Consider the following 287,500-nt stretch of genomic DNA (forward strand, 5'->3'; position numbering starts at 1 on the left):
CTATTATGTTGCTTCTAGTATTCACCCTGAGAAAGTCTCTTATATACGTGTCTAATGTATAAGAAGTCAGAGATATTAGCAGATGAGAAATTTCAAGCACTGGTGGGCAGAATTGTTCTATCATGTGATTTCAGTATGTATTACACTTCATCAGCAACAGGTATCTACTGAAATCACATGATATAACTGTTCTGCCCACCAATGCTTGACATTTTTAATCTACAACCAACATCTCTGTGTTTTTATACACCAGACACCTATATGAGAGATTTCCTCAGAGTGAATACTACAGTATTACAGCACTCCTATAATATAAACACATTAAATAGGATATAAAAGTGGTAATTTTTTTTAAGTGTTTAGCTCTGTGTCAGCTCTGGCACAACATAACTATGATAAAAATATTCCTGCTATGACCATCATCATCTTCACTCTCCTCATTATTTAACGTCCGTGTTTCATCCCTTCTGTTATTCAGAAATAACACACCCAATACTACATTATCTCCTCCTCCTCCTTTTTCGCCTCCACAAGCATTAAACATCTCTCATAGTCAGTAATGTAAGGTGCTCTAGTGTAAATTGCTCTGCATTCAATGAGAGCAGGGTATCAGAGAATGTTTCTTTACAAGGTTAGTGAGGATTATGCTTTTGAAAAGGGATATTTTATCTGAAATATCAAGACTAAATATTTCTAAGGTTGTAAAGCAGTCAGCTGCAAGAATTATTAACAGACCAGGCAGAATGCTTGACAGACCAGGTAGAAAGTATTTCGTTCATCTTTATTGTTCTGAGTTCATATTCAGCTGAGGTCAACTTTGCCTTTCATCCTTTTGGGGGTCAATTAAATAAGTATCAGTTGAACATTGGGATCAATGCAAATGACTTACACCCTCCTCCGAAATTGTTGACCTTGTGCCAAAATTTGAAACCTGTATTTCTAAGATTGCATTTCAATATTTTTGTTATTGTTATTTTTTATATTCATTGTTCTTTCTGAATTGCTTCTGTAACACTAGTTTTCTTCCTCAATGTTTCAAGCAAGATACAGCACACACACACACACACACACACACACACAAACACACGTGCACACACACACACGCACGCACTCGCACATACACGCACACACACACACACACACACATACGCACATGTATATGTGTGTACATGTGTGTGTGTCTGCATGCACGTGTGTGATTGCATTTGTCCTCCACTACCACTTGCCAACTTTTGTTAGTTTGTTTACAGCCCGTAACCTTGGCCAAAGAAACTGATAAAAGTACCAGACTTAGGTAAAAAAAACATAAGGACTGGGGCCATATTATTTGACTAAATCCTTCAAGGCAATGCCCCAACATGGGCACAGCCCAATGAGGGGAAACAAATAAAAGAAGATACAAAAGGAGTGAAGGTGACTTTGAGAGAAATTTGGTTGTCATTTCTAATGGTATCAACCTCGCTGGTGTCATGAGGGGAAGTGAGGTTGGAATAGGTTACAGGGATCATGAGCACTGTCAAAAGAAACATTTCCTTTACTTCATCAGTCACAGTTTCACAGTTTCAGTGACTGGCAGCATTAACTAATCTCTTTCCTTGTCAAGGAGGAAACAGACTAAATAGAATGAAATGTTATTATGGAGGGGGAAGAGAAGCATATTTGAACTGGTAATAACATTGCATGAAATGTTATTGTCCTATCTATGACTGTTGGTGGGTCAATAGGTTATCACAAAATGTTTTGTGTCACATGCAGTGCATTGAGGATAATCAGCCTATCAGCCTGATAGTCACTATCTCCCTTTCTCTCCTGCCATCTCTTTCTCTATCTCTCTCTTTTGCTCTCTCTCTCTCTCTCTCTCTCTCTCTCTCTCTCTCTCACACACACACACACACACACACACACACACACACACTATTTCTCTCTCACACTCTCACTGCTTCTCTTTCTCTCTTTTTCTCTCCCCTCTCGCCCTCTCTCACTATTTCTCTTTCTTTCGCCATCTCTGTTGGCCAGGATTTTACAGAAGAGAGGATCCAGTGACATGAAATGTCTCAGCTAGGAATGGAACCCCGTTTTATAGACTTTATTTCATCAGATGCTGACCTCTACACTACAGATTGACATGTAGAGGATTCCTCATGTCAATGAAGGAGACTGGCCTGCCAGAAATACTAGCCAAATTTCCCTAAAGACTTAGATACATATACATATATAAATAAATACATATACATAAATACACATATACATATACATAAATACACACATGCATTCATACATATATACATACATAAAATAGAGGGCAACAACAGCATGGACAAGAAGAGTAGTCTCTCCTGAACCTGTGATAGATACATTACATCCTACCTAGAAGGGTATGCTTTTGTTATCCAGGAACAGGAGATACTTACTAAATACTTAATAAACAAGAGGGACAAAGATAACACCAAATCTCCACATTGTCATAAAAATGCCAGCTCTGCTATACCAGTGTGGAAGATATCATCCACATGATCAGCAGCTGCCCCACAATATCTATGAGGTACTACCTGCCCCTGAGGTATGATATAGTTGCAAAGGCTATTTACAATGCTATCTTTGCAAGAAGGACTGTCCTGATATATACATCAAAGACATGTCAGAACCAGTAGGTATACACACCTTTAAAACAAGGAATATTGGTGGAACATCCTAATAAAAACATTAATTCAGTGCAAACATAACAGACCTGATATTATTCTCCAGGACAGAGAACAAAAGTCATGCACTATTGTAGGGTTCAGCTGCCCAACAGATGTGAATGTAGAATCAGAAGTCCAGGAGAAAGAGAACATTTACAGCTCTTGCATACTGACTATGAATTTTCATTGTACCTATCATCATAGGTACATTAGGTTACATACCAACAAATTTTCACAAAAACCAAGAAATGCTCAACTTTACAGAGCTTCACAAAGTTTCACAAAAAATAGAAAAAGCAAAAGAAACTGATGCAGATTCTCCAAATCCATTCTATTAGTGGCACAGTAAAGATTTGTGAGAAATTTCAAAGATTCTCCATCTGAGATTCTTTAAATAAATAGATGCACGCACTTGGGTGTGTGCATCAACAGTTCAACCAACACACCAACTCAACTACATATTTACAAATATTGGAAACTCTTTTAACTCAAAAAGTTTTGTTGATTTGTTAGTGACTAGCTTGAATTCTCATAAGAACTTACATGAAGCAAAGACAGAAGGCGGTGAGCTGGCAGAAACGTTAGCACGCCAGGCGAAATACTTAGCAGTATTTGTCTGCCGCTACGTTCTGAGTTCAAATTCCGCCAAGGTCAACTTTGCTTTTCATCCTTTCAGGGTCGATAAATTAAGTACCAGTTATGCACTGGCGTCAATATCATCGGCTTAATCCATTTGTCTGTCTTTGTTTGTCCCCTCTGTGTGTAGCCCCTTATGGGCAATAAAGAAATAAGAACTTACATAAAACTCCAAGAAATACATACATGCATGCATGCATATACATATGCATACATACATACAGATATGTGTGTGTGTATATACACACATATATGCATACATATATGTTGATTGTCCCTTCTTGTCAGAAGAGTGCCATCTTTTTATTGAACCCTGTATAACCAAGTACCTGAAAGTATATCCACAGATTTAACATTTGAACTGTTTGTCTTCTGGCATCACCAGCTGATTGTGATCTCATGTATCTTACCATGCCTGGTCAAGGCCACTAGCTGACTTGCAATATCAAGCCACACTCATTACAAGTGTGTTGCAGAGGACATGACAATAGAACCATCTTGCAAGCTGCTTGATTTTTCCTTGGTTCATGTGAGTTTAGGTGGTTGAGTAATCCAGCTCTTGAGAGAAGAAATTATCCACTCACTCATTACACTTCAATTTCAGTTGGATTTTTGTAAGCACTCCACTTGAGTCATGCTTACAGAGTGAATACTTCAGAATTGATGTTCCACTTGCTTTTGCTCACGGACATCGCATTTATTCTTAACAATCTTTATTCATGATGCATGGTTTTTCAGCCAATGCCTCCCAATTAACCACATCTGTCATCAAAGCTTTAAGATTGCCTTTTATCACATCCTTATGTCACTTTCCTTGGTTTATGCTGTAGCCTTTTGCCTTTGGTCAACTCTTCATGGAAAAAAAACTTGTTTAGGTATCCTTCCATCATCCATTCTGACATGGCCAACCCAATACAAGGGGAATATCCAAAAGTAACTGGAAACATTCCCTATAGGACAAGTCCATTGTAGTTCAGGCTTCTGCCACTAGAAGCCACTTCATGTGACCTTCAGGCATCAGTCTACTGACTGGCGGCAGGTGATGTCATACTGTGACATGGTGCATCTTTGTTTTGCAGTACTTCTCCCCTGTTCATCAATTTTTGTGATGGCTAAAATGAAGGGACAGTGTGCTTTCATGAAATTCTGTTTTCTGCTAGGGAAAAGAATGGCCGAAATAGTTCTCATGCTTCAAACAGCTTGCAAGGCACTGCCATGAGCAAAACACAAGTTTACAAGTGGTTTCACACTTTAGGAATGGTCACTTGTCACTTGAAGTCCAGCCTCATTCAGGGCAACTGTCAACCTCCTAGACGAATGAAAACATCATGGAAATTCATGAACTGATCTTAGAAAACTGTCACCAAACAGTTGACGAACTTGTTTATTTGAGTAGTGTGTCCTGGAACTCCTCCCAACCAATTTTGATCGAGGAATTGGGAATGAAAAGAGTTGCAGCAAAATTTGTGCCTCACTTGCTCATGGAAAATCAAAAGCAGTCATGATTGAATGTGTGTCATGAACTGAAAGAACAGTTGGAAGTTAATCCGGACCATTTTTTGAAGGTCATCACTGGTGACAAAAGCTGGTTCTATGGCTACAACCCAGAAATGAAGCAGCAGTCAAGTCAATGGACGCATTCAATGTCACCATGCCCCCAAAAAGTGGGTCGAGTGAAGTCCAATGTCAAGATGATGTTGACTTGTTTCATTGATGTGAAAGGACTTTTCCACACAATATTTGTTCCACCTGGTCAAACTGTTAATCAGACATTTTACTTGGCAAAGCGGAGAGTGATGGTTTCCTCATGACAATACACCATTGCACACCACCTTGAGTGTGAAACAGTTTTTGACCGAAAATGGCATGACCCCATTTATCCACCTTCCCTATTCACCTGATCTTGCTCCCTGCAACTATTTTTGTTCCATCAAATGTAAAAGATCCTTAAAGGAAAACGTTTTGCAGATGTGGAAGAAGTGAAGGAAAAAATGACAGTTAAAAAGCATTACTTAGCAAGAGTTCCGGCACTGCTTTCAATAGTGGTAAATGTGTCTGGACCCATGCATTGCTTCAAATGAAGAATGCTTTGAAGGCGATAAGAGTGTAAACATGTAAAACTAAGTGAATGAAATAATATTGCAAAATTGTGGTTTCTTTTGTACATCTAATTCAAAATTATTCTTTTCTCAATACTGGTACTACCTGCTTTCTCAAGTATAACATCATCATATGTGTAAGAGAATATAGAGGGTGAAGTACTGATGAAACCTGTCCGACAGCTTTGATATAACACCTGGTAAGGTGTTCACATTTCCCACTCATATAGCAAGGCTGTAAGAACACAGGCCTCATTCACAGAAAGTTTTGTGTTTCTTGTGATATCCTGATCTGAGCAAACTTGCCTCTTGAGTTTTCGAAAAGCAGCACAAGCTTTTGCAATCCTATGATTTATTTTGCCATCAAGAGTACTATCTCAATTGTGTTTACTTCCATGATACACAAAGCTGTTCACCACTTCAAGTCTTTTCCCTCTCACAAAGGTATCAAGCTCCACACATGCTTCCCCAACTGATGGAGTGTAAATGATCTTTGCCTTCTTCACACTAATGTGTGAAGTCCAAATGCAGTACACACATCACAGAAGACGTCCAATATCATCTACACATCTACTGAGTGAACTACAAAATCATCAACATAAAAAAGTTCTCTGATAAGAATGTCAAAAATTTTTTGACTTGATGTTGAGACATCTTAGATTGAAGACTTTGCCAGAGGCTTTAAATTGCAAGTAAACACCAATTTCAGTCATGGAAAGTATGTGATAGTATCACAGCAAAGTATATAGAGAACAGAATAGGTGCCAATATGTCACCCTGTTTGATACAATTTTCCACTGAAATTGGAAATTCATGTTGTGATGAAGCTCGTTAAATATCCCAACAAATTCAGGAGGGTATCCAAGCTTCGCTAATATGACTCACAATGCCCTATGATTAACAGTTTCAAAGGCCTTGGTAAGAGCCACAGAAACCTGATCAGCTGCATTTCTCCTTAAGCTGGTGAGCTGAGAAAATTATGTCCGTAGTTACCCACTCAACCTTCAATCCACATTGAATACACACCAGGGCAGATCTATCTTATCAATCAATTCAACAAAACCTTAGACAGAACTTTATCTGCTGATTTGAGCAGGCTTATACCATGACAGTCACCATTTTCAGACTTGGATCCCTTGCCTTTGTAAATAGAAAGCATAACTGAATCCACCCAGTTTTATCGGACAGACTTGCCATGCTATACAGATAAAACTAGCCTATGAATTGCCATAACAATTATTGTCTCCTCCAAAGCAAATCAACTCAACAGATATGTGGTCCAGACCATAAACTTACCCTAACCCTATCTCATCAACAGTTGGATCCTTCATTATCTCTATCATAACCTCCTTTTGTAACAGTCCATTAATAATTTTATGATCAACTATAGATGGGTTATCAACATATCTTTAAAGTGTCCAGCCCACCATTTTATGGTATGTGCTGGATCTCTAATGAGGATGCACCCATCTTTTGACTTCAATTGTACCACTTTTCAGGACTATGGACCAAACAATTCCCTTGTTATGCTGTATAATGCTTTCAAGTTTATGCCATTATAAGCTCACTGCTTTACTGCTAAATTTTTTCATCCTAAAAGTTTCACATTGCACAAGGACAACACACAAATTTGTGAAGCATTCCATATTTTTTAGGTGCAGGCATGGTTGTGTAGTGAGAAGCTTGCAACCACATGGTTCAGGTTCAGTCCCATTATGTGGTACCTTGAGCAAGTGTCTTCTACTATAGCCTCAGGCCAACCAAAGCTTTGTGAATGGATTTGGTGGATGGAAACTGAAAGAGGCTTGTGGCATATATATATATATATATATATATATATATATATATATATATATATATATATATATATATATATATATATATATATATATATATATATATACATATATATACATATAAATAGATAGATAGATATTTATGTGCATGTGTCTCTATGTCTGTGTCTGCCCCCCCCCCCCTCTGCCCCACAACCATCACTTGACAACTGATGTTGATGTGTTTACATCCCTGTAATTTAGCAGCTCTGCAAAAGAGACCAATAGAATAAGTACTAGGCTTACAAAGAATAAACCCTGAGGTCAATTTCTTTGACTGAAAAAAACCTTTTAAGGTGCTGCTCCAGCATGACTGCAGTCATGACTGCGGTCAAATAACTGAAACAAGTAAAAGAATAAAAGAATTGGAATTTAGATTTTGCATCTTTGAGGCCTTTCACAAAAGTGGCCCACATCATGTCCTCCTCTAAAAAGGAGCTGCTCATACAACTTACTCCTTTCTTCAATAAGTCTGGTGACAATAGCATCATCAAACCAATCTTGATATTCTGTCTTCTAAGACTGAGTACATTGACTCAGCTTTGTAAACTTGTTTTGAACCTATATCAAGTCCATTAAAGACAATGTTGTCAAGTGCATTATGAAGAGTATCACATGTTTCCGAACTTTGCAATGGCACTTTTACCTTCACTACCCATGCTTTCCTATTGATCCACCTTTTCATCTTATCACAGTTTGTACTCTGTAGCATATTCTGCACCATATAGAACAAATATCCCAGAAAACTCCCTTGCTGATAACATACATGCATGCATGCATACATACATACATACATACATACATACACACACACATAAGAGAGTGAACTTTTGTTCATTCCCTTCAAAATAAAGGAAACTAAAGTGCTACTCGTTATATGAGGGGCCTTCTTATCTTGTCATATTATGGCATTCACCCGGGAGTATTTAAGCCAGCTCCCATTGAGTTTACTGCATTACAAGTCAAAGTAGCCTATTCACGTCTGTTAGTGGCTGATTCTGTAGCATGCTGAAGCCATTCCCAGTTCCAATGACAAATGCCAAAGACTCAAGGACCAGAAACAAGCTCCATATCTTCTTTGACTGTCATGAGCCACATCTTCAGCTGGCTACCTCTCCACTTACACCAACTTGGAGGAGGATCTGATGCTATCACATTCCAGACATATTCATCATGGGGGCACCGAAACATGTGACCAAACCACTGTAGTCTCTTCATCAGAAGAGTTCCTTCAAGGGGTGAGAGACCGCAGTGAGCATAAAGAAGTCGGGTAACTTCGAAACTTTTGCAGCCACGAGTAATATCAGGGAATATGACATACAATAATAATAATTTAACTTTTATCAAATTCTTGGTGTTTATACAAACATAATGGAATGAATATTAATTTTCAAAAGAAAAATACTCATTACCTTATAATAAAACCAAATAAAACAAATTTCTCTTCTCTATAACTCCTCTCTGTCTACTACTCTGTTATTTACTACCTCTCCTCCTTCTCCTACTCGTCTATGATCATTCTCTCCACTCATCCTACACCTCTTATGATAACTCGCTCTCTCTCTCTCTCTCTCTCTCTCTCTCTCTCTCTCTCTCTCTCTCCCTCTATCTCACTCTCTCTCCCCTCTATCTCTCACTCTCTCTCTCTTTCTGTATCAATCTTTTACCCTCTCTCCCCTTTCTCCATATGATATAAAGCATAACTGGAGAAATCAACTAACCAACCAACATCTACATCAACTGCTGTTATGTAGATGTATGTATATTTCATCATATTAAACTGTTAATCCTTACATATTTTTTCTCTCTCTATTTGTTTGCATTCTCTTTCCATTTTTTTCTTCTCATTCCTATCTGTTCAAGAGCAGAGGCTCAAAAAATCAAAGACATTTCCATTCTTCCCAAGTGTCAAACTGATACACCTGCTTGTTGTTCCCTCACCTGTCTGTCTTTGTTTTCTATAAATTTGAACTATATATATATATATATATATATATATATATATATATATATATATATATATATTTCTTTATTGCCCACAGGGGGCTAAACACAGAGGGGACAAACAAAGACAGACAAAGGAATTAAGTCGATTACATTGACCCCAGTGTGTAACTGGTACTTATTTAATTGAGCCCAAAAGGATGAAAAGCAAAGTCAGCCTCAGCGGAATTTGAACTCAGAACGTAATGGCAGACAAAATACCACTAAGCTTTTCGTCCAGCATGCTAACGATTCTGCCAGCTCACTGCCATGTAATTCTCTTAAATCCATTTTTCTCTGAAAAAGAAATCCTGTACTAATTAAAACACATTTTACCAATATTTCTTATGAATTGCTAGTTTATAATCATTATCCAGCAAAGAAGCTATGTTATAAATTAACCTTCTTAATATAGCAGTGAAATATTCTTCAACAAAACTTTACTTTCTTACAAACAAGAAAGACTTAAATTCATTGTCATTAACATAATTTATAGCAATGTTACTCTACTGTTGATCATTTCTCCTCTTTTGCAGTCTTTCTCAACAAACACATTTTCCAACTTCATAAACTCCAAGGTAGGCAAAACATATTTCAAGTCTTATAAACCTGATGAAAATGAGTCCCACATGACAATAAGAAGACGACCATGTATTGATCCGGCTAGTTGTGATTGTGGCAACTACAGAAGCCCGGTGAGATCATTTTCTCCATTTCATTCTCTTATGTATGTAGACTGGCACTCCGTTAGTTATGAAAATGAGTGTTCCAGCTGATCCAATCAATGGAGCAGCCTGTTCGTGAAATTAATGTGCAAGTGGCTGAGCATTCCACAGACACATGTACCTTTAATGTAGTTCTCAGGGAGATTCAGCATGATACAGAGTGTGACAAGGCTGGCCCTTTGAATTAAAGGTACAACTCATTTTTACCAGCTGAGTGGACTGGAACAATGTGAAAAAGAATGTCTTGCTGAAGGACACAACATGACACCAGGCATTTAACTAGTGACTTATGATCTTAAGCCACATACCCTAACCACTAAACCATGTGTCTTCACCTTACATATGTATGACAAAATTATTTACGAAAAAATTCAAATAAAATTCTATCTTGTTTCGCAAGATTCTTGATATGAAATCATGTACTGAAACAGATATTGCTATATTTGAGGATGGTCATTTTGCCAATAAACAATTGTACTATTTGGCCTTCACTTCAGATTTATTATTATTATTAGAGACAGAAATATGTATCACAGAAAGATAAGATGGAGTAAATAGAATAAGGCCAGAAACAACTTGTTCTTCTTTTCTAAGAAGAACAAGTTGTCATTGAAGAGGTCACAAAATGTGTGATGAAAGAACTTTGACAAAATAAACTAATAATAAAGCTGAAGTGAAGGCCAAATAATACATGTGTTTATAGTAAAAATGACCATCCTCAAATAAAATTGCTTTGAGAGAACAGAGAACAGCAAGCCTAATGCTCTAATTGCCTTTAATTATCTACAATCATTAACAATAATAGACAGCACTATATGAAACTGAGATAAGGTTGTTATGGAGATTTTGCATTATATGGATGTCATGATGTTCACAGTGTACACAAGACTGGACAAGCAATATACCTGATTCCAGACTGATTGAAGAGTAAAAAGAATTAAGTATCTCACAACCGGATGCAATCTCACAAGCCATTAACAAAAATTGTATGAACTAAGTTAAAGTAACAATTTCATCAATACAAAGTTACATAGAACAGTGTCATATGCTTAATGTTTTATATTCATGTATGTACATAAACATTTATACATGTGTGTGTGTGTGTGTGTGTGTGTGTGTGTGCGTGTGTATACAGGTGTGGATGTGAGGTAAGAAGTTTGCTTCCCAACAACACTGTTCTGGGTTCAGTCCCATTGTATGACATCTTGGCCAAGTGTCTTCTATTATAGCCTTAGACTGACCAAAGCCTTGTGAGTGGATTTGGTGGACGGAAACTGAAAGAAGCCCATCCTATATATATATATATATATATATATATATATATATATATATATTGGGTCATCCCATAAATAATGCAGTTTATCAAATGCATGAACTAAAAGTCGGAGGGGGACAGATAAACTACCTGCATCAACTTGTTTATAAAAACAGGTAGTAATTTTACCTTGTACTTATTCTTAGTACAAGTCTTGAAGAGTGCAGTTTGATTTTAACAGTTATAATGGAAGTGACAAAGGAACATATTCCGCATGTTTCACTTTATGAGTTTAATATAGGCAACAATGCAACGGAAAGTGTGAGGAATATTAATGCAGTATATGGGGATTGGGCAATAAGTGCAAGCCAGTGTCAATGGTGGTTCCAAACATTCTGTGCTGGAAACAACAGCTTAGAAGACAAGCCTTATCCTGGAAGATCTGCAGAGCTTGATGAGAACACCCTGCAAACCCTGGTGGAACAAAATCCTATCATAACTGTTGAGGAACTGGCAGAGAAGCTTGGATTTGGTCATTTAACCATTCATCAATACCTGCATGCCATCGCAAAAGTCAGCAAATTGGGTCAATGGGTTCCTCACAAACTTTCCAAGTCTAATTCCAACATAGTTTTAATGTGAACGATTTTTAAAGTTGGTGCATTTACAACATAGCAATGATGATAAAAACAAACTGTTGACTTCTTGATTGCTATACCAAACCCTGTTGATCAATCATATATTTTTATTTTCCCCAAGACCTTTATTAAAGCAGCATTTTTTCTTCTTTGCAAAATAAAAATAAGATTATCTTTTTTGAAAATATGAATATTTAATTTCAGATCTTTGACAATATATGTAAAATGCATTCACCATTCTGCAAGAAACCACAGTGCCAGTCCCCAGTAAGACCAACAGGACATTGCTGCAACATTTGTGGTAAAGTATATTTCTTGTATATTATTTTCAGTTTCTGATCCAACATGTTCCCTCACTTCTCTCTATCTTTCTCTCTCTTTTTCTATCTATCTATCTATCTATCTATCTATCTATCTATCTATCTATCTATCTATCTACATATATACATACATATATATATATATATATATATATATATATATATATATATATATATATATATATATATATATATATATATATATATATATCTTCTTTACTCTTTTACTTGTTTCAGTCATTTGACTGTGGCCATGCTGGAGCACTGCCTTTAAAAATAAAATACTTAAATACCTAATTGTCACCAATCGGATTCAAACCTACGCAGAGAGCCCCCAATGGATTTCTAGTCCATCGCCTCAACCACTCAGTCTCTGTATTCATATATAAACATATGCGCTTTTGTGTGTGTGTGTGTGTGTTTTGTATGTATGCATGGTTGTGTATGTGTGTTTTATTTTCCAACTCATTGAAAGCAAGGGAAAAAATGGAAATTTCCTCATGGTCGCTTGATCTGCTAAAAATCAACAAAATTCCACCCTACAATATTTTAATTTTTAAAAAAACGCAAACCTAAGTGCATTCAGTTCAAATTAAACTCAGAGTAGCAAATGAGTGAAATCTCAACATCATCCATTTGCTACTCTGAGGTTCTTACTGCAATCACATTCCTCAGTGAATGTAATGATATAATTTAGAGTAAAATTCTGCTACATATTCTAAGTGCTACTTTTTATTCTATTCATCATCATTATCACCATTGTCATCATTTAACATCCATCTTCCATGCCAGTGAGGGTTGGATGATTTGACAGGTGCTGGAAGGCCAGAGAACTATTCCAAGTTCTAGTGTCATCTTTGGCATGGTTTCCACGTCTGGATGCCCTTCCCAATACCAACCATTTTACAATGTAATAGGTGCTTCTTACATGACACTAGCACCAGTGAGGATGCCAAGTAACTTGCAAGAGAAAAACATCTCAACTGAGGTGGGGAGAAGTGTTGAGGGAGGTGGCTTTGTGCCAAGTGACGAGAAGTTAAACTATGATAGAAGGGCAGAAACAGGTGTCTATGGCTATACAAGTTGGAGAGATAGAGAGAGATAGCAGCTGAAGGTGAAGATACGTCAGAGCATACCATTAAGATAAAAGGTGAATGTAAGTGGAGTAGCACAGAGGATTGGACAATATGAGTGAGTAGGGAGATCATGAGTGTGCAAAAAGAGAAAGGCAAGAGGAGAGGAGAGAGGTAATGAAGTGAGTGGTGAACATTGGCATATGGGGGAGCAACAGGATAGCGATGGTACAATTGGCAGGGGGAGGAGAGAGAGATGAAAAAATGGTGTTATACTGCAAGAACAGGGGGTGGAGAGAGAGACAAGCATCGTGATAAATACCTAACACTTCGAGAGAGTATTCACATCAAATCACAGCCCACTGGCAAATACACACAGCATGTACCTTAAATATGTGAAGTTGATAATATTTATTACACTAGCACTACTTCTATTTCATATTTGAACTTATACTTATGTATGCATTCTCAGGGCATACCCACACATAATCACCGTGTCTAGAATCAAAGGGCCTTAGAGTCAATTTAGCAAAAGTAAAAGTCTTGATAAGCAGGAAGGTAGACAGATCACAAATCCCTTCAGGTAGATGTCCCTGCTCAATCTGTAGAAAAGGTGTAGGTAGAAACTCTGTAAGATGTACCTGGCATAAGCTATGGACACATAAGAGGTGCAGCAATATCAAACGAAGACTAACTAGGAAGTTTTTGTGTGTGGCAAATGCTCAGGGGCAATAAACACTGAAAATGTGCAAAAAACAACTTCTGTCACATTCCAGGGGGAAAAACTACAAGTAGTTGATAGTTTTTGTTACCTAAGTGACCAAGTCAGTAGTGGGTGTGGTTGCTCTGAGAGCTTAGCTGCTAGAATAAGAATAGCCTGGTCAAAGTTCAGAAAGCTCCTACCTCTGCTGGTAACAAACGACCTCTAGCTCAGAGTAAAAGGTAGGCTGTATAAAGCATATGTGCAAACAGCCATGCTAGATGGCAGTGACACATGGGCTGTGACTGCTGAGGACATGTGTAAGCTTGCAAGGAATGAAGCTAGTATGTACTGCTGGATGTGTAATGTCAGTGTGTATACACAACAGAGTGTAAGTGTTCTGGAGAAAAGTTGGAGATAAGAAGCATCAGATGTGGTGTGCAAAAGAGACGACTGCACTGGTATGGTCATATGTAGTGTATGGATGACGACAGCTGTGTGAAAAAGTGTCACACCCTAGCAGTAGAGGGAACCTGTGAAAGAGGTAGACCCAGGAAGACCTAGGATGAGGTGGTGAAGCACGACCTTCGAATGTTGGGCTTCACAGAGGTGATGACCGAGACCTTTGGAGATATGCTGTGCTTGAGAAGACCCAGCAAGCCAAGTGAGACTGTAATTGTGCCCTATGCTAGTGCAGCATAACCAACCCATCTAAGTGTACCCTTCAATCATTGGCAATAAACTGCGCTTGTGAAGACCTGTTTAGTCAAGTGAAGTCATTGTCGTAGCCGATGATAGTACCACCTGATTGGCACCTGTGCCGGTAGCAATTAAAAAGAACCGTTTGAGTGTGGTTGATGCCAATACCGCCTGACTGGCCTTTGTGCCGGTGGCACGTAAAAAGTACCTACTACATTCTCAGAGTGGTTGGCATTAGGAAGGGCTGTAGAAATTCTGCCCAATCAGATCAGAGCCTTGTGCAGCCTTCTGGCTTGCCAGAAGAGACAAGAAAGAGACGACTGCACTGGTATGGTCATGTGTAGCGTATGGATAATGACAGCTGTGTGAAAAAGTGTAACACCCTAGCAGTAGAGGGAACCTGTGAAAGAGATAGACCCAAGAAGACCTAGAATGAGGTGGTGAAGCATGACCTTCGAATGTTGGGCTTTACAGAGGTGATGACCAAGACCTTTGGAGATATGCTGTGCTTGAGAAGACCCAGCAAGCCAAATGAGATTCTTTCTTGTCTGGGGATTCACAGTCAAACGGCTGTGTAGTATTGCGCAAAAAATTACACAGATGTGTAGAATGATCTGGTGTGATGCTGGGCTTTGTGTTTTTTCATAGCTCCCATGGTTACCGAGATAATCTACTATAATAATACTCTTGTGGTTTATGAATGAGAAAGGAAGGGGTGATAGATGAATAAGGAAGGAAGGGGTGAGTGTTTCAACTCTGTGTGTGAATATATGTGTGTCTATATAAAGCGGGGAGTATGTGAATGTGTGTGTGTGTGTGTGTGCACGCGCAATGGAAGTGGGATGGTTCATCTTTGTTCGCTTAGTATTTGGGTTTATTTTTTGATTTGGTTGAATCTTGATTGGGTTTTTTTTCTTTTTGTTGATCAGTTATTTTTAGCGTTTTGTCAGAAAAAAGTAATTCTAAAATTGTTTTTTAGCGTAAGCGTGCTCAAACAAGTCGAATGCTTACACAGAACAGGTTTTACAGCCACATCATCCAAACCAACAGGGTGAAATCGGGCTTAGCTGCTAGTATATATATATATATATATATATATATATATATATATATATATATATATATACATACACACACACATATATCTTTTATTTTTTATTTGTTCCAGTCATTAGACTGTGGTTGTGCTGGAGTGTCACCTTGAAGAATTTTTAGTTGAATGAATCAACCCCCAGTACTTTTTGTTAAGCCTGGTACTTATTCTATTGGTCTGTTTTGCCAAACTGCTAAGTTACAGGGATGTAAACACATCAACATCAGTTATCAAGTGGTGTTGGGGGACAAACGCAGACACACGCACACATGCACACACACACACAATTGGCTTCTTTCAGTTTCCGTCTACCAAATCCAATCACAAGGCTTTGGTTGGCCCAACGCTATACTAGAAGACACTTCCACAAGGTGCCACTCAGTGGGACTGAACCCTGAACTATGTAGTTGAGCAAGGCTGTCTCAGGACTGAGGTTCATAAAATCATCAACTTGATTGATGGGGTCTCTGCTGATATCCTTGTTGGTTGTAGGCAATGGACTTGGTTTTACTAGGATTAACATGTGGTCCAGCATCACATGCAGCTAATTCTACGCTCTTAAGTAATTGGGTGGAATTTGTCATTGTATCAGAGAGCAAAGCTAAATTATCAACATAGTCTGCTTCAGTTATTTTTTTAGCTGGATGTCCAATCACTTATCTTGACTGGAAATCAAAAAAGAAAAATTTTCTGTACAATTGTAGAATTAGTCCTGTTATACGAAGCAAAGGCCTGGATGCTTACCAAAACAACTGGAACACAAGTTAGATGGAACTTACACCTGAATGTTAAGAGCAGTCTTACATGTATCTTGAAGAGCTCATCCCACCAAGAAACAGCTGTATAGAGATCTCTTGACTATTTCCACTATTATAAAAGAAAGGTGCTTGTGCTTTGCAGGACATTGCTGGTGAGTTAAACAAGAGCTGACAAGTGACCTACTGCTATGGATGCCAGGGCATGGTCTTACTAGAGCAGGTCAAACAAACACAACATGTAGATCAACACACCAGAGAAACTGGATGTCTCCCTGTAGACCTCCCTTAACTAATGCAGGACCAAGATGGATAGCATGTGTGGGTTAAAAATGTCCAAGCAAGTTCAACTAGATGATGTTGTTCATGATTATCTATATATATATGTGTGTGTGTGTGTGTGTGTGTGTGTATACACTCACACACGCACACATATATATATATATATATATATATATATATATATATATATATATATATATATATATATACTGTTTGTTTTTAATGCTTGATCTTGAGCTGCTATAATAAGGCTCTCTGTTACTTTTATTCAATTGCCTTTTTTTTTTCAACCAAAACCTGTTTTTTGTTCTACATATATCCCCAGTGGCTTTCCAAAATTGCCCATGCAAAGGTTTCTCTTCAATCTGTTTAACGTGCTCTCTTTGAATTTCATTCTTATCCTTTTCTCCTCTTCCACACTTGATCACCTGTTCTTTATTCACTGATTTTAGTAATTTCTCTGTGTTGTTCTGTAAATATTCTAATAGGCTTTTTCTTTCCATCTGTACAACACAGTCCTCCACAGCAATTCAGCCTCTTCCATCCTGGTCTCTCTTCTAGTACTACCAGTTAATATCAGCTTTCATATGATGGACTCCATACATTGTCAACAGCTTTCTACTTTCTCTGTCAAATTTCTGTATATTGCTTTTTGTCCAATCAACAATTCCTACTCCATATCTGATTACTGATACTGTCCATCACATTTATTGCTTCGATAGTATTTTTTGAATTCAACTTTGGCTGTAATATCTTTCCCACTCTCCTTGTATACTCTCTACTTGTAATTTGCTTCATTTCTTCATGTTTTATTTCATCAGCCTCCAGTATTCCTCAATACTCATACTACCATCCTTTCTCAACTGTTTTCATTGTCTGTCCATTTGTCATTTCAATTTTCTGGCTTCAAAGCTTTCTCATTTCATTAGATATATAGCATACTTTTCAATCCCAAATATCATACCTACATCATTTGAGAAAATTATTATTACTATTATTATTATTATTATTATTAAAGAACACCTTTTGAACATTGGTCCTCACAGAGGCAAAGTGGCTGGGTTCCTTTCAGGCATTGGGCCTCACAGAGGCAAAGTGGCTGAGTTCCTATTGAGCGTTGGACCTTACAGAGGCAATGACCAAGACTTTTGGCATTATGTTGTACTTGAGAAGACCCATCAAGCTGAGTAAAATCATAGTTGTGGCAGATACCAGTGTCATGCAAATTGGCACCAATGCTGGTGGCACATAAACACAGCCCGGTGTCATGCAAACAGTACCCATGCCAGTAACACATAAAAGCACCCATTACACTCTTGGAGTGGTCAATGTTAGGAAGGATATCCAGCTGTAGAAAACCATGCCAAATCAGACTGGAGTTTGGTGCAGCCTTCCAGCTTACCAGCCCAGTCAAACCGTCTAACCCATGCCAGTATAGACAACAGACATTAAATGATTATTATTATTATTATTATTACACCATTTCGAGTGTGGCCGTTGCCAGTACCGCCTGACTGGCCCTCGTGCTGGTGGCACATAAAAGCACCCACTACACTCTCTGAGTGGTTGGCATTAGGAAGGGCCTCCAGCTGTAGAAACTCTGCCAAATCAGATTGGAGCCTGGTGTAGCCATCTGGTTTCACCAGTCCTCAATCGAATTGTCCAACCCATGCTAGCATGGAAAGCGGACGTTAAATGATGACGATGACGATTAGTATTATTATTATTATTTCCAGTAAGTTTTGAAATTGAGACTAACTCATTTGCATAGCAACGGTGTAGAAGCTTCTTTGTTGAATCGGTGAGCTGGGAGTTTGGTAAATGTATCTTTGCCAATTAGCTGAATTGTATATTTCTTTTATTTGTGTCTATTTATGTAGTTAGTTTAGCAGCTAAAGCTTATCTAAAGATATTATCTTTGAAGGACATAAAACTTCAGTTATACAGCTGTGAAATTTTAAACCTTAATTTATTAATTAATGTGTGTGTGTGTGTGTGTGTGTGTGTGTGTGTGTGTGTGTGTGTGTGTGTGTGTGTACACACTTTGTCAGTGTTGATTACATTCATCTGTGTTTAACATCTACAAAACATACGTAATGTAATGTATGTATGTATGTATGTATGTAAGTATGTATGCATGCATGTATGTATGTATGTATGTATGCATTCATGCATGTATGTGTGTGTGCATCTGTGTATGTATGTATGTATGTATGTATATATGTATTTATGTATGTGTATATGCATGTATGTATGTATGTATGTATGTAGCTATGTATGCATGTATGAGTGTATGTATGTATGGGTGTGTGTATGGGTATGTGTATGTATGTATATATATACATAAACACACATACACACACATATCATGATTATCATACACATTTATATACACATGTGCATAGATATACATACATGCATATGAACACATACATATATACACCATTGCAAGTATGTATATAATCATGCTTAACACATGGACAGATATATATAGGCATAAATATATACATGCTTGTATGCATACAAATATACATACATAACTTCTTGGAACCCCAAGATGAATCTGAAATGTTGATTATGCCATACTTCTGTGGAAGACATCACACATTTAATTAGCAGACGCCCCAAAATGTTGTCAAGGTACTACCTCTCTATGTGACACAATGTAGCTAACAAGCACATTACAAATACAATCTGTAAGTGGAACACTAAAAATTTGCATTACTTTTCTCAAGTTTAAAAGGTGAATTTGGTTTTTTATCTACATTTCAATGGTGGAGTTTTGCAACTTTGTTAAAAACCATTTCCTTCTTATAGGAAGACTTCAAATAATTGAAACGTTATTGAATAAAACTGTAAGTGCATCCAACCGTAGAAACAAGTCAGGTAATAAGCTGGGTTTTGACTTATACAATAGCAACTATACAATTGCCATATCCAATATCATCATGTATAACAAATTTGGTAGCTTTGATCCATCAGAATTCAGCAGTTCCACGAATCAATTTACTCCTATATTATCTGGTTCTAGTTGCATGAATATTGTCAACAAGGTTATTTATCATTTTATACACTTCAGTCCATCTGACTCTCAATTTAATGAATTTAACACAGCCCGATTTACCTTTTACTCAAACCTCTTCCACAGAATTTCAAATGATGGAGACAGAAAATAATACAAATTTCAAGAGGAGTGGTAACCCTGGTTACATAAGGGGTGAAACCATTATTAGCTGGAACAAGAACTAATTTGCCAACAGGACATTCGATAATTAATTTAAGCTCTGATTGAACCAACTGACTTACAATTAATTCTACAACCTTCACCTGATGGCTTGTGTTCTGGCAAAATCGAGTGCCTGTTATTTTTGGAGTTGATATGCAGACTGGTTGCTTCTTAAAATTAAAACTCTCCGACCTCAGTATTCAGTGCAAAAACCTTGAAGGAATGAGCAATATTCTGCAGCAACAAAATGCCACCCATGTAGCAATATTTGGTACCTCTCCAGTAGAGTTTGTTGCTGACTGGTTGACAATATATAAACAGAATAAACCTCCACAGTCTCAGTTTGAAGCACCAGATCAGTGCACCCAAGTTGTTACAGGAATGCAAATACAAGTATCATATTCTAAAGCTGTATCCATAAGTAGTAATCCTCAGCCAAAGATTATTGAGATTTTTTTAGTCTATGGAAAACTAAAGATAATATTATTACAGTGTGATCCAACAAACTATGAAAAAGATACAGTATTGAACTGGTAATGTCTGTAGCATTTCAAGATGTTTCTGAACCAGCTTTGGAGTATTTTACAGGAGCTCCCTTACAAAATAGCAGATTACCATTTGATTTCTTCTATCCTTTTTATTTAATTGGTTCTGTAAAGAACTATGAATAAGTCTCAACAATATATCTTACAATATTTGCCATATTTCAGATGTTTCTTTTGCTATAAAAATTGTCTGTTTCTCAAAAATAATCTCACAAATCTAGGTTAATCTTCAAGAAAACATTCTTGGACATCTCTCTTGTCTTTTTAGACATTCCCTCCATAATTCAGCACAATATTCAGTCAGATTTCTATAAATTTCATTCTACTTCATGAGGTGCTGGACCCAAACATCCTGTTGTATATAGTGAATTGCTTAAGAGCAGAAAGTCCAAGTGAGAGCTGACTTGCTCCATGTTGACCTGTCCACCTCATGCCAGCATGGAAAGTAGATATAGAACAACAACAATATATATCAATAAATATACTACAGAACCTCCCAAAACTAGATACCAATATCTAAACACTATCTGAGCCTAATTAGATTACCTATGATGGAAAGTCAAACGATACCAAAGTGATGCCCACAGAGTATGAATCCACAAACACTTTCCACTTTACAAGAATGAAGGACAACCTCAGAATAACTGGACTAAGATATAAGAAATTAATTATCGAGCAAAGCAAATGTGTGTTCCCATCATCAGCTGCCACACATTATATCTTGTGTGTACAGATTCCTATGGTCTGTTGTGGTCCAGCATCCAGTGGCACTTGGAACGTCCACTGCAGAGGATGCTAATAGTTTCAATGGTGAAATATACACAAGGAATAAATCACATAAAACTTGTATTTATTGTAATTTCTCACACGCACACACACACACACACACACATATATATATATATATATCCTGTCTGCTGCAGCAGAATTGATACTGGCACTGGAGCCATATAAAAAGCACCCAGTACACTCTGTGGAGTGGTTGGCATTAGGAAGGGCATCCAGCTGTAGAAACCAGAACAGACAATGGAACCTGGTGTGGCCCCTGGCTTTACCAGCTCCAGTCAAACTGTCCAACCCATGCAGCATGGAAAACAGACCTTAAATGATGATGATGATGATGATGATGATGATGATGATGATGATGATGATGATGATGATGATGATGATGATGATGATGATGATGATGATGATGATGATGATGATGATGATGATGATGATGATGATGATGATGATGATGATGATGATGATGATGATGATGATGATGATGATGATGATGATGATGATGATGATGATGATGATGATGATGATGATGATGATGATGATGATGGTGGTGAGGAGGAGGAGGACGAGGACGAGGAGGACGAGGACGAGGACAAGGAGGAGGAGGAGGACGAGGACGAGGACAAGGAGGAGGAGGAGGACGAGGACGAGGAGGGCGAGGACGAGGACGAGGACGAGGAGGACGACGACGACGACGACGACGACGACGACGACGACATGCATGCGTGCACACAGACACACGCACATTCACATATACATACATACATAAAAGAAAAAGACACAAGAACGACAAACACCACTCAATATGTATGTTTAAATACAATTGTAGAATTAAAAACAACCTGAAAGGAAAGATTACCCATGCTGTGAACAACTTTAAATTTAATTCTGACAAAACTTTGTCAAAGTTTTAAAAAATAATCATTGTTTATTTTGAGAAACAAATACAAATATCAGTGAACAGACAAAATCATCATGGCTAAATGTATAAGTCTTCTTTACCAAATTGTGACTACAATCACTGTATGCAATGGACCTAGAATCTTAACAAACATTTATATGAAGTATATATACAACCTGACCCCCAAAAGTTTGGTTTATGCAAATGCTAAAAAATTTGTGGAACTCCAAACACCCAAATTAGATTTTTCACCAAAACATTTAAATGAACAAGCAAAACATATCATTAGATGTAATTTGATACGTCTAATAGAAATCTCTGATGCAAGGCAGGCTGGCTGCACTATAAAGCCAGTCATTTAAGATAATCATCCCACTTCCACTGATGGACAGACAGAATGGTCAGCTAAGTCTAGCAGTAAACAACACACCAACAATTTAGTTGAAATTCATACCTATACTGTATAAACAGAGCACCAAAAACTTGTTGATGCCTCCTTACAAGTGATCTGGAAAAATGTTTCAATAGGCCCTCAACCTTAATTTGAATGACAGGCCATACAACAGCAGCAAAAGTAAAGAACCCAGTAAATTAAAATTAATGGCAGTAAACGAAATAGCAAACAATTATCTGAAGACTGCACAGTCTAGAAGTATGAAAACCTATGAAATTGTAAAAGTTTTGATAGTTGTCATAGAGACTTTAGTCTCTCTCTATCACCTTTCAACAGCATTATATATGAAGAGACATTAGAACAATTAACAATATAATAAAAAGGTTTTATTTATGATGATGCTTGGTTTCACAATTCCTGTCATTCAGCTTAGCAGCCGCTGATTAAGTTGTAGTTTGGTAATGGAAGGTTAAGGGCTTCCTTGATGCCTGCCAGAAAAACAAGTAGCTATCACCATCGAAGGCATCGTGGTGAAGAGTGCTTCGTGGAGGAGCGAGGTATTGTCACGTCGAAGGTCTCTCGCTCAACTGACTTACAAAGTGAAACCAACTCTTTAACTACTAGTTTTACTATGCATGCTCACTCAAGTGGCTTCCGGAAAGGCAAGTCCCTTGCACATGTGCAGATAGTACTTCCTCAATGGCGGCTATAATTTCGCGCCACTACAAAATTATTAATTTTTAGTTATATGTCTCAGCTATTACATTACTCGTGTATCACAAAGAGCTGAAACCATGCAATCAAGATTCAAGTTGAAAGCTTGAACCAGCATCAGTACATTACTTAAAAAATAAAACTTTATTCCTGTGAAAAAATATCTCACAGATAGTTATAGGTATGAAATGAACACAGAGAACAGGAAGACCTAGAGAGATAACTTGGTGATACAGGATTCAAAAACCTAACCTCTAAACTGCACGTGCTGAAACAACTCACAGCTACACATGAAAAACTAAAATTACAAATATACAATATATAAGTGGCAAATGCTCAATAAATTATGTGTCAGAGATCTGGTACATAATTTACTGCAGTTTCAATGCAAAAGGGTCAATCTATGTAAAAGACACCCCCACAAAAGATCAAGTTGAGGTGCTACTGGAGATCTGTATGGGAAACAAATAATGAGTTCAAAAAACAAGCTGTATGGCTAAAAGAATTGGAACAGGACTACTGCCAGTATGTCCAACAAAAGCAATATGAAATAGATGCTGAAGTACTCAAAATAGTTCTACAGAAAATGTCAAACAGGAAATCCCCAGGCCCAGACCTCATAAAGGCTGAAGAATTTCAACTTTTATTGGCAAGATCTTATACAGTTGTATAGAGAAAGTACCAAAGGCACACAAGAACTACCTCATTGGTTATCAACTGCAACTACTCTCCTCCTCCCCAAGAAGAGCCAGACAACCCTTGCTAAAAATTATAGCCCAATAGCCTACCAGAATATCATTGAACAAATTTTACACAGGGTGCCACAATCTATTCTTACAAGATCAGTGTGCCATCAACAACACCTGAGCAAGCTTGAGAAAAGAAAGTGTAGGACCATATATAGCAGCTACTAATTAACAAAAAGAAAAGAAAACACAGAAAAAAATCACAGGAACTTAATTGTAGAGTAGCTGGATTACCAGAAGGCTTTTGAGAGTATATCACATGAGTGGATTCTTAAGGTCTTACAGTTAGCCAAAGTCCCACAACCACTAGTGAGTGCTATTAAATACCTGACCAAATCTTAGTACATCACTTTACTCCTTAGGAATGATAAGGATAAAACTGAATTGAATAGCATTCACTACCAAAAAGGCATCTTTCAGAGTGATAGCCTGTCAGTGTTGCCCTCTGTCCTCTCATTAAATTCACTATCATACCTGTCCACAAAGCATTGTGGCCATAGCAATGGATCCAGAAGTATCTCCCATCTTTTCTTTATTGATGACCTGAAACTACATGAGCCAAGTATCAACCATAATAAAATGCAATTAGAGCTCATTATCCAATTTTCTACTAACAATAGAATGCGGAAAAGTTGTGCCCTCTTCTGAAAACCTAGAACTGAATGGCCTGGCAATACAACCTCTACAGTCAGATAACAATTATAATCTTGGACAAGATAAGAATGTCAGATATGATGGAGCCATAAATAAGGAAGGGATCAGAAATGAACACCTCAGGAGAGTAAAGAGAATATGGTCATCAGAAGTCTCAACTTACAACAAGCATATTGCCCATAACACTTTTGCAGTGCCTGTCCTCACACCAACATCTGTTCTTCTGAATTGGGTCACTAAAAGAACTCAATGAGATAATTGTTTGAACTTGCTAGCAGTTCAGTGTTACAGGAAACTTCAACATCAATGGAGATGTAGACAGGTTATACTTCCCACACAAGGATGGTGGCTGTGGTCTCAAAATTGTATTGACATGATATGAAGCATGTATTGTGAAACTGAAACATCTGCAGCAGAGGAAAGAGACTAGTGACTATCTTGCCCAGTTTGTGACCACGAAACCAATAATATAATTAGGCTAGCTAATGAACTTGAGGAGAGGTGTGAAATAAGAGCTGATACAGATTTCTCTCCAAGAAGTATTGGTAAATTCTACTTATAACAACAAAATAAAAAGATGGACCAACTCATTGAGAAGATAGTACATGGGTATTTCACATGAAAAACGCAAACCATAGATGGGATTGATCATGTCAAAAGCTTGGCACGGAGTAGTAACAAGTTTATGACATCCCTCTTTGAAGGCTACCAAGAGATTTCCACTAAGTGCCTACAACATAAAAGGCAGAAAACATTGATAGGCAACAAATGTAGGCTGTGTAAGACCAAGATGTCAACCATATTATTGCCAACTGTGAGGGAATGTCTTCCAGATATAATCTTCCCATGCATGAGGCATGATGCAGTGGTCACAACAGTCTGGATCAGAACAACAAAAAAGAATACACCTACAAATAATGTTGACTATATTGAGACCAATGGATTAAAAGAATGTTGGTGGAACTTAGAAATGAAAATAGCCACCAAGTTAAAACCCAACCAGCCAGATATTGTGTGGGACCACAACGAAAAGATATGTTCTGTTGTGGAAATCAGCTGCCCTCTGGACACCAATGTGGTTAGAAAAATACAGAAGAAAGTGTACATCTGTAGTGACGTCACATTGGCGCCAAAAGGCCGACGCCATTGCTGAATCCTTAACCACGCATGATTGGGTTTCAACATCGAAGCATTCCCGCTATTTATTCGGTCTCTTACAAAGGCAGACAACGACCAAGCAAGACGTCTAAGCAAGCTCTCCCATTTGAGTGTGGTTGAACCAAGTTGTCTTTATAACGACACCAACACGAAGAACCGTACATCTACATTTCAGGCTACTTTAAAACCGGACAATTAGAAGCTGTTTTCCTTTTCCACCGAACAATAAATATTTGTTGTTGTTGATCAGTTTGGAGTTTCTGCGTTCAGTTCTCTTCCAATTTAATGTAGGAGAGTTAGGTGTATATCTAAAGATATATAACCCACTCTCCTAAACATCTATTGATCATTGATAGGGAGTTTGCAAACCTAGTACTTTCAACTTCATGCCTGGAGGAACAAGATACATACCAACCCATCTGGAACAAAGTAATGGCGGAACATAGGATCTTGGAAAGAGAATACAAATCTTTAATTCATACACTGCAAAAGATCACAATATCTAGGACAATAAAAATCTGCAAGACCTTCTTAAGATATAAAGGATGATTAACGAAACAAGAGGTTTTCTTTCATAAGATTGCTAGCAAGTAGGTAGCTGGTCAAAATTTACTTTAAATTAAAATAAGTGAACACGTGCACACACACACACATTTTTAAAAAGAATGATGGCGATATGTAAATCTTTATAAATCAGGATATTTTCTAGTCTACTGTTCGTGTCCCAACTTGCAGTAGTCTTCTTTCGGAACTGCAAGAATACTCTTCTGAGTTACCTCCCCCTTAAAAAGACGAGCGCTATTTAAATTTATTGATAAAACAAGGGAGCCTAATACGTGGACACTCGATCTGCTAGAAATATCAACCAAATTCCATCCTTTTATCCTTAAAAACAAATGTGAGCCAGTAAGCTTTGGATTAGTTTTAGATATATTCAAACGGAATAAAAGATAGGATACACAACCTTAACGTCTTTAGAATGGATAAGATACACTGGGAAATGTACTGCTGGAAAAAATTATTGGTTGATGATGGCTAGAATACTTTTGATTTGTTCTATTAGAGTTGATTTGTGGATAAAGAACGATAACAAGAACAACGCAACAGAACATTTTTGAATAAGATGCCTGCTGGACCAGCGGCTGACCTGAGACGAAACAAAATATTTGCGTCTCGATGGTGGAAGTAGGAGTACCTGTTTGCAGTAGCAACCAAATTCTCACCGTCAAACTAATTCTCCATTCATCTGAAATAGGTTTTCCCGAGCAGAGCTGACCAGAGTTTCTTAATTAAACGTTTTATATTTAAACGTAACGTTTGGTTTGAACGACTAACGCTTAAGTCAAGTGAGAATCAACCGGCAATAAACACAACAGTTTGGGCGTATTCGACTGACGCCTAATGGTAGCTGATAAGAATAAAAGTGAAACAAGATCAAGTGTGGGCGCCTTCATCTCCCTTTCACTTACACATACAAACATGTGCACACACATACAGAATGTGTGTGTGTATATATAAAACATACACGCGCGCTAATATTCCTCCTCCAATTGTATCGTTATCTTCTCATCCTTTTCCTTCCCAGTCGCCGTTACTATCCAACAGCGCTACTTTCCACGTAAATTTTCTTTTCCGTTTCTTTTTTTCTTTATCTTGACGAAAGAACCCCCCCCCCTTGCTCCGCTATACACGCACTCACCGAAACGCTGGATTCTCCAAACTTTCTCCCTCACACCGTAATTATAGTCCGTACTCAATGTTTTGTTTTCTCTCAAGATTCATCAAGTATTTCCTCACCATAACTACACTAATACAGGCCACCTCCCCCACATAGATTTGCTAATAGAGTTATATTAGTATACAAGTGGTTGTTCATTCCTTCGACCTCCCACACGTGAAAAAATTGGGGAGAGGACGAGAGGGCGGTTTACCTCCAGGTGACGCTTTTATGGGGACGACACTTCTGGGTATGCTGTATTGGCTTATATAGACTTGGAAGTCCAGGACAACACACTCTAGCTGATTCAAACGACCCCCAAATCACATTGGATAAAATAGTTCTGTAGGCGCAGTTGTAGCTGTGTGGTAAGAAGTTTGCTTCCTAACTATATGGTTCCCAGTTCAGTTCCACTGTGTATGCACTTAGGACAAGAATGTTCTACTATAAACTTGGGCCAGCCAAAGTCTTGTTTGTGGATTTGATAGACGGCAACTGAAAGAAATCTGTTGCGCGCACGTGTATCTGTGTTTGTCCCCAACCACTACTTGACAACCGGTGTTGGTACATTTATGTCCCCATATCTTAACAGTCCAGCAAAAGAAACCTATAGAATAAGCACCAGGCTTCGAAAAAGATAAATACTGGGATCAATTCATTTGACTGAAATTCTTCAAGGTGGTGCCTCAGTCTAATGATGGAAACAAGTTAAAGATAAAAGATTACTATAAAAACTTACAATAATAAAAGCTATGTTCAGTCACAGCTGGTCTATTTGATTATATTTGATCTAAGAAAACAACAACTTGGATATATCTGAGATGTATTTAGGACAGGTTAAGTAAAACAAGAGAAAGAAAAATAGACTACAAGGAAACCAGCAATGGTCTACACTTTCAATAAATAAATGAATAAAAAGTTTTGAAAGTTAAAACAAAACTTAGGTGCAGGCATGGTCGTGTGATCACACCACAAACACAGAGTTCTGGGTTCAATCCCTGAGTGTGGCACCTTGGGTACTGTAATCTCAGATTGACCGATGATAGACCAGGAGTGGAATTTAGTGAACGGAAACTGTGCAGAAATCTATCGTGTTGGGGTAGGGGTGGAGGTATGTATGTGTATTTATGTATCTTTATGTTTACGCCAGTTTCTCCCACCAACACAACACCAAAAAATAGTGTTGTTGTTTATGTTGTATCTCTAACTTATGCCTTGACCGTAGGAACACTTTCTGCTATTTGATCCATGAGTGAGGCCTTTGATAGATACTACCACTCTGGCCCAGTAACAGTGACAAGAGAGTAACTCCATACTCCTCAAAACTGTTGAACTCCTAATCTGAAACCTCACTATCAGATGCTGCTTACTCACTCAAACTTAAACAAATTTCCAATCAAAGATGTTCTGACCACGACTATCTCATTTTTTTTCCTTGAGTCAATGAACTCCGAATTACATCACCTAATATACCCTTCTTTTCTAAAGACAAAAAAATGGCAGGGTGTGATTTTGTGGGAGATAAAAATGCACATCATGACTTCATACAATATACAGTCTCTCCTGTGGAGTGATACATTTGTAACAAGGAAAGCTTCTTTATGTATTAGAAAATAATTTATTTGTTACATTAATAGAAAGGATGTTCGTGTAATACAATTAATGGAAACATTTGGATGAAACAGCATAATATGACACATACAGAAAGTCTTTGTTAGAAACTCGACATTTGGGCTAATCTTTACATAGCAAATACATATTCAGTTGCCATAGTGTGTCTTCTTTTTCAGTCTTTCCAGGTTGAATATGCAACTGTGAAAATAGCTATAAATCCACAGACAGCTGAATTTTTGGCACCCAATTTGCTGTATTTGTAGGCCTCACTCATAGAAAGTTCTAGCCATGCCACCAAACTATCACATAAACAATGGCTGTACATTGGATAAAATCTCAGTTGTGCACATGATTGTATTGTGATTTCTATGTGACATAATATGGGATTGGATCCAATGTTATACATTAATATAAACCTAAACAACATATTTCAGACAATAATGCTTATTGAAATGATGCTTAAAGGCCTGCCTTAATCATTATATCTTTCCTCTTCCTTACAGCAGAGAAATATCTAAAAAGGATTGTCAGTCCATCTCATGGTCCAAGTAGACTAAATGGGAAAAACATTGCCCTAGAGGATAGCAAGGTAGATGCACTGGAACAGCCACTCTAATTCAAATTACATTTGCGGGCAGCCATCTCTTCTGTTGTTTGGGGAGTTATTGGTATTCATTCTGATTTATTAAAATAGTTATTAGAGTTAGTATTGAGAGTGAGTGTTGTTATGGCTATTGCTGTTGCTGTTGTTGTAGTTGTTGTCATAGCCTGTTGTTGTTGTTGTTGGTGGTGGTGGTGGTGGTGGCATTTTGTGTTTGTTGTTGTTGTTATTGTTGTTGCTATTGCAGTTGTTGTTTTGCCCCTGGCTTAATCCTGACTGAGCTAACCTATGACCAAAGACATTCCAGCCTTGACAATACTGTCCCATCCATCTCTCCAGGCCTTGTTTATCTAGGTGTGCATTATCCACTTAATTCATATTTTACTATCATACAAAAAAAAAACAAATAAACAAAGTGAAAGCTAATGTTTATGTAAGTGTGGTGGTGGTGGTGGTGGTGGTGGTGACTGCGGCAGGTGGTGAAGGTGGTGGTGACTATGTTTCACTGTTGTTAATGGCAGTGGTCATATTAACATCATGTTACCACAATCAACACTTATCGCTTATAATGATTCAGATTCATACACATGCACACACTCAAGCATGCATAGTCAGTTTCAACATTTAGTAACATACAAATTTGATATGTGATGTTTAATAAAAAAAAAGATCTTGTTTAGACAAACCCAACAATTCTCAAACTGACAACTACCACCACCTGTCACTACACGCAAAAAAAAAAACCTTAGTGAAAATATTTTGTCCCTGTCACCTCTTTTTATTAATGAGAACACAAAACAGTTTCATCATCCATGTCGTTCTTGTCTTTACTATGATGTTTGGGCAAGTTTAAAATTTTTTAAACCATGCTAATTTTATTAATCATGACAATTTATCTGCGCCACTGTACAATACCCACATTGTAATTGTATTGTAATGTCTTCAAGAGGTAATATTTAACCCCACTTATAAGTGAATGTTCTGTTAGAACATATATGTATGTTCTATCAGAATCTATATATCACTGGCAGGGAGGTGAATCATTGTTATCTCTAGTGATCAAGAGTTCATCAATGACAAGACCAAGGGAGGTCAAAATCAAGTGATCTAGTGGTCTCAGGCCTGGAGATAGCAAGATTTATCTCCCTGTTAGTGATATAAACAAGACATTTTGTACCAAAAATCTAGTATGAGAGTTTTCTTCATGGTAACTACCACAGTAAAGTCTGTTCTAACAGAACATCCACATTTAAGTGGGAATAAATATTACCTTTTAGTATTAATACTGGCTTTGTTACTAATAAATATTTTTTAAGAAGCTCACTGACTAATCGTGATACCAGCAGCTGTTCTGGCACTGGTTTTCTATAAATCACTAGCAGGGAGATGCTATCTGTAGTGTTCATCATTAATATAACCAAGGGAGGTGAAAATCACACGATCTGGTGCTCACGGTGCTGGAGGTGGCAGGGATTTATTTCGCTACTAGCAATATAAACAAGGCTGCATTTTGCACCAAAACCTATATGAAAGTTTCTCTTGTGGTATCTACCACAGTATAGTTTGTTCTAACAGAACATTCATGTTTAAGTGGGAATAAATATTATATCTCAGTAATAATATTGCCTCTGTCGCTAATAATTATTTTTTAATGTCTCCCTCCCCCTTTCCCTCTCTCACACTCTTTCTATCTGTATGTGTATATTTTTGCACACACATGTATGTGCATTTTCCTCCAGCACCAAAAAGTTTTGTTACCAAAATGAGCTAAATGTTTAATCTGCAATGCCAAACCATTAGCATCCAAACAACTTCAGTCAATCATCTCATTCTAGCAAGTGCAGGCTCTCCCAATGAGAAATACTGGATTAACTCATTTATAGTGTGGAATGTTGCATACAAGTTTGATCAGCTTTGTACTTAACACATGCCATGTTACAAACTGCACTATATTAATAACGATTTTCTTCTTTATTTTTTATATTTAACCAACCTAAACAGATCAAATGGTAGTGTCTCACTTACATAATATAGTGGATCATAATATTTCATTCAACTGAGGTTAAACAAGCAATTAGTAGACAAAACCTCCCCCTGGGAGGTGTTTAATATCTGATATAACAGCAAGGGAGATAACTCCCATATATGATGGAAAATATGGACAGTGAATGCTTAACACTATAGCATTCACATTAGTCTGTCAAATGTAATGCTTATTTATCCATACTGTTTTGAATTAATCATGCATTATCACATAGCTTCAAGATTTCAATGACGTAATTGTATATTTTTAGAATGACATAGTAGGGTAGGTATAAGAGGCTGGATCTAGCCAGTTTAAACATAAAACAAGTAGAAAATTTGGGCCGGATATGGTTGGTTTAAATGCTAAAGGGTTAAGGTAGAACTGGTCTATAAAGTGATAATAATTTATTAGAGTACCAATACAAAGTTGGGTAATAAATAAATGAATAAATATGCAGTTGTATTTTTATCCTATTTTTTTATACCATTTTATTCAGAGAAGGTTAGAATAGTGTCTATGATCCTCTACCTTCTGCAGGGCCACCAAAGCTGGTGGGATGAAAAGAGGAAGTTATCCCTAGACCAAAGACATGGTCTAAATGCTTACAACAGAGTGAACTCCACAAATGGCACCTAAGGGCCAGACAGTGGTGTTAACCCTTTCATTACCAACCCGGCTGAAACCGGCTCTGGCTCTGAGTACAAATGTCTTGTTTTCAAAAGTTTTGAATTAAAATCTTCCACCAAACCTTAGTCACAATTTATGTTCCTAACACTAGCTTAATGATAACTAAGTTATTTTACTAAATTCTTTGTTATATTTAAAGTAATTGAAAGAAACGCAGAACATCTCAAAATAAATACAATAATGAAAAGGTTAAACTAAGTGATAGATTGTGTTTACCTTCCAAAGAACCAGAATAAATGCCATAAGATATCTTCTCTAATACACTAATGACAAATCTACCAAAACCATCACCATTACTATGAACTAGTACTTTATTTCATTGACCCCCAAATAGAAGAAAAGCAAAGTTGACTTTGATGGGATTTGAACTCCGAGTACATAGCATCAGAACAAATAGCACAAGGCCTCTTATCCGACACTAATAATTCCACCAATCCATTGTCAAGGACTGGTACCTAAGTTTTATCAACCCTAAAATTGATGAAAGGTAAAGTTGACCTTGGCTGGATTTGAACTCAGAGGATAGACAGCTGAAATGAATAATGAAAGTCTTACTATGCTGTAACAAATCAGTACCAATCCACCAATTTGTGGAAATTAGGCCCCTCAACAGTCTTTTCTGCAGATTGAGATGAAGATTGAACTAATTCCATTATCAGTTAATACATCTTAATCTGTTTCCATCTCTTTCCGAAGATACTAAATGATAGTGGTGGAAGGCCAGTGGCCTACCAAAGCCAGATCTAATGTCGATCTCCCTCTCTCTCTCTCTCTCTCTCTCTCTCTCTCTCTCTCTCTCTCTCTCTCTCTCTCTTAGTCAGGAATTCTCAATTTGGGGAAAGTATATGCTTTATTAAAATTAATTTCCAGAATAAAATTATTAACTTGCTCTTAAAAATAACTATTCACACAAAGAACTTTAAACGTAATTTTAATTGTTAAAAGACTATGACCAATGACTGTATCTTCATTGTATTTAGAATGACATACTTGTGTGAATATGGATTCAATTGTCTTTTATTCATCAAGATAAAATCTAAAAATCTCCTGAATCAACAATCAGACTTGCAAATCAAAATCAGCAAATAAAATCCATGTTTTCATAAAGTCAGGAACAAGAAGCAAGAATAAAGAGTCGCTGAATTTTGTATGTGAGTGTGGAGTAGTAGTAGTAGTAGTAGTAGTAGTAGTAGTAGTAGTAGTAGTAGTAGTAGTAGTAGTAGTAGTAGTAGTAGTAGTAGTAGTAGTAGTAGTAGTAGTAGTAGTAGCAGCAGCAGCAGCAGCAGCAGCAACAGATCCGGTGATGCATAGAACAAAATTATTTGCAATCTTTAGTTATATCCTTCAAACCAGTTCAGATCAATACACGCATACCAGTAATATGCCTGGGTAGATTTACTCCTCTATGTTAATCGCTATCTCCCAACCCTTACCTGTAATATGTTACTTTATGGTCTGAAACACTTATTATTGAATGAATGAGATTTAGCCAAATGAGATAGGAAATCCTGCTACAAAATGCTGCCTCATAAGACAATGTCTGTGGCACTGTTGCTGCTGATGCTGTTTCTATTGCTATTGCTACTATACTAATACTACTGCTACTACCACTACACCAGCTGCTGCTGTTATCACTGTTGTTGTTGTTGTTGGTGGTGGTGGTGGTGGCGGTGGTTTTGGTGGCGGTAATGACGTATTTGGCAGGTATTCACTGCATCAGTAAACTATTAATGATGTCACTGACAACTGCAGCAGCAGCAAAGGTAAGACAACAGGTGACAGATTAGGAATTAGGAATCTCTGCCAAGGACAACCTATTGATCTTGAACCAAAAGCAGCTGTGAGGAATGAGGAAGCTTTGTAGACTCACAAATGGGACAAGATGACTGGTTGACAACTGTATTAGGAAGTTTTATATATATATATATATATATATATATATATATATATATATATATATATATATATAAAATTTAATAAATGGAGTAATACGCATATGTTAAATGAATTCTTTTATTTCCGACATATATATATATCATGTGTATATAAGTGTATTGCGTGCACATGTGTATATAGATACATACATACACAAAACATACACAGGGTAGGTAGGTACTTGAGCATATATACATATATATATATATATATATATATATATATATATATATGCATACATAAATAAAATAGAGAGAGAGAGAGAGAAATAGATATAAGATGGTTTCCTCCACATAGTCTGCTAGTTCCAGTCTTCACATACATAGGCAGACAATCCCTAGCTCACCTGGGGTTTCAGAGCTGTTGGCTACCCTCACCATGGTTTAGCCAGCCAGTGGAAGCGGAAGCCCAGGGTATCACTGCTGTTGTATGCAGACAGGTTTGAGGAGCCATGGGTGAATGCTGACTGTTGGGTGAGGACCAAAGTCGACGAACTACTTTGAAAAGCACCACATGTTATCCCATCAGAGCTACTACCCCAGCCAGTCACTACATGCATCCCAATCAGTACTCAAAAGACAGGGGTCATGTACTAACCTGTCCTGACAAAGCCGTATGGGGAACCAGCTATCACTTTGAGAGGATGAGAGGAGAAACCCTGAAGGTTGTTGATAAGTTCATGTACTTCAACAGCACACTCTCCAGACCTATGAACATTGACAAAGACATTAACATATGCATCACCAAGGGAAGCTCAGTATTTGGGCAGCTACATGAATCAGTGTGAAAAAGGAGAGCTGTTGTACTGCCTACGCAACTGTATGTCTCTGAGACTTGGACAGTTTACAAATGCCATGCCAAAAAACTAAACATGAACTGCCTGAGAAAGCTGCTGAACATTACCAAGCAAGACAAGTTCCCAGGCACAGAGGTGCTCTCTTGAGAGCACACATACATGCATACATCCAGACAGACAAACAGATAGATCGAGGGATAGATAGATAGATAGGCATATACATAAAACATACAGAGGGTAGGTAGGTAGATAAGCATATTATATATATATATATATATATATATATATATATATATATATATATATATATATATATATATATATATATATATATATATATATATATATATACATACATAACATACATATTTATATATATGTACCTCTCTTTGACCATTAATTAAATTTTTTTTTTTTTATAATATAATAAGATTATTTTCTTTCTTCGTTTTATTTACTTTCAAAAGTCCAACAGTTTTTATTGAAATTACAGCGTCGATTGCTTGTCACTACTTAACATCCTAGGTTAATATCCTAACTTAACAACACTACTTACTTACTTACTTTACTATATAACGGTTTTCTTAACCAATATTGTATGCAGTGTCAATATGCTTCGTGTCATTACAACCTGTTTATACACATGTAATTTAAGGACAACTATTAACGTTGTCTGTTGTTTGCTGTCTGCTATGAATTAATCAAACTTGATCCTGAAGAGATGCAAGATCCCATTTTTTTCACAGACAAGAGTGAGTCGGGATATTGCATTGAAATGTACATAGGTCATTAAACAAGTTTTTACGATGGATCGCGTTATAGCTCTTATTTAAATTGATATATATATATATATATATATATATTGCGTGTGCCACACCCTAACAGTTGAGGGAACCCGTGGAAGAGGTAGGCCCAGGAAGACCTGGGCTGAGGTGGTGAGGCAAGACCTTCGTACATTGGGCCTCACCGAGGCGATGACTACGGACCGAGACCTTTGGAAATGTGCTGTGCGTGAGAAGACCCGGCAAGCCAAGTAAGATCGTTGCCAGTGCCCCTGGACTGGTTCTTGTGCGGGTGGCACATGAGATGCACCATTTTGAGCGTGGCCGTTGCCAGTACCGCCTGACTGGCTTCTGTAGGATTTTCGAGCGAGATCGTTGCCAGTGCCCCTGGACTGGCTTGTGCGGGTGGCACATAAAAGACACCATTTCGAGCGTGGCCGTTTTCGTGCGGGTGACACGTAAAAGCACCCACTACACTCTCTGAGTGGTTGGCGTTAGGAAGGGCATCCAGCTGTAGAAACTCTGCCAAATCAGACTGGAGCCTGGTGTTGCCATCCGGTTTCACCAGTCCTCAGTCAAATCGTCCAACCCATGCTAGCATGGAAAGCGGACGTTAAACGATGATGATGATGATGATGATGATGATGATATATATATATATATATATATATATATATATATATGTATATGTATATATATAGGCTAGGCGCAGGAGTGGCTGTGTAGTAAGTAGCTTGCTTACCAACCACATGGTTCCAGGTTCAGTCCCACTGCATGGCACCTTGGGCAAGTGTCTTCTACTATAGCCTCGGGCCGACCAAAGCCTTGTGAGTGGATTTGATAGATGGAAACTGAAAGAAGCCCGTCATATATATGTATATATATATATATATATATATATATATATATATATATGTATGTATGTGTGTGTATATGTTTGTGTGTCTGTGTTTGTCCCCCCAACATCGCTTGACAACCGATGCTGGTGTGTTTACGTCCCTGTAACTTAGCGGTTCGGCAAAAGAGAACGATAGAATAAGTACTAGGCTTACAAAGAATAAGTTCTGGGGTCGATTTGCTCAACTAAAGGTGATGCTCCAGCATGGCCACAGTCAAATGACTGAAACGGGCACAAAAAAAGCGACACGTTTGCATTATGTTATATATATACAATAATAATAAAGGATGTTACTGTATATACGTTTACAAACCAAGGACGTTATATAGACCTCCTTGACTCAAGTTAGAGAAGGGGTGCGTATTATACACAAGGTTTAGGTTTTTCAGAGGTACAGCCCCCTAAAAATCCCCTGCATTCGAGGATTTATGGTATGTATGTATATATATATTGAGAGAAAGGGGGAATTTGGGATAATTCTTTATTAGTGCTTTCGTTTGTTTAACTGAACTCTTCAAGACAAAAATCAAAACCAAGATAATAAAAATGTTTCCTCATTTTTTATGGGAATTGGATTTTTTTTTGTTTTTTTGAAGAAAGGGAGAAAGAGAGAAAGGTAGGGAGCAGGACAATCAAGAAAAAAAAACAAACAGGAGAGGGGGGAAAAATAGACAGAGAGAGAGAGAGGTTTCCTTGTTTGTTTAGAAGGGGAAAAAATTTTGTTTTTTGGAGAAAAGGAGAAAAAGAAGGAGATAGAGAGCAGGACAATTGAGAAAGTAGAAGAAAAGCAAAGTCGGGGAAAGATAGACAGAGAGGTTTCTTTTCTAGTTGATATGGTCAACCCATTAAAATTTAATTATAAAAGAGAAAAAATGATTTGTAATGAAATCTCAATGGCAGATGCGCAGGTACATGAAACACCAGGAATATACAAGAAATAGACTCCCTCATATTCCAGGGGTGATCCCTAAAAGTAGTAGACAGTTTCTGTTACTTAGGTGACCAAGTTAGTAGTGAGGGTGGTTGTTCCAAAAGCATAGTTACTAGAATAGGAATAGGCTGGGTGAAGTTCAGAGAGCTTCTACCTCTGTTAGTAATGAAGAGCCACTCACTCAGAGTGAAAAGTAGATTGCATGATGCCTGTGTACAAACAGCTGTGCTGCATGACAGTGAGATATGGGGTGTGACTACTGAGATTTGAAAGAAATGAAACCAGTATAGATGGGTAACGTCAGTGTGCATATACAACAGAGTGTAAGTGATTTGAGAGAAAAACTGGGTATACGTAGCATGAGATGTAGTGTGCAAGAGAGAAGACTGTGTTGGTATGGCCACGTAATGGGTATGAATGAAGACAGTTGCATCAAGAGGTGCTGATCTCTAATTGTAGAAGGAACATTCAGAAGGAGTAGACCCAGAAAGACATGGGACGAAGTGGTGAGAAAGGATCTACAGATGTTGGGACTCACGGAGGGGATGAGAGCGGTTTACTGTGCTTGAAAAGACACGTCAAGCCAAGTAAAACCATGGCTGCTCTTGCATACAGGCTTGTCCCCTGCAACCCTCTCCAGCTGAGCATCACTAAGCTTGCAGGCTTGTAGGTGCTTGGGCTATGTAAAAAATACCCTTGCCAGTGCTGCATAAAAGCACCCAGTACATTCTGTAAAGTGGTTGGCATTAGGAAAAGCATCCAGCCATAAAAACCATGCCAAAACAGGCATGGAGCTTGTACAGCCCTTCAGCTGGTCAGCTCCTGTCAAACCCATGCCAGCATGGAAAACAGATGTTAAATGATGATGATGATGATGATGATGATGATGATGATGATGATGATGATGATGATGATGTATGAGAACTAGATCATCAACTTCTAAATCATCCAGTCTTAAATCCATTGATGAAAAATGGGAGAGAATTGAAGAGAAGACTGAAAATTGATGGACTTCTTACCTCACACTAAATCCATCACTGAATGCATTGTCTCACTTTACACCTCGATGCAATACATGGCTGGTACAACCCTCACTGTTCACCAACAGTGAGTTTCCTTAGTAACCACTTGATTACTGTATGTGGTACCCTACCAAAAGCCCTCTCTGAGTCAACAAATTTTAGTAGTAGTTTATTCTTAGCCAAATATTTTCCCTGCAGTTGTCTCACTCAGAAGATTACATCTATGGTACCTTTTCCAGGGATAAAACCAGATTGCACCTCATTTAGATCTACTCTGTTTCAGATCAATTTGTGGTATGACTTTCTCCTTGACCTTCATAACCTGATCCTGTACTTTGATTTCTTTTATAAATTTCATCTCTCTTAAGCATCTCCTTTGCTTTTGTGGTAGTTTATTATAATACTGCTACACTAATCATTAGTTATGATGCATTCTTGCATAACTAGATTTACTTCCCTGGTAGTAACCATGTATTTTAACTCGCTTAGATATTTTGAGTCTCTACAACTATCCATGACGAACTAGCAGCTAGCAGCTTTCCCTCTCTTCATATGTTTGACTACTTTATCTACCATGCTGTTGACAACTTGAATTTGTGGCCCTTCTCTAGGGTCAGTATGAGGTAGCCTCTCTTTTCTCCTATGCATTCTTTATATTTAGAAACATTGCATAAAAGCACCTTCTCGCCATTTTCCTGTTTTCCAAACCAATGGGGAATATGTTTTCATCTGATTCCTCTTATGTCTAGTTGATATATATATAAAGGAAAAAGAAGAAAATGGATATTTTGAAGTTAATAATAGTTTATTATCAGCAACAAATCGATCATTATCCCTTACAGCTGTTTCAATTATACACAGTGGAATTAATTAAATATTTAAATTCATATTTCTGAGCATAATCTCTTCAGAGGGAAAAAAATACACCCTTAGATGTTCTGTATGTTTGTTTGTAGATTCACACACACACATTGAAACATGCTAGTCACATTTCTTACTAGTTTTTGCATGTCTTCGCATTCACAGCTCAAATTTCAAAACTATATGGCATTGTTGTTTTCTGCTCAGGCATCTGTGAGAGAGAGAATGTTTTGTTACCAATAGAGATAAAAGTTCTCTAAACTTTCTCCAGCCAGTTCTTATTCTAGCAACAATACTTTCAGTGTATCCTCTTCCACTTCTAATCAGGCCACTCAGTGAAATAGTTAACATTCAGGAGGGCATTCAGCTGTAGAAACCATATCAAAGCAGACATTAGAACTTGGTGCAGCTTTCTGGCTCATTCATTCATGGCGAATCATCCAGCCCATGCCCGCATGAAAAAAAGATGTTAATGATGATGATAATATTGATGCGTGTGTGTTCATTTGTGTGCGCACATGCACATGTATGTTGAGATGTAGCTGTTGCTTATATGAGCAAAGCAGTGATTGCCTGTTAATATCATGACCAGTCATTCTAAGGTGGTGAGCTGGAAGAAGTATTAGCGCATTCTGAACTCGAAGTCCACCAAGGTTAACTTTGCCTATCATCTTTTTTGAGGGTTGATAAAATAAAGTGCCAGTCAAGTACTGGACTTGATGTAGAGTTCTGCTTCAAATAACTCCTCCTCTAACTCATGTTAGCATGAAAAACTGGCTGTTAAACAAATGAGTAAAAGATTTATACACACATACACAAACATATATAGATGTAAACACACACACACACACACATGTATATAAACACACACACTATATATACGTGGAAGAGGTGGGCCCAGGAGGACCTGGGCTAAGGTGGTGAGGCAGGACCTTCGAACATTGGGCCTCACCGAAGCGATGACTACTGACCAAGACCTTTGGAGATGTGCTGTGCGTGGGAGGACCCGGCAAGCCAAGTGAGATCGTTGCCAGGGCCCCTGGACTGGCTCTTGTGCGGGTGGCACATAAGATGTACAATCTCGAGCGTGGCCGTTTTCGTGCGGGTGACACGTAAAAGCACCCACTACACTCTCTGAGTGGTTGGCGTTAGGAAGGGCATCCAGCTGTAGAAACTCTGCCAAATTAGATTGGAGCCTGGTGTTGCCATCCGGTTTCAGCAGTCCTCAGTCAAATCGTCCAACCCATGCTAGCATGGAAAGCGGACGTTAAACGATGATGATGATGATGATGATGATACAAGTGACTTTGAAATTTCGGCCAGCTAAGTCATCATCAGACTGCAAAGCATTAGAGTTAGAGACTATATAAAAGCATGATTAATTCTAATGCATTATAGTCCTATGATGGCCTAGCTGGCCGAAACTTCAAAGTCACTGTCAACAACATTCTTGTATGAGAATAGTATAGAGTAACACATGATTAATGTAAAATTGCTTTCATTATAACTGAACATAAAAACAAACATAAAGGTGTGTGTGTGTGTGTGTGTGTGTATGGTAGGGTGGTTGTCTACTCTTTATGCAGAGTTTGACCGCCTCCTGTACCTACACCTTAGAAACATCGTGGCATCTGATGTGGCTTTTTAAACCAGATAATGTTTTGAAAAGACTCTCAAATTGCATATCTGCTTTGGACCACCAGGAGCTGTAGTTAAGTTCTGATATACACACACATTCAATCACCTCATCATGGCAAACACCAGGGTCAGATAGATTTTAGTCTCACCAGGTAACAGGATAGATGTGCAAACCTTTATAAATACCAAAACCTTTCCTAGTGAAGAATGCACAACTCAGCATAGATTTGTGGTTAGTGACTTCAAAGTCAGAAGTAGGCAAACACAGAGAAAGAAGACAATAGAGGGAAGGAAAACATGGAAGCTGAAAAAACCTGCAATGGGGCCTAGTGTGACTATGCTTATAATCAAGTTTGTGATGTGCAAGACCTGTTAACATCCAAAGTTAGTATGTTTTTCTAATGCAAAAGGGCCTGATTCCATGACCATCAATGAAGATGAAAGCCACCTGCTCACTTGTTTCAACATTAACATACAACATAAGGATGTCAATAACTTCAAGAAATTTGAGTCCTACATTGCTGGTAGTAAGAAAGCTTTCCTTATATGGAGGGAACTAACCTAGAGTACATTTAATAATCTTCACAACATTTGACAAAATCAACAAGGTTTGCTTTCTTTAGGGCATCTGAAGAGAATATTATATTCCATGGATCTGGATTATGAAAGAGGAGCTTCAAGATCATTTTGGTGATACATACACCAAGCATCTCATGAAGGTTCAAAATATCTCATGGTGTGGTCACATGACCAAACAGAAACTTTATGGACACATTCCACCAAACTACCATTGTTGCTCAATGCAAGAAGAGCTTTGCTGGCTACTGCTATTGTGCTGAACAACAGGTCATATCAGATGTTAAGTTTGAAAGGATAAAGACCACACAACTATATTAACATCACTACTTGAGCCAGAGAGCATGAAATTGGGGAGCTTGCAAAAATAATGGAGAAACACAGAGAAATTCAGGAAAAGAGATCTCTGGTGTAGCACAGTGAAATACATCTCAATTGATAGTCCTATACTTAAGACATCTCACTTGAGTCTATTTTTTTTAACATACATACCTACATATATATATATGTGCATATATAAGAAGACAAAAGATGGATAAACACTGTGCAGTGGATTGACACTAAAACCTCATAGCTATAAAACAAATTTCTAAGTTCTTAACCACACAGTTATACTTGTTCATACATACGAAGGGGTACCCAAAAGAAACAGGAATTTTGCAATGTTATTTTATTCACCTAAGATTTACATGTTTATACTTTTATCGCCTCAAAGTATTCTCCATTTAAACAATGCATCAGTCCAGACACGTTTTCCACTGTTCGAAGCAATGCCGGATCTCTTGCAAAGTGATGCCTTGTAACGCCTCCATCGTTGCTGCAACTCTTTTCATTTGCAATTCCTCGCTCAAAATTCGTTGGCAGGAGCGCGAGAACACACTCGTCATATCAACAAGTTCATCAATTATACAGTGACGCTCCTTTAAGATCAGTTCATGAATTTTCATGTTTTCATTCGTTCTGGAGGTCGACGGTCGTCCTGAACAAGGTTGGTCTTCAAGCAACAAGTGACCATTCCTAAAATGTGAAAACCACTTGTAAACTTGTTTTGCTCATGGCAGCGTCCTTGTAAGCTGTTTGAAGCATGACAACTGTTTCGGCCGCCGTTTTCCCCAGAAGAAAACAGAATTTCGCGGAAGCACATTATTCCTTCGTTTCAGCCTTCGCGTAAAAATCAACAAATAGAGGGAGAAGCACTGCAAAACAAAGACGCACCACAAGGAATTACGTCATCAGCCGACGACGCCGGTCGACAGACTAATGTCCTAGGATTGCATCAAGTGACTTCTAGCGGCGGAAGCCTGAACTACAACTGGTTTGTCCCACAGAGAACGTTTCTGGTTACTTTTGGGTACCTCTCGAATACACATAAACGTAGATAGGTGTGTGTGTGTGTGTGTATTTATATACGCATACATAGATCTGTGTGTTTGAATGTATTATTTACACGTGTGTGCATGCACATTTAGATATTCATGGACAGCAATGAGTTAACTTGAATCACCGAAAGCTGGTTTATCCTGTCACCAAACATTTGGCATACATTAATTCGGTTAGTTGAGCTGTAAATAGGTACCAAGGAATAGGCTTCTGTTGTAAACAGTGGTAGCATTGAGTAATTTGACTCGTGTCTTTGGTAGTTTTCCATCGATTATTAGTTCCTGTCATTACAGGCGAACCAGAAATTTATAACGGATAACTAATTCAGAGTATTCTCCCTTAGAAGGTGTTTTTTTTTTTTCTGAAACTACAATAGCAATTAATATTACACCTTTAGTTAAGGCGACAATCTGGCAATATTATTAAGTACACCGGGCAAAATACTTAGTGTCATCTTCACGTTTTAAGCTGAAAATCCGCCGAGGTTGTCTTTACCTTTCATCGTTTCGGGGTTGATAAAATAAATACCCTCCTCTGAAATTACTGCCCTTGTGCCAAAAATTTGACACCAATATTAAAGTTTGAGCATTTCGTGGTATTTCTACCGGCTGTGTACGTTCTGAGTTCAAATCCCGTCGAGGGCAGTTCTGCCTTTCATTTTTTGGGTCCTGACGGTTGAGTTGTGATGGTGGTGGGGTAACTGTCCCTCTTGGGTAACATGACATTCATCAATTTGAATTCTACTACCAGCCCACACTGCTGTGTCAAGGATTCAGTTTACCTATCTGTTAGTAGTAACAGCTTGCAGAGCAAATTTTATTGCCTCCTGTTCTACATGAAGATGATTCTAGGACAACTAGCCCCAGATAATTTGTCCCCTGGGCAATTTTCCCGACCAAGAGGCACATTAGAAAAAATACAAGTATGGGGATGCAAATAAATACTAATACAGCTGATAAAGGCTTTACATTTTCGTGTTTCATCTGTTATCTAATAATAAGATTTATATTCTGACACCAGTATTATTACTCCACTTAAATTGTAAATTGTGGATTGTACATCAGTATAATAATAACTAATGATTACAACAGTTAATAATTACATAAATAACAAGAGCACTCAGAGAGTGCAAACCTCTGCCAAGGCAACACCAACATCCTCTCAATGATTAACCAGAGATGATTTTTAAAATGAGAATATCTGAAATAAATTCAACTGCTCTCACAAACGAGAATACTAAAAATGAACCCGATTGCTCTCAAAAATAAAGTAAAAAAAAAATAACAGAAAAATAATCCAGAATCTTTATCCAGTACCTGATCAGTTCCAGTGATAGTCACGGAATGTGAAAGTGGCTGTAGAAAATTTAGTAACAGTAATAAATAGTTTATCTTTATCTAATACAAGCCATAGTTAACAAATTCACCATTCAAAATAGTTTCAAAGGTAGAGGTAATAGTAATAAGTTCTACTCAGGAATTTTTAAATGAATAACATGAGACATTTTGGTTTTCTCTTCTCTTAAATTGTGGCCTTCCTTTAGTATTCCTGTTGTTTTAAATCAATGTATAGATGTATGTATAATATATATCTCTCTTTTACTCTTTTACTTGTTTCAGTCATTTGACTGTGGCCATGCTGGAGCACTGCCTTTAGTCGAGCAAATTGACCCCAAGACTTATTCTTTGTAAGCCTAGTACTTATTCTATCGGTCTCTTTTGCTGAACCGCTAAGTTACAGGGACGTAAACACACCAGCATCGGTTGTCAAGCAATGTTGGGGGGGGGGGACAAACACACACACACACATATATATATATATATATACATATATACGACAGGCTTCTTTCAGTTTCCATCTACCAAATCCACTCACAAGGCTTTGGTCAGCCCGAGGCTATAGCAGAAGACACTTGCCAAAGGTGCCACGCTGTGGGACTAAACCCGGAACCATGTGGTTGGTAAGCAGCCACTCCTGCGCATATATATATATATATATATATATTGTAAAATATATTATATATATTATAAAATATGTTAGTGTTATTTAATTTCTGAACGGATTTGCTGATGTTTGTTTATGTAGTTTGATTTCTTTATCCATCAGTTTCTACTACTAAGATAGAGATGCGAGTAAAATTAATAATAGAGAAATGAAAGTAAAACTTTGAAAACAGCCTATAGAGAGATAATTGAGAAAGACTTGAAAGTCAACGTAAGATCGTAATCATTTAAAGTAAAGTAAATATAACAAATAATTCAGAATCCTTGTCTGGAACCAGATTGATCCCAAAATTTAATCAGTTTGTGCCAGTCATGAGGCCAAACATCTCTGAAAGTTTCATCCAAATCCATCCAGCAGTTCTTGAGATATCTTGTCCATGGACAAACAAACAAACACAACTGAAAATAATACCTCCACCTTCATTAAGGCAGAGGTAATAAGTACTCCATTTCTTGATTCATAGTTGATTAAATTGATCCTAGTACTAGATTGATCCCAATGTCTTATATCTGTTGACTTCTCCAGTATAACTCTATGAAATTCAGTTGCATTTAATCCAACCTAAAATTACCTTTTTATCCATAATTTTGAGGGTGGAATCCAATAACATCAAGAAAGACTACCTTGAAGTTGCACAAATTTTATTTTTAGTATGGGACAAGTGTCTGTCTGGCAGAAGTTTATAAGCTCATGAGTCTGAAGCTTATCTGTATTTCCAAAACATTTTGGCCCTAGAATACAAAACTCCCCATGGTTTGAGATGCCAGTCCATCATAGGGTTTAACCCTCAGATATAGCTGGTATGAATTTTCAGCTGAGTGTACTCCAGCAACACAAAATGAAGACCCTTGCTCAAAGAAACAGTGCACCATGTCATCTGATAATTGAACCCAAGACTTAATTGTAAGTCTAACTCCTTAACCACTGAGCTATATGTCTTCACTATGAGACAGGTAAAGGTATTAAATGATTCACTGCCATATTAAAGACACATCATAAACAATGTGAGATCACATAATCTCAGGAACATGTCAGTGATTTACAAGTAAGACCTACTATGGTGCTGCAGCAAAACACACAAACAAGTATCATAGACCACATCCCAAGACACCATACTACAACAGCTGTCTAGCCAATGATTTCTTATTTCTGTTTTCTTCTATCATTACTAAAATGAGCTCTGAACTAGCTTAATTTCAGACCCTGACCACCCACATCCATTCATCTGACCCGTTTCTTCTTCTCCCAGGTTCTATACTAAATACTTTTCTTTATTTTTTTCCAATCTTGTTTTTTTTTCCCATGGACTGCATCTCTGACCCTCTCGAATTCAACCACCTCCCATAGATTTCCTGCAAGCATTGATCTACAAATAATCAACCTGAAAACCAATGGCATCAATCTCATCTGCTAGGGAGCAGTCAGGTCTACAAAATTCATGGACACTGTTCCTGCTCCTCTATGACAGCGTCAGATGTTCCTCTGCAGTTGCTTGACCTGCTAGAAAAAGCAGTTTACATCATATGATACCTTATTTTTTATCTTTTTTTTTTCCCAAAAGGAAGTATACACTGGAATAATGTAGTTCAAGATTCACAATATATATCTAGGAAAAAAAGTTATGTTTGGAATGTTTTTGATTTTTAGGTATTTTGTAGAAACTTGGGTCAAGACAATAACAATCTTTTAAAAATGTCTTTTCCTGTTGGTCATATTTCGCAAATTACTTTTGACAAACTACTGGAGCCTTTGTAGTGGAGTGGGCATATTGAATTCTCTGCATGCTCCTAACCTCTCAGCGATATTGAAGTACAATAATGTTTGTGAGCTTCACTAGTAGAAGCAAGGCCTTCGTGGTTGAAGGGGGCATTATATACGAGGTTGCAGAGTTTTGGCAGTCAAATAAAATTCAAGTAAAAAATAATGAATGGCAATCCTTCGATATAACTCTACAAAACCCAAAACAAACACTCGGCTGTTTCCGTGACAACTCGACAATTCACTTTGGATATCTTCGTGACCTCCGTGACAGCTGCTGTGACCTGACACACACGAAGCAGGTAAGAACAAATATGCAAGGCTTTTTGCTGGCATAATTTCGTTATATCTGTACTCCACAACACATAAATACATAAAAACAGAACAGGCACACACAGAGACAAGAACAAGCACACACACACACAGAGGTTGCAACAGCTGTCACGGAGGTCACGAAGATATCCCAAGTGAATTATCGAGTTGTCACGGGAACAGCCGAGTGTTTGTTTTGGTTTTGTAGAGTTATATCGAAGGATTGCCAGTGTGTGTGAGAGAGTCTCTCACCACCGCTTGAAAACCGGTGTTGTTGTGTTTACGACCCCGTAAATAGCGGTTCGGCAACTGTAACCGATAGAATAAGTACCAGGCTTTAAAAAAAATAAAGTACTGGTGTCAATTCATTCAACTGAAAATTCTTCAAATGACTGAAACAAATTAAAGATTAGATATGCAAAACCTTTCATTGTTCAGAAATAGCCTTTACTTTCAAGAGAATCACACCTAAGCAAAAGACATTTAAAAAAGTAGTGAAGTATTAACAAAAGAGTAAATGTACATACACATGTAAAGTAACATGTGTGTAACATTCACATATTGACACTGCCTGATGATACATTGACCCCAGAACTTCTCTCCTCCTTCTCCTCCGCTTCCTGTCATTTTCATGACGTCACCAACTCCTCCTATCACATATTTCCAGTATTTTGGAGGAAGACGATTTTAAATATGGCTGCTTGATTTACCCAACGTCTGGAGCGCTTAAAAATTTTTTCTCTTATCACAATGCTGCTCCTCGCTCATTTTTTCTTCAACGTGTACACTACCTGTTCCAATTCCAATAGTTGTTGTAATTTGCCGGACTCTACCATTACCTGATATTTATAAATATTGGATCTAAATCAGGATTCACATTTTAATGGATTTACTGTGCAACTATCATTTTTGTCAGGTAATTTATATATCGGTTATGGCAGGTTTATATTTTCTTTTTTAATTGGTACCACACAATTAATTTTATATATATATATATATATATATATATATATATAGTATCGAAAGATCGGCATATATATATAGTAAGTTTGAATTTTTTGTGTGAGCAGATACAGCCGCAGCCGTAGGTAATGTCTCACTCTGTCTGACAGTTTCAGCAATTACTATAGATCGGGTTCGATTTACACTTTTAAAACAGTTTTCGAAATAACTGTTATTATATCGTTCATATATATATATATATATATATATATATATATATATATATATATATATAATATAATTTAGCCTGTGTGAGCAGATACAACCACAATCGTAGATGTCTCACTCTGAATCTATTTCAACAATTACTATAATTATAGATCACTTTCAAAACTTTTGGGAAAATTATTATATTGTTCATATATATGTGTGTGTGTGTAGGAGGAGGTAAAGTGTAAGTGCCCCACCTCTACATTTTCTAAAAAGAAAAAAATTATTCAGGCAAAACACGCATGTGTATGTGTGTGCGTCCCCAATTTAACCCTGGTGGACGACTGGATGGTGTACTGAGTCTGAAACGTTTTGAGGGTTTCTTTGTCCTTTTTATTGTGCACTTCATTAGTCAAAATGTCCTTTTTCAAAAAAAGAAAAAAAAAGACGATAATTAGAGATTTAGCTAGTACTTCTAAAAGGTCGAGCGATCACTTAGTTACCCAAAGGACTAATTGATGTAAAATATGAAAATAAAATTGTATTCCATTTTTTTGTGTGTGTATGTATGAAAGATTGCCTATATATATATATTAGTATCGAAAGATCGCCTATATATAAATAAACAGATGTGTGTTAATTGCATGAGTATATGCAGATTCAGCCACAGCCGTATGTATATAGTTCGCCATCTTTAATTATTAGTCTTAACGGAGAATAAGAATACTTCTCTTTACATATTTTCTATTACAATTTCATTCGCAAATTCGCATATTGGATGCTTTGTAAGAATACTAAATCGATCCCGTTCATTTTCACATCTAAGTTGCGAGAAGGCTATTCGTACGACCTTGACATGTAGAACACAATGTCAAAAATGAAAATCGTGTGGGGGGGGGGGGGGTCGCATGACCGTGACATATAGAACACATCGAAAACGAAAATCGCCAAAATTAAAAAATAAAAAAGTTACAGCCATTTTCCCTCAGTGTCTAATTCCAATGTCCACCGATCTCTGTTCTTATCTGATATTTTACTCTATCGATCGAACAATGGGAATTGAACTCAAAGCGTTAATGGGTCATTACTAACCAACGCCCTGACCTCTAGATATTCTACCAACCATCGTCGTTTGACCAATTAGAGTTAGCAATTAAATCTCTTAAATCTTTTTAAAGCTACTGGGGAGGGTATGAAAAAATATTGAAATTTTGGTGGGGAAAATTATCTCAGAATCATAATTGTTGTATTAAGAATATTACACAATAAAGGAAGAGGGTGAGGCAAGACTTCCTTTTGTTCCAACCCCCAACCCCCCTTTAAAAAAAATTTTTTTGTATACAAACCCCCGTTTTCGGCTACGGAGAATAAGAATCTGCAAAAAAATTCGCAAAAATCGGCAGTTTGAACATCCACCCACCCTCACACACACACCTAAATTCTTCATTTTAGGGTTACGGTTTTTGTCAAAATATGCGGAAAAATACGTAGATTATGATTCTGAAAAAAATTTCCAAAAATTCTTCTACTTAGTTAGGGTTAGGGTTACGGAAAAAAGTGAAAAATGAAGAATTTGTGGGGGAGTGGGAAATTACAAAATTCTGATTTTTGGCAATTTTCCGGAATCTCCGTATCCGAAAATGTGGGTTTTGGGAGGAAAAAAAAAATTTTTAATAATAATTTGCGAGAAAATGGGTAGGGACGGGAGGAAATCTTTCCAACTGCATTAGCCCCGTTTTTTTTCTTGAAATAAATTTTGTCTTTCTCCCACACACACACTCTCTCTAAATTTCTCTCACAGCAGACTGTCATAGTGAAATTTTTTTAAAGGTATGTGTTGCGTTGTCCATGTAGAAAAACCAAACTATACTGTTATATAGTGAAAGCTTTTTTTTTTCTTTTTAAAGCTGCGTTGTGTTGACAGACTTGCACTTGAAATTCCTGCGTTTTTATGAAAACTTGTTAGTGACTATGGTGACAATATTACATATTCATCTATCTATCTATCACACACACACACACTCTCTCTCTCTCTCTCTCTCCTTCTCACTGTATTTCTCTCAGCAACTTTTTCTCCTCCTCTTCTAAATATAAGTTGTGACTTATATTTTGATTCCTCACCTTCTTTCCCTCTTAATAGATGTGATGAACAGAGGTACGGAGATCTGCTTCTCTTTTATAATGTAAGATGGTAACAATCACATTTACAGGAAAACATGACAGTCATTGATGCACACAATGATACATAAGCTCTAAATTTGTTTTGTTATTCAAGCTCATGAAGATATGAATGGAAATAAATCATCATTAGTCCAACATTGTTGCCTAAGTTTATTCTATTGTTACTTCCAGTTTCTACTGCAATTTTCCATTTTCCTTCATTGTTTTAGATCACTTATACTCTTTTACAACAGTAAACTACATGTTAACCATTTTACTACATTCAGGTGCCTTTCTATCACCAAGCTTCATTTGTTTCTATGCAAGATTAGGAATGAATGACACTGCTTGTATGATGGTGATGCTCTTTTACAATTATGTATATCATGACACAAAGCTACAAACACATATATGTATACAGCTGGCTTCTTTCACTTTCCGTCTACCAAATTCACTAACAAGGGTTTGGTTGATCCAGGTCTGTAATTGAAGACGCTTGCCCAAGGTGCTATACAATGAGATTGCACTTGGGACTACATGGTTGGGAAACAAACTCCTTTACTAGATAGGCATGACTACACCTATAATATCTAAGTGCTGAGATCAGTTTGTTTGACTAAGCCCTTCAAGGTAGTATCCCAGCATGGCCACAGTCCAATGGCTGAAATAAGTAAGAGTAAATTGTCATTTTTACATTCACTTTCCATAGTGGCATAGGTTGAACAGGTCACCACAGTCTGGTTCAGTTCTTATTTAGAGTTACTGCTCCTTTAAATGAAACAAAGAGTTTTTGCCTAACATATTTGACTTCATTTCTAATTTTGAATGTACTAGATAGGCTAAAAGATCTTCTTGGTTTTGTTATCTACTGGTTCCGCAACCACTTTACACAGCATTTTATCTTGGCAGTGGTGCTAATGAGGTTATACCCCTCACACAAAAAAAAAAAATAGGATGCTCACTATTTAATGTTGTCACCAGTTGGTCCATGCAGTGAGATGGTTCAAGTATGAGTATGTATATATATTGATATACATTAACTGATGATTTTACATAAGAGATGAAAGTCCATTGTCTTTTGCACAATTACTCTTTTACTTGTTTCAATCATTTGACTGTGGCCATGCTGAAGCAAATCGACCCCAGGACTTATTCTTTGTAAGTCTAGTACTTATTCTATCGGTCCTTTTTGCCGAACCGCTAAACACACCAGCATCGGTTGTCAAGCGATGTGGGGTGGGGACAAACGCACACACACACACGGGCTTCTTTCAGTTTCCGTATACCAAATCCATTCACAAGGCTTTGTAAAAAACAAGGTGCCACGCAGTGGGACTGAACCCGATACTATGTGGCTCGTAAGCAAGCTACTTACTACACTGCCACTTCTGCGCCTATAAAAATTATCTGAAATATATGTATTAAGTGCATTCAAAATATCGTTACTTGGTTTGACTTCGTTATATATATTTATATAGACAGACAGACATGCACATACACACATTATGAATTTAGTTTCATAACAGCCAATTTGTGTTAGTGAAAAGTTTCATATTGAAGAACCTTCCAAGTGTAGAAAGATAAATTAACAATCATCTGAATGGAATAGTATAGCTTGAACTCCTTCCAGCTTTGTTATTTCATTCAGCCTTTGAAGTCTGATTTCTAAAATTTGTTTATTTTTATTTTGTAGGGGCTATTCTAAAATGCAAATACGAAAATGGTTTCAGTTATGATCGATTAGTTGATGATATTAAAAAGAAATTCCTCCAGAATGCGGTAAGTTAGTTTCGGGATTTTTCTTACTTCCTTTATACTTTTTGTCGTTGTTTGATGTTGAAAAAATCCTCGAAACCACCAACGACTCCAGGAACATTACTGATGATGCTTCCAAAAGAACCTTTGAGATGCATCTGTTTTGAAACCTATGCCTTCGAGTGGCTTTTTTGTTTATCGGTGAAGTAATAGTTAAGATACAAGGGAAGTAATCCTTCCATTTATGTAACCAAATTATTTCCCCCTTTGCGAGTATTTTTTTTCCATTAGAGTTAAATATTCCTATTATCAATACTTATTTTCGCAAATTGTTCCTTTTTTTTATATATATATATCACCATTTTATATAATTAAACTAATATATGGTAAATAAATTCAGTGCAAATGCTTCAGGAAACATAAAAAATAAAAGATTTTTCTCTTGAAGGTAACAAATGCTTGGTATTTAGAATATTATATATTAGTCCATAGATAAAAGGAAGCTGATTTTATGTAAGTATCAAACTATCACCAGCTGTACAAGTTAATGACCGTTAATTATAATATAATACTGGCCTTAAGTTAATTCCCCACAGTTAAAAGTTATTAAGTCTGAAATATTTGATCTGTTGAATGCAGGTCTTTCTTGATAGTACAAATATTGTACACTTCTATCTAATATCATAAGCTTTGATGAATCTAAATAAATTTCAATATATTTTTAACTACATAGAGAGAAAAAATCTGGTATTTGCATTCATTAATCTTAGAATTTAGGTAGGTTGCAGATCATGTTTGACTTGGCAGATACTGAGAAATCTTGCAATTTATTTGACGTCAGCTGTTTAAAAAAAGCATACTTGATTGGTTAAATATATAAAAATATTTATTATTGACTATGAAAATAAATAAACTTTAATAATGCTAAAAGAAGTTAATCTCAAAAGTAGAGAATTGGCAGTCTGGAACATCACATTACCTTGTTATTTGATCCTTTCAGTCCTGAGTTCAAATCAGAAATTCATCTTTGCTTTTCATCCTCTCAGGATCAGTAAAAATATCTGTCCAGAATGGTGGTTTAGCAGAACTCTGTAAGAATTGCAATGCATTAGCAGTATTCGTGCTGGTTTCAAATTCTGCTTTGGCCAACTTGGGTGGTAGACTTAATCCATCCACGGGTGCTTTTATCAGTGTCTACACTGTGGAAACCATTTGGGCCAGGTGTCATATTACTGGCTACTGCTAAGTCTTGCAAGCACTGTAGTGGGTTATGCTAAGCTTTCCTGCTAAATTTTTTTTTTTTTAACTTACCTAACATGTAGAAAATAGAGTGTTCTGATCTTTTTCAACTTGAAATACAAAATGATATTTGTTTTCTGTTTTTATATTTAATTTCTTTCTATCTCAATTCTAGACTAATGTAGAATTCATAGTGTCAAGAATCGATAATGACATACAGCTAACGCTTATGGATATTACTGGAGAACATAGTGTGATTATTGGTCAGAAAATATATGAGGACATCATTGATGGTAAGTTTATTGTTTATACTTACACTATTATAAATACAGAGAGGAAAAAAACTTATACAATACAGACTGGTGTGAAATAGTTCAGTACAGCGTGTTCAGATCAGTTTATTTCATCAATGAATATTTTCATATTTACATTTTAAACAATTTCGTTTGCAATATTTTCTTATTTTCATTAACTTTTAATCTAAAAAATTGTGAGAAGATTGAACTTATGCATTTCAGTTTAGTCTTTTTTTTTTTTTTTTTCGTGTATATATTGGGTGTGCAGTTACTACTTAACTCTTCTCTCAGTTTACAGTATAAAAGTATGTATTGGATAGATTGATTTGGAGTGATCACTTTTAAATATGCTTCTTGTGTATATAAAGCAGCTGATGGTGGTGGTGATTGTAGCAGTAGTAGTTGTAACTGCTTAATTGGTATACTTTCCTTCATGAGACCAACTGTCTTTAGCATTAGTTGTGTCAAAAGTAGATGTTAAGTATAGTGAAACTAGAAATCGATGAACAAATGTATGTGAAGGGGGAAGAAAGTATAGCCTATTTGTCCGGGTGCTAAAGCTGAAGTACAATTCACTTGTAAACTTGGTGGTTTTACAGTATTCAGTAGAAATTATTTTTATTAAAAACTGTGTGCATGAGATGGAACACTTCCACAAGTTTCTAATTATTTAGAATAATAAACTTCAGATCGATAATGTGAAAGATATTTCTGAAACTAGCATGTTACAGTGCTAAAACAATCTTTACATAACTGTCAGTAGTATGTATCATCTTGGTGCCATTAAGATGCATTATAGTGCCAGATTCAAGTTCTCACTTATGAAATTTTACATAATTATCATTAGCATTTTGTATGTATGTATATATATATATATATATATATATATATGTAAACATACATACATATATGTATGTATATACATACATATATATATATATATATATATATATGTAAACATACATACATATATGTATGTATATACATACATATATATATATATATAGAGAGAGAGAGAGAGAGAGACGAGTCAGGTCACTTGTGAGGTCTCATATACGCTACTGCTAACATAGAGTCCAATACCTCTTGTCCTCAGGTTGTCAGCAACTAAACTGACACCCCAACTAAGCTTGCCTGGTGAGGTTCAACAACAATCTAGCTATAGTACAGGCCCTCAGAAGTTGGAAGATCACTGGGAGTGAGACACTTAGCTTGTTAAAGCATGCTTCTAGGAGAAAGTCACTCCAATGTGGAGAGGGTCTATGAGGTGCTGTACAAGCCTTATTGGACCTAAAATTTTGACTTATGCAATCGCTGAGGAAGCAACTTTACGATGACCAGTCAAATAAGAGGGCACTGCAGCATGTAGGCATGGAATCTGTGGATGCAAACCCACTGATAGCAGGTGCAGTAACTTCATGCAGAAGCATTGCTGGTCTTCCTCAGTCAGGAATGGACAGCTGTCATATGATAATATATCAACAACAATAAGGATTATTACAAAGTTGCATAGCATTACCTTTAATTCTTTTAAAATATATATATATATATATATATATATAACTTTACGAAGACCTACGTTTCAGCTGCAACCCAACTATAACACTGGTGCAGTTTCTTCAGGGTCTTTACTTAATATTCTTCAATTTAACTAAAGTTTTCATTTATCTACTCTTGTATGATATGTATGTGTGTATATATATATATATCACAATTGGGTAAATTATATTTAGATTTGACCAACCCATGTCAGTATGGAACCTGACCTGACATTGATGGTGATGATGATTTCATACATTTTTAGTTCTGATTTGTAATACAAAAAGAAAAGAAAAAGAAACTTTATTCAGTTTATCACACTTTATTCAATTTGATATACAATGATTCATATTTAAAAACCTTTGATAATTACATAATACACAATAATTTACAATAGTTAATATTTTTAAATACCAAGTCACTTACAGTGGCAGCAGTGATAGAAAATATTTTAAAACTTATAGTTGCTTTATGATTTCAAATGTATGTGAAAAGTTTTTTTTATTGGAGAAAAGTACTCTTCAGAGTTGGACAATGACAAAAATAATGATCACTTTAAATATTAATCTTCCCCATAATTTTAAACATAAACAAAACATAAAAGCATTAAAAAAAAATTATGATTTCATATGCTTGAGACCAATGATATACATTATGATTGTATATGAGAAAGATAGCATCACAGTCAAGTATTCTAAAATATCTTTTTAATCAACAGAATTATGAAGGGTAGACTAATGTCAGTAGAGAGAACTGAAGTTAACAGGGAGTTGACTTGAAACAGTCACTTCAGATTTTATCCGAGAAAGGGAAGAAAACGATGAGACTGTAATAATGAAGCAAATATTGAAAGTTGGCTGCAGTGATGAATTAAAATCACAAGAGGTGCTAAAATCAATTGAACAGATTGAGGTTTGGTTAGTATAATGAAAATAACAAATACAAAAAGGATTGACTGCAAAAGTTGTGAGTGATTTTAAATGGTAACTTTAAGCAGATAACAACAAAATTAGGTTTCAGGAAAAAGCAGGACAAGGAATGGCAGAGGAAAACAACCGAGATGGATAACACCTTAGGATAAATGGTTGGGTTTGGATTCTTTGTTATAGTAGTAGGTGATAGAAGGCAGGGTTGTAGCAGTTGAGTTACTCCACTGATGGAGCTATTGAGGGATAGAACATAAAGAATATGCCTGAATCACAAAAAACACTGCTCTTTATTTGAGCAAATATTAAGAAAATACAGTTGGTACTCTTTTTTAAAATGCCAGAAAAGCTGGTATTTTCAAAATAAGAGCAAAAAGTTTTGAGAGAGAAAAGTTGAGGATCCATGGAATCTTGAAATAGAAGTGGAATGGGGGCTTTTGAGGAAAAAATAGAGTTTAGGGTTTTATGCTTTTTCAAAGATAAGTGGGGATTTTAAAAAAGGTGAACACAGAAAGACAGTATTCTCAGGGGGTAATAACAATTGAAATGAAAATATGGGTTGGTGTTTCTAATAAAAACAAGCCAGTAGGGGTACTTGAGAAAAGAAATAGACAATACACAACACATAGATAGAGATCAAGAGTAGTAGTGTTTCATAAAGGCAACATGCCTGAGAAAACTACATTGCACTTAGTTTGAGAGAGGGGAAAAAGAACAAGTATACTTAGGAGCAGAGAGGTGGCATTGCTCATGAGAGATGGAGAGAGGAGGTAACAGGACCAGTATTAATCATAAGTGAGTTAAGAGGAAGATGATACCAGAATACTTTGTGTGGGTTGGGAGAGAGAATAAGGCCAGAACTTTTCATATAAGTATGTGCTATGAGAGGGAAAATTAAGTCTCTACACCAAAATGTGTAACACAGAAAGAGAGAGAGAATAGGACATGTACACTTTACAAGGGTCTAAACTTACAAGAAGAGAGGAGTATAGTGCCAGTACACTTCATAAGAATTTGTGTGTGTCTACTAGGATTAAAGAGGATAGGGCATGTACACTTTAAAAGTGTCTGCTAGGAGAAAGAGTAGGGTTAACACTTAAACCTAAACTAGAGAGAGAATACACTTGATAAAAGTGTAAAGCTGGAAAAAGAGTGGATAGGATCAGGATACTGTGAGAAAGAATAGGTCTAATGTACATCATGTGTATGTATGCTGAAAAAGAAAGAATAGCATTTGTATAGTTCTGAAGGAATGGACTGGGAGAAAGAGAATAGAGCCAGGGTACTTCATAAAAGTGAACTAGGAGTAAGAGAGAATAGAGCTGTGTACTTCTTAAGGGAATGAACAAAGAGTATGGGGATGGGGCACCTCATGAGAGAGGGAACTGAGAGGAGGAGGATAGGGTCTGTACAAAGGTCAGGACACTTCTTAAAAGAGTGAACTAACAGACAGAATACGGCCAGGATACCTCATAAGAGAGGGAAGAGAGAGAGAATAGGGCCAGAACACCTCATAATAGAGGAAACAGAGAGAACAGGGCCAGGACTCCTCATAAGAGAGATAATAGAGCCAGAACACCTTGTAAGTGAGGAAACTGAGAAAGAGAGAGAGAATAGGGTTAAGAGGAAACAGAGAGAGAGAGAGAGAGAGAGCAGGGCCAGGACACCTCATAAAAGAGAGTGAAAAGGGCCAGAACACCTCATAAGAGAGGGAACTGAGAAGAGATAGCAGGACCAGGACACCTTGTAAGAGAGGGAGAGAGAGCAAGTGAACAGGGCCAGAACACTCTTGTAAGAGAGGGGATAGAGAAAGAGAACAAGGCCAGGATGCCTCGTAGGAGAGGAAACAGAGAGAGAGAGAAAAGATGCCAGGATACTTTGTAAGAGTGGGAAATAAGAGAAAGAGAGAACAGGGTCAGACACTTCATAAGAGAGGGAACTGAGAGAGAGAATAGGGCCAAAACATCTCACAGAGAGAACAGGGGCCCTGAGAGAGAGAGATAGAGAGAGAATAGGGCCAGAGAATGGCCAGTACACCTTGTAAGAGAGGGGCCTGAGAGAGAGAGAATAGGGCCAGGATACCTCATGAGAGGAGCCTGAGAGAGAGAATAGGGCCAGGATACCTCATAAGAGAGAATGGCCAGTAAACCTCATAAGAGAGGAGCTTGAGAGAGAGAGAGAGAATAGGGCCAGGACACCTCATAAGAGAGGGAACAGAGAGAGATAGAGAGAACGGCCAGTACACCTCATAAGAGAGGGGCATGAGAGAGAGAAAGAATAGGGCCAGGAAGCCTCATAAGAGAGGGAACAGAATGAGAGATTAGGCCCAAGACACCTCATAAGAGAGGATAGATGGCAGGACACCTCGTAAGAGAGGGACCTGTGTGAGAGAGATTAGGTCCAGGACACCTAAGAGAGGGGCCTGTGAAAGAGAATAGGGACAGGACATCTCATAAGAGGGACCTGTAGAGAGAATAGGGGCAGGACATCTCATAAGAGAGGGAACTGAAAGAGGGAAGATGGGATCCAAACAAGGCCCAGGACACCTTTTGAGAGTGAACTTAAGAGAGAGAATTAGGACAGTACACCTCATAAGAAAGGGAACTGAGAGAGAGAGAGAGAATACGGCCAAGACCCCCCTCATGAGAGAGGAAACGGGGTTTTATATAATGGCCAAAGCATCTCATAAAAGAGAGGGAGTGTAGGGTTTGTACAAGAACCAGTACACTTCATAAGAGAGTGAACTGAGAGAGAATAGGCCCAGGGCATAATAGAGAACTGAAAGAGGAAGGATGGGGTCCAAACAAGGCCCAGGACACCTCCTGAGAGAGAGGATAGAGACAGGATTTGGTTTGTACACTTCATAAGAGAGTGATCTGAAAGAATAGGGCCAGGACACAAGAGAGAGAACTGAGAGGAGGATAGTGTCCAAACAAGGCCCCGGGCACCTCATAAAAGAGAGAACTGGAAAAGTGAGAATAAGGTTTGTACACTTCATAAAAAAGGTGAACTGAGGGCTAGTAGACTTTAAAAAGAGTGAGATGGGAGGGGGGGACGTACACACTTCATAAGAAATTGAACTGTGAGAAAGAATAGAACCAAACACTTCATAAGAGTGGGCTGTGAGAGAGAGAGAAAGGGGTTAAAACACATCATTGTGTGTATACTAAGATAGAGAGATGGGCCTGTTCACATAAGATTGTCATTATCAACTGAGTGAGAGAGAAAGGGAGTTTGGGTACATCATAAGATAGTGTGCTAAGAAAAAGAATAGGGCCTTAACTGAGATAAAGAATAAAGGACCAGTACACTTCATAAGAGTGAGCTGGGCAAGAGAAAGAAAAGGTTTTAGGACACATTATAAAGGGTGTGTGCTAAGACAAAGAATAGGATCTGTATACATAAGGGCGTTAACTGAAAGGGTAGCTGGCCAGTACAATTGGAAGAGATAAAATAGTATGCACACTTTAGGAGAAAGAATAAGGTCATTACACTTTATAAAAAAGGTCCAGGGAAGAGAAGTTGGTCTGTGGGCTGGAATACAGAGAACTGGAGCTGTACACTTCATAAGAAACCTCAGTGAAAGAATAAGGTCAATGTACTAGGAGAGAGGGTCAGTACACATCATAAGAGAGTGAACTGGAAGAGAATGGGGTGTATATACTCTATGAGTGTGAACTGAGAGGAAGAATAGGGCCATGTCACTTCATAAAAATTAGCTCAGATAGAATATGGGGTTAATGCTCATACAGGTGGGAATGTAAGGACCATTATCTTCATTAGAGAAAATGAGGAAACAGTATTCTCATGATAGAGCAAATAGATAGAAAACAAAATTTGTGCTCTTCCTGAAATAAATTTATGAATGAGAACTCTCATAAAAGAGCGATTAAAGGAAGAAATAGATATTGTATCTTAGGACAGCAAATTTGTGAGGGGAAAAAAATTTTGTACACTTCAGATAAGGGAAGGTTGGTGCTCTTCATAAGAGAGATTAGTAAACAATATAGTTTAAGCTTGTACAAAATGTGAAATAGTTGGAGAGGGAATGGAGTTGGGACACATCATAAGAGAGTGTGTACTAAGACAGAGACAAGTGATGTGAATACTCAGAGAAGATAATAAATTGAAGCCAGTAGTCTTCAAACAAAAAGAAGAGTCAACCTGGCCAAATTAACCAATTCTGAAAGGTGAAAGACTTTACCTAATTTGAGGCAATGTTCTCAGAACTTTGGGTAATTCATAGTAGTGAGCTAAACATAAACTGAAGAATATAAGAGGCTGAAATAGAAAAAGGTGTGTGAATTGGACAATAAAAAGCACTTGAAACATGAAACAGTGGGTGAAGAGGAATGAGGGAAGCAGCATAGTGAGATTGACACTCACAAAATAATGACTGCAATTAAAGATCAGTGCTCAGATCTACAAAGAGAGAAAAAGGATAGAGAGAACAAGTTGTTCATTATTGGGGATTTGTGGTAGCAAAGAAAGAAAGGGCAAAAATAAAAGATATTGAATACACAAAAGGACTGTAATACTAGCAATCTCAACATAGGTCAGTCATGCATATTAAAGAGGAAAAAAAAGAAAAGAAAAACTATATTGCAATAATATTGGCAGGAATAAACCGTAAAAATGTCACATGTAAATTAATGTAGTCATCGTATAGAAGGAGTAAAGTCAGAAAGGCAAACTCTTTTATTAGCATATTTCTGATGAAGAATTAGGTAAAATAACTGTTGTTAGTTATTAAACTAATGTTTGGAACATAAATTAACATCAAGTCTTGATGGAAGGTTTTAATTTGAATCACTTTAAAACAGGAAGTGTGATTTATAGAACCAGGAGCAGTTACAGCATGGTTAGTATGAAAACAGTAAAAAAAAAAACTGATTTGTTACATTTCAGTTCTAACATAATTGAAGTCATTTAGTCAATACAGTGTGAAACAGAGTTTATGCTCTGCAACTGATAAAATATTAGATATGCCAACCTATTGTACAGTAAATTATATCAAGAAACTACTGATATTTAGTGAATTCTCTTAAAAATGCAAGAGAATAACATAATTATTAAAAAATTTAGGAAAAAGTATTATACGCAATTTAGTCATAACATTAGATGAAGTTTGGTTGGGATTTCAATGGTTGTAATAAACTCCCGCAGATAAACAGTACTTCAAGTGTTACATTTCAAAATTAAAGTGATTTTTCAAATTTAGTTTAGTAGACTAAGGAAATTAAATGCAATTGAGATATTTTATAAATCTTGACTTTCAAGATTGGTAGTAGTTCTATTAAACCTTGTAACTTTTCTTCGGTTTATGGCATTTGTGAACATGGGACATTTTACAATACTGCTTGGTCTGCTAGAAATAGCAGACCAGATTTCCTTCAAATCATACCCCTAAATTATGGTGGCTAAACAATCGTTTGTGGTTATTTGAGACGTTTTTTTCATTCACTTAAGCAATGTTAATGTGAAAGTTTTTAATTTCCCCATTCCCAAATGGAACAGAATGTTGCTAGAAAACCAATATGAGAAAGATTTAGCATTTAATGTTAATTGAACCAAATCCAGTGAATTAACTTTTAAGGAAACTTAATGTTAGATAAGACAAAACAAATGAGATAAATGTTTATGAAATATCTTATTTAATTTAAAATAAATTACTACCTCAATTATAACTGCTTCAAAGTTGAAAAACCAAGCAAATATTTAAAAAAACAATTTATTTAGTTAATCTAAGTCTTAAGAAGCAAAGAGCTAAACTGGTTTTAATAAAATTTCGAAGAACTGTATCTAACATTTTAAGTATATATCAAAAAATAAACTTTGCTCATGAGAAAAATACTCCAAAACTATTGATGGTGATATAGGGAGAGGAGTATTTCTCTTTTTTCCTTCTAAGTATAAAGTCCATTTAGTCACTTTCAGAATGAAACAATAACCTATTAGGAAATGTGCAGGTAACTATATGCAAATAAGATAAGAAAATAACATTAAAAACATATTAAGATAAAATTTATAGTTGAGTCAGCTATATCTTTGTTTCTTTTTCAAGCTTAAAATTAGTAATTGCCATGAAAAATGTTTAACAGAATTCTTACATTATTTGATTTTCTATAGGTATTTCCCAAACTAATTTGCTAAGTGGCCAATTAAAAGAAACACTACTACTACTATTTTTTACTTCTGATATAAATTCTGGTTATAAGTGTATTGCTCTCTCTCTCTCTCTTTTCCCACTTTCCCAAGAATCAGTACAAAGTCTATACATATGATCTACCAAGGGTGTACGTATTGATCTCATGGAAGGTATTAACAATCAAGAAGGCACAGTTAACAATAATATATGTAAATTTAATTACAGCTGTTAGAAATTTAGTCCTTCAACTAATTTGTTAAATGTTTCTCTAAAGTATTAGAATATCAAAACAAGTTTTTCATTTGTCTACAAACATACATATTCCACATTGCTCTACAACATGCGTATATTCACATGATTTTACACAAACTGAAACATATAATTTTAAAATGCTGTAAATCAGCCAGTTTTGTCCATGTTTATAAATAAAGAATAATACAAAGAAGCATAATTTTATTTTCTCTTCAATTTTCACAATCAAAACTTTTTTAAAATATTGATACAATGCCTTGATACAGTAAATTCTAAATGTAATCATTTTCTCTCAAAACAGACATAACGCATGGAGGTTACAAATACATATTTTCAGCAGTTGAGATAAAAGTTTCTGGAACGCCAAGAAACAAGAGACCTTCGGAAACAACAAAGACATCGACAACATTGACAACAACAACAACAAAAACACCAGCAACAGTGTCATCAACTACAAAAAAGACAAAACAAACATGGACAACAGCAACAAAAACAACCAGTACTACTACAACAACAACAACAACACAAAGAACAAGTCAAAAGACAACTGCACAGGACTATGGTAAACCTGAGAGTGGTCGTAACATAAAAGTTGAACCTACAGGTAATGTTACAAAAATAACAAGAAGGAAGTTTTTGTTAGCTGAAAGTAAAAAAAAAAATATACGTTAAAATATTTACAATTTGGGGATTGAGTACATTATCATTATTATTAATTGGATACATTATTTGGGGGTTGGGTACATTATCATTATTATTAACAGTATATCAGTGATAATAACATAGTAATTATATTAAAAGGAAATGTATAAACACTTTATGCTGTCAGAACATAGTTTGGAAAATTATGTTAAAGACTTCGCTCATATCAAAACAAAGGCTATAGCAATACAATCTATACCATTTTTTGTTTATATTTAACCCTTTTGTTACCAATTTCTGTTGCTTATATATATAACTTTGTTTTTCAATTAATTTTGAATGAAAATAAGGAAGAATTTATCAAATTGGTTTTACGAACATAAATTATCATAAAATTTTAATGAAAGGTTTTGTTTTGTTTTTTATATCATCAAGAGCTGTCTCTGACAGGCATAAAAAATATAAACTGAGCTACCCAAATAATCATAATAGCTGAGAAACAGTTTTTAACCTTTTTGTTACTATATTTTTGTGAAAAATACACTGCTTTTGTTGTTTATGTATTTTGAGAATAACGAAAAATTTAGTAAGATAACTTTATCATTATTAAACTGGTATTTGGAACAGAAATTGACATGAAATTTCAATAGAAAGTTTTAACTTAGATTAAAATGTTAAAACAGGAATTTTGTATCCTAGGACCAACAGCATGTCTCAGGTGGGTTGATATCAAAAGGGTTAAAAGCCATTTGAAACAAGATAGTGTTTAAAATTGTATTGTTGGCTTACTTTATTTCACAATTTCTGCATTCAACCTAGTTCTATTTCTGAACAGAACCAGTATTTATACAATACCTGCAATAAAACAGAAAGAGAATTAGAAAAACAGGAAAAGGTCATTTTAAGATCGGTATGATAAGATTATCAAGTAACTCAACTCACCTAATTTTCTTGTTTCCTTTCTTCATCTTTTTCGCAATTTATACTTACACATAGAAAAATAATCTTTCTTACCATCAAAAATACTTTTTTTTTTTTAATCTACTTCTTTAAAAAACATTTTATAATACAACATATAAACACATTAATGATTTTACATCAACTCATATTTTCTAATATACAGTCCTTTTATTCTTCTTCTTCCCAGGTGGATTTTCAACTGCTGCAGTCCTTGGATTCACTTTGGGCAGTTTGATATTGCTTCTATTGATTGTTATATTACTTCTCCTCTACAGAAGAGGTAACATGTAAGTCCAGTCAGCCACTTATAACAATACTATTTCCTATTGTTATTACCCAATGATCTTACAACCTGTAGAGAAGGAAAGAAAAGAAATTAGTTTTTATTTTTCATGAACAATTTAAATTATGATAATTTCAAAATCTGTATTAAAATTATTTGCACTTACCTTAATTTTATATTTCATTGTTTCACTTCCATATTCAATGAATAACCAAATACTAACCCTATTGCTATTAATTCATAAGTTTCGATATTAAATAAAACAAAAGTGCTTTGCTATTTGTGGACACAGCACGCTTGGGTGTGTGGTTAGGCAGTTTTGTCTCGCAAATATCTTTATTTCGGGTTCAATCTAAGAATACAACACCTTGGGCAAGTGTCTTCAACATTATCCTCAAGAGAATTAGTGTCTTATGAGTGTAATTTGATAAAAAGAAATTGTATGGATGTAAAACACTACCAACTTGGATGCTATTAGAGGATCCATTCTGTGTTGAGCCATTTAGTCCAAGTATAGTTCATTTCTCTGACAAAAGCATATGTGAATAATTTTTACCTACATATAGACTGAAAATCAAATTGTAATGGATAAATACTTCAGATTTTTGCATCATACAAAAATAGTTTACAACAGCTTAAAAATGCTTCTATATTCCAATAAAACAACTTGAAATCATCTTAAAATCTTTCTTAATTGCTCTTATAATATTAAGCTCGTAATGCATTGCATTTGTAGCCTGGTTCTCACTCTGGATAAATATGTAATAAATACATGTTTGTATATTTTTCAGGCGTAATTTTGCCAATCCGTTTACATCAGGACAATTCTTCCCTAACATTCACAGCAGATTTATTAATCAAGACACTGTCCCATTAGATGATCTACCAAGTCCAACATATCATAATGAAGGAGGATTCCAAAATCCAGTTTATGGTGCTGAAGTAGGTTCAATAAATATTCTTTCAATGAATGTATTTCAGAAATGAATTTTCTTGGTCAAATGCACCATATTTTTAATGTAATTTTTATACACTTTCATGATTATTTCTATCAGTGTGTTTCAATTTTCAGTATAATCAGCATTTTGAAATGATATAGTAGGATATCTGTAACTATTTGTTTATATATATATATATTGGTCATTATTTTGGTGTTGACTAACTGATGAGATTTTGATCAAGAATTTAATTTGAATATGAATACTTAATACATGTGGTCTGAGGCTGAATTGTAATTAAGAGTTAAATGATTTCCTTTATAAATGTAAGACTTCTGAAGACTTTTATCCCTATGCTTAATATTTACTCAAAGCTAAATTCCTATATATTATTTTATCTAAACTACTATTTAGAAGTCTCAAATGTGGTCTTAGGACTGAACTGTTTTATACCTGAAAAATATAAACATATATACAAGAAATGTAGTAGAACAAAATGTAATGTCTGCATTATACATCATATTACAAACACAATTGTACTATTTTAAACCTTTCTCTAATAATTAGATTACTGAAGGAGAAATTTAACAAAAATTTTACCTCAAAACCACAACAGTTGTTAAATAAAATAGTCTAGCAGCTCTTAGTATTTTAATCACACGAAAATAAATCAGTTTACAATAACTGTTCAATTAGCTAAATTAAATAGTCTGGTTAGAAAATTAACTTACATGTGGCTTTTCGGTTTTGTCTTTGTTACCAAACCTGTAAATGAAAATTTTAGCATTAACCAAAAATAGTTGAAAATATTTACATTTTATTGAAATTTCAAGAATTTCAAAGAAAGGGGCATTAGTTTTAAGTTAAAGAATGATTTGAAATATAAATTATTTTTAATGTCCAAAACTTATTTTATTATACAATATTACATGAAAATTATGAAATGTTTTCTGCTTAATAATATCAGGCTAATTTTCAAATGATTTCTAATTTTTTTTTTTTTACTTTATTCAAACCATTCTGGTAAACTTTAAAACTGTGCCACTTTACTAAGAAATATATTTTTTTTTAAAAATAGAAATATAGTACTTACCAATTGTTTTTCCATTATCTTTGATTAGTCAACTAACCGCTCAGCCAGTGGAGGAAATACAAATAATGCGTACAACAACCAAGAATTCAATAACCCACTTTATAGTTCAGATTTGAACCAAGTAAGTTATTTGTTAAAAATAAACAATGGAATCACTTACCATACATTTTTCTTTTTTATTAACACAAACAAACATATAGAACAAAGACAGATAATACATTCATCTAACACAAATGCAGCACATACATACATGCATTTATACACACACATATATATACATATATACACATAAATATACACATATTGTAGAGCAACATCTGGTATAATAATGTATGTTAACAACTGCTTTGTAACAGTTTTGTGTGAATATATATTATTTATAAACTGTATTCCAACCCATGCTAGCATGGAAAGCGGACGTTAAACGATGATGATGATACATTATTAGGTAATAATTATTATGTACAACTGTGATTATTTCGTATATTCCCCAAATTTTGTATGTGTGTCTGGGCCTTAACTACAAATAAAATTATTTATAGCAGTTTGGATAATAATGATGCTGATAGTTAAGTAAGATTAGAAAACATCCCTATAAAGTCCTGCAAACCCTTTTTATGCAAAAGAGTTGAGGTCCCTACTAGCAACTGAATCGTTATTTATAATGAAGAAATAATGATAATTAAAATTTTACAAAAAATATTTAAAAATTGGCACTAAACTTCACTTACATTACACTAAAAGTTCATATTTCACTAAATTAATAAATAACTCTATTGTTGCATCCTGTAGCTTTGCCAAATCTTACTTACATATTGGTTTATTGCTTCTAACAAAATTCTCTCCCAAAATATAAATTGTAAATTATTTTTGTTTTCCTCTTTAGGAAACTTTGTTTGATGATCCCAGCAGAATTTCCCCATCGCTCTCTTTGGAACCTACTAACGACCCTGCTGAATTGGAGGACAGCACAATCTAAGGAAGAAGTCGAGGAAGAAAAGATTTTTAAAGTTACTTTAGATTATCATCATCAGCATCTGTTGAACATACTGTCAACTTTGTCTATCGGTTATTATTGTTTCTTTATAGATTAACCAAAACATTTGAAAGTCTAAAATGTGACTTGTGTAACAATATACATGGAATAAATATTCTATAATTATCTTGCATATATCAAATTATCTTCCAACGTATTTTATGAAAGCGCGTTGTCGTGGTGTTTGACATGTTCTGAAAAAGAAAGAATTTAGATTAGACTTGGTTATTCTCAACTGAATAAACAGCATAACAATAATTTTTAACATTGGTTTGTGTATGTGTGTGTGTATATATATAATCTATGACATTGAATAGATGGAAGTTACAGTAAAAAATTATTGGAGGGAAAATGGTTGCAAAATATGTTGGTTGGGTCACGAGTTAGCCTGTCAATGCTTTTCAAGAAAAGGAGTATTATCTCTCTTTGAGTTCAAATTAATGTAATTATATAATTCCATGGGGAGAAAATTCTAATTAGAATTAGCAATAAGTTTTTAGTCTGACTAAACATTGGTATTGTCGGTCTTTTTAAAACATATTTTACAATTCTTTCGTTTGTCTCTCATACGCACACACATACATACAAGCGCACGCGGGTTTATTAAATAAATTATCTGTACAATTACCAGTGTTACTGTTATAAAAGTAACAAACTATGGAATGGTATATAATAAATGAGCAAATAGGTTTTACCTGTGGATGTCTGCTGACAAACGTTATTCTAATTATAATTATGGGTTGAACAAATCCCGCCATTAAGACACAAGGCAATTACGTCGTCTGAACAAGGCTAAGGATTGTGAATGAAATGAGACTGACAGCTCGTTAAAAGTGAGGCCTTATCAGCACAAATATAATGACTGTTTGTTTCAGTAATATAGATATCTTTATATTATTTGGATGTCTACTTAAAAACCGTCCTGGTGTGGTATTACTCTCAAGAGAGACATTCAATGCCGCACAAAAACCGCGAGGGGATGGGAGGAAGAGAGAGAATGTTCTGGAGAGAAAATTATTTTGGGTGTGAAGGTTGAGATGTTAAATTAACTGATATCGATAGTAAAGTGCTTGCAACTGTAATAAAACTGGTGTAAATAGACAGGATAAACTTAATAATAGTAATTATTATTCAATCTAACCCTCATGAGGTGAGTTGCTATAATACAACCACATATTACCTTTTGATTCATGTCAAAATGGAGACTTGGTGCATCTGCTTTTGAGGAAGTTTTCCTCGTTTGATTCCACAAATCGATCAAACGTTCTTTTTTTTTTTTATTCATAATACTCATGAATTAATCAAGCATTTTTTGTTAATGAGCGTTAAGCAATATTATACACCAGAAATCGATCATCGAGTTTTAAATCGAAAGTGATTTCGCAACACGACCGATAAATTATAATGCAACGCACGATCAAAATTGGCAATATAAAGTGAATTATGATCTTCGTTTTCTTCCCTTTGTCAGATTTTGTTTATAGAAAAATGTTTTATCCAGTGATAAATAGAAAAGAGAAAAACCCTAGCTGACAGACCTACCTGTATGTGAACCTGCTGCCTCAAATACTGACCATCACTTCCGCAATAAATTGCCATGTCAACAATGGATTGATGGAAGAAAGTCATCATTATTTTCGTATTTCATTGCAACGATTATAACACGCTCGATAAATAATTATAAATAATAATTATTAATAAAGATTATAATTATTATTAGCTAATAATTAATACTCTGTGCATTTGAAAGCGAATTTTTAAAAAAATGGTGACGTATTAACAACATTAGCGATATATTAAAACCACTAGGGCAGAAAAAATTTCTTGAAACTATTTCTTTTAATTCACTTTCCTACAAAACGAGAAATAGTAAAGTATTTGAATTTAATTTGATTTCTGAAGTTTCATTTAATCAAATCGTTATATCTAGTGCTACAACTACATTATTTCTAAGCACACCCAGATGAAACTGCTTAATATATTTTTATTTGCAATGTTGCATCAATAATGACGACTACTTTACCTTTCGAGTGATTAACTGTCTCACTCCTAAGCAATAAATTACTAATTTCATTTTAGGTGTCGATATATCAGAAAAAAAAATCTCTATTATTTTGTGCGCATATGCATTACCTGTGCATGATTAGTCTGTTAAGAGCTTTAATAAAACTGCTTTGTCAGTAATATATTAACTAAATATTCTATATAATCTAAATCAAGAACATGTTACGATGTAAAAGACACAATGCTCTCAGTACCGAAATAGTATAAGTATTATAGTGATGAGGATATATTTTTCACCAGATATTTTTCATTCGACCACTCACTCATTTTATTATAAACCTCAGAAATCAAACAATTAAATTATAACCTGTGTTCCCCACAATTCGCTGTGTGTATATATATATCTGAAGAAATTTGAAAGCATTCCTCTAAATTTTTGTCATATACGTGTGTGACAACAAAAACAAACAAAAAAACTCTGAGTAGCAACAAATGGAGTATTATTAGGTAGTGTGTTTGTGCTGAAATAATTATATTCAGTAGAGTTAATAAATGTTAAATCGTTTCCATTTTAACTATTATTCAATATGGCCGGAAAATTTTAATAACCAAGAAATATTATTCATAAAACATTGGCAACAATTAATTTTAGTTAATTAAAAATTAATATAATCTAGGTTTTATTAAAAGTGAGTGACAAAAATATTTTTAAACAATTTAGATTCTTTCATAACAATTGAATTATGTAATAAATTTTAATGACAGGAAAAGCGCGCTTAAACTGTAGCCTTCAATTTTAGTTTCGTATCCGAAGTTGTGTCGCAGTCCCGCTAAAAATATGATTTCATGTATCCGCATATCTATGGTCGATGGCATTGTTGTTGCGTACACTTAGGTTCAACACGGCAAACGCATACCAGTCACGACTGATTTAACTTATTGCAGATATATTGGAAATACGTTATCTCGTGTGTCCTGTACTTATGACTGTAGAGGGAGCGATATTACTGCTGTTTCTAGTACGTCGTACGACCGCGTAGAGGTCCCATGTTGGCTTGGTATAATCATTACGGTCGCAATGGTTGTAGTGTTTTATTTAGCCCCAGGTCAACACAAATCGATTAAACTTACTAATCAAAGACGTTCCCCTCTCGAATATCAAACAGCACATCCGAGAGGGTGCTGCGCGAAAGGTTGTTTGGAGGCCCAACCTTCCGTGTTTTTTTACAGGGCTTAGAAAAAACTGAAGGATCGTTGCAATAAGTGTGTGAATCTGAGAGGGGAAGATACTGAATAAAATCATAATTAACTAATCCTCCTGTATTTTCTTTTACCCAAAGTCAGGAACTTACTGAACTTTTTTTTTTTTTTTTTAATAAATCGGCAACTCATTTCCTATTTCACTTTGTAAAACGACGCTTCTATGTGGTCACTCGAACACATAGAGTGCTAGAAATAGCAGCGAAATTTCCCTCAAATGGTATTAAGTAAAGGAAGAACACATTTGACAACGTGTAGTTTTCGATAAATTTTAGCACTTATCGATTCAAGTTTTTTTTAACAAATACACCCTTTACTTTCGTTCTTTAAATACTAAAATATGAAAGGCGCTTTTTGATTCTATACCTTTTTAATAGTAGTCACATTGTTATTAAGTTAAAAACATTTTGATAACGAAAATCCAACTTAACCAAATAATTTTCATAAGTTTGTCCTACACTTGTTTTCAGACATTTAGTTAAACTTTGTTTAATACATTCTGAGAAATATAGCTTCCTTTGATAATTCCCAAGTTTCTCTGGTGTTTGAAAAATTGGTAATGTGTATCATATGTAATACATGGATGCCGGGGGCAGTGCTTTTCAAACTATATGATGTGGCGCACCGGCAGTTTTTTTCCCCCCAATGCACCAAGGACTAGTAATATTAATTCATACCAGAAGCAATGTATATAATGAATATAATAAAAGCTGACAATTATTTTAAACTTATATTTATTTTGTAAACAAATAATACAATATTACATAAGCATTTTTACAATGTTTCTTTTCCGGAAACTCACTGCGTACCGGCAGCTGATGGCGCCCTGACCACCACTTTGAGTAGCACTGATATATAGGGTTTTGCCAGACGTGCAAGAAATAGCGAGCCACACCATAGTCTTAAAAATAAAGGAAGATAAATTAGACTATAAAGTAGCTCTGATCACTGCCTGTGCTATGATCATAGGTCTCCTAGAAAAGTGTTGACTTAGGGCTAAGAAACAACAAAATCCAAAACTATGCTGGATTTTCCTGGAAGCTATACGAAAGCCATTTTACGTAAGATCTTGAGAAAATATGGGTAAACATAAATAGGCGGACTTAATATGTTTGCCAAGAATCATTAACAGATACGAAAAGAAAATATTAATAATTCCTTCATCGATTCATGTATTTTATTTGGGGGCAAGATTGCTTTTGTTAACCCAAGCAATATCATCACATTTATAATATTTTAAAGAACGAAAATAAATCGACGGGACCCATGTTAGTAAATGTCCTATATCTAAAATGGACGGCCATAGTTGGAAAGTCGTTGTCCATAGGTCTTCTAGATTAATCCAACAGTTTGTATTAACTTTAAATTCCGTAAATGCCTTATTCGTCTCTCCATAGACGTGATTGTGATGAACTTAAATACATTTTACCTTGAATATAAAAAAATAAATATTAACAAAATGGCATTGGTGAATCTCATTGAAAGGTCGGTGGATCAGCTGTCAACTTCATTTGACATTACCGTACTTGACTTTCACTGTTTTATCCTATTTGGAATTGACAAACTTTAACGCTTATAAAAATTAATAACTTATAGAATTACCATGGCAAGTGAGAAAAAAATCCGACATTTCGGACATTTTTCTTTCCTCAAAACTGAAAGAATATAGAGGCTGTTACCGTAGTGGAATAAAAGAGGTTTACTTCTGATGGCATCGCCCCCGTGACACTGCATTTCCTGCTAGCATTGCAGACTTTTATTTTATTCATCGAACTCGAAAGTAAAGTTGATGTCGATGGGATTTGAACCCAGAGAACCGGAACGAATAATGCATGGCATTCTTTTCAACTTTCCAACGATTCTGTTACCAAATTGCCGCCTAAGGCAAATGAATATAGCAAAAGTAGGTGCGGAGAGAAAGATAAGAATGTGTAGCAGAAACCAGAGCGGCTGAAATGGGAGAGATATGGTGAGGACAGGCTACCATCTATTTCCTTACATTCCGGATTTTACGTTGTAACATTTTACACTGCTTATTTCAACGAAGGAGAGCCGCAGATTGCTGAATCAGTTGGATGACAGGGAGTGAAAAAGAACAAAAAGAGAAGAAATCTCATGAAAAAGTCTTGGAGAAAGCGCAAAAGAAAAATGAAACATACTGACATCGGTGTATACTGTAACCATGGCACTTCAGAGGTAAATGTGGTGTGGTTCGAGGCAAGATTATTATTGCTAGGAGATCGGGCGACCTCGAAAAGAAGTAGTAAGATGTGGTTTATCGGCTACTTTTAGCAAATATCCATACTCTGTAAGTTGGACATACATAAGATTTTAGGATACTGTGAGGAGGACTTGACTGTTATTTCTAACAGGCTGAGTAACCATATAAGGATTCTTTATTAATTTACACACATGCAAGAGGGAGATATTGCTCTCATATTTATTCAAGGGAAAATTGATTGCTGATTGGTGCGTACATACGTAAAATTAATAAGGGGTGGTTTGAGAAGATTCGGTTGCTATTAAGAGGTTGGGTTACCACTGTAAAAGTCTCTGATTGGTCCATGCATTCATAAGATAATCAGTAGTTATTTGAGGGAAATTTAATTGCTTTTTTCCTACCAATTCCAACGACTATGTAGAGCATCCCTCGTCAACTCCCAAAGACCTTATGACCCCATTGAAAAAACATTGCAGAAGGTTGTACAAGATGTAACCATGGCACTTCAGAGATAAATGTGGTGTGGTTCGAGGCAAGATTATTATTGCTAGAAGATCGGGCGACCTCGAAGAGAAGTAGTAAGATGTGGTTTATCGGCTACTTTTAGCAAATATCCATACCCTGTAAGTTGGACATACATAAAATTTTAGGATACTGTGAGGGGGAATTTCGCTAGTTATTGTCTGGAAAGACAGGGTAGTCATAGCTATAATGTTTTGGAACATAGGCTCTACAAGTTTTGACTCGAGACTAAACAACAACGAAAAGAACGGCCACCAACAGCATTTGAGACCACTTCGCAAAGCAATGCACTGGAACCCTTGCATATACAATCACAGTATACATCGATAACCAATGAGGGCTTAGATATCCGCCCTACTCCCAGTGTGCCCGTGTTTTAATGGCGTTTATTCGTGGGTCAACACGATACGACTTGCTAACTTCTATACAATTGCTAGATCTTACCACCGGCTATAGTTACATCATTAGTCTTACCACCGACTATAGTTGCATCATTAGTCTTGGCTACCTTCTTCTACCTCACAGTTCTTACTGAGTGTCATTGATAACCAAACAACGTCCTAATGAGCTAGTGGTAAATGGCAAAAGAAAAAAAATATCGTCATTTAAATATTACGCTCTACTCATTAACTGACGTTACATAGTGTACACAATTGCAAATACAGCTTTTGTAATGATGGCATTACACTAACTCACACACGCACACACAAATCACGTTATGTTCAACATCTTATAAACAGAACAATGGAACAACAGAAAAATGTATTAAATCAGTTATCTTATTGAACTTTTCCGGAGACTTTTTAGTCTTATTTTTTCTTCACATTTTGTGTTTCGTAAAAACATTAAGTAGGCACTCTAGAAATAGCAGCCAAATACCACTCAAACCATATATTAGCATCTTTAAAAAAGAAGTGGATATATCTTTCCGTATTTGCTGCACAATTCTCTTAATCTCCCCACCTTTGACTTAAACATAAAGAATAAAAAAAAAAAAAAAAGTAACCATTCTTAAACCGAAACGTGTCATAGTTTCGTTAAACAATTACGAAGGAATCGTATTTTTTATTGACAAAGAGCACGTGAAAAGACCAACAAAAATGTGGGCGTATTTGTGAGAAGAAATATAATTATTAACAGGGGAGGTAAAGAATGTGTACACCACCCGTTTCCTGTGTGTGTGTGGGGGGGGGTCTTCAAAACTTTTTGGGGATTTGTATGTTTTCGATATACGATTTTGCCCCAAAATCACGTTTTCAAAATTTTTATTTCCCCCATCTCCAATTTCTTAATTTTTAACCTTTTTTCAAATTTTCTTTATAATCCACGTAGAAAAATACAGAGATTACAAATCTGGGAAATTTTTTGATTAATGTTGACATTATTACCCGGAAACGAAATCGAAAAAAAAAAAAATAGTGCAGCTGGTGTAGGAAACGAATATGAAAACAAAAATTCCGGGAAAGCAACGGAGGGTGAGGAGAGGCTTTCGGAAAATTCACAAGATCCGATATTTTTCCCTCATAACTTTTAGGAAAATGGAATTTTTGGGAAGAAATTTTATATAAATACCTTTCAAACGGTATAGATTACGATTATAAAGATTTTTGTGGGAAAAATCTTTTCGGGGGGGGGGGGGTGAGGACTTCGGAAATTTCACAAAATCCGATGTTTTCCCTCGTAACTTTGAGGAAAATGGATATCTTTTTACTTCACACCCACATAGGAAACGAATCTGAAAACAAAAATGCGCGGAAATCAACGGGGTAGGGGAAGACTTCGGAAAATTCACAATATTAACAAGATCCGAGTTTTTCCTTCGTAACTTTGAGGAAAATATAGTCTTATGAAATCACAAATTAGGCTTTTCCTCAGGAATTTTCGATGCTAAACATCCCTTTGAAGGCTTCTAGTCCTTACTTCTACTATATATATATATATATATATGTGTGTGTGTGTGTGTAGTGGTTCATGCAGGCATAGCGTGGATTCAATCCTCGATAGCCAAATTTCCCTTAACAGTTTGTAGGTAAGTGGTTATACACCGCTTCCGTACATTAAATTTCTAGAAGAAACAACGGAACGCACATTCTGAACTATCAACACAACAATATTTATTTACAGAGGAAATAGGCAGTACTTCGCCCTTTGGTTGCTGAGACGCCGTCAATGATGTTGGTCGGTTATTTGTCTAGCTCCAGAGTTGGAATGTTGGAAAGAGCTGTTTCCTGAGTTGGAATGTTGGAGACAGACTGCCGGCGAGAAAAGAGAATGAATAAGGGCGCGAAGCTTGTATCTCGAATGACCACGCATGCGCATGAGACTCTTCCCGTGTTCCTTCCGGAACTAGTCCCTGCGCATGCGTGGATAAGCTTACCGGAAATGTCGTCTGCTATTAAGGCGTTACTACAAGTTCAACAGCACTTTTTTCACGGTAAAACAATCGTTTTTCTGTGAGTTACAGCAGTTACATTTGCAAGATGCCTTCGCTAAGCCTGAATAATGTTTTCGCCACTTGACCTTTCTATTTCACCAACAGCTAGAATAGAGATATCACAGACCTCCGACGAAATCTAATGTTTTCAACAATATGTCTATCCTTCTGGCTGGTTTTGGATAGCAATAAAAACAAGAACTCCGTAAGCCGCCCGGTTAAATTGCTCGGGTTCTGGGAGGTCGCTATCCTTGCTATAGAGGGCTGAGGTTGCACAGGTGTTTATAGCCTCTGTGATAACCTACCGCCTAACCGTTGTGCCTTGCCCTGGTGTGTGACTGACCAAACTGGAACGGATCCGTTTCCGCTTTTTGTGGAATAGGAAACCACCACTTGTGAGGCGTTCCATCTGCTGCCAGAAACCGTTAAAGGGTGGATTAGGCATGCTTTGGCTGATGATGCGCTGAGGCTGAGACACCTCTGGCTCTACTTGGATGGTGAACGGGTGTGGTCACCGCATGTCAAGTTCTTGCCACAATTGACGTCCCTGCAGGACGTAGGCGCATGGATCACTCGGAGACCGAAAATGAGCGAATTGCAGAAGGGGTACAGATGTGCACCCGCTCTGTTCTCTCGAGCGAGCAATACCGTCAGCGGGGCTACCACTGCGGATTTTTATAGAGGGTTGGTAGAGCACATGTCCGACGACGTCCTGGGGGAGACTCTAGGCTTCGATGAGGAACAGCTTGTCAACCTGTTCGGAAGAACATTCGGGGCGCGGTACCTGGACAACTTCCAGAAATCCTTGGCTTGATTGTGCTACCGATCAGCTTTGCCAGTTCGAGAGAGGTTGTCAAGGCATGGTGCTAGTACCCCAACCATATGCCCGAGGTGCGGACGTGTCAGCGAAACTGTCACGCACGCCTTCGTACATTGTGAGGAACTGAGGGGATTGATAACCTATGTCGAACAACTGGTGTCAGATACGGAAAGAGTACGGTTATCAACTGAGTCAATCATCAAGATTATGCCGCCTCCCTCCTTTAACAAGGTGCGTAGTAGCCGTATTGAAAGAGAAAGTATGGGTGACGCATGGAAGAGGAATTGAGACAGGCAACTTTATCTGCGGACACGGATTGTTAGTTTTTTTTAGCTACCACCTGTCCAGGAAGATCAGTCTGGAGATGAGGTGCCTGCCTTAAAAAACGTTTGAGAAAAGAGGGACAAATGTCGTAAGGAAGTTGAGAGTGAATTGGGCCTCGTTAGTGTAGCCGGTCTGAACGGTAAAGAGGGAAAAACGGAAGAAAAAAAAGGAAAATTTATTATAAAGAGTTTTTTAAAAAAGAAACCGGCGGGTCGAACACAAACCTGGAAAAATATATTATCATTTAATCTTTAAGTCATTTAATTCTTTTTGATTTCATTGTATTTTTCAAATTCATTCGATTTCATTATATCTGACTTTTTATATGAACTTACTAATGTATAACCCCAGTCCCTAAATGTGTTTGTTTTGTCCTTGTGCTGTCCCCTCTATGTAAGCCATGAAGTGTCAATAAAGAAATTAGTTAGTGAGAGCGACCATCAGTGAATGTGGACGAACAACTAGAGTCATGGCCACAAGCAGGTAGCCACGAGAAATCAAACGGCCAGTGGGGAAAAGAAAGTTACAATCAGCGACTATGCGAGACAACTACCCTCGACTCTCTCATTTTCACTGACTCACTTTCTTTTCTTTGGAACATTACCATATCTCTCTATATATACTACTATGAGATCGCGTACAGGCCGAAATTAACTCTTTATTCCTCGCATGCTTTTCCATTTACTAATTATACATACCAACCCGTCGTAGTTTTGGATATATACAAAGTAACGGTAAATAAATATCTCTTTACAACTTCAATCACTGTTCTTCTTCCATCACGCATGCTGGCAACCAACACTTTAACTACAACTGTTACAATTGGTGACGATTCCGACGTTCCATCCTATTGTTTATCAATTATTGTTTAACCGTTACAATTAGTGACCCTCAACTTCAACTAAAAACACTACCTTTACAATTGCTGACCCCAAGTTAAAGAATTGCAGCCTTCGTATGAACACTTGTCCCATCCATCAATTATATTCACTGATGGTCGCTCTCACTAACTTATTTCTTTATTTGTCAATGAATGACACACAGAGAGGGGACAATACAATACAATACGCAAAATTTCAGTTCTCTCTCTCTCTCTCTCTCTCTCTCTCTCTCTCTCTCTCTCTCTCTCTCTCTCTCTCTCTCTCTCTCTCTCTCTCTCTCTCTTTCACACACACACACACACACACACATACACACACACCAGCAACATTACTCTCTCTGTCTCTTCACATACATACATTCTGTCTCGCATACCCCATCAAACACGCACGCATACACAAAACATACGTACGTACACCTATTGCATGTATGTTTTTTGTACGCATACATGTTTATGTGCACGTGTATTTACTTTTTTTAGTGATTGAACGTGTGAGTGATTGACAGAGTAAAAGAGAGAGAGAGATTGTTATGTATGTATTTATGTCAAGTCACTTTCGAGTGCTACTGGTAACACGTAACCCAGTACAACCTGTCGCATGGTCGGGCCGTCGGCGATTGAACAGGCAACCCCACCAAGCTTGCTTGGTGAGGAGGGTGTTTATTGGACACCCTGCGGAATGAAGAACAAAACCCGTCAAAGGGCGGATGAACTCTTGAGAGTCAGCGGCCATCCAATATATGTATGTGTAATTATATATATTTGCTGTATATCCCCCTTTTTCTCACTAATTTCATATATTGTATATTTTTATAGCTTGCTCATCATATATATTTTATATATATATATATTTTTATAAACTTCATATCGTATATTTTATGTATATTTTGTATATCAATATTTTTATATATCGTATTTTTTTTTTTTCTCCTTATATCTATTTTATCCAGCTTATGGCTGTTACTTGCACGGGGACATAGAAATAATCGAACTGAATACCCGATCGCGTGGTTAAACCGTTGGGAGTGAAGGACCCCTAGCCTTTGTTAGGACATCCTTCTAGGAGAAGGCAACTCAAGTAACTGGGATAACTCCGACATAAAACCTGCGGCTCAGTGGTTACCGATGATATTGACTTGTTCTTCTTTTCGAGTTAAGGCTGCTGTTGCTTAGTGAGTGGGATTGACTCAGTGCACAGCCTTACCTCAGTTTTTTAAAAAATCTTCTTGCACAGGCATTGCACGATAACAACATTGATTGATTGATTGATTAAACTGATTAACTAATTCATGAATGTTGATAACGCTGTGAGTCTCAACTGAATGGCTGGATTTAGTCTTAAAAAGCAAATAATCAATGATGTACCAAAACAGTAAAAAAATAAATAGCAGTAAGAACTCTGGAACCACATCAGATGAAAGAGTCTGGCTGGTCAGGAGCTCCAGAGCATCACAGTCTGAACCCGGCCGTCATCATGCTCAAGAGGGATCTTTCTGAATTGACGAGCACCACTTTTCATTTGTGTTTTATGTAGTGTTTTTGGTACCGAAACACTTTCAAACTTCGTATACTTGTATATTTTGTGTTATAGAACAGATAATAAATTTTTATATTCGAAGTTATTTCATGTAAAAAAATTGTCGTATTTCGGTAATTTCAATCAATCACTGACATCTATTGAGGTGAAAACAATTACTGCCGTGGAATGTAAACAACATGTTCTAACGGTGTCATGGGATCTTTTCCCTTGAATAAAATTAGTGCCGTTGTTTGTCAACAACTATCGGTGGTACTGTTATTTTTGACATCGTTCGTGCGTTTGTACTGGTTTCAGCTTTAGGGTTTTAGGGTTAGGGTTCGGGTTTTAGAGTTAGGGTTAGTTTTAGGGTTATGATTATTTTTGCCATAACCTCACTCATAACCTTAACCCTAACCCTAAAACCCTATAACTCATAACCCTAACCCTAAAACCCTATAACTCATAACCCTAACCCTAACCCTAACCCTAAAACCCGAACCCTAACCCTAAGACCCTAAACCCTTACTAGGGAATAACGATATAATTAACAGGGAATAACAATCTTGACACCGGCAAAAATTATTGTTTACAAAACAGCAGTAACTGTATTCAGCTGAATAGACATCAGTGATTGGTTGAAATTACAGAAATACGACAACTTTAACATGAAATAACTTGCGATGTACAAATTTTTGTTAAGAAGGCTAAGAGAAAAAGATGTTTTATATGACACATTCTACCAGTCTCCCACGTTTGAAAGTGTTTCGTTAAGGAAATAAGTGGTGCCCGTCAATTCCAATTCAGAAAGATCCATGAAGAGTTTAGAGGAGAGGCTGGAGTAGCATTTGCTGTTAAGACTACTCTTGTGGACAAGTTGAAAGAATTTCCAGTCATGATTAATGAGAATTCCTTTGGTTAAAGGAAATTATGTGACCTTGGTGAGTGTGTATGCTCCAACTATATGCTATGCTGATGACGAAAAAGTTTCTTTCTACCATGCTTTGAAGGGCATTACAAGAAATATCCCTCGGGCAGAGAAAGTCATCGTACTTGGTGACTTTAATGCTAGAGTGGGCAGGGATTTTAACACATGAACTGTAACTGGAAAGCATGGGGTGGGAAAGTGTAATAGTAATGGCATGCTTCTGCTGCAGATGTGTGAGGAGCTGCGTCTGTGTGTTACCAATACCATGTTTCAACAAAAGAATAAGTTTAAGACCACATGCATCTAAAGAATGGCATATTCTGGATTATATCCTTGTTCGGGTGTGTGACAGACGAGATGTGCAGTGTGTTCGTGTTCTTCGTGGGACTGAGTGTTGGACTGACCACCGCCTAGAACGTGCAAAAGTGAAATTAGTCACAAAACGTAAAATCCGGTCTGCAGGGATCACCCTGCCTAAAAGACTGAATGTTGATCGTTTTAGGTGTAATAGTGTGAAGAGAACTTTACGAGAGGAAATGAATGTTGCAGATATTGGGGAGGATTGGCCGACCCTTAAAAAGTCAGTTTATGATATAGGCAAGAAAGTTCTGGGATTGATACAAAGAAAGCATCAAGATTGATTTTAAAAAAATGATGAACATATAGATGATTTATTGGCTGATAAAAGACCTACTTTGTCACGCTATTTGTCAACAGGAGAGAGGTGTATTACATAGAGAACTCAAGGATGTGAAATCACGTGTGAGGCGGAGGAGGCTCTCTCAAATGAGGGATACCTGGTGGAGTAAGAAGGCTGATGAGATACAGGCGGCGTCGGATTCCAATAACACAAAGCTGTTGTATGGTCTCTTGCGAGAAGTTTATGGACCGACTTCTCTGATGACAACACTTCGAAGCAGAGATGGTAAAGAACTTTTTAATGATTCACAAGGAATTCTACGAAGGTGGCGAGAACACTTTGATGAACTTTTTAATCAGCAGTCTGTAGTTAGTGAGGATATTCTCAATCTCATCCCTGGATTACCTGTGAAGGCGGCTCTCGCAGAACCACCAAAGTTGGAAGAAGTTGCAGTAGCTGTCTCAAGCATGAATAATGGTAGGTCTCCGGGTATGGATGGCATACATGCGGAGTTGTTACAGCATAGTGGTGAGAAACTCTTTGTTTGGTAGGATATAGGATAGTGAATCTGTACCTGAGGACTGGAGCGATACAGTAATGGTGGTCTTATATAAGGGAAAGGGCAACAGGAATGATTGTGGTATAGGGGAATATCATTGCTTTCTGTCGTAGGAAAGGTTTTACGCAGGATACTTCTGGATCGTCTGCTGAAACACGTTGCAGATTGTGTTCTTCCAGAAAGTCAATCTGGCTTTCGTGTGGGACGCGGCACTGCTGATGTGATCTTTCAGCTAGACAGCTTCAGGAGAAGTGTGTGGAACAGGGTCTGGATTTATATCAGGTTTTTGTCGACCGTTAAAAGAAATGCACTATGGAAAGTCCTCCAGAAACTTGGGTGTCCTGAAAAGTTCCTTGCTTTGGTTAGGTCTTTTCATGAAGACATGAAGGGTAGGGTTAATGTTAGTGGTAAAATGTCGGAGTCTATCTCAATACAAAATGGAGTGAAACAGGGGGATATTCTGGCACCGACCCTATTTGCCATATATTTTGCGATGGTCTTCTGTATTGCATTAAGAAACTTCAGATAAGGTGTTTACATCCATTATCGAACCTTTGGCAGCACATTTAATATCACGCGCTTTGCTGCAAAAACAAAGGTACTTACCTCTATCATAAGAGACCTTATGTATGCAGATGATTGTGATCTAGTAGCGCACACAGAGATTGATATGCAACACCCCCTCGAAAAAGATTTTTCCCACAAATTTCTTTATAATTGTAATTGGTCAATATAAAGACCTTCACCCGGGAACAAAAAAAAAAATTAACCAGCCTGGAGTGTGTTAACAAGTGTATGAAAAACGAATATAAAAAGAAAAATGCGCGCTGACGACCCTGGAGATGGGGAGGGGAGTTTCGGAAAATTCACAAGATCCGATTTTTCCGTCATAACTTCGGGTAAAATGGATATATATTGATTTTTTTTTTTTTTTACGGAATCCCACGTTTTTGGTTATGGAGGATCCGATTTTGAAAGAATTTCTTTCAAAAATCGCGTTTTCAAAATTTCAGAATCGAATTCTCCATAACCAAAAGCGTGGAATTCCTTTTAAAAAATCAATATATATCCATTTTACCCGAATTTATGACGGAAAAATCGGATCTTGTGAATTTTCGCAAGTCCCCTCCACCCCCGGCTCGTCAGCGCACATTTTTTTTTTTTCATATTCGTTTTCCACACACTTGTTAATACACCCCAGGCTGGTTAATCTTTTCTTGTTCCCGGGTGAAGATCTTTATACTGACCTCATAATCTTTACCGTTTGGAAGGTATTTATATAGAATTTCATTAAAAAAATCCCATTTTCCTAAAAGTTATGAGGGAAAAACATCGGATCTTGTGAATTTTCCCAAGGCCTCTCACCACTCCACCGTTGCTTTCCCGGAATTTTTGTTTTCATATTCATTTCTTACACCTTTTTTTACACCCGTTGCACTATTTTTTTTCTTTTCGATTTCATTTCCGGGTAATGTCAACATTAACCATTTTTTAAAAAACTTTTAATTTTTCTTTAAGAAACACTCAATGCCCCTTTCACCCACATACACCCCTCACTCCCCGCTTTCAAAAAAAATAATAACTCAGCATGTTTCACTTTCGATTGATGGTTCATGCATGCATAGAATTCTACTGAAATATCAAACCACCACCAGAAATCCCGACATGCAAGAAGCAACAGCTAAACGACATTATTTCTGGAAAAACTTCCCCGCTTTCAAAAGTGCTAAAAGTAAAACATTCGGAGTTTTTAGCCTTTTTAATGTGGGGAGGTGATGGGTGGAGGTTGGGGAAGAGGATTTGAGCGTTCCTTTAGACAATTTTTTTGTTCAATTCTTAAAGATTCGTAATTTCTATTTTTCTACGTGGATTAAAAAAGAAAACTTCGAAAAACGTTGAAAATTAAAAATTTAAGGTGGGGAGGGTTAAGGTTATTAACATTTTGAAAACGTGTCTTTTGGGCAAAATCCTAATCACCTATATCGAAAACACGAACCCGAAGAAATTTTAGGAAAAAATAAGGTGAGGGAGATAAAATTTCGAAAACGTGATTTTGGGGCAAAATCATAGTCTCCTACATCGAAATCCGAAAAAAAAAGTTTTGAAAAAAAAAAAAAAAAATAAAGGAACACCGAAAACGGGTAGTGTACACATCCTTTACCTCCGCCTTATTATCTATAATATGGCTGAAAGGAAAATGCCTCAAGGGAATGTCCTGGAAACTAAACAGAAACACACATACACAAATTAACTTCCACAAGGGAAAGGTTGAGCAACCTGAAACGTCAGTCATTGTCAATCTTGTAAAAGTTAATATGCATTCTACTAAAATATATGAAGTGATCCTTTATTTAATGTTAAAATTGTTACATATAACTTCACATAAGAACAAAATATGTATGATCAATTGGGATTATCCAGGATGTTTAAAAAGCTACAAGCAACTAAACAGGGAAGATAACTCGGATAAGATGATAGCTTTATCTCCACTTGTCTCCCTTAAATAGATATTAACTACAGTAGGATCTCCGTTAGTTGCTTCATGTTCTTGCTTGAAGTAAGCAACATGTTGGAAAACTAAAAAATCTAAAGACAGCACTCAAGGAAGATAACTTCAGTAAGGTCGAAATTTTAGGACAAAATTCCAAGAAGATTATCTTATTCTAAAATTTTTTTCCCTCAACATCACTATACTCCCACTACTTCTGTATGTTTATATTATATTTTTAAGTATATGGACAAAAACAACCTGATTAATAATAGATTGAACCTAAGAGTATCATAAAGGCATAGCGTCACCCGAACATTTAAGTGTTTTCGAAACTAACGATTATTGTTACCATAGTTGAACTTTCATGGTGGAAATTAATTTTGGTGTCGTATCCATTGTAAACTTACCCTCCAGTATTAAATACATAAAAAATCATGGGATATTATGTTATATGGTGAATTATAATGCATTACATATGTTATGTGTTGTGGTATGTGATGTACTATATATAATACTATCCTATGATAACCCCTGCCTAATTCGTCTGACTTCATACTACTTTGGTGATTACACTATTTTCCTTTCTATAAGATTCTACAATACTGATCATATTATGTATATTTGTAGTGACTTCATGTAAGTAAGTCTCCTTTTGACTATATCATATACCCCCTAGAAACTATAAAATCATACACCCAATAACACCTGTAACATTACAACTTATAAAATCTCTTTGGTCTGAATACCTTTAACTGCCCTCATTACTTCCATACCTATCACCCCATCTTTTCGAGTTACCTTTATCTCTTCCCTACCTCTAATTTTAATCCCCTATCACTTTATATGTTGTTCATGTGTATTTCTTATTATCTATATGTATAAAACTGAGCATCTGTGTGTCTGTATGTGCGCATCACTAAAACTCGAGAACTACTCAACCGATTTCCTTCAAATTTTACACATGCTTTACTTAGGGTCCATACAGTGTCATGGGCTAATGTTCAGGTTGTTTGGGTAATGCTGGCAGTATATTCTCCACCTCATGCAAATGATGTACCGCTCACAGCGGCCCTGGAGAGAGTAGTTTCAAGGCTTTAAGGCAGTCCAAGTAATTGAGATCAGTCATACCCTTAATTCATTTAGTGAATGCTCTTTAGGGTGATTCAATTTTCGAGATGTTTTGTTTTGTCTGGGGAGACCACAGAGGGCAGCAGTATTCGAGGTGTGACCGTACAAAGGAGGAGAAAAGTGGAATGATAACACCTTGTTCTCTGGACCGGAAGGTTCTTAAGATCCAGGAGCTCATCCCACTAGCTATATCGACCTTATTGTTGAAGTGGACACTCCAACTGAGATTGTTATCAACAATTACTCCTAGGTCTCTGATATTATTAGATGCTGTAAGCAGTTCCCCTGAAGGAAGAGAGTATGGGATCTGTTTCCCTGTTTGAAAACCGGGATGACAGACTGGGATAGGAGTTGTTTGGGTATATAACCTGAGTCTAAAGAATTCCTCCAGAGGTTGGTCAGAGGGACTGCAAGTTGGTGTCTACATTCCTTCAGGAGACTAGTGGGATATATATATGTTGTTGTTGTTATTATTATTATTATTATTATTATTATTATTATTATTGTTATTATTATTATTCAGGTCATTGCCTGGAATCGAACTCGGAATCTTGGGGTTAGTAGCCCGCGCTCTTAACCACTACACCATATACTCATGGGCTTAAATATAGAACTTCCTTTTTAATGTTTATAATTGATATATATACACCTTTTATCTATTTTGGTTACAATATCATTTTTTTAATTCTTAAATTTTATTTTTATACAACATAATGTTGTTTATAAACAATCCCCCATAGTGCCTTTAAATAAAATTTCCTCTGTATTAACATCATAGGTTTCTTAGCATCTTACCCCTTTAACTGATAATTAACATCATGATTTAAAGTCTACTCCTACCCTGCCTCTTTTTATAGACAGTTACTTATATCCAACTGACTACTCCTAATGTCTCATTTCCTCCTTGGGGAAAAGTGATACACGTGCTAATATTCATGACCATACCTAGCCACAAGCTGTAAACTCACTCTTATCCTTTGTTCAAAATAGACACAGTCTTTTAGTCTTAGATTTAGTATTGGTAATGAGATAAATGAATTACAATCCTATGATCCCACTATGCTCCATGCAATTCTTAGAAGTTGTGGTCTATTCTTAGCTACAATAGCAACAACATGAATTTCTTACATCTTCTTGCTCTGTTAAAATATTTAAGAAAAATTACATTAATGTGTCCTACTTGTTAAACTTCCATTTATTTATTCGTGAAGCTGAAGATAATAACACTGCATTTAAATTGATGTAATGATTGCCTTGTTCAATTAAATGGAGCCGTTTGAAACGGTTTTACTGCATCACTACTGAATATCCTGTTGCTTATTTTGATTTTATATATATACGTATATATATATATATATATATATATATATATATATATATATAATTATTACAAATTAAAAGGGTAAAAGATTATCAATTTATTAATTAATAAATCAATTAACAATTAATAATTTTTACCAAGCCCATCGGTATGAAAGCACCATTATCGGTGGAGAACTTATTTAAAAGCTCATATATATTTATAAATATAATTAAGGGATCAGCAAATATTTGCTTCATCAAATACCGAAGTTCAGAAATCGCAGCTAAAAAAGCTGAGAATCCCACCTTAATTATTTATATATATATATATATATATATATATATATATATATATATATATATATATATATATATATATATATATATACGTATAGGACATGAGAATCGAAATGCCCAGGCAGGAACCCCAACCACCTCTTACAACTTGAGTCATATATCACAAAACGTATAAATCACAGACAATATCTGAACTTAAAAAGACATATGTTCAGAATCAGATTCCAAAGGGCAAAGATATAGAAGAAATTTGAATGATATCTATCAGTCAGTAACTGGTCTTAAGAATCATTTGAGGGCTCATCAATGGAGGGATGTTGTGTGAAGTGTGTGTGTTACTGGGATGGCTATCATCTGTCAAGATGAAGAAATCATCATATATATATATATATATTGGCATTGGTGTGGCTGTGTGGTAAGAAGCTTGCTTCCCAACCTCATGGTTCTTGCATGACACCTTAAGCAAGCCTTAGGTTGACCAAAGCCTTGTAAACTGAAAAAAGCTTATTGTAGATACATATTGGGTCATCCCATAAATAATGCAGTTTTTTGATATTTTTTTTATTTTACAAAATCAAGATAAAGTTATTTTTTAATCTAAAATATACTCTCCTTCATTTTCTGCAATGCTCTTCCATCTATCTGGTAGACTTGTAAGGCCCCTCTTCCAAAATTCACTTGTCTGTGAGGAAAAATACTCCTCCACTACTGTTTTGACCTCATCTACAGAATTCATATTTTTTCTGTCAATGACTTTGAAGACTGCAGAATAAATAATAATAAGATGGGGCAATGTCCAGCAAATATGGTGGGCGGGACATCGTTTCCCATTCAAACTGTTCCAGCCTTTGGAATGTCATCTTCGCTGTATGTAGCTGAGCATTATCCTGATGAAAGAACACCTTTCATCGTGAAACCTAAGATGGTCGTTTTTCTTCTAGAACTGACTTAAGCTGTTCAAGCTGCTCACATTAGATCTCCTTTGTTATCATTTGGTTTGAGTTTTAAAGTTCAAAGTGGACTAAACTTTTCATATCCCACCAAACAGATAACAACACCTTATGTGGGTGAAGACCTCCTTTAGCCTGGGGTGCTGGTGTTTCTCCTTACCCTACCCACTGTCTTCAGCCCATGACATTTTTATAGAGAACCCATTTCTCATCAACAGTCACTATTTGGTCTAAAAAACATCATTCATGAGATGTGACAGCAAGGAAGAGCGCACATTCACTCTCAGCACATGATTAGACTCAGAAATTTTGTGAGGAACCCATTGACCCAATTTGCTGACTTTTCCGATGACACACAGGTGTTGATGAATGGTTGAATGACCAAATCCAAGCTTCTCTGCTAGTTCCTCAACAGTTACAATGGATTTTGTTCCACTAGGGTTTGCAGGACGTCCTCGTCAAGCTCTACAGATCTTCCAGGACAAGGCTTGTCTTCTAGGCTATAGTTTCTGGCTTGGAATTTCTGGAACGACCGTTGAAACTGTCTTATGCTTATTGTCTAATCCCCATATACTTCATTAATATTCCTTGTACTTTCTGATGCATTGTTGCCTTTATTGAACTCATAAAGCAAAATATGCCAAATATGCTCCTTTGTCACTTCCATTATAGCTTTGAAAAAAATAACCGTTAAAATCGAACTGCACTCTTCAAAACTTGCACTAAGAATAAGGACAAGGTAAAATTACTACCTGATAAAATTACTACTTTTTATTGAATGTTGATGCAGGTAGTTTATCCTGTCCCCCTCCAACTTTTAGTTCATGCAATTGAAAAAACTGCATTATTTATGGGATGACCCACTATATATGTGTGTGTGTGTTTGTCTACTCAACAACCAGTGTTGGTGTGCTTACATCCCTGTAACTTAGTGGTTCAGCAAAAAAAGACCGATAGAATAAGTAGAAGAATGTACTGGGATTGATTCATTCAACTGAAACTTCAAGATGGTGTCCCAGCATAGCCACAGTCTAATGACTGAAGTAAAAGATAAAAGATATACTGGTGTGTGTGTGTACATGTGTACTTTATCTCTACATGTCTTAACCAAAGTGACTATGGTCAAGTGGTTCTGCTTTCTCACTCACCAAAAAGAGAGTGTTCCTTAAGACATCCAGAGACTCAGCAAGAATAACTACATCATAAGCAAAATCTAGGTCTGCAATCCTAGTTTCACCAATGAGTGCACCACAACTCAATCAAGCCATCATTTAGCCAAGTATCAAATCCAAGTGTCCAATCCAATGCAGGCATTGAACAGAGTGGGAACTAAGATGCCTCTGAAGGACCCCAGATCTAACTAGCAAAAGTCATATTGAGCCCCCAATCCAAACAGCATTGACTGTTCTCGTGTATAAGGCCATCATCAGCCCAACCAGTTGAATAGGTATACCACACAGCTCCTGAATCCTCGAAATACATTGCTGTTAACTGAGTCAAACACTTTGCAGAGATCAACATAGGCTGCAAGAAGCCCCTGCTTAAAGCTCTGCTTGCATTGAATAAGTACACAAAGAGCCATACCCCAAAATCTGACTTGACCTGATCATCATTATCATAATTTAACCTCCATGTTCTATGCTGAGACAAATTGAACAGTTGGGTCAACAAGCTTTTTGGAAACTGTTGGAGAGAATCCTGTTAACATCATCAAGCAGTTCCACACAAGAATGAAAGAACTAGCTAGCCTCAGTTGGCAGAGAATTTAGTGAAGCATTTGCAGTCAACCATGGTGTGAAGCATGGATGCTGCATGCCTTCACATTCTCCCCTCTGTAACTTGCAGATGTACTTGACACATAAGGGTTGATCTGCACAAAGAGGTTTTCATCTTCACCTGAACAGACAAGAAGCATTTTAAATTAACCTGTGTTTGTGCATCTACCAAAATCAGGAAATTTCTCTATGCAGACGACTCAGTTCTCATGGACTCCAGTTGTTGACAATATGCAACACATTGTGGACCACTTCTATGATGCAGCAGTCATGTTTGGTCTCAAAATGAACACTTTGAAGACTGATCTGCTCTATCAGCCCCCACCAAAATATTCTAATAGATCGAGAAAACTCAAGCCAGTGACAGTCAACAGAGAGCCCCTTAAGTACACCAAGGCCTTTACCTATCTCACCAGCACAGTGACTTGTTCTGACTCATCTAACCTCATAGTTGAAAGACAAATTCAATCTGCTACAAAGACTTTTGGCTCTCTCTAGAAGCATCTATGGAGATGCCATGACATCGCCCATAACACAAAGATAAAGGTGTCCGTCCCAATTAGCTCCACATGCAGCAGACATCATTGCTGCTGTAGATCAAGAGCAGGCTTTGTAACCCACATGTGAGCCTGTGTATTTATGCATATTTAATATATATATGTGTGTATATGAATAAGTGTATGTATATATCACCATCATTATCATTTAACGTCCATGCTTCATGATGAGATGTTGGGGTGGCTCCTGAATGTATGGGGTGAGTAGAAGTGAGTGAGGAGGACAGAGGAACTACGAATGTTGGCAGATGGAGAATTGCAAGAGTGTGATTGATTAAGGAGTAAGAGATAGGGGAATGGGATAAAAGGTAGATAAGGCAGGCAACAATGGTAAAGATTGGGTAAGGTTGAAGGATGTATGTAAGGGGTGATGGATAAAGAATAGGGACTGACCAATAGTGCATTGGTCATGTAAGGTAGACAGATACAGAAGAGAGTGGGAGGTGGAGCAGGGGGATAGTAATAAGGATATAGTTAACAAGCTGATATGTGGTTGAGAAGGCTGCAGGAAAGGTGGGGAGAGAGCACAGCTGGTGTTGTGCATAGCGCATGAGAAGCTATATAGAATATTTCTTTGCTCAAAGCTAACAACTCCACCTCACCAGACACAGGGACAGGTCTATGCTCATAAATGCAAAATCTTTCCCAGGTGAAGAATGCACAACTCAACATAAGCTAATGGCTAGTGACTTCAGTCTTCGCTCCAGAAGGATCCAGAGACACAAGCTTATATGGAACAGGAGGTTGTGGAAGCTCTCAAGGGTCCTTCAAAGCCTGGAGGCTCATTAGAGGTAGTGGATAATTTCTGCTACCTGGGGAACCAAATTAGTAATAATAGGATGGAGAAAATTCAGAGAGCTTTTACCTCTGTTGGCAACCAAAGGTCTCTCTCTCTCCAAGTGAAAGGAAGATTACATGATGCATGTATACAAACAGCAATTCTGCATGGAAATGAGACACGGGCCCTGAATGCAGAGTACATGTGAAGGCTAGAGAGGAATGAAGCTAGTATGCTCCACTGGACATGTGATCTAAGTGTACTTGTCTGACAGAGTGCTAGTGTATTGAAAGAAAAGTTAGGCATAAGAGGTATTAGATGCAGTGTGAAAGAGAGAAGACTGTGCTAGTTTGTTCATGTGATGTGGACAGATGCTGTCAGCTCCATAAAGAAGTGCCAATCTCTCAAAGTGGATGGAACTCATGGAAGAGGGAGATCCAGGAAGACATGTGATGAGGTACAACCTCAGGATGCTGAACCTTTCAGATGAGATGACAAAGGACTGAGGTACCTGCTACCTTGTGGTACTCAAGAAGACCCATACCCCACAGGAGAAATGTTAAGGCCACACCCCCTGGGGAAGAGGGTTGGTCTACAAGAGTCCTGTGCCAGTACCTCATAAAAAGCACTTGTGTCAATGTCATGTAAAAGTGCTCATGCTGGTGCCATGTTAAAAGCACCCAGCACACACACTCTCCTATCTCCCTCCTCTCCTACCTCTCTCCTCTCCTATCTCCCTCTCATTTCTACTCACCTTGTACTTTTGATGTCCACTTTGACACCTCATCACCACTATCTTTATCTCTTTCCATCTCTGCTTTAATTGCTTCCACCTTCTCTTCCATAACATGAGTACCTATGTGGCTCCTCTACAGCTGGAAGTCTGTTCTATTCTGGCACCTTCTTTCACACTTTAATCTCTTATCTATGATAACATAAAGTCACCCTACTCTCTACTGAAGGCCCACTCAGTCAAATGAGGATCTCAGTCTTTCAGGCCTCACTAGTGCTTGGATATGAAAACGGGACAGTTACCAGCAGGATTCAAACCTTACATTTATCATATTCTGAGTGGTCATGATGCCGTTATTTCAAAGAAATTCTCATACTTTCTACTGCCCAAATTAATCATACAAATGAGAGAAGTTTGTTTATATTTAGAACATATTAAAAAAAAGTCTCTTTTACGTATAAAGTATCTTTAATGTGAATGTAACAATAAATAATAGTTCATAATAAATTAGATAAAAAAAAAAACTCTTGAACTGAAAAAACACTACCCAAGACTTGAACCAGGCTTCCCTGACCGACATAATAAAATCACACAAAAGAAACTCTCTGACTTCGGTTTATTTTGCTTTCAATTTCATTTACAGATTTTGCTTTTGTTATCAATGGTAACCGTGGATAGCTTATGTTGCCATTGGATACAACATTACATCAGGCATCTTAATGTCATTACTTATGGCTGAAAATACAGCAACCAAAAGTATTTTATTTATGTTTTTTTACTGTGTGACAGTAGACATAAAAATATGACTCATGTATTGGGTGTGGTACTAACCTGAATATCTTTATTGAAAATCATTGCTGCTACATGACATTTTAAACATTGTTTTAGGAATACGTATATTATCATGTGTGTGTTTATGTGTATGTGTGCACATGCACATATGAGTATGTGCATGTGTGTGTACATGTGTGCACATGTGTGCATCTGTTTCTCTGCCCATTTAATACATACAAGTTGTATTACAGCAGGCAATATGAAGTGTATTGTTCTTGAGCAAAACATTTGATTTCATGTTGCTCCAATCCACTCAGCTGTCAAACATAAATAATCCTGCAATGAATTGATGTTCCATCCAGTGGGTAAATATGTGTGTGTGTGTGTGTGTCTGTGTGCCACAGAAACAAGGAAACCAGCCCTTATGAATCCATAAGGTTTGAGAAGGGTGCTTTATTTATTTTTAACTTATTTGATGTAGGGAGCATTAAAATCAAAAAGAAAAAATCTAATTATAAATAATTATTTGATGATGTGAAAATTTTAGTGAATTGATTAATAATATTACTTCAATTATTTCAATTAATTTTCAAATATCATGAAGAATTTAGTAAAACAACCTTGTCATTATTAATCTGGTGTTAGGACCATTGAATTTCTAATGGAAGGCTTTAACTCTTTTATAACCATATTTTTGTTGAAATACTGCTTTTGTTTCAATTAATTTTGAAAATTACAAAGAATTTAATAAAATAACTCTGACATTATTCTTGTACTGAAAACAAATTCACATGGAATTTTGATGGAAGGTTTTAATATAGACTTCTTTAACCTTTTTGCTACCATTGTAGTGGCGTGAAATTATAGCCGCCATTGAGGAAGTACTATTCTGCGCATGCGCAGGGGACTTCACCACCGGAAGCCCCTCAAGTTGCGCATACGTAGTAAAACTCGTACTTATGCAGTTACTTTCATTATCTCGGTGAGTTGAGCCTGAGACCTTCTACGTAACAACACCTCGCTCCTCCACGAAGCACTTTTACACCGTTCTCTTGCAGGCATCAAGGAAGCCCTTAACCTTCCATTACCAAACTACAACCTAATCAGCGGCTGCTAAGCTGAATGACAGAAATTGTGAAACCAAGTATCATAGTCATAAATAAAACCTTTTTATTATGTTGTTAATTGTTCTAATGTCTCTTCATATATAATGCTGTTGAATGGTGATAGAGAGAGACTAAAGTCTCTATGACAAATATAACAACTATCAAACTTTTACACCATATTTCAATTATTTTGAAAATAATGAAGAGCTGATGTTTGGAATATGTATTATCAAATTACTTTAAAACTGAAAGTTTGTATCATAGAACCAAGTCAGTTTCAGGTGGATAGATATGAAAACAGTTAAGCAGGATTATGAAGGCAATGATATGGTCAAGTCGTTAGTGTTGGATAGAATGCCTTGAAGTATTTTTTCCAATTCTCTACGCTCTGAGTTCGAATCCCACTGAGGTTATTTATTTATTTGCATGTTAACTTTGCCGAGTAAATGAATGAACAATAGAGTATCTAGGACTACACCATCTAATATGTTCTAATTTTAAAACAGTAAGGTATGATTTGAAGGAGATTTGGATCCTGTTTCTAGCTGGACCACAGAAAAGCTCCCAAATTCGATCACGCATGTAAAGATGTTGTTGCTTGGCTTCAGGTTAGACTGAACGAATAGACACATGATCAAAAGCATTTCAGATATGAAATCCTGTTTGTTGTGGGGTGGAATGTGGTGCCAGTGATTTGTCTGTAAATAAATGATATTGAATGAATTTTATAGAGATTCAAACAGTTATATGACTAATCAAGTGGATGATGTCAAGAGTCACTGCAATAGGAGCGAGCAACTAGTAGATGATGTCAGAATGAATGTAATAGGAGTAGGTAACTAGTAGATTACATCAGTGTGACTGTAATTGGAGCAGGCATCTAGCAGATGACATGGCAATCTGAATAGAGACAATGAAAAATCTTTTGCAGACTTGCCAATCATCTTCAGTGAATTTCAAGGAATTATGCCCACCACCTACATTTCTACTGAAGCTTTCCCAATAGTGTGTATATATTAAAATAAAAATCACACACACACACATACACACAGAGTCATACATACTATTGGGAAAGCCTCAGTAGAGATGTAATTGGTGGACATATTGATGTTTCAGGATGGTCATTTTCTATTTCTTGCCAAGTAAACACACACACAATGTATTTGTTCATCACTTGTTTATTATTTTATCCTATGTCCATTGTCTGCAAATCTTTTGTCACACATCTGTGACCTCTTCAACAACTCTTCCATCCACATGTATCCTCCTGTTCTGCTTAGTGCATTAGAAAATGAACTAAACAAAACAGGACGATACACATGGGATAGAAGAGCTGCTAAAGAGGTCACAGATATGTGATGAAAGATATCCAGAAAATGAACAGAAGATAAAATAAGAACAATAATAAACAAGTGATGAATGAATACATAGTGCATGTGTTTACTTGGCAAGAAATTTTTTAAATGACCATCCTGAAATATAACAATATATATATATATATATATATATGTATGTATGTATGTATGTATGTATGTATGTATGTATATATATGTATTATATATAAAAAATACAAAATGGGACAAGAACGCAAAACATCCAGACAGTTAGGTGATACGAAAAAGGGACAATAAAACATCCAGATAGACGATACAAAGAAAACAAGGACGGGTCATTTGGAGTTTTCTTTCCTCAGTCGAGTTCCAGATTATCTTTGCAATTTTGGCTGGTTATACTCAAGATTGCTCTAATCTGGCCAGCCCCAAGGAAAAACTAAGCTAAGAGCATTAGATTCTTTGGAAGAAAGCAGTGAATATATACGGAAACAAGGATGGACAAAAAAAACGGAGAATGTTACACAAATACAAATAACTGGACATAACAACAGGTGTCTTTCGACTAAGGACAAATTAAATGAAACTGGCGTGTGTGAAAGTAAAGCCTTATGGCAAGGATACAAGATTTCACAGGCACAGGGAGGAATATAGATGTTGCACAGATGATGGCTGAACCAAGAAAGAAAGGTCAGGCTTGGCAGAACACTGGTTACGTGGGAAAAGAAGAGAGAGAGGTAGATGCAGAGGGATAGAATTAAGGAGGGGTGAGAAAAAATGATGGGGACACAGTGAAGTGAAAAGAGGAGGGAAAGTGAGTGTGTGTATATATATATATATATATATATATATATATATATATATACATACACACATACAAACATACATATATGTGTGTGTGTGTATATATATATGTATATATATATATATGTATATATATATGTATATATATAGGTATATATATATATATATATATATATATATATATATATATATATATATATATATATATACATATACATATAATATATATATATATATATATATATATATATATATATATATATATACATATACATATATATATATATATATATATATATATATATATATATATGGGTCCACCAAGGTTCCGTCCTCAGCCCCCTCTTATTTATCATAGTCCTCCAGGCAATCACAGAGGAGTTCAAGACAGGTTGCCCCTGGGAGCTCCTCTATGCTGATGACCTTGCCCTAATTGCGGAGTCACTATCAGAACTAGAGGAGAAGTTTCAGGTGTGGAAGCAAGGTCTAGAATTGAAGGGCCTTAGAGTCAACCTAGCTAAAACCAAAATCCTAATAAGTAGGAAGGTAGATAAAACACAAACCCCTTCAGGTAGATGGCCCTGCTCAGTATGTAGAAAAGGAGTAGGTAGTAACTCTATAAGATGTACCCGGTGCAAGCTATGGACACATAAGAGGTGCAGCAACATCAAAGGCAGGTTAACTAGGAAGTTAGTTTTTGTTTGTGGCAGATGTTCAGGTGCAATAAAGACTGTAAACAAACAGGAAACAACTTCTATCTCATTCCAGGGTGAAAAACTAGAGGTAGTCGATAGCTTCCGCTATCTGGGCGACCAAGTTAGTAGTGGGGGTGGGTGCGCTGAAAGTGTAGCTGCTAGAATAAGAATAGCCTGGGCAAAGTTTAGAGAGCTCTTACCCCTGCTGGCGACAAAGGGACTCTCACTCAGAGTAAAAGGCAGACTGTATGACGCATGCGTACGAACAACCATGCTACATGGCAGTGAAACATGGGCTGTAACTGCTGAGGACATACGTAAGCTCGCAAGGAATGAAGCCAGTATTCTCCGTTGGATGTGTAATGTCAATGTGAATACCCGTCAGAGTGTAAGTATCTTGAGAGAAAAGCTGAACATTAGAAGCATCAGTTGTGGCGTGCAAGAGAGACGATTGCGCTGGTATGGACATGTGGTGAGAATGGATGAGGATAGCTGCGTGAAAAAGTGCCACACCCTAACAGTTGAGGGAACCCGTGGAAGAGGTAGGCCCAGGAAGACCTGGGCTGAGGTGGTGAGGCAAGACCTTCGTACATTGGGCCTCACCGAGGCGATGACTACTGACCGAGACCTTTAGAAATGTGCTGTGCGTGAGAAGACCAGGCAAGCCAAGTAAGATCGTTGCCAGTGTCCCTGGACTGGTTCTTGTGTGGGTGGCACATGAGATGCACCATTTTGAGCGTGGCCGTTGCCAGTACCGCCTGACTGGCTCCCGTAGGATTTTCGAGCGAGATCGTTGCCAGTGCCCCTGGACTGGCTTGTGCGGGTGGCACATAAAAGACACCATTTCGAGGGTGGCCGTTTTCGTGCAGGTGACACGTAAAAGCACCCACTACACTCTCTGAGTGGTTGGCGTTAGGAAGGGCATCCAGCTGTAGAAACTCTGCCAAATTAGATTGGAGCCTGGTGTTGCCATCCGGTTTCACCAGTCCTCAGTCAAATCGTCCAACCCATGCTAGCATGGAAAGCGGACGTTAAACAATGATGATGATGATGATGATATATATACATACATACATACATACATACATACATACATATATGTCTCTGTGTGTGTGTGTGTGTGTGTGTGTGTGTGTGTGTGTGTGTGTGCGTGTAGTACATGAGTGATTTGAAGTCGAAATTATAATTTGAGCAAAAGAGAAATATGTATTATCTTATAGAATTTGGTTCTCAAATTCTTACATGCACACATAGTATTAAACTATTGGAATGGGTCATGATGATTACAAAAAGAGTTGTAGCACACTTGATTATGAAGAAAATTAACACAGATGTAATGTAGTTTGGTTTTGTGCCAGGAAGAAACTGAGGTATAATGTATTTGGATCACTAGATCTGTGGGTCACACCCAGTTATTTAACGAGGGAAGAGGCCTCTACATGGTCATTTGGCTTGCTAGAAGTAGCAATTAGATTGCTTTCAACCCACATCCTAATAATATATACATTTATATTTATATATATATATATATATATATATATATATATATAACTGTGCTCTTTACCTGCAGAACCAGGACACTGCACTTGCTGATGTCTATTGAGCTTGGAATCATTTGTCATTATCAACCTACATTCAACACATTGAGGCTTATCTGAGTCATATAGAGATGGCATTACAGGCTGCTGTTTCAGCTGTCAATTTCCATCAAAGCCCATGCCCTTCACAACTGAATTATTCAAAAACTATGTGCAAACGAAGATCATTGGACACTGCTAATGCACATCAATGTTCAATGGCTTTCCAAAGGCAATTCCCTTCTTCGTCTATCTGAAATGTGAAGCATGGTTCTTTCCTTCGTCCATCTTATGAAATTGCAAGCATGCACAAGAAAACAAAGATAAGGCCAATGACTTGTTTTCAGCCATGAATGAAGATGATACAAAAGCTAGAATTTTCTATTTGGCTAATCTGTTTTTGCATGTCAACCAACTGAATAAAACTTTGCAAGGCAGAATGCCACTGTTGTGGAAGGTGTGGAAAAAATTCACACTTTCATTACTAAATTGAGCTTTTGGCAGCTGCTCCTTCAGAAGAGGGAGGTTGCATTCTTTAGCAACCAAACAAAACCCTCTCCTTCCTTTGATGTCATCACAAGCTGTACAAATCATTTGAAGGCTTAAGAGAAGATATCAACTGATGGTTCAAGGATGTCATCAAAATAAAACCTCCAAAGTGGATTTCTGATTTCAGGGTCCCAGAAAGATGATTCGTCACATCCCTAGCCAGCTATGTGTGACACCTCAAAGATGAAGGGAACGCATATGATATTAAATGGAAGATCTTAGATCATCCGGGACCCTGCAAGCTTTGCAGTTATGCAGAGCTAGGATAACCAAAGACTCCCTGAAACCTGGATCACTGAATACACACCAAGAAATCTTCACACCATGCATGCATTTCAAGTGCTACCTGCTGCAAGCATGGGATTCCCTGTTTCCCCTTATGATCCAATAGCAACCCAAGGGATAGATCCTTTATTCCCCCCCACCCCACAAATAGGTGGTCTAGGGGAGATAACCCATCCTCGCTAATGCCAGACTATTCTTTGATGACCAAATGAGCAATAGCTGTAACAGATTTCTACCTCCCAGAGGTGAAGAGTTAAATTTGTCACATTCTATGCCAGAACAGGAAACCTAATTGCTTGACTGATAGGGATATGGGTTTGAGCAGAGGAGCTTATGACATTGTACTTTCATGTTTGAAATGCATTTTAAGATTGATGACTTAGTAATACAAATGCTGTAAAATTCAGGTTGCATTTTAATGGAGGCTGTCATGGAAAAGTGCTTATGATATTGTTATGAATAGAAAATTTCTGGTTAATCTGTTCAGTATTGATAAAGAAACTAGCAGGCTGTGTGTGATGTGTCCATATAGTAGAGAATGTTGAAGCTGTCATGAGGAGAGCTATGGTGAACCATCTTCATTGTTCTGCATTAAATATTTCAGATTTGTAGCTTGCAATGGATATTGTATATTTATTTAAATTTTTATCCTTAAAAGATTATGATTGCACAAGAAATAAAATCAATACAATTAGAAAAGCCAGAAAATATTTGCAGAAAACATGCTTGAAATGTGCACAGAGGAGGACATGTTTCTTTTCAAAGATAACAAAATGTATTTCTTTGTCTGGTTGCATAAATAAGCAGAATTTTTGTTATTGATCATACAGCTGTCTACTAAGTGAGTATCCTCTTCAATGTAGATATGTAATAGATTGGAGTTGTGAGGAAACTTTGGTGTGATGAGCCTATACTTCTTTGAAGAGGGCAGCTTATGGTTATAATGAATGTTGCACAGTTTCCTTTTACCAAAATGGAATAGATATGGCATTAATGCACAACAGATATGGTTTCAATGAAGTTGATGCAACTGTCTGACCAGCAAGAGCTTCCATGGACATTATTAAAAACATGTTTACTGATATGTCATTTGCCTGCTAATAGAAATGACCTTTTGGCTAATGATTATTTCCTTTGGGGCTATCTCAAAGAGAAAGTGTCCATCAATAAACCACACATATTCACACTGGATAAACTGAAGGCTACTTTTTTGTTGAAGGAAATGACAGTAATTTCTCAAGACATGGTGTGACATGCAATGTAGAACTTCAAGATTAGGTTACAAATGTGTGTGTGTGTGTGTGTGTGTGTGTGTAAAACAATGGGAAGTATTTAGATAATGTTATTTCCACCACCAAATGAAACAGTTATGTGTTTATAAATGATACATTGTTCTGTACATTTAGACAATAAACTTTATTAATACCCTGTATATTTACCAACAATGTATTCATTTAAAAATTTCAGTGTGGGATTGTGTGTATGTGTGTATGCATGCACATATGCACATGTGCCTGTGCATGTATATGTATATGTGTAAATGAGTGTGTATATGTGTATATATAGATGCGTATTCATATATGTATGTGTGTGTGTGTGTGTATATTATATATATATATATATATATATATATATATATATATATATATATATATATATGTATGTATGTATGTATGTATGTATGTATGTATGTATCTCTCTCTATATCTATACATATAAATTTGACATGGGCGATTCTTTCTTGTCTTGGGATTCACGGTCAAATGGCTGGGTGGAATTGTACAAAAAATAACACAGATGTGTAGAATGATCCAGTGGTGATGCTGGGCTTTGTATTTTTTCATAGCTCCCATAGTTACCAAGATAATCTACTATGATAATACTCTTGTGTTTAAGAATGAGAAAGGAAGGGCTGATAGATGAATAAGGAAGGAAGGGGTGATGTTATACTTGGTAGTGGGATGATGAAAATTGTACGCTGAAAAATTAAATCAAACAGCGTTTCAACTCTGTGTGAATATATATGTGTGTGTATATAAAAGAGGTATGTGAATGTGTGTGTGTGTGTGTGTGTGTGCATGTGTGTGTGTGCACACACAATGGAAGTGGGATGGTTCATCTTTGTTCGCTTAGTATCTGGGTTTATTTTTTGATTTGGTTGAATCTTGGTTGTTTTGTTTTTTTTGTTGGTCAGTTATTTTTAGTGTTTGGACAGAAAAAAGTAATTCTAAAATTGATTTTTTTAACATAAGTGTGCCCAAACAAGTCGAATGCTTACAGAGAGCAGGTTTTACAGCCACATCATCCAAACCAACCGGGTGAAATTGGGCTTAGCTGCTAGTTTATATATATATATATATATATATATATATATACATATATTGGGTCATCCCATAAATAATGCAGTTTTTTTTTATACTTCTTTTATTTTTCAAAATTAAGATAAAGTTCTTTTTTAATCTAAAATATACTCTCCTTCATTTTCTACAATGCCCTTCCATCTATCTGGTAGAATTGTAAGGCCCCTCTTCCAAAATTCATTTGTCTGTGATGAAAAATACTCTTCCAGTACTGTTCTGACCTCATCTACGGAATTCATATTTTTTCTGTCAATGATTTTGAAGACTGCATAATAAATAATATTCAGATGGGGCAATGTCCAGCGATTATGGTGGATGGGGCATCGTTTCCCATTCTAATTGCTCCAGCCTTTGGAATTACATCCTCACCTTTCATCTTGAAACCAAGATGGTCATTTTCCTTCATTCGTGAGACATGACAGCAAAGAAGAGCACACATTCACTCCCTGCATGTGATTAGAACATTTGTAAGGAACCCATTGACCCAATTGGCTGACTTTTCTGATAGCATGCAGGTGTCGATTAATGGCTGAATGACCAAATCCAAGTTACTTTACTAGTTCCTCAACAGTTACAATGGGATTTTGTTCCACCAGGGTTTACGGGATGTCCTCATCAAGCTCTACAAATCTTCCAAGAGGAGGCTCATCTTCTAGGCTATAGTTTCCAAACTGGAATTTCTGGAACTACCATTTACACTGTCTTATGCTTATTGTCTGATACCCATTTACTGCATTAATATTCCTTGCACTTTCCAATGCATTGTTACCTTTATTGACCCCATAAAGCAAAATATGCCGAATATGGTCCTTTGTCACTTCCATTATAGCTTTGAAAAAATAACTGTTAAAGTTGAACTGCACTCTTCAAAATTGCACTAAGAATAAGTACAAGGTAAAATTACTACCTTTTATAGGATGTTGATGCAGGTAGTTCATCCCGTACCCCTTCAACTTTTAGTTCATGCAATTGAAAAAAACTGCATTATTTATGGGATGACCCAATATATAGATATATAAATATATATATGTATATGTGTGTGTGTATATATGTATCTATACATATCTATATATATATATGTGTGTGTGTGTGTGTTTGTGTGTATATGTTTGCTTACCAACCACAGGATTTAGGGTTCAGTCCCATTGTGTGGTACCTTGGGTAAGTGCTTTCTACTATAGCCTCAGGCCGACCAAAGCCTTGTGAGTGGATTTTGTCGATGGAAACTGAAAGAAGCATGTAATATATATATATATATATATATATATATATGTATGTGCATGTGTTTGTTTGTCCCCCACAACATCACTTGATAACCGATGCTAGTGTGTATACATCCCCGTAACTTAGCGGTTTGGCAAAAGAGACTGTTAGAATAAATACTAGGCTTACAAAAAATAAGTCCTGGGGTCAATTTGCTTGACTAAAGGCAGGGCTCCAGCTTGGCTACAGTCAAATGACTGAAAGAAGTAAAAGAATAAAAGAATATATATATATATATCATCATCATCATCATCGTTTAATGTCCGCTTTCCATGCTAGCATGGGTTGGACGATTTGACGGAGGACTGATGAACCAGATGGCTACACCAAGCTCCAATCTGATTTGGCAGAGTTTCTACAGCTGAATGCCCTTCCTAACGCCAACCACTCCGAGAGTGTAGTGGGTGCTTTTACGTGCCACCTGCAGAGGAGCCAGTCCAGCGGTACTGGCACAAACTCGCTCGAATGTCTTTTCCCATGCCACTGGCACAAGTGCCAGGAAGGCAACGTTGGTAACGGTCACGCTCAAATGGTGCTATTTACGTGCCACTGGCACGAAAGCCAGACAGCTGGTGCTCTGGCAACGATCACGCTTGGACGGTGCTCTTAGTGATTTACTGGTACAGGTGCCATCACGATTTCGTTTCGCTTGAGGGTGGGCTGAAAAGTTCATAGGCTGATTATGAAGGAGTAACGCTAGAGCTGTGAAATTTTGCATGCATTCATTTCAACTCTACTTATTAATAACTGCATAGTTTCTTTCCTGATATCTAACTGTTCAAAGAAGACTTCAAATGTAACAAGTAGTGACTCTTCTTGAAAATCGAGAAAATCTGGCATTGTGGTGTTATCAAATACTGTAGAAAAAAGGTTTAGTCTCCAAGGATATACATGCTGACATGGTTGCTACATTAGGGGATGACGCTCCTGCTTTATCAACCATTCAAAAGCGGGATGCTGAAATTAGGAGGGGAATAGAGTTCTGAAGATGACCCATTTTCTGGACGTCCCACAACTACCCCATTGAGAAAAACATTGTGTTCACCACATGCTGATGGATGACAAGTGATTGACTATAAATCAAATAGCCCATGCTATTAGCATATCCCATGACAGAGTTAAGAATATTCTGCACAATGAAATTGGAATGATGAAGATTTCCATTCAGTAGGCACCATGTCTTCTGACACCTGATCAAAAGCGCACCAGGCTGATCACATCACAACAGAATCTGACATTATTTGAGGCAGATCCAGCTGATTTCGTTGAAATGTATCTTAAGCCAGAATGACTGTTGGATTCAACATTTTGAGCCAGAAACAAAGAGACAATCCATGCAGTGGAAACACTCCTCCTCATTTGCTCCAAAGAAGGTCAAGGTTGTTTCATGTGCAGGGAAGGTGATGACCTCATTTATTTGGTATGCAAAAGGCATTGTGTTCATTGACTATCTTCAAATGGGTCATACCATCAATGGAGAGTACAATGCCAACTTGCTAAGGCAGTTAAGAAAGGCTATCAAGACCAAACACTGAGGAAAACTGATAAAAGGGTCTTGTTTCATCAGGACAATACTCCAGCACATAAGTCCTTGGTTTCAATGGCTGTTGTACATAGCTGTGGTCTTCAACTGGTTGATCAGCTTTTCTTTTCTCCTGATTTGGCCCCATCTGACTATCATGTTTTCCAACATAAAAAATACTCTTAGCTGGGAATCAATATTGCAATGATAATGACCTTTTTTGACCAACAGGATGAAAGCTTCTTCACCAATGGAATCCAAGCACTGCAAGACTGATGGGAAAGTGTCTGGATTGTAAGTGGGACCATGTTGAAAAATACATCTCATTTGATCACATTCTGTGAGAATATCTAGGTCAGACTATGAACTTTTCAGCCAACCCTCATATGCATGTATGTATGTATACATGCATGAATGTGTGTGTGGGTTTTGGTATTTCTGTTAATGGTTCTAATACTATTATTAGTATTGGAGACTATGTTGATGGTGATAATAATAGCAATTGTATTAACTATATTAATTATAACAATGAAATGAATGTTAGTAATATGACCACTCACTTTAACTGAAATGGAAACTTCGGTTGTCACTTACATGAATAGCAGCATATCAATTGTTAATAATAGTTTGTGTAATATAAATACTTATTTAAATATGAATAGGAATAATAAAAAGAAAAGGACTCACAATAATTGTAATTTAAAATGGGATAAAAATAAATGCACTAGTAGAGTACCTAATAGATGACCTTTGAATGGTTTGTGCTTGAAGCAGAATATCATTTATAGATGCACTGTACATAATACACCAAAGTTCAACTGAAATATATTTTGGATCTTTTATCAACTTTAAACAATGCTATTTAGCCCTCCATAGTTCATTTTCTCTGCTAAACTTAAAACTGCCAATTCATTAGCAAATTATATAAAAAAATCTCAAGCAAGGTGGTTGAACTTTTACATGATCTCTGCAGTAAGAAGTCTAAGAAATATTAAGAGAGAATTGTCACTTTTGATTTGACAGAGACATAATCACCTTTTGCAAGCATCAATTTTTAAAACATTCTCTTTTAACCATCAATCTATATGCTCCACCTATGTTAGATAATTGCTTAACCTTACTTCAATTATATATATATATATTTGCATAGCTTAGTTAATCTTTATCAGGATGTGTTTGAATTTTTCTCTCTTCTCTTTCTTCCCTTTCTCACTCTTCTGTATATCTTCCTCACTTTCAACTATTTTGATTTCACTTTTACTTCCAAGCCTTTATTCATAGTTGTATTACATATCCAGTTGCCTTTACACCTCCATCCTCTTTTCTTCAATAAAACATAAGCGCAATGATCTGGGACCAAGAAAAGAAACTGTACACAGTTGTTGGCCCAGTAGATTTTAGTATAACATTACATGTTAAAGAAAAAGAGAACATTTATGGTGAGCTAATGAGAAATCGATACTCCATCCAGCCTATAATTTTAGATTCTACCAATAATTATTGGAGCATTTGATTACATGACAATCTGCTTTAGTATCAATCTTGATAAGCTGGGGTTCACAAAACAAGAAGGAACATTACAGTGACAAGCTGTCAAATGTACCATCAAAACATGTAAAAATGCTTATGAAATTCAGCATACAATAAATAAATCCTCAAATGCAATGCCATCCACACCAGCAGCTATGTATGTATGTATAAACGTGCACATACGAATATGCACATATTGCCAGAATTCCAATGAAACAGTCTATTTTCTAGGATAGAAACTGACTCTTTCTATACAGGTGAGGACATTCAAAACATAAACCAAGTGTGTATATATATATATATGTATGATGATGATGATATATATATGTACCTTTCCTACATTGGACACTAAACTCTGCTTGCGAAGACTTGTTGAGGCAAGTGAAATCAAACTAAATTCGACGACTGGCACCTGCGCCAACGTCGTCTCCTTCATTGGACACAAAACTCAGCTTGCAAAGACTTATTGGGGCAAGCGAAAGCGAAATCGGGATAGCACCTGTGCCCAGTGTCGCCTTTCTGGCACTTGTGCCCGTGACATGTGTAAGGATTTTCAAGCGAGATCGTTGCCAGTGCCACTGGACTGGCTCTTGTGCGGGTGGCACATAAAATACAGTATTTTGAGCGTGGCCGTTGCCAGTACCGCCTGACTGACCTTCGTGCGGGTGACACGTAAAAGCACCCACTACACTCTCTGAGTGGTTGGCGTTAGGAAGGGCATCCAGCTGTAGAAACTCTGCCAAATCAGATTGGAGCCTGGTGTAGCCATCTGGTTTCACCAGTCCTCAGTCAAATTGTCCAACCCATGCTAGCATGGAAAGCGGACGTTAAATGATGATGCATCTATGAATCTTTTGTATTATGCTTAGAAGCAATGCTCAGTAGCAGAATTTCTGTCTCTACTAGTAAGACATTTCAAAAAATAAACCAGTTGTGTGTGTATGTGTATATATATATGTGTGTGTGTTTATATATATGCATGTGAGTGTATATATCATCATTGTTTAATGTCCACCTATGGATGTTAATGATGATGGTATATACACAAACATACACATATACATACATTCCCACTTAATGGCACCTTGGGCAAAAGTTTTCAATAACTGCCCCAGGCTGATCAATGCCTTGTGAATGGAAACTGAAAAAGTCTGTCAATTTGTATGTGTGTGTTTGTACCTTCTAGTCTCAACATTGGCAGAGTTACAAGGGAGTGCTGAAAAGTTCCAAGCATTAAGGGTATCGAGAAAGGCTAGGTTGACTGTATTTTCTTTTACTCAAAGCCAGGAACTTTTCAGCAACCCTTCATTATATATATATATATATATATATATATATATATATATATATATATATATACATACACACATATATGAGGAGTGCTGAAAAATTCCTGGTTTTAAGGGTATCAGGAGAGGCCTGGTTGGAGGCCCAAGTTATTTTACAAAGCTTAGAAAAACTGAAGGACTGCTGCAATAAGTATATGAATCTGAGAGGGGAATATATTGAATAAAATAATTAATTGATCCTCCTGTATTTTCTTTTACTCCAAGCCAGGAACTTTTCAGCACCCCCTTGTGTGAGTGGCATCATTATACAAGCAAAGCCCCCTGTTTGCATCTTCCATTGAAAACATTTAGTCATGGGGAAAAGGTCCAGATTGGTGAGAGGAAAGGAATTTGGTCATAAAAATTTTGCCTCAACTAATTCCATCTGACCCAAACATGGAAAAGTGGATGTTAAAATGATGAGGAGGATATGCATACATGTACAACAGATGAGACAGACACAGTGGCTGTGTGGTAAGACGCTTGCTTCCCAACCACATGGTTCCAGGTTCAGTCCCACTGCATGGCACCTTGGGTAAATGTCTACAATAGCTTCCAGCCGACCAAAGCCTCCTCAGCAAAACACCTACCCTTTGGTAGATGGAAATTGAAAGAAGCCCTTTGTGTGTGTGTATGTGTATATATATATATATATATATATATATATATATATATATATATATATATATATGGGTGTGTTTGTCCCTATACACTCACCACTTGACAACTGGTGTTGTGTTTGCGGTCTGGCAAAAAAGGACATAGAATAAATACGAGGCATAAAAAATAGAAAGAACTGAAGTTGATTTCATTCAACTAAAATACTTAAGGCAGTGCCCCAGCATGGGCATAATCTGACTGAAACAGATAAAAAGAAGATATACCTCCTCAGCAAAACACCTACCCTGTCCATCTATCCTAAATTGCAGGGTGGAGTGGGGGTCTTGACTAGCAAGTACTTGGTGAGCTGACTAGTGACAGGGCCATGAAAAAAGCACCATGTACACTCTGCAAAGTGGTTGGCTTTAGGAAAGGCACCCAGCTATGAAAACAATGCCAAAGCAGACACTGCAGCTTTGGCTCATTAATTCCTGTTGAACTGTCGAACCCATGCCAGTATAGAAAAAAAAAGGGTGTTAAATGATGATTATATGTATATGTAAACATATACGTATATACTCATAGACATATATATAATATAGATACACATAGATATATACATATAATGCATGAGGAGTGGATTGGCCAATTGACTGGAAGCTCTTGTAAACAGCTTTATCATAAGGTGTTAAATGGGATTTGCATTATATTAAATACATGTATACACATATATACATTGCAATGTGTGTATGTATATATATATATATATATATATATATATATATATATATATATATATACATACACATACAGATAAACTTCATTCCCTTTACTCTGTCGGATACGTAGTGTGTTCGTTTTTGGTGAGGTGAGAATTCTGTTTATTTATATATATTTTTGGGACAATACTGTGCTGATGAACGAAATCTAGATTCATTCTAGTAATCGCGAAATCGGCCGATACACAGTTAAGTTTATTTAAAAGAAAGTTGGTCGTCTTCTGTTGGTTGTTTTTCCTCGCATTAGGTACTAAATGTGGTTATTTTGAGAAGTCCACTGTGTGGCGTTATTATTTTCTGTAATAATGCCCTTTATATAAATATAAACGAATAATTATATTCTTGGGAATAGAAATTTCCCTTATGAATTTTTTTACACACTGGCTTCTTGATAAAATTCTTGTAAAAGAGTTTTATCCCTTTTTGAATATATATATATATATATATATATATATACACACACACACACATACCAGGCTTCCATATAGTTTCCACCCACTGCATTTTATTTACACACATTAGCCCAAGCCTATAGAAAAAGACACTTTTGCCCAAGATGACACAAAGTAGGATCGAACCTGAAACCAAATGGTTAGCATAATGAACTTGTATTAAATGCAACTGCACTTTAGTGCAATATGTCTCCCATATAACACATTTTAGAGCCGTTTACAAACACTTCAAACCAACAGGCTGACACATTCCTCAAGCATTGAGTGTATTATTAAAAAAGTAACCATAACCAAGGTTTTTTTCTTCCCACTCACTCTATTTTTTTTTTAATAAGGTGTTGTATGTACAGCTGACAAATAGAATGAAAACAATTTGAAATATAACACAAACAAAATAAACCAACAAACAACATCAATGAACTAAGCTTTACTTTATTTATTCAGTGACTGTATGATGTAGCAATCACTGGAAAGATCCAATAATTACATCCGACAGAAGGCATGACTGACCTTGGATAAAACTGAACCACCACTGGGTGGTGTAGAGAACATGAATTATCAAGAAAAAGATTTTTAAGGAAAAAAAAAAATAACATAAGAGTAGTAATAGTAATAATTGTAATTGTAATAATAAATATAAAGACAAGTTGGGATGAGGGAGATAGGGATGTGCAAAATAAAAGATTTAGATTGAAAAATCTATCATCTATTTGTTACAGATTGAGTTTAAAAAAAAATGTTGCTAAAAAACCCTTATAAATACTGTCAGTCTAGTTATGAGAGCATTTTTGAGGAGAATAAGCCAACAACAGAGCAAATGTAGTCAGTCAAATGTGTGTGTGTGTTTTTTGTGTGTGTATGTTATATATATATATATATCTATATATATAAATACATATATAGATAGACAAACATATAGATGTAAACCAGAGCAGCACTGAATGCACAACACTCCAATCGATGTACCCATAAGAATTGCTGGATATAATCATATATACAGAAAAGAAAATCAATCTCATCTAAAACGTAACAAGCATCATGACAGACTATTAGATTTTTTAGTTTATTTATTATTTTTCAGTTTTTTTTTCATATTTTTTCATTTGTTATATTTAATTTATAGTCAGAAAATTTAGCTCTCCCCACTTCCATGCTAAGCCACCCAGCACATACCATCATCATTCAGACGCTCATTCAGTCTGATCATCCACCCAATAAATACCATTTGATGGTAATTAGTACAAGCATATACTGCTATTAGTAAATATCTTAACACTAATTTATGCATCTAAGGGGAGAACCACTTTGCAGCTTAAAATACTCTGAAATTTAAACTAAAAATATTTTCTGCATGACCTAAATGAGGAAAAAAAAAATATTTTAATGATTTTCTCAAACATAATTCAATTAAATAACTAGCTGGGAGAATCAGGACAGAAGAAAGAAAGAAAGAAAGAAGTTATCATAACATCCTGCTCAAACTGAACTTTCTAAAGTGTTTGCAGAATCACAATGTAATCAACTCATCATAAAGCTTGAATGAGGTAGCAAGAAAGAAAAAAACCACTTTAACCGGTCACGAGATCATAAAAAAAGATCTCTGAATTGCACAGCACGGAAGACAAAAATGCACAACTTAAATATTAATAGCAAGAATGATCCAAACAATATTTCTGAGTTGCAGTAAAAGATATGGAGCAAATAATAATAATAATAAAGGACAAACTATATTCTCAGTAATTCATTCACATTGACTGAAGGTTACTCTATTAATGCTAACAGTGCCAGGAGAGTTTTATAGCATTTGCGGAAAGATTCAGTAAACCAATTACTTTAGACACTCCCAAATTTATTATTATTTTATTTGTTTCTTTTATCTTTTAGAAAAAAAAAAAAAAAATAGATGCATTAAAAAAACAAAAGCATGTTATGTGTATGTGTGTGTCCCTTCTCTCCATTTGTCTATATCCATGAGTAAATGGGTGCCTGATATTGAGCGCTGATTAGTTGGGGTGGGGGTGGGGGAAGAAAGATAAATACATAAAAAATCCCAAAACATTGTAAACATGGCAAATAAATAAAATGAAAGCTCAAAGTGAAGAGAAAGCCCCTAAACGACCACCTCTAACACTGACTATCACTCTCACCTTGTAATAAATATGAACGAAACACAAGTACTTCATAGATCTGACCAATGGCTGTATTTCTTCCTTGCCTCTATGCTCTGCTGTTAACTCAAGTCTCTTAAACTATTGATATCCAGTTATACATCACCAGGAAATACTGTGTATGTATGTTGTATATGTTATGTGTGCGTGTGTAATGGAATAGCGATAGGAAAAAAAAAAAAAAAACCTTATATAGCAAAAAGTTATTTGCTACAATGACAAAATACATGGCATTGTTGTTACATAATAGTTATATATTTAGTTTTTATTTCAGAGATATTATTTAACTTTGTTAAAGTGTCATTTACAAGGTTCTTAAGAGTTCTCAAGAATGAGAGATTAGCTCTTGCTTATTCTTTAATTTAGAAATGCCGTATTTTTTTTTTTTGTTTTTTCATTTGGAGTGGGGGAAAGGGGCAAGGACTGGGGGATTACCATAACTTTTTATGGAATTTATATAGGGAAGAGACAAAAATGTTAAAATTGTTATTAATTTCATTTTTTAAAATCTTTCTCTAAGTTATTTACATTTTATAACTATAATTTATACACAGTGAGTACATGAGTTACCAAACATGTTGAAAGGTCGCTGTGCTCTAGTAATTAAGGCTGTACACTTTACAGACGGGGCAGCACCTGACACGGCACAAATCTACAGGTAAATCACAAGAAAAGCCATATAACAATGGATGGAAATTTTGATGTTTGCAATAAATTAGAAACAAATAATATAATAAAAATGGTTGCACATTCAGAAGACTGATCAGGTTTAGGGTACTCAACTTAAAGAGCTTTGTGTCTGAATTCACCCCTCATTTAATCCTACTCCAAATAACACAATCACGAAAGGTGGGGGCGGGGAGAGGGTCTCGAAACAAGAACAATTTCCTTATTTTTCACTGGTGGTGAGCATTGTTTCCTCATAAAGAAAAGATTCATTGCATTTTATTTCGTGTCATCACATTGTATCTCCATTTACAGTCTCAACAGATTATCTTTTATGTATTTTCGGGATCTTCAGTGTTAGTAACTCTTAGTTTAGTAAAGGAAAAGAAAAAAAAGAAAATGAATGCAAACAAACTACTCAAGGAGACCTCTTTTGTGCAAAATGTGGGAGAAATACACCAAACATATCACTCATTTTGTGGACTATTTTCCCCCTCAATTCACAAAATAGGGAAACCTACTGAGTAGTCTGTGTTACTCAGCTGACATCTATGGATACGACCATTTTACTTAATTCCCTGCTGGCCATTTTAACACCAAATTGATATGTACAAATACCAGCAGTGAAATAAACTTTAGGAATACAGTGTAAACTATTCACATGCAAAATGCATTCATCTTAGATTACTGGAGTGCAGCACCTCAATGTTTTAAGGAAATTTAGAAGGGAACAGATTGTTTCTTGCAAATAAGAAACGAGCTTTTTTAGTTTGCAGTGCCCTTACCAAAACAACACAACAAACAAAGAAACAAACAGCCAACCACTCCAGTAAGTCAAATATATATATATACATATATATATATATATATATATATATATATATATATATATATATATATATTTCTCTACAATGACAAACACAGAACATTTGCTATAAGATGAACTGTAGTTAATTGAACTATAAAACTAACATTATAAAGAGAGAAGTTGAAGAGCTTTAATTGAAGTATAAAGCTCATAGCATAAAGAGTCTAAATGGTTTCATTTATTAAAAAAAATTTTTTTTAATTATTATATGATATAACTGCATCATGGTAGCAGTTTACTGTCAGAAATAAATTGCATACTTATATGGCTGTGATAAGTTTGTTTCCCAACCACATGGTTCAAGATCCAACCCCACTGCATGGGCAAGTGTCTTCTATTAGACTTGGGCTGACCAAAGCCTTCCGAGTGGATTTGGGAGATGGAAACTGAAAGAAGCCCGCCATATATGTGTGTGTGTGTGTGTGTGTATGTGTGTTTGTCCATGTCTTGACATTACATGATAGTTGTAAATGAGTGTCATCGTCATGCAAGAGGTGTCCTTCGCTTCCAATATTCTGTGAAAAACATGATCATGGGAAAATAATGCTTTACTTGGAAACAGGTGAGGGTTGATGATAAGAAGGGCATCCAGCTGTAGGAAATCTGCCTCAACGAGTTCCATCTGACCCAAGCTAGCATGGAAAAGTGGACGTTAACATGATGAAAAACAAATTCAATTTAGTTCAATTTTATTTATCTAGAAATCTGAATATTATCTGTGTGTGTGTGTGTGTGTGTGTGTGTGTGTGTGCAGATAAAAAATATTGGCAATGTAATAAGTAAACTTGAGTGCTGCAGTTGTTCATGATAGATGTGATTGTACATGGAATTGACAGACTGTCTTATGTGGTCAACTATGTCTTCTTTTTACACAATCACAATTGACTATTTTGTTTCTTCTTCTTCAAGTGCAACCATTTACAAAAACATGAATGTGAATCTCTTAAGCATCATACACTCAGAATTTCAGAGTTTTTAAATATTGTGGGGTAGGGAGAAATTAATAATAATAATAAAGCTAACTGCTTTCTTATTTTTTTTCTTTAGTGAAATATGACAGCACAAAGGGAGAGATGAAGCCATAACTTTGAAGACTGTTATGGAACCGAGATCAAACCTGTTGGTTCTCGGCAGCATTGTTCTTTTTCTTTTTCTCTATGTTAGTCAAACTTATTGGAACATAGATAAAGAAAAAAAAATGATATTGAAATTAAAAGGAATGAAGAAGAAATATATAAGAAAACAGATGAAAAGAAAAAGTAGGAAAAAGAAGAGAAAGAAATAGAGTCACCCATATTGTATAGATGACATGATCTGACATGAGCTGGGTGAAGAGATGTCCAACTGAGCAGTAAGAGAAGGGATTGTGGTGGTGGTGGTGGTTGTGGTAGTAGTAGTGGAATAGGAGTAAACATTAGCTATATGATGTAGCATATAAAAGAAGTAAGCTGGGTGGGGTGGCATGCTATACACATAGGCTGGCTGTACAAGACAAACTGACATCAAAAAGGCCGATTTGACAATTGGTCTGAACTTGCAGTTCTGCTTCGGATACTAAGGTCGCCTATAGATCGACGATTTTCCTGCAATTAAAAAGCAGAAAAAAGAAAAATTTGAGTTTTAAGTAATATTTTTATGGAAAAACAGCAAAATGGAAAAAAGGGGGGCGGTGAGAGAGAGAGAGAGAACAGTTCAGATGAAATTTTTTTTAATACTTGTGCTAAGACCAAGTAGTTTCATGAGAAGTTTACAAAAGAAAGGAGTAACTAATTTGGCATATTAGAGGTGTAACTACAGTGCCTCTAATTTTCCTAACTCAAGCATAAGCACTGCTGAAACTACATCTCAATATATTTCTGACTTTCAAATCTGATTTAGCTCTTTAGCATTCAGATTTCTCAAATGCAATGCTTATTTATTCACACTGTTCTGAATTAATAATGTATTTACTCACAGCTTTGGGATTTTGATGACATGACTTTATTTTTAGAATGACATTGTAGGACAGATGTGAGTGACCAGATATGGACAGTTTGAACGTAAAGGTGGTGGAATATTTTGGCCGGATATGGCCAGTTTAAATGCTTACATTTTATTTAAAGGGATAACCTATGAACAGTAAATTTAAAACTGCAACATTAAAATCTATTCTGCTCAACAATCTGTTAATTCTCAATCTTTTATTCAGAAAAGAAACTTCATTTCAGGATTATTTAAAAAGCCCATCAGCAGTGCTTTACTATCAGCATCAAATCGATATTTCTCTCTTATAGAATAAGAATCGTTCTTGTTATCACATGAGCTGAATGAGTAAGGGCCAGACATAATTTCCTACAAGAGCTCCTATTGTCATTGAGGGATTGAGTGAAAGAAGTCAGTGTATAAGAGTTAAATTACTTTAGTAATTAGTATTTATCATTGTTTTATGAAAATATTGGCTAGTAGAGAATGCTTAATATAGGGACAGTACAATTCAAAAAATTATGGAGTGTTGGCTATAAATTTGGCAGCAAGCCAAATAATGTGTTTTCTCTGTAAAGTGTTTATCCAAAACAAAGCCATTGTTGCTACAAGACCTTTACCTCTGGAATTCTAATTCAATTGAATAACCTGGTGGTGACCATGTTTGATGGCACTGATTACCTGATCATAGGATTTTTGTTGTATGGCTTAGTGGTTAAGGTATTTGGTACATGATCATAAGGTCATGAGTTCGATTCCCTGCAGTGTGTTGTGTGCTTGAGCAAGATACTTTATTTCATGTTGCTCCAGTCCACTCAGCTGGTAAAAGTGAGTTGTATCTGTATATCAAAGGGCCAGTCTTGTTATGTGTTATACTCAATCTCCTTGAAAACTACAGTAACGATACACATGTCTGTAGAGTGCTCAGCCACTTGCACATAAATTTCACAAGCAAGCTGTTCCATTGATCGAATCAACTGGAGCACTTGTAACAGACAGAGTGCCAATTAGTTATAGTAATGTATCATGGGAAGTATACAACACTATCATATGAATGTTTCATCTTTGTTTCCGTTTTTTCTTTAAAAAAAATTACATTCACACTTGGGGCTATATTTGATTGATATATAGAAATTTGTCAGTTTTTGTAGAAGGAAAAAAAACTGTAAAGTGGTTGGCATTTGGAAGGGCATCCAATTGTAAAAACCTTGCCAAATCAGGCCTTGCCAGTGTTGGAGCCATGTAAAAAGCACTCTGTAAGGTGGTTGGTGTTAGGATGGGCATCCAGCCAAAATAGACAGTGAAGCCTAGTGCAGTCTTCTGCTTAGCCAGCCCCTGTCAAACTGTTCAACCCATGTCAGCATGTAACATGGACATTAAATGATGATGATGAATGTGGGTCTTGCCAAAGAACAGGTTATTTTTTACTACATTTGTTTTCTTGGGGCACCTTGTTAAATTCGCTAAAACTTCCAACATTCAATTCATTCTGTAAACTTCTCATTCAAGCTTCATATAAAGATCTATGATTATGAGGACCTCTTTCACTTGGACCTATCTAGAGGTTTAACTTGAATCCACCTGTCTTGTCACAAACTGAAAAAAAAATATTGAGTCAGATTGGTACTTTTTGTGGTTGTTAATTTTCCAAGATGACACAACCAACAACCTCTCAAGCAGATTACATAGTCTTTCTATTATTGTTGTATTTCATGTTAGATTTTGTTCTATTATCATTACTCTCTCCCACCCTTCACACTTTCTTTTGTTTCAGGAATTTTCATATTAAAAAAACTTATTGGTCAAGATGGAATTCTAGAGTACTTTAGACAGTCCTATTTCTTCTGGTGAATAAAAATGGTTCCTGGAGAGCAACAAAAACTTCTGAATTTCTCCCTTACAATTTCTTTTGCTTTCTTCAATTAATTAAAGTTGAGTAATCCTCTCAAACTGAATTCAATATTCTTGAAATAACTTAAAACCCTAAAGTTTCCAGGCTGAATTAAAATGATAAAAGAACAGAAAAAGTAAAGATACTGTACATGGAGTTATTTAGATTTCAAAAAAATGTCTGTTCTGATTACAGCAAAAGTTTAAAAGTCAAGCATGGGTTTGTACTAAAGCATTGCTAGTTTTTAAACCATTTTATTGACGAGTTACCAAAAATTCTGATGTCAGGAATATGTCGCAAGGAAATCCAAATATACAAAACTTCTCACCCTGCTGTCAAAATATGGAGAATATATAGAACATGAGAATTGTCAGCCTAAACCAACTACAAAACTAAAATCTGACATACTGAAATGAGAGTCATACATTCGTCTCATAAATGTTTTGTGCTTACAATAAATCCATTGATTAGTTTTTTTTTTCTCCAAATCAATTAAAAAATACCCAATGAGAATAATTAGAAAAACAAAGTAATAATAAAGTGAACAAATAAAATTAAGTAAAACATGCTACACAATCTGAAAGTGTGGCTGACTCTGCAACTTAAAAGAATTCAAAGAAAAATTAGTCAAACCTTACACTTAATTTATCTTTACTGCTTGTGGGGAGTACTGACAAGGAGCTTGCTCTTTTCATACTGCAAAATAAAAATAAGTATAAGATAAAATACTGGAAAAAGAATAAAAACTGACACTGAAAACCCCCCCAAAATTTCAACAACAATGAAATTAGTACTAATGAAAAACAAAGTGGTGTGTTAGTTGAATGACAAAACAAATCTATATATTGCAATTTCTATATGTAGCATCATTCATAAAGAATGCAACTGAGAGGAAGAGGAAAAGGAGGACAAAAAGAAAGAGAGAGAGAGAGAGAGAGAGAGAAAGGAATATAATTTGAAAAAAAGGAGAACTAAATGTGTGAATTTATTTTTATTAACTGAAATTATTGATATTAACCAATTGCATACATCTTTACTAATGACAGGCATTTTTTGTTTTCTATATGTTTATTTCAATTAAATGCTTACCTAGCTATAAATATGACATTAACTATTACTTTACTACTCGAGATGTTAACATACAAGTGTAGTATCATCAGATGTCGTTCATTTTGCAGTAAACATACTTGATATATATCACAAAACACTAATAATTAGCTTATAAATCAGCATTGGGCCAGAGATGTTTTGGGGGAAGGCACATTTGATTTAATTAACCCTTCATATTTCACTGGTTTATCAAATTTCACCTAATGAAACTGATCCTTCATAAAATTTGTAGTAACCCTAAAAACAATTTGCATTTCAGGACTGATGTGAAGCTACATGATAGGAACAGATCACCAAGTCAGACTATATATATATATATATATATATATATATATATATATATATATATTAGTCCACCTGCTAGAGATAGAAGCTAAATTTTCACTCAACACACACCCTACCACCTTGAAAATGAGACTCAGATAATGTAGCCATAGTGGTTAGGATATTGCACCCACAATCTTGCAATCATAGTTTCAATTCTTGGACTGGGCTGAATGTAGTGTGTTCTTGGCCAAAACAATTTCATGTTGCTCCAGTCCACTCAGCTGTAACTCTGTGATGGACTGGCATCCTATTCAAAGGGAATGTTGTGATCTCAGTCACTTGTATGCCAGGAAAACCAAGTAATTGGCCCCATAAGTCCTGGGATTTGAGACAATAACATCCAAGGACTGATAATGAGGACGAAGCAAAGAATGTGTTGACGTCAATCAAGTTCTGTCAATTGAGGCTAACTACAACCAAGCAACAAAGATATAGATTTAAAAAAAAAAATTATTATTATCCACTGTTCCTTAATTTAACCTGTTATATAATTTGAAAGTACAGTTAACTCGGCAAATATAAGTAATGAGACATAATGAACTCAACATTTAGTCTAGTTCTGCCTCTATAGCTTTTCATACTCAATGATTTCTGACATTGACAGAAAGTCATTATTGATTCAAGTGACCAAATGGCTTTGATATTTCATTAACCAAAAAAGGATGATGATGATAATGATAATAATTTCTTATTAGACACAAGAATTAAAATTTGGGGAAAGAGAACAACTGATTATATTAATTTCACTACATGACTAGTACTTCATTTTTCCACCACCACCCTAGGAAAGTTGGCCCTGGTGGAATTAGAACTCAGAATGTAAAGAGTCAGAATAATGTGCTGATTTTTTGTGAAACATAATAATTCCTCAAAGTTATAAAATAATAAACACTTTAATGGTTTCCTAATGATGAGGTTTCAGTCAGGACATTGCTCCAAGTTCCCTGATATCAGCAACAATGAGAAATTTGTGGCTTTTCCAGTTTAATATTGGTTTCAAATTTTGGCACAAGGTGAGCCATTTGGGGGGGGAAGGGCTGAGTTGATTAGATTGACCCCAGTACTCAACTGGTACTTATTTTATCGATCCCAAAAGGATGAAAGGCAAAGCCGACCTTGGCAGAATTTGAACTCAACATGCTGGGCAAAATGTTTAGCGGTATTTCATCTATCTTTACATTCTAATGATTCTGCCAGCTGGCTGCCTTACAGATTTGTGTTTATTATTTCTTTTATGATGTTAAATTATGTAAAAGTAACTTCTACAGAAAAAGTAAGTTCATGTCCCACAGGCAGCCTGTGAAATATACATTGATTGGTTGATTACAGTGAAACAGAGTCGGTTTTTAAAACTAATGTATTCATCACTGGTTAAAAATCAGGTAAATATTTATTATAAAAGAAGAGAATCAATCAAAACTATATAAATACAACATAGTAGTACATCTTTGAGAGCATATCAATCTTGTTAAATAAAATAGACAGTAATTTTTCTCAATGCAAAGATTATTAGTTTTTGAAATGAAAGGCAAAAACAATGATAATGATAAATAAACAATTTTTTTTAAAAGTATTTTTCCAGAACATAAGATGCTGTCAAACTGTGTACTTTGTTGAAGATAATTAATTAAATTGCTAAATACTTAATTTAGAATAAGACATACATACACACAAACACACACATTTATGTACATACATATGTGTGTATATATTATGTGTATATGTGAGTACATATATAAATGTATATGTATATATCTATATGTGTATGTATTATGTTGAGTGTTGTTAAATATTGTTTATGAGGTATTTCACTTTTTTTTTTCTTTTGAAGACAAAAAAAAAATAAAGAAGAAGGAAAAAAAGAGGAAGACAATCAGGATGGGTGTGGCAGTCTGGAGAAGCAGGTTTTTGTGAAAGTGGATGCAATCAAATCACAAAATGCACAAAAAATGGGAACAACAATGTAAATAATAACAGCAACAACAACTACAACCACAACAACAAGGCATTCCGATCAAACTGCCAAATATTAAGAGCAAAACTGAAGTTAAAAAAGTAAATTTTTTTCTTGTAGAAGACATGTAAAAGCTAAGGTAAAATTATATTAAGATGTCCATTGTAATTCTCTTATTTTTTTTTTTAGTAAGGCTCAAAGTTAGCCTGCAGGAAAAAAATTTGTTTTAATTCATTTACTTAACTGGACACATTTTAATCTTTTCTAAATCTCTGAAACTAAAATCATTAATTCTTTATGAAACAGAAATATTAAAATAATATTTCTTAAGTTGAAATTTCAGTATTTTAAAAAATATATAATGTTTGAGACTATAGAATCTTACAGGCAGAATTTTGTAAAGGTTCATGGATTTGATGGTCATTTGCATTCAATTAAGACTTATATTTAAATTTATATTCTTTAAATGGTTATCAAAAAGCCATCAATATTACATTCAAAATTCAAAGAAAACAATGAAATCTGTTCCTTTTACAGTTTAAGAAAATTAAATTTAAAAAAAAAAATCAAATAACTCAAGAACATTAAGATTTTAATTCTTAAACATGAATACAACTTTTTTCTCATTAGTGACAACATAATTCTAGTTATAAAATCTCATGAATTTAAATAAAGAAAATTTAATACTATATTTTAAACTATATATATATATAAATTTTTTGATGAGATGAATAATTGCTTTAATTCAAAAATGATCTGAAAGCTACATTAATAAATGTATTTTAAAAAATACAGAGATATAGAAAGCCAGATCTTAAAATTATAAAGAAGATGAAATACTATGCAGCCTAACTTAACTGGAAATGCATTTTAATTTTCTTGCAGAAGAAAGAAATGTAAAATGAAAAACATGCTTTTATATTGAAAACAAACTACAGATTAGTTGTCAAACTTTATGTAACTACAGACCCAAGAGTATCAAGACATGTGCGTCTGTCTGTCTGTATATTTGTATGTGTGTGTGTGTATATATATATATATATATATATATCCATTCCTAAAACTCTCGAGAATGATGATCATACATTTCCATGATAAGTATAAAAATTTAATAATAAATGGCAGTGGATTGGTCCAGCCAGTATAGCTTGTGTCCATTAAAAATGGATAAAGGCATATTGCTGCTGCTGCTGCTGCTGTTTATTCATTTATTTTTATTTTTATTTATTATTTATTTTTTGCTGTGTGAGTTGTTATTGTGGCTGCACCTCAGCTATTTTAAAAAAATACAAAAAAAACAAAAAACATCCAAAACATAATATACTGAAATCAATTCTTTATCGTTCATAATCCTTCTGTCCCCTTTAAAATGAAGCTTCTACCCTAATTATACACTTAATTAAATTTTTTTTTTTAATTAAAATTAAATAAAAACAAGGCTGATAACAGCTGACTACAGTGTCATAAAATATTAAAATAAAAGACAGAATGTTTGTATATTATTATAGTATGCTGAACCTTTGAAACTAAACAGTTAACCACAGACTCGCACACACTTATACAGTTTAGGCACATGTTTGGAATTAAAACTTTATCCAAGTGGAAAGACCAAGTTATTAACAATTAACTGAATGAAAATGGTTGTTGTTTTTCGTCGCTGATATTTATATTCAATGAAAAAACCTAAAACAACTTTAAATGGCTCTTAGTATCTAATATGTATTTTTCATTAGCATAATTTCATAAAATAACGGTGGTGGTGGTGGTGGTGGTGGTTTTGGTGATGAAGATTGCCATTTGTTTAACTATAAATTTTAGATAAATGTGAAATCAGTGACAAATTGAAATGAATAGTAGAATAATTTTCAATAGAAAATTTGTGAACAATGGAAATAAGTTATTTTAGCAATTAAAAGAATAAAATAATTAAGATAGACTGCTATTTTACATATAATATATATATGTAAAGCTTCAATATTTTAAGAAAACATTTCTTATTTTACAAACAAAAAGGAATGGGCCTGATATATCTCAACAAAATTTGATGCCATTTTAATATCAATTATGATGCATATAAATGTCATATAATGAAAATTAAGTTAATCACAAATTCTGAAGGATAGTATTTAAACAGGGCAGCAGTTAGTATAACGGGAAAGCAAATTATTATTTTTTTCTAAACTGTAGCGCTTTTGAAATGGGTTGATCAGTGCGGGATAAACAAATGGGTTATACGAACAATATCTTTCAAACTAGCGTATATGTGTGAAACAGGGAAAAGTTATTAAAAAAAAAAAAAAAAACAAGTGGGGGAGGTTGGATGAACTGAGTTATTGGGTTGGTTAGCAGATTCATAAAGACTATCAGGATATTTTTTTTTATTATAGTGTTTTTTGTTTTTGTTTTTCATCATTCTCCTCACCTTGGAGTGTAAGGGACAAGAAGAGAGTCCAAATTGCTGGATTAAACAAGAAAGGAACAAAATTAGTATGATTAATTTTCAAAACTATCAGGATCTAATTATACTTTTTTTTTTTTAGCTAAAATACTCGCAGTAAATCATTACAAATATAATTCAAACATGACTGCTCTGTGTATTGAAACAATTCTAATGCATAACCAGGAAAGCAACAATTTAAGAATCCAACAATCCTTCAAAAATGATGGTTCTAAGCATTGAATGTGGAACATCAGATGTGCTTTTATAGGCATGAGTGCACATAGATGATATAGTTTTATAGCATACTGTAGCAGGAACAGTAATTCTTCATACTATATTGTATTAACCACTGAAACACAATCTGACCCAAAGGAAAAGTTCTTTTCTGATATGACATTATTTCAAAATAAACTCTAGTTCTATTCAAATTAAGATTTTTTTCAAATACATTTGTCTACTGAAAGAATGTTTAATTATAGCTTGTTAAAATGATTGCCAACATTACCTTTGGGAATTGCAGATGCATTATTATACAATACAAATAGATAATATTTAGAAATGAGCAGCAGGTTTAGGACTGAATTAATGACATACAGCATAAATAATGGGGGAATGTTTAACTGAGAAGAATGTTATTTGTAATTAGATTTGAATTGGGAGGGGGGACAAAAAAACAATGAAAGAAAGAGAAAGTCTGAGTAAATTGGAGAATTATACCTGTAAAGTTTCAAAATATAGTTTTACTATATGTTAGGTATCTTAATTTGAATATCAAATATTTAGGGAGGCGATAATAAGAGATAGGACATACTTATCAATAAGATATATTTTATGAAAAGAGATTAAATAGGATAGAAAATTTTAAAAAGTAAATAATAATAATAATAATAATAATAATAATAATAATAATAAATGTGTGTGATTAAGAGTGTGAATATGTGTAGGTCTACACATCCAGATGGAAATATCAAATATATGAAAATATTCATATTTGCATAAAATTTAATTTAGAAGTATATATATAATTTTCCTCATGTAAAGTCATTAAAAAAGGAATTTGCAGTATACCATACTTTTAAAGATAAAATTATAAGAACATTAGTAAACTTTGCAAATTCTAAGTTTAGCAAAATAATAATTTACAAATCTACTCACTATTTATAAACCAAATGTTTATTATATTCGTGTATAAGAGTAAAGTTGTAAATATAATAATGCACTGACAATTTTATAGAATGAAAGGCATGAAAATGAAATAATTATAGTGTAAAAACTTACAACTAAAATAATTAAGCAAACTAATTAAACCTCCTAACTTATTAGTAATGTTATAAATAAACTATATATAACAGTTTTAATTACATGAATCCAAAATGTAAACTATACTAGAAGTATAACACTGCATCTATTAATGTCACATTTCATGTCTAAAAATGTAGGTTTATTAATCATATTTGTTTTTTTTTTTTGTTTTTTTTTTCTTTCTGAAGAATAAACCTCAAAGATTCAGCTTTGTTTTCTGTAATAGCTTATATTTTGTCTTTCTTCTTATTCAAATATTTTACTAATGCTTAGAGATGGTCAAATATTTAAAAAAATGTCATGTACAAGTATCAGATAAAAAAAACAAAAAAAAAAAAAAAAACAAAGTAAATAGCCTTAAGATTATTGCTCAAGGACAAAACTTAGAAACATATATTTCAGAACTACAGTACAAAATACACATGTTCTAAGTGTAAATGTAGATGTAATGGATACAAGTAAAAGAATCAAAAGTGAGTAGAGCTGCCCGTGTCATCTAGTACATTTTAAAAATACAAATATTCAACAGCAATCAGATGTTTACAGGAGATGTCTTTAAGAAATGTTTCACACACACATACACACACTAAATAGTTCTAGACTCTTTTCATTTAAGAAGTTTAATTTAATTATTACATATCATCAACCAATAAGTACCATACAAAAATAAAACCAACCAAAGAAATATTGCTCAATGAAAATGCCGAGAAAATTAAAATGTTTATCATCTAAAAGTCATGAATAATAAATTAACCAAAAAATAAATAAATAAATAAAAATAAAAATTGTGTAACACTAAGAGTCTCAGTAACCAATTAATCATTTAAAACAAAGAAATCAAAGAAGATGAAATTTTTCAAGAGTCAAAATAAATCTTAAAATAGCTTAATATACAATTTTTATATATGGACATAAATTTTGGAAGAAAGTAGCATGCCTTTTATTCTAAGAATTAGCCAAATACATTTATTTATTTAAAATGTTAATCTATTGTAGGTCATTAGTGAAAACGCAGATAGTTCAAGTGTGATTCTAAATGAAAACGTATTTCTTTAAAAATGGCCATTGGTTTCCTTTTCCTTGATTGTGTCAGACATAAGGAAATGCTGCCAATTTTGGTTCTTAGTGAAATGCTTTTATTAGGAATATGTTTATACAAAGTAATCTACATCTGAACTATTTGTTTGTGTGTGTTTTTATGTATGGACTAACTAATTACAAAATCTCAAGGAAAACTATTGCCACAAACATTAATTTCATGAGATATCAACTAAAAGAAATCCATGCAATAACCCTGGGACACACCCTGTAAAAAAAAAGGTAAACAAAAAAAAAAGAAAAAAGAAAAAAAAAACAGTACCATCCACCCATCCAATAAAGTATACATGGAAATAAATTTGAATTTTTAAAAAAATATTTTGTCAATCTCTGAAATAACCTTAAAATTGTTGAAATTAATATTAATTTGGCAATTCAATTGAATAAATTTTTTGTTTTATAGTGAGTACATTTGGAACTGTTTGGCCCAAACTAACTATTCATATACTCAGTTCTTACATATAACACCTAAATATTCTTTAGAGATTTTCAATCTGTACGAGTATGCGCCATTACACACACTCACACCCACACACACACACAGATTTTTTTAATAATATTAAAAACTGGTGGCAATAATTATTAGAGCAACAGTAGTAGTAGTAGTAGTAGCAGCAGCAGCAGCAGTAGCAGCAGCAGCAGCAGCAGCAAGCTACTAGAAGACTCATCCTTACCTGCCAGGTGTGTCAGAATCTCCAAATCCTCTGCCTTTCAGTTTCTGGACCAGTTTAGCACTGCTACGCCTTATGGAAGCTCTCAGTTTGGAAAATGAGCCACTGCGCTTAAGTTTCCCACTCTGATGAGGTTAATTTAAATGTGTGAGGAGCCATATTCAAGGAGGAACATGCCAAGAGTGGTGAGAGGGGACATGGTGATCACTACATTGACAACAACATTTACATTTTTTTCCATATTTTGCTTTCTTTTTTTTCTTTAAAAAGTTATATATTTTTCTCAGTAAATAAATTTGGCTATGGCAGATGAAAAATGGACAGGCTGACTCTTGTGTATGTAATTTAGTGCTTCAGCCGTGACATACAACACACACATACTTTAACAAATAATGTGCAAGCGGAGTTAGTTGTTAAGGTAATAAAGCTTTTTAAAAAGCTAGCTTTAAAATGAATTTTTTTCTCTCTTTATATTCAGAGTAATTTTGTAGGGTTAAAATTTATATTTCATTGTATGAATTATTCTAAACATTTTTTTAAAATATGGGAATATTTGAAAAAAAATTATCATCCCCTCTAACCACTTAAAACACAAAATATAATCTTTTAAAAGTCATGCATCAAAAAACATTAAAAAACGTAAAACACAATATATATATTTAAACTCATGCTACAACATGTCTAATAGTAGTTATTATATGTAAACTAACAGTGTGCTTAAGTAATCAAAGTTATATTTTACTACTGAAAATTCTTCAATTAAAAATAATTCTTCAGAAATAGTTATGGCAGAACTTCAAAGCACATGATTTAGGACTGTGGAACAGGCAGGTACTAAACCAAAGTTAAGTTGAGCACTTTTTTAACAGCACTTTCCAAGGTAATAAAATTATTTTGGGTCACTGCTGTAGCTGTTTATTGGAATGTAAATCTAATATGCTGAATGCTAACTTTAAGTTTTTATCGTTTAGACACTCTTAAATACACATACAGGAATACATATACACACACTTACACATCATTATTTTACATGTTTTTTCTCTCTGGCATAAGCTGGATGAGTTGTCACATTGTCTTCAAACCCAACTACCTTGTATGTTGTATATTTCTTAATATACAACACATTTTATCATGCACTAGAGATTTTTCTCTGCAAAGAAGGCCAAAGAGTCCCCACTCACCTACATAAGTTCATTTGTTTGCTATTTCTGCTCTCTTGAGGGCAGAGTAGCTGGTGATACAGTTTGTGGAGTCTAAGTCTCTATTTTGGCATGGTTTCAGTGGTTGGATGTGATGCCCTTCCTATCACCTACAGCTTTATAAAATATTTTAGGTGCATTTTATCATGCTACCCGCATCAGGTCTTATCTTATGAGGAGAGCTAAAGGGTCACTTAACTCTGTATTAATTCATATTCAGAGTTACTACTCTCCTCAACAAGTTGCTTGCAATGTAATACCTTGTAGATCTGATGTTTTATTTGTACAGTAAGGGAAGGGGTGGACATTAGGTACCAAATACAGGGGTGTGATGGCAATCTTATGTGACCTTGTAGAAAGGTTATTGCCATTATATGAAAGAAATAGAGAGGATGGGGTTGCAAAAATATCCTCAGCATCTGAGAGTGGGAGTGTCTCCACAGAAAGAAACAGGGGCATATTGAGAAGTTCTCAAAAGATTTTGAGGAGTTGAGAGAGAATTGTTTGGTGGTGTGGGCAAGTGGTTATACCATCCCAAAACACATAAATAGCCCATGTTCATAAGAGAAAGGACAGAGACAGAAAAGAGAAACAGAAAGAATAAGAGAGAAGGGAAATATATGAGAGACAGATAAGATTGAAATATAAAAAGTTAAAATTATTTTTTCGCATTTCTGCCACTCAGTCAGTCAGATTGACACATGGCTATGCATAATGCACAAGGTTGTGTATAAATACAACTTGTATTTAAGAGAGAGAGATAGAGAGAGAGAGGATACATACACATGTGCATACAATATATATTCAAAGATGAGGGTTTGAGTTATTATTAAGGGGTGTCTCATTCCTGATCTTAAAATGACTTTAGACGCAGTTCTTAATAAATATTATTCCACACTACCTAATAGCGTTGAGTACTTCTTTGCACTTAGGAGTATTTCATATATACTGCCATCCATTACACAAATACGTGCAATCACACACACTGACAAATGTGTGTATGTACATGTTCATGTGCATACACACACACACACACACGGTATACACAAACACACACACACATACCATTCTTTAATGTTACATGATATGCAACATTTTGTTCTAGCAGGTTAAAAAGAAATCCTACAAAGTTTGCAAAATTTTAATTACAAACAACAGAAAGAAAACAAAAAAAAATACTTAATGCAAGCTAACACAACCTTAAAGTTAGCCCAAACAAAGAGGCAGAAAGTAAATAGCTGAATTTGTGTGAAATCAGTTAATTGCACCAACATCGAACAACTGTACATGGGTGTACAGGAATGCATGCACAAGGAAGTGTGTCAAGTTGCATGTTTGTATGTGTGTGCACATGTGTATATAAATATACATGGAAAGAGATAAGTGCTGGGTTTACACAAATTGAAAAGTGCTCAAATGTCTTTTTTTGTAAACAAGAATGGGAAATATTCATAGAAATATGGATGACAATCAGGATACCAACACCATCCTCTGCAAAATGACCTGCTAAACATTGATTGGCTGCTTATACTACCTGGTAGTGATGTTTTATGGTAGGTTCTTTTTATGCGCTTTTAAATTACATATTCTTATATTAATCTTCTTTTAATGATGGACCAACAATAGGACTGTAGAGCAAGATTGGTCTAATTCTAAATATTCTTGTAATACTCTATAATATGGATACAAAACCTTACTTTTGATTTGTTAGGAGATATAATGCTACTGTTTGATTCAACCAGCTAGAGAGCATGTGCACATGTCTATAAACATACACACATTTGTTTGGCCTTAACTAGATAAATATCTTGTTTTTAATCAGATTTTTTTTTTTTTTTTTTTTTTTTTGAAAAAATCTATAAACTGAACAATTTAAGAATGAAAAAGAAAAAATATCAACAGAAAAAAATCCCCAAATATTTTACCCTTGTGTACAAAATAGAAAACAAAGAGGAGAAACTTTTGTTGGCAACTCTACAGTATAAGAAAGTAAAAAAATAATACATGCATGTATAATAAATTAAGCTAAAATACCAACAGCATTTGCATAAAAAGCAGCCATGAAAATAGCAAAAAAAATATAAATAAATAAATAAAATGTATATATAGCTAAAGTCATGAACATATAAGTTGTTTTTTTAATTTAATAGCTAAATTAGAAATTTCAAATGAAATATTTAAAAAAAAAAAAAGTTTGTTGCTCACCCTACTAAATACAACATTTGAAGAAATATATTACAATCATAACTAAAAAACACTTTGGGAAGGTTATTATGAAGAACAGTGTCTTTTGTAAATTGTAATAGTATGATGTATGAGTTACAGTGTTATATTTTAAAGTATGATCATTTTTTTAAAAATAAATTAAGTTAGTTGAATATCTTTATACCAAAGACATATTCTGTCTCAGTTATGAAATACAGAAAGGGTTTTGATGCCACCAGTAAATATATACAGATTTGCTTAGTTACCAATAATGAAGAATCACTTTTAAAATGCTATGTTTAGTCTTATGATTTTTGTTGTTCATCAACTTGAGAGACAATATGGAGAAAAACGTGTCCAACATCTTGGACATTTGAAATATAAAATTTCTAGTTTGATAGGTCTTTCAACTGAACAAACTATGAGATTTAGTTACTACATGGAGCATGTACTCTTCTGTTAGTTTGTACATATTGTAGTGAAGCAGTTTGGTAGGACTGAAGTTAATTTTGCTTCTCAAACTAATTCCAAATATTTAATGCAATTAGCATTCTTTAATAAGAATTAAATACTACCAACATTTTCCCCAATCATCAGTAGGAGAAAAGTCACTAAGTTTTCATATACACAGAGTTAAATCTGAAAACTGTTGTTTCATACAGTCGAACACCTGAGTAAATTAAATAGAAATTTCTACCAATTTTTTTTTTATTCATAGAAAATAGTGTCCGGAATTTATCATTTTGTTATTATTTCCATTTAAACTATTTTTAAAAAGCTATATACAAGGCATTTACCAAGGATCATTCGTTACATTATACACACATTAAGAATTTTGTGCATAAGTCAGGTAAGCCGTATATGAAAAATATTTTACAAAAATATCAAAGCCTTTTTATTTTTAGCTAAAATATACTTAAATATTTGTACTTAAATCAATGTTTTAATTACTTTAAAAATTACTAAAGTTATATCTCAGTCCAACTAGGAATACAGCAACATCAATGTCAACAATATGTCTGAATATGTTAAACACACACAGACATACACACACACACACAAAAACACTCTTAAGAGATTGTGCCAAAATTATATTTGTTGAAATACTAATCAGCATTTCTTTGCTTCATACAATTAGTAATTGTACATTCCTTTGAAAATGAAGTAATAAAGGCTATATAACAGAATACATTAATTAGTAATAACATTTGGTAAAACAGAGACAAGTTAATCAATTAGAATAAATGATTGAAAGAATATGAGTTACCATGTTAACAGATTACTTGATGTTTTTTGGCTTTTCTACTAGGTGTTTTTGTAACTATTGAAACTTGTCAACTAAGCTCCTTATACAGAACTGAAAGTAGGAAAACTAAAATGAAATCACACACTCGCCTATAACCTATAACTTTTTGATCTGCTTATACATACATACATATACACACACACACACACACACATATATATATATATATATATATATATATTTATTCACATACACATATGTATATATAAATGAATAACATTTCATGGCTTTTGTTATTTTCCTTCGAAATTTCATCAAGTTTTAAGAATTTCCGAGAAATAAATTTATCATATTTAAAAACATAACTGTGTCAAAGAGACAATTTCAAAATTTCATATTGAAGTCAAACATTTTAAAGCATTTGTCATGGAAAAATACTTGTTATACTGTTGAGCAAGAGTTGCCAGCCAAAGAATGAAATCTAGACATATATCAACATGCACAAATACAGTGTATCGATCCTCATTGAAAGGGTACATGCATATTAAGGAAGGGTAAAATTATGTACAAGAACCATCCTAAAGAAATGTTGAATATGAGTACAGAGTCTTCAGTGATTTCCAGGGCAACAGATTCAAGCAAGAAGATCATTTGAAGAGAGAAAAAGAATTGGAGGAGAGAAGAGATTAGAACATGAAGAAAAGAATAAAAAAGTGGTTGAAAAATAAGGGAGTAAAAAAGCAGTTTGTTTATAAAAGAAAATTATCTAAACTGATAGGATTTTAAGAGGGTAAGAATATTTCGACAGAAAAGAGGTAAGGAAAAAAATTATGATGAGAAGCTCTATATAGATCAAAAGTTCTAAGGTATGAATGGAAGCTTCATGTCAGAGGAGGAGACGGATAATGAAGCAATGCAATTTCTTTTTTTTTTTTTTTTGTTAAATAAGTATGGGTTAGTAATTTTTACTAAAATATGCAGGAATGTTAAGGTCAAAAAATAATAAAGAAAAAAAGATTAATAAAATAACAATTTTAAAATAATTAAATGGATAAGTTAATAAAATAAAGACAGCAGGAAACATATCAAAGCAGATTTGGATTTAAAGTACAGTCTGCCTGTAAATCCACAGATTAATTCATTAGGGAATGAAGCCCTGCCACTGGCAATCACTAAAGACAACAAAAATAAAATCTAGGATACATTCCAACAGGCCCGTCATGAAAGTGTTTATAAAAGAAACAAAATAATATGTATAGCAGGGGTAAATGTATTAATTTTTTTAAAGCAAAAGAAACTCACAAGAAAGCAAGTTTATAATTGCCACAAATTAAGATTAATTCCTGAGAGAGAGAGAGAGAGAGAGAGAGAGAGAGAGAGAGAGAGAGAAAGAGAGAAAGAGAAAGAGAAAGAGAGAGAGAGAGAGAGAGAGAGAGAGAGAGAGATAGGCAAAATTAAAAAAGGCAGTGAATGGCAGCTGACTGAGAAGCAACAACCATGTAGAATTAATTTATCATTAATTATATCTGTAACGCTAACAATATCTACTTCCTCCTTCAATGACATCTATGTTGGAATGTGTCCATATTTTCTGTACTCATACTCACCCCATCCCCTGACCAATGCATAGTGATACTCACTTCATCACCATCACCACTTCTCTCATATGAGACACTATCCGTTGAGTTTCGACGATTACGATCTCTGCTTTGAGAACGTTTCTTGTCTTTTGGGGACTGGCCCTTAGAATAGTCACTGCATAGAACTTCACTTATTTTGGGCTGCCTGACTCCATCCAGACCCTAACAGGAAACCAAAGAAATGCCAATAAAAAAAAAAAAAAAGGAAGAAAAAGAAATGAGGGAGGGTAAGGATTTTTCAGAGCCAGTATGATGATTTTGAGTGCCAAGGTTGATTTACATTCAATATGTTAGGAAGTTTTCAGTTCTATATTTAAGAGATGAGGAATTATGTACATTATTTACATTCGACAGATATTTGTCCTCATCTTGTTTGTTGTTAACACAACATTTCAGCTGAAACAAGATGAGGACAAATATCCGTCAAATGTAAATAAGTAAGTTTTCAGTCAATACTTTCACACTGGCCCACAGAACTAGCTATGTATTATGCTGTGAGGCCCATGATAACATGTATAAACCAGGATACTGATATTAACTAAACACTAAGAAAATAAAATGAGGAGGAAGTGATGGAAAATAAAAATAAAGCTTAGAAATAAAACTGAATTGTATGATAAAAGAATAAAGTGCAGTGCACACATGCTTTTGACAATACCTAGCAACATCACCACCTATATATTCCAAACTCCTCTAGTAAAAGAATTAAAAGTCGCTAAAAACTGAAATCCCAAATGTTGAAATATGCAATATGGATTTTAAAAAAAAACAACCCTTTCTCCAGTTTGCCATGTACTTAAGTGCATGCATATTATGCGCATGAATGTGTGTCAGTGTGTATGTGTGTCTAAGATAGAAAGCCCAAATGCAAACCCTAAAATGGTTTATATTCAGTTATTAAAAAAATTTAAAATCAAAAAGTCACAGTTCTATTTGATAAAAATACAATAAAGATGCAATAAAATTTCAGTGGTGATAAGAAAATATAAAATGAAATAATAATAATGTCACATTTTGGCATAAGGCCAGCAATTCTGGGTAGGAGTAAGTCGATTACATCAACCCCAATGCTCAACTGGTACTTATTTTATTGACCCTGAAAGGATGAAAGGCATCAGCAGTATTTGAACTAAGAATGTAAAGACAGACAAAATGCCGCTAAGCATTTTGCCTGGCATGTTAACAATTCTGGCAGTTTGTCACCTTATTTATTAATAATAATAATTAGGTTGTGAAATTGAGTAGCCATATAAAAATACAAATTTTATCACAATGTATTTCATGAGCTACTAGTTTATTATAATAAAAGTCCTGAATTTAATCATTTAATATTATGTAAACTGTAGTAATACAGAAATAGCAATTGCATAAAAAGAATTATGTAGGTATAGGGCTTTCCTATAAGGTGTTATCCACCCCTGATTGGAACTCTCCCGTATGACATGTACGCATGCTCAGTGACTTGCTTTAACAGTTGCAATCAGCTGAATTCACATTGCCAGTGACATTTGACATAATTACCCACACTCTGTGCTCAGGATTCTTTTTTTGGTTTGATGTCGGTATCGAAGGGATTACCAGACACCGGACAATACAGTGAAAGCAGCTTTCACTCACTTCGTGGTATTCGATGCTGTGTACGTGTCTGTCGTGGTAAAATATACCACTCCTTAACTGTTGCTTTGCTTTCATCTGTAGCACGAGGTAATTATGTCATTATCTGTGAAATTCGGCAACTTACAAAGATCTTTAGATCAGGCAATACTTCACCGAGAGGAGATATAAGCTTCTGCTTATTCCTGTCTGAAGTATCGTCCGATGAATTTACTTTGTTGACATTCTTCATCGACAGAATTATTCCTTTCAACCTTTCAGTCAAGTCCGCCTTTCTTCCAGTAACATACTGTCCATATAATCTTAAATATTTCTTTAACTCAGGCACAGTAAGTACTTCGATAGCTGAATCATCAAGCTGCTTTATATGCATGATAAGACGTAAAACAATAACAATGGCGTGGGTTAGCCTCCGGAAGTTTAATTATCTACATGGAGCGCCGCCTAGCCAAGGGAGATAACCTACTTATAGGAAAGCCCTATAGTCATCACATGACATATGACACCTTATTACTTAGATAAAGACAGATGAATATTTTAGGTGAGTGATAAATTTATTTAAAACTAAAACAAACAAACAATAGTGGTTAAGTTTTTAAACAATTTAACTATATTTGCTAAACAACATGTAACTTTCACTAGGAAAATAAAGACCATGATAACTGAAAAAGTTGTGTATGGCTTATATATTTGGTTGAAGACTGACACAATGAAATAAATAAATATAATTCAAATGGAAGGTAGTAAAATAAAATAAATAATTTATGTCTACTTTAAACTGCAATGTTTTCATTTCACTATTTATATATACCCTCTTCTAAATTAAAAGCGGTTACAAATGTATATAAAAGATCTCATAGTAACTGCAAAAAGCATTCCATGCATATATATATATATATATATATATATATATATATATATATAGCAAATGCAGGCTAGTAAATGTTGCTTATGTGTGTGACAAGTTTACACACACATATATATATATAGAAGCTTTGGTATTTTACTTTATATATATCTTCTGCTAAGAATTTGATGAAGAAAGCTGTAAGATAGATATATGAAAGCTGTAATATAGATAATTTGAAACCAAATCTAAACATAGTAGAGTAGCATCTAATACTTACACTTTTCTTTGACTGTAGAGCACACTCTTCTAAAGTCTCAGCTGCTTCATATTTTCCTTGTTTACGATAGAGTGCTCCTAAGTTCTTCAGAGTAGTAGTCACAGTTGGACTGTAAAATTTCAAGAAAAGAACACACATGCATATATATATATACATATTTTGAAATACAGCTTTGTTGGATATGGTCATGAAAATAAATTATTACATCTAATGCTAAATAGACTGACCAGAGTTCTGATATATAATTCAGAAATATTTGGAAATCTTGAATCCTTGTTAGTTAGTTATTCAAATGATAAATAGCATTTAAAAAAATTGTTGTATGATACTTTCATTAAGTTCTAAATTTGTTACAATAAATGATTTAATAAACAATGAAATAATTCAGGATAAATTTAAAACATTAGTAAATATTATGAGTTACTTAAATTAAGTGTTAAGATTATGATTTTTTTTTTGTTTTTTTTTTTGTTTTTGCATTAGGCATATCAAGTCATATGCTAGTAAAGCTAAGCATCTTGGCAATAGTTAAAATACAAAACCAACAAAGGGAATGTAGACATGTTAACCAGAAGCCAAGTATCTGGTACATTATTTTGTCAACACACCCACAAACAATAAAAATATCCTAAAATTAATTCCAGTATTAATAAAATCAATATTAGCCATTGTAATAAATCCAATTACACAGCTACTCTTCTTTCACTCACAAAATTAAGCCTTATGCTAAAGAAAAAAGATATTCTCACCACTGATTTTAACAAAATTTAAATTAAATTTATCTTGCTTTTAATTTGCTCTTTAAATTGCAGAAAGTTCAACATATCATTGATTAATGTATGTGAGTAAATATATATATAATTTGGGTAATATACATGTATGTACATAACCTAGCTCAGATTATTGTAAAAATGTGTACTGACTACTTCCAGAGGAAGTTGCTCTAATAACACAAATAGCATCACATTCACACATACATTACTTTACATAATCAAAGATATATATTTGCTATTTTATCATTTAGACAAAACACAAAAACTAAATAAATAAATAAAAGCTCCTATGACAATTATTTTTGCAGTAAGAAACTATATAAGAAACTTGTATCAATTTGTGAGCAACTATAATATTAAGATGAGTAAATAGTTAGTTTCTAAATGTAAAACAACTTACCTCTTATCACTGTGATAAAATAGTGAAACAGAAATTAACCTACAAACATTTTTTTATTTGTTTATTTATGGTATTCAAAACAAATTCATAATTAAGAATATTCTACAACTAAATACGAAAGCTTAATGAAATGTAGACAACTTTCTCAAGACTATCTATAAGTGATTATGATAAATGAAACATAAAGTAAGAGTAAGAGAATAAAAGCAGAGGTTTTCAGAGTTCTAGAATGGAATTACATGGGAAGTTCTGCAAAACATTGCATCATAAGAGCTCCATGTGAAGACTAGGACAAGTAAGTTTGGTTTGAGTTCACTCAAGATCTATCAATAGGAATTGAACTCCTCACTGCTAGCTACTAATAAACCCACTGAATATTTCAGTGTTGCCTGCAGCCACAACAGAGAGATGCACTTTCATGTGATGCCAGTTTATAACATGTAAGAAAATGCTGTTTGAAAGAAAACTCTTATTGGCATGGGTACAGCACTTTGTTGGCGACAGGATTTGAACTTCTAACCTTTTGAGTACTAGTTCTGACTTTTGAAAATGGAATAGTAATGAAACAAAAGCAAAAACAGCAAAAATATAAATGAAGGAAATTACAGTTATGAAGTATGGACACTATATATGGATCAGTAAGAATGATGTGCAGTTAAAATAAGGGATATGTGTGTTTAATGAATATAATGCGATGAAGATAGGGTGATAGAAATAAGTTTAGATATAGTGGAAAAGAAGAATAAAGAATAATATCTGAGCCTGAAAGCAAAAAAATCAAGTTCAGAAAGTACATAAACAAAATCTGCCTCCACTAAGAGGTCTTCGTTTAAACATTTTTATTTGGGTTTTTCCATGCTGGTATGAATGGAATGACTCTGCAAATTCAAACATGTTGTCAAAGATTGTTGGAGAAGGTGTCTAATGTGAACAATTACCCAATAAAAGAAAATCTAAAGAGGTAACCTTAACTACATTAGTAAATGAAGAAATTTTAGAGATTGCTAAAATGTCTACAGAAAGCCAAGTCCATAATGAAAACAGAAAAGAAACTCTTCACTCCATTTCCTATTCTCTTACAACTAATGCTTACATGCATACTTCTTCCATTAAACTAATCATCTGTAATAAACTAACAATATATACTACATAACCAACCTCACACTCAATGTCATAAATAATAAAGGTACTTAGGTATGTAATTATTGTTTTTGTTGCTATCATTGTTGTCAATAGTGTAACATAAAAATATATTTCAAACTATTAAAAAGAACTAAGCAATTGACATTTATCCATGCAAACCACTCATGCATGTCACATCCTTTATTTGGTCAAGACAAGGTTTCAAATTTAAGAGTGATTCCAAGCTCTGTCCCTCCCACTATAATAAATATAAGTTATTTGAAAAACTCTCAGCATAAACTATTTGTGAGCCTTCTAAATATTAATGGATTCTTGAAATCAAATAGTGTGCTACAATCATTTCTATATGCTGGGCATTGGAGTTTGTGCTCCACCTGATTTTATAACTGCACACTCTTCATGCAGCCAAGGACTCAATGCTGGAGCAAAGATGCACACATTTTCAACCTGTCACATTAAATTAAACAGACTATCACATAATACATAATGTCTGTAGTTATAAGGATCAAACTCAGATTGTATAATACAATCTTTCAGACATGTTATTTCCATTTAGGAATAACTTTCAAAATGGAACAACTTTCATATTTCTTGTAATTGTTCTACCACAATTGTTCTGCATAAATTATATATTTCAACAACAGCAAGTCTTATTGGTATATTCAGATGTATCATGTATATTTTAAAAAACAGTACTTATGCTAATATTGAATTTTTTGATGTCTGCCATGAAACAAGAATAATGCAGGGAATTTTATTGTGAACTGAATTCTAATCCTGCGTCTTTCACAATTATTAATTGCTTCCAATTGTTCATCCATCCATGGAAACATCCCTGGGAAATGGTTTCTTAGAAATCAGTCAATTCTGGTTGCACTTTGAACATTTCTTAATTGTCTGAAAACAGTTTTTTGAAGCAAATTGCTAACTTTGGAAAATATTACATGTCTCATGTAGTAACATCATTGTTAAAGTAATTGAATGTACTCCCCCACACTACCCTTAACAGACAAAGCTCAACACTGCAGCTAATCTGCTTTGCTTAGGTTAGATGTAATGTTTGGAATTTTGGGGTTGCATGTGCAAGATGTTTCACAGAGTTCAAAAATTTGATAAAAGCTTGATTGCAATAACAATACAAGCTCGTTATTAAAAAAAAAATGACCTAGTTTTATACTCGATCATTTGAGTTTCATGTTAAACATGGGATAGCATCTATCATCTGTTACTCCTTTCAGAAAAAACAATGGGCTCACTTACACAACAATTGAAATTCTGAGAATCAGTTTTGCACAAATTATTCTCATTTTCTAACATTTAGTTAAAACAGTGTGGCTGCCTAAACATTAAATTTAATTGTTACCACTGGTAAGCACAGTTCTTGTGATTATGAAGACATATTTTCCTGACTACTAAGATATCTAACAATGCAAAACCTGAACCCAGAATTAAGCATTATCTTCAACAGAAATATTTGTATGTTTTCTTAGACCTTTATAAAATTTCATTCAAAACTGGATGTAGTAGTGCTGCTGAAGATTCCTGATTTCCTATTGTGATATCAGTCAATGAACTTGCTAAAATATTTCCCAATTAATTTGGCAAACAAATAATTAAAAGCAAGTTGTAATCAACCCAGATATGTCAAAGAACAATGAAAAAAAAAAAAGGTAAGCAGAAGATAAATAACAGCAGCAGTGTTGTAACAAACAATTGGAAAAAAAAAAGTTTTAGTAATTTCATAACGGATGTAATAGTTTCAATAAAAACATTTTATATTGAAGCAATGATGATTAGTAATTTGCAATCAGAAATTAAAGATATCTGTGCATGTTTTATGAGTGCTTGCAATGGACCAACAGTTGCTATAGGTATAAAACGCTTTTTATTATTTTTTTTTTTGGATGGAGGGAGGGATGGGATTATGATTAATCACTGATGAAAATCAGAAGTCTACTTATTGCTGCTTGGAACCTATTCTGTTCTGAGATTGGTTAGAAATAGTAAGAAACAAAACAAGTAAATTTAAACTGTTACAGTTAATCATAATTAAAGCTTGATATTAACTAATGCTTATAGCATAAATGTATTTTTTTAAAAAAAACTTTAAAAAAGGAGAAAAAATCCCCCCAAACATTCCCCCTTGACCAAATAAAGAAAAGTAACAATAATTAAAATAAAGAGTTGAATTTTAAAAATGTATACGTGTGTGTGTGTGTGTATATGTATATACACATACATACATACATACATACATATACATACATACATATATACATACATATATACATATATATACATACATATATATATATACACATACACATATATACATATACACATATACATATATATATATAAATATATACACACACACACACATACACACACATATATATATATATATATATATATATATATATATATATATATTTATATATATATATATATATATATATATATATTTATATATATATATATATAGTAATTAAACTTTAATTTTAAAATTAAAAAAATACCTTTGGTGTCTTATGGTGTCACATTGCTCTGAGATTCTAGAAAGCAAATCAGACAGAAGTTTGAATAAAATATGAATTATAATCCAACTTCTTTATTTCCAACTGCAAGAAAACATTTTCGCTAGTCTCAGAGCTATGAGATAAATGCTTACTTGCTGCTTTGCTTTTTTTTTTTCTTTCCATTTTTTAAAAAAAATATTAATATTTTTTTTCCCATCTTTTTATCATCTGTTTTTCCATGCTGGCATGGTCAGAGGATCCAGCTCAATAAAATGGACCAATATTAATAATTTGTTCAATTTCATTTCACTCCCCCCCCCCACACTTGTAATTGTGCACAGGGATGAAGAAAATATTTTCTTAAAAAAATTAAATAACCAAAAATACAAAACAGGAAAAACTTGTTTTCTTTTGTGTAAAGAAGAAATTAACTCTACGTTTGTTTACAGTTCCATTTTCCAAAGCAAAACTAATACACAATTTGCAACATCCTGTCAAAAATTCTAATTAAAATATTGAAGGTCTTGTAATCAACACTAATTAATGCTAATTCCATAAATAAATATTCAATCTTACCCACAAAACTTCTGGGATTAGTATTTAAACAAAAATAAAAAAAATAAGAAAACACTATTTCATTCTCTTCACATTATCGCTATTGTTACTAAGTTGTGTAAATGAGAGAAGAAATTTGTTCCCTAACTGTTCAATTATGATTTGATATTTGCAGCGAACCAGACATCATATTGCATGTTTTTGTAGCTAAACATTTAAGAAATAATAACAATAATCCTTTCTACTATAGGCACAAGGCCTGCAATTTGGGGCATAACTGGTACTTATTTCATCAACCCCAAAAGGATGAAAGACAAAGTCAACCTTGGCAGAATTTGAACTCTGAACATAAAATGGATGAAATACTGCTAAGTATTTTACCTTCAAAATAATAATAATTGCTTTTAACAAAACCAGAAATTTGAATGCAGTGGGGCTAGTCAATTACACCAATCCAGGTAAATGATCAATATTTTATGTTATCAACCGTAAAGGGCTGAAAGGCAAATCTGATCCGTGGAATTTGAACTGACAATGTAAATGCTAGAAAAAAATACAAGACATTTAATCTGACATTGACGATTTTGTCAATCCACCATCCTAATCATTTGTAACATTAACACTGACACAAGGCCAGACATTTTGGGGAGGGTTTTGATTATATCAGCCCAATTACAGGACTGGTACTTAATTTTGTCAACTTTAGAAGGACAAAAGGTGAAGTTGAATTGTAAAGAGCCAGAGAAAATACTGCATGGCATTTTTTCTCCAAAGCTCCTATACAGAGTAACAATTATATAAAAAACACTATGTAGACAAAGTCATTACATGATTGGCATTATGCTATTGTCAATAGAGACATATGAGTATTTTAGACAATTGATTTTAAACAATTCAACTGGTTTTCTTAAACTACATTTAACTTTCACTGGAATCACTACCACTTCAATAGCTGGAAAAAGTGGTATAAGGTTTATATTAAGGTTAAAGACTAATTTAATTATAAATGGAAAGTAGTATTAAAAATGGTAAAGAGAAAAGATACCACTTATGACATACTTGTAGTAAGAATGGTTCTTAACCACTTTGTTTGATGTAGAACATAAAACAAAGTTGTTTGCAAAGCAGGAAAACCAGTCTAACTCAGAAATGTTAGGAAGTTATCTTTGAAACCTCTACATCATTCCAGGGTGTACTACTAATCAGATTAGAGCACAAATTCTTTCATTTCTTATCTCTCTCAGACCAGTGGCAATGGAAGTTTTATCAAAATATACATGATAATGATAAAATAAGCATACTAAAACTAGGTGGTCTGGTAGTAAGAACAGAAGACACTTGCCTTTAGTGTGTCAGGCTAATCTAGAATGGCATGGAGGACCCCCAACCACCTAAATGGTTGCTTGTCCTCAATTTATGAAGATCCTTTCTTGTAATTACTATTTATCATTAACTACTTATAAACATCTACTGGTTTGTTGATCTCATCCTTTTTGTAATAAACTCTCTCCACACTGTTTCTAACTAGCATTTCACATTTGTGGTCAGTCAATAAAGTAAATCAACATGATTTTTTTTTTTCTTTTTAAGGTTAATAAAATAAAGAAATGATTATTATCAAATATATCCTCAAGGGTCATATGATAACACTATGCTATACTTTGAGCAAGACATTTATAATTTCCTTCTTACAACTTTGTTATTGTTATAAACAATTTGTGTAGCTAAGTAATTTATTTGCAAATACTAGTCTTTTCAGATGGAAGAGCTAAAAAAGCAGTATGCTTTATTTAATAGTAATATAAAGTCTGATAGATTAAAAATTATCAAATCTGTTTAATATGTGTAAGTTAAAATGTATATGCAAAAGTAAAAACATTGCTGAACATACAAAGCACTGAAAATTCTCTCGACTGGAAAATACCCAGTATAGAAATTACCTTGAGCTAACTATAATGCGTTAAAAAATTTATCATATACAAACTTTTCTGTTTATTTAGAGTTAATGCAAAAAAAAAAAAAAAAAAAAGCGAATGCTTTTATATTCTCTGTGTTGGTTGCTTAGAGGAAATTTTTGGTTTTATTTTTGCTCATATGAATAGGAACTTTTGCTAAGACAGCTATTTTTCAAACATTTGTGCACAAATTCCCGAAAGTTTTGGTTTTTTTCTAACAATGTGCTTTATCCCTCTCACTCCTAGCTGTCTTCTGAGCTTTCAGAGTCATATTCAGCAGCCAAGAAAAATTTTATTAAGTGGTGGCTCAATGAAGTCCTGACTGCTTGAATTAAGCTATAAAAAAAGTGTAAACAAACTAGATCGAAATGAGAGATACTGCTAGTTGACAGATATAAAGAAAGACTTGTAGGAGAAGATTAATTGAATAATGAGTGTTAAAGTTAGGGTGCCAGTCATAGAAATGAACATTGTGTCCTTAAAAATACCTAACAGGAAAATGGAAATAGGACCCTTCCAATGAATGATGGAAAAAGTGTAGTTAATGTGATTAAATGCCAAAAAATTTGAAGTAGAAGCAATTAGTAGGTTTTCTTGAATTCTATGGTTACATTTTGATTAAATGTCAGGATGTTTTCCCTGACAAATGGAATTTTAACAAAATACATACCATTCTTTTGCAAAGTTTATCAGTTAAAAAATTGACTTAAGATAGTTGGAATTTGCAGAGTAAATGACTAAAGACAAAAAGACAGCAGGAAAAAGAGATCATGCAGACCTGACCCATACCAGCATGGGAAAACAGACATAAAAATGTTAAATTCAGCTACAATTTACAAATTTTTAAGAGAAGAATTTTCATCTCTTCTTTTTAATAGCAAACAATGTTAAAATTTAGAAACAAAAGAAAGTTTATTATGAGTTTTACTCATGGTGTACATTTTTCAACAGAAAAAATACTTGTTTAAAATTATGTTACATTGTTAATACTCTTCTATTGCAAAATAGCCAAACAAACATGCAATGGAGATGAGAAAACAAAAACAGTAGTATATCATGTAAAAACAAGTGGTATGTGATGTCTAGTGGTAAAAAATGTAAGGCAAATATATAGTGAAACGAACCTTTCTGCATTTTGAGTTTGGAGCCAACTACTAAAGTCTGGTTGTTGAGATACATCCTTATTATTTGCCTGAAAATTAAAGCATTCAAAAATACAATCAAGAGCATAATTATAAATATAATTATTCTGATAAGTCAAAAGAAATTCTCATAGTTTTCAACACACTAGATAGTCATTATACAACATTTCTTTTTGGGAAAGACAATAAATCTTATATGCAAAAAGAACTTCTCATACTTAATGCTATTGGTATATGATGTGTATGAGTATGTGTCATTTAAACCACATGTGTATGTGTCATTTAAACCACATGAAAAGTGAAGTGCATTTATGGCTGTTGAACACTGAAATAGTACTGGTACCCTTTTTCAGGATAGCCTTAGTCCTGTAGTAATTAGTTTTTCATTATTATTATTATACTTCAAAAAGTAAAGTTATAATTGTAAAAATCTGACTATGAATAATTGCCAAATCAATGTGGATAGCAAAGAAATTTTAAGTAATCAAGAGTCTCTGGCTAATATTGAAATCCGCTTGCTGTAAACAGGGGCGACAACTCTAAAGCTCAATCAAATTGGATTAAAATTTTTTTTTTAATTAGATCAATGACTAATATTAAATTAAACTTATCTTTAGTAATGACAGTAACAACAAAACAATGTTTAGCCTTATGAAGCCTCTTCAGTGAAGTAATGCCCACCAGACTGCTAACAATATTATTATATGTATGTATAGCAATGCACACAAGTAACCATAACAACATAACATAATGGATAAATGAAATTATCATAGAAATCACTTAGTAAGGTAACTGCTAACATAAAACAGTGATAAAAACCAATCATTGAGTAACAAATTAAACTTCGGGGAAATTGGCAATAAAAATGATCAGCACAAAATCACTCAGACACACTCCAGCACATTATCTTCTGTCTCTTCTACCACTAATATAATGGCCTTTATTCTTCAGTGCTAGCTAGGCTCATGCCATCTTTCAGGTGTTCCTACCACACTCATCTCCTTTCCTCTTATCACTTTTGTTATGTTCAGCACCCAACACTTAGTGCTAACTACTAGACCCAGTCCTTCTTTTCCAACATGTCTTCTCCACACCCCACTCCAAAATTCCATCCCAGCTTTTCTGTAGATGTAAACTTACAAGAGTTTAAGATCATTAACAGCATTAACCTCCATTAGGGCCACAGGTACTACCCCTTTCCCCAGACTCTGTAAGTCAAAAGGAAAAAAAAAAAAAACGAACATAGTATATCAGCTCTGAATATAAAGAGCTTTATTTGATTGAATTTCTAGCTGAATTCTAAGAACTTGGATTGTAATATATATATATATATATATCTTTTATAGATATAGATATACCTCACTAAATTGTTATTCAAATTACAATTGCATGTAACATTAGTTGGAATAAGAAAAAGCAGAACCAACCTTGTTTTCCTCTCTTTCTTCAGCCTGCATCCAAATTGGTTTATTATCATCTGAAAAGATACAATTAAATCACCAGAAAAAAAAATGTTCTCATTATTATTTTGCCATTCCTTTGCATATACATGCAAAGGGACCCTGAATTACTTGTCAGATCAGTGTTGAGTAGGTGTATGCTTTGTGTCTTTGTGGAGAGCAGAAGCTTGTGTGTGTGTGTGTGTGTGTGTGTGTGTGTGTGAAAGAATGAGAGAGAGAGAGAGAGAGAGAGATCTTGATTATTTTGGTTCTGTATGAAGTTTCAAAAATAATTTAAAGGATTAGAGAAACAATATATTTCATTAGAATTGAATAACTTTGGAACAGCCCCTTTAAACTGAATCGTAAAATAATGTTTACCATCCACTTTTCCAAATTCTCTCTCATGTGCTCTGGTAAGAACTTCTTTATAAAGTACTTCAGCTTGTTTATATTTTCCTTGTTTTAAGTATGCTGATGCCTGAAAAAGGAACAGTCAGGTTTTTAAAGTTTTTTTTTTTAAATAAAAAAAAACAAATTTTTTAATCTAGTACTTGATTATTTAACAGAATTAAGTGTATACCTTTAAAAGATGACATATTCTTGTGAACATTAAATCTCTACAAGAAAGTAAGCAAGTGCATGGAGCAAGTCTTAATTTAGGAGCTATGCCTGTTTTTATTGTTGTTTAACCCTTTTATTACCATACTGAAATATAATGCCTTTATTTCAATTAATGTTGAGAATAATGAAGAGTTTAGTAAAATAACTTTACATTATTAATCTGGAATTTGGAATATAAATTAACATAAAATTTTAAAGGGAAGTTTTAATTGGGATCACTTTAAACCTTTAGTTTTTGTTGAAGTACACTGTCTTCATGTCAAATAAATTAGAAAATAATAAAGAATTGTCATTATTAAGCTGGTGCTTGGAAAATTAATCAACATGTAATTTTGATGTAAAGTTTTAATTTAGATCTGGTATCAATACAACCAGAAGTAGTCTCAAGGGTTTGGTTCTTCAGAACTACTTTTCTTCTTCCTAAGCAGAGGAAAGTATGGCTACAATAATAAGTGTTTTAAAAGCAGAGAATTTAAGAACTTGATACAATTAAACTAATTTTAAAAAAATACCTAGAATACTCAATTGTTTACTACTACCACACTGAAGAATTTTAATGAAATATTGGTAAGATCTAAAAGCAAACATTTTTCAAACTTTCATTTCTAAGGACAAAATATTATACTGCAATAACATTAATTTCCTCAAGTGCATCATCTTTCACTTGAAATTACAATATGCTTCAATACATTTCTTCAGATATAAGTATAACTATGCTATTTTTAGATAATTCAATTCATACATTATGGCAGTTTTCCAAAGTTTATCTGATATTTTACAGGTAATCTTAGTATTTGTTAAAAAAAAGGTAAAAACTCACAGTTTCACCAGCTTAAATAATCTTTACATTCTAACTATGCTAAATTGTGCAGGGAAATAATCAGTTCACTCAACTCGTAGAGGAAGAAAAAGAAACTAAAAACATTTTGATCCTAATGGATGATGTTTTGGCAACTTTAATTAATTAACAATGACAAAATGTTTTATGAGTCAATCAGTTTTTTTGTTTTTTTTTTCAGAAATATACAATTGTTATTAAACAACAGAGTATTTCATTTTCCTTTACATGTTTCATTCAGTCACTGGACTGTGACCTATGATAAAGTGGTTTAATTTATCTAACAAGTCTTGGAAAGGAAATTGAAAGGCACAGATGACTTAAGTGGAATTTGAACATAAAGGAATATCATATTTTAAACAGTGGAACTCAAAGTAGAAAAAGTTATAATTAACAGAATGCAGAATACTGGGCTAAACATTTGGATGGAAAAAGTCAAAGGTTGCACATGACACATGAACCCACATCATCTCAATCCCTTTCTCATCCACAGGTTTTTTTCCCCAATATTCTTACATGATCACAGCATTAAAATCTTGATGATTAATTTAAAACAATGTGAATAAATAAGTATTGCATTAGACTGAGTAAACTGAGAGATAAAGGGTTAAAGTGATTCGGATTGCAAAAATTTTAGAAAAAGTATTCAACACTCAATGAAGTCATATTTTGTGAAAAAATATTTTCAAAATATTTACCAAATTATTTTTAGTCTTTGCTACATTTGGATCATCTGGTCCCAATTCCTTTTGGTATATTTCTAATGCACGCTGGTAATAACGCTCAACCTATAAAACAAAACATAACCAATACAAAATTTCACTAAAAATATAAAACAAAGTTTACTATTATGATTTTTAAATAATTTTGTAAAATATTATTTCAAAGGCTAATCATAAAACAACGGGATAGTACAATAACTACCACTGTCTACATGTAGTGTTAACCCCCTTTGCATTTTATATTATTCACCAAAGAAAATAAAACTATCAGTCCAGAATCAGATGGTATTTGTAGATGAATCAGTCTATCAAGCAAAAATTCATAATACTGATGAAAGATGAAAAATTATGCTATTAATGTTTCATTGTCAAGAATTAGTTACTATAAAAATTATTTGTTTGTTTAATGTTCATTTTCCATGCTAACATAGCTGGTCACATTTTCCTTCTGAAATTCATTCAGAGGGCAAAGCTTGTACTGGGAAGGCACCGGCCCAAAATTTAGTGCAATGTGGAATTCTATCTAAAACTATGTGGTAACAAAGTGACCACATACCCATGCCTGTTGCTATCTTTGTACATTCTTACAAAAGAATAAATAAATAAATAAATAAGGGGTGGGGTTAAATTTTATGTAAATATAAATAATAGCTAATGTAATAAAATATTTTCAATAGCTTACAACTTGACAATACATTATGTAACATGTAAAATGTAAAAAAAAGGAAAAATTACATCAGCAAAATGCCTACAATTTTTTCCCTCTAGATTTACCTTTAATACTCATAAAAATAAAAAAATTCAGCACACACCTAAGAATATCATAAATAATAGTATGAAACAAATTTTATGTATACTAAATAAGAATATTAACCTAACAGTTGTTTGGTATACCGTTTTAATTACTGTTATCTAAGAACGATCACTAGTTCGAATAAATTATGAAATGGTAATATTATGACTGGATAATGGAAAGTCAATGATTATTCCCTCCTGAAAGCAGACGACGATGTAATAAAAAATAAATAAATAAATAGGTCGTGAAGACCTACATATGGCAAAATAACAGCGTATAAGATAATCACCTCTTCATGTTTTCCCTGGTTTTGACAAAGGAGAGCCAGATTGTTCAACTGTTTAGCAACATCTGCATGGTCTTTACCAAGAACCTTGATTTTAAAAAAATAAGATACTAATTGTTTTAAACTATTTATCAGTTTGTAAATAATTTCTTTATATTTTTAAACAACAATTTTTACTGAATAAGTAATTTTCCATTATGCAAATAAGTAAAAGAACAAATTAATGCAAATGAAAATATCTTCGACATACACAAAACTTTAATAAAATATTTTAAAACTTGAAATATCTATTTTCAATCTGTACTAAAATATTTCAATAGATTGTGTGGAAAATAGAAAACTACTTTAAAAGAAAAGAGGAAAACGTTTTTTAGCTTACCTTCTCCCTTATTTCCAAGGCTCTCTTGCACAGAGGTTCAGCATCCTTGTACTTACCCCTTTTACCATATAAAACAGCCAAATTATTTAAAGTGGCAGCCACCTGTAAAATTTTAATTTAAGATAGTAATTAAAAAATTTGAAAATATTTTTAATATTTTGTTCAACATAAATATAATAATTAAATATATCTAATGAAATTAGCTAATTGATAACTTTCCATCATTTGAAATTTAACATCTGATAATATAATCATACTAATTAAGCTGTCATTTTCAAAAGTCAGTTGAAAAAGGTGAGTATGAATAAAATTTTTAATTGTGATAGTAAAATTAAAATAAATAAATTTTCATGTTAATAAGATTAAAATAGTTATATATAGCACTGCAAACGAATCTATAAAAACGAAAAATACATTGATAAGAAACGTACTTTAAAATAGGTGACTGTGACCTATTTGTGTCTCGAGAAATTTTATTAGAAAATTGAATTTTTCTCTATGCAGTACTGCAAAGCTGAGATAAATTACAACTGAGATCATGCAAAAGTATATATATTAAATACAAAATTTGCTATCCGAGGAATTCTTTACATTTTTTCCCAACAGAATTACCTATGCTGGCTGTTCCTATTAACTTAGATATGATTATGCTAAACATTTACTGCTTTGCGCATTAAACAAAGTAAAAGAAAAAAAACTAAGAATTTTTATTGTGAAATTATTGAAAATGAATGAATGAATAAATTTTTTAGATACACAGATTCATTGAGTCAGCTGGCATAATTACCATCATGCAAAAGTAGGTCTTAGTCACTGTTACAAAGAAATAGAGATGTGTTTGAGAATGGAAGTGCAAAGTTCAAATTATAAAAATAATAGTAGTGATAGTAAAATTTAAAACAAAGTTGATTATAATGTGGTGTGTGGATTATATCAAGAAGCTGTGGCTTATTATTTGATGACATACTATTTTGTGGAATAATTTCAAGATTACATTTACAGGGTCATAATTTGTTTAACTAAAATGCACTCATTCGGCTAGCAGTACTTTGACTGCATCAGAGCAACAGCAGCCCAGTAGTGAATTATAAAGATTTCTGTATAATGGATTTAGATCATGTACATGCATATTAAAAGAGAAATGATTGAAATTAAAGACACTGGAAAATGCTACATTTTTTTTAAAAGCTATAAGTTATGGGTTGAACTCATTAAACAGATATTTTGAGTTGTTTGTTGACTGTCAATGCATGATTCGTACACAATGACAAATGCTATTTTATTACATTACATTATAGGTAATAGTGGAAAATCATCGTCATGCTTATCTTCCATGCTGACATGAGTTGGACAGTTTGACATGATCTGATGATACAAAGGAGTTCATCATACTTCAACAAATACGTCATTTACCAACCACTTTAAAGAATTTACCGAGTGTTTTGTTGTTAGATTTTTTGTGGCACCAGCACTAGTAAAAACTGCCTTGCAATTTGCAAGATTAAGGGCCCAAAGTGGCCCCTATAACTCAGGTAAAAGAAGAAAGAGTGGCTGATAATTCTAGGTGGAGTGATGAGGGAAAGGAAAAGTTAGAGGAGAGGAACATATTTGCAATAGATTTAACAGATATGACAAATTTATAGTGTAAATATGCTATCTTGGCATTAGCATAAGTAGCACATAAGGAATACTGTATACGGTGATATTTAATGTATGTCTATTTTTTTCTGTCCAGTGAGAAAGAAAAAGACATTTGTTTACAATTTTTACATTCTCTTCCTCTCTTTCTTACTATTTCATCCTCTCTCACTCTTTTTCAATATGTAATTGCATTGTATCAGCAAGGAAATATCCCAAAAAGTTGATGTATTAAGCATGTCAAGATGTATGCGTATACGTATGTGTTAATGGATGTTTGTGTATGAGTGCAAAGAAATATGTATCCATATAAGTATATAAATATATGTCAATAGAGAGAGGGAGGCTTATATGTATGTATGTTTTTACTTGACACAGTCAGAGCTGGATATATTAGCACTTTTGTTGTAACGTTTGCAAATGCAACAGGTTCTTATGAGCTAATGGAGTTACAGATGCTTTCTAGACAATAGTGTTTAGGGATGAAGGCAAACACTCATCCTAGAAAATGTTTAAGGACCTCAGTAAACAACCATTTTAGACAATGATGTTTAAGGAGTTCAATAAACAATAATTCAAGACAATGGTGTATAGGAAGCTAAGCAAACATCCATTCTAGACAATGGCTTTTAAGAAGCTAAGTAAACATCCATTCTAGAAGATGGTGATTCAGAATCTCCATAATACCCATCTTAGAAACAATGCTGTTTAGTGAATTGAGCAAACATAGGCCCAAATTAGAGTTTAGGTTGATGTTAAAGGAGCTATATATCAGTTACCTGTTAGATAGTATCATAGCAGGGTATATAAGCACTGTCATCATAATGTTTAAAAGTAATTAAATAAATATCTTAAGTTAACTAATTAACTGGTGTACACAATGACAACACATTTAAGCAGTACTTGTAAGTGAAATGACAAGCACACACATTTTGGGCATGCATAAATGCATGTCCCTGTTTGTCCAGTGGTGTAACATTTTCTCCGTGGATGGCTTTCTTTCCGACTCAAAAGTAAAGTCAGGAACAGATGATTCTATCTGTAGTCTTCATTCCCTACTTGATACCAAAACAACCAATGGCTAATTTACTGAAGAACTGTAAAAATATTTCAATTTTGAAAGGTTGCTTTAAGACTAGCAAAGCAAATAAGGTGCGACTACAGAGCAAAGATTTAACAATCAGTTAAATGTGATTTAACTCGATATGTTGTAAAGAAGGAAACCAACATTTCATATCTATTATTGTAAATAACAGATGGGTACACACACATACACAAGTATATAGTACAATTATGCACAGAGGAATCACAAACAGACTGACCACAAAATAGAACTTAATATGTACTGGAACAGCTAAAATTACAAAACAATTATAGAAGACAAGGTTTTATTTAAGCAAAGGACATACTGCAATAGTGGAAATATGGGAGTAGAAGAAGTGGCTGAGGAAGAGGTTGAGAGAGCAACTATCCAATGAAAGTTCTTATTGTTATATGAATAGAACAAAATAAGATAGCGTCCAATACATGGCAATGAAATATATGATAATGAATGTAAGACTGAAGAAGTATAAGTCAAGTATGGCTTACTATTAAATTATCACAGAGTCTCAGATCAAAGGAAGGCTAACTGGGAAGATAGTTTCTGTATTTGGCAGATGCTCAGGTGCTATAAACACTGAAAATGTGAAGAGAACAGCTTCTGTCACATTCCAGGGAGAAAAACTACAAGTAGTTCATAGCTTCCGTTACCTAGAGCACCAAGTCAGTAGCAGGGGTGGATATTCTGAAAGTGTAGCTGCCTTATGAACAGCCATGCTACATGGCAGTGAAACATGGGCTGTGGCTGCTGAGGACATGCATAAGCTTGCAAGGAATGAAGCCAGTATGCTTCGCTGGATGTGTAATGTCTGTGTGCATACACGACAGAGTGTAATCACCCTGAGAGAAAAGTTGGACCTAAGAAGCATCAGATGTGGTGTGCAAGAGAGATGACTGTGCTGGTATGGTCATATGTTGCGAATGAATGAGGACAGCTGTGTGAAAAAGTGTCACACCCTAGCAGTTGAGGGAACCTGTGGGAGAGGTAGACCCAGGAACACCTGGGATGAGTGCTGAAGCACGACTTTTAAACATTGGGCCTTACTGAGGCAATGACTAGTGACCGAGACCTTTGGAGATATGCTGTGCTTGAAAAGACCCGACAAGCCAAGTGAGACCATCACCCATGGCCTATGCTAGTGGGTGTAACCAGCCCACTTATGAGTACCCCTCATTCATTGGATAATAAACTTTGCTTGTGAAGACCCATTGAGGCAAGTGAAATCAAAATCAAAATTGCTGACGCGGCCGATGACAGTACTGCCTGATTGGCATTCGTGCCAGTGAAATGTTAAAAGCACCATCCAAGCATGATCGTTGCCAGGGCCGCTGATTGGCTCCCATGCCGGTGGCACGTAAAAAGCACCTTTTGGGCGTGATTGTTGCCAGCATTGCCTTACTGGCACGTGCCGGTGGCATGTGAAAAACAACATTCAAGTGAGGTTGTTGCCAGTGCTGCCGGACTGGCTCCTGTGCAGGTGTCATGTAAAAAACACCTTTTGAGCATGGTCATTGCCAGAACCGTCTGACTGGTCCTCATGCCGGTGGCACGTAAAAGCACCCACTACACTCCTGGAGTGGTTGGCGTTAGGAAGGGCATCCAGCTGTAGAAACTTTGCCAAATCAGATTGGAGCTTGGTGCAGTCTTATGGCTAACCAGTCCTCAGTCAAACCGTCCAACCCATGCCAGCATGGAAAGCTGACGTTAAATGATGATGATGATTTACAGGAAGAGGATGATAACATTGATATGGATGTGATGGGGTAATCAATGGAAGCTAACTACAGTATATGCACCTCCACAATGAAAACATATAGATGACCAAAAAAAGAGTATTTTGTAGGCACTGTGAAACTAGATCAGTATGGAGAGATATAGACATTATTATCGAAAAACATTACATATAAATAACAATGTGGCTCTGTTTTTAATTGTACATGTATATAGTGTGAAACAGAGAGATTCTTAGTTATACAAGAAAGCACAGATTTATAGAAGTGTAAGTATCTGATAAAAATACATATATTCTTTTATTAGTTTCAGTCGAATGGTATGTAGCCATTCTGTAGTGCAGCCTTCAATAGTTTAATCAAATATATGTGTGTCTGTGTGTGTGTGTTTATTACTGCCTGATATATATTTTATTTGATCTATTTATATATGCAGAATGACAAAGTTATGCTTTTTAACAGAACACCAATAATGCCTTATGAAACAACATATCTTTGTTTACATAAACGCGCACACAAGCATATATATATATATATATATATATATATATATATATATATATACAGATGTAACTACAACAAGCTTCCATTCAGTTTCCATCCACAAAATTCTAATCACATGGTATTGGTGAATGTGAGGCTATGATACAAAACATTCAAAGCACTGTACAGTGGTATTGAATTTTAAAAAAACTGGTAATTCAAGGTTTAATGGAAGAAGTATGTTTTAGTCTAGAGTAAAAAAGCATATTAAATACTGAGCAAAAAGAAAGCAAAAAAAAAAGATTCTATTAAAGCAAATATTGTTTAACCCTTTAGCATTTAAACCAGCCATATCTAGCCTCTTACACCTATCCCTACAATGTGATTCTAAAAATATACAATCACATCATCAAAATCTCAAGTCTATGAGATAATGCATGATTAATTCAAAACAATGTGAATAAATAAGCATTACATTTGACAAAATAATTTGAATGCTAAAGGGTTAAAAGAAACGAAGATATCATGAAAAACATATAAACACACCAAATATAAATACATATAAATGTATATACATACACATATATATTTAAGAGGCAACATGCAAATAAAAAATGTCTATTATTAAAGATCACTAAAAAAAAATATGAAATACAAGTCACATTAACCAAGAACAAGTTATTAAGTTACTTCCTTTCAAATTTCCTCTTCCTCATCAGAGCAGTATTAATTATTTAAAAAGAGTTCAATTGTTGCAGAAAGTATAGAACTAGCACTACTAGAAATCACCTATTTTCAACAACATAAAATATAGAGACAGCAATATTTTATAAAAATCATAAAAATCAAAAATCACAAACAAAGAATAATCCATAAGCTTTGGTGCAAGTTTAAATAAATTAAAAGCAAATTCCGAGACAGAAAAAAAATGTTTAGCTTTTAAAAGAAAAATACACACACAGAAAAACAAAACATAAATACAGAAACCTGAGTTCTACTTTTGATTCCAGCAGACAAGTTATTTTCTTTAGACTAAGCTTAAAACCAAATTCTTGTAAATGGAAGGAGATAGTCAAAGGAATCAGCACCTAATGTATTACTAGTTTCTATTTTATTTAAACTCCATAAGGATGAAAGAAGGCAAACATACTAAACATTTCACTTGCCATTTACTGATACTCCTGAATAGTCAGAGAGTAACTACATGTTTTAGGTCACATTTTAGCATCTTAAATTTTAAATACATTAAATGGTTATAATCAGGTTTTGCAAGTATAAGCAGGATATCTTTGATATTCCTACTGAAAAATGTTGTATGAAACTATTACTGATAGACCATTACAAAACAGTTTGAAAAATATTTACTACATTTTAAACCTAAGATACCTCAAAATGAATTCAATTTCATTTAACATTTATCAACCATACATTCCAGAAAACTATTTTTACCAAAATCAGATCATTTTATTAATGTGAGTAAAAGCACCTCCACCAACCCTAAAATATTACTGGTGGTGATTCTGTTGTCTTTTTCTTCCCAGAAAGCCAAACTCATCACTGGAATTCCCTTCCAATCCCTGTTCTACCCACCCCCTTGCAGCCATTAACTTTCAGTTTTTGAAGAACATCAACCATGTTGATCTCACCAGTCTCTAAACATCTGCAAAAACCACAAATATAATCCCAAACTATTAAAAAGTAAATTTAATACTCAATATTTAGTTTATATTCTTAGTACTCTCTAAACCATCTCCAATGCACTTCATGTTCATTATTCTTTTCTTATAAATAAGTAAAAACTCTCTTACTAGTAACTTAAAATGTCACCTAACATTTTAAATGAAATGAGGTAAATGGATTAATATATACGCTAACTATTCTAATTCAAAATAAGTGCTATAAAATTGTGTGTTGATAAGAATGTAAGAATACAAGTGATGTTCACATAAAGCAAATTTCATCCTTGAAATATAGTAATCAAAATTTGAAGATATTTAAAATTAACTTAATATATTTACACTAGTCATCCAAGAAGTATTTATCTAAATAATTTCCAATCTACAGAAGAAGTAATTTTGCTAAATTATATTGGCTGAGTAAACTGATGCATTGCCCCTTGCAGTAACTATTATGGCATTAAAATCATCTTGCTAACAAATGAAACATAACCATAGTTTTATATTAATTCATGTACTTGATTGGTACTTTATTTTATTGACCTCATGAATGAAAGGCAAATTTTGGAACAAGGACAACAATTTTAGTACTTGACTGGTACTTACTTTTATCAACTCCAAAAGGATTTCAGGCTAGGTTGACTTTCGTGAGATTTGAACTCCAAACAGAGAGCTTGAAGAACTGCCACTAAGCATTTTATCCAATGCTTGTCATCTATTAGTACTAATATTATTATCATATAAATAATCTACATATAATATATATAGATTATATGCAAATTTCATTAATCAAGATAATACTGTTCGCTTCTACAACACAAGTTTAGGGAATACCAACACTTTTCAGTCTTCTAATTTCTATCATCACAGAATTGTATCATATCCAAAAAGCAGCAGCAGCTAGCAAAAGAAACCTCATCATAAATTGCAACCAACTGTTGTGTCAAAGTCCTACATTTTGTTACAATTAAGGTAGTTCAAAACTTGCTTGTTCTATAATACCCTCACCTTTCTTCTCTTGTGCATGGCTCTTTATAACTATACCATTCCAAGTGACCAAATCACCAACAAAACCACAGAGTATTTGCCAATGTTAGTGTAAACAGTGCTACACAACATTGTGACTACAAAACCAAGCTAGGTTCACTCAACCCTTGTAAAATAAATTAAAATCTACGACAGTTCCATGGAAGACAGTCCATTCTCCACCCTTTAGAAAGCAACAAAAACAGAGAATTTCTATTATTTTTCTCTTTATCCCCCATGATATATTGACCATGAAATTTGTTCTATAATATTCAGTAGCATGCTAAAATTATTTGGAGAAAGCATATTGAAGCCATTGTGTAAGTGAGACTATGAGAGAGTGAGTTACAGAAAGTGTGTGTGAGTGAGTGAAGACAGAGATAAAAAAGATAGTAGTAAGCCAAATTATTAAGAGAAATACCATACAACAGATAACAGAAAAAGAAATGAGTGTGGATAAGTCAATGAATGTAAAAGTAGTAGCAGTGGCCAAAGACGAAATGCTACCTTTTGTGAACATGCACTACATAAAGCAGCTACAAACTACACATTTGACTCACAGCTGGGTGATCAGGTCCCAAAGTTTTCTCTCTTATGCCTAAAGCATCATTCAGTAGATTAGCGGCTTCCTTATATTTTCCTTGGTCTCTGCAAACAAATTTCATAAATTTGAAATAAAATTGATAAACATTTTGTGGATTTCCATTGAGTTGGAAAACAAACAATTGCAGTCCACAGAGCCAGTCTGATTGTTAAATCTATATGCAAGAGAATGTATTTTAATAAATCATGAGATAGAGGAGGGGGGAGGGGCATGAAGGAAAATGTGGAGATGAACTTAAAAAAAAAAATCAGTATAAGTAGTTGCTTATTGTCAAGGTTAAACTACAATTGACTAAATGCAGTTCTATATGTGTTGTAAAGTAAATATTTACTTATTAATTATCTAACTATTTGTACATATCCATATGTACATCTACATGCACAATCACATACATATATAGATATCCACATACAAACACATAGATAGCCAGATATACAAACAAAAATGCACATATACACTTCTTGCAAGCACATACACTTTATGTATGCATATACACACTTTCATATGCAGAAAGAAAAGGAATATATGTTTTTCTTAATAAGAATGCATTACATTATCCATAAATATATATATAATTGTATACTGTACATGAGTATTTAAAATATTTAACAGTATTAGACCAAAATAAGAGGTAAAATGAAAAGCTTTCTTTCTTCTGACAATTTAATTACTAATTATTTCATAAGATTAAATATTTATTTTGAGAATAAATTAGCAACTATTGAGGTTTCTGTTCCTTGGAAACAGCTGATCTTGTATCTTTCCACTCAGACACTCCCAACCCATTTGTGTCTCCCATAGTCATCACCTTTCTGGTGTCCAATGCTCTAGGTCACGCACTAAACGCTATACCCAGTTCTTCCTCACCCAAACATCCACCACCTGGAATCTCTACCTAGCTCATATCTCTCTTGCAACTATTTAAACATGACATTAATAAGATTAAGCTCACCAGTCTCAAAGTACATCAAAAGGTCATGGGGTACTGCTTTTCCCTTAGGTTTAGCAAGCAAAAATGAAAAGGCTTAACTTATTTGAAGTATTATCAAAAATATATATTAGACAGAGCCTTATTCTCCAAAATAAACTTACTAAAAGTAGGAGTTAACCCATTTAGCTTTTAAACTGGCCACATCCAGGCCCAAATATTCTACCTGGCCTCTCACATCTACTCTACAATGCCATTGTAAAAATAAACAATCGCATCATGAATCTCAAAACTACAAGATAATGCATGATTAATTCAAAAGAATGTCAATAAATATACATTACATTGGACAGAGTAATCTGAATGTTAAAGGGTTAAAAAACACTACCACTTCAACAGTGTTCATAGATGTTATGATGATGATAATAATAATGGTTTCAAATTTTGCCACAAGTGCAATTTTTTGAGGTGGGAGTTGAGTCAATTACATCGGGCTTCACAACCCCAGTGTTCAACTGGTATATTTTAGTGACCCCAAAAGGATGAAAGGCAAAGTTGACCTCAGCAGAATTTGAGCTCAAAACGCAGTGATGGGCAAAATACTGTTATGCATTTCATCCAGCATGATTATGATTCTGCCAGCTCACTGCCTTAAATGATAATAATAATAATAATGATTGTCTTTCGTGTTAAGTTAACATCCAAGTACTATAGCTTATAATTTGCAGAAAGAGACCATGTAAGACCTCTGACAATGGGTTGCTGTCTGCTCTCACAGAATCAACCAGAGCAAGTAAGATCAAGAGCTCTGAGAAGTGAAATGACAATAATAATAATAATAATAATAATAATAGACAACTTAGGAGAAGTGATTAACAATTGAGTTTCTTTGATTAAAATTTGGTAATCATTATTATCTAGACACTTTGCAGCAAAATTGCCATTTACTGAGAAACTTTAGATTGGCAAATTTGAAGCAATTCATTAAAAAGTTGTTCCTGAAAATAACTATTCTCAAATGCCTTAAAATTTGAATATACATTAATTAACTTTTCAATGATGGCTAAGTTTTGAAATGTCTTGAAATTTCTTTCCAAAAATAAGGAAAAAGAACCAACTGCAAATAATGGCAATGATCTTACTATGAATGAATGAGATCTTATCAAATTCATATACTCTTTTTAATTCAACTAACATACCAGTTGTCAGCATTTGAAAATAGTCTTAAATGAATAATACTCTGAGTTAAATTTTAAAATACCTTCAAACTATATGAACTGTTAAAAATATAATGCACAATTTGTTGCTTTTTTTTTTTTTAATAATTAACAATTTAACGATATTTATTCTTCATATTTCATGGTCTAGTATGTTTAAAAAAGTTGGTATATTAATAAGATATATTATATAATGATAAATGAAAAATATCTTGTTTTAAATCTTCTATCTGTGGTCATTAGACTGTGGTCATGGTGGAGCACTGCCTTGAAGAATTTCTAGTTGAATGAATCCACACTAGTACTTCTTATTTAAGCCTGGTACTTATTCTGTTGATCACTTTTGCTGAACTGCTAAGTTATGGGGGCTTAAACACACCAGCACCACTTGTCAAGTAGTGGTGGGGGATAGACACTATATATATGGCAGGCTTCTTCCAATTTCCATCTACCAAATTCACCCGCAAGGCTTTGATCAGCCTAAGGATATAGTAGAAAACACCTTGCCAAAGGTGCCATGCAGTGGGCCTGAATCCAGAACCATGTGATTAAGTAAGCTTCTTATCACACGGCCACACCTGAGTCTATGGTTGAAATATTTATGCTTAGAAGGCAAACCCCCCCCCCCCCCCCCCAAAAAAAAACCAAGACATGAAAAGTGTTCTGGCTTGAAGAGAACAGTTTGCATGGGTTTCTGAATTAGATTTGCCAGATTTTTTAAGTAAAATGAAGTGTTGAAACAGATTTTGTAGTATCTCGCTGACTGATTGACTGACCAAATGACTAAGCAAATAATTGACCAGTAAGTTAGTTAAATAATTATGGTGTAATTCAGGAAAGAATGAAAGGAAAGAGTTATCATAATAAAATGTAATCAAAGAATATAAGAAAATGATGAACATATAATAATTTGTATAGGATTCTAAAATTAAATAGAATGTCAGGAAGCATGGTCAGCAAACCAAACAGTTCAAGATGCAAAGACATATTTAACATTCATAATATATTTATATTCTTTTATTTTTTTACTAATTGTAGTCTTTTATTTTTTCTTTTGTTCTAATTACAGCAACTATAGTTCTTCATTGGGTACTTTTTTTTATCAATCAACTAAGACTTTTAGTGTAAAGCACATCTTGCACAGCAAATATCACAAAATGCCTTTGTTTGATGCATCAGTATATCATTAAGACATCGCAATACTCATTGGGCAATCTCACAAATTACACCCTAAAAGTTATTAGTGAAATAGCCATGCTGTATACAAAATACACTTAAAACATACTTTGCAGCAAGGTTAAATATTTCAGGTATGTAACACCTGTTGAAAGCATTATATTTTGAAATTCTGAGTTGATAATGAACATGTATATAACAGTAAATATCTCATTTCGTCATTAATGCCAAAATAGAGATTACTTTCTTTCAATCTGATAAAGGAAGTTCTAAAAGTTTTATTTGGCATGAAGTTTCTGAAATTTAAAGATAATGAAGAGTTTTGGCACTTATACAACTTAACCTGCTTCCATCACAATTACACAATGTGTAATTACACAATATGCAATTCTAAGTTAAGGTGTAATTTAGAATGTGAACAACTGGTTAAATAAGCTAAATATTAACAGAAATCAAATGAAAAATACACAAAACTGTATGACATACTAGAAAGATTCCATATGATATAGTTTTCTTATGATTCTTTTATTTGTTTCAGCCATTTGTCTGCTGCCATTAGTCGAACAAATCGATCGCAGGACTTATTCTTTGTAAACCTAGTACGTATTCTATCAGTTCCTTTTGCCAAACTGCTAAGTTACAGGAACATAAAAACACCAACATCAGTTGTCAAGTAATGGTGGTGGTGGGGGACAAATATAAACGCACAAACATACACACACACGACAGGCTTCTTTCAGTTTCCATCTATCAAATCCACTCATAATGCTTTGGTCAGCCCAAGGCTATAGTAGAAGACACTTTCCTAAGATGCCACGGAGTGGGACTGAACCTGGAACCATGTGGCTGGTAAGCAAACTACTTACCACACAGCCACTCCTGCACCTATGGAGATATGTTTCAAATACATCTTTGTGTAAAGAAATTAATATTAGAACTGAAATGTCAGAGTAACTGAACTACTAATTTGTCTTTAAAGTACCAATGGCCAAGACAATATTTATACTTTTACACACTAAAAATTTAGAGAACTAGCTAAAAACTCAATGCTTACTTAATAAAATAATTGCGAATGATACGAAATAAATCACCTGCCTGGCACCCATGCTGGTGGCACATAATAAGCACCATTCCAGTATGGGTCGATGCCAGTGCCGCTTGATTGGCTCCCCGTGCTGGTGACATGTAAAAAACAACATCCAAATATGGTTGATGCCAATGCCACCTGACCGGCCCCTGTACCGGTGGCATATAAAAAGCACCCACTACACTCTCGGAATGAATGGTGTTAGGAAAGGCATCCAGCTGTAGAAACCTTACCAGATCAGATTGGAGCCTGGTGCAGCCTACTGGCTTGCCAGTCCTCAGACAAACCGTCCAGCCCATGCCAGCATGGAAAACGGACATTAAATGATGATGATGATGACGACGACGATATTTGGCTGTTAACATTCAAATATTAACTACTGAAATGTGGAAAATCCTTTCTAAATTTCAAAAGAATTTTAAAATTTGTTCAATCTACAGAAATATAGATACAGCAATCTTAAAATTAAGATGATATTTAAACTGCCTAAAGATTTATTGTCTCATTTACTACTAGACTTCTTAAGAAGAGAGTAAAACACCAGATGTCACATTCTAAGTTGAACTCTGCACGCCTCCATTGTGACCATCAGCAAAATCTACAGACATGCAGACACAGATTTTGGATGGTGGAGAATATATAACACACACGTGTCACACTGAACACATACAATTTCACATTGCACCATGTATAATGAACCATTGCATGTTAGAATGTGCAGGATGGTCCTTTACTAAATGGCTGCATAGCACATAGGGAACTATGAATCTGAGGGTATCACACCCTCAGAACAATTAGTAATATTACATGAGACTGTTCAATTTGGGCTGATGTGGGCTACACAATAACAGCACAATATTTTCATAGTCAAGAAATCAGACTTAAGACAAGAAAGTTTTTCACAAAACTCATGATGAAGGTATCATGTTAAACCCATGTATAGGCTCTAAAGCAAAGAAAAAAAATACTTAAATTGAAATACAACATTAAATACATAATTATAAATAGAAATGTAAAATTTTACTTCTTAAATCAAAGAATTATTTCAAATGAATAAAATCTAAACTAAACCAACCAACCACTATATCAAATTATATTAAAACTGTAACTGATCAAATGTGATAATATTGGTTTCAAATTTTGGCACAAGACCAGCAATTTGGGGAGAGGGGAGTAAACTGATTACATCAACCACAATATTCAACTGAAACTTATTTTATCTACCCTGAAAGGCACAATTTGAACTCAGAATGTAAAGACAGACAAAAAGCTGCTAAGCATTTTGCCTAGCATGCTAACAATTCTGCCAGATCACTGCCTTTAATCAAATGTGATAATATGAAAACCACAAATATATGATATAGATTATGACAGGCGTAATATGTTTTTTATTTGGTTAAATTTCATATTTAAAAAAGAGGAAATATTTCTATCCTAATATAACCTCGACAGTAAATGTAATTTTTTATAAGGGCAATAAATTTTAACAAAAAAAATTGTTTTCCATGTTTGATACAATAAGTTAAATTTTAACTATTGTTAATTTTACATTCCTAAAACTCACAGTTGGGTCATCCTTCCCAAGTGCTTTCTCTCTGATTTCCAGAGAAGAATGGAGACATGACATGGCTAGTTTTATTGATCCCAAATCCCTGTAAAAACCAAACAGAATCAGAGGGGTCAAACAATACTTATAAAAAATATATTTATATCAAAGCTAAATACAGGGTTGGTAAGCTTTGGATGTAAAGCAGTTGGGTAAAGGGTTTTTTGTAATTCAAGGAAAGAAGGAAAAAAGTTAAATTTAAAACAGCCGAAACATATAGATTATATTTTAATACATAAGGGTATAAAGATAAGATAAGAAATAGAGAAGTCTGATTTCTTCTGTGCTGTTATTAAAGAAATTTATAGGGAAAAAATGAACTGCTTCATTAGTTGTAAGCCTCTTGAAATAGCACTCTATTCAACTATATTTGTTTAAAATACTTTTTATTTTAGAGATCAACAGAAAGGAATTTGTAAATACCACATGAAGGTTGGTGAAGGAGGAAAAGTTTTAAACATCTTGAAAACTTTATACTAATTCTCTCAAAAAATGTTAAAATGAAAAAAAAATTTTTTTTTTTGAATAAAGTAATGAAGGTACAAAAAAAGTGGTGTAAGATGCAGAAAATCTGGAAGCAAGGGAAGGAAAATGTAATGTCAAAAGATAATTACAAATTTCAATAACAAAAAGGTAATAATACAAATTTCAACATCACAGAATTTTAAAAGATTATGAAATTGTCTTTGAAAATTTACAGAGTATTCCAAATTCATAAAACTTAAGTCTGAATGAATCTAAAAGTAGCTTAATATTTCTGATTATGAAACATTAAGTAAAAATTTGTTAACAACTGTTTTTAAATCTTAATAAACTTTAAATTTGATACATAATTTAAACAATTTTTTTAAATTGATTTATAAAAATTTATGAGCAGTAAATAATATAGCATGAAAGAAAATGTTTAAAAGAAACCCAGAGAATATTATGTACCTGTAAACGAGAGCCAAAATATTCAACATAGTGGCAACATCAGGGTGATCATGACCACTATTTTTCTCAAGATCTTCAAGAGCTTGCTTGCAAAGAGGCACTGCAACTTCATAACGGCCTTGAGAAGCATATTGTATGACAAGGTTGTGTAGCGTACGAAGCCGAGCTGGAATTTCATAGCCACCACTAGCTGCTTGAGCCATGGCATTGGGCTGAGTTGGAGAAAGTACTGAAAAGAAAAGAAAAAAAAAATTAAGTAGAAAATTAATTTAATTAAGCATCATATTTAAGCTTTAATTGATTCCTATCAAAATCTGGAAAAGATGAACAATCAATCCTTATTGTAGATCTGATTAAACTTGTGACTACAACACTAAGCTGTTAAGATGTGACACAAACAGATTTAATTTACTTAGCTGCAGAAGAGGTTATGTCTTAAAGATATCTTAACTGCTTGCAGAAAGATGTGTACTCTTATTTCTATGACACATTCATTTCACCATTTTTTGTTTTTACAGAATCACCATCACTGTCATTATTTTACATCACTTTGGGTTGCCATACCCTAAAGTGAATTTTATTATGTCACCAACACTAGAGGAGAAACTATTCCATGAGAGGAAGAGAACTTAAAGAGCCACCCTATACTTTGAGAACAGCTAGCATGCAGTACTGCGTACAGACTTCAAGTTTCATTGTTATGTTACATTTTTGATAGGTTTTCTAAAACTGGATGCTCTACCAATCACCAATTACAGAATGTGCTGGTTATATTTTATCATAACAATGGTAAGATACAAAATCTCAAAATGAAAGAATACTATACACAGTTAATTTTCTACGGCTTTTCTGAAAACAGAGAAGCATCACAGGGTTTGTATTACAATAGTATTACTTAATTTTAAAATATTTTAAGTGACATGCACATACGACATTATACTGAACTATCAAACAAGTCCCTATGTCAAAGGTGGGAATCCCTTCAATGGCAGCTGAAATGTCATCTGTATTCAAAATCCCTAAAAATCTATATGTATAAACCAAAACAGTAATTTTATCTAAGTCACATACCTATGAGTGTGTGCTATAAAACACACTATTCTTCTAGATACATAAGCATCAAACAAATTTTTATAAACTTCATTTCATTATTGAAACTAAAAAAGGTGCCCTTACTCAATCTTGTACTGAAAGAAATAGCAGCCAAATCATCTTCAAATCACACCCATATTGAAAACAAAACAAAATAAAGGACAATGTAGTCCTAACTATACAAAAGAAAAAAAATCTGCTTTGCATCTAAATTTCTACAATTACATTTACACCCAAACTTCTCTGATAGAAACTATTACAATAATATTTTAAGGTCATCTAATATTTTGAATAAGGAATAATGCAAATTTAAATCAGACTAAAAAAGCATATATGCACATTACCATGTAATAAATGTATGAATACTAAAATGTTAAAATGCTAAAAATGAAATAAGTACTTTAATAACTAAACAATCTGCTGGTGATATATGTACAGTATGTATACAAGTACAAAAACACTTTAAAAACTACAGTTGAGCAAATTACTGAATGAAAGTGCAAAGTGTTAAAGCAAAACTTCAATTATAATATAATATATATAAATCTATCAATACCTTCTGGTTGACCACTATCATCATCATCATCAGGAAAACCTAAATCGAGGGATGACTGTTCATTCTCTTTTTCCTCATTCTGTTAAAAGAAAAATAATATGCACAGTAATTCTAATAAATAATAATAATAACAAGTTTAAATTTGGGCACAAGGTAAGCTATTTCAGGAGTGGGGTAAGTTGATTAGATCAATCCCAGTGCTCAGCTGGTACTTATTTTATTGACTCAGAGAGGCTGAACGGCAAAGTTGACCATGGCAGCTTTTGAACATTTTGTCTAGCATGCTAATGATTCTGCCAGGTTGCCAATAAAAATGTTTGGTCTTTTTATAAGAAAAGAAAGAGTTAAATGTAAAAGAGAAGCTTTTGGTGATATAAGTCTTGTTAGCTGACTTCAGTTCTAGTTTATAATAATCTAAACTTTATAATACTTTCAACTTCTATTAAATGCTCTTGGGAAAGCAACTACAATCACTGATAGCCACTTCATATAAAGCAAGCATATCTATTTCACTAATAAATGGGATGAAGATTGGTTAGTTGGTTGATAAACATATGAGATGCATTTAGGATCTGTGTCAAAAGAAGCAACTACTGATGCCAGAAAAATGCACTAATGAGGGAGTCTTTATGTTATCAGTCAATCTGTTAAAAACATCTAAATTCCCTTAATTCATGCCTATCATCTTAAGTGAGTAAAAGACAATATAGAATTGAGATTATGTAGGTGGGTGTGCACGTGTGTGTTGTGTGCTTGTGACAGGCTTCTTTCTGTTTCTGTCTACTGGGATTATAGCAGAAGTCACCTTCCCAAGATGCAACATAGTAGGAATGAACTGGAAACCATGTGGTTGGAAATAGCCCTATGTGTAAGCCATGCTAGTATTGAAAAACAGACATTAAATGAAAGATCCCTCTCATCTTCCCTTTCTTTCTGCCCTTTGCCCATAACATTCTGGATCTCTCACTAATGCCCTGATACTGCCTTTCCTTTCCTACATCTTACTAAAAATGGCTGGAATGCCTTTGATCACAGGTCAGCTCAATTAGAGATGACTTGAAGTTGAACATCAACTACAAGAGAAGTTCTTAGACATGAGCAAGGCTGTAACTAGCATTCGCTGGCCTAGGGAAGGTCTTTGACAATGTGTCACAACTGTAGTCTAGTGGTCATTCAAAAACGTAGACGAAGATGAATGGATAGTGAAAGCCATTCAAGTCTTGTCAGAGATGTCAGCATGGTGTGAGTAAGTAACAAGTTCAGCAAGAAATTTAGTATGCTGTTAAATGTTAATTAGAACTCAGTTCCCAAACACCCTGCTCCCAACACTTTTGTTTATTATAAATTTCCAATCATAACAGATGAGATTAAGACAGGCTGTCTATGGAACATGTATGTTGATGAACTAGTTCTCAGTTGAAGAAATTTCAAATGTAGAAGGCCTAGAATTGAGAGGCAAATGAAACAAAAGTTTAAGCTTTAGTTAACAGAAAAGAAGACAGGATTCTGTATGTTGAGTGCAGATGCTTTACAGATGGCAACAGAGAAACAGGAATTCAATACAGTGTATTTAATGTGTGCGGAGCATAAGAAATGCAATGGGATCAAAGGTAAATTGGATAAAGAAGGATACACGTGCAGGAGTGTTTAGCAGTAAAAGTAACCATGGAAAATTCTTTCAAATGTTCAGAGTTCCTTAGAAGCAATTAAAGTTTCTCTTAGCTAAGATACCTAATCAAAGCAGAGGAAAGTGTTGTCTTCCAAACAGATAGCAGCCTCAGTAAGAACGGGGTAGAGAAAGTCCAAGAATCTATTAACTCTGCTGGTAACAAGGAGATTCTTTCTCTGCATGAGAGAAAGATTGTATGATACTGGTGTATGAACTGTGATGCTGTATGGCAGCAAAGCATGGACACCGAATGTGAGGGATTAGCTTAAAAGTCAAAAGGACAATACATTGTCCTCTGAAACTATGATGTACTCTATTGTTACTATGTATATTACCAAAACTCTCTGAACTGCATATGTTATAGGAAGAAAGAAAATGAAGTTTAAATAGAATCACCAGGTAACAGATAATGAGACATCAATGTTTGTTTGTTTTTTTTGTTGATAGATATAGTTACACATTACAAAAGCCATATTTAAAATATCAAAGGTAAATGAAGTTAAGTTTACATAACTTTAGATGAATATATGAAGGTATAATTCTACATTATTTATGAAGGAATACATTATACAAAATCAGTTCCAATAATATACAAACATGCATAACATGCATATACAAATGCTACTCACTACCTGGGCTTCATTAGTGTCGTATTTCTTCATTTCATTCATAAATTCTAGGTGCTTCTTTTCTTCTTCTATTGTTGCTACCTTTTGTTCACTCAAAAGCAGTTTCTGCTGTGCATTTGCTAATTCATCTCTAAGCCAAGCATTTTCTTGGCACAGCCGTCGAACCTGGGCTCGGAGTTTCTGCTTTTCAGCTTCAGTTGTCTGCAGGTGATTGGCAAGAGACATCATCACCTATAAAAAAAATATATAAAGATGAGAATGTGTGTCTGTCTGTGTGAATCCCTAAAACTTGAGAACTACACAACCAATTTCATTCAAATTTTACACATGCCTTACTTATGGTCCAGGTAGTATCTTAGGCAAAAAAAATTTTTTTAACTTCTTGCCTAGTGCGAGCTCAATGCAATATCACATCTCCTCCACTATTGTAGTATTACGTGTCAAAAGGGAAACAATAAAATCTCGCTGTTCTAATGTCACACACTTTCACTTTAAAACTGAAACTCTTAAAGTAAAACTATTATCTCACATATATACATTAACTATCAAAACACTGTCTGATAACATATAAAATGTAAACTGAAGCTAAAACTTATTAAAATATTCTTATTGTTTCCTCAGCTTACTGGACAAGGGCTCCTGGCTCCTTTTACTGCAGGCGAAGGAGTAAAAAACGAAGATATTTTCACTTGTCCAGGCATTGCTATTACAGACAAATTAACAATTTGACTTGAGTGATAAACACAAACCACCTCATGCTGACTGCAAAACTCCCGCTAAATTAACCAGAAACACACACACACACACACGCCTATTTCATATATCTTCTTTCAATTTTTGCTCTCTGCAAATAAAATTTTTACGGTTACAACTGCTTACAAAAATAGGGATTAATATATCATTTCTTTCTATGTTCATAATTAAATCAATGTTTTCATGATTAGACAGAGGTCCAATAGAATAACTCTCACAAACACACTACCTACAAATTTGTTCTTCAGGAGTTTTCAAACTATATAATAGGCAGAATTGTCGAATTAAGACAGTAGGGTGTTTTGAGGGAGATTTGGCTGCTATTTCTACAATGTCTACCTACCATGTACATGTCTGATCTTAATTTTCATTCACATATTTGCATTTCAAAAATTAAACAATCTTTTCCATAAATCCACTATTGTAAACATTTTCTACGATGACATTTTTTATGTATGCGTGTGTACCTTAAAAGGCGTCAATTATCATGGCATACACCTTCACTCAAACTCTCTTTCTCACCCACTCTCTCACATACACACGCGCAAGCACGCACACACGCTCACACACACACACGTCCATTTCATATATCTTTCAATTTCTGCTCTCTGCAAATAAAATTTTTTACGGATACAATTGCATACAAAAATAGGGATTAATGTATAATTTCTTTCTATGTTCATAATTAAATCAATGTTTTAATGATTAGAGAGAGACGTCCAATAGAATAGCTCTCAGAAACAGACAACGTACAAATACATTCTTCACAACTCCTGAAGCTGTTTTCTGAAAAGGAGGGGGAAGTCAGGAAATTTTCATACAGCTGGAGGCCTCAATTGAAACGGGACCCGATATGATAAGGTTGAGAAACGCTGTTATAGATTATGCCTAACCGAAAAAGATCATGGCCACATCATCCAAACAGACAGGGTGAAACTGGGCTTAGCTGCTAGTAAATTATATAAAAACCTGTCAATAGTATATACAATAAAAAAGTATTTTAAATAATTATACTATCAGTTCAAACATATTAAAATGTGTTTATAACGGTAAAAATTTTGTGCTAATTTCTAGCATGGCCTTGCAATACATTGCTTTGCATAAAACATTTCATTCTAGTCGATATCTAAAATTAATTTTCTTTCTAGTTATATCATCCTTGTCTCAAATGTGTCAGTTTGAATTAAATATCAATCAATGGGTACCACTAATACACAGGAGATAAATATTCAGTTTCCGAGTTAAATTGCAGTAAAGGATGAATTGAATAAAGAAAATATTTCTTAAAGCGGTGAGCTGGCAGAAGCATTAGCATGCCGGACGAAATGCTTAGCAGTATTTCGTCTGCTGCTACGTTCTGAGTTCAAATTCCACCAAGGTCGACTTTGGCTTTCATCCTTTCGGGGGTCAATTAAGTAAGTACCAGTTACGCACTGGAGTCGATATAATCGACTTAATCCGTTTGTCTGTCCCTTCTATGTTTAGCCCCTTGTGGGCAGTAAAGAAATAAGAAATATTTCTATTTTGTTTCATCTCAAGAGGGTCTTCACTCCAGTGATAAACACATGGGTTTAATTTCACTTTATTTTTTTTATTATTTGTCAACTGGTTAACTATTTAAACTAATTAACTAACTAATTGTTCAATAAATTGTTTAGTCAATCAATCAACTAGGTTTGTCAAAGTCTTTTAGTTGCTATTCACAACTTCATCTATGATAAGCCTTCTCTGGACATTTAAACTTATGTAAATTTTAACTGCCTGTGTATAAATTATGTATGTGAACTTGAAAGTATATTGTTTATTAAAATTATTAGTGCTTTCATGAAATTCAGACATTGTGAAAGTACCTCAGCAGCTGACTGCTTTTGATGTACACACATCAAAGAGACAGATGCAGAGGGAGAAAGAGGCAACAAAAACAGTACTAATTATAGTAGGTGTTTTAAAGATTGCCAGTTATACTTTAAATTTTATCAACTATTACCCCTCATCTTTTGAATTTAACCCTGTGTTGTCATTATCTTTATGTGTCCTATTACTAAATGTATATAAGTTTCTAATATAGGTTTGAACACAGAGCTTTTATTTTTTATAAAGAATTTAATACCATATTAAAGCTTAACAATTAAGTAATATGGAATTGCATCTAATAATAGATGCAAGCTTCTAATTTGCCTTCCATCATTAAACAAAGCAAAAACAAAATGGATATAAAATGTAAGTAATAAAATATCTATCCAACATAAAAAAGGAAAATGTATTTTTAACTAATCTATAACAAAAATATATCGGATCTAAGCATTCAGTTCCATTAACACTTCACACCAGTCTACTTCAGATCACCTCTGGTTTTAACATATACAACAGCTGATCCTAATGTGTTCAAACAATTTAAAACCTGACTCAATTTTACATAACTTTTTGTTAAATTTAAATGACAAATAAGTGTTCAATGTAATTATTTTACTTATTCACAAGCAATTTCTGATTATTCTCAAAAATCAATTAAAATCTATAATCAATGTATATGATTAAAAGTTTGATAACAAAACATGTCTTAAGAACAAAGCAAAGGAAAAAATCTAAAATTAAGACCAGTTAAAAACTAAATCTATTTTGACTTTACATTCACCAAAAAATTTGGCTTCCATATCTGATAAACTAATAGAAAGTTATATTACTTTTTAACATGAATAATTACCAAAGTGTGTGTGTATATATATGGAACAAATGGAAAATACACACATAGAATGTTGCTAAATCCTCATCAGTTATCCAAAGAATCATAATTTCACACCTCTAATGATAATATTGTTCACCTTTGGTGGTGGCAGCAACAAGAAGCCATTGGGAAATCGTGAATGAACAAGGGACAGAGATGAAAACAAACATGACAGAATGTGAACATAAAAACAAAAAGAAAGAAATATTATACAGACAAAATATGGCCTTGTGGCTGAAATGTGAGATGAATATATGGGTAACACCAGGGAAAAGTGTTCTAAAGGACTGGAAATGAAAAAACAAATGAGACAACAAAGCATGTTGAAAGTGGGCGACGAGAAACACGACCGATCACCTTGGCAATCAGGTGTAAAAAGGAAATGGAGAAGAGAGGTTAGGATGACCACAGGTCATGTGGCAGTGGGAAAAAGTGGTAGAGGGAGGAGAGAGAGAGAGAGAGAGAGAGAGAGAGAGAGCAACAGAGAGTGAAGGAGGGAGGGAGGGAGGGAAGGAGAGAGAGGGGGGGGGCAAGAGAGAGAGAAAAAAGAAAGAAAAGGAGACAGAAATAGACATTGCACAAAAAAATGTTCACTGAATGAATAAAAAATATGTTCCAAAAATTATATCTAGAGACAGGAAGCTAAATTATATTTAAATTAAAATCTCCATGAAAATCTCATTTAATTATGGGAAATCTCAGACTACAACATAATACAAATAGTAGTAAAGATTGTTTGCAAACAACATGGCAGTCCTGGTTTAGGACGAATGTTGCTGTAATTTAGCCCGAGGAGACATCTCACATTGTGAGATTTAAAAATAGTAACTTTGTAATACAAATATTTTACTAAAATCTTTCCAAAATCTTAATTGTACAGTAAATTAACTGAAACAAAGATAGTCTACTAATTATAAATGCAAATCATGAAAGGGTTAACCAATATAATACAAATTTGCTAACTATTCCTACTAGTAATTTAAACAAGGATTTCCATATAATTCTATAATGGACAACAGAATTGTTATTTCTATTTTCTACTCAAAAATTGTCTCATATAAGAATATTCAAAGTTGAGACCATATCTATTATTTAGTTTTCAATATAATAGTTTAACAACAGAAAGTATTAGCAAGGCTGTTAGCAGAAACTGATAGTAATTATAACATTTAATTAAATACCAAAACAAATTCTCTGATGAATGTTAGCAATGAAGTATCAATAACTACAAATCTTTTGAATCTCTTCAATCTGTCAGAGAACACAGAATGAAAGTCTTCTACTAAAAGGCATTTTGATGAACAGCATTACACACTCAGCTCAGTTGTCGGATTACCTCAGCTTATTTTATTGCTTCTAATCTACTGTAAATGCAACAGCATTAATGGCTTCCTCCCCAACACACTCTTAACTAGCAATCATATTACTTATTGTTATCATTGTGATCATGATTGTCATGACTGTTGTTATGATCATATCATTATTGTCATCACCCTCTGCCGCCTCCTCCTCCTCATCATCATCCCTATTTGTCCATTTTCTACACTGATATAGAGTTAAACCAGCAATTCTTAACCCAGGGAGTAGTGCCCTCTTGGGAACATTGTGAGTTCATAAGAAAGTAGAAAACATCAAGGGGGTAGTAGTGTTATATCCTCCATACCTCCCCCACCACCACCACCATGTTGTAGAGGATACTGGATATTTAGAGAGACCACAATTCTTCTTAGGAATAAACTATTCAGACCAGGTAAAATACTTATATTTTAAACATCATCATCATCATCGTTTAACGTCCACTTTCCATGCTAGCATGGGTTGGACGATTTGACTGAGGACTGGTGAAACCAGATGGCTACACCAGGCTCCAATCTGATTTGGCAGAGTTTCTACAGCTGGATGCCCTTCCTAACGCCAACCACTCCAAAAAATTCTTTGTCGGGTTTAGAATATGTCAGTGAGCAGGAACATGTTTGATTATGTACCAACATCCAGTATAATGATTTCATCATATAAAGTTCACACCAATCTTAGTAGTTTCCATAAAAATTTAGCATAAGAGTACTAATCCATGCAAATATTTAAAATGGGACACATGATGATGGAATAATATAAGAAATTATGAATTGTAAACCAGTGAGCCAAATTAGCTGTTGTTTGATTAAAATAATGGTTTTTCTTAGATATAAGGAAGGATTATTTGTGAAACACTCATTATTCAGCAAACAGGAGGTACTGACCTAAGTTTAACAATTCAGCAAAACAGCATCAGTACAACATCTGAACAGTGAGTATCAAATGTCTTGAGTCTGACTATTCATGTCAAACTACCATAGCTGTTAGCTCACATCATCTTCATATTCAGTATGTATCGTTTACATAAATATCAAGCAACATTTAGAAAAAAAAACAAATTTATATCTAAAATACTATGGGCTCAAATTATCTTATAGCAATTACCACTTTTGAAACTAACCTTCCCACTAAACAGAGTTGGTACATATTTTCTAATTAGGTAAGGAGCAATAAACAATGTGTCTCAATAGTACATAAGACCAGATGTACTAAAAGTTTTGAAACTGAATTATGAACAACCCAACAATGAAATCTTCTTAGATGCAGCAAAATATCCTCCAAATTTTTAACCTTAAAAATATAAGGACATGTTGGACACTAGTTCTAGATAGGCTAAGTAACAGCTGCCTTTTAATAAGAGATCTTTCAGTTCTATCAAAGCTGACATAGAGCTAAACTATGAATGACTTCATTCTTTTGTCAAAAGATATCCCCACAAGAGTACCTAGAAAATAACACCTAGAATGACTACTCACAGCAGTGTGTGGCAATATCTCAACATGTATTTTTTTTTTAATGGGTTAATCAAAGGTGAGTAGAAAGCAGTGCATCTATTTTCAGAGCTAGCCCAAATGCTTACAGGTAAGAGAACTCTGCTAAAGACATAAAAGGGTCAGTTTTTTGTGTTTAAAACTGGCAAATATATTAAGTCTACCCAATCTCCCTCGGACAATTTAGGTCAACCTGAGGATACAGAAGAAAATACTTGATCAATTTTCCTTTTAGCAGGATTTGATCCTGGCATCACAATCATGATTGTTAAACAAATGTCAGCTACACAGAGCCAGACAACTTCTCTATTGCAAATAATCATACAGCTTTGCCTATATTCATGTTAATTACTTTTGATAAAAAGTTCACTTCACAACCAGGTTTCCAGGTTCAATCTCACTAAGCAAGTGCCTTCAACCATAGCTTCAGGTTGATTGATACCTTGAAAGTATTAATAACCTTGAATATATAATTTCAACAAATATAGGAGAAAAACATTTATGTACTGAAGATTAATAAGAACACTTGTGAAATCCCGTTTCTCTTGAATCACTGAAGAATTATTCCTAAGAACCTGAAAACCACTGACATTGCTTCCAAAAGTAAGTCCTCAATGGGAGGGAAAAAGTAAAAAGAAAATGAAAAAAAAATGAAAAGACATTAGGGTTTAATGATAAAAATCAAAATATTTTTTCCTTAATAGTTAAACATCTTTGTATAATAAAACATAATTTGGAAAATTTTTTAAAAAGATAAATCTAATCCATAAGCCAGCAATATTAAAACAGATAATTTGGGAGATTATGCTCAAATAAGATTTCTTAATTCTACATGACACTGTAACAACAGTTTAAGTGGCTTGTTCTAAAAATACAAGTTAAAAGACCATCATAAATAAAGACCTACAAGACACAGGGATACTGGTGCAGAAGTGAAATAGATGATTTTTTTCCTTTTTTATCTACTCAATAACAGATATAAAATGGCTGTAATAAAATAAACATTCAGCATACTTCAAAAGAGAAATTCAATATCATAATCTTAAAACTAAATACAATGAAATATAAAGCATGAGCTTGATTTTATAAAAAAAAAATCAAAACAGAAAAAAAAAATCTTTGTATAGGAAAGGAAAGAAATATGAAACAAAAAAGTGGTCGTACCTGAGCTTCTCCAAGCCCCAGTTCAATAGAATCTACAGATTTCTTGAGAATATTTGTTTTCTCTTCCACTAAGTTTGTGTCCCCATTCTCCTTCTTGATGGTCTTCATAGAATTTAGGAGACTATAGAGTATTTGATTATGTTCATTTTTCAGAGTTTCTAATCCCTGAATAACTGTCCTGGTGTTGGAGATAATATCCTCCTGAGATAAGGCAGTCATCTTGCCAATCTCTTCAATTTTCTTTCTGCAAAATAGCAAGAACAAAAAAAAATATATATATAATATTAGAATAATAATAAGAATATGTAAGAAGAACTAAAAGTTTAGAATGTTCTACATTGGAATAGTAATCTATTAAGATTAATTATTATAAAAGGGACAAAAATTATAGATCAGGAAGACTGGAAAAAAAGTTTAGAAATAAATTATCAAGCAGTTTGAAAGAGTAAGAGATAGTCTGATAATGTAGTATTATAAAGTAATCATCTGATTCTAAGAGAAAAACCATAGAAACATTGCTAACACACACACACATGTACACACACACACACACACACACACATACACTCACACACATGCATATACACACACACATGCATATACACACACACATGTACTCACACATGCATGCATGCACACTCACACATGCATGCATCTACACTCACTCACATGCATGTACACTCACTCACACATACATGCATGTACACATACACACACATGTATGTATGCACACACACACACACCTCCATCCATTTAGTGTTCACTGACAGAAAAAAAAAAGCACTTGATATCATAGTAAAGATCGATAATATTTTTTTTATTTTGGTCAAGTCAGTCTCTTGCTATTCTGAATTTTGCCTGGGTGTGTATGGGTCTTCAGGCAAGTCGTAACTTGCCTAAGACCCTGTGCGCCTACAAGCGAAACTCAGAGTAGATAAGCTCTGCCAAATTATAAACACACACACACTTAATGTCACAAATCAAAGAAGCTTGAATAAACAACAAGGATATGATTCAGTAGTAGTAAATAGCAGCGCAGTGTATGACTGTAAAATATAAGAACTTCATACATTAACCCATTAACATTTAAACTGCCACATCCAACTCAAATATTCTATTGCTTTACGTTCAAACTATCAACATCTGGCCTCTTACACCTACCCTACAATGTCATTCTAAAAATATACAATCACATCATCAAAACCTCAAAGCTACAAGATAATGCATGATTAATTCAAAACAATGTGAATAAATAAACATTATATTTCACAGAGTAATCTGAATGCTAAAGGGTTAAGGAAAACAATTTATAAAAACAAATCTACTGGTATTAACTAATAATGAATATAGAATAACTAATATGGAATATAGAATGAATATCAAAATATCAGCTTTATTGTTATTTAATATATATATATATATATATATATATATATATATATTGTTTTTTTTAATATATAACTAAGATAATAGTCAACATGTTCTTTGAATCAAGATTTTGAAACCCTGAGAGCAAATAACAAAATATTGTAGCCATCCACAAAATAAAGAAAACTTAAATATTAATAAGCAGGCAATTTTAATATGAAATTTGAACCCTTCCCCATCCCCACCAAAAGTATTGACGTTTAAAGTTACTGTTGATATTTGGATCACACATGGTAATAAAGAAGGAGATTCCAAGAGAACAGACACATAAGTATGTGGTTATTATATATATACACACACAAACATTATATATATATATATATATATATATACGTTTCCTTGTCCTCCTATACACATACATTGTTTTTGAGAATGACTCAACTGCAAGTGGTCCTAATATCGATTAACCATAATCTAGATATATTTGTATGTGTGTGAGAGAGGGGGGAGAGAAGGAAAGAGAGAGATGGAAATGGAGAAGAAGTGGGGAGAGAGATTACACTATACAAAAATTGTTTTCTTAAAGCAATTCAGATTTCTTTAGCTATCCAGAAGTCAAGGTTCCTACCAGAAAGACAGAAAAAAAATCTCATTTCTTAAAATAAAGATATGGTTTCTATATATATAAATTGGGAGAAGGAAAATATTTCCCAAGGGTTATATAGTCAAATGAAAAACCATATAAATAAATAGATAAGTTATGCGTGTGTATGTGTACTCATAAACCAGTATTACAAATCCACACCCAAATCTTTTGTGCAGACTGCATACTTACGCACACACATACACACCTATTGCTTATTTTATTGACCCCCATAATGACAGTCAACCCAGGTATTAATTGAACTAAGAGCAGCGTGATACTGTAAACAATCCATTAAGAGTTTTCTACTTCCTTAGTCATCCTTATTTATCATCCCTACCTTCGTTAGTCATCTTTACATTAATAATGCTGATTATTATAACAACAAAACTAATTAAATTCACAATCATACCGTGGAGCAATGGTAAATATTTTCTACTATGCAAAGTATTCTATTATTTCATTATACATTCAAGAGAAATCTCATTAAAATTTGTCTGCCTGCCAAAATTTCCCCTGTCCACCACCACCATTTCTCCATCCCATTTCCACCCCACCAGACCTCATCTCTCCCGCTACTAAACCAAAACGAGGATATTTACTTCACAACCAGATTCTAAAATATTCTAATACATCAATCTAATCAACATTTATAACCTATATGTTGGAGACTATTCAGAATTACTTTATTGATTTTCTCTTTTCTATTATTACCAATGGTTACTAGGTAACAATAATGAGGAGACTGCTTTCCATAGAATAATGGATTTTATTAAAATATAAATACCAATTAAAAACTGTTTTGTATTACTGAAATGAGTACAGAGGATGGAGAAAACAAAAAGGTGTTTCAAATGAAGAATTTTTTTAAAACCTCACCAATCTGTCACTTTTTTTGTCAGCTGATGTAGCTTTATGGCTAGGTAACTAACTACTATACTGAAAATACATTTATGTAAGATAGCCATTATATTTAACTGTATTATTTGACTGCTACATTTTTTACTGAAATAGCAAATAACAATGTAAAAAAGATTTAATAACTATTAAGAACCAACTACACACATAGATACGTACATGCTTGCACATACAAATATATATATATATACACATATATTCTCATTAAGCATGCATGCACATGCAGTAACTGATGGAACGAAACATCAGCAAGGATAGGAGGGGATGGATGAAGGAAAATAATAAACTGGTGAAACTGTGTTGAGAACAAATAGTAAAAGCTTGTCACTATACAAGAACTGTGAGGAAGAAACATTCTCTACATAGAGCATCTTTTCAAAAGAAGGCAATGTGATGAATTTAATTACAGAAAGGAAAGATTTACATATTGATAATAATGTAAAGGATTGGTATCTAAACTATGCAAATAACAAATTGCTTAAATCTTTTTTATAAAAAAAAAAAGCAATAAACTGTACAAACTATCACTGACATGTTTCCATTATAAACAAAATTTTAAATTATCTTTCTAAAGATTTTTCACTATTAGGTTTACTAGGACAATTTCTTGAACATAAGTTTCTTATTATTAACACTTAAAATGCTGAAGACATGGTCTGGCTTCAATTCAACAGAATTCCTTACTACAATGCCTATTAGTTATTCCCAGGCCTTGCTTGAAATGCAGTCAGGTCCCAGAGTAAAAACAGTTCCTTTGCTTTGCCAGAATATAGAGAATACTTTGTCAGGGGGCGGTATGATTTGTTTTAACCACATTTCTTGTATTTATAAAACAAAGTTCAATTTAAAATATCCTTAATTGGAACTGTCAGAAAGAGTAAGCAAATTGAGGCTAATTATTCCAATAACAAAACTGGGAATGATGACCACTGATGATAATCTGAGCTAATATTTTTTATTTCATTTTTTAAGAAAACTTTGTTGAATATCTGAATCCATTAAAAATATTAAGCTTGTGATCTTATAAAGAATTTCAAGAGTTGTAAAATTTATAAGAAAGGATACTGCAATCATATTAAAAACAAAACTAGACATGAAAATAGTATGAAACACATACAATGAGCAAGAAAATATACATTGGATTTCTGCTAATGAGCTGTTAATAGTTAACGTCAAACAGCATGAAATTTCAGATTTTATTTAATAAATGAATTAACTTCTTTACAGCATTATTTACAATTTTTTGTATGCATGTTAGGAATCAATAAAAACTACTTATTAATGAAGATAACTAGTTTATCATCAGAAGGAAAGAGACATGAAAAATTAATTTCAGTATTTGTTGTAATGCTAGACTCCAACATTATATCACTGCTCAATGATGGTTTGGCTGTTACATTATTCAAACACTACCCAAACCCGGACATAAAAGATGAGTCATTCTTCGCAACTCTAGGGACAGAATGATCTTTACAGGATGTTTGCAAAGCACTGTAAAACACAAAATTCTTATTGTTTAAGAATTTTATTGTTTTTTTTTTTTCTGATAGAGACACTTGTTCCTTTTGACTTGTAATTTTTGCTGACTGATTTTACCCAAGTGTTGTACTGGTATTGATTTTATGGACCTTAAAATATAAATTATGGGTAATACGACCTGGCCCAGACTTAAAATGCCATGATTTTTTATGATTGACAGTTTCATTATCTTATTTTGATATGATTGATAATAGAGTATCGATTAAAAGTAACAATTGTTAACAATGCATAATATATGTATGCACAGGCACACACATGCACAATTTAAAACAATCAATTTAAATAATGTATTCTTAGTAATTTTAGTAACTTAAAAAACTTAGCAACTGAAGCCTATCGTGTAAAAATCATAATACAAAAATGTAAAAAAATTGTAATATACAAATTAAAAATTCCAGTCTTCTCACTCTTATACAATTTAAACACTAATATAACAGTCTTATTTCTATTAATTTAATTAGTGAACCATGCTCATTTCCTTGATAACTTTAAAAAAAAAAGCTAGCAATACTTACTGGTACATTATGAATTTATAAAACCACTGATGTATATACCCTTTAATAATTTGTGATTGTGTGTTACTAAAACAATGAGTCAATAATCATGCCTAGGAATCAAGGAAACAGAAATAATTATAATCAGTTACTTAGTCACATGATTAGAAAAAAATAAAATTAGAAAAAGATTTACAGTTCATTATTCTGCCAGTATAAGACATAACACACACATACACAAAAGAAGAACTATCTCTACAGAGAACAGGTTCTTAATACTTCAGATCTACTTGACAATCGTGTGACTAAACTATGCACCTAGGTCAATAAAAGCCAAACAGGTGTACATCAGCATATCAACTAAAAACAACTTGATTAAAAATTCATAGAACTAAGAATATTCTGTTGTGACAGACTGACTATATATCAAACATTTCTACTAACTTCATCCTTAAAATTATAGACACAGACATTCAGTATACCACATGTAAGTCAATGTAGAATTGATGTTTACCATTACAGCCTAAATGAAAGTAAAAGTAAAAGTACATTTTGCATAGAAACATCGCCCCTGAGACTAGTCAATAGCACTAGCTGCACTGAGTAGCAATAATTGCTTCAGTCTCAATAAATGTCAAACAGAATAATAACACTTGCTACAAGCAAGCAACTATTTGATAACAGAGGCTACAAAGCAAACTTTTGAATAAATTGGCAACTGACAGGACAATCTCGCATCATATTAATAAACAGTCATTAATAAACATACTAATTAATACGTGAGAGGATATAATGCAGAGAGCTTTAACAAGATGGTTTTGTAAATGAAAATAGGGAATTCTTAAAGCTGCACAGTCAATAACTCATTTAATACAAATACTAACATATATCTTACCTCTTGAAAAATTTTTAACTAGATGTTAAAAAATAAAATAAAAAGTAATGACAGTCTTAATGGGACACCAAACTTAATACTTTAAATCATTTTATCTGACTATTCAACGTTGACATCAATTTAGCTCAATTATCCTAACAGTAATAATAATAATAACAACAAGAGCTAGTTGCCATTTTGAATATTGATGACCTTGTCCGAAACATTGGTAAACTACAAAGAAGAGATTGTGAAATGACCAGAAAGAAGATGAAAAGCAAACAACTAAAATATAACCAATGGCTTCACTTAAAAATTGATTATGCTTCATACCATCATACACAAGTCCAGAGAAAGGGAAGCATTTAATATTTGTGTGACAAGGAAACTAAGGTCTTCATTTCTCTAGAAATGTTACAAGATAACTTAAACAGCTAAATTGTAAATAGCATTTAAAAGAATTTTCTATAGGGATTCTATACATTTACGACAGTGGGTTTTTGTGAATAGAATAGTGTATTGATAAAGATCTGTTTGAAACTGGGTAAAGCAACATCCCACAAGAAATCAATGAAAGAAATTGTCCATACACATTTATACAGTCATTCACTTTCACTTCGTTAATATCTAATTTATTAAGATGCTGGCAAGCAAACCTCCCGACCCACATATGAATGCATACAAGAAATAAAGAAACCTAAAGATTCAATTAATTGAAGTAAATGATAAAAAGAAAAAGAAAAAATTGAATAGGCTAATAGAAGAGAGCAATTGTTAGATGAATCAATCAAGGTACTATTAGCAGGTACTAATGAAAAAAATAAATAAATGAAATCAGATGAGTGGAAAAGAGATTGAAAGCAAAAAAAAAAAAAAAAATTTGAAATAATCCTGAGTAGCAAATGAAACCATAAGCCTATTATATACAATAGTAAATCTAGTAAGAGAAACAGAGAGAATCTTATTTATTGGCAGCCATGTTTATATTTCACTTGAATTATGGAAAATTTAACAGCTAGAACATTGAAATCAGAAATTTGGGTATACTATCTGCATAGAAATATAAAGTAAAATCTTATTATTTTCATTAAATGAGAGTACAACTGATATTTTGAAATTGAAAAAAAATTTATGGTAGTTTTAACTGGAAAAAACATTTTGAAGTATAAAATAGCATTGTGACCTTATGAGTGATTAAGGCACAGATTGTTATGTTTTTATAATTGGAAAAATGAGAGTACATATATATAATCTGACAAAGATAAATTATTATTTTTATTTTTTTGTAATCATGGGAATTAATCATTAAAAGAATAAAGATTACAATGCAGTTGGCAGTAGCTTAGTGAAATATTTTTCTCCCTTCTTCATATGTATATTTGTGTGTATGTATGTGAGTGTCAGTCAGTGGGTATATGTGTCAACTGAAGCAACAAACTAAATCTAGTGACCACAAAATTAATTGTAATATCCTAGGTATGAAATGTATGTTCAGTGAATGTGAAACAAAATAACTGCTATATTACCCTAAAAATAAATCCAACATGGCTTCTCTAGAGTACAGTGATATTTTAAAAAGAGAGAGAGAGAGAGAGAGAGAGAGAGAGAGAGAGAGAGAAAGAAAGAGAGAGAGAGAGAGAGAGAGAGAGAGAGAGAGAGAGAGAGAGAGAGAGAGAGAGAGAGAGAGAGAGAGAGAGAGAGAGATGTCAAATAAGATGAGTAAATGAAGCTAAACCAGAAGTGTCAACTGATGATATATCTCAATAAATACTTAGTAACATGCAATATAAAACCTTCAATAGAATATAAAATGATTCTTATATGATGAAATAAATTTTATTAAAAGAGGAGAGAGAGAGAGAGAGAGACATGAACAAATTTATCTATTTTCAAAGAAACCAGGAAAATCCACCCCACAACAAACTGGCTTATTATTTTAAACATCCAATGTTATTGGATATTAAAATATATGACATTTATAAATTCAATATGTATAAGCTTTCATTCATAGAAACAACCTTTTTTTTATGAAATATATAGAAAAGATCAGGCAGTACATGTAATTTAATATAAAGGAATATCTGTAGATCATCTACACATTGTTGCTTTTTTTCTTTAATTATCAGAGAAGCTGAGTCTATTTGTTTCAAACAATATAGCAGTGTTATAGCCACATCATTTGTACATCAAACAAACAATTTTCTATCAATTGACACACACGCGCAAAACACATATCTATACATATGTAAACTGCAATGTAATTTCCCTCAATGACTGAATGAAGAAAAAAAAAAAATTAAATAGATATATGAAATTACATTCATCTGTGTACATCATCAATATAAAACCCAATATGGAAGGTTTCTTCAAATATTTTACAAATGTCACAAAAGATTGATGATTAAAATCTCTATATTGCACAAATACCAAATATATATATATATATATATATATATATATATATATCTTACAAATATAAAACAAAATAAATATATACATATATACACACGCTGGAAATATAAATTAAATTTATTGTTCTCATTGTGTAAGAATAACTCAGTATTTTATAAGTCAATTCAGTGGTGATAGGAAACTAATACAAAGAGGAAAGAGAAAGTAGAGAATAAATATATCTAGAAAAATGCCTAGCAACAGGTTAATTTTGTAATTATTATAAATGGAAAAATGAACTAAAATGGTAGCCATGTTGAAGCTAAAACTTACATTCGATATGATTTTACTGTTTGTGTAACTTCCATCGCCAAGTGAAGTGTAGTGCTCAGGATCTCTGCTAGATCTGAGTTCTCCACTCGGTAACCACCATGGCAGAAACAGTTGACTAGCACACAGGGCATGCTCACTGATGCTAAAGGGGGGGAAGACAGGGCAGGAGTGAAATACGCAATCTTTATAGAAATGAATAATTTCTCCCCCTTTTTTTTATCGCTTAATAGACAAACCAAACTACACCTAATGACAATCACTGATTAAAATTATTATAATAAGATAAATAAAATCGCTAAGAGCAACAGTTGGAAATAAGCAATTTCAACTGTTTGATTGCATGCAACTAGTGAATATACGCTGACAAGTGTGCTAGAAACACCATAGCACCCACCACCACGATAGTAGATGTTTCAGCTACTGATAGGGAGCAATCCATTGGAATAATTATTGCAGCTATACAACCACCACAGCTGGCATATTGATTTTTTCTAAATCTATCTCGCTCCACTATAGCTTCATAGCAGTAGAACCAACTAGAATAGTGAAGCAGATAAGTGACATCATGTGAGAGATAATTTATGAACAGAGACAAGCCTAGCGAATATAATGTTGCTTCTCTACAGATGCATATATATATATATTTTTAAAACACTAAAGATTCAGATAATGTTTTATAGGAAAGGAATATAAATGTTTATTTGTCTGCAATGTAAAAGGTTCAGGAACAAAATTTTACCATTTTTTACATTAATACATATACACACATTTTCCTTTTCAGCATCACTATTTTCTCTCTCCTCCTCCCACACCATCATTATTACTAAACATTATATTCTTTTTATTTACTGGAGTCATGTTTGTATTCTTCCCAGCCATTTCAATAATGACAGGAACAATACAGGCATTTGCAGAGCAGAATAATTAGGAACTAATTAATTAGAGCACAGCATCTTTAAACAGTAGTTGCACCACAGATGGAATGAAACAGTCAACAGTTGGTTATTTTGAAGAAATTTATGGAAAAAAAACAACAAAAAACGAAAAAAAAACATTAAAAAATGAAATTCTATTGGTTCTTAATTTATTTTAATAAATAAATTATAACATTACTAATCATGTTTCATTTTTCTTTTCTTTTTTTTTTATCAGAAAGAAATACTTTGAAACTAGTTTATTTTTTCAAATTTTCTTTTTTTTAAGAAAAAAATTTATACAATTTGTATTGTTACATACTTAAGTAAATTTCAAATAAGCTTTAAATAAAAAGCAAAAAAAATAAATGTATTTTAATCAAAGTTTTTCTTTTAAGACAACCATCTTTCAAACAAACAAAAACTATTAAATAAAGCTTATATCTATCTTTTATACATACATAAATGTTATGTGATAAATAAGTTGTAAATTTAAGTATTTTAAGCAGTCATTTTAAAATTTCTAAATATTTGATAAGAAAAAAAAATTGAAAGAACAACACTCAAGTGAATTTATATTTGATGTCTTTTGTCATTTCTTTCCAAAGTAAAGTATTTAAAAAAGTAATGAAAAACAACCCATTGAAATACAATATGAATAATGCTTAAATATACGCATAAACACATCACAGAAACGCTAACTACACTGGAAGATAAAATGTCAGAGATTCTGATGAAGGTTATATACATTTATTTTGAAGTTTAGTTTTAATAATAATTTCTTTAATAACTTTGGTAAGAATGTGGAGTGCCTTGAATGAATGAGATAATAATATGGAATACAGATTTATAAAGCAGGAACCATACAAACTAGTCAGCAACATGGTTCCCCCCAATTTAGCTTACATTAAATACTGGCAACACACACACTACATTATATATTGCATGATTGACAACTAATGTGGACATTAACACCATAATGTCCCGATAAAACTACTGATTACATCATGACTTCAAGTTCTACTGACTCAACTACAGACATCCTCTCCATTTGCTATTTCTTCTCCATATACATATAAACACATAATTCTTTTATTTTACTGGTTTCCGTCACTGGAATGTGGCCATGCTGGAGCAATGACTAGAAGGCTTAGTTGATCACACTAACCCCAGTACTTGTCTTAAGTTCAGTGTTTATTCTACCGGAGTCATCTTGTTGTACTGCTAAGTTATGGGAATATAAACAAACCAACACCAGTAGTTTTCTGCTGTTTCTTCTTTTTTTTACCTCTGGCACCATGGTGCCTTTTTTTTTTTTTCACAGGTTCAGTCCAACTATGTCACAATGAGACTGATCACAAACAAGAAATGCTTACATCAATCTATATATCTATAAATGAGTGTGAGTATGTGCTTTAGTATGTGCGTGTGTGTGTGTGTGTGTGTGTGTGTGCGCGTGTCTGTGTATGCTTGTATGTGTGTGTATGTTTGCATGTGTGTGTGTATGTTTGCATGTGTGTGTACACACGTGTATGTGCGTATGTATACATGTGTACGTGCATGTGTACATGCGTGTACGTGCAAATGTGTACATATATATGTATGTGTGTACACGTGTACGTATGTGTGTATTGAGTATGTATATAATATATTATGTGTATGTATGTATGTATGTATACATATATATTGTGTGTGTCTATATATAGTGTGTGTATGTATGTGTATATATATATATATATATATATATATATATATATATATATATATATACATATGTGTGTGTATATATATATATATATATATATGTATATATGTATGTGTGTATATATATACACATACAGATATAGTGTGTCTGTGTGTATACATATATATAAATACATGCACACACATACACATGTATGAACTAGCTTTAATGAAAATTCCATTTTTTACTTCAAATCCTACACAATTCATGAAGTACATTTGAAATCAATTCAAAAGAATGTTTTTTTTTCAAGTTTCCATCAACCCTTTTGATAACAAACTGTTTGAAACCACAACTTAGTTTTATGATATAAATTTTATGATTTAAAACGATTTAAATTAAAACCTTCCATCAAAATTTCATGCTAGTGTATGTCCCAAACATTATCTTAATAATGACAAAGTTATTTTACTAAATTGATAATTATTTAATACATTTATTGAAATTAAGTGTATCCTGTCCAAAATATGGTACAAACTACTTGGATTTTAAAATCCTTCATCTTCTTTTCTTTGTCTCTATATGTTGTGTGCTTGAAGTTACGAAGATCAATCACACAAAATCCTTTTCCCAACTGCTACATATGTGACCACCTCTAAGATGTCATAATCACTGCTGTGAAAGATATACAGTATATATTAGCTTTCTAACCAATTCAACAATAGAAAAGCATTCGTTTTAACAGTAGAATTTGTGTTTCTTAGTACAACCAGGCAAAACTGGAATAGTTTGATTGTATTTGCTTCAGTTTCAAGCAAATAGACAAGATTTCTTTCCTTAATACTACAATAGAGTTTTAGATAGTTGTTAAATTTCTAAATAAATTAAATAAGTTTTTTGTTTTATATCTGAAACTGATTTCAGTTTTTATGGAAACTTAAAGAAATTAAGAAAATATAATAATCTCAAAAATAAAAGAAGGGAAAGAAAAGAAAAGGGAAAATAAGAAAGCTTCTGGCAATGTGGTAAGTTTTACTAAAACCTTTATATCATTCATAGCTATTATTTTATTTTTATACGGTATCTTATAACAGACAGACACAATACACACAATATCAGATGTCTACAAATGTACCAATTTTTAGTCAGCTGAAAGCTTTGCCAAATAGAACACTGGCTAAACTTGTCTTCTTTTGAGTTATCCTATTTGGTTATCATTCACCCATGTACCAATGAGGGAAACCACATTTTATTGCTAGTTAACAGTGCTAGATTTCCCTTGAACCACACTCAAATGCCTTTTACCTTTTACAAGTTTGTTTCAGTCATTAGACTGTGGCCATACTGGGGCACCACTTTGAAGAGTTTTAATCAAATGAATCAACCCTATCATTATTATTTTTTTAAGCCTGATATTTTATCTGTTTCTTTTGTGAGCTGCTAAGATTTAACTTAGCAATTCACTTAGCTGTAAACACACCAACACCAGTTGTCAAGTGCTGGTGGGGACAGACAGAGACACACACTTGCCCAACATGCCAAACAGTGGGACTGAAGCCAGAACCATGTGGTTGGGAACCAAACTTCTTACCACATGACCATGCCCGCACCTATGTCTTACAAAAAGAAAAAGAAAGACACCTTGGACAATATAATTTTAGATGCATCATGTCTGGCAGTGGTAACTGATCTGCTCAGTGAAGGCTGATCTGGAGCTAAACAGTTTACTCCACAAGAAGATACAGCACTGGAATCTCTATATTGATGCATGACCTGCTAGAAAAAAAAACAACCAAATCTTCTCAAAGCACATTTCAATACCTTAATACAGGAAAGACAGATAATGTAGTCCTAGACTTATTCTAAAAAGACAGTAAGGTCATGATGGGCTTGTCTTCTATGTATAAGCCAACCCGATTGACTGACTGGAGCTAAATAACAACTATTCTCACATTACATATCTGTGTTACTAAAGCATCCTCTATTACAATAAACATGTGACTAGCTCACAACTAACTGAAATTATTCACATTCTCAAGATAATTTAAATCATGTTACATTCTCATATGAAGAATTGCAACTAAAGTACAGCTTCAAATCCAGTGTGAATTGTTAACATGACTTTTTGGTGTAGAAACAGAATATATATTTCTCACCAACAAGGTTAAATACTACCAAAGTTATTAAAAAATTAGATGCCAGCAAGTACCAACCAACAGATTAGCAGAAGATATCCATAGTCTCCCATTATAATTTTTGGTCATCCTATTTGTTCTCAATATACAACACTGATAGGTCATTCATATACATTCACACACACATTAGTCAATGTGTGTGTGTGTGTGTGTGTGTGTGTGTGTGTGTGTGTGTGTGTGTGTGTGCGTGTAAAACAAAGACCATCATGGGTGTCTTTAATAAGTCCACTCTGCAAGAATTCAGGCCAGGTCTCCAGCTGAGGCTAGCTTTCTCTCTTATACTTCCCATCAGTTTTTGACACCATATTAAGGGCCATAGGCAACGACCTTCCTTCAAAACCTGAGGGGATAGGGGATATGGTAGACGGAAAGTGGAAGTAAAAGAGAGAGAGAAAGAGTGTGTGTGTGTGTGAGAGAGAGAGAGAGAGAGAGATCAATTGGCATTGCACAAGAGTTATAAACCACTGTCATTGCCATACAAGCAATGACTTTTGTTCCTAATTTTTCATGGAAATACATCCAACTATGAGGAGGAATGAATTTACTTGGAAAGAGGTGGTGGCCAGTGACAGGAAAGATATCTAGCCTTAGAAAATCTGCTTCAAGGAATTGTCAAACCCAATGCAAGCATGGAATTATGAAAGATAAAATAGCGATGATGAATAGTCATACACACACACATATATATATTGGATCATCCCATAAATAATGCGGTTTTTTTCAACTGCATGAACTAAAAGTTGGAGGGGGAACAGGATAAACTACCTGCATCAACTTGCTATAAAACCAGGTAGTAATTTTATCTTGTACTTATTCTTAGTGCAGTTCGAGTCTAACAGTTATTTTTTCAAAGCTATAATGGAAGTGACAAAAGAGCATATTCAGCATATTTTGCTTTATGAGTTCAATAAGAACAACAACACAACGGAAAGTGCACAGAATATTAATGCAGTATATGGGGATTGGACAATAAGTGTAGGCCAGAGTCAAAAGTGGTTCCAGAAATTCTGAGCCAGATACAGCAGCGTAGAAGATGAGCCTCGTCACGGAAGATCTGTAGAGCTCAACGAGGACGTCTTGCAATATCTATTGGAACAAAATCCCATCATAACTGTTGAGGAACTAGCAAAGAAGCTTAGATTTGCTCATTCAACCATTCATCGACACATGCATACCATCAGAAAAGTTAGCAAATTGGGTCAGTGGGTCTCTCACAAACTTTCTGAGTCTAATCAAGAGCAGAGAGTAAATGTGTGCTTTTCTTTGCTGTCACATCTGAATGAACGATTTTTGGACTGAATAGTGATTGATGATGAGAAATGGGTCCTCTATAAAAATGTCAAACACTGAAGAGAGTGGATAGGAAAAAGAGAAACACTGGCACTCCAGGCTAAAGAAGGTTTTCACTCACGTGAAGTGTTGTTATCTGTTTGGTGGGATATGAAAAGTTTAGTCCACTTTGAACTATTAAACCCAAACCAAATGATAACAAAGGAGGTCTATTGTGAGCAGCTTGAACAACTTAACTCAGTGCTAGAAGAAAAACGACCATCTTTGGTTTCAAGACGAAAGATGTTCTTCCATCAGGATAATGTTTGGCCACATACAGTGAGAATGACATTCTAAAGGCTGGAGCAGTTTGAATGGGAAACAATGCCCCACCCACCATATTTCCTGGACATTTCCCCCATCTGATTATCATTTATTCCGCAGTCTTCAAAATCATTTGGATGGAAAAAATATGAATTCCGTAGACGAGGTCAGAACAGTACTGGAGGAGTATTTTTCATCATGGGCAAGTGAATTTTGGAAAAGGGGCCTTATAAGTCTACCAGATAGATGGAAGAGCATTGCAGAAAATGAAGGAGAGTATATTTTAGATTAAAAAAGAACTTCTCTTATTTTAATTTTGAAAAATAAAAGTATTAAAAAAACAGGATGACCCAATATATATATATATATATATATATATATACACCGGAGTAAGCACATGAAATGTGCAACAAGGTGGAAAAAAGAGTACTCAAATACCAGAGGTAGAGTAATATGGTTTATTTAAAAGCATATTTCTGCTGCTTTTAAATAAAGTATATATATATATATATATATATATATATATATATATATATTACACACACACACACAACAACAACAACATAGCACAATATCTATGAATTCAGTTTATTTTGCAAATAACTGTTTTTGCTTAAATATACTTCAAACACAACAGTCTGTGAAGGCTGAAAAATACTTTATGAACTTTTCATGAAACAATCCAGCAATTCAAATAATTTCATTTCATCTCATTTCAAAGAGAGAGAGAGAGAGAGAGAGAGAGAGAGAGAGAAAGAGAAAGAGAGAAAGAGAGAGAGAGAGAGAGAAAAAGAGAGAGAGAGAGAGAGAGCTATATATAGAAATAGAAATACATACATACATACACATATATTAAGAGAGACCAAGATCAAAAGATAGTTGTGAATATCTGCTCAAATTTCAAATTCTTTTCAATTTTTAAATCATAGGTACTAGTTACATCCTGCTGCTTATTTGTACACAAATTTGAAATGTACCTTTCTCACATGTTCATTCATTCATTCATTCAGTTATTATAAATGATTACGAAAAATGTACATTTTAGTATACTAACACAATGTTGACTTATTAGAAATTCGTATACTTGTAAAAAATTGTATTTTGTAGTGTAAATTTTAGGTAACTGAACTAAATCCACAATCCTGTAATGTTAAACTTCAAAATGTCCTACTAAAAATTGTAACACACAAACAACCATTTAAAAAAAGGGGATGTTTATTTGTCCCAAACATTTGGGACAATTTGCTCAATATCAATAGAAAAAAAAAGACTCCCACACTTTCATATTCTTCTCACCAATGTTGTTCTCAAATTAAACGTCAGAGACAAAAACATTTTTCCTGTCTCTATATTAAACAATAAATATTATAATCCTCCATAAGTTTCCTCCCTTAATTATGCCTTTATATGCTGTTGACAAAGAGTGTGAGTAAATTTCTAAGTTAATATTGTGGTGTATATAATCTAATGTAATCAAAATAATGACAAACATTTACACTTTCAAACTTTGCTGCCTGTTATTTTAGCTACAATAGCATAAAGTTCACAACTTACATCAGTATCGACTTCCTTAATTTTAATGATGGCACCTCAACAGCATCCACCTATATAATTCTTGCATAAAACACAACCAAATTAAACACTTTTTTTAATTATGTTATTTTTCAAGTGTTACACACAGACAGATACAGACACACACACAAAGTCATGCACATTTCCTTTTTGTTTGCTGCATTTAATCTTCATGTCACGCCTCCTACTGTTCAGCTCTTTTGAAAGCTTCCTACCATCATGGAGATGGGGAAACCAGTGGTTGTGCTGAGTAAGTTCTAAGACAGAGAAAGAAAGTGTTATAGAGATAGATAAGACAAATAAACAGATAAGCAGGGGATTGACAGAGTAGAAAGGAAAGAGAGAACTAGCTTGAAGCAGGAAGATTAAGAATTACTGAAAGATAGTAATAAACCTGGATTTTACAAGTGGTATACTAGTAAAACTATTGTATAGCACACACAACCACATCTTTTCTTAATGATATCTTGTTTGCCCTCACCCCAGAGGTATCCAATTTTGAATACGTTTGTGGAAATAAAAGCAGGTTTGGTTGTCTAAGAAGCTTGCTCCACAAACATGTGGTCTTGGGTTCAGTCCCAATGTGCAATTGTCTTCTACTGGGCCAACCAATTCCTTCTGAGTGGATTTGGTAGCTGTATATGATGTGCTTCAACAATCATTATTCCAAAAAAAACGTTTGTGTTGGTGTGTGTGTGTGTTGTGTACCCCTACCATCACTTGAAAACTGATATGGATTTGTTTATGTCACTATATTTATAGGTTTGGCAAAAGGGACCCACAGAGTAAGTGCTAGACTTTAAAATATCTAAACTCTTCAAGGGGATGCCTGAGCATAGTCACAGTTCAATAACTGAAACAAGTAAAAAGGTATTATATACGAGTTGACAAGATGGTGGCACAACAATGCCCATGATTGTTGCAAATTTTCAAACTGTTGAGATGAACGTTATTAGCATTCAGTTTGAACATCTGCAAGTAAATGTATGTATGGAGGCTTTAAAAAAAATATAAAGGTTGGACAGGTAAATTCCAGGCAATTGGACTGAATGTTTGGTGAGTAGGGTAGATCTAAGGATGACAGGAATAGACACACTATGGTTTTTGAGTGAAAAAAAATGTGCAGCTAGTGAGTTGGGAGGTAAATGGAGCTGTAGCAGAATAGCCACAAGTCAGCTTTGATCAAGCAAATCTACAACCAAAAACTTTCTAGAACATCACCATCAATATTTTTTTGGTTTGCAAATAGTATAACTAGAAGTATATTTTTAGAAGAGTGTAGGATGCACGATATGGCTTGTTTACATTGATTTAGTATGTCAGTAATTGAATCTTCACCAATCTTTGTTGAGTGGCTATCTTTTATCAGTAGTCTAAAATGTGTGAGAGAGGGGGGAGAGAGAGGGGAGGAGGGGGGAGGGGAGGGGAGGGGGGAGGGGAGAGAGAGAAGCAACAGCAGTGACCAGTAGATGCAGGCAGTATTTCAATGGAAGTCTTACCTTAGCCTGAGCCTTGTAGTAAGTTAGTAACAGTTAGTACTCAAATAATATTTTCTGGTCTTAAGGAATTACAGTTTTGCTAACACATGTAAGGCTTTCACAAATCAAAGAGAGAAAGACCTAAACATCTCTAACGTCTGACAGTTTTACTTCCATTCATGTGCAAGAATATTTCTTTGATACAAACAAATATGGCAAACTGTTGTTGAAAGAAACTAAGTTTTCAAACTCCACTGAAGCCTATTTGAGAGTCTTGTTTAAGATGGCAGATGAGGTTTACATGAGGAAGGATAAGGAGGACGAAAATAAAATTAGTAAAAATTTTGGAAACAAATTCTTATTCAACTCAATATTTACTGATCAGGTTCCTCATCCTTATGATATATGCATATGTCTTCTGAATTATCACAACAAAAGATAAATATATCCTTTCTGTCTACAACATGAAATAATCTATATATACAATGGGATCTTATGTAATATAGTGAGCTAAAAAACTTTCAACTGAATGTATCCACAGAAGTAAGAGAGAAGAATCTCAGTAAGGGGAGTGTTCAAAATCTAAAAGCAAGTAACCAGTAGCAGCAGGAGACATGCTTCAATGTTATTTAACCTCTTCACAGAACTATATTCCCAGATGGCAAGAATATATATATATATATATATATATATATATATATATATATATACAAACACACACACCGTATGAGAGAGAGAAAAGAGAGGCTCTATACAGTTTCTGTCTGACCAATTCACTCACAAGGTAGTGGTCGTTCCAGTTCAGTTTGACACTTTCCAAAGGTACTACACAGTGGGACTGAATCAGGGGTCATGTGGTTGTGAAATAAACTTTTTTTTAAATACAGAGACATAGAGAAAGAAAGAAGTAATGTAGTAACTAGGATTGTGAATGTCAACTCAGACTTACCAACCAAGTAGAACAGGCTTTGATGAGAAAGTTGAATAAAATCAACACTGTTACTTTCACCAATTAGTTTTAAAGATAAGCTCCATGCCATTCTACATTGTCTATTGCTCACTTGAATAAGACCAGTCAGTCTTATTGGGGATAGCTTCTTTGCTTAATTTTGAGGACTTAAACCTCCCTAGACATGTTTGTATTTAGAATGTACAATGCTCATCTTCAGTAATTGATCTATTATAACTGAGATAAATGTGTAAGACAGAAGAAGACAGAGTTAGATTTCAAGACAAAAAAATCAAATGAAAAGTATGATGCAAAAGAAACTTTGAAATAGATTAATGTCAATACATATTTATATTCTTAAAGTTACTTTAATATCCCTTTAATATCTAATGAAAAGAAAAATCAATTAATTTCAGTGGTTCTGAACCCGGAAAATTCCACTAGCTTTTAACTTTGTAATTTCATTGGTTCTTAATTCAGTCAACTTTATGTAAGGTCCCATAGTACAATACATGTACACAGAGCTATTATTTTTAATGAATATTTGGTATATATGAATTTAGAGGCTTGTACATAATACTTGATTAATAATAAAAATGAAAAAAATTCATGTATTATTATTTACTTCCTGAGATGTCCTAGATAACATTGACAGTTTATGGTAGCAGAAAATAATAAAACAAAATCATGTGAAATTTCAAAAATATACAGTAGCTTGTAATGGGTACATTTCTAATTTCTAATTTGTGAGAAGCCTCATGAGAAGCCCATAATTTAAGGACAATAAATAGCTACAACTCCCTCCACTCTCACTAGTCACCTAAAATACTACACAATACACACTGCACCCAATAGATGCATATACATAAAGATAAACACACGTGTATGTATACAATATATAAACACATACGTGTACAATATACACATAAACACATGTATGTATACAATAAATACATAAACACACTACACACTGTATATATAGGTAGAGGTATGGTTACAAGATCAAGAAGTTTTCTTCTCAACTACATGGTTTCTGGTTCAGTCCCACTGCATGGCACTTTAACCAAGAGTCCTACTAAAGCATCAGCCTGACCAAAACCTTAAGAAGGGATTTGATACACAGAAGCTGAAAGAAACTGTGAATGTGTGTGTTCAGCTTTCCTTGTGCTAACATTATGCAATAGAGATAAAAGAGTTTCACCACCATACAACCAATGTTTCTCATTTCCAGTTTTCTATGAAAACAAGACTGACTATAGGGAAACACTGTCTTGCTTGGAAACAGGTGAGGGTTGGTGACAGAAAAGGCATCTGACACATACAAGCATGGAAAAGTGGACACAGGTAAAATTTACACTGGACAACGCTTAACTTTGAGAGTTGAACTACATTATAGAACCATACCACACATTTTTCTTGCTCATGTGGAAAGCACACAAACACGATGGGCTTTTCACAACCAATTGTTTGGCCTAATGCATTCCTACCACAAATCTGGTTTCACTCCAAACTTCTTAATTACAAATATATAACGTGCGTGGGTGTGTGTGTGTGTGTGTGACTATCAATCAGCCTGTCAGATGTTATACATCACTACTAACAATGCACTCTACATTGTTGTGGCCTTCTGATGTTGCCACCTTGTTGACTAGATGGGTAGGTTGTGTGTGTGTGGTAAGAAGCTTGCTTCCCAATGACATGGTTCCAGGTTCAGTCCCACTGTGTGGCACCTTGGGCAAGTGTCTTCTATCATAGCTTCAGGCTGACCAAAGCCTTGTGAATGGATTTGGTAGATGGAAACTGAAAGAAGACAGTCATATGTGTGTGTGTTTGTGTGTTTGTGCCCTACCACCACTTGACAACCTGTTCTGCTGTGTTTACATCCCCATTACTTAACAGTTTAGTAAAAGGGACCAAGAAAACAAAAACCAGACTTTGAAAGAAAAAAAAATCAAGTACTGGGGTTGATTCATTTGAGTAAAAAATTCTTCAAGGCAGTGTCTCAGCATGGTTGCAGTCTAATGAGTGAAATAAGTAAAAGGTAAATATGCAGCCATGCAGGGGTACCACTTCAAATGGTTTATTCAAATAAATCAAACCCAATGCTTATCCTCTTAGTCATTTTTGCTGAACTGCTAAGTCACTGCAATATTGACAAACCAAATTCACTTACAAAGCATTGGTCAGTTCGGCACTATGGTTAGAAGACACTTGCCCAAAGTGTCACACAGTGGGCAGAACCTGAAACCATATGGTTGTAAAGCAAACTTCTTAACCACATAACCATGCCTGCACCTTTTAAATGTTAAAATAAAAGCATCTGAACTTGCTGACTTCAGTAGTTTCTGAAATATTAAAATAACTACAAATTTTGAGAAAAGATCAGTCAATTATATTGACTTGGTGTTTATTTTATCAATCTTGGAAGGATGAAAAGCAAAAACAAAAAAAAATTTGGACATTAATATATTTAGAAATAAGCTTTCAGTCAATGATACAATCCTAGATTTTTATTGCAATCTATAAACATTTATAGCTTTGAAAATATCTTAATCTACACCAAATACTACGCTATTTAAAAAATACAATTACTTGCATTTCTTATAGGCTTTAATTTAGATACAGATGTTTAAAGTCAGTTTTAAATTTATATTTTTTGGAGATGTGTGTGTGTGTGTGTGTGTGTGTGTGTGTGTGTGTGTGTGTGTGTGTGTGTGTGTGTGTGTGTGTGCGCGCGCGCGCACGCGTGTGTGCTCGCTATATCTGTATCTGTCAAAATACACAGATACCTACTCAGAAACATATACACTGACACACATAATGGTTAGGTTTCTGTGCTACTAAGTAGTTATAAACTCCCAGCAAGCTATTCCACTGTTCTGCAATTCTACTCAAAATACCCAAGGTAAAATTATTTGTGGTAGTTGTTCCAGCCCTTTATGTTCTGAATTCAAATCCAACAAGGTCAACTTAGCCATACATCCTTTTGGGATTGATAAAATTAAATATCAGTCCAGTATCAATGTCAATGTATTCAACTAACTACTCCTGTCTTCGTGCTAAAATCACAATTCATTATATGTCACATGTTCAATTTCATGAACTCAAATGGAACAGTGTTTCAGTAGCTGTATGGAGCTGTCGTAAATTAAGCCATCGCCATAATGGATAGACTAGTTTTCATATCTGTGCTTTTGACAGGTTGTCATTAATTAAAAAGTGTAAACTTTACGTACAACACAGCATGAATCAGAAGTGGAATAAATCTGAATATTACAATACCAAGCTACAAGAGAAATAAGAACTGTAAAAACATTACTACAATGCTTTTTAATATATGGGGGGAAAAAAAGGAGGGTGAGTCTCCATGAAACAGTCCATTGGAAGGTTCCTTCACACTTTTTCCACACATCAAGAGCAGAGAAAGAACAGGTTTACATTTGCATTCCTCTTACAGCTAGACTTTGTAATATTCATATTTATTTCAGTCCTGCAAATATATGTCTATGTATATTGCACACACCCACCTATTCTTAGATATGAATAGAGAATACTACTGATAATATTGATTTATTTCTTCACTGAAATACGACAGATCAACAATGAAACTTTGCTAGAAATGACAATTAAGTTTCATAGTGTATGTAGTGTCTCAGATACAGTAGGTCAAATATATATGTTAAAAAGATCTATAATCATGGTAAATATATCTAGTTTGTACAAAACACAAGTAATTTGTTTGATCTATATGTAAAAATACAGTAAGAAACTACACGAGTGTTACACATGCCAAGTAGCACAGAACATAGCCCGTTCAAGGATAGGAACTTCATCTTGTAAAATGAGCTAAAAATTTCCATCCAAATTTCATGTCAATCCATGTTCCAAATACTGGCTTAATAATGGTAATTTTTTCTCCCCATAAATTCATTATTTTCAAAATTAATTGAAGCAACAGCAGTGTTATTTTAAAAGAAATATAACAAAAGAGTTAAATTGTTGATGCTTCACATGAAGAATAAACATGAGGGGATATAAAAAATAAGAATTTGGTTGGACTGAAACCTTTGGCTCTTTGTTCAAACAGAATTGATTACTACCCTTTTATATGACTACAACAAAACATCAGCCTTATTAAAATCTTGGCTACAATTAGTCTTGAGGAAATAGCACTGCAATCTGATGAAACTTGAAACTTTACAAAAGTTAGAATTAATATAATCTCAGAAGTATCAGTGCCAGAATAAAAGATTACGGACTTGTACAGTGATAGTAACTGAGGTGTTTATATGCAGATGCAAATACCATCAAGATCTCTTTGTATATAGTTAACCCTTTGATCACACATTAGTTCAATTCTAGATTTGATTACCCACTAATATATCTTGTTTTCTTGCATACCATATATTTTAGAAAAATATATGAAATTTGATCTTGGATATTTGTTCAGCATGTAGAAAACAGTGATGTATGGTGCCAGTGTTGATCCAGTTTCAATTCCCACATGAAGCTATTTCACTGCTATCCGAAATATAAGCCTTTAGGATAGTCAAACCATATTTAAAATGAAAACAAATTACAAGCTGCATAATTTTTTTTTTCTCTTGAGATATTGAAAAAAATCTTTGGAATAAGATGGGCAGCACCCATAGCTTATTTGCTGTCGTGAATTCCAACTACCAGGAATAACAAGGAATGAAAAGGGTTAGCAAGATTAATATTTGTTATAAACTGTTATGGGATGAAAGTAATATACCAAGAGGAAATACTAGACAAATGTGACTGGGGGGAAAAAAGTAGTATCTGTAAGAGCAGGTAGTTTTTTAGAGTAACTGTAGGAAAATAATGCTAAGAGGGAATCTTTCAGAGAGATATTGTATGGAAATATGCAAGTATGACAGCAATATCCGGAACAGTGACTATTGTTGCCAGCAGTTCTAGAAAGGAGTCATAAAGAATGAGGTGTAATAGTCAATAATATTTAGAAAAGCAATAATTGTTGTAGAAGTTGGTAGAGCAAGAAAGAGAGGGGTGTGATGGGTGACAGCTCAATTGTGGGTTACTGTTTCAAGTAGATGGAAAGAAATCATAGACAGATAAAATACCAGACAGATGTGAGACTCTGGAGAAAAAAAAAAACATTGGGCAAATTGTATGGCATACCATACAAAAGGGAGTGATAACAGTAATATAAAGTTGACAATGTTCAGAAAATTTGGGAATATTATACCGGTTAGTTGTAAAGTGAAGACAAGGAAAAACAAATTTTTGGGAGGAGTCAGAGATCTCACTGAGTCTATTAGTAAGCAAAGACTTGCTTAGCATATATCTCTTCTTGGGTGTGGCCTAGAATGTTAATGTGTAGGAGAAATGACATTTTGAAAGGCTTAGTAACTGTAGAGCAGCCTTGGTTATGTAGGGCATTGTGAGAGGGTGCTAGTGACTGACTGCAAGGTAAACTATTTGTAAGGGATTTATGATGGTTTTAGCTGTATTGTTCACAAGTAAATGAAGTAAAGGGATGTAGTGTTGTCAACTGTTGGTTTTAGTATAAGGAAAGGTTATTTATTTATTTATTTTTATGGCCCAAGTTGAAGATATGCCAGCACATGGTGATACTGCATATGAATGGAGCTTGTGTATAATATATTGTAGTGTCATCATTAACTTAGGAGCATTCTGAAACCACTCTTAAATTATTATGCTGCGGTTGTCTCATGACATCACAAGCATAATAGCAGGGTACGGGAGAAAGATGGAATATGATGGAAAACTGGTCAAAAAACATCTTATTTAGTTCAGCTGTCACATCGCAGAAATCTCAGTTATGAGATAATGCGTGATTAATTCAAAACAATGTGAATAAATAGCATTACATCTGACAGAGTATGCTGAATATGAACAGGTTAATGTCAATATGAACAGGTTGATGTCAAAGGCCAAAAAAAACTTTCAAAGTTCTTGAGAAAAAAAATTTAAAAAATAAAAAATACTGGTTTGTAACTGCTATTGATTGAGAGCTACTAAATCAAATATGGTGGATGACTGAGTAAATTATTTAAGTAAATAAACTGAAAGATTTTAGGGTAAAATACAAGACAGAACAGAGAATCTTAAATTCTTCAGGTTTTACTTTTTGTGAAGCTGTTAAAAGTGTCAAATATCAGTCCTGATACTTTATACCAGTTATCAAGGGTATTTTCAATTTTTTGTGAAGATGCAGAGGTGGGGCAAATATTAAGAGCAAGGAATATTAGAAGACTCAGTGCTCCCTCACAGATTGTGGATGATAATGATATCAATTCTAATCAAGTAAGCCAACCATGGCTTCTCATATTTTCAGATGACATGTCTTTTTTTTAAGATGTAGTTTGAAGATAATTTAATTTGTATCTAATAAGCAAACTGAGAGACCATCTAGAGGATCCTGTGTAAATTCATGGATATTGTCAGCGACAGAGAGAAGCATGTTGGCAGTAAGAATTTTTTTTCTCTCCAAGACTTTGGCTTGTTTAAATCTATATTATTTATATATAGACCTGTGCTGTGGAAGAAGAGAAAATTGTATTTCAATACTCAATAGGAAGTCAGTAACCTATGCTAAAATTTGAGCTACCATGTACTTAGAGACTGGGCATATTCACGAACTGAACTGTAAGTGAGAAATTTACATTATTAGGCATTTTTAAATATGCTTCATAAGCCTCCAATATGCTTACAAATTCATTGAAGCCATTTTGGAAAATTTGTCATATTCTTACAGTCATTCAGATTATTAGCACATCAAGGATCTGGGTTTCTTTTCACTTAAAACCTTTGACCCAGAAGATTGTCATATGATGGTTTTTACTAATATTTATATGTCTAAGGATGTAATGGTGTTTTTACACATTTCAGAGTTATTATCATAGGCAACTTGATATTTATCAGACTGCTAACACCAAAACAACTATACTAGAATAACAGATCTCTCTGTTCCAACTCACTTTTGTTTCAGTGCCCACTTAGCTACACAGGAGGTTACCTCCACATTATTCTAGAAGGAATTTTTTTGTTTTTCAAATTGGGAAAATAATTGAAAGAGAGAATAAAAATAGAGGAAGCAATGGAAAAATAGATTAAACAGTTCTAATGAAAGAATATTTTATTCATATCTCAACAAATTCTTAGAAGATTAAATTTAACAATGAAGTTCTTCAGAAACATGCAAGGAAGAGACAAAAATAAACACTACAAAAAACATGAATCTTAACCAATTAACTAAAAAGAAGAGGGGGGGAAAAAGAGTCTAAAAATGTTACTTTAAGAAAGAAAGTATTAAAGGAATAAGCAAAATTTTAATCATATATTATTTATACATAGAAAACAACCAATGCACTCATACACAAATATGCACACAAATACGCCAAAATAAATTTGAACACAAGATGATTAACTTCAATAAATCAAGTTTAGTTTTAAAAGTTCAGACTATTATATTAAAGACAGAAATAAATTTAAAAATTACTGAACAAAATATGATTTTCTATTGAAAGATGTTTTGTTTTTTTTTTAATCAAAAATTATATCTGAACAAGCAGAACTTTGAAAAAAAGAATGAAAAGTAAAGATTAATTACAATAACGAATTAATTGAATATATATATATATATATATATATATATATATATATATATATATATAAATGGAAAAGTACCATGCAAAATAATTTAATAAAGAAATTAGTAGCAAAGAGCCTATTCTACTAAAAGATGCTTACCTCAATAAATATCTGATAAAAGCAGAAAAATAAAATGTTTAAAAACAATGTCAGGATTGTTAAACTTTGATAAATGTATAATGTCCCATTAGAAGATATAAAAAAAATTAATAAAACAAAAACATTCATTCAAGCAGATTAAATAAATTTCCTTTTAATTAAATTTGTTCTGACTGTTCCACACACGCACACACATGCACAAACCTGTAATGTGAAAATTAGAATTAGAAATCAAGAAGCACGAACCTCTAATAAAATATACAGACACTTTGTAAATACAAAATATTCACCAAACAATCCATCCACACACACCTACACACACTTTCCATATATAATTACATGTATTATGCATACATACACACACTCAGAAGAAGTTAAATAATCTGTAATGTGAAAATTCAGTGTTACAATTCAAGAAGCTTCAGCTTTTAATAAAATATATATGCTTCATATATGGAGTACTCTCCCACTCCAGATATAAACACAGATACTGACCAAGCCTTTTCACTTTACAAATGTTACTCATACTTAGTACTTTATATTCAATAATGATGGTCACCTCTGTTACCAACAGATTTTTATAACTACATGCACACGCATGCACAATTTTATATATGTATATATATATATATATATATATATTGTGAATGTGTGTGTGCATGCTTGCATACCTCTGTGTACGTGTGGATCCAAAAGCATCCACACACACAAACAAAATGCAAAAGATCATTGCAATATAATTTGTGGTATGTCATTTCTCAAAAATAATCTTCAGGTTTTAACCAAGAAATAGTTTCTACTTACATTTATTCAAAGCAACGACATAGGACAAGTTTAAGAATAATTTTAAACAAAGATAATGCTGACAATAGATAAAAGACAACTAAACTCTATTAAAAAGGGTTGTAAGCCAAATATGATAAGCATTAAAAATAGATTTTAATTAAGAGTTTTAGATAGGCTGTAACAGGATTTAAAAAAGATTATCCTAGCAACCTACTTGAATAGAAATAATAAATGACGTTTTGGATTATCCCAAGTTCTACTTTGCCACTATCCCCCACTTCACTCAGCCTATCAACCACCCACCTATCCACATACATGCACACACACAAAATTCTGACATATCTTAGAAGTATTATAGTTCATCTAAGAGTTTGGGAAAAAATACATTTTAGCAATTCTTATAACAAAAGAAAAGGTGGAATTTTAAGTAGATAATTTAAGTATTCCAACTTTCATTCTGAGGTGTGTGTGTGTGTGTGTGTGTATATATAATAGGTATACATATATACACAACACAAACACATACACACACTACATATATAATATTCTTTCATACATTTCAACCATACAGCTGTAGTCGTGCTGGAGCACCAGAGTGAAATATATATTATTGTGTCCCTGCAGTATAAATAATTTGTTCCCATCTAATAAGGTTCTTTGTAATTTCTAGGGAGTTGAAACTCTACTCGACTGGATTTCATTTTTTCCATTTCTCTTTACTCAATATTTATATCAGACCAGTACAGAAAGTGACATATTCCCTCCCAAATAAGAGGTACTGTGCCAAAGTTAGAAAATAGTATTATTGATTATTACTATAATTGTCATCATCATCATCATTTATATATATATATATATATATATATATATATATATATATATATATATATATATATAAGCTTAAGACAGTACAACAAATACTTTTTTGTTTCCTAAGACAAAAAAAGAAAAAACAAAAAAAAAACTCCATTCTGTCTGTCTAGTCTGGGTTTCTATCAGCAAGTAAAAAGAAAAAAAAAATCAATATTTTTAGTCATAACAGTTGCTATTGGCATTCATGTTGCACATATCTACGTGACAACTATTATAATGATGTAAATAAAATAAGTCAATTCATAGATTCCTTCCTTGTCTTGTACATGCTAAAAGTGTGTATGTATATGTGGGCACACACACACAAAAATAAATGTGGATGTGTGTGTATATGTGACTGCAAGTATGGGTGTGGTTAAACTGAAAGTGCTAACCGGTTTTGATGCCGAGTCATTCATGCTTTCTAACAGCTTGTTCGTTTATTGATGTAATAATAATAATAATAATAATAATAAAAATGCAGCATTATAATTGTTTCGTTAAATCGAAATGATACAGAGAGAGCATTTGTCCTCTTCAGTAGCCCTCCCATTTCACATTTGCCTGATCTATAAGACAAGACAAAGTACAAACTTAAATATTAGTCAATATTCAAAACCCATACAAGATGGACAATTTGTGCTTCAAGTACATGGAACAATACGTTGTCAATGGATCCTGCAATAAATAATAATAAAAAAAAAAAACTTTTCTGCAAATAATGATTTCCAATGACTCACTAAAAGTAATAGCATTTGTATTTGCTCTTACTTAGGGGACATAATCGGCATTGGGTGGAGCAAGAATAGTACTGTGTTTTGTTTGCATACACGCATAATGGGATCTTCTGTTTTAGATACAACGATGCTATTTCTTTTGAGAGTAAATAGAAACACAGTCGTTGAACTTAATGTGTGTGTGTGTGTGTGCATGTGCAACTAGTACTTATTTCCAGGAAGAGAAAATGGAAAAGTGTATTGCAAGAGTGGTTAATCTTAAATTGTTAAGACAGCAAACAAAAGTACAGCGGTAACAAGTAGTTCAGCTATTTTACTACAAGTAGACCAGCTGTTTTACTGTCTGTGTCAATAGTATCATTTATTTACCCCTTTTTTTCAGATAGGCACAAAAACAATTTTTACAAGTGAGGGGCCAAGTTGACTGTAATGTGGTAAAATATTACAGATTTTATCAATTTTGAATGAGTGAAAAGCAAAGTCACACCCGAATATATGAAGGACAAAACTATGTAGCATTTAATATAGTATTAATTACCTAACTGAAAAATATAAATAGTATACTAACAAAAAAAAAAACCTTAACTTAATCGACTATTATTATTTTATCACTTAAGTATGGGAGACAACTGTAAACATGTTTCAATATTATGAAACCTCTTCAATAAAACAGATTTCACCATAATTGCAAGATACTGAATCACTAAGTAAATATATACCAGTAGGCATGAAAAATTAGTATATTTTAAAACCTAAATCACTGAATTACTTGTAGACGCCATCTGCATGAGAAATAATAGTTAAATTACTGTTAACATATTTAATATAAGAATTTAATACATAATTAAAAATAAGGTTACAAGGAAAAGACATAATTAGCTCAATGACTATTACTTTAACAGTTTTGGCAAGTTACTGAGGAGGTTTAATAAGACCAAAGTATGTCTCTGGCACTTGGTGAAATGATTAATTTGTGATACTTCATCATGTAAGTATCTAAGTATTTGATGCTCACTACATTAAAGACCACATAAGTTAGTTTCTACCAAATCCTTGCCTTTCCATAAGCAATAAGATACAAAGAAAAAAATAAGAACCCTCTATTACACACATTAAAAGCAAACCCTGTATATACAGTATACACAGAGCATTCAGTCGAGCTATGATGAACAACATATGCAATTACTTGAAAGAATCCCAGCATAAGATGAAAGTCACATGCAAGTCTGAAAAACTAGCATGTTCAACAAATGGAGCATGATAGAAGCTTACAATATTATACAAAATTCAGATATATTTATAGCTACTAATCTCGGAAATGTTGCAGTTTGGATTGTTTACAAAAGCTGGATTTATCATCAGGCACATAAATTTAAACTGCTAGGTAACTTTAAAAATAAAATAACACACCAGTTTTCCACAAACTTTTTGACTGTGCCTACAAGCCTAAACCAACATTGCTGTTCCCATTTCTAAAATGATTTCTTATAATATGGTTTAAATACAAATTTAAATATATTAAGTGTATAATTAGACAAAAGCCAGAGGTTAATTTAGTCATGCCAAAACATTCCTAACACAAAGCAAATACTTGATTTGAGATCTTATAAAAATATCAAGTGTAAAAAAATAAATTAAAATGTTCAATATTTATTGGACATTAATCATCATCATCATATCTTAACATCTACTTTTCCAGGCTTGCATGAATCAGACAAGATGTTGAGACACTTTTGTACAGCCAGATACTCTTCCTGTCATTGACCCTCACCTGTTTCCAAGCAAGGTAATATTTCCTCTTGTCTATCAAACAAATAACCTAGACATGCAGTTGAAGAGGACTGCAAACAAATAACACTATTTACATGAAAAGTAACTGTGTTTACAATCAGAGTGCATAGACAAGGGGAATACAGGCTGTTTCTTACACACGCATATCTATACATACATACAAAACAGAGTTTCCATTTACAAAATTTCACTCACAAGGTATTGGTCAACTTGCAAACATAGTAGAGGACACCAGCTGATAATGTCCACATAACGGGAACAAATCTCCATCCACATGGTTCCTAAATGAGCTTCTTAACTACATACCCACACCTGTACCAAGTGGACATTAATATACACAGTATTGTGTACCTTAATGATTTTGTTATCAGCTTAATCTCATTTAATATTAAAAGCAATGTCAGATTATGTTTAGTTTGAAGTTCAGAAAAAATGCAGAACTGAACCAGAAGAAATGAGTTATGTGTTGAGGTGTAAGGTGCAGAGCCTTTAGTGGAGTCCACTCAGATCTAAGAAGGAAGAAAGACAGGATTTATGAAAAAATGGTACACAGAGTTAGCAAATTCAGGGACAGAAAACTTACAGTTATGATAGAAAGACTTAAAAAGAAATAATAATAAAGAGAGCTAAATAAAGAACTGACCAAATAAATCTATGTGATAGAACTATCTTAGATGTGGAAGCAATACTCTGGTGTATCTAATATTTGTACAAAGTATGGTGTCAACAACTTTATTCTGGCCTTGAAAAGAAAATCTCACCATTGTGATGCAGTGAAAGGAATGTGAAATATGCTTAGTCGTCAAAAGAATTCAAGAGACGATTAAACCAAATACCTGTACCATAGAGCGTGCACGCATGTGATGATTTTAGCTGATTGGTTATTGTCTTATGGATATAATTGAGCTGCTAATCTGAGTATCTAAAACTCTCTTACTCACTCTTCTCCACACACAAATTTCCATTAAATAAAAATTGCTGGACAAGTATGGCTATGTGGTTAAGAAGTTTGCTACATGGCTCCAGGTTCAGTCCACTGCATGATACAGTGGTTAGCACCCTCTACTATAGCCTTGAGCTGACCAATGCTGTGTGAATGGAATTTGGTAGTCAAAAACTGAAAGAAACTCATCATATATATGTTAGAATCTCTGTCTTGACATTGCATAACAGATGTAAAAGAGTGTTACTGTCCTACGAATGGCGTCCTTTGTTTCCAATCTTCCATGAAAAATGTCTGGCCAGTGAGAATTATTACCTTACTTAGAAAGAGGTGAGAGTTGATAATAGAAAGGACATCCAGACATAGAAATTCTGCCAAAATGAATTCCTTCCAAACCATGCAAAGATGGAAAAAATGAAAATTAAAAATCAACAAAAATAATGATGATGATGATAACTGACAGGAACCCAAATTTAAACAGCAATAACATAGTATCAATGCTATTACTTCACTATTGACTACTTAGGCATCATAACATCTCAGCTAATCAATAATGCCCTTTGAGACATATTGTCTCGACATCCACCTATAATAGAAAGTTCTAGTAAATAATTTATTGCTGAAGGTAACTTTTATGCCTGTTTTAACATGATGACATTAGCAGGATATGTTTACAGAAACCAAATAAACCTTCCTCATTTTGGACTGCAAAATCGCCTCTGTAAAACCAGAGTTCACAAATCAGTAATATCTGTTCTTTCACTGCAAATAAACATTTTTACCACCACCTCACTCCCCCATTAAATCCTCCATTTACGTCATCCAACCAAATATCTGCTTGTCCTCTGAATCACTTATCTTTGCTTGCATTCAGTTTTTCTCTCATCTAAGCACTGCACATCTAATTCCTCTTTAGAGAATTCAAACTCCTAGTATACGCTATCTTACATATTGTCCCACTCCTTAGTCTGCTCATAGAGGGAAGGAGGGAGAAAGAGAAGGACAGACAAACAGAACAAGAAACATTTTGCTTCTTGCAGAAGTAGATTATGGAATATCTTACATGTACCTCAAACTGAACATTACCACCTATATAGAAGATATCTTTTACAGAAAGCAAGTCAACCAAGAAATTCAGAGGCATAGTTTATGATTCATATTCCAGTCTAATTTAATTGATATACTTAAAAGAATAGTTAATTTTTCTGAACTGACTAAAGACATATTCCATCAACTAAGAATACACCAATGAAGCTGGTAATTTGTTTCTGAGACAAGCACCAGACTACTTCCTTCATGCAGTCAGTCTCTAATACAGTTAAGTAGCTTAGTTTTGGCTATGCTCACTTTCATGTCTTTGGTTCAATTCAACACAACTCTAAGAAAATGCTAAATAATTGAAAAACATCTGTGAAGAACAGCTATAACTTAACTGAAAAGTCAGAAATTATGGAGACATTAGATGATCCACAAAAAACAACTACTGAAAACATAATTTGAATAATCAAAAGAATTTTCACTATATGAATAATAAAAGTATAAAAAAAATTGTGCATTTTGATTTGGCTTCCATTGATTGAGTTAGTAAAATCAGTATCAGTAATTTATTGCTTTCAAATTTTGGCATAAGGCCAGAAATGTGGGGGGAAGGAGTAAGTTGATTATTTCCACCCTGTGGTCAACTGGTACTTATTTTATCAACTCCAAAAGGATGAAAAGAAAAGCTGACCTCAGCAGAATTTGAACTCAGAATGTAAAGACACTACTAAGCCAGACATGCTAATGACTCTGTCAGCTCCTCACCTTAGTATCAGTAATATATTGAGAGTAAATCACTTGATTTTACCACCTCTTAACAGAACTACACAACAACGAAGCCTCCTATATAGTTACTCAACCTGCTAGAAATACCAACTAAGTTTCTCTCAAGTCACACCCTACCACATAGAATAATGTAGTTCAAGCTAATCATCAAAAGACAATGGCATTGACCAGAAATTCTTTGATTAAAGCTCTACTTGGTTATGTCAGACTCGGGGCTTAAACAAAAGCAAGCATTTATGCCAAAAACAATTATGAATTTTTAAAAATATAAAGACTAACAAAATAATTAAAATTTTCCATGTATGTGCGTGTGAACATGTTTCTCAATTTGGACTACAAATGCATTTCCTGGATTGAGTCTGAAATAGACATTTAAATTTAACCTTCAAAACATGGTTTTACTAAATTTATTTTGTTACCCAATTGGTTATTATCTCTCTCTCTCTTTCTCACACACACACACACACACACACACACACACACACACACACACACACACACACACACACACACACACACACACACACACACACACACACACACACACACACACACACACACACACACACACACACACACACACACACAAATTGAAACTTATAATTTCTAATTGTATCAACATCAATTTAAAGTCTTAATGTTTCTACCAGAACAGCTACATAATAATATTGCTGATTAATGTCACTTGTGACATGAAACAATAAGAAATAAATGCAATTATCTGTCATCACCTTCAGGCAGTAATGTCAGATGGGCCAACAATTTTATATTTTGAAGGAAGTGTGAGCTATATTGATACTTCATAGCAAATACATAAACAATATGAACATATGAACCATTTTCTCTCCAGACAAAGTCTCGTCGTGTCATCATCAGTGCTACATTAGATGTAACGTGATTGAAAGGTTAACAAGTTCTATTTGGAATCACAAGGTTCTAGGTTTGATCCCACTATGCAGCACCTACAGCAAATTTGTTTTTGTTTTTTAACCTCTGCCTAAAGTCATTCCAAACTGTGTGAATGAAACTGGTTAGATAGAAACTGTGCAGAATGGACTATACCTGTAATTTGAAAAATCCAGCCTTGTCACATACTGTGTCATATTGATTCTGCCTGAGGATTACATTAAGGGTACATGTAGCTGTAGAATATTAGGACACTTGAATTTTAATTCAACTAGTAGGTAATTCAGTTGACTGAACAGCTGAATTTCCATCATCAAAACTGACAGAGATTCATTTGATATTTACTGTCTGTCATCATTGTTTAACATCTGCCAGCTAGGTAGAAGACTACCCTAGTCTATTGTGACTGTCTTGGCATGGTTTTTATGGCTGAATGACCTTCCTAACACCAACCAACCTGCAGAGTGGACTGAGTGTTTAATACATGGCACCAGCACAGGTGAGGTCAGGTTTGGCATGGTTTTTACAGCAGGATGCCCTTCCAAATACCAGCCACTTCATAGTGTGGACTGGATGCTTTTTACGTGGCACTAGCACTGGCAGAGTCACCAAACAACTTGTAAGACAAGGAATTTTAAAAACAGATGCAGTCATTTAAGCCAAAAAATTGCAACCCCTCAAAGTGAAACAGTTTACATATTTGCAAAGAGTAAGATACAGCTATCATGCATTTACATTAACTCTTGCAATGCTACTTGGTTCCCTGAGTAAATAAATTAATGTTGGAAAATAAAGTTTTATAGATACTGTTTAATTTGACTAGTTAAATTTCTTAACAGGCTGTTGTATTTAACTAAAGTCACAAAAAGCAGTGAAAAGATTAAGTCATATTACCAAATTCAAATTCTTCCATAAGTTGACAAAAGGAAATAGAGTCTGCAAATTCTGCCAAACTACTTATCCTACAGACATTACCTAAACAATATATTCTACGATATTTTTTAAAAATTATCAGATAGATGAAATCATAATTCAGAAAAAGCCTTATAACTACTCACTTTTCAATGCAGTGTACATTTTAGATGTTAATATATATCAGCTTTGGTGACTAATCTTATTAAACAGTTTTATATTAAAATGTAACGAAGAGGTAACAGACATCCATAATTCTTAAAAGTTTACAATTATGTTAAATGATTAAAATATTAACAAAAAAAAATTAGTTATTTTATGAAACAAAATTCTGTTTTATTTTTTTAATTTCTTTATACAGTACTATGAAGGAAAATGCATAAAAGACTGTTATTAAAATACCAATCTTGTTTATTTCTAACATTTTAAACTACTGATAAGCACCAACTGAAGGTAGAATGAGTTTCAATTCACGACCGATGCTACTTAACCTCTCATGAACTAATACACACATAGAAAAACTTATTCCCACCACCACCATAAATCTAAGGTTTTGTATTTATGTAAGAAATAACTTTAAATCACTTTTACCAGGTCGGTATGACTTGCTGTTAAATTTATGCTATAATATTCAAATACAAAATCACATTAAGTAATTAATTTATTTTCAGAAATATATTTTAAATGAATATTTTTCTCAAAGCATTCAGTTGATTTGATATATTTTCCCTTTTTGTTCCTCACCAAAAACAAAACCTCATTTAAAAACCTATTATGTGAATTAGACTCACAGAGTTTTATTAAGATATATTTTCTCACAATTAATCAGCAATAACCTTATATTTAGTAAATAATGACTTATGGGGAAAATATTTATAAGAAAAGCACAATATATTTTGAATATCTAAGCACTGAAGAGGAAATTGATATTAGCAACATTAATATGTGGTTGATTTTAAAGCCATTATTTACCTTTTCTTTTCTATAATATTAAGGGAAATTAATGAGTCATGTCAATTATAATTTAGCAAACATTTCCAGCTTTTAAAAACAAATATCAAAAGATGGGGTATTGTTTGCTGTCCATGAGTAGTCGTTATTAGATTAGATACAAAAAAAAAAATGAAATTATTCATTCACTTCCTAGTTAAGTGATTGTCTATGTTTATTGAAAGAAATATCAAATTATGTTAATCACCAAAAGAAATAAGTTTATCAGCCAATGTATTTTCTACTTCAAGCCACTACCACTACCCTTCTCTCCAACAACAATGTATTAAAGTCCTTTGTTAATGACCACCCTATACTAAACTCTCTTGCACTTTCAAAAAAAAAAAAAAAAAAAAAAAAAAAAACTTCATGTTCCACTACCACAGCCTGCTTTGTTTCAGTCACCTTTGAGTCCAAGGTAAAAATAGACTAATTCAAACAACAAATGTCTCATCATCTTCAACAAGAAGACTCAATAAGTTGCCTGTCGACCAAAGTCTCCATATCATTAACTGTCAAAAGATCAGTGGATAATTACTTTTTATTTTATTTTTATTTTCTAAAAACGCTGAATAAGTAGCCCTTCTAAAAAGTTAGGAAGAAAGATAAAAATAAAATAAAAATGTATAAAAGCCTTAGTATGATAATTGTAGTAAAAGTGCATGGACTCTAGTTAAAGACTAATTCGAAATGTGATATAGAATTGCCTTGACACGGACTGATTCCTCAGAGTTCAACTTAAGCTTTAACAGAAAACTAATTAATTACCCTATAATCAAAATTAGATTAGGTTAAAAGTTTACCACCGAATAAGAAATTAAAATTAATTAATGAAGAGAATCCAGTGCAATAGTTGTGAAGATGTCATGCAAAAGAGCCATCATTATACCTTCATCATATTATCTACATCAATTCTATTATCAGCAAAAAAAAAAAATTTTTCTATCACTAGATTTAATAACTTATGATAATTTCACTTTTTTACTACAAATATTTCACAGCTTAAATAAAATGAAAGAAATTTAGATTCTTTCATATATAGAAACTGGAATTTCTATAGTTGGAAAAAGAATAAATGCACAAAATGGAAGACAAATACCAGGAAACAGCTCAATTCTACAAATCTGTATATTGGTGGGTTTCATAAAATTCAGCTTCCTTCTCTCCACACACGCATACACACACATAATCTAATATACTAACAGAACTCATTTTTATTTATAATTTTATATATAAAAGAAATTACTTTTCTTTAATATTCTTTAAATACAATATTACATATTAAAACTTCCATATAAATTTAATCAACTGACCTAAAATGGATGAACACATAAAAGGCAAGCAAGTAGAACTGTTAGTGTATCAGACAAAATGCTTAGTGACATTTCTTATGGCTTTTTGTATTGAGTTCAAATCCTGTTAAAGTAAGTTTTCCCTTTCATCCTTTCAGAGTCAATAAATACATCTGTCAAATATTAGGGTAGATGTAACTGACTAACCCGCTTCTCCTAAAATTGCTGGCCTTGTATAAAAATTTGAAGCAATATGCATACACACATGCATGCATACACACATGCATGCATATATACATATATGTCAGGCCACTCTTGTGTGTCAAGTTGTTCTTGCTCAACTGGTAACATGTGACCCAGTACAAGCTGTTGCATGGTTGACAACTAAACTTGCAACTCCACCAAGCTTGCTTGATGAGGAGGGTGATTTTTGGAACACCCCACAGGATGAGAAATAGGACACATCAAAGATGTGGAAGAACTCAGGAGTCAATGGCCATTGAGCTTAGTCATCAATAGATGGTTCTCACCAGTTGTAGTGAAGACAATCATCTAGGAGAAAGAAATCTCTGAATAAAAACTGTTCAACAGACTTGCAACCAGCTGATACTATTTTGCACAGAAAAAACTATGACATGAAGATGTTATAGTTTTCATCTACGGAGGACTGAGAATTTAAATATAAATTTAAATATACATACATACATGCATATCTATCTATATATGCATACACACATACATATATATATATATATATATATATCACCAGTCCTCAGTCAAATCGTCCAACCCATGCTAGCATGGAAAGCGGACGTTAAACGATGATGATGATGATGATGATGATATATATATTGATATATATATATATACACACACACACACCCATATATAACTATAAGACAGCTCAAAGTTTATATGAAATACATTACTTGAGTCAAGATACAAGAAAAATTCAATATGTGTATGTATATACATGTATATATCAGGTTATTAAAATAATCCCAACTAGTTAGGATTCGTTTTTCAACCATGATGAAGGATGATGATGTACATGATTAAAATGTGGAGAAAAATCAAGGTGTGAAGAGTAATCTAAACTTATTGAAATATTTTACAACTAAAAAATTTTAACTTAACTTAAATGGCAAATTATTTAACCAAAAACTTAAATTTTTTGCTAACAAAATTGTTTAAATTGAATAGTCATATTAAATCAAGTTTTGATGTTATTGCTACCAATTCCACAACTTAATTCAAATAATCAAAGATTCTTAGAATGCTCAATTTATAACACACATCAAATTTAACAATAGTTATTTGCAAAACTTTTGCTTAAAAAAATCATTAAAGTTCTCACATGACAAGTGCAGAGGGGAAGAATTTAATTTCCAATGAAATGCTTTTGAGTGAAAAGTTTTAATACCTTTGAGAAATGTTATGAACATCTCAATATGCCAATGATCTTCACTAAAGAAAATGTGCTATAGCTAATGTAAAAATAAAAAGTTATGCAAATGGACATAATTTTACACAGTTGTTGTCAAGAAATTGTTTAAATCACAATAGTACAATTGCAAATTTCATGGTAGAAAGTAAGAAAAATAAATGATGGTACAAACAGGGGGAGCATGTTTACAAACCAAAATTCTTTGAAGTGAAAGGATAAAAAGTAAGTCTTCCGAAAAAAGAGGTTTCATTAATGACTGCTGGTTTTCTGATTGTGTTATAAAAGAAAAATACTTTCTCAATTTACTTGTGTCATACATGAGAGTGAGGAAAGAAAGGAAAAGGGAGAAACAGAGAGAGAGAGAGAGAGAGAAAGGAGAGAGAAAGATAAAATGAAAAGAAAGGGAGGGAGAGGTCAGCTTGTCTTAATGCACGACTACAACTTGTATGAAGAAGTATGTGCAGCTATCTCATCACCTGCTGTAGGAGAAATGAGTCACTAATACACTTAATGTCGATGTACATACAGGTAGAGTGTGAGGGGTAGACAGAGAAAATGGTGTACATATACACAACACACATTTGCAAACAGACAGATGAAATAGTATGACCAATCAAAATTACTAAATTTCATCTGAGAAAATAATTCAACTTTAGATTTTATCAGATTTTAATTACTAAATGACTATCACTTATTGGTGCTCTCAAACTGTCTTGGGAATGTTTGCCTGTGCTTGTGTGTGTATGTGTGTGCTTGTGTAAAGGACAGAGAGAAAGAGAGCGTTCACACTTGTAATATAAATAATAAAGAGCAGTAAAACTTGTTCCACCAACACAGACTAAGTATGACTCCTCAGTAACAGGTGATTTCCTTTTATGAAAAGTCATCTCAGCCAACATTACTACCACCAACACCACCATTATTGTTGTTATTATTATAATTATAAAGGCAGCAAGCAGGCAAAATCATTAGCACATTGGATGAAATGCTTAGCTGCTTTTTTCAAACTCATTAAGTTCCGAGTTCAAATTCCACCGAGGTCAACTTTGGCTTTCATGCTTGCAGAGTCTATAAAATGAAGTATCAGTTGAGCACTAGGGTCAACATAACTGACTAACCCACTCCTCCTAAAAAATTAGTGGCTTGCACTAAATTTTTGAAACTATTATTGTTGTTATTTTTATTATTAATATTTTCATGCACAGCTATTTCTGGGATGAAAACAATATAATTTAGAGGCAACCCACTCACTCATTTGATGTGAGTGAATAGTAACCTCCAATCAGCTTTGCCTCACCAGACCTATAATTCACATGTAGCTAACCAAAATAAAATAGTATTCTAGCTATAGTAATACTTATGACAATGTGAAGTACATTATTATAGTTGTCACAGTGAGCAAGTCAAGTGACTACACACACACACACTGAATCAGCTAGAGAGTGACTATTTCAAAGACAGGGTATTTGTATTTGATGGCAATTGGGCTACTACAGAAAGCAGCAGTAAATTTAAACACAATGTAGAAATTTCTTAATTAATTGACTTATATAAACTGTGTTTCTAAATAAAACCTAACACTTCAGATTTGTAAAGTAGAGGAAATGAAAATTTGAAACCTCGCCTATAAGAATTAGCAGCATAAATGAAATGGTTCTTCTAAGAAGTGAAATGGAATCACACACACACACTTCCTTAAGAGATTACTGTTACTTATCATGTCTTCCATTACAGCTAATAGCTACCCCAAAATTTCAATGGTGTGTGTAAGCAAAGAAAATTTCCTAAATAAATTTTTTTACATCACACACCTGAATGACCAATGCATGCCTTGTAAATGAATTTGATAGATGGAAACCACATGGAAGACCATTGGATGGCCAGATGGGTAGAAAGATGACTAAATAAATAGACAGATGGATGGATGGATGGATAGAGAAATGGATAGATAGATAAATAAATGGATGGATGGATGGATAGATATACAGAGACAGAGAGGTGTGTGTGTGTACTAATATTTATCCCCTGCTCCACACCACTTGACAACTGGTGTTTATGTCCTCATAGTATGACAGTTTGACAAAAGAGACTGACAAAATAAGCGTCAGGCTTTAAAAAATAAGTACTGGTGTAGACCTGTTCAACTAAAATCCTTCAAGATGGTGTCCCAGTATAGTCACAGTCCAATGACTGAAACAAGCAAATGATAAAAGATACAGAAACAGACTCACAGTCACACACAAGGTCACATAGCATTTAAAAATTAACCATTACGCATCAATTATATTCCACTATTAACCAAAGAAAGGATTAAGTTTTCTGAACTATAACCAGATTAGTGATTTAAATTTCTTCTCTACAGCTGTTTTGTTTTATGAAAAGATTAAAAAAAACATCAAGTTGACAAGCTTTTATCTAGAAATATGATGACGTCGTAGCTATGTCAGATTTGAAGGTGGAACCAGTGAATGGAAGTTTCAGGTGGGGTGAATGTCAAGGCACAGGCATGGTTGAGTGGTTAAGAATCTTGCATCATCATATGTGGTCTAGGGTTCAATCCCATTGTGTAGCACCTAGGCAAAGTGGCTTTTTCCATAGTCCCATACTAACCAAAGCCTTGTGAATGAATCTGGTAGACAGGAAATGAGTGGAACATGGGATTGCACCTAGAAAGTTACCCCCCAAAGTACAAGTCCAAGCAAGGTTGTTTGTGGAAAACCAGTAGTTGCCCATGCATACCGGCCTCCCCTCTACACACCACTGATGTTATCCAATGAAAGGCAAAGGCCAATACAGTTTGGCATTAGTGACATCACAACTCATTTTTATAGCTGAGTGAATTGGAGCAACATAAAACAAAGTGTCTTGCTCAAGAACACAACACACAGCCCAGTCCAGGAATCAAACTCACTACCTCATGATTGTGAACCTGACACTAACCACTGAGCCATGTGCCATGTGTGTGTTGGCATACAAGCGATGTTGTGTTTCCAGCCTTACATAAAAAAAGGTGTCTGACCATAGGAAATATAACTTTGCCTGAAAACAAGTGAAGGTTGGCAACAGGAAGAGCATCTAGTCATAGAAATATCTACTTTAACAAATTTTGTATGCCCCATGCAAGCATAGAAAAAATGGATGTTAAAATTGTGATGATACTGTATGACCTTTAAATTTAAATCAGTGAAACTGCAACATTGTCATAACAGTAGTTCAATTATAATTGATTCAATAAAATTAATAAGCATATTTTAATAGATTTTCATTCATTCTTAGAATAAAATGAACAAAAAGTTATTACATTTTCACAAAGAATCTACACATAGATCTTTGATAGAATTTTATCTATTTTAGTCATTTTCCATCCAACCTTGCTGAGATATTCAAATTTGTTTCTAAAACCAACACTATTTCTTGTAACAAGTTTACCACAACTCATCCACCCATTAATTATATCATGAAAATTATATTATTTATATTTTAAGACATATCTCCATATTTATAAAATAAGAATTCAGTGGAAGCAACCATTAGAGATAGCATATGTGAATAACCCTATCTACCAAACAATTGGAATCCTACTAAAACAACAGCGATTCCTTGCTTAAACAGAGGACATATACTTTAACAGGAGTATCACAGTGAATTACATTGACTCAGTGTATTACTGAATACTTTACTGAAGTGAAAATGGTGAAAAGTTGTTGAGATTGAGCTGAAAACAAAAAAGAAACATGTAAACCATTTCATCTAGTGTTAACTACATTCTGTCCACGCACTGTACCAAATTCATTTTAAATCCACTTTCTATGCTGGCATGGCTGGACAGGTCATCACAATTTGACCAATTCTCATTTGGAGCTATTGTCCCTTTAGACAAGTTGGAAGGCCAGATCTTGCACAAAACATTCCATTTTTGGCATGGTTCCTATGGCTGCATGACATTCCAAACACAAATGATTTTACAAAGTATACTGGGTGCATGTCATATCGCAGTCAGCACTAGAGAAGCTGTCATATCCCTAGCATAACAAAAAAAAAATGTCCTCTCAACCCTACACTGTATGTACAGGGTACATTTTATCATGGCATCAACACTAGCAATGAACCTGATACACTGTGACACAAGAGCCCTAACTATTCTATACACTTGTCTCCAAAAATTATCTACAAGTTTTGGGAGTCGACATTTAGATAAACAGTTTATTTTTAACCCCTTGTCTACAGAGACAAGCAATGTTTGGGGGAGAAATGATATTTGTTGTTTTTATCAGTTCCAGAATGATGAACAGCAAAGTTTAAGCTTATAATTTCCCATCATTTTTGTTACTTCATAAACAGTTGCTGGGTGGAGGGTATAGTGTAACAATTCAGTCACAGAAACAGAGACCAATAAAATACTGGAACAAATTTAACTGGGAGAATTGAAAGCCAATCAATAACATCAAGCCTTGAATCCAGAACTTAGGACAAAATATTTTGAAGACATTTAATGTGGAACAATCATGGGTCAACAGTGGCTCACAGGACTTTCTGAATGAAATGCCAATAAAAAAAAAATCAGCATGAATTTCTTTAATAGTGCAATCAACTTGAATGTCTCATTTCTCAAAAATGGTTGCTTGTGCCTAATCTAGAATTTTATGATCTCAGCCAACTTCTCTCTCTCTCTCTCTAATTATTAAATAACCTATAATTAACAGATGAGCCATTCACTTGACTTTTAATCATTTGAACAGAGAAAATGAGAACAAACTACTGATTTTTGACGATGGTGGGGTTTCTTTTTAATAACTAACTTAAGGAACAAGTCAAGATTATAGCCTAATGCTAGCTCAACCTTAACTGAACTGACCTACTGACCAATTATCAAAGACATTCCAGTCTTTTTGGAAGTGCATTGTTATCTAATGTGCCTCTTTTTTTTTTTTTTTTTTTGAGGGAAATTTAACTATTATTTCTTCAGGTACATTGACATTTCTCAACAGATGATGTTTCAAAAACTAACAGAAACAGCCACATTTAGACAAAAGTCATACATAAAAAAAAAATGCCTGAACATTTTCCTAGAATCAACAGAAGTCTTTTTTAGAAGGAAGCCAGAGTTTTGTGATCCTCTAACTAAACTAACCTTTAAAACAAGACTTTTTTTTTTCCTTTGGATAAATGCAATTAGGTTTGGATTCACATAAGAAATATAGATTAATAACTTCACTTTATGGAAGTCTTACATAACTAAATTAAACATTCCTCATCTCACACAGTCTGTCAAATGTACTGCTTATTTACTCACATCATTTTGAGTTAATCCTGTATTATCTCATACCTCCAAGATTTTGATGATGTGACTGATTAGTTTTAGAATGACATTGTAGGGTAGGAATGAGACTAGATCTGACCAGTTTGAACATAAAACAGGAAGAATATTTGGGCCAGATATGGTTGGTCTAAATGCTAAAGGGTGAAACATCAATTATTTGAATACCCTATTTTCCATGATTGAATGGTTTATTAAAAATTTTTGATGATATGTTTTCACAGAATATTGGAAACGAATGACATTCATTTACAGCAATCAAGCATTGTCAAGACAAGGAGACACAAATACATTCACACACAACAGGCTTCCTTCAGCTTCCTTCTATCAAATCAATTCACAAGGCTTTGATTAGCCAGAGGTTATAATGGAAGACACCTGCCCAAGGTGCCACACAGTGGGACTGAGCCCGAAACAATGTGACTGGGAAGAAAACTTCTTAATCACAGTCATACCAATGAATCAGTGTAAAATATATGCCAATTACAATCATTTTAGTAAACACATTTTCAAAAATAAGAAACAACAACATCTTTTACAACAGTCATTTTATATAAACATTCCCTCAGTCCATCGCTGAAATAATTTTTGTACGATTAATTTTCTGTTAGAAATTAAAATTCTAATGGTAATTTCATGAGCACAAACCAGAATTTAGATTTGATAATCATTCGCAATGCATTACCATTGAAATCTTAATTACTGCACATCACCTAAATTGGTCCATTGTACAAACTGATATATAATTGTTGTATCATTGTTGATATAACAAAAAAGAAAAAAAAAAGACAAACTTCAAACTGTGATTCATATGATTGACTACAGTATTCATTTCAGTTTCATACTTATTTTATTGACCTTTAGTTGTCAGACCACTAAGTTACAGGACATAATGGGGATCTTTTCTGTTGCTGTCACAATTTTATATTTTTATAATTTTGTTCCAATTGTTTTCAAATTTGGTGTACTGATGTAATTTTGTATGCTAATTATGAAAATGAAATTCATTTTAGCCATAAATCAATAAAAAGTTAATAGCTTTTGAAGTTTGCAAATTTTAGGCAATTTTAGCCAATTGAAAGCCACAGACACATTGATACCAGTTTCCATAGCAACAAGCCAAGCTGTAACCTGCTCCCAAAAAGGATGCAAGGTTGGGTCAAGGAATTAACTTGAGTCTGGTTTTGCATTTAAGAAATGGGGATGGGCCACTGTACAGCTGTTAATTACAACAGCTATGTTCATGAAATATGTGCAGAGGACTTGTTCAAAACCCAGTTCAGATTGGTAGTTGTGGGAAAACTGAGATAAACAAAACAGACTTCCTAAGATGTAATTACAACTGAGGAAGGGTGCTTGCTACTCAAGTAACGGGTTTTCAGAGTGTCTCACTAAACCACAGGTTTTCTTTATGTGGTGCCATATCGGAATTGCAACATGCCAGAAGAATGCATATATCAGTTGGTTCTTCCAGGAACCAATTTTCAGTGAGTTGTGGAGGGCCTACTCTCACATTCCTGAAATTGATGGTTATAATTTTCAACACAGAACAGTGAACCTCAGTGTTGAATTTATTAATGGCACCAACTTGCAACAAATGAGAAAAAGTAATGGGTCTGTGTAAAACAAGGGAATAAACAATACTGTTCTATGGCTGACATAACTTCGAGTTTATGTGGCACAAGAGATATGAAAATTGTAATTTGTTTGAAAAACTTCTAGAGTGCATCTCAAACTTTCATTTTTGAATTTTCACTACAAGAAATGTATTAATAGCTTATGTGAACTATACTACAGTAGTATTACTTAGTTTTATTTGTTCTTTGTAATTTAAAAAAATTCATTGAAGATTTTTTTTTCCTTTTTAATTTGTTTATATGCCTGTTCCACCATTTCACATGACTTTATTCATCAAAACTTAAAACTTCTTACAACTTTTGTTGTCATCAATTTTGTGATAGACAGGTATTATTGAGAAATGCCAGCTTTTAAATCCTTTCCGTTTAGATAAAATTAATTAAACTATAAACCTCTATAACATTTTTCTAAAATTTTTCTGGGACAAGTGAAAAACAAAATCAAATTTGGAGTGAAAAATTACATCAATATACCAAACTTGGAAATTTTCACATAATTTTAAAATTTCAAAATCTGTGACAGCAACAGAAAAGATCACATATTGCAGCAGGAGCACCCCCAGTTTCAGAATAGTGTAAACATATAGTATACATGCATAAAACAAAAATGTGAACTGGTATACCCAAATGCTAACCCACGTGTACACGTCTGTGTTTGGTTACTAGTGAGTACTACTGGTAACGTTGTCCGGTAAAACAGGCATGTTCCATGGTCAGCTCATCAGTGACTAAACCAGTAACTCCACCGGTCCTGATTGGTAGAGGGGAGAGGGATTTTTGGACACCTTGCAGATGAAAAAACATATATTCAAGAGAGTCAACAGCTATCTACATATATTCAAGAGAGTCAACAGCTATCTAATAAGGCAGGCAGACGCACACAGACACACAATGTGTACTTTCTGTGCTAGTGGGACATTTTGATAGGATCCAATACTTCAGAGGGCTATGTGCTCCAGTGTTACAGTTCCGTCATTTCTACCACTGGATGTCTTTCCTACACTACTGAGGTCACCTTGTAACTTACAAGACTGAAGAGTCTCTTTGATTGAGAGGGAGGAATAGGAGATAAAGTATGAGGTGAATAGCAGGAAGAGTTTTACTGTTTGTGGAAGGAGTATGCTCCTCTCACACACAAGATTTGTGGTTTATTTCAGCAGGAGACTTAGCAAAGAGATACTAATTGTTTCTGACAGATACAAGAACTGAAATTAATTGATTCAATCAACCCCAGTAGTCAATGAGCACTTTATTTTACTGGCTTCTGGATGGATGAAAAGTGAAGACGACCTCAGCAGGGTTAGGATCAGAGTATAAAAAAATAAAAACTGCAAGGTGTTTTTGTCCAATACTAGCAATTCTGAAATTCCACCATCCTAAAGTAACAAATAATGGAAACATCTTTCCTGTGTGATTCATTGATTGAAATAAATCTTAGTTCATGTCTCAAGTTCACGATGGTTCCAGTGACAAAAGTCTCTTCCACAGACAGAAGAACCCCCACCACTACCACTACAAAGTAAATGTCAACAACTGGGTGAAAAAAAAAAAACCAAAGGCAAAGTGGTTCAAATAATAGAGCACCACACTAGACTGTGCTGAACCTTGTTTTCTTGCTCTGTAGGTTTTACATATAAATCTTGTTGAGGTCCACTTTTCTTTGATGAAATTACTCTGAAGTATATTTTTGAAGACTTAAAGGACAGGCATGATTGTGTGATGAGAAGTTTGCTTCCAAACCACATGGTCTGAGGGTCAGTCCCACTGCGTGACACCTTGAGCAAGTGTCTTCAACATCTACTATATCCCTGGTCTGACCAGGATTTGGTAGACAGAAACTGAAAGAAGCACCTCATGCATGTAATGTGTGTTACTGTCTCCTTGCCTTGGATTTGTGTAATAGTTGTAAAAAAAGTGTCATTGTCATGCAAGTGGTGTCCTTCATTTCCAATCTTCTGAGAAAACATGTCAGCTCATATTACTTTAAATGGAAACAGACGAGAACTGTTGAGAGAGAGAGGATATTTGGCAGTAGAAAATCTGCCCCAGCAAATTCTGTCTGACTATACAAACAGGGAAAATGATGATGATAAAATTAGCTTAACGTAGTTCATTCCACTTCAGCAATTCCTATTCTGGAGTATATTAGTAGTGGACTGAGGCATTTAAGACTTAAGGACTTTTGCCATAAACATGCTGCAGTGCTGATGGTAGGTTTGAACCCAGCAACTTATTTACGTAAAACACTACGCTCAAACCATATCCACTTGGCCATCTTGCCTCTAATATGTTACTTGTAAAGCAATATAGTTGTTGTTAATGAAAGAATGTAGTAGGAACAAAGAAAGCATTACTGTAAGTAGGCTTAACTGAAGAAGGACTGAATAATCATACACATACATAATACACTAACAGAGTAGCACCATTGTCATTTGCCAAAAATACAAAGAATGAAAGACAATGAAATAAATAGAGCAAAATTAGAAGATAGCAGATGATTAAATCAATAAAAGTTGAGGTCAGCAGTTTGTATTCTATCACCAGCACTGCAATGTGTCCATGGGAAAGATACTTAAGTCTTAAATGGCCTGGTCCATCACCTATATAACTCAACTCAGAACAGGAATTGCTGGAGAAAGGAAGACTACGTTAAACTGACTTAGTCTTCAAGAAGTTGCTACATCAAGGCATAAGGCCATACCATTAGTAAACTTAAGACATTAGAACTATCTACCAAACATACAGTGCAAGAATATCCTAAAAAATGTTTTAAAATTATATCAATAATGGCAGTGAAGATTCATCAAAGCATGAAAAACAATCTAAAAAAGAAAATGTGGGTGAAAGTAATAATTGGATTCTGCAAAGAGGAACAGAAAGACTATGTGTATATACTGTACCTGAAGCAGTACACAGAAACTGATTAGAACTGTAGTATTTCAAATTTTGTTTTTTTGTTGCGAATTAATGAACAAGATATCAGATAAGTAAAAGAAAACAACAAATAAGATAAATCAAAATTTCAGAAATCTAAGACCAATGACAGAATTTTTGAAAAATAAGAGAGAGAGAGAGACTGAATCTATAAAGCCAAGATGAAATATTGATGATTGACATGTTAGAGAATGCATTTAGACAACAGACCAAGGGCAAGGTTCTAAAATAATGCAATTTCATAAATATCTCATGCACTTCATCACAGAAGAAATCACTGTTCCAGAGATAAATTAACCTGAGCCTTTAAAAGACATACATAAAGTGACAATTCTGCATTTTGGTAAGTGCACCAATTTTAACACAATTTATTGCGGTAAATATTTTTGTTCTTCATTTTCCTTTTTCCTTAAATTTAAAATAACTCTTGGGGTAATTTTCATAGGAGTCACTGTTTAATGTTTATCTATGAAGTGCTTCAAACAAAAATGCATATAAATTTATTTTTACAGCCTATGCATCCATACATCATTTTTTTCTCTCTCTTCTTTCCCTTGTCTACTGTATCATCATTAGTATTCTGATACTTTTACCCCCATCCATTATCCACCATTCACTACATCCATTCTCAACCCAATCCAGTCTCTACAATTGTCACTTACCCTTCCCTATTTATCCATTCAACACTTATTCTTCATTAATTTATTCACACATCTCTCACTCTCCAATACACACTCCCAGTTCTGTCTCCACTCACTTTTTACTCACCTCATTCCTTGAGGACTCCATACATTCACCTCAGTACCTGTTCTCTCTTCCTCACTCCACCCCTATCACTTCACCAACACCATATCTTGTAGAATTTGAGAAGCCATTTAGCTCCTCTAACAGCAAGAAATCTGTTCTGCTCTAGCCATTTCCCTCATACTTCAACTGCTCATTTCCCAGCATAAAGCTGCCTCTCTCAGAATTCAAAGTCAAGCTGAAATATGGGCGTTAAATGATGATGATGATGATATACATTTTGGAGATATAAACTAGCAAAATGTATTAAATCTATAGATGTAAATTTTATCTCTCTATTTAAAGCTGATAATTTGTTCTGTTGCTGCTCTAAATTTCTTGCTGGTATGCATTTTGAAATTTACATATACATATTTACATATATATGCTTTTTTTTAAAAAAACCTTTTACTGGTTTCATTAATAACTATGACCATGATGGAGCAACTACACCTTCAAGGGTATAGGGGACTATATTGATCTCAATACATAAAATATTTTACTAACCTTCAAAGGATAAAAAGCAAAGCCACCCTGTTTAGCAGTACAAACAGTAATAAAACTCAAGTAAAGCATATACATATAGTTTCACCACTATTTAGCAGTACAGCTACACCAATAACTCAAGGGCCATGAGTTCCATGCTCCTGAATCACTTATGCAGCTTCCCACCTAAATTGTGTGTGTATGTGTATGTGCGCACGTATGCACATGTATGCGGGTCTATTTACAAAGACAAAAATGAAGGAATGAATAAAATAGACTCCACAAGCTATATGCAGGCAATCTTAAAGACAGTCTGTAATACATAACAGAAATAAGGTAGAATGGACTTTTTAGTCCACTGTAGACAACCTTTCTAGAGTTGGTGGTATCACAGAATGCAACACGCCACATACTGCAAAGTGATTGGTTATGAGAAGAGTATCAAAATGTTAAGGTCTTGAAAAAAGAAAAAATTTGGAGGAACATCCTGCCTGTCACTAATAATTACCAACTGTTTTTCAAATAAAGGTCTTTTTTTATAAAATTCCACTGATCTTCAAATGCACAGAACAGGACACATGGTTTACATGGAATATATATGCATACATACACACATATATAATAGTTTAAAATCTGGTTTTCGATGCTTGCATGGCACATGAAGTTCACTAAAGCAGATTTTCTACAGCTTGATGCTCTTCCTGTCACCAACCCTGTTTCCAAGAAAGATAATATTTTCCTTTTATCCTTTGAATATAAGCACACTGGCTGGGCATGTTATTCTCTTTTTCTCATATAGAAACACAAAAAAATACTTTAAATAGGTCACGGCAGAAACATCAGTGTTCAGGACAAAACACCTTTTAGTATTTATTTCGTTTTGCCTCTCTATTTTTTTAAATAGTGATAGCCTTATTTATTTGGTGTTTAGCTTCAGGTTAGGCCTAATCTTGCAGACATATTATTGATTGAAAGTATTCAAGGTCTGAATAATATTTTAAGAGTGAACAGACGGGCAGATTGTGGTTAACCAATGAAAGTGCTGATAAAAGGCGGTTCAACAATCTCACAATTGCTTCTATCACTTATCACACTCTTCTACTTATTCTCCAATTTATATCTTATGAATGGTGGGTGGTGAATGTTTCAAGATATTTCTATTTCTATAAAGCTGAATAGAAATTTCTCTCAAGTCATTTAACAGCTACACAGAGATCAAATAAAAACTAGAACACATCAACTCTTAAAGTAATGTAAATTTATTTACACTACCAGCATATAAATACATTCCAATATTGTAGTGCAGACACTAAATTCCCTATCAAAACTTGTTAATTGTAGCTGCCTTACTTGCTTACAGAATTCAAACCCATATCTCCTCTAAAATCAAGCAACCTATTGAAGTAGATGTTTTTAAATAGATTCCTTGCTTCAATATACCAATCAGGAAAGTCAAATGAAATAGAAAGACATGTAAACCACACAGGTTTTTTTTTTGTCTTTTCTATTCGGATTGATCAAAAAATATAACCAACATCCTTCCAACCAAAGACATAGTAAGTGAATCATTAGGAAGATAGAATATGTAGCCCAGTAAAAGACTAATGATTAACTAACAATCCTTGAGAAAGTCAAACCATAATATATAAACCAAAGGAATTTACTAAATTACATTTCTCATTAACCCTGAGTTATATATTACATTAGATAGCAGATTGTGTGTGTGTGTGTTTGTGCATGCATGTGTGTGCAAAGAGTATATATACAGTATGCTTATTCTATGTAGAAACCAATCTTCTCCAAGACATAATACAATGTTGCTAAACACTGTATGTTAATGAAATGCTTGTCAATTACAAGTTGCTACCACTCAATCATGAATGAGGGACTCGTTGTGGATATATAAAACTGGGTGATTTAAGAATTTTGGCCTTCGACACAGCAATGTCATGGAGAGTGGTGATAAACTTTGGACCTTTCAGTCTGTCAAATTTTATTCCCTTACTGAGAAAGATTTCATATAGACATGTGTTAATCCAATATTTTGGTTGGAAAAACCTAACAAATTTTACATGTTAATGTAAGATGGGTACTGATTGTGAAGCAAGAAGCCTCAACTTTTGTAGTACAGTTTTAGTTATGTGAACTTAGTGTTGAAATAGGATATAAACTATAAAGTGAGTATGATGCTTTTAAATGTGTGCTGATTATGAAGATGGAAGACGACATTGTTTACCTAGGACAAAGAGGTTCCGTGTTTCAGTGAATGAGAGAGAGAGAGAGAGAAGTGGGACACGTTGAATTACATTATAATCAAAATACAAACGGATGTTTTTGAGTATAGTGCAAAATATAACATATGCGTATAAACTATCAGTGTGAAGAATTACACAGATAGCTGATTTGTAAAAAGGAAAATATAACGAACGATATCATAGCATTGTCAAATAAAAAAAAAACATGCCAGACAAGTTATTTTCATACTATATTCTGGGTAATAAGGAAGCTAAGGATGAATGATTGCTGTACAAGGTCAAGAAAATTACAGAAGCTAACACAATCAGCATGAAAACAATTTGGGGATGTTATTTATATATTACCCAGACACACATACACGAGTACACCCTGGCATAAATTTACCATCATCATGTCTCTCTCCTCAAAATAGGGTAGCAAGACACCTATCTATCCTTCTATCATAGTTTTATCTCTCGTAACCTAGCACACAGCTACCTCACTCAATATTACTCCCCACTCCCAGTTGAATCTTTGTCTGGCAAATTACTTGGAGACCTTATTGATGCTCATGCAATAAAAAGTACCCAGTCCACTGTAAAGCAGTTGGCATTAGGAAGGACATCCAGCCATAGCAAACATTGGAGCTTGGCACATTCCTCTGTCTTGCCAACTCCTGTCAAACCATACAACCCATGCCAGCATGGGAAACACATTAAACGATGATGACATACATACATGTGTAGGCAGATGCGAACTCATTTACTTCAATGTAAATTTTACAAGAACAAAATTAAAAATTTAAAAGAGCAAATATGAATTGCTTTAAAGACACAAATATTATACTCTTTTACTAGTCATTGGTTTGTGACCGTGCCAGGGCACTTCCGCCAAGGGTTTAGTCAATTACATTGCACACCCACCCCTTCCCAGCACTTATCAAACTAAGTTATGGGACGTAAAGGAACACAACATAAACAAGAGTTTTTACATCAGTGTAAAAAACACACACACACAAACTGTATACAGACATAGCTGTGTGGTTAAGAAGTTCACTTCGCAACCATGTGGTTCATGGTTCTTGGTTCAATCACACTGTGCAGCACCTTGGGCAAGTGTCTTCAACTATAGCCCCAGGCTGACCAATATCTTGCAAATGAATCTGGTAAACAAAAACTGTACAAAACCCATCTTATATAATCATTTAACATCCCTTTTTCCATGCTGGCATGGGTTGGACAGTTCAATATGAAGAGATGAGCTAGAGGGCTGCACCAGATTCTATGTCTGCTTTGGATGCCTTTCCTAATGCCAACAACTTCAGAGGTGCTTTTTACATGGCACCAGCACCTGCAAGACAAGAGACTCTGAGTGGGGTACAGAATTGAGGGTTAGGAAACTAAGATGTGTATGTGAGAGAGAGAGAGAGAGATAATGAAAAATTGCCAAGTTGCATGACATACTCTGTTGTCATTTCCCAATCAACAAAATCATCAGGGAGCTCTGCACTTTTCAAGATGAGTGGAAAAGGCCCTTACTTGAAAAACAGATAAGGGTTAGCAACAAAAAAGGCATCTGGCTGTAAAACAATGCATTAATAATATATATTCAAACTATTTTTAGCATTGAAAAACACATAAAACGGAGGAAAAAAATCCACATACACACACACACATATATATATATATATATATATATACACACACACACACAATCATGATACTCACACATACACACAAGCAAAAGGCTTCAGCAGTTTCGACTGACATGACATTCATCAACTGTAGATGTCATGCAGTGAAATCAAACCATGTGGTTGTGAAGTGAAAATCTTAACCACACAGTTACACCTCAACTTCTAGTTATTAGCTACACAATGAGTTGCACAATAAAAAAAAGTAAAGAGTTAAGTTTGACGTTTTGTTTTCTATTTCATAATATCAATGATTACATTGACAGTGAAAGTTAATTCTACTAAGAAAATATCATGTAATTACCTTTCTTCTAATTCTTTGTTTTCCATGGTGATTTCACATGGTCTGTAAAAATAAGCAAGTAAGAGAAGCAATAATACATGCCATCGCTAATGACTTAATTTATACAGCCATTCTAAATCATCTTCGGACAAACCAGCATGCCAACACTCTAATGCGATCGTTATTCTAACATAATTTAATTAGTATTCTGTGTTCAAGTATTTCAATTTAAATAGTCTGTGAATATCTCTTTTGAAATACAGAAACAAAGTTGTTGGCTTTAATGAAGCATCACTAGATGTCTACATACCTAAATTATACACTGTTAAAACATATATTAACAAATGTATATTTTATATACACAAAGAATAAATCATTAAAAAATTATGAGGATTTTTTTTATTTATAGTATTGTCAATATACAAATGTAGATAAATATAATTTACAATACCTAAATCTATTATAAAATAAAAGAGAATTTAACCTATCAATTTATTTTCCAAAATGCACCCAATAATAGTAATAATAATTATAATATTAGTATTAAAAATAGGAAAATTCAAACCTCCAAAGGGAATATCTTAGTCTGATAGACAAGCAACAGTATTGCAAAAAAAAAAAAAAAAAAAATACCAGAAATAATTTTAAAAGATAATTAGCAATTTTAAATTTTAAGAGGTGAAAAAAAAAGCAAAGAAATAATTATTGATGTGTGAAGTTTCAAATTAAGCATATTAATTAAAAGTTTAATATATTAGAAAAAAAATATGGTTGTGGAGAAGGAAGAAAGAAAATAAAATAAAGAGGGTAATAGGTAGGAAAGTGGTTACTGGAAGAAAAGCTAACAATAAATTTGATACTAATTCTGTCCAGGCAACAACAACAACGTACACTAATATCAAAATCAAAACTCATAGCTGGAGTAAACCTGTCCTGCCAACTTCTATACAAATAAAAGGGAGATAATGAACAGGTAGTACTGTTTACAATTAAATAATCGATATATGTCTGTCTATGTGTGGAACAGAGAGAACAGTTTTATCCAATAAATTGATATTGCAGATGGAGCGGGGAGGGATCTATTTGGTCGTTTTTGTACTACTGCGTGTTAATTAATAGAATATAGGATGCTCGAAACTCGTGAAATTTGAAGTATAGCTCTAATTAATAATCTAGAAATGAAAATACTGAATATTTTTCACATATAGAACTACAAATCATAAACATTTTAATTTAAAGTAATACTATCTTACAAATATATCCGAACACTCCCCTCCACACACACAAATACACATATATTATGTGTGTGAGGGGTATAGTATAGAAAATAGGTTTATGTTAGCGTATGTATGGGTATGTATGTATATATATATATATATATATATATATATATATATATATATATATATATATATATATATATATATACACACACACACATATACATTATATACATATATATACATATATATATATATTGATTGTGTATGTACTATATATATATATTGTAGAAAAATGTATATATATATATATATTCTTTTATTTGTTTCAGTCATTTGACTGCAGCCATGCTGGAGCACCGCCTTTAGTCGAGCAAATCGACCCGGGGACTTATTCTTTGTAAGCCTAGTACTTATTCTATCGGTCTCTTTTGCCAAACCGCTAAGTGACGGGTACATAAACACACCAGCATCGGTTGTCAAGCAATGCTAGGGGGACAAACACAGACACAAACACACACACATACATATATATATATACGACGGGCTTCTTTCAGTTTCCATCTACCAAATCCACTCACAAGGCTTTGGTCGGCCCGAGGCTATAGTAGAAGACACTTGCCCAAGGTGCCACGCAGTGGGACTGAACCCGGAACCATGTGGTTGGTATGCAAGCTACTTACCACACAGCCACTCCTGCGCCTATTATATATATATATATATATATTCTTTTATCTTTTACTCGTTTCTGTCACTGGACTGTGACCATGTTGGGGCTCCGCCTAGAAGGGCTTAGTCAAACAAAATGACCTCTAGTTATTTCTAAGTTTGGTACTTATTGCATAGGTCTGTTTTGCCGAACAGCTAAGTAATGGGGATGTAAACAAGCCAACATCGACTGTCAATGGTGTATGTATGTGTGCATATTACATACATGCACATACACACTTGTTTTATGCTATAATTATAAAATTACAGGTTTTGAAGTTCTGTAAACAATACCATATACTTTTTTTTTTAATTAAAGGCTTAGTTCATGCGTACATGCATGCATATTATGCTAATAACACTTCTCTTCCCCGTAAAGTCTGAAGGACTTCTGTGATCCAATACTTTTAGTACCTGGAGAGGACACCAGACACCATTCTCTGATATTAGGTGTTACAGCTCACCTAAACTATTTACATCCACATTTCTAGTAAATGAGATTTCTTCCAACATAATTTAGTAACAATGTCAACATTGTAATTTCAAAAAAAAATTACCATTAATTAAATTCAAATCTACAACTAACTCGAGAATCCTTGTTTTAGTTCTCTCTCTTCCTATATTATGTTCAGTTAACCATAATAATTGGTATACACATCACACTAATCTCCGTTTTGCTTTGCTTTAGTTATCTCAAGCATTAAATCCCTAGTCTTAAATGATTAAATGCAGATTTTATCTCAAGGGGGAGGGAGAAAAAGTGATGGAATGCCATAAGTGAAAATACTTTCAGCTATAATTTTTCTCAACTCATCTCTATACAGATCTCATGTCCATGACAGATTTATTTATGATGAAACCGTTTATATAACATAAAGCACCACTGTGGTTTGCATTCGGTGAAATAATTATCCCAAATAGCTGACAATTCCAGATAGTTGCTGGAACCAGTAAAAGATGTAATTATTTTCGAAGATGCTTTCAAAACTACATTAGGATAAAAACGAATTGATGAAAAATATGCCTCAGGGAGTGGAAAATCTCAAAATTTGGAAGAAAATGAAAAAAAAAAAAAAGCAATGAAAATAAACAGGGGTGGAGGAAGCGAACATAAACCGATAAGAACTAAAATAAACCTTTGGAACTAAAAGAATGACGGCGACAGAAAACGAAGAATAAAAAGCAAGCAAAATTCTCAACTACAAACAGAAAAAGAAATAATAAATAATCGACATGATACAAACAAAACGAATCAACAGTTTGCTTGTCTATCAAGTTGATATCAACATTTGTTTTTGTCAAATGACATCATGATCAACATGAACTGATTCCTGTTTATATACATACATATATATATATATATATATATATATATATATATATGTATGTGTGTGTGTGTATATGTATGTATGTATGTATGTGTGTGTTTACATATATATGATTGACAATCCATCTTCACAGCTGAGGAGAATTTACTCAAATAATTTGAAATTTAGAACAGATGCTTTCAAACGACTGACAGTAATTTGTCAACGAAGTGTGTGACATTAATATTATTTTTCTTTTAATTAAAACTAATTTTTAAAAAACCACGCGCGAGCACACACACACATACACATATAATACATAGATATGTAATACTTTCTTCTCACCTGTATACTGCCCCCATGTTGTCAGTGACACTGCAACATCCAAACCACAAAATTAGGTACGAAAGAAAGCTCTCAGTGGCAATATAAACAACCCTTCTCTCTTCTCCGAAGAAAGGAAATATAGAAATATCTTATTTTAAAGTGTATATAATATATTAAAACGGTTGAGCCAAGAACACATAGGATGACAACAGCTCGACAAGTCAATACTTTGAGAAAGGTTATGGTACTTTTTTTTCTCTACAATTAAAAGACAAGGTCGGCCAAATTCAGTTTCGTCTGTACTTTTGGTCGATATCTTTAATTCCTAGTTTCTTAATGGTTTTGTTCCATTCCATAGAAGGTACTATAAACAGAAGTAAGAAAAAATATATATCATAAAAGAGAGCCAAAATGAACAATTGTTGGTTATTGATCGATGGATCGATCGACTGACGTTTTGCTTCGGGTTGTTTTATGGAGGTGGAATGTTATATTTTATGAATATGTAAGCAACGATCTGGCTTAATGATTGTTGTTTCAATTGTTATTGCCATTGCTTCTAAGGTTGGCAGCCAGGGATGATCATTTTTGCAAACGCAATAGCAAATTCTTTAGCAACTACAACTAATAAAAATACCTCTCAATACTGTGATGTCTAAAAAAAGTGAATACATGTACATATACAAAACAAGAGGTATACACAAGTGTGTGTATGTATATATATATATATATATATATATATATATATATATATATATATATATATATATATATATATATATAACGGATTCTATTTTCAAAAACTGTATATGCTTTGATCGCCTAATTACAATGCGAATTCCGTGAGAAAAACACCCTCAGGACATGTATATATTTATATATATGACAGTTACAATCATCGGCATTTGAAAAACATCATAAAAGTGTGTGTGTGTATATATATATATATATAGCTCCGTCCCGTTTTTAATTAGAGATGCAGCGACAGCAATTAACAAGCATAAAACAACAATAGTGACATGAGATTTAGTGAATCAGACAAACTAAAATTTAAGAGAGAGATAAACAAAACGTTAGACTCAAAAATTTACAATAAAAATAGTGATATATAAGTATACATTTAGAGTCAAGACCGTTGCAACATTATCATAATAAATTACAAAAATGATTCGATAAATGAAAATAATACAAAAAAAAGCACTCAGACATACAGGAAGGGACACACACTTACCAAATTAAGAATTTAAACATGACGAGAGGAGCATGTACGTAAAGAGTGGTGATAATTTAAAAAGCAAGTACGTGTGCTTGGTCTCATGGAGGGAGGTAGGAGTGGTTTAAAATTAAATTTTGGTTTGTTGATCTATGGGTTTTTTTTTTCTTTTGATTCAAAGTAACTATGTCGAGTGGGATAAAAGAAAATACGATTTAAAAGGGAAAAGATGTGGGTCGATGTCCAAATATGCTAGAACGATGATATCTGAGGAAGCTTCCAGTTAGTCGAAGCTAGTAGAATGTATAGCCTTTTCTCTTCCTTTTTTTCTTAATTCTTTCTTTCATTCGAGAACAGCACTGGTGTATACCAAATTACAGAAAGGCAGGCTAAATTTTCATCATTAATAGATGGATCAACAATACACATGTGTATATGTATCTGTGCGTAAGTATATGTATATATATATATATATATATATATATACTACATACACACAATTTAACTTTGGTGATCGGTTATTGTTTCAACTAAACTATTTCCGCCTACTTACAAAAATATTAGGTAATGCATTTTAATACTCGGTAAAATTATTTATATATCTATCTCTCTATATATAAACATAATTAAGGGATCAGCTATTATTTGCTTCACCATATACCGAAGTTCAGAAATAGCAGCTAAAAAAGCTGAGAATCTCTATATATATCTATATAAAACAGACATATTACACTGAATGGATTTGATAAATTCCTTATATATAAATGTTAAGACGAAAGTTATGGTTGCAACTGATCATTAATGAAACTTACTTGAGGGAAACGGATAAGAAGATAGCAATATACAACCGTAATATGCTTTCATAAAACTTTAAAAAAGCCAGACAGTAAGACAGTCGTGGGAAGAGAAAAAGATAGAAAAGACACTTTTAGTCAGCTTATCTTTATATTAAAACAAGACCTCGATGACTCATAACCTTTTATATATATTATATATATATGTGTTTGTGTGTGTGTGTATGTGTTTAGGGTTTGTGTTAAGGTTTGGTCCTCAGAGAAATTTGCTGTTGAAGTGGGTGGATCAGGTATAATATTTATAATAATCTGTGAAATATATTATATTAGTGGGTAGGTGAAAGTAGGGAGGGAGGACTGAGTTTTTTACGTAAATATTGGATGGAAAAGTTTAATATACAGACAACATATACAAACACATACATTATAGATATATAAATCATATATGCATATTTATATTAGTGTGTGTGAAGTTTAAATAATTAGACAATTAGGTAGATAGACAGACGGAATGAAACACTCAGCAAGGAGGAAAATTTAAGTTGTTAATGCAACAGAATTGGGAAAATCAGATGAGAAAGACAAACAATTTAGGGATGAAGGGAAGAATATACTGAAAGAAAAATAAAACTGGGGATAAAATATAGAAAAAGCTTAACAGATTTTATTCAGACATATACAGAGAGGGAGAGAGACAGAAAGAGAGAACAGGATAGAGGAGAGGAGAAATTCAAGGAGGAATTCGAAGCCGCACACACACTCAGAAAAAAAAATGTGGAAGAAACATTGGTAAATAAGTGTCCAAAAGAAAATCGAACCTCACCTACGCACAGGAAAAAAACCAATATGTTAAATTAGTTAGTTTGTCGTTATTCCAATTTATGTGTTAAGTTATTATTATTACTTAATCATGGACTTGTTACTTACCTGCTCTGTCATATATAGAAACCAAGATGGCCGTCCGACTCGGTTCAACGCTGTACACACTTTCTTTCTTTCTTTTTTCCCTCTCTCTCTCTCTCTCTCTCTATCACGTACACTGACAGTGTATGCATATATTTGCATATGTATATTAACCGACCGACCGATCTCTTACTACTACCCACATATAACACTCTCCCTCTCCCTCTCTATCTCTCTCTCTTTAATACTAGCCTACTCCCTTACTTACTATGGTTGTATCGCCTTTTTTTATTCTCTCCCTTTCTGTCCTTATTACTTTGTCTGTCTCTAATAAACACTTTTATTTTTTTGCCTGTGAACGACTGCCTACTGCTGCTGCTCTCAGTTCGCCAAAATACACATTTTTCGTACAAAGTGTATGACTAGTCTCTCTCTCCCTCTCTCTTAGTCTCGTCTTCTCCTTTACTATATTTGTTTATATTCGCCTTTTTTCTGTTTGTACACTGTACGACGGTTCTGTCTCTCTTTTCTCTTTGTAAGTCTTGCCTTTATTATATAACACATATAGTAAGGGAGAAGGCATGACTGTTACAGATAGTAGTCTTAACTTCTCTTTCATTCTACGTGGTATCACCCGTCTCTTTTCGTTTGTATGCTATATGCATGAGTGCTGTGTCTCTATCTTTAACACACTTATCTTTTATTGTATCTATTATAGCTCGCCTTTTTTTTCTTTTACGTTTGTACACTATGTGTACGACTGTGGTCTCTCTCTGTCTCTCTTTTTCCTTCTGTATAACAGACTTAGTTTCTCCCTTTTTGTTTCTACACTTGTGTATGCAGCTACTCACTACAACAAATTTGCCTTCTCTCTCATTAACACCTTTTTCGTTTGTTCAGTTCACGTGTACGACTGCTCTCTCTCTCTCTCTCTCATTCTGTGTGTATAGCAGTCGTTTCCTTCCTTACTACGTTATTATTTGCCTTTTCGTTTGTACGCTGTACGTACGCCTGCTCTCTTCGTAACAGACTTACTTTTTCCATTATTAACTCTTGCCTTTTTCTTGTGAATACTGCATATGATTGCTCTCTCTCTTTCCTTCCTTACTGTGTTAATTATCATTTGCCTTTTCGTTTGTATGCTGTACGTGCGACTGCTCTCTTTGTAATAGACTTGCCTTCTCCATTATTAATACCTTTTTCGTTTGTACACTGCATACGTTTATTCTTTCTCTTTCTCTCTCGCTCTTCCTCGCTCACTTTCTCTCTCCCATGCTCTCTGCGTAATAGACTTACTTCTTCCCTTGCATAATTATCACTTGCCTTTTCTATTTGTATCCTGCGTGTACGACTATTTACTTACACTACCCTTTCTCTCCAACAGATTCCCCTTCACCTTTTCGATTGTACACTTTGAACGAATGCCTGCTTACACCTTCTCTAACGAACTCGCCTTATTTCGCTATATCTACATTTTTCATCAGTACATTTTCCCTTGGAAATCTATTAAAAAGAGAGAAATCTTATAATGTGCAGAACTGCCCTCTCTTATACACTTGGCCCTTTTACGTAAGGAGTCTATAATATAGACTGTATGGTTTTTCTTGTTTGTGCAGAATGCCTGCTTATACCTCTAATGTACTTGCCTTATTTTAATTATACCTACACTTTCCATTTGGACACTTTCCTATGCAAATCTATTGAAGTGGGAGCACGACTACCATCTCTTTTATCGATTTGGCACTCTTACGAGTTCGTTTGTACGTGTGTACAACTGCCTACTTACTCCTCACTTTTTTCTACTGGACTTGCATCTCTTTCTAAATCTATTCCATTGTCTAATCACATCCTTTTAGACTTGTTTGCTGGTTTCATCTCTTCGTTTCCAGCCTAATCTGTTCACATCACATAAAAGTTGCATTCCCCAACCCTTCCTTCTGTCTATATCATATTCCTTTATTTAATCTTTATCTTTCTCCTTTGTTTTCCCTCTCCTCCCTCCCGTTACGCTTTCTTGTGTTTTCTTCTCACTCATTGTCTCTTTATAATCTCATTTTTTCGCTTTTCGCCTGTCACACCTCCATTGCTAACTCTGGCTTTTGCTTTCTATCTTTCTCAATCTCTGTTTCCAACCTATCTCTCTTTTTCATGGCCCTATCTCCCCACCTTTTCTCTCTGTCTCTCTCTCTTATTGTGAATGTTCTCTCTATATAACTGATAACGAGGTATAGTAATAGGAAAGTGTAGGTCTTTCGATTTAATCACATTGGCGGGCGTGAGAGAGAGAGTTGTAGTAGCAGTAATAGTTATAAAGAGAGGCCTAAATTAGATATAAGTTTTTGCCGCCGGCCGTGATGATACTTATTAGTGGCAGACAAGGGAAAAGGTGGAAAGGTGCGGTGGTACATTCATAAAAACAAAAACGATTAATGTGATAAGTCTTTTTAGTTTTTTTTTATTCTATTTCTTTTCATCTCAGGTGGAAAAAAAATAAAACATTTGAAAAATAGATTTAAACCATGTTAAACGTTGGAGCATGAAAACAATACTCAATTCTATTAGGAAAGTAAAGTGAAAAATTAAGTTAATTTCTAGAGAAACCCAACTACATGTACACTTCTAAATCTATCAAGCACAAATAGTTTCATGTAATGAGTCATAAATAGATAGATAGATAGGTAGGTAGGTATACATATATGTGCGTGTATATGTTCATACATGTAAGTATATATATATACACACACATACACACAGGTGAGCACATAAGTGCAACACAAGGTGGAAAAAATACTTGAATACCAAAGATAGAGTAATTTACTTTTATTAAAGCTGCAAAATTATCACAAAAGCTATTACTCAGAGTAAGTTTTTGTGTTAGTTTTGGAGCTTTAATAAAAGTATATATACGTGTGTGTGTGCGAGGTGGTATCAAAAAGCTCTCAAACTAGTTCTGTAGCACACCAACAGATGGCAGTACATGGTTGCATGTGCAGTGAAAGCTAGCAGTGACCTTCAGGAGTCAATGTAATGAGTGACATCACTGTATTTACTTTGCAAGTTGTGAAATTTGTGTTTTGTGATCATGTGTATGCTGTAGTCTGCGATTTTGTCATGGACAGGAGCAAAGAGCCAACGTGAAATTCTGCATTAAACTTGGGCAGTCTGCTACAGAGATATTGAGCATGATTGAGCAAGCTTACAGTGACGAGGCAATGGGTTGTGCATAATATTTTGAGTGACATGGGTGCTTCAAAAGCAAAAGAACGTCCCTAGAAGATGAGCATCATCTCCAGAAATGTGGTATTATGCATTGAAAATTCATCCCCCTGGGCCAGACTGTCAATTGAGAGTTTCTACTGTGACATTTTGAAGCATTTGAGGGAGGACATTTGATGAAAGCAACCAGATGTGTGGAGCATGAAGAATTGGATTCTTCACTGAGCTCTCCTCACTCGTGAGTTTCTCACCAAAATCAATATGGTATTGCTCCTACACCTGCCCTAGTCACTAGATTTAGCACCTGTGAACTTCCATCTCTCCCCCAAGATGAAAATGCAACTCAAAGGTCACCATTTTAATACCTTTGATGAGATCCAGGGCAAATTGCTGAAGGTCCTCAACTCGCTTATAGAAAAAGACTTCAGGGCCAGATTCCAAAAGTGGCAGGAATACTGGGACCAATATATTGTTGCACAAGGTGACTATTTTGAGGGAGATGATGTTAAAAATTAGATAAGTTATTTTTTATTAAACATAACTAGCCTGGGAAAAAAAATTTTTCCACCTCATATATGTATGTATATATATATATATATATATATATATATATATATATATATATATATATATATATATATATATATATATATATATATATATATATATATATTTATGTGTGTGTGTGTGTGTGTGTGTGTGTGTATATATGTAGATAGGCATATATATATATATATATATATATATATATATACGTATATATTTATATATATATATACATAAAATCAAAATAAGCAACAAGGATATCCTTGTTACATCAATTTAAATACAGAGCAATCCTCAGCTGCACAAAGACAAAGAATTTAATTAAATTGAATTAAAGCAGATGGACACATTAGTATAATTTTACCTAAAACCTCTAAGGAGATAGACAAAGAACATGCTGTCCTCACTTCAGCTTAGAAGCTACTAAGCTGAAGTGAAGGCAGCATGTTCTTTGTCTATCTCTTTAACTTCTTGGAGATGTTAAGTAAAATCATACTAATGTGTCCATCTGTTTTAATTTAATTAAATTCTATGTCTTTGTGCAGCTGAGGATTGCTCTGCATTTAAATTGATGTAATGGTTGCATTGTTCAATTAAATGGAGTTGTGTGAAACGATCGTACTGAATTACCTCTGGATATCCTTGTTGCTTATTTTGATTTTAATCACCTTATCTTGAAATTGTATGGATAATACCGTACTAAATTCTGATGCCTCAACTGAAGTACCATATTCATCTGAATCTAAATTTTTGCTGAACTCATTAATACACATATATATATATCTATAATATAAATTGGACATGGGTGATCGTTGTTTTCTTTCTTGTCTTGAGATTCACAGCCAAACAGCTGGGTGGATTCATGTGAAAAATGGCACACATGTGGAGACGGGTGCATAGATTGGAATGCAGTTTGTATTTTTTTCCAAGCCCCCATAGTTACTCAGAAAATCTATTAAGACTTTTTAATGGAATTCCCGTTTGTTCCGCCATTAAAACAAGTTGCTCACACAACCGGCATATAGCATTTCGCTAGCAACAAGGAGAGTACAGGATGACAGTCAGCCAAAACTTTCACTATGCTGTCTCTCTTCTTTCACCTCTTTCTGGGGTTAATAATCATAATCTTTAGTTACAGTTTCTCATTCAAACTACATAATAGGCAGAATTGTCAGATTAAGACAATAGGGTGTTTTGAGGGAGATTTGGTTGATATTTCTACCAGGTCTACCTACCATGTAGAATTCTGAATTTAATTTTCATCCACATATTTGCATTTCAAAAATTTAACATAATCTTTTCCATGAATCAACTATCGTAAAAATTTTATATGATGACATTTTCTATATATGTGTGTGTACCTTAAAAAACGTCAATCATCACGACACACACCTTCACTCACTCACTCTATCTCTCTTTCTCACCCACATACACAAGCGCAAGCACACATGCACACACACACACACACACACACGCACACACACGTGTCCATTTCATATATCTTCTTTCAATTTATGCTCACTGCAAATAAAATTTTTACGGATACAACTGCTTACAAAAATAGGGATTAATATATCATTTCTTTCTATGTTCATAATTAAATCAATGTTTTCATGATTAGACAGAGGTCCAATAGAATAGCTCTCAGAAACAGACTATGTACAAATTCGTTTTTCACAACTCCTGAAGCTGTTTTCTGACAGGGGCAGGGGTGTAGGGAAATCAGGAAATTTTCATACAGCTGGAGGCTCCAATCAAAACAGGGGACCCGAAATGATAAGGTTGAGAAATGCTGTTATAGATTTACGCCTAACCGAAAACAATCGCAGCCACATCATCCAAACAGACAGGGTGAAACCAAGCTTAGCTGCTAGTATATATATATATATATATATATATATATATATGGACGTTAAACGACAATGATGATGATGATGATATATATGATGATGATGATGATAAGTCCAGACAATTTTTTGAAAAATACCTTTCATTATTCCTCATCAGAACAGACCCCCCCCCCCACTTAGAGTAACCACCTGGTCTTGCCATTTTTACTGACCAAGAATCAACTTGTCATCTTCTATTGAAAAAACTGACCAACTGTATGAATATAAACATATTTTTTCTTCTTTCTTTCTTTCTTCCTTCTTTTCTTTTCTCTTTTCTATTGACATTAAGAAAAAACACATTTTTTTACTTTGAAAACATTTTTCTTTCAAACCCCCTGGTGAGCTGGCTGAACCAAAGTAAGCATCTGTTCTAGCCACCTACTTAAATATATATATTCTTTTCCTTTTCTCTTTGTCTCTTGTTCAAGGCTTCCTTTCAAATACATAGGCATACACACACATGCATACACACACAAACACACACTCTCTCTCACTTTCTCCCTCCACTATCTCCCTATTCCTCTCCCTCTTTTCCCACCCTATACACTTCACATTACTCTTCTTTCCCCCCTCTCTCTCTCTCCATCCTAACCCATTCACTAATACTATAAAAAGAGACAAATCCCTTCACAAAATTTAAATCTGAAGAATCTATTAGAGTAGATGAAAGGGCTTATATGTGATTTTAAAAACATTTGACATGTTAATAAATATTTGTATATGTACAACCATCCAGATCTCTGAGTACCTTATTTTTTCTAATATATAATATCTGTACATCACCTCCAAACCATCTAATATATATATACATATATATGTATGTGTGTGTGTGTGTATATATATATATATATATATATATGTATGTATGTATATATGTGTGTGTGTATATATGTGTATATATATATGTGTGTGTGTGTGTATGTGTGTGTATATTATATATATATATATATAATATACACACACATATATACACACACGTATATATATATATTCCGTTTATATATTTGTTTTGCAAGATTTTTGATGTGAAATCGCGTGTTGAAACAGATATTGTTGTATTTGGGGATGGTCATGTTGCCAGTTTAGCCAATAAAAACACACGCACTGTATATTTGGTGTTAATTTGCTTCAGCTTTATATTACATTATATTATATTAATCATATTTCGGCCAGAGTTCTTTTGTCACACTTCTGTGACCTCATCGGTGGTCCTTTGCTTTCTTCTTTCTTATATGTGTGTCCCTCCTTGCTAACAATCAGCCATTTTGTAATTTGTATTTCTATTGTATGTGTCTGCATTTGCGCATGTGTATCCCTCTATGTGTGTCTATGTTTGTCTATGTTTTGTAAGTGCATGTGTGTGTATGAGGAGTGCCTGTATTATCTGTATCCCCTGTTAATACATGTTTGTTTATTTTGTTTTTATTTATTTATTTGTTCATGTGTTTATACCTACTTCTTTTTTTTTTATATTTAATTTAATTCTGTTAGCGTATGTAGTATTTAATTCCATATGTTTATCTATGTATTGTATTATATTTTGTTCATATTGTTATCGGTTTATGGGGATTTTATTGTCATATGTTGTGGTTTGTTGGGGGGGGGGGGGGTGCTAGTGTTCCATTCCAGTTTCCTATTCAGGCTAGGTTTATTTTTATTATGTGTGTAGCTTCTGTAATTTGTCTAAGTGCTGCATCTGTTCTATGTGTGGACAAGATTCTAATTTCTATGTTGTTGAGTGAGCCTCCGTGTTCCTGCTCAGCGTGCTAGTACAGAACTGATGAGCTCTTCTCTTCCTTAAGTTCCCTCCAATGTACATTTACCCGCTCTCCTATGCTCCGTACTGTTTCCCCTACATACATCATTGTCTTGTTACTGCATCGTCCCTCTGTACATCTTATACTATAGACCACATTTCTGACTTTACAGTTTGTTTGTGGGCTAAATCGACATACAGTACAGTTCCTATCAGTGCAGGGGGTTCTACTAAAAGGGTAAGTTCTACCGATAACGGATTTGATAGGGTTGCTTGGCCTTTCCCCTGTTGTGGTTGTTGTTTCTGTTCTTAGCAGTAGTGTTTTCTGTTTCAAGTCTACTGACTCCCTGTCCAAGAATTCTGTTGCATTCAACTTTATTCTCCCTCTTGACCCCCGTGACCTTACTTTTATTCGTGTCCTTGTGCCTATGGTTATCTGTGTGTGTGTCTGTGTGTCCGTTCCTCCTGTTATTGTTGTTGTGGTATTCCATTTTTTCTCTGGTATTGTTTTTGTTTTTGTATCTATTGCTTGTCTTCGTGTGTTCATTTTTGCCGTTGTTGTTGTTGCTGTTGCTGTTGGTGAGGTTGTAGTTGTTTGTGTTGTTTTTGTTGCTACGGCTGTTGTTGCTGCTGTGGTTATTGTTGGTATTGTTGTTGTTGTGATTGTTGTCATCCATGTTGTTGTTGCAGTTATTGTTTGTCATGCAGGGGGACTGTCTGGATGGTGCAGTTCAGCAGGTTGTAGAACGAAGCCTTGACATCATCTTCAGATGTGAGGGTAGGAGCATACACAGAGATCAGTGTAAGGAATCTGTCCCGAATGAGTGGGATCTGAACAGTCATCAGGTGCTCACTGACAGCAGTTGGGATAAGTCTGTGTTGGACTATGAGTTGCGTTTTGATGGCAAGGCCAACTCCATGCATGGTTCATTAGGATTCTTCCCCTTCCAAAAGATGGTGTATTTGGAGCCAGCTTCTCTGATGCTACCTTCTCCGGGAAGCCTAGTCTTGCTCAAGGCTACCATGTCAATGTTGAAGCAGGCAAGTTCCTTGCAGATGAGGGTTGTACGTCACTCTGGTTGATTAATGTCACTCTTGTCCTGGAGAGTGTGGATGTTCCAGGCCCCGAAGGTGAGAGGTTGTGAAATAGAGGATTTAGTAGAGTTCCGACTGCTAGGTGGGAGGTCTGCCAGCCATGGTATGCTGGCCAGATCGAATTGCCATGTCCGATGTTTACCCTAACTTTTCTAGGGGCTTCCCCTTGTGGGGTACACTACCGTAACCCTAAAGAGGCCAGCCCAGTCACAAGTCTAGCTGCAGAACTTCAATGTCACAACTATTCATTGGAGAGTGACCATCTGAGATTCGCTGCCAATGTGGTCATGGACTAGAAGCTTCCAGCTTTCCAGACCTGCATCTGGTGCCCATGATACTATTGACTACGATATTGGGCTTTTTCAGACAGATTAGAAAGACAAAGCCATTCGCTGAGTAAATTGTTTCAAGAAGATCATGGCTGTGTGACAGCCATGCGCACACACTTGGCCAGGAACTTCTCGACTGTGGCTCAAGAATTGAGATGTGCAGTCTTGATGAGGGTGGTTGCAGCGAGCTGCCTGAGTCTTTCTGCCATTGTCACATGTTGCTCTCTTCCACTGGAGTCAATCCTTGGGGGGTTGAGATAGCCCTCCACCACTTGCTCCACTGTTAGGGTCTTGATGTTGGTGTTTGGTCTTGTTTAGTCTAGGACCTCATCCTCAACCTTGCCACCATGGTGGTGGAAGAGCTTGTGAGTTCCAATGATTCCAAGAGCGATACTGTCTGGAGTCTTATATATATATATATATATATATATATGCTAAATAAATAGTTCTTTCGTTACTGTGGTGTTATGAGCCAGGCTGTGTTGTAGGGAAGTGAGGGAGTAGGCATGTCTTTTAAATGAACTCAAAAGTAGTTGCCTTCTTAATGGTTGTTCATGATACTAGAAATAGCTGGCATCACATGGATATATTCTAAGGTAACCAAACAGATGTACCTACAAATTCACATATGATATACAAATAATGCTGGTATCTCTGAAAAATTTTAATTTACGGAAAAATATTCATTTAACAAACTCTGAAACACAGTTTTCTGCTACTCCCTAAATAATATTTACACATTTAAATGGCGGTGCCCCAGCATGGCCACAGCTCATGAGCTGAAACTAGATAAAATGAAAATGAAAAATGATATGAATCCCAGTTTGTTTAATTTTTCTGATAGATTATGTCTAATTTTCTTTTACAGCACTCAATAAATAAGTTTAGAAAATTAACATATACTCAAAGACTACATTAGAATTTATGAAGGAATCAGGTATTATGCTGAATTACATTTCTGAGTCATATAGACTCATAAGGGCCAGTTTCCTTGTTTCCATGAAACTCACCTGGATGAGATGTTGATCCGTAGCAGGATTATGCATTTTTCCTTGCTGAATGGACTGGAATAACATGAAATGGAGTGTTTTGCTAAAGAACACATGTTGCCCAATCTGGGATTCAAAACCACAATCTAGCGATCAGGAGTCTGACACCCTAAGCAATAAGCCACATGCCTCCACATTTTAGAATTAGAATTATGTTGACTTAACCAAGTAAAATTACTCAGTTCATTGTATATTATAAACATATCAGATTACATAACTTTGCCTGACAGGGAACTGAACTGTACACCTAGAATGTCATAATCATCATCATCATCATCACTACATGATGATGATTACATCATCATCATTTAGTGTCCATTTTCCATGCTGGCATGGGTTACACAGTTTGGCTGGCATTAGTAAGCTGGTGAGCTGCACCAGGTTCCAATCTTTTTTGGCTTGGTTTCTAAGATTGGATGCCTTTCCTAGCATGAACCACTCCACAGAGTGTACCAAGTGCCTTTAACATGTCACCAGTATGGATGTCTTTAATGTGTCGCCTGCATGAGTGCCTTTTACATGTCTGCCTGCAAAAAAATTACATTGGAAAACTTACTGTAGATTCAAACATGATTGTTTAACTTATTTGCTCTGCCTTACTTTACCATTGATATATATATTTGTATATTTTAGTACTAATAACCTATTTAAACACACAATTACAGGTATACAAAGATAGGAATATCAGGCAGTTATAGTCCTAAGAGAGAGAGAGACAGACAGACAGAGAGAAAGGGGATGCTATCTCACAATGTTAACAAAAATATGTTATTTTGCAGTGAATTAAAATTAGTTTTCTGTAGTTGAAATTTTCCATGCAAAAGGTAGACCCAGGAAGACATGGGACAAAGTGGTGAGAAAGGATCTTTGGACACTGAATCTCAGTGAGGAAATGACAACGGACCAGAAGTTGTGGTGATTTGCTGTAATTGAGAGGATATGTCCAAGCTAGGTAAAATCACTGTCATCCATGCATACAGGCTTGTCCTTTACATATGCTGGTACCACATAAAATGCACTCATACAAGTGCTGTGTAAATGCACTCATGCAGTGCCATGTTAAAAGCACTCAGTACACTCTGTAAAGTGGTTGGCATTAGGAAGGGCATCCAGCCATAGAAACCATGCCACAACAGACAATTGGAGACTGGACAGTTTCCTGGCTGGCCAGCTCCATATCAAACAGTCCAATCCATGCCAGAATAGAAAACAGACATTTAACAATGAAGATGATGATGATGATGATGATGATGATGATGATGATGATGATGATGATGATGATGATGATGATGATGATGATGAAACAAGCATACATATATAAATACACACATACATACATACATACAGACAGACAGACAGACAGACAGACAGATAGACAGACAGACAAACAGACAGACATGCATGCATACATAGACATGTATGTACATATACAAATATATGTACATGTATGTATGTGTATGTATGTGAGAGAGAAGAGCAGTAGGATTATATAAAAAGACAAATAAAAGTCCAGCATATTGCTACTAAGTCTTTGTTTTCAGGTAATTTTTTTTTTTTGTGTGGTAAGTTCTTTTGGTGGAGAACGTAAAACAATAATATCTATTCATATATGCTTATGTATATGGCCCCAAGGTGCAAATAAACTTTAGATGTTGACCACTTCGCATTGCTATGGAAGAGACTCATGCATGTAACCAGTGGCTGCTACAAATGTCATTTGGTTTTATCTTCCTGTTCTGTTTGATGTATTTGCTAAAACAATATAGAGTAACATAACCAGCAGTAAAGAGTGTAACAGAACAAACAGTGAAAAATAGTTCTATACACTTTGATATAGTGGAAACATGCCAATTCTTATATAATTGTCTGGGGCAGAAAATAAAGTTGTGTTCTACAATGTTTAATAAGAAAGAAAACATCTTCAATTGACTGCTTCAAAACTGACAACTTTTCTACTTCAGGATTGCAAATTTAAGTTTTGTATCTTAGGACCTCTTTGGTTTCACACACATGTATATGTGATATATATATATATATATATATATATATATATATATATATAGAGAGAGAGAGAGAGAGAGTATTTGATGACCTATAAGGCACTGTTTTTACCCAAAAATGGCCTTAAAAATACCCCTGCATCCAGTGCACTCAATGTAGGCTCAAAATGTTTACAAAACCTGTGCTGCCATCTATTGGTGAACAATCGATTATCGTATGTTTATATCGAATGTGGATGCAATATATTGCTTATAATTACCAGTAATAACATAAAGTAATACAGGTAAGTGGGGGAATTTAAAACATGATTTTAGTGGTAATTTATTTTCCAAAAGTATAGCCTAGGCTAGTGTGCATCCTATGCACACATGCGTCTTATAGGCCATCAAATATGGTATATATATATCATCATCATTGTTTAATGTCTGCTTTCCATGCTAGCATGGGTTGGACGATTTGACTGAGGACTGGTGAACCAGATGGCTGTACCAGGCTCCAATCTGATCTGGCAGGGTTTCTACAGCTGGATGCCCATCCTAATGCCAACCACTCCGAGAGTGTAGTGGTTCCATTTACATGCCACCAGCACGAGGGCCAGTAAGGTGGTACTGGTAACAGCCACGCTCAAATGGTGTTTTTTACTTGCCACCTGCACAAGTGCCAGTAAGGCGATGCTGGTAATGATCATGCTCAAATGGTGCTATTTACGTGCCACTGGCACAGAAGCAAGACAGCTGCTCTGATATATATATATATATATATACAGGGGGTGCATAAAGATCTCCTACATTGTGAATGAATATAAAAAGAGAACACAACCATCCAGGAAAAAATTTGTTATGTTTCTGAAAAGTACATAAAAAACAGTTTATTTTCCTTTAGGTATCCCCAAAGGAAAAAGTCACAAGGGCATAAATCTGGTGGCCTTGCCGGCCACACCACGTGTCCCCTCAAAGTTTCTGAGTAATTAATGATGAATACGAAAATGGTAGATCCTAAAAAAAGAAAGAAGTTTTTGAGTACTCTTTTACTCTTTTACTTGTTTCAGTCATTTGATTGTGGCCATGCTGGAGCACCGCCTTTTGTCGAGCAAATTGACCCTCAGGACTTATTCTTTCTAAGCCTAGTACTTATTCTATCGGCCTCTTTTGTCGAACAACTAAGTTATGGGGACATAAACACACCACCATCGGTTGCCAAGCGATGTTGGGGGGACAAACATATATACACACACACACATATATATATATACATATATACGACGGGCTTCTTTCAGTTTCCATCTACTAAATCCACTCACAAGGCTTTGGTCGGCCCAAGGCTATAGTAGAAGACACTTACCCAAGGTGCCACGCAGTGGGACTGAACCTGGAACCATGTGGTTGGTAAGCAAGCTACTTACCACACAGCCACTCCTATTAATAATAAATACAACAGCAGATCTTAGCCTTCCAAATGAAACCTGTCCCTCTTCTCTTCTACTTACATCCACTTGGTGCCTTCTCCAAATGTGGGAGATATCTTTATGCCCCACCTTGTACACATGCATGCACACACATACACACACACACACACACACACATGCACACACAGACACACACACACACACACACACTCTCACACACACACACACACACACACTCTCACACACACACACACACACACACATAAAACATGTATTGTGTCTATTAAATAATACATATCACTCACCACATGGAGTACTTTTTTGTTCATCCTACCATAATGGAACAGCACATTATATACATTTGAAAAAAATTTATAGAAATGGCTTTTCTGATAATTTTCCCAATTTAATAATTAGATGTTTATAAACATTTTATTTAATATTGTACCAAGGACTTTCTGTTTTTTATTCTACTATGTACATATATTATATGATATTTTATTATATTATACTATATTTGCTGTATAGTGAAACTGTATACCCCTCCCGGTAAAAAGTGGTAGGAGTCAGCCATTATAAATAGACCAGTAGGCATTTGTCAAGAAGTGGGTTGAGAGTCGACAGTTCTAGTTGGTGTCTTGTGGGGCTATCAGCGATAGTAAGACTGAATAAGTTAGTGTATTACTATTCTGGTAAGAAGAGATACAATGGTATCCGATGGCTAGTAACTATTGTGGCTACTAGCGTAAAACAGCAACTACAGTACAACAGCAGTCACATATCACGCCAGTGGGAGGAACCTACTTTACAACAGTGGTGATGAGGAAAAACAAATTTACATGGAGTGAAGAAAAAAACAATCACACAGCGAGTTTAAACTAATTCATGTGGAAAATTAAATAACTTGACAAAAAAGAAACAAAAATCTTGTGCAAACTTTTGAAAATCATAAAATATGGAAGACTTGTTAGCTGGGGTAGGTGAGTTGCAAAAACAGCAACAACAACAACTCAAAGAATGAGAACAACAAGAAGGATTGCAGCAGCAAATGTTACAACTAATGAAGTTGATGACCAAACCGGAGAATACGTTTTCACATGAACATTTAGCAAATTCCATAAGCAAATTCAAATATGACCCAGAAGAAGAAGTAGCCTTCAAGGTTTACTTTCAAAGATTTGAACAAATTTTTGAAAAAGAATGTTAAGACTCGATGGATGGAATGAAAATACATCTAGTTTTAAGAAAACTAGCGACAGCAGAGCATGAGAAGTATAGTAACTTCATATTCCCAAAAAAAGCATCCGAAATAAATTTCACCAACACAGTTGACATTTTGTGCCAAATGTTCAGTGAAAAAAGTTCACTGTTTAACACTAGATGGAAATGTTTAAACATAGAAAAGAGCAAAGATGAAGACTTCACTACTTACACAAGCAGAGTCAACAAAGAATGTGAGAGATTTAGGCTTATTCCAGATTCTTTCAAGTGTTTGGTTTTTGCACAAGGATTGACAGATAAAAGGGATGCAGAAATCCGAACGAAAATTCTAACAAACCTGGAAATGAACCAGGATTCAACATTGCAGAAACTGTTGGAAGAGTGAGACATGATATTAAAATTAAGGCATGACATGGAAGAAATTCAACAGAAAGAGTTTCACGTATGACTAGTGCAAAAAGGTTGGAAGACAAAGCATTGCAGAAAAATAGAAAAAATATCGGGATATAGATCCATGTATGGTATGTGGTGGGATGCACCTGTAAAAAGATTGTCTGTACAAAAAAGCAAAGTATTTTCACTGCAGGTTTACAGGACATATAAAATTGTACTGCTAAACTAGAATGATAGGAAAATGGAACAAACAGGAAAAAATAAATAGTTTGTCAGCAGGAAAAGTTGTGACTACAACAGAACATTCATGAATGTGAGAATTGAAAACACTAGTGTCAGAATGCAATTAGACATGGGAAATGATATCACAATCATATGTGGAAAATAACATTCAAGCAAGGGCGTTGCCAGTGCTGCTGGACTGACTCTTGTGCAGGTGACACGTAAAAACACCATTTTGAGCATGGCCATTGCCAGTACCGTGTGACTGGCCTTCATGCCAGTGGCATGTAAAAACACCCACTACACTCTCGGAGTGATTGGCATTAGGAAGAGCATCCAGCTGTAGAAACTCTGCCAGTTCAGATTGGAGCCCGGTACAGCCATCTGGCTCACCAGTCTCCCGTCAAACCGTCCAACCCATGCCAGCATTGAAAGTGGACGTTAAACGATGATGATGATGATTACTATATTTTATATATATATTACTATATTTTATATATGATATTTTAATTATGAGGCTGGCTGAAACGAATGCTACTGATTGTATGAATTCAGCAATTAATCATTCTCAAGTGAGACCTAAATCCAAGGCCTCCGCCAGGGGTGTAGCCAGCTCACTTATGCATACCTTTCTTCATTGGACACTAAATTCCGCTTGCGAAGACCTGTTGAGGCAAGTGAAATCGAAATCGAACTAAATTCGATGACTGGCACCCATGCCAACGTCATCTCCATTGGACATGAAACTCAGCTTGCAAAGACCTGTTGGGGCAAGTGAAAGCGAAATCGTGATGGCACCTGTGCCCAGCGTCGCCTTCCTGGCATGTGTAAAGACATTCAAGCGAGATCGTTGCCAGTGCCGCTGGACTGGCTCATGTGCAGGTGGCGCGTAAAATACACCATTTTGAGCGTGGCCGTTGCCAGTACCACCTGACTGGCCTTTGTGCCAGTGGCACGTAAAAGCACCCACTACACTCTTGGAGTGGTTGGCATTAGTAAGGGCATCCAGCTGTAGAAACTCGGCCAAATCAGATTGGAGCCTGGTGTAGCCATCTGGCTCACCAGTCCTCAGTCAAATCGTCCAACCCATGCTAGCATGGAAAGCGGACGTTAAACGATGATGATGATGATGAGGAAGATAATAGAAAAATCTTCAAGCAATGAAGGTTAGATTGATATCCTAAAGTACACCTCTAGAGACATGTTTAAACAAATGTAAAAAATGTCCCTAGTCACATAAGGCTTCAATATTATCAGCTGAAATTTGAAAAGAAACACTTAGATATAACAGTTGGGAGACAGGCAGTAATCAAAGCAAATCGATACGTCAGCAACTATAAATGTGTTTAAGTTAGAAAGCCAAAGTAAAAAAAAAAATTAAAAATGAGAAAATCAATGAAATAATTGTGAACTGAAACGTTTGTGTGTGTGTGTATATATATATATTTATATATATATGTATGTATATCTATACCTATCCATGTTTCTCTCTCTCTCTCTCTGTATATATATATATATATATATATATATATATATATATATATATATATATATATATATATATATATATATATATATATATATATGTATATATATATATGTATGTATATTATATATGTCCTTATGTACTTACACATACACACACACAGCATTTTGAAATTTTAAATTAGGCCGACATTAAAAAAAAACTTTACTAGCATTTACACTTTTGAACTTATAGTGCTTATGACATGTCCAAGCTAGCTATTTCAGATATTGATGTTCTCACTGTAAACTGAAAGGACTGCCACATACACAGCTTATATGTATGTACATATCTCTTTTACTTATACATGTCTCAGTTATTTGGCAGCAGCTTTGAAAGGTTTTGCTGAACTAATCAACCCCAGGACTTTTTTTTTTAAAGTCTAATACTTCTATCATTCTCTTTTGCTGAACCACTAAGTTATAAGGAAATAAACACACTAACACCAGTTGTCAAGTAATGGTGGTGGTGGTGGGGGCAAACACAGACATGAGGATACACATACATAAATTTATACATACACACACATATTATACATTATATATATATATATATATATATATATTTATTTATTTATGTGTTTCAGCCAAGTGGCTGCGGTCATGCTGGTGCATCACATCATCATCATAATCATCATTGTTTAACGTCTATCTGTATAAATATTATACATCTCTATATAAATATTATTATTTATTCTTTTATTTGTTTCAGTCATTTGATTGCAGCCATGCTGGAGCACCGCCTTTAGTCGTACATATCGACCCCAGGACTTATTCTTTGTAAGCCTAGTACTTATTCTATCGCTCTCTTTTACCAAACTGCTAAGTTACAGGGAAGTAAACACACCAACATCAGTTGTCAGGCGATTGTGTGGGGGACAACCACAAACACACAAATACACACATAAATACATACATATATATATATATATATATATATATATATATATGACGAGCTTCTTTCAGTTTCCGTCTACTAAATCCACTCACAAGGCTTTGGTCAGTCTGAGGCCATAGTAGAAAACACTTGCTCAAGGTGTCACACAGTTGGACTGAACCTAGAACCATGTGGTTCGGAAGCAAGCTTCTTAGCACACAGCTATGGCTACACCTATGTGTATGGTTTTTTATAAAAGAAACATGGGAACACAAGCTTGACTATTTGGTTAAGATAGTTGCATTTCAAATAGATGGTGTCAGGTTCAATCTCACTCTGTGGCATGTGAGGCATTGATCATAGCTTTGAATTTCTGTGAGCGTTGTAGATAGTGACATTGGTTGTTGTTGGTCACTCTGTGCAACAGCTAATTTATCTACATCTTTGGACACCAGCCTGGCCTGAGTTTTATGATTCAAATTCCTGACTTTAAAATCATCTAAATGTAAATCTATCAACATTCTCTGTTAATTCATGTTCCCAACACTAGCCTAATATTATTTTATTAAAATTTTTACTGAAACTAAGGCATTGCATTTCAACAGAAATATAATAACAAAAAGGTTTATGTGATCTAAATTAAAACCTACCATCAAAATTCCATGTTAAGTTATATTCCAAACACCAGCTAAATAATGACAAAGTTGTTTTACTAATTTCTTAATTATTTTCATAATTATCTAAAACAAATTGCAATATTTCAGCAGAAATATAGTAACAGAAGAGTTAATGTGATCAAAATTAAAACCTCCCACGTTCCATGCTGGCATGTATTAGAGTGTTCGACAGAATCCAGTTGGCCAAAGGATCATGTTTTGGCATGATTTCTGTGACTGGACACTGCTCTTAATGCCAACCCATTTACAGAGTGTACATGGTGCTTTTCTTTTGTAGCACAAGCACTACTAGTGAGGTAACCATGTAAACTGCATGACTAAAGATGCCCCTTAACAGAGTGGAAGTATAGTAGAGAAGGAGGTGGTTTTATGCTTGGTGTTGATAGAAGAGACAGGAACAGATTTGTTGGTGAAGAGGAGATATGTGGCTAATCTACATTAAATAAAAGTGTATATGAGAGTGATTAGAGTGGTGCAGGAAAGACAGATAAAGAAGGAAATAATAACAAGGGGCCAGAGTGAACACTCAAGGTTTAAGAGGGTAAAGAGAAGAGAGTGTAGGAAGAGATTAGAAAGTGTGGGTGGGTAATGGCTGTAAGAGTGTGAAGGGGAGAGAGAAAGACATATAGTGATAAAGTTGAGGTGATTAGGGGTACACTGGGTGAATGTAATGAGTGATAAACAAAAATAGGGTGTGGTTTATAGAAGATAAGAATTGGTGTTAAGAATAAGGTATGGGTGTCAATAGAAAGTAACTGAAGGGAGAGAAAGTGATGACTGGCAGCACAGAAAGAGTAGTCTGTGGAAAATATGAGTGGAGTGGGAGAGATGATGTTAAGGATGAGGGAAGGATGTCAAAAAGAAGTAATTCAGGAAAGAAGGAAATATAGCTGATAGCACAGAAAGGAATGATGAAGAATCTAATTCTGCTTTCATTTAATCACAGCAGCAGATTAATGCAATACTTAGAAGAATGATGAAGGGATGAGTGGTAAGGAGATGAGTAGGTGGGTAAAGCTTGAGATGAACAAATTAAAGGTACTTAACATCATCTCTCCCACTCCACTCATATTTTCCACAGACTACTCTTTCTGTGCTGCCTGCCAGTCATCACTTTCTCTCCCTTCAGTTACTTCCTATTGACACCCATACCTTATTCTTAACACCAATTCTTATCTTTTATCAACTACACCCTATTTTTGTTTATCACTCATTACATTCAACCCAGTAATCACCTCCACTTTATCACTATATGTCTTTCTCTCTCCCCTTCACACTCTTACAGCCATTACCAACCCACAGTTTCTAATTATGCTTCCAGAGCCTCACTTTCACCTTGACAGGCAAGTTTCCATGAGTACTGCATATTGCAAATTAAACTCAATATTTTGTCATCTCCTCCATGAAGCCCACCAGTTTGAGATTGGCTTTCACTACTTTGTCCCATGTCTTCCTGGGTTTTCCTTTTCTTCAGGTTCCATCCACTGTAGTGATTGGCATTCCTTTATACAGCCATCTTCATCCATATGCATTACATACCCTTACTAATTTAGTCTTCTCTTTTATAGTGTATCTGATTCCTCTTATGCCCAGTTTTCTTTCAAAATATTTGTACTTTATTGTTCATGTACATTGACATTGCACATCCAGCAGATCATTCTTGCTTTATCTCTTTCTAGTCTTTGATAGTCTTCTACACCTCTGCAATCAGTGACCACATCGCACTACCATGTAGTATTGTAATCTATTCACAAGCATCGCAGACTTCCCCTTACTCTGTCAGAGAAACTTATGTCATAAGAGAAGTAAATGCTCTCTGAACTTTCTCAACCTGTTCTTACACTGGCTACTATACTTTCAGAGCATCCTCTCCTCTACTGCTAACTAGGTTACCAAGGTAACTGAGGCTGTCTATTACCTGTGTGTGTGTGTGTGTGTGTGTGTGTGTGTGTGTGTGTGTGTTTGTGTGTGTGTGTGTGTGTGTGTGTGTATCTGGAGAGAGAGAGAGAGGGAAAAATGAGCCTATAGTTTTACAACACTATTAATCAGAGTTCTTCATATTATTGAACAATCAACAAATGACACAAGAGAAAGAGAGAGAGAGAGAGAGTGTGTTTGTGTAAAGTTCTTGTGTAAAGTTGTGTGTGGGTGACTGTAATATATGCTAGTCATAACATAAAGTTATATCCTACTATTATTTGTCTATCTTTTTTTGTCTCTCTATCTGCAGTTCTTAACCTAAGTACTAGAGCCCCTTTATAGCATTGTCAGTTTACAAGGGAGCAGCAAATGTGAAGGGGATACTATAGGTGGCAGTGGATGTTTGAAATGTCTTGATTTTTTTTTGTTGAAATATACTTAATCTTTTGTTTCCAATTCTTTGTTTCAAATACTCTGCCTTTGTTTCAATTAATTTTGGAAGTAATGAATGATTTTGTAAAATAACTTTGTCATTATAAAGCTGGTATTTAGAAAATAAATTAACATGGAATTTTGATGAATCATTTTAGTTTAAATCACTTAAATGCTTTTGTTATCATGTTTCTCTTGAAATATACTGACTTTGTTTCGATTAACTATTGAAAATGATGAAACATTTAAGAAAATAACTTTGTCAATATTAACCATTTAGTATTCAGATTACACTCAAATGTAACTAACACTTATTTATTCAAATTGTTTGGAATTAACCATGCACTATCTCATAGCCTTGAGATTTCAATGATGTGATTGTTTAGTTTTTGAATGACATTGTTGGATAGGTGTAAGAGGCTAGATATGGTCAATTTGACCTTAAAACATGTATAATGTTTGGGCAGACAAGATGCAGTTGGGTATGAGGAACAGACACTCACAAACAAGCATTACACACACACAGTGGGTTTCTTTCAGTTTCCATCTAGCAAATCAACTCACTTTAGTCAGATCACAGTTATAGCAGAAGACACTTACCCAAGGTGCTCAGTTCAGATATGAACTGAGCTATCGTCGGCACTGAATATTAAGTAGGAGAACCCTGATATGACGTTGGAAGACATAGAAAATCAGTAGCAAATATCTACTGACTGTGTGCAAACAGCTGCTAGGTTAAAGCAAATTATATAATAAGCTTGCAAAGCAGTGTTCTGGAATAAACAAACATTTAAACCCATTTCAAATATGTCTGAGACATATTTGACATGTAAAAAGACAATTTTTTACTGCCGTTTTCTATGGAGAAAATTTTTACTGTAGGTAATGATTGATAAAGAACCAATGGCCATTTCAGAACACACCCTGTGATCTGATGACTGCATTTCATGGTCCTTAGCTAATGTCAATTACCTTTTTCGAGGGTCAAATATGTCCATAGGCATATTTGAAATGATCTAAAAGTTAGTTTATTCCACAACACTGCTTTGCATGTTTCCCATGTTATATGTATGTGTTTGGGTATACCTTTGTCTTGACATCATCACGTTCTATGAGTGATGCTGTTTGTTTGCAGTCCTCTGTGGAAAACATACCTGGCCATGGGAAATATTACCTTACATGGGAATATATTACCCCTCGTGCCAGTGACATGTAAAAGGCACCAGTGCCAGTGACATGTAAAAGGCACCAGTGCCAGTGACATAAAATGCACCTATGCCAGTGACACATAAAATACACCTGTGCCAGAGATATGTAGAAAACACCCAATACACTCTATGGTGTTGTTGGCATTGGGAAGGGCATCCAGCCATAGAAATCAAGTAAAAACAGACTGGAGTCTGGGGAAGCTTTCTGGTTTACCAGCTCCAGTCAAACCATCTAACCCATTCCAGCATAGAAAATGGACGATAAATGATGATGATGATGATGATGATGATGATGATGTGAAAACAGGTGAGTGTTGGCAACAGGTACCCAGCCATAGAAAATTCCTCCTGACTCAGGCAAGCTTGGTAGAGTGGACATTAAATGATGATGATATTGCTGATTTGCTTTTTACTAGACACGTCATTGAATATCTTCATTGAATGCTTCATTGAATATCTAAAAATTTTCCCATTTAGGTGCAGGTGTCACTGTGTGGTAAGAAGCTTGCTCCCCAACCACATGGTTCTGTGTTCAGTCCCAAAGCATTGCACCTTGGACAAGTATCTTCTACTATAGCCTTGGGCTGACCAAAGTGGATTTGCTAGACGGAAACTGAAAGAAGCCCATCATATATATACCACTTGTTGAGGTTGCTGCTGCTATTATTACCCCACGCATACGTCCATCTAAGTTAAGAAAATCTCTTTTGTCTTAATCACATCATTCATCTAATAATACTAACCCGATAGTAACCTGATTTAAAATAACTCTCATATCGTTTACTTTAATTTTACAATATCCTAACTGTTATATAGCTTACTTTAATTTTACAATATTTCCTCTTGTAGCATTTAACAATGATCAAGTTTTTCCTTCTCCCTTTCTCTCTCTCTCTCTCTCTCTCTCTCTCTCTCTGTCCTTCCTCTATCTGTCCTGGCTGCTATTTTCCAGCTGTCAAGTTACTTCCTTGCCTTTCTTATTTTCCCTATTTTGTGATTCAATACTCTTCACTGGCTGATCTTCCACTTTCTATCTGTCTTAGCTACTAAATCCTGCAATAAAGTTGGCCTTTTTGCTTGTCCACTTCTGCCTGGAAACCTATTTAAACCCATCTTTGGCCATGTGATGCCTAAATTTCATACTGCTTGTTGAGCTTGCTGCTGTTATTAATACCCTGCGCATATGTCCAGCAGCATTTTACTTATTTGTAATGCATCTACCTAAAACCCTTCCCCACCACCTATACTGATCCCCACCATCTATACCGGAAAACTCTCTTATACTAGAAATCTCTCTTATACTGGAAATCTCTCTTATACCAGAAATCTCCTCTCTTATACTAGTGATTTCCTCTCTTATATTGGTAATCTCTCTTATACCAGAAATCGCCTCTCTTATATCAATGATCTTCTCTCTTATGCCAGAAGTCTCCTCTCTTATACCGGAAATCTCCTCTCTTATACCCAAAATCTCCTCCCTTATACCAGAAATCTCTCCTCTTCTCTTATACTGGTGATTCTGTTGAAGGCTCCACCCCCTGACCAACACCAGTATGGGAAACCTCTCCTCTCTACCAAAAGACTCTCTCAATTTAAACTTCGACCCATTTATTTATGTGTGCAATAATAATGCTTATATTAACAATGCTTGTACTACACTCACTGCCAATAGGAGTAACAACTTTAAACATGATTGAATGATACTAGATTAAAACCAGACTAAATCATTATAACATGTCTGTTATCAAATGCTCATTGAAATTTCTTTTCAGATGCTGAATAACAATAACATCTCCTATAACATAGACAGAAATAATTACAAAGAAATCAAATTGCAGGACCAGATGATGAAAGTTACAGAAAGGGCCATAGCTCAATTGATTAGAGAGATAGTTAGTGTAGATGAGATGCAGTTAAGATTTCTGCCAGGCAGGAGCACAACTGATGCTATATTCCCAGTTAGGCAACTGCAGGAGGAATATCTAGCCAAAAATAAACCCCTGTACCTAGCTTTTGTTGACAAGGAAAAGCATTCAACAGAGTCTCCAGTTTCCTTATCTGGTGGTCAATGCAGAAGCTAGGGATAGATGAGTGGCTGGTGAGAGCTGTACAAGCCATGTACAGAGGTGCTTTCAGTAAGGTGAAGATTAGCAATGAATATAGCGATGAATTCAGGGTACAAGTAGGGGTCCACCAAGGCTCAGTTCACAGCCCCCTCTTGTTCATCATAGTCCTCCAGGCAATAACAAAGGAATTTAAGACAAGCTGCACCTGGGAGCTGATGACCTTGCTCTTACAGCTGAATCACTACTGGAGCTAGAGAAGAAATTTCAGGTATGGAAGCAAGGTCTAGAATCAAAGGGCCTTAGAGTTAATCTAGCAAAAGCCATAGTCTTAATAAGTAGGAGAGCAGACAAATCACAAATCTCTTCAGGAGGTAGATGGCCCTACTCAATCTATAGAAAAGGCATAGGTAAAAACTCCATAAGATGTACCTAGTGTAAGATGTGGACACATAAGAGGTGCAGCAATATCAGAGGAAAGCTAACAGGGAAAATAGATTTTGTGTGTGGATGGTGCACAAATACAATTAACACTGAAAATGTACAGAACATAGATTCTTTCAAATGCCAGGGGAAAAAAACTAGAAGTAGCAGATAGCTTCCATTAGCTAAGAGACAAGTCAGTAGCAGGGGTGGATGCTCCAAGAGCATAGCTGGGAGAATGAGTGTAGGCTGGGCAAAGTTCAGAGAGCTCCTACCTCTGTTGGTAACAAAGGGTCTCTCTCTCAGAGTGAAAGGTAGAATTTATGATGCCTGTGTATGAACAGCCAGGCTACATGGCAGTGAAACATGGGCTGACTGCTGAAGATATGCATAAGCTTGAAAGAAATGAATCTAGTGTGCTTTGCTGGATGTGCAATGTCCATGTGTATGTTCGACAGAGTGTAAGCATCTTGAGAGAAAAGTTGAGCATAAAAGACATTAGATGTGGTGTGCAAGAGAGACAACTGCATTGGTATGGTCATGTGATGCAGATGAATGGGGACAGCTGTTTGAAGAAATGCTGATCTCAAACAGTGGAGGGAAGCTGTAGTAGAAGGAGTCCACGGAATACATGGAACAAAGTGGTGAAGTGTGATCTTCAAACATTGGGCCTCACAGAGGCAATGACTAGTGACTGAGACCTTTGGCAAGCCAAGTGAAATCATAGTGATGGCTGTTGTCTGAGTCACATAACTGGTACCCATGCCAGTGGAATGTAAAAAGCACTGTTGAAGTGTTGGGCTTCACGGAGGCAATGTGGCTGATGTTGGTCTCACATAAAAAGTACCTTTCAAGTGTTGGGCCTCACAGAGGCAATGACATTTGGTAATATGCAGGGCTTGTGAAGAAGACTCATCAAGCCGATTGAAATTGTACTTGTGACAGATATTGATGCTACACAACTGGCATCTGTGCCTCTGGCATGTAAAAGCACCCATTACACTTGTGGAGTGGTTGGTGTTAGGAGTGGTTGGTAGTTGGAGCCTGGTGCAGCCACTCAGCTTACAAACTCTGGTCAAACCATCCAACCCATGCCAGCATAGACAACAGATGTTAAATAATGACATTGAAGATAATGATGATATGTGTGTATTTATGTAAGTGTGTCTGTATTTGCCCCCACCATCACCGATTGAAAACTGATGCTGGTGTGTTTATTTCCCCGTAAGTTAGTGGTTCAACAAAAAACACCAATAGAATAAGTACTACACTTATGAAAAAATAAGTCCTGGGGTCAATTTCCTTGAAGGCAGTGCTCCAGAATGGCCGCAGTCAAATGATTGAAACAAGTAAAAGAATAAAAGAATACAAGAATTTGTTATCATAAGAAAAATGTTGCCAAATATTACCATTAGTGTGTTTGGTTCATTAATACAAATAATAGTTTAAAATAGGATAATCTCAATATTTTTCCTACTGCATTGATATTGAGTTTGGAGCCACCAGTAAAATCTGGCTTACACGCTGATTTAGTTCATTACATAACACTTTTCCAACAAAATGGGTTTTTTTTTTACAGTTGGTAACGTTCTGAAGAGTTATATGTCATAACTGTTTATGAATTACCAATAGTACTTGTATTTAAAGGAATAAGACTATGATAGAAGAGACAGAAGTATTGGAGTAAAGATAGAAAGAAAGTGATGGGCAACAGCAAAAGATAATGGACAACAGTAGAAGGAGGCTAGATTAGAGACAGTAATGATTGGTAGTACTGAAAGAGTGAAATGAAAAAAGTGGGCGACAGGAACAAGAGTATGATGGAAGAGACACAAGTATCAATGTGAAGATGAGAAGAAAAACATGAGGAGTAACAAGATATGGTGTATGACTGCAGAAGTAGGCTAGGGTAGAGAGATTAATGGCTGGAAGTACTGAAAGGCTGAAAGGAAAATAAGCGGGTGAAAGCAAGATTAGTATGATGGAAGAGACAGAAGTATTGGAGTTAAGATGGGAAGTAAGTGATGGGCAATAGCAAGAGATGATGGATGACAATAGAAGTAGACAAGAGTAGAGAGAACTGAAAGGCTGAAAGGAAAATAAGGGTGAAAGGATCTAGAGCATGATGGAAGAAAATGATGTATTGGAGAGAAGATGGGAAGTAAATGATAGCCAATAGCCAGTCAAGATGGATAACAGTAGAAGTAAGCTAGAGTAGAGAGATTTATGGCTAGCAATAGTGAAAAGGTGGAAATGAAATATGTGGGTGAAAGGAACAGGAGTATGATAGAAGACACAGAAGTATTTGAGTGAAGACAGGATGTAAGTGATGGGCAATAGCAAGAGATGGATGACAATAGAAGTAAACTGGAGTAGAAAGAGTAATAGTTGGTAGTAATGAAATTGTGAAGGGAAAATAAGTGGGTGAAATGTAAAAACTATGTTGGAAGAGAGTGAAGGTAGGAAGTAAATGATGGGCAATAACAAAGAGATGATGGAAGACAGAGATGTATTAGAGTGAAGATAGGAAATAAATGATGGGCCATAGCAAGAGTTGATGGATGACAGTAGGAGTAGAGAGATTTATGGCTGGCAGTATTGAAAATGTGAAAGGAAAAAGACTATGTTGGAAAAGACGGAATTATTTGAGTGTAGATAGTATGTAAGTATGGTCAAAAGCAAGATATGATGGATAACAATAGAAGAGTATGATAGAAGAGACAAAAGTAACGGAGAAGAGTAAATGATGGGCAATAGCAAGAGATGATGGATGACGGGTGAAGTAGACTGAAGACAGGAATAGTGGAGTGAAGACAGGAAATAAGCGGTGAGCAGTAGCAAGTGTTGATGGATAACTATAGAAGTAGGTTAGAATGCAGATTTATGGCTGGCAGTGAGAAAGGGCTGAAAGGAAAATAAGTTAGTGAATGAAAAGAGAGTATGATGGAAGAGGTAGAAGTGTTGGAATGAGTATAGGAAGAAAGTCATGGAAATAGAAAGAGGTGTTTGAGGACGGTAAAAGCTGACTCATGTAGAAAGAGTAATGGTTGGTAGTACTGAAAGGTTGAAAGGAAAATAATTGGGTGAAAGGAATAGCAGTACGATGGAAGAGATAGAAATATTGGAGTTAAGATAGGAAGTAAATGATGTAAGAGATAGACTAGAGTAAAGAGATTGATGTTTGCGAGTACTGAAAAGGTGAATGGAAAATGGTGAAAGGAAAAAGACTATGCTGGAAGAGACAGAAGTATTCGAGTGAAGACAGGATGCAAGCAATGGGCAATAGCAAGACATGATGGATGATAGTTGAAGTAGAATGGAGTAGAGAGAGTAATGGTTCCTAGTACTAAAAGGTTGAAAGGAAAGTAAGTTGGTGAAAGGATCAGTGTTATGATATAAGAGACAGAAATAATGGAATGAAGACAGGAAATAAGTGGTGGGCAGTAGCAAGTGTTGATGGATGACGGGAGAAGTAGGCTAGAATGCAGATTTATGGCTGGCAGTAGGGAAGAGCTGAATGAAAAAATAAGTTGATGAAAGGAACAAGAGTATGATGGAAGAGGTAGAAGTATTGGAGTGAGTACAGTATAGAAAGAAACGTTTGACTGGAGTAGAGAGAGAGTAATGGTTAGTCGTACTGAAAGATTGAAAGGAAAATAAGTGGGTGAAAGGAACAGGAGTATGATGGAAGAGATAGAAATATTGAAGTGAAGATAGGAAGGAAATGATGTACAATAGTAAGAGATGATGGATGACAATAGAAGTAGGCTAGATTAGAGTACAAAACTGAGTATAATAGAAGAGATGAAAGTAATGGAGTGAAGGTAGGAAGTGAATGATGGTCAATAGCAAGAGATGATGCATGACAATTGGAATAGGCTAGAGAAGAGTATGGAACTGAAAACGTAAAGGAGCAAGAGTATGATAGAAGAGACAGAGGTAGTGGAGTGAAGATAGGAAGTAAATGATGGGCAATAGCAAGAGATGGTGGATGACAGTAGACGTAGACTAGAGTAGAGAGAGTAATGGTTGGTAATACTGAAAGGGCTAAAGGAAAAGAAGTGGGTGAAATGGAACAGAAGTATGATAGAAGAGACAGGAAGTGAAGACAGGTAGTAGATAATTGGCCATAGCAAGTTTTGATGGATGACAGGAGTGTGTCGATTTATGGCAGACAGTATTGAAAGGATGAAAGGAAAATAAGTTGGTGAAAGGAACAAAAGTGTGATGGAAGAGATAGAAGTATCAGAGTGAAGAAAGAAGAAAGTGATGGGCAATACAAAGAGATGTTTGATGACAGTAGAAGTCAACTGGAGTAGAGAGAGAGTAATGGTTGGTAGTACTGAAAGGTTCAAAAGAAAATAAGTGAGTGAGAGGAACAGGAGTGTGATGGATGAGACAGAGATATTTGAGTGAAGATGGGAAGTGATCGATGGGCAATTGGAATAGATGCTGGATGACAAAAGAAGTAGACTGGAGTGGGGAGAATGATGTTTGGTAGTACTGAAAGGGTGAAAGGAAAAAAAGTGGGTAAAATGAATAGGAGAATGATGGAAGTGATAGAAGTATTGGAGTGTAAATGAGTGATAGAAGTATTGGGAAGTAAATCATGGGAAATAGCAAGTGATGAGGGATGACAGCAGAAGTAGACTGGAGTAGAGAGAGTAATGGTTGGTAGAAATGAAAGGGCTAAAGGAAAAAAGTGGGTGAAAGGTAGAAGGGTATGATGGAAGGGATAGAAATATCGGAGTGAAGATAGGAAGAAAGTGATGGGTAATAACAAGAGAAGATTGATGAAAGTAGAAGTAGACTGGAGTGAAGAAAGTAATGGTTGGTAGTACTAAAAGGTTCAAAGGGAAAATAAGTGGGTGAGAGAAAGAGGAGAGTGATGGACGAGACAGAAGTAATTGAGAGAAGATGGGAAAAAATTGATGGGCAAAGCAGACGATGGATGACAATAGAAGTAGACTGGAGTGTGGAGGTTAATGGTTGGTAGTCCTGAGAGGGTCAAAAGAAAAATAAGTGGGTGAAAGGAACAAGAATATGATGGAAGAGACATAAGTATTTGAGTGAAGACATGATGTAAGTGATGGGCAATAGCAAGAGATGATGGATGGCAGTAGAAGTATGCAAGAGGAGAGAAAGTAATGGCTGGCAGTAGTGAAAAGGTGAAAGGAAAATAAGTGGGTGAAAGGAACAGGAGTATGATGGAAGGATAAAAGTATTGGAATTAAGATAGGAAGGAAATGATGTACAATAGCAAAGGATGGTGCATGGCAATAAAAGTAGGCTAGAGTAGAGTACAGAACTGGAAAGGAACAAGAGTATGATAGAAGAGATGAAAGTAATGGAGTGAAGATAGGAAGTAAGTGATGGTCAATAGTAAGAGATGATGGATGACAATAGATGTCAGCTACAGTAGAGTACAAAACTGAAAAAGTGAAAGGAACAAGAGTATGATAGAAGAGACAAAAGTAATTGAGTGAAGATTGGAAGTAAATGATGAATGACAATAGAAATAAGCTAGAGTGGAGAGATTTATGGCTGGCTGGCTAGCTGGCTGCACTGAACGGGTGGAAAGGAAATTATGTTGGTGAAAGGAATAAGAGTATGGTGGAAGAGATAGAAGTATTAAAATGAGAGTAGTAGACTGATGAGGAGAGATTTATGGCTGGCAGTATTCAAAGGTGAAAGGTATATAAGTGGGTGGAAGAAACAAGAGTATGAAGGTAGGAAGTAAATGATGGGCAATAGCAAAGAGATGTTGGATGACAGTAGAAGTAGACTGAAGTAGAGAGAGTAATGGTTGGTGGTTTGGAAAGGATGAAGGGAAAATAAGTGGGTGAAAGTAACAGGCATATAATGGATGAGAGAGAAGTATTTGAGTGAAGATAGGAAACAACTGATGGGCAAATGTATTGGAAATAGGCAAGAGGAGAGAGAGTAATGGTTGGTGGGAGTAGAGTGTTGGTTGGTAGTTAAAAGGGTGAAAGGAAAATAAGTGGGTGAAAGGAAAATAAGTGGGTGAAAGGAAAATAAGTGGGTGAAAAGAACAGCAGTATCATGGAAGAGACAGAAGTTTTTGAGTAAAGATAGAAGTAACTGATGGGCAATAGCAAGAGATGATGGATGACAATAGAAGTAGACAAGAGGAGACAGATTTATGGTTGGCAGTTCTGAAAATGTGAAATGAAAATAACTGGTTGAATGTAAAAAGACTATGATGGAAGACACAGAGGTAATAGAGTGAAGATAGTATGTAAATGCTGTACAATATCAAGTGATGATGGATGACAATAGAATCTGACTAGGGTAGAGAGACTTATAGCTGGCAGTATTGAAAAGGTGAAAGGAAAATAAATGGGTGAAAGGATTAGAGAGATTTACGGCTTGTAATACTATAGAAAGAGTAATGGCACAAAGTACTGAAAGGGTGAAAGCAAAATAAGTGGATGAAAGGAACAGGAGTGTGATGGAAGAGACAGAAGTATTGGAGTGAAGAAGGGGAGTAAGTGATGGGCAGTAGCAAGAGATGATGGATGACAATAGATGTAGACAGGGGGGAGAGAGAGTGTTGGTTGGCAGCACTGAAAGGGTGAAAGGAAAATATTTGGGTGAAAGGAAAATAAGTGGATGAGAGGAACAATAATATCATGGAAGAGACAGAAGTATTTGAGTGAAAGTAGAAGTAAATGATGAGCATGGAATTACTGAAAGAGTGAAAGGAAAATAAGTGGATGAAAGGATGAAGAGTATGGTGAAAGAGATAGAAGTATGGGAGTGAAGATTGGGCATAAGTGATGGGCAATAGCAAGAGATGATGGATGACAGTTAAAGTGGAGGAGAGCAGAGAGAGTAATGATTGGCAGAACTGAAAGGCTGAAAGGGGATAAAAGTGGGTGAAAGGAACGAGTGTATAATAGAAAAGACAGAAGTATTGGAATGAAGATAGGAAGTAAGAGATGGGTAATAGCAAGATGTGTTTTATGACAGTAAAAATAGACTGGAGTAGAAAGAGTAATGGCACAAAGTACTGAAAGGGTGAAAGGAAAATAATTGGATGAAAGGAAAATAAGTGGGTGAAAGGAACAATAGTATCATGGAAGAGACAGAAGTATTTGAACAAAGGTAGAAGTAAATGATGGGCAATAGCAAAAGATGATGGATGACAGCAGTAGGTTAGAGGAGAGAGATTTATGGCTGGCAGTACTGAGAAAGGAAAATAAGTGGGTGAAAGAAAAGAGATTATGTTGGAAGAGACAGGAGTATTTGTGCAAAGACAGGTTGCAAAGTGATGGGCAATAGCAAGAGATGCTGGCTGACAATAGAAGTTAGACTAGAATAGAGTATAGTACTGAAAAGGTGCAAGGAACAAGAGTATGATAGAAGAGACAGAAGTAATGGAGTGAAGATAGGAGGTATGTGGTGGGCAGTAGCAAGAGTTGATAGATGACAGTAGAAGTATGACAGAGCAGAGATTAGTGGCTGGCAGTACTGAAAGGGTGAAAGCCACAAGGGTGGGTGAAAGCAACAAGAGCAACAAGAAATAGAAGGATTGGAGGGAAGATAGGAAGAAAGTGATGGGCAATAGCTAGAGATGATATATGATAGTCACAGAGACAGCAACGGCTGGCAGTACTGAAATGGTGAAAGGAAAGTAAGCAGGTGAAAGGAACAAAAATTTTTTCAAGTGACAGAAGTATTGGAATGAAGATAGGAAGTGATGTTCTATAGCAAGAGATGTTGGATGACAGTAGAAGTAGGCCAGAGTAGAAAGAGTAATGGCTGGTAGTACTGAAGGGGTGAAAGGAAAATAAGTGGGTGAAAGGAACAGGAGTATGATGGAAGAGATGGAGGTATTGGAGTGATGTGACAACCAATATCTTGAGATGATGGATGAGAGTAAAGTTTTGTTAGAGTAAAGAGAGCAATGGTTAGTAGTACTAAAAGTATGAAGGGAAAATAAGTGGGTGAAAGGAATTGGAGTATTATACAAGACTCAGAAGTATTGGAATTAAGCTAGGAAGTAAGTGATGGTCAATAGCAAGACATGATGGACGACAATAGAAGTAGGCTAGCATAGAGATGTTTATGGCTGGCAGCACAGAAAAGGTAATAGAAAAATAAGGGGCTGAAAGGAACAGGAATATTATAGAAGACAGAAGTATTGGAAAGAAGATAGGAAGTAAGAGATGGGTAATAGCAAGAGATGATGGATGGCAGTAGAAGTATGCTAGAGGAGAGAGACTAATGGCTGGCAGTACTGAAAAGGTGAAATGAAAATATTGGGTGAAAGGAACAGGAGTATGATGGAAGGGACAGAAGTTTTGGAGTGAAGATGGAAAGCTGAATGATCTGTTGTAGTCTCTTCTACATATTTCTCATGAAGGGTAACTGAAACAGAGGGTCAAAGATGAGCATACATTGTTGGGGAGATGAATGAAGTAGAGAAAGGATGGATAAAGTGTAAGGGAGTATAGGTGAGCAATAGGTGGATGACAGGTAGTGGTGGTGATTGTGGGAGAGGTGTATGTTTCAAAATGCAATGGGAGCAGCAGATGTAGTCTTGACTGTGTACAAAATTTCCTAGCTCATATTTCTGCCCTCATTTCAATATATGTCTTGCTCATGGCTGGTCAAGGCTTCTGCAGCATTGCATGCTAGCAATCAATGTAGTCCTTTGTCAAACTTCTAGACACCTATCCTACACGATCCGCCATATTGCTTTTGAAATTTTCATTAAAGCAAAGATGTTGCTAATGCCATAATGTAGTACAGAATAAAGATTATAGATTTAAGCCAACACTGCATGTGTAAATTGATTAACGCACTGGACAGTTGTAAATGACTATCTTTTATATAATCTTTCTGTTGACAGTTATAAGAGAAAGGATAGTCTTTATGACTGCCCAGTGTATTTAATTATATGTTTAGTTTATTTACAGACGTTGTGCTGTTGGCTTGAACTTTTAGGTTTATTCTGCAGCATATCATAATATCGAGAGTTAATAATTTAACGAATAAATTTTGTGTAAAGCACTACAACCACAACTCCCTCCCTCAACATACATACATTCATACATACACACATATACATACATACAGACAGACAGACAAACAGACATACAGGCAGGCAGACAGACAGACAGGCAGACAGACAGACAGATCCAATCCATCACTGGAACTATAAAAATCTGTAAAACTTTCCAGAAGTTTATCATTTAAATATATATGAGCATGTCTAGATATGTAACTATAGACATGAGAATACATACATAAAACATACAAATCTTCACATACGTTCATACATGCATACATACATACATACATACATACATACATACATACATACATACATACAAAAATACCCTGTTGTTGATGTTGAAATTCCTATGAAGGAGCCTTGGATCTAGGTGAGAAACCATTTCATTCTCTATTGGCAAGAAATTTTGAAATAAACTGAATAATGACATACATACATACATACATACATACATACATCTTGCAACTGTCCTCCAAAAACTCCATGGTGGCAAAGCACCGGGTAGAGACCTGATCGTCAGATATTGGTACAAGAAGCTTACCTGTTACCGACCGTACCTTATTAAACTGTACCAGCAAGCCCTCAATGGAGATGGCAGTATACCAAACTGGTTGGCTCTGGCGGAAACAAAGCTTGTTCCGAAAAGCAAGGAAACCCAACTGGCAAAAAATTACAGGCCTATTGCATGCCAAAATTTAATGTACAAGGTTTATACAGCATGCCTAAACAGATTCCTCCAGGACCACTGTGAAAACAATAGTATAATCACAGCTGAACAAGCAGCTGGGAAGAAAGGAGTCTGGGGATGTACTGAACAACTACTAATAAATAAGGTAGTAATGACAGAGGTACGGCAGCACAGAAGAAATCTGGTCTCCATGTGGCTTGACTATAAAAAAGCCTTCTACTCTGTCCCCCATTCGTGGATGCTAGAAGCCCTCTGACTTGCTAATGTCCCAGGGAACTTGATTAATGCTATATCTAACCTGACATCTTCCTGGGCCACCATTGTGAAGTTAAATACAGTAAGTGGATGTATCACCAGCAAAAAAATACAATATCGCAGGGGGATATTCCAAAGAGGCAGCCTCTCTGTGATGCTGTTCATACTGTTGGTAAACCCATTATCATACATGCTGAAGAAGTCTGAAGGGTATCTAATTGGAGCGCAGGCAAGCAGAAACACCAAAATTACGCACTGCTTCTTTGTCGATGATTTGAAATTGTATGCCAAGAACATGGATGATATGCAAAAAAGCCTCGACCTGGTCACAACATTTTCTGATGATGTAGGGCTAGAGTTTGGCCAAGATAAATGTTCCTATATGGTTGTGGAACGAGGAAAGGCTAAAAACCACCCTAACAACATCTCCATCAATGGCCTATCTGTTTCTCCAATATCTGATGAGGAATCCTACAGATACCTGGGAGTAGATGAAAACGTATCATACGAAGGTACTTGTAACAAGGAACGTGTTACTAAGGAATACAGAAATCAGGTTAGGAAAATATGGACCTCAGAACTCTCTGCATTCAATAAAGCAATAGCCCACAATGTGTTTGCAGTACCAGTACTCGTACCGACATTCGGGATACTTGACTGGACGATCGATGAAATCCGAGCCCTTGATGTGAAGACCCAGAAAATACTAACGAGCACGAACAACTTTCACATCAATAGCGATGTAGACCACCTATACCTAAAACGAAATAAAGGCGGGAGGGGCCTAACATCAATTCAGACTACCTTTCAATGCCGTGTCATATCTCTTCGACATCATCTCATAACCACCAAGTGTCGAAGTGCACCCCTTGATGAAGTCTGCAGACATGAGGTAAATACCATCATGAGATTGGGAAGGCAACTACTTGACAAGCATTTCCTATTCGACAACCCTGAACTCTTACCCCAAAAAATTGCAAGACTCTACCGTAACATAACATCAGAGGAGAGGATGAATGCATTCCAGCAGAAGACCATGCATGGATACATTAACAGAAAGCTCCAGGGTGATAACAACATTGACAACCAGAGCAGTCTATCGTGGACAAACAATCAGGTCACCAACTTTCACTTTGAAGGGTATGCCTTCGCTATTCAAGAACAAGAAATACCAACCAAATTCCTAATAAACAAACGGGACAGAGAGGCGGGCAAAGCGCCACAATGTAATAATTGATGCAGACTCTGTGGAACCAGTATCGAAGATATCACCCACATCATCAGCAGCTGTCCAAAAATGTCATCACAGTATTACCTACCTATGAGACATGATGTTGTGGCCAAGACACTGTGCAATGAAATCCCCCGACAGGATAACCCCGGGGCTAAGGAGATGAAAACCCATAATGAGGTAGAGGCCATTACCACTCACAATATGAAAGAGTATTGGTGGAATGTCCCAATAAAAACCTCAATAAAATGCAGACATAATAGACCGGATATAGTAACCTGGGACAGAGAAGAGAAACTGTGTACAGTAGTAGAAATCAGCTGTCCTGCGGATGTCAACATCACGCTAAAGATTAGAGAAAAAGAGAACAACTACGCCGAGCTACTGAGAAATTTGCAGATACTCCACCCAGACTACAAGTTCAGATTCATACCCGTGATTGTTGGGGCATTGGGATATGTAACGAACTGCCTCAACAAAAACCTGGAAAAATTAGGGTTCTCAAAACCTGAAAGAAAAAGGCTGATTAGAAGACTACAGATTCAAGCCATCAATGGAACTGTAAAGATATGTAAAACTTTCCAAAAATTTAGCACATAAATACATATGCATGCATCTAGAAATGAAAATATATACATAAAAAACGCACCTATAAAACAAACATACAAATCTGCACATAAATACATATGCATACTCCATGACATGAAAATATATACATAAAAACACATCCATAAAACAAACATACAAATCTGTGCATACACTAACACCAAATACTGCACACACACACACATATGCACAAATACCTAGATGATGTTGATAAAAGTTCCAATGAAGGAGCCTTGAATCTATGTTACAGTCCGGCTCTTTCTCTATGGACAAGAAATACAGAAATGAAACTGATAACATACATGCATAAAAGATAATTGTAACATGCATTCATGAAAACTTATTTTCTGCAAAATGACATTTAAAAATATACATTTTAAAGAGAGACATGAGGAAACAAAATCAATATTGGGGAATGACTCAAAACTCCATCTTTTGAGTGTTGGATATTGGTATGATAAGCTAACCTTCTACTGACTATATCTTATCAATCTGTACCAGCTAGTTCTCAATGGGAATTGTAGCATAGCACATCGGTTAGCTCTGGCAGAGACAAAATTCGTCCCCAAATGCAGAGCCACCCACATGGCAAAAAACTACTGGCCAATTGCATACGAGAACTTAATGCATAAGATATATACAGCATGCTTAAACCTCTTCCTCCAGGACCATTGTGAAACCAATAACATCATCACCACTGAATAAGGAGCTGGAAAGAAGGGAATCTGTGGGGTGTGCTGAGAAATTGTTCATCAACAAAACTGTGATGTCAAAGGTGTGAGAGCATAGGAGGAACCTAGTTTCAATGTGGTTAGACTACAAGATGACTTTTGACTCTGTTCCCCACTCATGGATGCTAGAAGCCCTTCAACTTGCTTAAGTTCCAGAGAGCATACTCAAAGCTATAGCTGACCTAACTTCATTCTGGGCCACCATCTTGAAATTAAACACAAAAAGTGACTGTATTATCACTGATAGAACACATTATCGCAAAGGCATATTCCAAGGGGACAGCTTCTCTGTGATGTTGTTTATACTTTCTGTAAACCCTTTTGTCATTCATGTTAAGGATGTTTGAAGGATATCTCAGTGGTTCACAAGGAAACAGAAATACCAAAATTACACACTTGTTTCTTTGTGGATGACCTGAAACTTTATGCAAAGAATATGCAGGAAATGAAAAAGAGCCTTGATCTAGTTACAACATTCTTAAAGGATGTAGGGCTGGAGTTTGGTCAGGATAAATGTTGTAATGTGGTTGTGAAAAGGGTGAAACTATAAGGTGGGTGAAAACATATCTTACAATGGCACCTGTAACAAAACACATGTCACCAAAGAATATTACAGCTGAATAAAGAAAATTTAAACCTCAGAACTCTCTGCATTCAATAAAACAGTGGCCCACAATATGTTTGCCAGTATTCATACCAACATTTGAGCTGCTTGATGAAATCCAAGCCATTGATGTAAAAATCCGGAAGATACTAACCAGCACACATAATTTCCACATAAACAGTGACATAGACCACCTCTAACTAAAATGAAAACAAAACGGCAAAAAACAAAAAACAAAATCTCTGATGCACAAAAGGAATAGAGATGCAAGACTTTGTGGAGTTAACACTGAAGATATCACCCATATTACAAGCAGTTGCCTGAAAATGTCATCATGGTATTATCTGGCGATGAGATATGATGTTGTAGCTAGGACACTTTATAACGAAATCCATTGGAAGGATAACCTTGAGGACAAAAAAAATAAGAACCTGCAGTATGGTAGAAGCCATAGCTACTCATAATAAAAAGCAGTACTGGTGGAATATCCTAGTGAAGACTACAATAAAATGTAAGCACAACAGACCTGATATAATGATTTGGGATAGAGAAGAGAAACTGTACACAGTTGTGGAAATTAGCTACCCAGCGGATGCTAACATAAAGGTGAAGATCAGTGAAAAAGAGAATACCTGTGCTGAACTATTGAGAAATCTGCAGTTACTCTATCCAGATTACAAGTTCTGGTTTATACCTGTAATTATTGGGGGCCTGAGATATGTAACACACTGCCTAAATACCAATTTTGAGAAATTAGGCTTCTCAAAACCAGAAAGGAAAAAGCTGATTTGAAGACTACAGATCCACTCTATCACTTGAACTGTAAAAATCTGTAAAACTTTCCAGAAATTTATCATTTAAATATAGATGAGCATATCTAGATATGCAACTACATGCATGAGAATACATACATAAAGCAAAACATACAAATTCGCACACATACATATACATACGTACATACATACATACATACATACATACGTGCATACATACACACATACATACATACATACATACATACATACATACATACATACATACATACATACATACATACATAGGTATGGGAGAAATAAGGATAAACACAAGTTTATATTATAGTTCTTATATGTGTTTCACCATTAAGGAGGTTTGGAATCCTGCTACAGGTGTCCCATGAGAATTCAGATGCTCAACCTCAATAGATAATCAGGAAACAGTTTATTGCATTAAGTTATAGGCAACTATATATGTATATATATATATATATATATATATATATATATATATATATATATATATATATATATACATATATATATATATATATAATGATGAAGGTTATGAAGGGTATTGGACTCAACCAAACCCTAAAGATACAGGTAATACCAAGTAAGTGCTGTATAACGACTAGTTTTGCCCCTGTCGTTGTAGCAACATGAGTGGGGAATATAACATAGGTCGTGTATTAGCGTGTGTATGTATAAAGAAAGAAAAGGATAAAGAGATCAATGGCAAAGTTAGAATTATATTTTATGGACGATTCGGGCTATCCTTTGAGTAAACAACGCACAGAGTACTTCGGATACGATATGATATATATCCACCTTTGCTACTACGATTATCTCCGGAAAATACCCACAAGGATTCTTTACATGGATATTTACTGCTGGAATGGAGCTACACTCCAAGTACTGTTTCTTCTTTGTTCTTTTTTCTGCGCATCGCTCTCACTTCTTACTACAAATCTCCTCTTATAGATGTAATAATCCATTCCTCTACTATTACCGTCTCCGATGAAGGGATACATTGGATTTTCCCTGAAACAGCTGTAAGACTTTATCCATAAAATATAATTCTAACTTTGCCATTGGTCTTTTCATCCTTTTCTTTTTTATACACACACACACACACACACACACACATATATATATATATATATATATATATATATATATATATATATAGACCACCTCTAACTAAAATGAAAACAAAACGGCAGAGGCTTGACATCAATCTAAAATGCCTTTGAATGTCATATCATATCCCTTCAGCAACATCTTTCAACCACCAAGTGTCGAAGTGCATCCCTTGACCAAGTTTGCATACATGAGGCTGATAACATAATAAGACTTAGAAAGCAGCTCCTTGAGCAACATTTTATGTCTGATAACCTAGAATACATGCCCAAAGAAGTCACACAACTCTACCACAACATATCATCAGATGAAAGGATGAGCCTGTATGTACAGAAGACTATGCATGGATATGTTAGTTGAAATCTCCAAGATGACAGTAATGTTGATCATGAAAGCAGTTTATCATGGACCAATAGCCAGATTACTACCTCCCATTTTGAAGAGTATGTGTTTGCAATCCAGGAACCAAAGACCTGATGCACAAAAGGGATAGAGATGCAAGACTTTGTGGAGTTAACACTGAAGATATCACCCATATTACAAGCAGTTGCCTGAAAATGTCATCATGGTATTATCTGGCGATGAGATATGATGTTGTAGCTAGGACACTTTATAACGAAATCCATTGGAAGGATAACCTTGAGGACAAAAAAAAATAAGAGCCTGCAGTATGGTAGAAGCCATAGCTACTCATAATAAAAAGCAGTACTGGTGGAATATCCTAGTGAAGACTTCAATAAAATGTAAGCACAACAGACCTGATATAATGATTTGGGATAGAGAAGAGAAACTGTACACAGTTGTGGAAATTAGCTACCCAGCGGATGCTAACATAAAGGTGAAGATCAGTGAAAAAGAGAATACCTGTGCTGAACTATTGAGAAATCTGCAGTTACTCTATCCAGATTACAAGTTCTGGTTTATACCTGTAATTATTGGGGCCCTGAGATATGTAACACACTGCCTAAATACCAATTTTGAGAAATTAGGCTTCTCAAAACCAGAAAGGAAAAAGCTGATTTAAAGACTACAGATCCACTCCATCACTTGAACTGTAAAAATCTGTAAAACTTTCCAGAAATTTATCATTTAATTATAGATGAGCATATCTAGATATGCAACTACATGCATGAGAATACATACATAAAGCAAAACATACAAATTCGCACACATGCATATACATACGTACATACATACATACATACATACGTGCATACATACACACATGCATACATACATACATACATATACACATACATACATACATACATACATACATACATACATACATACATACATACATACATACATAGGTATGGGAGAAATAAGGATAAACACAAGTTTATATTATAGTTCTTATATGTGTTTCACCATTAAGGAGGTTTGGAATCCTGCTACAGGTGTCCCATGAGAATTCAGATGCTCAACCTCAATAGATAATCAGGAAACAGTTTATTGCATTAAGTTATAGGCAACTATATATATATACATATATATATATATATATATATATATATATATATATATATATATATATATATATATATATATGTACATATACATGTGTGTGTGTGTGTGTGTGTGTATAGAATATAAGGATAAAAATCATGTTAATGAATAAAACTTTACAGGTAATTTGTACATTAAATTAATAATTATGAACATATGTATATAATTATATTAAGGGAGCAAGGGCAAAAACATGCTTGAAATACCAATGCACTCAAGAACCATATATATACATACATACATACGTGCATGCATGCATGCATAAGTACATACATACATACATACATACGTGCATATATATGCACATATATATATATATATATATATATATATATATATATATATATATATATATATATATATATATATATATACATATATATATATATATATAATGATAAATGTTATGAAGGGTATTGGAGTCAACCAAACCCTAAAGATACAGGTAATACGAAGTCAGCGCTGTATAACGACTAGTTTTGCCCCTGTCGTTGTAGCAACATGAGTGGGGAATATAACATAGATCGTCTATTAGCGTGTGTATGTATAAAGAAAGAAAAGGATAAAGAGACCAATGGCAAAGTTAGAATTATATTTTATGGACGATTCGGGCTATCCTTTGAGTAAACAACGCACAGAGTACTTCGGATACGATATGATATATATCCACCTTTGCTACTACAATTATCTCCGGAAAATACCCACAAGGATTCTTTACATGGATATTTACTGCTGGAATGGAGCTACACTCCAAGTACTGTTTCTTCTTTGTTCTTTTTTCTGCGCATCGCTCTCACTTCTTACTACAAATCTCCTCTTATAGATGTAATAATCCATTCCTCTACTATTACCGTCTCCGATGAAGGGATACATTGGATTTTCCCTGAAACAGCTGTAAGACTTTATCCATAAAATATAATTCTAACTTTGCCATTGGTCTTTTCATCCTTTTCTTTTTTATACACACACACACACACACACACACACATATATATATATATATATATATATATATATAGACCACCTCTAACTAAAATGAAAACAAAACGGCAGAGGCTTGACATCAATCTAAAATGCCTTTGAATGTCATATCATATCCCTTCAGCAACATCTTTCAACCACCAAGTGTCGAAGTGCATTCCTTGACCAAGTTTGCATACATGAGACTGATAACATAATAAGACTTAGAAGGCAGCTCCTTGAGCAACATTTTATGTCTGATAACCTAGAATACATGCCCAAAGAAGTCACACAACTCTACCACAACATATCATCAGATGAAAGGATGAGCCTGTATGTACAGAAGACTATGCATGGATATGTTAGTTGAAATCTCCAAGATGACAGTAATGTTGATCATAAAAGCAGTTTATCATGGACCAATAGCCAGATTACTACCTCCCATTTTGAAGAGTATGTGTTTGCAATCCAGGAACCAAATACCTGATGCACAAAAGGGATAGAGATGCAAGACTTTGTGGAGTTAACACTGAAGATATCACCCATATTACAAGCAGTTGCCTGAAAATGTCATCATGGTATTATCTGGCGATGAGATATGATGTTGTAGCTAGGACACTTTATAACGAAATCCATTGGAAGGATAACCTTGAGGACAAAAAAAATAAGAGCCTGCAGTATGGTAGAAGCCATAGCTACTCATAATAAAAAGCAGTACTGGTGGAATATCCTAGTGAAGACTTCAATAAAATGTAAGCACAACAGACCTGATATAATGATTTGGGATAGAGAAGAGAAACTGTACACAGTTGTGGAAATTAGCTACCCAGCGGATGCTAACATAAAGGTGAAGATCAGTGAAAAAGAGAATACCTGTGCTGAACTATTGAGAAATCTGCAGTTACTCTATCCAGATTACAAGTTCTGGTTTATACCTGTAATTATTGGGGCCCTGAGATATGTAACACACTGCCTAAATACCAATTTTGAGAAATTAGGCTTCTCAAAACCAGAAAGGAAAAAGCTGATTTAAAGACTACAGATCCACTCCATCACTTGAACTGTAAAAATCTGTAAAACTTTCCAGAAATTTATCATTTAAATATAGATGAGCATATCTAGATATGCAACTACATGCATGAGAATACATACATAAAGCAAAACATACAAATTCGCACACATACATATACATACATACATACATACATACATACGTGCATACATACACACATGCATACATACATACATACATATACACATACATACATACATACATACATACATACATACATACATACATACATACATACATACATATATAGGTATGGGAGAAATAAGGATAAACACAAGTTTATATTATAGTTCTTATATGTGTTTCACCATTAAGGAGGTTTGGAATCCTGCTACAGGTGTCCCATGAGAATTCAGATGCTCAACCTCAATAGATAATCAGGAAACAGTTTATTGCATTAAGTTATAGGCAACTATATATATATACATATATATATATATATATATATATATATATATATGTACATATACATGTGTGTGTGTGTGTGTGTGTATAGAATATAAGGATAAAAATCATGTTAATGAATAAAACTTTACAGGTAATTTGTACATTAAATTAATAATTATGAACATATGTATATAATTATATTAAGGGAGCAATGGCAAAAACATGCTTGAAATACCAATGCACTCAAGAACCATATAAATACATACATACATACGTGCATGCATGCATGCATAAGTACATATACATACATGCATATATATGCACATATATATATATATATATATATATATATATATATATATATATATATATATATATATATATATATATATATACATATATATATATATATATAATGATAAATGTTATGAAGGGTATTGGAGTCAACCAAACCCTAAAGATACAGGTAATACCAAGTAAGTGCTGTATAACGACTAGTTTTGCCCCTGTCGTTGTAGCAACATGAGTGGGGAATATAACATAGGTCGTCTATTAGCGTGTGTATGTATAAAGAAAGAAAAGGATAAAGAGACCAATGGCAAAGTTAGAATTATATTTTATGGACGATTCGGGCTATCCTTTGAGTAAACAACGCACAGAGTACTTCGGATACGATATGATATATATCCACCTTTGCTACTACAATTATCTCCGGAAAATACCCACAAGTATTCTTTACATGGATATTTACTGCTGGAATGGAGCTACACTCCAAGTACTGTTTCTTCTTTGTTCTTTTTTCTGCGCATCGCTCTCACTTCTTACTACAAATCTCCTCTTATAGATGTAATAATCCATTCCTCTACTATTACCGTCTCCGATGAAGGGATACATTGGATTTTCCCTGAAACAGCTGTAAGACTTTATCCATAAAATATAATTCTAACTTTGCCATTGGTCTTTTCATCCTTTTCTTTTTTATACACACACACACACACACACACACACACACACACACATATATATATATATATATATATAGACCACCTCTAACTAAAATGAAAACAAAACGGCAGAGGCTTGACATCAATCTAAAATGCCTTTGAATGTCATATCATATCCCTTCAGCAACATCTTTCAACCACCAAGTGTCGAAGTGCATCCCTTGACCAAGTTTGCATACATGAGGCTGATAACATAATAAGACTTAGAAGGCAGCTCCTTGAGCAACATTTTATGTCTGATAACCTAGAATACATGCCCAAAGAAGTCACACAACTCTACCACAACATATCATCAGATGAAAGGATGAGCCTGTATGTACAGAAGACTATGCATGGATATGTTAGTTGAAATCTCCAAGATGACAGTAATGTTGATCTTGAAAGCAGTTTATCATGGACCAATAGCCAGATTACTACCTCCCATTTTGAAGAGTATGTGTTTGCAATCCAGGAACCAAAGACCTGATGCACAAAAGGGATAGAGATGCAAGACTTTGTGGAGTTAACACTGAAGATATCACCCATATTACAAGCAGTTGCCTGAAAATGTCATCATGGTATTATCTGGCGATGAGATATGATGTTGTAGCTAGGACACTTTATAACGAAATCCATTGGAAGGATAACCTTGAGGACAAAAAAAAATAAGAGCCTGCAGTATGGTAGAAGCCATAGCTACTCATAATAAAAAGCAGTACTGGTGGAATATCCTAGTGAAGACTTCAATAAAATGTAAGCACAACAGACCTGATATAATGATTTGGGATAGAGAAGAGAAACTGTACACAGTTGTGGAAATTAGCTACCCAGCGGATGCTAACATAAAGGTGAAGATCAGTGAAAAAGAGAATACCTGTGCTGAACTATTGAGAAATCTGCAGTTACTCTATCCAGATTACAAGTTCTGGTTTATACCTGTAATTATTGGGGCCCTGAGATATGTAACACACTGCCTAAATACCAATTTTGAGAAATTAGGCTTCCCAAACCAGAAAGGAAAAAGCTGATTTAAAGACTACAGATCCACTCCATCACTTGAACTGTAAAAATCTGTAAAACTTTCCAGAAATTTATCATTTAAATATAGATGAGCATATCTAGATATGCAACTACATGCATGAGAATACATACATAAAGCAAAACATACAAATTCGCACACATACATATACATACATACATACATACATACGTGCATACATACACACATGCATACATACATACATATACACATACATACATACATACATACATACATACATACATACATACATACATACATACGTGCATGCATGCATGCATAAGTACATACATACATACATACATGCATATATATGCACATATATATATATATATATATATATATATATATATATTTATATATATATATATATATATATATATATATATACATATATATATATATATATAATGATAAATGTTATGAAGGGTATTGGAGTCAACCAAACCCTAAAGATACAGGTAATACCAAGTAAGTGCTGTATAACGACTAGTTTTGCCCCTGTCGTTGTAGCAACATGAGTGGGGAATATAACATAGGTCGTGTATTAGCGTGTGTATGTATAAAGAAAGAAAAGGATAAAGAGACCAATGGCAAAGTTAGAATTATATTTTATGGACGATTCGGGCTATCCTTTGAGTAAATAACGCACAGAGTACTTCGGATACGATATGATATATATCCACCTTTGCTACTACAATTATCTCCGGAAAATACCCACAAGGATTCTTTACATGGATATTTACTGCTGGAATGGAGCTACACTCCAAGTACTGTTTCTTCTTTGTTCTTTTTTCTGCGCATCGCTCTCACTTCTTACTACAAATCTCCTCTTATAGATGTAATAATCCATTCCTCTACTATTACCGTCTCCGATGAAGGGATACATTGGATTTTCCCTGAAACAGCTGTAAGACTTTATCCATAAAATATAATTCTAACTTTGCCATTGGTCTTTTCATCCTTTTCTTTTTTATACACACACACACACACACACACACACACACACACACATATATATATATATATATATATAGACCACCTCTAACTAAAATGAAAACAAAACGGCAGAGGCTTGACATCAATCTAAAATGCCTTTGAATGTCATATCATATCCCTTCAGCAACATCTTTCAACCACCAAGTGTCGAAGTGCATCCCTTGACCAAGTTTGCATACATGAGGCGGATAACATAATAAGACTTAGAAGGCAGCTCCTTGAGCAACATTTTATGTCTGATAACCTAGAATACATGCCCAAAGAAGTCACACAACTCTACCACAACATATCATCAGATGAAAGGATGAGCCTGTATGTACAGAAGACTATGCATGGATATGTTAGTTGAAATCTCCAAGATGACAGTAATGTTGATCATGAAAGCAGTTTATCATGGACCAATAGCCAGATTACTACCTCCCATTTTGAAGAGTATGTGTTTGCAATCCAGGAACCAAATGCCTGATGCACAAAAGGGATAGAGATGCAAGACTTTGTGGAGTTAACACTGAAGATATCACCCATATTACAAGCAGTTGCCTGAAAATGTCATCATGGTATTATCTGGCGATGAGATATGATGTTGTAGCTAGGACACTTTATAACGAAATCCATTGGAAGGATAACCTTGAGGACAAAAAAATAAGAGCCTGCAGTATGGTAGAAGCCATAGCTACTCATAATAAAAAGCAGTACTGGTGGAATATCCTAGTGAAGACTTCAATAAAATGTAAGCACAACAGACCTGATATAATGATTTGGGATAGAGAAGAGAAACTGTACACAGTTGTGGAAATTAGCTACCCAGCGGATGCTAACATAAAGGTGAAGATCAGTGAAAAAGAGAATACCTGTGCTGAACTATTGAGAAATCTGCAGTTACTCTATCCAGATTACAAGTTCTGGTTTATACCTGTAATTATTGGGGCCCTGAGATATGTAACACACTGCCTAAATACCAATTTTGAGAAATTAGGCTTCTCAAAACCAGAAAGGAAAAAGCTGATTTAAAGACTACAGATCCACTCCATCACTTGAACTGTAAAAATCTGTAAAACTTTCCAGAAATTTATCATTTAATTATAGATGAGCATATCTAGATATGCAACTACATGCATGAGAATACATACATAAAGCAAAACATACAAATTCGCACACATGCATATACATACGTACATACATACATACATACATACGTGCATACATACACACATGCATACATACATACATACATATACACATACATACATACATACATACATACATACATACATACATACATACATACATACATACATACATACATAGGTATGGGAGAAATAAGGATAAACACAAGTTTATATTATAGTTCTTATATGTGTTTCACCATTAAGGAGGTTTGGAATCCTGCTACAGGTGTCCCATGAGAATTCAGATGCTCAACCTCAATAGATAATCAGGAAACAGTTTATTGCATTAAGTTATAGGCAACTATATATATATACATATATATATATATATATATATATATATATATATATATATATATATATATATATATGTACATATACATGTGTGTGTGTGTGTGTGTGTATAGAATATAAGGATAAAAATCATGTTAATGAATAAAACTTTACAGGTAATTTGTACATTAAATTAATAATTATGAACATATGTATATAATTATATTAAGGGAGCAAGGGCAAAAACATGCTTGAAATACCAATGCACTCAAGAACCATATATATACATACATACATACGTGCATGCATGCATGCATAAGTACATACATACATACATACATACGTGCATATATATGCACATATATATATATATATATATATATATATATATATATATATATATATATATATATATATACATATATATATATATATATAATGATAAATGTTATGAAGGGTATTGGAGTCAACCAAACCCTAAAGATACAGGTAATACGAAGTCAGCGCTGTATAACGACTAGTTTTGCCCCTGTCGTTGTAGCAACATGAGTGGGGAATATAACATAGGTCGTCTATTAGCGTGTGTATGTATAAAGAAAGAAAAGGATAAAGAGACCAATGGCAAAGTTAGAATTATATTTTATGGACGATTCGGGCTATCCTTTGAGTAAACAACGCACAGAGTACTTCGGATACGATATGATATATATCCACCTTTGCTACTACAATTATCTCCGGAAAATACCCACAAGGATTCTTTACATGGATATTTACTGCTGGAATGGAGCTACACTCCAAGTACTGTTTCTTCTTTGTTCTTTTTTCTGCGCATCGCTCTCACTTCTTACTACAAATCTCCTCTTATAGATGTAATAATCCATTCCTCTACTATTACCGTCTCCGATGAAGGGATACATTGGATTTTCCCTGAAACAGCTGTAAGACTTTATCCATAAAATATAATTCTAACTTTGCCATTGGTCTTTTCATCCTTTTCTTTTTTATACACACACACACACACATATATATATATATATATATATATATATAGACCACCTCTAACTAAAATGAAAACAAAACGGCAGAGGCTTGACATCAATCTAAAATGCCTTTGAATGTCATATCATATCCCTTCAGCAACATCTTTCAACCACCAAGTGTCGAAGTGCATCCCTTGACCAAGTTTGCATACATGAGGCTGATAACATAATAAGACTTAGAAGGCAGCTCCTTGAGCAACATTTTATGTCTGATAACCTAGAATACATGCCCAAAGAAGTCACACAACTCTACCACAACATATCATCAGATGAAAGGATGAGCCTGTATGTACAGAAGACTATGCATGGATATGTTAGTTGAAATCTCCAAGATGACAGTAATGTTGATCATGAAAGCAGTTTATCATGGACCAATAGCCAGATTACTACCTCCCATTTTGAAGAGTATGTGTTTGCAATCCAGGAACCAAAGACCTGATGCACAAAAGGGATAGAGATGCAAGACTTTGTGGAGTTAACACTGAAGATATCACCCATATTACAAGCAGTTGCCTGAAAATGTCATCATGGTATTATCTGGCGATGAGATATGATGTTGTAGCTAGGACACTTTATAACGAAATCCATTGGAAGGATAACCTTGAGGACAAAAAAAATAAGAGCCTGCAGTATGGTAGAAGCCATAGCTACTCATAATAAAAAGCAGTACTGGTGGAATATCCTAGTGAAGACTTCAATAAAATGTAAGCACAACAGACCTGATATAATGATTTGGGATAGAGAAGAGAAACTGTACACAGTTGTGGAAATTAGCTACCCAGCGGATGCTAACATAAAGGTGAAGATCAGTGAAAAAGAGAATACCTGTGCTGAACTATTGAGAAATCTGCAGTTACTCTATCCAGATTACAAGTTCTGGTTTATACCTGTAATTATTGGGGCCCTGAGATATGTAACACACTGCCTAAATACCAATTTTGAGAAATTAGGCTTCTCAAAACCAGAAAGGAAAAAGCTGATTTAAAGACTACAGATCCACTCCATCACTTGAACTGTAAAAATCTGTAAAACTTTCCAGAAATTTATCATTTAAATATAGATGAGCATATCTAGATATGCAACTACATGCATGAGAATACATACATAAAGCAAAACATACAAATTCGCACACATACATATACATACATACATACATACATACACACATGCATACATACACACATGCATACATACATACATACATATACACATACATACATACATACATACATACATACATACATACATACATACATACATATATAGGTATGGGAGAAATAAGGATAAACACAAGTTTATATTATAGTTCTTATATGTGTTTCACCATTAAGGAGGTTTGGAATCCTGCTACAGGTGTCCCATGAGAATTCAGATGCTCAACCTCAATAGATAATCAGGAAACAGTTTATTGCATTAAGTTATAGGCAACTACCCACCTTCCCCTCTTTCTCCCCCCATACCCACCTTCCCCCTCTCTCAATCCCCCTTCCCTCTCTTATACCCACCCTCTCTCCTCTCTTCCTCTCCCCTCCCATACCCATCTTCCCCCTCTCTTACATCCACCTTCCCCTTCTCCCTCCTCATCAACACCCCCTCATAAGCTCATCCCACCACACCCCAACACACTCCTACTCTACCTTCCCACTCCACCCCATCCAATTCCTTACACCCACCACCCACCCCTACCCACATACCCCTACCTCTACCCCACACTCCACCCATGCCTTCCCCACCTCCCAACACCCTCACATCACACCACACCAATACCCTTGCATCACACCACGCACACCACACCAATACCCCCGCATCACACCACGCACACACTACAACTGACCAACTACTTTCTTCCTTTCTCCCTTCCCCCATTTTCACACTACATACGTCAAGATCACCAGCAGTCTACCTCCCACACACAGCCCCTCGTTCCCGATCACCGTTTGTTATCTCCCCCTTTCTTAGCTCTCCTGAAATAAGAATTTCTAACTTCCGGTCAGTCATTGTTATGATCGGCCATTATTATGATTGACCGTTGACTGAACACTATTCAATTTTTTGTCTCCGTGTTTTTCTCCTTGTCTCCGTATTCTTTCTGTTGAAGAGCGTAGCTCGAAACGTCAAAGACTTTCCGTATTCCCGAGCGTCATACTAATATATACTTTTGTTATTTACACCACCTGTCCTCGTCTGTTGTTATTTTTTGTATATTCTCCCATATATATATATACATATATATATATATATATATATATATGTACATATACATGTGTGTGTGTGTGTGTGTGTATAGAATATAAGGATAAAAATCATGTTAATGAATAAAACTTTACAGGTAATTTGTACATTAAATTAATAATTATGAACATATGTATATAATTATATTAAGGGAGCAAGGGCAAAAACATGCTTGAAATACCAATGCACTCAAGAACCATATAAATACATACATACGTGCATGCATGCATGCATAAGTACATATACATACATGCATATATATGCACATATATATATATATATATATATATATATATATATATATATATATATATATATATATATATATATATATATATATATATATATACATATATATATATATATATAATGATAAATGTTATGAAGGGTATTGGAGTCAACCAAACCCTAAAGATACAGGTAATACCAAGTAAGTGCTGTATAACGACTAGTTTTGCCCCTGTCGTTGTAGCAACATGAGTGGGGAATATAACATAGGTCGTCTATTAGCGTGTGTATGTATAAAGAAAGAAAAGGATAAAGAGACCAATGGCAAAGTTAGAATTATATTTTATGGACGATTCGGGCTATCCTTTGAGTAAACAACGCACAGAGTACTTCGGATATGATATGATATATATCCACCTTTGCTACTACAATTATCTCCGGAAAATACCCACAAGTATTCTTTACATGGATATTTACTGCTGGAATGGAGCTACACTCCAAGTACTGTTTCTTCTTTGTTCTTTTTTCTGCGCATCGCTCTCACTTCTTACTACAAATCTCCTCTTATAGATGTAATAATCCATTCCTCTACTATTACCGTCTCCGATGAAGGGATACATTGGATTTTCCCTGAAACAGCTGTAAGACTTTATCCA

General features: G+C 34.5%; 2 protein-coding genes and 2 long non-coding RNA genes across 55 annotated transcripts in view; 1 reads left to right on the forward strand and 3 right to left on the reverse strand.

Moving 5' to 3' along the window:
• The window catches only part of LOC106867806 (protein amnionless), a 96,324-nt gene extending 28,330 nt beyond the window's left edge, over positions 1-67,994 (forward strand). For 2 of the 3 annotated variants that reach the window (XM_089365110.1, XM_052973622.2), the window contains 8 exons: positions 9,771-9,929; positions 12,057-12,153; positions 52,439-52,524; positions 53,915-54,032; positions 63,202-63,504; positions 64,690-64,789; positions 65,577-65,727; positions 66,845-67,348. In XM_089365110.1, the coding sequence (XP_089221236.1) occupies positions 9,771-9,929; positions 12,057-12,153; positions 52,439-52,524; positions 53,915-54,032; positions 63,202-63,504; positions 64,690-64,789; positions 65,577-65,727; positions 66,845-67,108 (1,278 nt within the window). In that variant the 3' untranslated portion in view covers positions 67,109-67,348. Of the gene's footprint in view, positions 1-9,770; positions 9,930-12,056; positions 12,154-52,438; positions 52,525-53,914; positions 54,033-63,201; positions 63,505-64,689; positions 64,790-65,576; positions 65,728-66,844; positions 67,349-67,702 lie in introns of those variants that run through there. The other variant, XM_014912827.3, reaches the window with a different exon arrangement.
• LOC149132206 (uncharacterized) lies at positions 55,877-58,739 on the reverse strand. The gene is made up of 2 exons (XR_016244738.1): positions 58,624-58,739; positions 55,877-58,582 (listed from the first exon to the last, which is right to left on the reverse strand). It is a non-coding gene; the product is annotated as an uncharacterized LOC149132206 (long non-coding RNA).
• Positions 63,117-69,460, reverse strand: LOC128249604 (uncharacterized). Its single transcript, XR_008265710.2, has 5 exons — positions 69,395-69,460; positions 66,455-68,046; positions 64,952-66,176; positions 64,332-64,854; positions 63,117-63,543 (listed from the first exon to the last, which is right to left on the reverse strand). It is a non-coding gene; the product is annotated as an uncharacterized LOC128249604 (long non-coding RNA).
• A 41,469-nt stretch (positions 69,461-110,929) lies between these two features.
• On the reverse strand, positions 110,930-235,728 carry LOC106867804 (kinesin light chain). 50 transcript variants are annotated; one of them, XM_089365117.1, is made up of 20 exons: positions 235,569-235,728; positions 232,757-233,102; positions 229,198-229,239; positions 174,626-174,869; positions 167,138-167,368; positions 164,840-164,918; positions 163,192-163,420; positions 156,201-156,288; positions 147,986-148,087; positions 147,610-147,693; positions 146,501-146,590; positions 144,722-144,821; positions 144,329-144,378; positions 142,884-142,951; positions 134,415-134,523; positions 131,674-131,835; positions 125,387-125,508; positions 122,295-122,330; positions 117,120-117,177; positions 113,301-114,211 (listed from the first exon to the last, which is right to left on the reverse strand). In XM_089365117.1, the coding sequence occupies exons 2-20, from the start codon at positions 232,771-232,773 to the stop codon at positions 114,131-114,133; spliced, it is 1,992 nt and encodes a 663-aa protein (XP_089221243.1). In that variant the 5' UTR covers positions 232,774-233,102; positions 235,569-235,728; the 3' UTR covers positions 113,301-114,130. The 50 variants fall into 50 exon arrangements, with proteins under 50 accessions (XP_089221271.1, XP_089221261.1, XP_089221243.1 ...); XM_089365119.1 differs by lacking the exons at positions 122,295-122,330; positions 232,757-233,102 and adding an exon at positions 135,588-135,626 and having other exon boundaries at positions 235,673-235,728; XM_089365121.1 differs by lacking the exon at positions 122,295-122,330 and having other exon boundaries at positions 167,141-167,368; positions 235,673-235,728.
• Between the last annotated feature and the right edge of the window lie 51,772 nt (positions 235,729-287,500).

This window comes from Octopus bimaculoides, chromosome Z (genome assembly GCF_046866305.1).
Source record: "Octopus bimaculoides isolate indiv1 chromosome Z, ASM4686630v1, whole genome shotgun sequence".
NCBI lineage: Eukaryota > Metazoa > Mollusca > Cephalopoda > Octopoda > Octopodidae > Octopus > Octopus bimaculoides.

Excerpts from the sequence above, each read along its gene's own strand:
- LOC106867804 (XM_089365112.1), bottom strand. The coding sequence starts at position 183,316 with ATGCCCTGTGTGCTAGTCAACTGTTTCTGCCATGGTGGTTACCGAGTG. Across the intron at positions 167,369-174,625 it reads TGGGGCTTGGAGAAGCTCAG|GTGATGATGTCTCTTGCCAA; the intron begins GTACGACCACTT and ends TTTTTTTTATAG. Across the intron at positions 142,952-144,328 it reads AAGAAAGAGAGGAAAACAAG|GCAAATAATAAGGATGTATC; the intron begins GTTGGTTCTGCT and ends TTTAATTTTCAG.